The sequence below is a fragment of the Hippoglossus stenolepis genome, chromosome 15 (genome assembly GCF_022539355.2).
Source record: "Hippoglossus stenolepis isolate QCI-W04-F060 chromosome 15, HSTE1.2, whole genome shotgun sequence".
Lineage (NCBI taxonomy): Eukaryota > Metazoa > Chordata > Actinopteri > Pleuronectiformes > Pleuronectidae > Hippoglossus > Hippoglossus stenolepis.
In genome coordinates, this window is record NC_061497.1 from 16609185 (window position 1) to 16897542 (window position 288358).

General features: G+C 40.8%; 10 protein-coding genes and 1 long non-coding RNA gene across 28 annotated transcripts; 5 read left to right on the forward strand and 6 right to left on the reverse strand.

The window, feature by feature from the left end:
• Positions 1 to 27792: 27792 nt before the first annotated feature.
• Positions 27793 to 38299, reverse strand: ndfip1l (Nedd4 family interacting protein 1, like). 6 transcript variants are annotated; one of them, XM_035178750.1, is made up of 8 exons: positions 38079 to 38299; positions 35446 to 35533; positions 33066 to 33196; positions 31490 to 31552; positions 30879 to 30966; positions 30366 to 30490; positions 30026 to 30092; positions 27793 to 28994 (listed from the first exon to the last, which is right to left on the reverse strand). In XM_035178750.1, exons 1-8 carry the CDS (start codon positions 38106 to 38108, stop codon positions 28891 to 28893), a joined length of 696 nt encoding a protein of 231 aa, XP_035034641.1. In that variant the 5' UTR covers positions 38109 to 38299; the 3' UTR covers positions 27793 to 28890. The 6 variants fall into 6 exon arrangements, with proteins under 6 accessions (XP_035034641.1, XP_035034644.1, XP_035034643.1 ...); XM_035178753.1 differs by having other exon boundaries at positions 31490 to 31549; positions 33078 to 33196; positions 38079 to 38298; XM_035178752.1 differs by having other exon boundaries at positions 33078 to 33196; positions 38079 to 38298.
• A 1229-nt stretch (positions 38300 to 39528) lies between these two features.
• Positions 39529 to 45585, reverse strand: endou2 (endonuclease, polyU-specific 2). The gene is made up of 7 exons (XM_035179122.2): positions 45420 to 45585; positions 44443 to 44618; positions 43504 to 43609; positions 41933 to 42054; positions 41389 to 41501; positions 40865 to 41018; positions 39529 to 39852 (listed from the first exon to the last, which is right to left on the reverse strand). Exons 2-7 carry the CDS (start codon positions 44542 to 44544, stop codon positions 39601 to 39603), a joined length of 849 nt encoding a protein of 282 aa, XP_035035013.1. The 5' UTR covers positions 44545 to 44618; positions 45420 to 45585; the 3' UTR covers positions 39529 to 39600.
• A 1776-nt stretch (positions 45586 to 47361) lies between these two features.
• rnf14 (ring finger protein 14) lies at positions 47362 to 54651 on the reverse strand. The gene is made up of 9 exons (XM_035179121.2): positions 54542 to 54651; positions 52873 to 53031; positions 52470 to 52600; positions 50929 to 51118; positions 50104 to 50489; positions 49714 to 49942; positions 48973 to 49145; positions 48529 to 48659; positions 47362 to 48430 (listed from the first exon to the last, which is right to left on the reverse strand). The coding sequence occupies exons 2-9, from the start codon at positions 53021 to 53023 to the stop codon at positions 48370 to 48372; spliced, it is 1452 nt and encodes a 483-aa protein (XP_035035012.1). The 5' UTR covers positions 53024 to 53031; positions 54542 to 54651; the 3' UTR covers positions 47362 to 48369.
• A 663-nt stretch (positions 54652 to 55314) lies between these two features.
• Positions 55315 to 69614, reverse strand: hspa4a (heat shock protein 4a). The gene is made up of 19 exons (XM_035178826.2): positions 69255 to 69614; positions 67195 to 67252; positions 66908 to 67048; positions 66163 to 66285; positions 65115 to 65214; positions 64550 to 64683; positions 63582 to 63826; positions 63156 to 63232; positions 62643 to 62794; positions 62114 to 62220; positions 61560 to 61693; positions 61003 to 61184; positions 60113 to 60196; positions 59195 to 59347; positions 58705 to 58830; positions 57970 to 58077; positions 57607 to 57726; positions 57271 to 57432; positions 55315 to 56277 (listed from the first exon to the last, which is right to left on the reverse strand). Exons 1-19 carry the CDS (start codon positions 69359 to 69361, stop codon positions 56077 to 56079), a joined length of 2514 nt encoding a protein of 837 aa, XP_035034717.1. The 5' UTR covers positions 69362 to 69614; the 3' UTR covers positions 55315 to 56076.
• Positions 69615 to 70708: 1094 nt separating this feature from the next.
• zcchc10 (zinc finger, CCHC domain containing 10) lies at positions 70709 to 76734 on the forward strand. The gene is made up of 4 exons (XM_035179437.2): positions 70709 to 70840; positions 72508 to 72669; positions 73828 to 73869; positions 75933 to 76734. The coding sequence occupies exons 1-4, from the start codon at positions 70800 to 70802 to the stop codon at positions 76165 to 76167; spliced, it is 480 nt and encodes a 159-aa protein (XP_035035328.1). The 5' UTR covers positions 70709 to 70799; the 3' UTR covers positions 76168 to 76734.
• A 1699-nt stretch (positions 76735 to 78433) lies between these two features.
• Positions 78434 to 111551, forward strand: aff4 (AF4/FMR2 family, member 4). 10 transcript variants are annotated; one of them, XM_035177961.2, is made up of 21 exons: positions 78434 to 79108; positions 94417 to 94546; positions 98015 to 98809; positions 99178 to 99216; positions 99377 to 99463; positions 99834 to 99861; positions 99952 to 100015; positions 100242 to 100334; positions 100847 to 100991; positions 101235 to 101991; positions 102146 to 102297; positions 102872 to 102957; positions 103266 to 103500; positions 103963 to 104060; positions 104407 to 104470; positions 105572 to 105708; positions 106061 to 106132; positions 106314 to 106407; positions 106568 to 106611; positions 106895 to 107130; positions 107685 to 111551. In XM_035177961.2, exons 1-21 carry the CDS (start codon positions 79083 to 79085, stop codon positions 107813 to 107815), a joined length of 3513 nt encoding a protein of 1170 aa, XP_035033852.1. In that variant the 5' UTR covers positions 78434 to 79082; the 3' UTR covers positions 107816 to 111551. The 10 variants fall into 10 exon arrangements, with proteins under 10 accessions (XP_035033852.1, XP_035033854.1, XP_035033855.1 ...); XM_035177963.2 differs by having other exon boundaries at positions 106895 to 107112; XM_035177964.2 differs by having other exon boundaries at positions 78434 to 78767.
• A 3228-nt stretch (positions 111552 to 114779) lies between these two features.
• shroom1 (shroom family member 1) lies at positions 114780 to 147364 on the forward strand. Of its 2 annotated transcripts, none has more exons than XM_035178823.2 (9): positions 114780 to 114996; positions 135763 to 138692; positions 138792 to 138978; positions 139196 to 139248; positions 139654 to 140307; positions 140454 to 141053; positions 142053 to 142161; positions 142734 to 143006; positions 144685 to 147364. In XM_035178823.2, exons 2-9 carry the CDS (start codon positions 135985 to 135987, stop codon positions 144937 to 144939), a joined length of 4839 nt encoding a protein of 1612 aa, XP_035034714.1. In that variant the 5' UTR covers positions 114780 to 114996; positions 135763 to 135984; the 3' UTR covers positions 144940 to 147364. The 2 variants fall into 2 exon arrangements, with proteins under 2 accessions (XP_035034714.1, XP_035034715.1); XM_035178824.2 differs by lacking the exon at positions 114780 to 114996 and adding an exon at positions 133080 to 133309.
• Positions 147365 to 150944: 3580 nt separating this feature from the next.
• LOC118121740 (ankyrin repeat domain-containing protein SOWAHA-like) lies at positions 150945 to 153095 on the reverse strand. The gene has a single exon (XM_035177818.2). The coding sequence runs from the start codon at positions 152960 to 152962 to the stop codon at positions 151526 to 151528; it is 1437 nt and encodes a 478-aa protein (XP_035033709.1). The 5' UTR covers positions 152963 to 153095; the 3' UTR covers positions 150945 to 151525.
• Positions 153096 to 155111: 2016 nt separating this feature from the next.
• Positions 155112 to 194091, forward strand: sept8a (septin 8a). 3 transcript variants are annotated; one of them, XM_035177993.2, is made up of 10 exons: positions 155112 to 155270; positions 164856 to 164970; positions 165176 to 165371; positions 168473 to 168659; positions 174056 to 174217; positions 175674 to 175770; positions 180853 to 181021; positions 181154 to 181286; positions 182136 to 182305; positions 190054 to 194091. In XM_035177993.2, exons 1-10 carry the CDS (start codon positions 155241 to 155243, stop codon positions 190220 to 190222), a joined length of 1428 nt encoding a protein of 475 aa, XP_035033884.1. In that variant the 5' UTR covers positions 155112 to 155240; the 3' UTR covers positions 190223 to 194091. The 3 variants fall into 3 exon arrangements, with proteins under 3 accessions (XP_035033884.1, XP_035033886.1, XP_035033885.1); XM_035177995.2 differs by lacking the exon at positions 190054 to 194091 and adding an exon at positions 184165 to 185561 and having other exon boundaries at positions 155113 to 155270; XM_035177994.2 differs by lacking the exon at positions 190054 to 194091 and adding an exon at positions 184317 to 185561 and having other exon boundaries at positions 155113 to 155270.
• Positions 194092 to 194102: 11 nt separating this feature from the next.
• On the reverse strand, positions 194103 to 207500 carry ccni2 (cyclin I family, member 2). Its single transcript, XM_035177996.2, has 7 exons — positions 207358 to 207500; positions 202511 to 202556; positions 201199 to 201261; positions 195739 to 195887; positions 195194 to 195328; positions 194623 to 194697; positions 194103 to 194503 (listed from the first exon to the last, which is right to left on the reverse strand). The coding sequence occupies exons 3-7, from the start codon at positions 201236 to 201238 to the stop codon at positions 194285 to 194287; spliced, it is 618 nt and encodes a 205-aa protein (XP_035033887.1). The 5' UTR covers positions 201239 to 201261; positions 202511 to 202556; positions 207358 to 207500; the 3' UTR covers positions 194103 to 194284.
• On the forward strand, positions 207417 to 234735 carry LOC118121818. Its single transcript, XR_004698397.2, has 2 exons — positions 207417 to 207767; positions 232965 to 234735. It is a non-coding gene; the product is annotated as an uncharacterized LOC118121818 (long non-coding RNA).
• The last annotated feature ends 53623 nt before the right edge of the window (positions 234736 to 288358 follow it).

Here is a 288358-nt window from a genome sequence, read left to right on the forward strand (position 1 = left end):
CAGTTAACTACTGACTTTAAATTGATAACTTGGAATTTCAAACCTTTACAAATAGCGAGTAAAGATGTTTTTCTACCAGTTTGTTGCTTTTTTGTTGCCGTTGTTGTTTTTCTGAGCGGTTACACAACCGGCCACATTTTTCCAGCTGCATGGAGCTCCTCTCCTTCTGTTGTTAATAACATTGTGGGACAAAAACATGTAAATCTTGCATTGTGGTCTATTTTAAGTATAATTTATTATTTTGCTATTTTGGTTGTTGTTAATGGGTGAACATACTTTTGGGTGGGGCAAACTTTTTTAGAAATATTTTGGCCATTGGTTAATGTGCTCTTGAAAAAACAAAAAACAAAAGTGCGAGTATGACTGAGGAGAGAAAAAGAGAGAGAGGGAGGGAGGGAGGGAGAGAGAGAGAGGTGGCGTGGGAGAGGGAGAGGGTGAGTAATTTACACCAGGAAGTAATTATGTAAATTCTAAGCTGGTCTTCTAGTTTACAGTCCAGCCATAAACTCACTGTGATGTCTGACTTGCAATAAACATTATTTATTCCTTTGTTTATTAATGCTTCCACTGCTCTTCCTCCCCCGTGTCCCTGTGTTATTTTTTTTATTTAAAGAAAGAAACTAATACAGAAACCTGACTGAGGCACCAAAAAGTGTGTCCACGTTTTTTAAAAGAAAAAGAAGAAAAAAAAAAACTAGAAAGGGGGTATGCTAATGTCATTATCTTTTATGAAACAAACATGAGTCCTTGATGTGGGTTCCTTACATGTGGTTTGTTATGTTTTGTGTTTGCGGAATGAGAAGCTGAAGTTTCAAAGTGGAAATTAAACAGATTTAAAGGCCTCGGGGCGAAGAAAGTGAAAAGTTAAAATCGGATGAGGTCAAAGTTTGCCGATATGTTGTAATAGGACTTTCAAAGTGGTTTTATTTGAAATGAAGGAAAAAAAACACCATGACTACATCAGCTCTTTTAGCAATTATAAGCAACAGGGGCAGGAAAGCATCACGTGACCTCTGTCGTGTTGTCAAACGTTTCATATCCAGTGTCTTGACTAACAGACAACATCCAATCCAAGCTGTGTAAATTTCCTTATTTTTCACACCAAAAACTGACATATTTCAAAATGTGTGTGTATTGGAAAGCGTTTTAGTTTGGATTGGGGATGATGGAGCATTTAGAAAACAATGACTTAAGCCTGCTGTGCGGCAGTAAAGAGAACAGAAACCCTTTCTGATGTTTACTCGTGAAGTATTTACAACTCTGTTTACCTTACAAATAAAGACATATAAGACCCCTGATTCAATTATTTTTACCAAGTTCAGGTCGAGTGACAAGTGTTGCTGCGACTCTGCACGTTTTTTTAACTTTGCCTAATACTTCATGTCTTATTTTCATAACATCTTGGTCGTCCTGTCAAAACATCTGCAAACCTCTGTCGGGTGCCAATAAGCCACCTGCTGAAAAACACCAAGCAGAGGTTAAAGTCCGCAGAGACCCGGCAGCTTGTTTTCAACCGTCAGGGAGGCAGGATTCCTCAATGACATGTTGTATCCCATCCTAACTGTAACATCCTCCCCACAGGGTAAATAAAAACTCTAACTTTGTGTGTGTGTGTGTGTGTGTGTGTGTGTGTGTGTGTGTGTGTGTGTGTGTGTGTGTGTGTGTGTGTGTGTGTGTGTAATCAGAAAAAGATATATGATTTACCCCGCTCAAAGGAAAGAGCCTCCATTGACGTACTTACATGCACAGCTCATGTGTTTAGGCAAGAGAAAGACACAAATGCATGAGTGCATGTGAAAGTCTGTGAACTAATGTGTGTGTGTTTGTGTGTGTGTGTGAATGTGTGCACGTGTGCAGCAGATAGCCTCTGTGTTTATTTAGTTTGAGGTGACAGCAGGAAGGAAGGCAGGTTAACGAGCTGCCGGCTCCAGGCACCCAGGCACATGGTGATTACGCAATCTCAGCCAACTCCTCTTTTCCTCTCACATACACACACACACAGAAACAAACACACACACACACACACACACACACACACACACACACACACACACACACACACACACACACACACACACACACACACACAGAAACAAACACACACTGATAATGCACTCACCTGGGTAGGGAAACAGACGCACTCACATGAATGCAAGCACATTCAAGGGTTTTCACACCAGCTCGATGGGACTTAAACTCCACGCTACACTTAACCAAACAAAACAGCGTCACTCCTCCTCACATGGACGGTAACTCTAAAGGCTTTTGTGCACAGAATGTACTGAAGCTGGATTTGTAATTCCTGTTAGCATGTTCCATGGTAGATGCTTCAGAAGTAGGAATAGATTTTTACCAGTTAGCGAAGGATCCCAGAATTGTCATACCACCACCGCAACACTAGATGGCGATCAATCGGTCTTGGGTGTGTTTACGCAATTTCGTCCAGCGCCATCTTGGCTTTAAGAAACCAGAAGTGAAAGAGAGCACAAGGACAAGTGCACACCTACGTTACACCTGCAACCTGCACCCATAGGACTAGCTGTCAATCATCCGGTATCCATGACCCCTATGCATTCTGATAGTAAGAAATAGGATGGTTTTCTCATAGACTTCTATAAAAACTGACTTTTTCTTGCAACCAGTGGAGTCGCCTTCTGCTGGTCTTTCAAAAGAACACAGGTTTTAGGCACTTCAGCATTGGCTTCACTTTCTGGAGCCTGAGTTCACATCCAATTTTTATGCAAAGGCCAAACAAGGATTTTAGCATTAGAAAATAATCTCCATCCAAAATAACAAACCTGGAAATCCAAATGACATGACACACACTGGTCATGTGCACAGTTAGCATTACAGAGTCACCAGCTAGCAGGCATGCACTTATACATTCTCACATGTACACACACACACACACACACAGCTGCACACGCTCACTAACATGTCTACCAGGTGCAGAGTCTGCAATTGTATTTTGAGCAGTGTTGAAACGTCCAACCTGTGATTTACAGACCTAAAGGCAGAACAGAGCGAAGGGAGGACAGAAAGACAGAGAAGTGGTGTTGGAAAAGGACAAATTAGTGTAATTTATAAATACATGTATGTGTGCATGTGTGCATGTGTGCATGTGTTTGTGTGCATATGGCAATGATGGTCAGCCAAGCAGAAAAGACCACCCACGTCACGTCACTCTCACCTTTGACCCCCTCACCCAAACTCTACTGAATGGCTCTCTAATGGAGGCCAGACTTTGAGTGTGTGTTTGTGTGTTTCCACGTGCACTCGTACTTGGTTGCATGTGTCCATCTGTATGTGCAAGAGAGTGACAGAGAGAGGAAAGAGAGAGAGAGAGAGAGAGAGAGGGAGAGTTTGTGAGCACAAAGAAAAAACAACTCCAGAAAGTTGAGGAAGTTTACACAGCCGACACTGCAGAGCTCCAGGAGCTGCTCTATTTATAAAGACAGCAAACCCTCACTATATATATGTGTGTGTTCGTGTACACAAGAGTATGTTTTCATGTGCTGTTTGTGTTTGCGTGAGTGCACGGCAGCATGTGCACAGCCATGTGTGTCTGTGTCCGTGCATGTGTGTGTGTTCAAATTAATAAATACGCACAATTGAAGGCTTCCTGTTATTTGGCGGTGAGGCCAGAGGAAGTTATTTTGTGGTACACTGATAATTTTGGTCAGAACACCGGGCTATAAATACTGTCAGCGCTACGCACTCCATCCCGCCTTCCACTCCTCGCTCCATCCCTCCATCCCTCCCAGAAATGAAAAACTGGTGTGCTGCAGGAAAACAAGGACAAAACAAGCAGGCAGGGAGTTGTTTTTAGATTTCTTACAGCGTCCCTCTCTCCAGAGAGCTGTCGGGTCAAGTTCATCGTGAGATACAGACTTTACGTGGCCCAAAAAGTTTTTAATATACAAACACAGTTCTCATGTGAACTGGAATCTACATGTTTGTATTAGTAGTCTAGAAAGTTTGATGTTTACCTAGATCGAAGGCGCTATGGAAACCTACATGCAAGTTTTCAGATGGTGGTGATGGTTGCTTGCCAAGAGATTCGGCCATTGTTGGGTTTAAAGGTCAAGAGGTTTCTAAAAGGCCCTCGAGCGATGCTACTTCTCCAGCGCAGACGGGAGGCTAGGATAGTGACTTGCTATCCGAAAGTGACAGACTGGGGCTAGCTGGTTAGCATGCTAACTCCAGTAGAAGCAAAGAAGCGACAGAAAAGTTAGCACAGCTGAGACTGAGCTGTAGGTAAGTAAAGGATTATGATTTTTTCTCGATTATTAAGTAAACAGCTAACATTAGCTATGTCGCAATGGCATAAACTTATATTTCGCCCTTTTAACCCTTCGTAAAGCTAATGCAGATTCATAGTGTTTGAACAATGAAATTAACCATTATTCTTACTCATTTAAAAACGTTATCCTGAATCTAATTTTAAAAACAAAATGTAAATCGTACCTCAAATTTAGCCCGCATGCTAACTGCAAGTCCAGCTCTGTCACGATATAAACACATCAGCCAACTGTGTCCAGTGCTTCACACTGAAGGACGAGGCAGATGAAGGCACAAAGTTTCACTGGGTCACTTGTTCCTTCTTTTCAAAGAACGTAGATACTGTGGTTGATTTTAAGTAAATTTCACATTTATAATTCTGATACCGTAAATACTCACCACTGAATAAATTCACCATAAAAACTAGTCCTCTACAAAAGCACATTAACTACAGTTTAAGTGATATTTTCAACAAAAAAAAAGTACAATAGGGATATTACTCAGCTTCTTATTTAAAATTAAATTATAAATATGTGGGCCTTTAACATACAAAGCACAAAAAATAAAAAATCTTTAAATGAGAAGAGAGGATTTATGCCAGATTTAGATATCAGCTAATTTCCACACACTAAATCTATAACCAAAAACAATCATTTACATACAACTCCATCAAAGTCTCTATTACACAAACAGTTATACAGACAAATCTACGAGTGCACACCAACATATACCAGCACATTCATTCAATAATTTCCATCATGAATAGGAACAAATGGCCTTGAGGTCCCAGACATGCCAGTCAAAAATAGATGGAACGAACAAAACCAACGCAATTTTTGGTTTTGGTCCCTCAAGATAGTTAACAGTGAGGAAAAAATGATAAAGTTAATAGTGTCAGTGTTCTGCTTGAAGGGAAAACAACTCAAACAATTGTAAAGAAAATGTAGAAGTGCTCTAAGTGGTTGTCAAATACCCTCATATTTTGTGGTTTTTACGGTCATAACGACTTTGACCCTACAAGCTGTTAAATATTGGAACACATCCGACACACGAACAAGATCTCATATCATGAATGTAAACTCCGAAGGAGACACACACACTCACATACACACTGTGACGAGGCCTAATGCGCAGGCACACACACACTGACATGGCACTCAAAGACGTATGTGGTCACTGCACGAGGCATGCCAGGAAATTCTTTCAAGGGCATGTTAATATTCCAGATGCTTTTGAATAAAAACAAGCCTCCAAATCAGAGAGCGGAAATTTGATTTGAACACAGTTCTGCATGGCGATACAGAGATGTTTATCTGTCCCTGCCTATCTCTGTAGCCGGATGGCTGAGTGGCCACTTAGTGTTTACCTATGATAAGGGCTTTCTGTTTGACTACCAGTTAAGCTGCAGTCAACAGAGAGGCCACAGTGGGGAACGTAGTATTTATAAAAACCTAATTGTTGCTCTTAGAGATTCAGCTGAGTCTGGCTTGGAGCTCCACACTCCAGGCCCGGGTCAAACAGGGTGGGATGATGGTTACTGTGATTTCCTTTATGGCACTTTGGCAAAGGATAGGCGGAGCGTGTGCTGCGCAGGACCACACAAGAAATGAAAGAAACTTTAGAAAAAGTAAAACATGAAGCTTTGACTTTGTAACCCATACATCTTAAATCACATTCTACAAACTGATCCATGTATATACAACAACTACTGTTTGATGAAGTAAACGCATATAAATAGAAACAAAGGTTAAGTACATAACTGCACAAGACAATTGCATTCGTGTTGTGTCATATTCATCATTCACACGTGTAAAAGCGAAACACACAGAGTTTGTGTGAAACTGCACTTCAGCTTGTTTTAGTTTGTGACATTTAGACCAAATGGGCTTAATTGTTTTAATAATTTCACAATGCTCAACACAATACTGACATCATTAAAAGCAGGAAACTCGAAAGTATCTCTTAATAAAAAACTGGTATTTCTAGTTTGTCCACACCATCAATGAGGGGAGGCTGAATAACAAACGCATCTTGATATAATCCAGTGCAGTTCAACAGCAACTCAAACTACATGCTCTAAAATGATCATGAAAACAAACTTTAATGAGGGTAGGTTTTATTGCAGGACTCTCGTATTAGACTCGCTTTAGCTAAGTGAACCTAATAAACACATGCAACTGTTGTAAGGTATATAATCACTATACACATTGTATGTACAACACTTAGCTATCTGTGCACTAGCTCCTATCCCTAGCATTTCAATATTTTTTTTTCAGTCAATGTCTGTTCCTCTTCCTCCTCCTCAGACATCAACAAATTGCAGTCATAATTGACAAGTGTTCACTGTGTGATTATCGTTCCTCTCAATCACTCCCTGGTTTGTTATGGGACTTTATCCGCAGGCAATATCCGAACTCGCCGTTTACCCATCACATAATGTGGCTCATTCAGCTGAGGACATCTTGATTGGGTCGGCTAAACGTCTGGTTCTCATTTAGGATGGAGGATGGGTTGGAGAGAGAGAGAGAAAGAAAGGGAGGAGGTTAGATGGGGAGAGGAGGACACAATGAGAGAGGTGAGTGGAAAATGAGAGATGACTGCCAGCCAAACAAAATAAGCAAAGAAAAAGACTGATGTATTTTTTGTTTTTAAAGATTGTGCTAAAGTTGGCATCTGCTGGTGAACTTAGGTCTCTTCTGATCTACTGAACTGATCTGGGGCGATACACTGTGGCACAGAACCTGTATCGATTTTATTTATTTACACTGCAAAAAAAAAGAAGTTTACCCTAGTTTCCCTGAGCGATTATGATAAACTCTGATAACCTGTTGTCCAGAGGAAAGACCTTGTGACAAACATCCGATATATTCTGGTATGAGTTGGTTCCCTCTGGAATCTTCCTGAAAGACCTGCATGTCCCCCTTTCAAGATGCAAACTAGCAAATGAGTGGATATTTCCCAGGGCTCAATGCAGCTCGACTATCAAACTACATTCACATGTTTGTTTGTTTTTGCTTTTAAACTCTTCTGTCTTATGCACATGCTGCCATGGGGTCCGTGCACATCAATTATGAAAAGTGGGTCTCTCATCCTATTCAGGTGGCTAGAAAAGATAATTTGACATATTGGGAAATGATAAGTCACTCACGTCTCTCAGTTAAATACGAAGCTAAAGTCAAGAGGTGGATAGCCTAGCTTAGCATAAATACTGGAATCAGTGGGAGAGAGTAAGCAAGGCTCTGTCCTGAGTTTTTAAAAATGTGGCTGCCAACACATAAGGCAAAGAAAATTAAGGTTTTATCATTAAATAATTAATTATGATTTAGTGTTGATAGTTATTTGGCGGTGAACGTGGGATTAGGGAGCTATAAACTACTAACAATACTGCCTTTACATACTAAAAGATATACGTTGTTTTGCCCAAATAACACATCCATGAGTCCTTTACGTTGGCATGGTCGTTAGGCAAAACATTCACTAGAGGGCAGCGCAGAGTCTAGAGATCCTGACGACAACAAACATTGCGATGGTGGAGGTGGTTGCGATAAACGCAAAAGCAGCCACGTTGCAAACTGTCCCTGTGACCATCTTGTTCTGTTTCTTCTCATCGCTTACTTTCTGAATTCATTATGAATAAACTTTCTTAAAAAAACAAGTCATCACCATCTCGCAGAGTCAATCAAAAGAATCTGCCTTTCTAAGAAAGAAGTAATGGGCAGGATGACAAACAAAAATCAATCCAGCAGTGTTGTTGCATCAGAAAAAGGGCGCATCGTGTTCACATGTTGGCAACAGCAGATAAACACACAGGCCACACACACAGATATATATTCTGTCACACACTTGTCTGCTCTGAAATTAGATCTAACACACACTTATTACGATTATATTTATATGTTTGTAGCTAATTTCGTAAAGTGTGTGTCTGCATACACGCACACGTGCAAACACACACTGACTGGGCATGTTTATGTGACAGTGTAGAGTTCATGTAAGAGATAAGGGACGGTAGAGTCAACAGTTCTGTAGATAGCCTGCTGATAGAGTGTTCTCTTGCTTCCGCTGCCTTTTGTTTACCTAATGATCAAGTGTGTGTTTGTGTGTGTGTGTGTGTGTGTGTTTGTGTGAGAGAACGTGAGAACTTGCTATGTGGGTAGTTTCATGCTTCCATTGTGCCACCACCAGATACCTGTACCACAAAACAAGTTCAACTAAGTCAACTCTTGTGGTCTATCTTCACTGAGCTAAACATCGGCCTTCCTGGATAACACCAGTACCACAGAGCTGCGTACTTACTGGTTCAGGTAACATTAAGTTTAACCTGGCTAGCAACGAACATATGCTGGAGTGGTTAATGAGAAGCAAGACTGCCAGAACCACGAATTAAGTCCTGGATATGATAATTGATTATAGTGACAGCAAAAAGAGCTTTCCAATGTTAAACATAAATACCATGATCACATAACTAGATTATAATAAGGAGGTGTAGAAATACTGAGCATCTTCACATGTCTACAGTCAAGTCCCTTCAACTCTTCCTGGATAACCATGACTGAGTATAAACAGAAATAGTGAAAATAAAGAAATGGATTTGTCTATTGACCAATCAGAGAACCTTCTGGATCCCAACAAGGAATCCAGAAGGTTCTCTGATTGGTCAATAGTCGAACTGTCGACTGGTCAGCTGAGCAGCACGGGTTACCATGGCGATCTACCCTGGTTACGATAGAAAAAAGATTTGTCAGGATCACAGTTAAGTGATTGCAGGTACTTCACCGACCAGGAACTTGATCCAAAATCGAGCCAGTTATTGGAACCCAAACCTCATCAGGTGTTTAAACACATCTTGTCTCGTGCCTCAGGTCACTTTTGAGTTTTTGTAATATTTAATTAAAACTGTCACCTTTGCCAAACCTTAAGTACTTCATTACAAGAGCAGATATTGTTGTAAAAAAGAAAAATGGCACACTGTATGCCATCATGGCCACTGTTCTGTTAGTTACTGGACGTTATTCTGGAAAGAGTTTGAGCAAATACAGATAAGAACAACAGGTGAGATCCATCAGCTCCGAGGAAGAGCTCCAGCAAAGTGCGATAAAGACAGACAGGCAGTTGTCGTACTTTTCTCTCTGCAGTTTCCGATTGGACGCAGAGCGAAGGAGTCAAGCATCAGCGGAGGAAATTGGGAATGTGAAACATGCCAGATTACAGAAGAAAACTGAGGGCCTGCAGATAAGCTCAATAGCTTCAACCCTGGGAAAAACATGCACTCAGCCACACACACATAGACACAAACATACTTGTGCACATACACACACTCGCACAACTGCAAAAGCCATTTCAGATTTTGAACCACCTGCTGCATTCCACAGCCAATAAGTCAGCTACTTAAGGAGCCAGCTTTTAATCAGCCGGTCAAACAGCCGGGCAATAAAGACACAATGCATCCCGACAGTTAGTCAACAAGTAAACTAACCAGTTATTATCCACACAGTTACTGGGAGTTACTGCGAAAATAATCTGCAAGTAAGCAGCCACTTGCAATGGGAACAAGCAAGGCAGCACTAAACAGCAACATACAGCTAAATATTAACCATAAGAGACCCTCGTGTACAAGGAAAGATTCCGGCAGACGACAGAGGAGTTTTGTAGTGATACTGCAGATGCTAGCGGAGCACTGGCAGGCCTGTCAGGTGGCCGGCCAGCCACCCACACACCCAGCCAGCCAGGACAGGACAAGAGCAGAGGAAGCAGTCATTATGGAGGAAGCCAGGGCGTCTTAAAGCCATTATATGCCCCTCAGAGGCAGAGGCAGTCGGAGGCAACACGGCTGACTGGAGCGCTTCAAAGCAGGAAGGATCCCAGCCACCGCCACCTCCACTGAGTCTGCATGTTCAAGGGGAAGTGAGGAGTTTACAGGGTGAGATGGGGGTTACATGGCAGGCCGATTGAGAAGAGATACAAGGGTATATGAAGGGAAGGGGATGATTTTGTAGGACTTCTTTATTTTAGCTCGATATCTGGTTCTGTGTAGGTTTAACAGCGTCTAGCCTCGGTTTCATCTGCTGAGATTTCTGCCAACATCGCAAAACAAAGGAGGGGAATGGATCTTGTTATTGGTGCTCACATCATTGAACATAAAGAGACTCCTTTCTGATTAAAGATGCACTAATTCATATTTTTATAGTAACAAAAGGGTGAAATGGTTCATGTAAAGTGATGAACTCTGAGAGAACGATCCCACAGCTGCAGCTCAACACAGGTCTAAAGTGTTTCAGCACATTTTTGTGTCACGACCAGAGCAAGATGAGGATGAAAATGCAGATGAGGCATGGGGACAGATAAGAGTCTTTAATTTGACTTACGGATAAAGTAGAAATGTATCCAAAATTTAGGGTAGAAGTGGTATTGTAAATAAAAGCATAAAGCATGGTCGAAAAAAAGAAAGTTGGTCAAAATCTCAAACGCTAGGAATAAACACATGGAGGACACTGAGAAACTGAAGAGACGGACTGGCAAAGTGGAAACAATGGGATTAAATACAGGAGTTAACAAGACACAGGTGAAGCTAGTGAGGGCGGAGCAGGTAATCAACAGAGGAGGGAAACAAGACAAATGCAGGAAGTAAAGCAAGAGAGACACACAAGGAAAGAATTTTCAAAATAAACCGGGAAATGTGCCAACAAAGACCAATCCAAATATACAAAACAAAGTCCAAACACTATGAGTACATAAACGTGAAGCAAAGGTCAAACACAAAAGTACGTAGTCAGCAAGTGTCCTTATTCAGGGGCAGAGTCGTGACATTTAGCTCATTGGTTTGGTTTTAGCCTGCACTTTTACTGTTTTAGGCTACATCCATTCTAATAACTTATAGTATTAAAACAGTGTTTTAGGGAAAAAATGATTTCCGCCCAAACACGTGTTTTAATCTCTGTCCATTTCTATACACCTGTATATCGCATGATCATTCACGTACACTGGGTATGTGCGTGCTGGTGTAAACAGGAAGCAGATTGTCTGCTCTGCAGATCCAGAGTTCCAGAAAATAAAACAAACGCAAAACAGTACAAAGTAAGAGCAGGGATTTCTTTCCTTGAGCCAAAAACGAGGGGAAATTGTTATAGAAAGTCGCTTTGCATTCACGGCCAGTAATCGAGTCGTGACTTATAAAATCAGGAAACAGATGCGGCTATGTCATTGTTTCTAAACATCTCAAACTAAAATAAGTGTAGAAGCCTTTTCAAAGTTCTCCAATTTAGGGACTCGGAAACTGTAGAGCAGTGTAAACGTTTCAAAAGTGATCGATTTTTCGAAAAGTTTGCTCCAGAGCAGCAGCTGTTTCAAGCAGAAGGCTCTGAAAAACCGACTCTATATATTTCCTATCCAACATTTAACAGCAGAAAAAAAAATTAACAACCAACCATTAAACATAGACTGGGCAAAACAGAGGGTTAATATTGGCCTTCATTGGGTGGACAGAAAAATTACTAAACAAATTCAAATTTCTACTGGATGTGGAGTTTATGTGTCAAAGTTATGTTAACAGATTGTTCCTCTGCCCAGTTCAATGTTTCTAATGTAATGGGATGTCCATTACAGTAAAAAGACAGAAGGAAAGCGGCTGCTCTGGACTAAAATAACAGATACTGGATTTTTCTTTTGGAATCAATGTGTCCTACGGTGCTACAGCTAACATGTACAGGTGATGCATCTTTGCGGCGTTTACACCTGAGCTGCAAAAACAACCCAGAGATCAAATTCATCAATCATCATTCTTTGTATGTTCGGTAATTCTTCAGACTGTCCTCCCATAACAACGCAGAAACTTAAGTAGTGTTCTGTTTTAGAACTGAACACAACCTTCAGAATACTGGAATGATTTTTTTTCTTTTTTATTCCAAGAATTAAATTGAAGGAGCAGGGTTGGAGATGATGTAAAGTGATGATTGTTGTGGGATGGGACGGAACGAAAAGGAAGGAAAAGACGGTGGTGAGTTCTTGCAGAGCGTAAGGACGGAAAGCAGTGGGTGAAGGATGGAGAAAAGAGGTTTTCATGGAAGAGAAAATGGCTTGGCTGTAGTAAAACCATAAACAAGAGGAATAGTTGAACTGTTGAAGGCTGTTGGAACAGCGCGGTGGAGAAACAGACCACTTCCTGTCCCATTTCCAAAATAAAACAATGTACTTGAGAATATTAAGGATATTTTTCAAGGATTTTTCCTCCCATGTCATGGCCATAATGTGGATTATTTCCAAAAATATTGGTAATAATCCTTCCTTTCCCGGAGTATTGTCTTCTTCTCCAATAATCTCATCATCCCTACCTCTGTTTGGTTGGTTTTTCCATGCCCACTTCCCTTCGCTCTCTAATTTCTGAGACCGTCCTACCATAAAAAATGCAGCCACAGAGGTCGTTTGCGGAAGCAGCTTATTACAACCCATAGTTATGTTTTATTGTAACTATGACTACCGGTTGTGTGAGACAGTTGACATCAGTAGTTTCAGCAAACGCCCCAAAACCAGGGAGGAGGTCGGGGGTAGATTGATGGGTCCATGACGACAGGAAAGTCCTCAAAGCACAGAGGTACTTATGGTAACCTTGATCTTTCCCTAGGGTTCGAGTCGGGGTTATAACACAACGCTCTGAATGAGTTCTACGAGGGACCATGAGTGTTAAAGTCGCTAATTAAAACCATAATTGATCAATATACCATAAAAGGAATAAATTTATAAGTCAAGAATATAATTACATAAAGGAAGGTTTAAAAGAGCAAAGGTAAAGGTTTTGTATTGTTCTTATAAAATTTGAAATATTCTCCCAACCTCCAAGGCCTCTTCTCCAGGTGTTAATGAAGAAAGCTGAGGCATGTTAATGTGACAATCTAAGATAAACAATAATAAATAATAGCAATAATAATTATGATAAATGAGTGATAAATAAAATTAATTATAAGAGAAGTATATTTAGGATAAGTGTCGATATAGAGTCATCTGACATATTTATATATACATACAGTATATTTACAATATGGTTGAGTTAGGTGCTAAAATCAATGTGCTGGGAATTGATTTTTTTTTTTAACAAAAAACACATGAATTTTGAAATATAAAAATAAATATAAGTACTATAGTACAAACCACATCCAGTTTAAAAGAAACACTAACACAAGTAAGTAAAAATATGTTTGTATGTGGGGTAATCAATAGATATAACATCTTAGGAATTGCTGACATATTATTTAATCAATAAAATACATTTACGGCATGAATAATTTAGGTTAGGGTTATTACTTTGTGTCTAAACCAAACCTTTAGCATGGCAATGTCACGTCATTGAGAGAAGGTTATTTATTCATCAAGAGTTATCTTTTTTACATCTCTCTCCTTCCCACCAGCCTTATCTTTCTCCCTTCTGTTTTCTTTTTTTAAATTCTGTTACGTTTACTACTTTACCCCTCCCTTCCGTCCATAGCAGCCTCCTCCTCCTCCTCCTCCTCCTCCTCCTCTTCTCTCCAGCACCTGTGCCCCTGCAGAGGGGGAGTTCCGGAGAAGAGGAAACCCCCAGGGCAGCCAGGCACCTCACAGATGGTTAGCAAATTACACCTTCATTACCTCTCCTCTTCCTCTCTTCCTCTGGCCAGTGCCTCACAATGACTCGCTGTTCCTGTGGCACTTCACATCTGTCAGCGGCTGACCTGTCTGCTCATAAAAATAGCACGTATTTGGAAAAGTTAAGGAAAAATTAAAACCCAGCGATGGTTGTATCTTACGTTCTGAAGATTTTTTAAATGAACAAATAGCCGTCATATTAGGTAAAAAATTTAATAAATTTAAACAGTGTCAGCCGGGTGATGTACGAGAACAATGAACTTTCTTTTGGCTCCCTGCGTCGGTTTCGGGCTCCTTTTCCAACAAGGTCTTCACACATCGTTCGCTGCTGGACTGGAAAGTGAACACGTCAAGGAGGTAAAATAATATAACAGTCTGATAGAAAGCTGCTCATGGGAGCTATAAAATGGAGCACTAATCGTGATTCATTGTGGTCTAATGTGTAACCCAACATCGGCCTGAGAAGTCTGTTATTTCATACAGATAAATGACGTGTTGAAAACAAAAGTTCCAAAGCTTTTGATTGATTTTTAAATGTTTTTAAGACAAATTCAGCACAACACAGAAGAGAAAGTAGCAGTGGCAGATTCTGGATATTCATGAACATGAACAGTTTCTGATTCAGTAATCTGCACATTTATTTCAGTCCTTGTTTTAGTTTAGTCCACATCATTGAATATATTTAGAAAAATTGTACCAGCACATTGTGTACTTGAAAAAATCTTAAATAATAAAAATTATTAACAAGTTGTCATATTTATTGTTAGTATTCTTAGCAATCTTGTTGTTTTTTAAGACGACTGACAGGACAGGGGCACTTCAGGGGCCAATCCGATTTCAGCTGGGGCCAGTTCCTCCCTTGCCCCGCCCCAGGAGCCACCCCTGGAATGTGGGTTATTGAGGATCAGTCTGCAGTTTAAATGATGACCACAGATAATATCAGCACATCAGTATGAGAAGAGTCCTGACAGTGATTACTGTACATATCAGCCATGTTTGGAATGTTTGGCATAACTCACCAAGATAGTACAAACAGAACAAAGCTGTTCTCTGACTCTTTTTGGCTCGCTGGTAAAGGCTTGCTTATTTTAGCTAAAGTTAAAGATCACACTGAAAACGTGAAAGTTAAAGGAGACATGTTATACTCAAGTTCATAATTTTAATTTGAGTTATTATTCTAATGTTCAGACAACACATCTCTTTCCTCACACTGTCCATTGCTGCAGCTCCTCTTTTCAGCCTCTGTCTGAAATGCCTGGTTTTAGATCCTGTATCTTTAAGGCCCCCTCTCCCAATAACTCCCAGTCTGCTCCGCTCTGTTGTGATTGGTCAATCACTTCTGGCGCATGTAGCTTTACCTGGCTTTGTAAGGGGGGGGTGCCTGAATAACGGTTAGACGTGGATCATGTAAATGTATTTTGAGGGGGGGGCTTTTTGACTTAACATACTTTTTGCATCCACAAAAAAAACTAAATATCACACTAGAGGAAAGAAAAAACTGAAAAAGCATATGTCTCCTTTAAAATGCTGCTTCTCTGCCAAAAGTAGTGAAACCACAACTTGACAAAGGAGGTCACCAAAAGGTCAAATACAAACCTCCTCAGTGCTGTGAAAAACATTAGGGAGCTGGTAAAATGAAGGGTTTACCTTGTAAATACTATCTACATACTACATAGTAGTGATTAATCAACCTGCACAATAAGAAATGCTATGTACACGTAGACTTTCCAAGTTGCCCTGATTAAAGATGTGCAGCTTGGGTTGCAGACAGTGTGTAGGTTACCAGCTGCTTGTTAATTTGTAATGACCACGGACTGACTCACACACCCTGTATCTTATTTCCATGCCTCCTCCGGCCCAGCGGGAAAGCACGGGGCCCAGTGCACCCATTAGTCAAGCCGAGGAAGGCATGGAATAATAATGAACGCACCTCACACGCATGAGCAAGTACAGCCCCCTCCCCACCACCACCACCACCACCACCACCGCCGCCGCCGCTGCCACCGCCAGTGAGTTTCCAGGAGGTATTTCCATCATGTAAAATGTATGTCCCTCTCCCTTCAACAGAAACGTCCATCCTCCACCCAGCGAGGAGACTTTCTGTTTTCTGCACGATGACGTGTGCCGACTGAAATGGCAGAAAAAAACAGACGTTACAGGTTTACTTCACATCACGTCGCCATGATTATTGATCTGTAGTTGTCATCAGCATCATCGTCATGAATCTTCACAGTCACGTCACCGTATAGTTTTACATTTGGTTTGCTCATCTTCCTACTGGATTTTTTTTGTACATCTCTCACTTTCTTTTTTTACATCCTCGTTTTCCACAGTTGTTTGATTGTGTAACTTCATTTTATCACTGTCGAGCAAACAACCTCATCAGACCAGTTCCGTAGCTACAAGCAGTAAACTGTCTCAACAGCCTCCAGCCCTGTAGTCTTTTCCCATGTCATGCCGAGCTGCATGCTGTGTCTGGCTTTTCCTCATGTTCAGTCTGGCTCCTTGGATCAAATGTAAAAGAAAAGTCAGGAGAGCAGCCGGCAGTAAAGGAATTTTCAAACGCGAGCTTAAAAGTCCTCTCTTTAAACTGGCTTTTGAGTAAGAATGGTTTATAGACATTACTTTATTGCATCTAGTTTAAAATTGTATTCAATAATATCTGCTGTTAATGTGTTTTTAAAATTTATGCTCTCTATTTATAGTACTTTTTAAAAAATATATTTTTGTATTGTCATAGCTTTTTAAATCTATTCAATGATATTTCAATGTCAGAATTTGAATACGCTTTGTTTGATTTCCATATTCTATTTTTATATTATTATGATTATTATTATTATTATAGCCATTGTTCAGTTGCTTGCACATCACATAAAGCAACAGTGGGCATATACAAAGTAAGCTGTGACGTCATCGAGTTTTTGAAAATCTGCAAAAAAAAAAAGTATTTTGCTAAATATTTTCATTTGTGTGCACAGGGCAATAAGTCCAACAACAACTTATAACCCAGGCCTGAAACAGAGCATTTCTCAATGGTACATTGGTTTTCAAATGTACGAGAATTTCCCATAAGCACTAGATGTAGGTGTTCATCACAGAAGAGACAGGATTCATGAGCATGTCTGACTTAAGGCTGATTCACGCTTCCGCATTGAAGCTACGCCGTAGGTACGTACGTAGCCAACGCACCGGGCTGAGCATTCATAGTTGTGCGTAGGTGTGTGTGAGTCATGCTGCAATTACATCGCCGAAATGCTAGTGGCAGTAGAGTTTCTATGCAGGTGTTGAGTGTCTGGTTCGCTTATTTACTAATTCTCTGGCGTCTCTGTTTACTTCAAATAAATGGCAAGTGTTACTGAGCGGAATCGTGTTGGAGTTGGATCTGAATGATGATGTCACTGCCGGAGATGCGACACCACCAAGTGGACCAATCACAGCTCTTGCGAGATGCATGGCAGGGTTCAGCGTAGGGCTCTGCGTAGGGTACACGTCTGCGCGTAGGCTCGACGCAGAGGCTTTATTCCGTGTCTATGGAAACTTTGGAATCTCCACTGGAATTTATAATTAAGTTTTACGGGTTCTTACAATGTTTCACTGCACGGCACAAGTTTGTCCTGGTAGGGGGAGGTTCAGGTTAAGAGGTTAAAAATCTCCCTCATTACCCGCATCATAAAAGAGAGAGATGTTGGGTACAGACACATGGATGAGACACAGTGACGACACAGGAGCGGTGGAGGCAGACGGGGAGATGGAGATAAAGGGGAGGGAGAACCCACAGCAGGCCACAAGTCCTCGGCTGCTGCTGCTGCCGCTGCCGCTGCTGCTGCTGCAGTGGAGTGACAATGAGAGAGAGGAGAGAGTATGAGTCATACACAGACCCCTCCCTCTCTCGCCTTCCAGCCCCCCCACCCCCGACAATGAAGCTGGGTTACGTCGATCCTGACTCATTCATTCACAGCCGAGTCGCAAGCCCACTTTTGGTCCACAGATGAAATCGAGCAACTTAAGGGGCCGTCGCAGCTCTCATTATAGTGCTCTGACATACATTGCTGCGCTGGATGCCTGAGCCCCATTCATAAAAAAGATTCTCCAGTCTCCCAGTATGTGCAGAGGAAGACACACACCTACACACACACACACACACACACACACACACACACAGCTCCAATCCCTTATTTGGTCGGCCTGTATAGCTGAATGGGCCGAGGATGAGTGTGTGTCACTGCTCAGGTTTGGTGTTTTAATACCTACTCAGGCCACCCACACTGGGAGTGTGTTCACCCACGGTGCTCTAACCTTCCTCTGGTTGTGCTCCGTCTCTCCTCTATCATATTCTGAAAATTCACTTTATTTCTCTTTCACATTAACCCCTCCCCCATCATTCATCCTCCTCTTCCTCCTCTCTCGGTGGAGCAGCATCTACCTCCATGTGGTTAGCTCATCTCCTTTTCTTCCTCTCCTTCTCTCTCTGGTTAGCTCATCTCATCTCCAGGCAGTCAGCTTTGCAGGCAGCTAATTATAGGCTATGCTGTGGAGCGCAGGGCCGGATGTGACAGCATGCTCTGTTTGTGTGCGTCTGTGCACTGTATGTATGTGTGCTTATTTGTGTTAAGTGCGTGCACATGTATGTCACCGTTGCCGTTGGTCCACACACGTGTCTTTTGGGCTTCGGGGGGGGGAGTATGTGCATGTCCAGTACGTGTTCGTTTGATATCGTGTGTACATCTGTCTTCGTGAGGAGCAATTTGAGTGGATATCTCTCTCTCATTCTTAAAATTCAACAATGTATTCCATCACTGAGGGTCCTCGCAAATATATTAATGCAGAAGTGTGGGTGCATGCATGTACGTGCATGCATGAGTGTGCGTGTGCGGACGAGCCACCAGCAGGATATCCAATCCCAGCCTCTCCTACACTGTACTGCAGCTCTGACTCATACAAGGTGGAGGCAGAGACAACCAGGGTCTGATGACTGACTGGTGTGTGTGTGTGTGTGTGTGTGTGTGTGTGTGTGTGTGTGTGTGTGTGTGTGTGTGTGTGTGCTTGTTCCTATGTGTTAATTTGGTGGGCATACTAAAAAAAATGTATTTCCTAAATTTGTGCATTTTACGTTTGTCCAGCAAACATTGAACAACAATGGCTTTAAAACCACGACAATGGGCAGTGGCATAAATTACCAACACGAGGATCAGTTTATGATGTTGAATAAAATGTTGTCCTTTAGGTTCCACAGTGATTTTCAAATCACTTAGACCATATTAGACCTTCTGTGGTTTCTGTGGTTCTTCTTGTGTTTCCTGTAGTTTGTGATATAACTGTGATAATCCACTCAGAGGAAGCGTCTGCTTTACATCACTGTGTTTATTCAACTCTGCCTTGTCCAGTATTGTTACGTATCAGTGCAGCTCATCATATCTTCCCACTTACTTAGATCTTAGGGTTAAAAAGCTTCTAACTGTCATGTGAAAGCCGGAAAAATTAAGTAAAAAAAAAACATGTAGGAGTCAAGCTAAAAACAAGGCAGGTCTTAAAAAATTTAGTATTTTAAATTGGTCATTTACATCTGGAATAAGAAGTTAAGGGTTTGATGTGATCATCCTGCAAGAGGTGCTCAGAGATGCAACATGACCACATTCAACACAAGTGTAAATGCTATTGAGTTGTCAATCCACATATTTTAATTATATATTATATATTTAACAGAAATAAAAATTACACGTGGCTGTTTCAAACCAGGGTCAAACCAGCCATCTTCTCCAAAGGCCTCACGTTATTCAACCCACTTCCTGCTGAGGAGAAGACGATACTCGAGATGCAAGCAAACACGATAACTCACTTCTAAGATGGCTACCATCATATATTCTTATTCAATCGTATTTATGTAGAGTTTTTTTATGATGTAGCATGAGCTGGATGACGTGAGCAGATCTCAGTGTGGACACTTGAGACACATTAGCTGTTTTCAGACATGACCTCTGGAGGAACTCCGGAGAATCAGACTTTCTCCTTTCTGTGCAGCAGGAGATTCTCTGCTCAGACGCATTCACTACAGCAACAAATCCTCCGGAGGACTCGGGCGAGGGGGGGTGGTGCAGCAGGACGTCACCTGTTAATCCACCTGCAGAGATCACGTGCTTTTGTTTATCACCACAAACTCTCTTGACATCTCCGTCCTTTGTCTTCTATGACGTCTCCTTTTGCGTCTGTCCCATGTTAGAAACGTCATTAACACCCCCACTCGCTCGCTGTGAATCCTGCAGAGGACTTCCTGTTGTGTTCTCTGCTCTGGACTTTCCTGGGACTTTGGACGAGGCGGGGGGGGCTCTCACTCGGACATTGGCATTCACACATGCAGCCCCTGCGGAGAAAGTTTGCAGGATCTCTGGATATAAATAATTAGCAGGTGTGAATGTGAGCAGTTAACATGGGCTGAGCTTCTATACCTGAAGCCTTTAAACAACAACTGAAACCCCATTGATTCACATGGCATTTGTGAATTGTAGTGTTTAAATCCATTTTATTGTCTTTCTGTTTCATTTCATGAAGTGCTATATTGAATTAACTTAACTTGATTTCTAGTTACTTCCTTAACATCATATCTAGATATAATCTGGATACCAAATGCATTTAAATCCAGATTATACTGTACTTCTGTACTTTTTGATAGGCACCAAAATGCCCTAGAAGGATTTCTTCTACCATAAATACATGGTGGATATAGACTCTCAACATTTACATTTATATATATATGTTGACCTAATTATCAGGAGTAAACTGGGTGACAGCTCCCTGTATTTATATGTTTTGCCTACATCCTAGTTTCTGTAAAGCACAGTATCCGAGTTAGAGGCAGAGAAAATGTCATTTCTCAATGAAAAGAAGCAAGGTTGCATCCATTCATACATTACGCACACGCACACACACACACACACACACACACACTCAGACAGACAGACAGACAATCGCAGCGGCTTCACACGTAAAGGATGAGATCAGCAGTCAATGTGTATCCGCTCGGATTCCATGGGAACTCGCTCGCTCTCTCCTCCTCCTCCTCTCTCTCTCTCTCTCTCTCTCTCTTCGTTCTTTATCGCTCATTCTTTCCTCCTCTGGCTTCCTGTGTCATCCCCCGTTGCAATAAAAAAAAAAGGAGGAGGAGAGGCCTGTTCATTCAAGCATCCAGCCAGTCAGCTGAGCAAGGAGAGAGGGAGGAGAGAGGAAGGAGAGAGAGAGGAGGGGAGACAGAGATGGATGGAGAGGAGAGGAGAGGAGAGGCTCCCTCCCTGTGATGAATAGGTCACCTGTATTACATCACTGATGGGGGATGGAGCGATGGAGAAGGGAGGGGAAGAAAAAAAAAACAAAGATGGGACAAAAAAAGACCAGACCCCCTCCTTTCCCTTTCCTCTCTTCCTCATCCTCTTCCTCTCTGTCTCCTCCTCCTCCTCCTCCCTCTGCCCTTCTGTCTCTCTCTGTCTCTCTCTCTCTCTCTCTCTCTCTCTCTCTCTCTCTCTCTCTCTCTCCCTCCTCCCTCTCCCATCCTGATGGTATGAGTCACAGACAGACCAGTTCCCTTGATGCACTGCGGAAACGTAATGTGACGTAGCCTCCATTCCTCCCCTCCCTCGCCACACGCGTCTCTCCCATTCACCCGTCCATCGCTCCCTCCCATTCAGCCACCCTCTCGTCATAGCACAGCAAGTCTTCATTCACAAAAAGCAGAGAGAGAGAGAGAGAGAGAGAGAGAGAGAGAGAGGGAGAGACAGCAGGTGGATTCACAACAGGAGAGCAAACACAAACCTCTTAACACCAGTAGAAAATAATACATTCCGGTAGAATACAATAACACAATACAACACGTTAAAATACAACACAATTATCAGCACCTAGGCTTAAAAATGACACAACAAAAACTCAAAAAATCTTGGCGAATTCAATACGCACCGACACGTTCGAGACTTAGTTTCACCAATACGTGTGAGTTGTTCAAGGTTTTACTGTTGCCATGGTTACAGCATGTGCAGGCAAATATGAGCTGGACTGCCAAGAGCACTGATTTGTGACAGTAATTAAACTGTTGACGGGAAGTGTGCGTGAAAGTGTCCTGACAGATGATGGGGACGGACAATGCCCGATCAAAACTCGTGAGGAGAAGAGAAGAGAAATGCAAATGAACTATAATACAATATCACCACACAATGCATGCGTGACACATTGTAGTAAGTGGCAGTAGAGGCGGGTTCCATCCACCTCTATTTCATTAGCATTTTTTATTTAAGAATTAAAAAAAAACAAAAAAATGGCTAAGTTTTTATGTCAATTAAAGTGCACTAAAGTTCCCACTCCGTCGGAGAAAACATCTGGAGCGATTAGGAGACGACCATCCTTAAAATGAATTCATGTACAAAACATAAATCTCATATTTAAGCTATGTTTTTGACATCATTTTTCGTTGCTCATTTTTTACTGGAAATCTTGTAATCTCACCCTCTTCTACTGGGATGGTTTAATGGAACCATACCAGAGAATTGGTGGCCTCAGCTGCTTATTTCAATGAACCAACCCCTCATATTCACATAATGAATGGAAACACGTATTTAGTCAAAATTCTGGTAAAATTTGCACGAAATTGTGAAGAAAACCAATAGCTGTATCTGAATATAATAGAATGCATATAGTACATTACACATTGTCATATAATGCCATACAGCAATATGGTGGAGAAACAATGAAAACCCCAGTGACTTCACACTGGAGTTTCTGACATCACTACAGAATTAAGTCACGGATAAACACTTCCCTCCGCGGCATGTCATTAACCGTGGCCATTCACCGACACTCTTCACCGGTAATAACACAGACGACGCCACCGATTTGTGTCTGATGACTTTCAGACACGTCTGCAGAAACTTCTCTGGTCAGCAGTCTGTGGAAGTCAGTGGTGAAGTGAGGAACAAGGGTCGTATAAGACTAAATAATGCCACGCAAGAAGAAAAACAGAAGGAGGGATACGATGACATTACAGTATTGGCAACGGGTGATTAGCAGAAAACACAGAAGGGATGGTCAACCATTTATTTGAAAGTCGCAGAATCTGGAAATCATGAAAAATAAATTCTTAATAAAGAAATCCATTATCACGAAATGTATGTTTAATACAGAATATTAAGGAATTAATATATAATCACTGTAACCATGTAAGTGGAAGTTATTCAGCATAAATAATATATTCAGATTTCTTGTTACAGAAGTAGTGTGTAATAAATTGTATGTATCTAAGGGGGTCTGATATATCGAGTGTGTTTCCTTCCTCATATTTCAAAACATGTAATATTTACATCCCTGTTTCTTCTCGTCCATCTTCAGACGTGTTTAACCTTTCAGGGCTTTTCACACTGGGACACACATTTGCATCTAGAAAACTGCAGACAGACGTGATATGTGAAAAAGCAGAAAAAGGATGTTGTCGGCATGGGAGGCTGATGTCTTCCTCCGAATGTAATCACCAGACCTGTCTGAGTGTGTCTAATCTGTTTAGTTACATAACTGGATATACGTTCTAATGGATGACATCACTGAGGTAACCTACCTATCTATCAGTCACTGTCGTCAGAGACAGACGCTTCAGCGACTCGAGTCCCATTTAATGAATGATCGGCTGACATTCAGGTTTCGCCCCGCTGGTCTGCTGAAGACGGGAGCAGGAGAGAAGAAAAATCTCAACGTACAGTATGATTCACCACAACAAAGTGCCAGGGAGGGGGGTGGTGATGTCATTGGTGGTGGTGTTGGTGGTGGAGGAGTCATCTGTGAGTCAGAGAGGAAAAGAAGAGGAGGAGATGGAGGAGGAGGAGGAGGAGGAGGAAGAGGATAAGGAAGAGAGGTGGGTAAGTAAAAAAAAAAAAAGGAGTACATGGGGAGGTGGGGTACCTGCTGTGTGTGACCCATGGTAACAGGCGATGCTGGCCTGTGGATGACTCACCACTGCTTTACCAGCCACACACACACACACACACACACACACATACAACACACGGGATGCTCGCACCATAAGCCATGGCCAAAAACACATCATGCATGCACACACATTCTGTTTCATGTCATTAGAAGCATGTAGACTTATTCGCAACATATACTCCAATTACACCCGGCATCGAACAACGTTTTGGGTGATTGGGTTTGCAGTCAGATAAAGATTGACCTCATGTGTACAGGTGTAAATGTACCCAAGATGCACTGAGGCCAGATTGTGATCTGATCAGATCCAGAGGAGGTGGTCAGGGATGCAACGTTTAAAAGCAATGTCAATGTAAATCTCCGTACAACAACAACTGTGTGTAACTGTCATGTTGTCAATGTTATTAGAGACAATCCTGGATAACGTGAAGACGCGACCAATCGAAACGCAAGCAAACGCAATATCGCAGCTTCACTTTTCTTCTTTTTTTTTTAAACACCCAATCCAATGATCCAATGCAAAAGATTGGAGGATGTGACGCAAGCTGGGCAATCAGATCTCAGCGTGGACACTGGAGACAAATAACACCAGGTGTAAAAAATGTAATATCTGGATACCAGACACATTTTATTGCCAAGTGTAAATGGAGTCATATACACACACATATACGCACACACCACATGAAGTGCAGCGAGAGGAGGGGAGGGTCAGGATGACTCACACATCAATGATAACACCCCCCCCGCCCAATCACACACACGCGCACACACAAGAAGGACATATCATTTGGATGCAACCCACATCCTCCCCACATCCTGGGGAACCTCCCATCTAAAAGTCAGACTGACAGCAGGAGGCTCGGACCAAATGCAGTTTGTCTAAGGTGATGAGGATTCTCTGGGAGGATTCTCTACCATTGAATAATGAAGGGTGAAGTCAAAATGTGAGAATTTTACTGTTGTTTACCGGTAACCGGCCGCAAGGTTTCTTGTCTCACAGACGATGAATAATGTAAATGTAAATATATTATTGTGAGAATCACTTTTGGAAGGTTTCATTTCTGCTTTATTTAGCTTAGCAGCAGTAGTTTCATACCAGACAGCTGCTGAATGTGTGAGCAATACTTAACAAATTGAAATAATAAATAATAATAATAATGAAAGATTCTTTGCTCATAGAGCTTGACAGTGATGGAGGTGTGAACAGTTCTGATCGGACTCACTCGTGTGCAGATTCGACGACACTCTATAGTATTAAAAAATAATTATAACGCTAGCAGCCAGTTAGCTTTAGCTTAGCATAACAACTGGAGACAGTTAGCCTGGCTCTGTCCAAAGACAAGTAAAATATAATTTCCTCTTTAGACAAATCTCATCAATTAATGCATAACATTTTCTTTGGTTAAATCAAAGAAAAACCAAAGTGAATACAATTCTTAGCTGTAGCCAACTAGCTTCTCGTGGTGGCTTCATATTTAGTTTAGAAATACAAGAGTGTTATTAATCTACTTTTTGATCTGTGGACCACAAAAGCAAATAATTATACTTTCTAAAATGTTCATACTGGACTGTGCCATTTTTTTTCTAGCAGGGGTTGGCAACTATTTCTCCAAGCCAGAAACATGTGTAATAATAAAAAATATTATTTTATGTATCAGCAAACAACTAAAATTCCCCAAAACAGGAAATTCTAAGTTTAAATGATGAATGATGGTTGAATTCCATTTAGCTGCTTCAGTTTCAGCGTCCTGCTAATGCTGGCATACTGTCATATTGTAATGGTTTACTGGGACAGTTGAATAATAAACAGAAAGCTTTATTGTTATTACAGCAGCTGTGCTTTTCTTAATGACCAAGCTACAGCTCAGCAAACCTACGTTATATATATATTTTTTTTTTTAAGTAATTAGGATTTCGCATTTCAGACTTCAACATTTCGCACGACTTTATCAGCCGTGGATTCTAAATTCCCATCGTCACTGCACAGACTCTGTCTAACAGAAGCCAGAAGACGAAAGCTTGTCTCTTTGCAGAGACGGCTCACTCCCCTGCTCTCTGTAAATCAAAAAAAGTCTCCTCTTATCTTTAGATAGCCAAAACATGCAAGCAGCGCAGCCACTTGGCAAGCACACATAATTCCCATCAATTACCCTGAGAAATACTTCCATCTCTGTAAATCGGGGACAGCTGACAAGACACAGACAGCTCTTGGCACAATGGGGCTGTTTTATGAATGACATCTGGATAACAAGAACACCTGCACCGGGTGACCCTGCTGGAGCGGAGGCGAGATGACGTTACGGAGGGATTCGAGTGCACCGAGGCCGAATCTGGGGAAGATGTGGATGATGAGGAATGTTGTTGTTTGTGTGCTCTGCCAGAATTTACAGCTGAAAGACGGTCATCGGTTAAACCCGTCTGCACCTGGCAAAATGAAGTCTGTTTGTCCAAGGTCATCTGGTGACACGGTGGATCACTGGACGCACGACCTTTGCCCGACTTGTCGTTCCCCTTCTCCGACCTTCACGGATGATATATTCTGCGTTAAATTTAAGGGACTGACAAAAGTCTACTTTAAAAATCTTTAAATGATAAGGTTTTCTACAGCTCAGACAGTTCAAAGTTCACACTTTCAGCCCTGAGCTACTGAACATCTGTGAGTTTTTAACTGACAGCTGTTTCTGCTTTTCCAAAGGGCACACAGCAGAAGAAGAAATGACTTCAGGAAATCAGATTTTCAAGTTCAAGTGGCGCAGCGGCGGAGACTTGAAGTAACGAGGAGAAACATTGAACAGTTGCTTTTCACTATGTAGATTGTTTCCTTTCATGAAATCTTTGATAATCTAAATCAGGAAATAAGAAGTACAGCCCTGGTTAATATTACACCACCAGCAGGCCAAACATGCCTCTAGACTTTAACTGCATGAAAATCTTATTGCTCGACTTCCCTGTTCTGCTATTGGCAGCAGTTTGGATTCATACCCTGTAAAATAACTATTTCAGTGTGTTGATGGTGACATTTTACCCCCTTGTGACCTGTGAAAGATGAACTGAGCCAATGTCGTTTCCGCTGAGCACCACTAGAGGCCATTATCCAGCTATGATCAGGTGGGGGGGAGGCCTGAGAGGTGATGTGACACTATGACACTGAACGTTTCCAGTGAAACCGAAGACAGTTGCTGCGACATGTCTTCCAGGTGGGGTGACCTTTACTTCCTCTCCCAACTGCAAGAAGAAAAAAAAACACTGTCGACACGTATAATTAGCCACCGACTGTAAATCATCTAGATTTCCACACGCATACGTCTTGTGTTAAAATTAGCACAGCTTAAAAATATGTCTCAGATCGGTAAGTGAAGATCATGGTCAGGGAGGCGTTCTCTCTCTGCTTTTAACCCTCTACACACCAAACACTTAAATACTTATCAGATTTACATTGTCAGATCTTCAGGCTGAATTGAAATGTATGTTGATCAAAGTTTACAATCAGGTTAATCGACAATAAAAAATAACTGTTAGTTGTGGTCCTATACAAATTAAGTTAAAAATGAGCTTCACCACAACAAGGTTTTGAATACATGACTAATAACAATCTAATGATAAAGCATAACTGTCTGCTTCATCGAGTACTTTTACATTTATTATTCCAAGTAAAATAATGGAGATTGTATCATTTTAAACATAAAATATTTAAAAGTATTCACATACTATATCGAATCGATATTTCTGATAACCCTTGTCTACAATTTATTATCCACTGACAGAACATTATCTCTAAAAACTCACAACTTTCCTATTTAGACATTTTGGTTAAAAGTAAGACCACATTAAAACAACTGGGCTGAAATGTATCTATGTAATTGATAACGTTCTATAAATCTCGAGGAAGTACAGAGAGGAAGTGAGATCCTACATCCCGAAATAAAGGTCTCGGCACCAACGTGTACTTTTCCAGTTTAATTCCAAACATGTTCCAAGCCAGATACGTACAATTCTCGCAATAAAAACAATCCTGAAATTAGAACGGGGGTTAACATAAAAATAACGACTCTGAATATTTCACTGCTACGTAAAAGAAAATAAAGGTCTCTGCTCTTAATTAATTTGTATACTTTGTTCTGAACAGGCCAGAGTTTCCAATTCACATCTAGTGATACAATATTATTTTCCTAATTGGAAACCAGTGGGGTGCCAATAAGATAAAGAGTTGGAATCATTAGTTTTTGACGAAAACTACGTAATTGCACATGTGAATCCTGTCACAGACTATCAGCTAACTCCATCCCTTGAGCAAGGCAGTGACCACCCTGGCCATCACTGCACCTTTATGCTTCAGATGAAATAACTTGTTAGGTTAATAATGATTCCTGCTTACAGTGAGTGCATAGACGAAGCTTAAATACACAAGGAAACGATGCTTTAGGGGAAACCCGACCCTGTGATCTTCTACACAAGTGGCCCTCAACTATATTAGCTTCTGAACCCAAAAACAGCCAATATTATCCCTTTTCCACTTTGTATTACCTGAATTATTTTCTATTTCACAACAGGAACAATAAGTATTGGGCAGGAATGTAAAAACACAACAAAATGATACTTGAAATATATTATTTCACATTGTGTAAATCAACCCATAACTTCATAATTGCCCACTGGCCCCTGGCCCCTCTGAACAAATGACTTCATGAGGTTGAAGACCCATGAAAAAAATAATACAAACAAGCCTGCCCCCTGGTGGTTAAACAGGTAGACAGTGCATGCAGCTGCTACCAACAGATTGTAAAATAGTAAATAAGGCATTCAATTTATACATCACATACTTCAAAACTGCAAATAGCACTTAACAGTTCACCACTAACAACTGATGGGTTTTACAGATTTCTCAGCGTTCACTAATTTACACCAAAAGGGGACAATAGACATATTGTCCAAATTATGTCAAGCAGAGGAAAAAAATATTCCTTTCTACTGTTTTGATTGGATTGAGCCAGACAGTGGGCCTCAGTGAAAGGGGGGGGTGAAGACTGAAGGATTGTGGGATTAGTAGATGAAGAGGACTCGGGTTCGTGGCAGGGTGGCGAAGGTGTCAGCCATCTTGCGGATTCTGGCATAGTTGATGAATCCGCGCAGGAAGAGCAAGAATCCTGAAGAGGAAAGAAATGTGATGGTGAGACCGACAGTACAAATTAGTGCAACAGTAAGCAACACACATATACAGTGGCCCAGTGACTCATATAAACCCTGATAAAAGAAACTCAACTAATAAATCAAAAGCTATAACTGTACAAAGCAAAATTTAAGTACCAGCTAACTCTTGCAGGCATTTTGAACAGCTCACATTCACTTGTCGTGTACACAGAGTTACATCAGGTGGAGGCAGACTTTGGTTCAACAAAGCACAGTGAACTGGTTTGGCAACATGTGACTGATTGAGTAACGACGACACACTGAGGTTAGCAAAGACTCAGTTCAATATATTGTATTCTGGTATAGAACGGTGACTGTTACTTTAAAGCTGATAGGTATTTAGGGAGAAATGTAAGCTGACTTGCAAATGGGGCAGTTTAAGGCTTTGGAATAATCATTACACAAGATGAATAACTGCATTATGAAATATCTGCTTCTTTGATTTTCAAATAAGGAAATGTACAAGATGTAAACACAGAAAATAAGTTGACACTGACTCCCAAAGTGCATTTAGCTGAGTTAAAACAAATAAATGAAGTTGAATTAATTTAATCCTGTATTACTTGCCACTTTGGTGGAAACTCAACCAGCTGTAAATCTGACACTGGCCTCTTTTGATGTTTTTGATAAGGCAGACGTGTAAGCTAACAGTAATTACTCATCAAGCAGACACAGAGAAACCTTAGCATCTGTGTTTCTGTCCCACTCAACTAATCCTTTCAGCTCTGTTTGGTTTCCACTACCTCCTGAAGGGAAACTGCAAAATGACCGACTATGTTTAAAAGCTGGGGAAATACTTCTGAAAGGAGTAATGCCTCTACGATCAATGGTAGAATCAACTATCCTGCTGTAACTACTCCATTATATATGTTCACACAACATATGATGCCTTAACATTGGAGTTGAAGAGAACACAAATGTGTCGCAAGCAAAACAGAACATTTGAGTCCCCATTTTATCTATTTAAATGCAGAGGTTGGCTACTTACCCAACACCAGGAACACCCACCACAGCCAGTACTGTCCATCAAAGTAACCGGGGAAGTATGTGGAGAACTAGAAACCAACAGAACGACAGAAATGATGGGTTACAATAAATATGGCTTACACTGGTTTCACTCAAATGAGTCCTGCATTTTAAAACTGAATGAAGAAAGCAGCAAGAAACCTTTCAGGAAACAGCAAAGTGCCAACCAGCCAGCCACAACAGAAACAACATCAAAATACCAGAGTGGTGTTTGGGGCTTTTGTGCGTACATAAAACCACATTTTATGTCTTTAGAATGAGTGTGTGTGTGTGTGTATGTGTGTGCATGTGTGGGCTCATACCCGGACGATGAGGATCCATTTGATGAGAGAGAGGCCAAAGCCTGAGATGGCTCCGTAGCGGCCGGCTGCGGACGTGGTCAGACAGAAAGACAGGAAGAAACCGATCCAGTTGAAGAGGAATGCCACTGGAAAGAAAAAGAAAAGTTAGGCATGTCACCAGAAAGTAAACAGTAAAGACAGGTTATATAATTACACTTTTCATTTGTAATAAATACATTAAACAATAAACAAATAAGATAATTTCAGCACAAAGCAGGAGAGAAGAACTAGATTAGATAAAAAACAAACATAAAATTACAAATATTGACACGAACGTCCAGAAAGTTGAGTCCAGACACTTTCCTGACATTTTCCTGGCAGGAAAAGATCCGGAAAATCTCAAAGGCAACAGACTCTGACATTTGCCTTCTCACATACAACCCCTCCGGAAAATTTCACGAAAATGTCCAGACTTCAGTGCATGTGTGAAAGCAGCTATAGAGAAGAACAGGTACGTGTAGATTGTTGACTTACTGAAGAAAGTGAGCATGAAGATGCCGTCATTTCCTATTCTCAGCTGATCAGCATCTTCAAAGTCGTCTCTGGTCACAAAGTCTTCATCCTGATGGAGGAAGCGACAGAAAGGAGAAAAAAAAGTCAGCTACACATCAACAATTTTTCCAAGGGCAAGCTTTACACCCTATTGTATGTACTGCTCAATCAAATCAATCCTTTTGACAAACTATGTCTTATTTTAACTACTTCACGATGATATATTCAAATTACAACACAGTACAACACAAGGTGGAGAGTGGAGAGCAAGTTCTGCTGACAATAGATGTTGAACAACACAAACATCTAACAGACCAATGGAAACATCACAACACAGCAATCCTATTTAATGACTATTCACTGTCACTTCACCCAGAGGTCTGGAGTCAGTGAAATACAAAGCAGGATAACAGGACAACTGCTTAACTATCAACTAAGCACTCGCTAACACTCTAAGTACACAAACATACAAGAAAAGGTGGGGAACTAAATACATAAACACTGTGGGTACGTCTGCGTCTTCACAACACACCAAACCAGGATCAAATACACTCCCTCTCATCATACACTCTCCTCCCACTCCTCCCAGTTACCTCCAGTGAACTGCGAATAACATCGTCAAAAGTCTCCAGGCGTTCCCTGTGCTGAGGCTGCTGCTGAGCGCACGGCAGTGTGTGGCAGAGAAACACAACACCAACAATCAAACACGGTGGCCCCACATGCAGTAATGCATCACAGTGACCACTAGTGGTCAGAGATTAGCTGTTTTTTTTTTTATTCCCAGAAGTTGGGATGTTTATATTGTCTCTATGGACTTGAACAGAAACAGCAGTTTTTTCAGAACAAGCTTTCTGCCGAGGATGTTTGAATTTCTGCTGCTCACAGACACAGAAAGAGACATATGGCTTTTGTGTGTGAGCTTCTTCTGATAAACCTGCACTCTGTACAGGACAAATTGTACTTTGCCTTCAGTAAACAAGAGGAGAAGTGCAGTTACAGGTTTCAAAACATACATTCCAATAAAAGCAAATGTGTCATCAGAGCTTTGCCACCTCTGTGTCCAATTACAAATACAATATATTACTCAACACATTAACTATTGGAAATTTTAGATGAATATATAAGTAAAGGTCGATTAGTAATGTGTAGAAGCAGCCAAAGGAGTCACGCATCGGTGATAGAGAGATAAACCCCAAGGCTGCATTCATAGCTATTTTTAAAGGTGCACAACTGGCAAGTGGCAAAACAAGCCAACCGAACAACACAAAATAATCAGAGTACCACTGGAAACAATGGCTTAACTTGAGCTCGACCTCAGGTTCGATACCTGTTGAAAACATAATCAGATTTTTTTCTGTGTTTTTTCATACTACATAGAACACAATTAGAATAACTTTTTCTCATTCAAATAAGCTGAAGCATGAGGGAAGGCCAGTAAAAACAATAAGTCCTCCTTTTATTTATTAGGTACATTAATTTATAGACATTAATATTATAGTTTTGTCCCCACTTTCCCTGCTCACTACAGGTCTGAGGATGTTGACTAAAACTTCTAAGGAAGGAATAAAAAAGCCAATTTCACTTGTAGTTTACAGGTTTATACCATCTCACTAATGTTACGTTTACAACAGTTAGGAGAAAAAAATCAAGACCTTTGTAAATAAAATCTTTGAGAAATTAGATTTTTTTTTATTTGAATTAAACAAAAATGTTTCTGGAAAGAACTGAAGTCAATGTTTTTTTTTACTTTTTAAGACCCCTATTTTCTTCAGAAGCTCCCTCCACTTATTAGATGTCGTACCAATATTAAGTCACATTTTGTAGGGAACTAACTCACTTTTTTTTAAGTCTGGCAGCGCGACAGATTTTGTTCATTGCGTACAAAAAGACTGAGTGGCCTTGAATCTGAGTGATAAGACTTGTTTTTAAATGTCTGAGTATCTGCAGTTGCTCAAAACAGCAACAAAGGCTGGCAGCAACTCATGCAGAAAAAACAGTTACACAACCAGATAAGTGAAGTACATTCCAAAGACAAATCAAAAGAATGTTCTGTGGTTAGACACTAAGCACTTCCTGCTCCCCAATACAAGAAATCTTTGAGCAACAGTTTATGTATACAGTGAGAATGTTACCACTTGCACAAAGGAAAATAATAAGTGAGAAGCTCACTCTTCCGGTTACCAGTGGAACAGTTGTCTCAGCTTTGGTTCTTTCTGCTTCATCGTAGGAGGGTAGCGTAGTGGCTACATTGTATGATGGAGGCTTGGGGAAAGCACCGTCTTCCTTGTAGTCAAAGTAGGCTGATGCAGAAACAGCAACATTAAAAACAAAAGGACAGAAGCATTACTAACACAGTCTTATCACAAATTGGCAGAATGTCATCTGCAATAACTGTATGTTGTCAGAAAAGTGAAAAATGCCTGTTGCAATGACTCAAACTTTGAGATGTTTTCAAATGGTTTCCTTTGTCAGACAAAACCCAAAGATATTGAATTTACATCACACATATACACTACCGTTCAAAAGTTTGGGGTCACTTAGAAATTTCCTTATTTTTCAAAGAAAAGCACTGTTTTTTTCAATGAAGATAACATTAAATTAATCAGAAATACACTCTATACATTGTTAATGTGGTAAATGACTATTCTAGGTGGAAACGTCTGGTTTTTAATGAAATATCTACATAGGTGTATAGAGGCCCATTTCCAGCAACTATCACTCCAGTGTTCTAATGGTACATTGTGTTTGCTAATTGCCTTAGAAGACAAATGGATGATTAAAACCCTTGAAAACCCTTGTGCAATTATGTTAGCACAGCTGAAAACTGTTTTGCTGGTGAGAGAAGCTATAAAACTGGCCTTCCTTTGAGTTAGTTGAGTATCTGGAGCATCACATTTGTGGGTTCGATTATACTCTCAAAATGGCCAGAAAAAGAGAACTTTCATGTGAAACTCGCCAGTCTATTCTTGTTCTTAGAAATGAAGGCTATTCCAATGCGAGAAATTGCGAAGAAACTGAAAATGTCCTACAACGGTGTGTACTACTCCTTCAGAGAACAGCACAAACGGGCTCTAACCAGAGTAGAAAGAGAAGTGGGAGGCCCCGGCACAACTCAGCAAGAAGACAAGTATATTAGAGTCTCTAGTTTGAGAAATAGACGCCTCACAGGTCCTCAACTGGCAGCTTCTTTAAATGGTACCCGCAAAACGCCAGTGTCAACGTCTACAGTGAAGGCGACGCCGGGATGCTGGCCTTCTAGGCAGAGTGGCAAAGAAAAAGCCATATCTGAGACTGGCCAATAACAAGAAAAGATTGATATGGGCAAAATAACACAGACATTGGACAGAGGAAGATTGGAAAAAGTGTTATGGACAGACGAATCAAAGTTTGAGGTGTTTGGATCACACAGAAGAACATTTGTGAGACGCAGAACAGGTGAAAAGATGCTGGAAGAGTGCCTGACGCCATCTGTCAAGCATGGTGGAGGTAATGTGATGGTCTGGGGCTGCTTTGGTGCTGGTAAAGTGGGAGATTTGTACAAGGTAAAAGGGATTTTAAATAAGGAAGGCTATCACTCCATTTTGCAACGCCATGCCATACCCTGTGGACAGCGCTTGATTGGAGCCAATTTTCTCCTACAACAGGACAATGACCCAAAGCACACCTCACCTCCACATTATGCAAGAACTATTTAGGGAAGAAGCAGGCAGCTGGTATGCTGTCTGTAATGGAGTGGCCAGCGCAGTCACCAGATCTCAACCCCATTGAGCTGTTGTGGGAGCAGCTTGACCGTATGGTACGCAAGAAGTGCCCATCAAGCCAATCCAACTTGTGGGAGGTGCTTCAGGAAGCGTGGGGTGAAATTTCTACAGATTACCTCAACAAATGAACAGCTAGAATGCCAAAGGTCTGCAATGCTGTAATTGCTGCAAATGGAGCATTCTTTGATGAAAGCAAAGTTTGAAGAACAAAATTAATATATCAAATAAAAATCATTATTTCTAACCTTGTCAATGTCTTGACTATATTTTCTATTCATTTTGCAACTCATTTGATAAATAAAAGTGTGAGTTTTCATGGAAAACACGAAATTGTCTGGGTGACCCCAAACTTTTGAACGGTAGTATATATATATATATATATATATATATATAGTAAAAAAGGCAATAAATTATCACATTTAAAAAGCTGCAAACAGAGAATGTTTGATGTTTATTTTGGCTTCTTAAAAGGTCCAGTGAGTAAGATTAGGGTGAAAGGGATCTACTGGCACAAATTTAATATGAAATAATCGTAGTCATGTTTTCACTAGTGTGTTTCATCTAAATTTTACGCATTGTTGTTTTCTTTACCCTAGAATGGGCCCTTTATATTTACATCAGGAGTGGGTCCTCTCTACGGAGGCCGCCATGTTTTTTACAGTAGCCCAGACTGGACAAACTAAACACCTTTCGTGTTTACTCAGATTGTAACCAAACAATTCTCCAATGCGCCAACGTTGTTTATGACATCAGCACCAGAGAAACATCTGGAAGGGTTGTGGTCTTACCAGCATTGTCCTCGGTGATGCTGCTGTACGGGGGAGGAGCGTCAGCTGCTACCTGTGGACTCTCTTCTGGGTCCTCCTCATTGGGCAGCTGGGGGAGGTAAAAAAAACAAAACACTTCCTGGTTTATCTAAGGCTAATTGCATTTGTGTCACCACTGGCTGCCTTCCATTTCACAATAGATTATTTTAAACAAAGGCGCTTCACATTGCCTGACGAGAGTTAAATGATTATTGCAAAGGAGCTCAAACATGAAGCGTCAGCTGATCAGAGAAGAGGAATGAAACTGAAACCAAATAAAACTTTTACAAGAACATGCAAATATTAAAAAGAAGACATGAGCCCTGACCAGTTTCTCTCTGTCTCATTAAAAGCACATTAGCGGCCCAATCGATTAAAATAAACCACAGTTTTGTTGTTCACCTCAGCTTCTCCGTCCTGCCGATTCAGCTACGCAAGAATTTAAAAACTAAGCACTTTTGATCCATTAACACTCATGTCAGTTAATTTTCCAACACAGGAGAGTGATGTGTTACTGAATCCCAAGTAGCAAGTCTGCACCAATGGTGTTACGGAGGTGTAAATTACAGGTTAACAACACCTTCATTTTCCCTTTGGTGTGGGTAACACGTCCTGTGGTTTACTACAAACTCTTAGAAAGATATGCAGCAATAAACCCACAGGATTGAATAGAAACAGAGACTCCACCTTCAAGTAATTCATTGTAATTAATTAACTTAAATTTCCAGTGAATCCAAGTTTTCACCTGTACGTGCAAAACTAATAAATTTGTCTGAGACATTATTTTGGAAACAAAACGGCATAATTATCAAAAGAGACAAGCTAAGAATCGTTATGAACCTTTGTATAAAACAGCCTGTGGTCAGTTTTCTATTAAATAATCAGGGAGTTATCTTGCGGAGTGAAAATATATATGTCCAATTTTCTCTTTTATACCAATAATAAACAACCTGTACAGATGATTTTGTGAGTTCTTGTATTATATATTTTATAAATCTTTTGGGTGTGGTTGTCATATGAGCAATTACTGGTTACTACCACACCCCACACATACTTTTACATTTCATTTATGTATTTTGTATTTATGTTGTGTGTGAGATAAACTTATAAAAACAAAAATATATAACATGGAGGATTTATAACATCATCCATCTCAATAATAAAAGAGCACAGACTTGATATTTACTCTTGTTAGAATAAAGCATTTATTTCAGGGTAATTCCTCTGGAAAACGACTTGTTCCTTTTTAGAAAGCACTAAAATAGACTGTTACTTTTCATTCCCTGAGATAAAGCACGAGATAACCATTTGTAAACTCCTCTCCTGAAACCATTTTAGGCTTAAAGGATTTCAGGAACCTCTTTATCACAAAGTCTGTGTTTTTATGAGTCGCCAACCAGTTTTTTGGGTGAGTACATGGTCATTGTAGTACAGTGATGAACCTGCAGTGACGTTAGGATAAAAAAACTTAATTAAATAAAAAACAGGTAAAAAACATGGACTTGCTGCCAACACCTGCAACATTAACTGGCTGTATACCAGAGCGCTCTGTGTTGGGTCTGCACATTAATTATAACTGCAATCAGTCACATGAGCAGACTTATAATAAGGACTGTCTGCTCTACCAACAGTAAGCAGGTCAGCTGGCAGATTTGGAGGTTAAGCTAGATGACCACGGAACACGCCCACTGCTGCGCATCATGTGATATCCAACACGTAGACATGGATGTGGGTATTATTTATTAGTAAGTGTTGTACGTCAGTGCAATTATGAGGTACATGTTCTTAATTTGAGTATTTACATTTTATGCTACCTTATACTTCAACTCATCAACTAAACTTCACAGAGAAATATTGCACTATTTACATATAATTTAGTGTCTGCTAAGACTTTTTAAACTAAATATTCAGTAAATAAAGATTCAGACAGTCCATTACAATACATTAATTCAATACTTGTACTTATTACAGTGTGACTTATTGTATTGCATTCATTCAATACTCTTACTCATCACAGTGTAACTATTTAAATTGCATTAATTTAATACCTTCACATATCACACATTATTTTTTACATTGTATTATTTCATTATTCAAATTTCCAACTCTTACTTATCGCTGTGTATTTTATTACATTGTTTTAAATAAAGACGTTTACTTATCACAGTGTATTTTATTGCGTTGTATTACTTCAATACTTTTACTTATCACAGTGTAATTTATTACGTTGCATTAATCTAATATTTTTACTTATCGCTGTGTATTTAATTACATTACATCGATTCAATACTTTTACTTATCAACTTTGTAACTGTATATTCCATTACGTCGCGTTCACGTGTAACTTACCACTAAATACCTAGTTAGCGAAACAGCTAGCTAGCACAGAGGCGTTAGCTGCAGCTAGCATGCTAACACCTGTCGATGAAAACAAAGATGTCCTCGGAGACAAACTTGACGTAAACTCGCGACAGAATGAACCTCGAGAGGAAGCGTCGTGTTTCTGACGGTGACACCGACCTGACATCTACTCACACGTCGGGTTTCTTTAATCTGCTCTGATCGACGTCAACTCGAAGGTTTAAACGTGTTGACGTTATCGGAGTCGCTCCTACCTGCTGGTATCTGGCGCCGGGCTCGGCCATTCCGCTGAGAAACGGCTCGTCGTCGACCGCAGGGAGAAAGAAGCCGAGAGGGAACCAGAGAAATTATATAACAGAGCAAAGAGTGAAGTGAAACGTCCACAGCGAGAAGAAGCTTCTTCTCCTCCTTCTTCTCCTCCTTCTTCTTCTTCTTCTTCCTGCAGCGACCTAACCGCTGACAAGGGAGGGGACGCTCTTCCTGTTTCAAAGTAAAAGACAGCACACGGCCTGAACATTCATGAAACCCGCAGAAAATATGACTCTTAGAAATGTACACAATCACACAGTTATGTTCTGTTTTTTTATTTTTTGCACTGTATTTTTACAAAGTCTTTTTCAGCTTCTTCAGTAATTTGAATAAGATTAAATAAGATCGAGTATGACAATATAAGAGATAAGAAAAATAAAGGTATATGTGTATGTAAATTAAAGAAAATATATAAAGTGTGTACCAAGTAATGCAGAACCAGTGTCTGATAGTAAATATCTATTAAATGAGAATAAAATAAGCAAGTTACATGAAACCGAAAGTAAAACAACGGTGGAAACGTGGCAGTAAGTAAATGATGCACCGAGGGATCAATAAAGTATTTCTAATACCGTTTAAGAATGGAAAAAAAATTGGATGTTGCAACAGCTTATTGAAGTTTTTATATCACATCAACAATATAGGAGCTGATACAAGGAAGGATGGGAAAGAATGAAAAATACTCCTAAACCTTTAAAAACTAACCAGCTTTAATGTGTTTGATTTGTGATGCATTCATAAAGGTGCCACACATGTAGCACTATTCAATATTCTCGATTAGAGTAAGAACAACTGTTATCTTTGTTTCATAGGATTGTTCTGATGCTTTTATTTTGAAACTAATATCAACCTGTGTCGTATACATTCACGTTAACGTGATCGGCTCCTGCTCATCAGAGCACTGACGTCAATGGCCAAAACAAACTCTCCAGCGCCCCCTTCTGAATGTAGGTGAAATAACAGCACCAGTGTCACACAAAGCAATAGTCAGGCTTATAATAATAATAATAGTTATATTCGTTAATAATAGGATGGTTCTGATGTCCAGTTTCTAAACTTTAAAAACCTTATCGTAGCCTTTTTCAATAGGTATAAGCCAATGAGATTATTGGATTTGCCAGTACTCCTATGAGGTACATTGCGTGTATTTGTATTGCATCAATCTGTAGACTCAAACATGGTAAGGAGATAATTGCACTGTGGGGTTAGATGTATTTTATTGTTTGCACCTAGGATGCCCAGTCTGACCGAGGTCAATAATAATCTTCTGACTCGTCATACATTGTTTAGAGAAATTCTTTATTGGCTTCAAATCTTCAGATATTCTTTGTCACACTCTCAATAAAAAACAAAGACGGATGCAAGTGGGTCTTGTAAGGTTTTATTGTATCTTTATCTAAAATAAAAAGGCAACAACAATACCTATGACATTTTTGTGTAATGCAAATTGATTTCCAGGTCGGGTTACTAAAGGTTCTGGTACTTGAGGAGCACAGGGTAGGTGGTGCCTATGTGCTTTTGGTTGTAGTGGTGGCAAACGATCTCCACATCGTAGAAACTGAACTGGACTTTGACGCGCTCATTGGGCGAGGTGAGGAAACAGAGGGTGTAGAGGGCGAACTCGAACTCGGGACTGACGCCGATGAAGATGCTGCCCTTGGGCTTTATACCGTTCTTCCAGCTGAACTGGAGGGCCAGGATGTGTTTGTTCTCGTCAGGCTGCAGTGAGAGAAGTGACAGTGAGAGGAATGTGACTTTGCAGGGTCAGCGTGTAACTATTAGTCGTAGCAGAGAGAAAGGACATTTGCAACTAGCAGGAGGAGGGGAAAATTTGAATTTATAATTTAGAAATTTTACCTAATTATTTTAACTCAGTTTGTCAAATTTTCTTCTTGCAATAAATATTTCTATGTATTATTATGCATCACCTTTCATCTATTTTCTCCTCCTGGTGTAAATGGGACTCCGTTTAGACATAACTTGGATACAAAAAGCTTGGTAAGCAAATAATAAATCCCATATATCCAGTATTCTATGTAAATACTTTGTCTTGTACTACACTGCATTATACTATGAAAGTAGAATTTTCATATCCCATCACAAAATGAGATACGAAAACTATGCTACGCTTTTCTGTGTTTAAAGAAAAGATTCTAACGTCTAAAATAACTCACCTCAAATAATTAAACCTGAACTCCTGACTTATTATCATAAGTGTAATTTGACTAAGTTTATAGTTATTAAAGAGTAATTCGTGGATAACCCCCCTGAACATAAGCATAAGAATACACAACTTAAAGATTTAAGAACACACACAGGTACCCTGGTACAAATACCAGCTCAGTCACCTGCATTATAATTTCTGTTTAGAAAAACACATCCACACAGCTGCTGAGCAAGAGGAGAGAGAGTGAACGTGGCCACAGCAGAATGTGAGGTTTCTCATCAGAGTGCAAGAACAATGATGAGATCACAAAGAGCGAGAGCCAACTTGTGGGAGTAGAGGAGAAGAAAAAGAAAAGAGAAGACAGAGGAGCATGAGGTGTCAAATATAGATGGTGGTGTTGCCAGGGAATTCATGATTTGGCTTCTGAGAAGGTCTTAGAAGACATAAAATGGTTTCTCTCACTTGTTTAGTCATTAACATGCGTATGTATCATTTACAATGTGTCATAGTTTACTCCTGGAGCCTTTAATTTTACCATCCTGATTAAAAAACCATGCAGCGTACCTGGGGTGAATGTGCATTGACGCTGTAGCCTTTGTAATCGATGTGTCCCAGCTTCTCCTGCAGGTAGAGCTGGATCCAGTTGTGAAAGCCAATCACAGTCCGGCCTCCTCTCGTCTCTCCGACAAACACGTGTTCAAACCCCGAGGAGTCTGGCCTGGTGGGAGACGGAGAAGAGAGCATCACACCACAAACTCATTCATGCTGATGTCCCATTCATCCTCAATGCAATGATGAGATTATTTTCTTCCCTGAAGGATCTTGCCCCCTTACATCTCTAAACTCTGCATTGTTTAAAATGGCCAGTTTAACAAAGTCCTGCATTGTTCGGTCACATTAAGTCGAGAAGTGTCAGCTTCCATCCTGAACATGCTGCAGATAAACACCTTCATCATCTTCACTCATCTTCGCGGTGATGTTTACTGGATGTGTTACAGTTTCTCAGCGTTAAGACAGCTACCATGACGGTGCCAGATTCCACCGCTGAAGTTACTGTATGTTTAGGTTCGGTGCCAGATTCCACCCACCTGCTGGATCCCCTCCTCGCATACAGTTCAAACCAGATCCTGTACAGCTGCTCCTTGAATTTTGTCGTATCCGCAGGAGAGAGGTGCTTCTCTACCAGGTATTTATGGGCTATCTGCAAACAAGGAAAGGGTTTTGAATGACATGTTATTTTACAAATCAAACATTACACTGTTAACCTTTGCTGTATTTGTTACAGTTAAATACCACAAACATTGCTGCCATTGCAGTTTTACATTTTGGACACCATGTACAAAATATCTGTCTGTGCGCCTTCAATTTTCTCGACTAACACTCAACTCATTGACTTCAAACTTGGAAGGTGTGTTGCTGAGGATTCTGGGAAGTGTAGTGTCAACTGTGAAGTGTTTTGCATGAGCTGTTCATGAGAATCAAACCCTCATGCTATATCTTATGTAAAATGATGGTTATATTTATCTATATAACACCCCCCACTCCCCTGTGACCGTCAATGGATAAGTGGTATGGATGGATGGATGGATGGATGGATGGGCCTTCATGAGGCACAGGAAGATGGGGAGCTACCTTCATGGTGGGAGTCTGAATGATGGAGTCCAGGAACTTGTGGTTTTCTGCCACCTCCTCGGGGGTTACAATTTCTGGCTCGCCAGTGTCACTCACGTAGTTATCCAGCAGGGAAATAAAGGCTGAAGAAAGAAAACACATAGACTCTTCAAACACTGATTTTTGTACAGTCTCGGACAATGGGTGATAAAATTAATAATAATAATAATAATAATAATAAATCAACAGAGAAGGATCTGAAAATGAGTCACTCTTCCTGATTGGTCTTCGTGGATGGTCTTATAAACCTGTTTACGTCTCCAGATATAGAGTTTGTAAGCTGACATCAGTTCTTTGACTGAAACCTTCACTTTTTCTCCTAGTAACTGTGTTTAATGCTCATTTAAAATTTGCATGTTTGTGTAAAATTGCCTAAATTGAGGGGTTTAGGGTTTGGGTACCGACAACCACTAAACCTCAACACTACACAGTCGACTTCCCACCGGGGCTGAAGGGATCAGGTGAGCATCTGTCGAGAGCATCAAACAACAGACAGACCAACGTACAGAGAAAATGATGGAAAGTTTTCTTTTCTTATCAGTCGAATATTTACTCTAATTTTACTCTTTTAGCACCTTTATTAGAGCCTGTTTCGCAATTTGTTGTCAGTGTAGTTGTATATTTCCTGATTTTGGCCTCTCATAACTCTTATCTATTTTTTACAGTGCCCATGTGTATGATAGGAAGCTTTTATCTTTCTTCTATTATTTATTCATGAATTATGAATGTTGATAGATGTGTGTGCAGGAATATGTGTCTGTATGTATCATTCTTAGGTGCTGCACAACAATTTCGTGATGCAATGACAATGAAGCTTTCTAATTCTAATTCTAATTCACAAACCTTATGAAACTCCTGGATTTAAAAAGCACAAACCCTGTTGAGATTCATGAAAAAGATGCACCTGCTCTTTAACCAGGTCACATGAACATGAGCAAATACATAAATAGCACAGAGGGAGGAATCCTCCCCTTTTTTCTAGCAGACGTCAGCCTCAGACTGAACTCTTAATACCGACTCTTACATAACTCAACTCCCCGCGGAGCTCTCTCTATCACCGTGCACGACGTGAATCTGTGACGAGAATCATCAGAGAGGAACGTGTGTCTCAGCCTCAGCACTTATCACTGCAGAGGAAGACTTGAATGAGAAGCCAGTGGTTCCAGAGGAGCGTCCCCCTGTGAACTCTGCATGCTCCGTGATTACGCAACGCGTCGCTGTTCGTCATAAGGAGATTATGAGTGTATAAAAAAGGCTTTACTCTGAAGGCAGATGACGAGGAGGATAGTGTCAAACTGGCAAAATAGGGCTGAGGAATAAAAGAGGACATTTTTTTTGGAGTCAGTTGTGTAAGAAGCAGCAGCAGCAGCCTGGTGCTACTTCCACAGGAATCCAGTGGGTGGCTGCCTTGTTCCACAGAAGAGACACACTGAATATTAGGGCTCAAGGAAAGATGGCTCACTCTGCATAAAGTCAAATAATTAGAAATGAAAAGAACTCCAAACCCCAAAATTATCCCTCTGCCCACTTACCCAGAAAGGTCTCCTTTTTGAAAATGTTCTCGTCAACAAATGTAAACAGAGGATATCCAGCTCCGTCGTTGTTGTCGTTGATGGACATGCTGTCTCCAGCTTTGCCCTGAGGCAGAGAGAGAAGCATTCAAACTCCAACATCTGACAAATATTATAGGTTTCCACATAAAAACATCATCATCATCACCACCTCCAGCAAGGATGTTATGTCTTTGTATTCATTGGTTGGTTGGTTCTGTTTGTTTGTCAGCAGGATTACGCAAAAACTACAAAACTGATTTCCATGAAACTTGGTGGAGGAATGGGACAAGAAAAGAACCCATAAAATCACAGTGTGGATCCGGGACTTTCTTTTTTCACTTTCTTTACCATTACAAGATTGTTTGATTGGGGACTGTTGGGCCTTCGTGGAGTTATGTGTGCTCGGTTTCTAGTTTAATGTGCCAGATATGATCTCTTTGTGAAGTTTTGCATTCACTTAGAGCTAAATTTGATTGATGTATTTCCACTAAACCAATTTAAATATGAATTCAGAACCAAACAGTACGACCCTGAAAAACCCAAAGTCGTCCTGCCGTCTTTTTAGAGGTTCTAGTTCAGATTTGTGTCCTGTCACACGGATTTTCTTTTTCTGTACCTTAGATTTTCTCTTTTCGAAGTGGGGAAGTATGAAGTGTAAGTGACTGATGAACAAAAGCTTCAGTTTCTGTTTGCAATTAATTAAATAAACCAACAGCTTTCATGGCAAATTCACAATGTACAATACTCACGGGCTGTATTCGCATGAATCACATTAATATGTCAAAATCAGTGTTGTGGCTTTTTCTTGATGCTGCATGTGATAAGATGGTGTTTAAACTGTAGATGTGTTTTAAGGGCCCGGTAGGTTAAAGGTCAAAGATGTAGGCATAAGTGTGTGTCTGTGTGTATGTGTTGCACCTGCAGGGAGATCCTGTAGTCTTTTCCTGGTCGGAGTCTGTTGACATCGTTGTCCCACAGCTCCTGCACCATGGCCGACAGCTCATTGTCGCTCTCAATCATGATGCGACCGCTGGGTTGTGTTGGTGCTGCTGCAGTGGATCAGCCGGGGACAGTTGTGTTGTCAGGTCACGTCTCTGACGGGAGAGAAACAGTTAATAAAGAAGCCTCTGGTTTTTGACATTGACATCGTCTGGAGGTTTCACAATGAGCCCATGTGGTGGACAGGGAAAAGTACATTTACCCTGATAAGACACACAATTTTACAAAGTATTGGTATTTAATCATTTATATGAATAAATAAAACATCATGCTTTGCTAAACCGTTTTTTAATGAAGTATTTTTAGTGCCAATTTTCCCTTATTATTTAAATGTTCTTTGCATGGATGTTGAGTTTTAAATTATGTTTAATTTTCAATTTAAGCTATAATCATGGAATTTACAAGTTAATCATTTAAGTAAGTTAGTAAATAAGTATAATGATTATTTTCAGTTATTAGCCTGGCTCTCCAGTTTATTCTTATTTTACATTAATCATATCAATATATCTGATGTTGTAGTTTTATGGCACTTTAAGTGTAATTGACTGAATTTATGTTGTCGATATACTGATATAAAGTACATACAAATAATAATACAACTTACAGAACAAACTTAAACAGCATCACATCCTCAGACAGATCAATTGAATACCAATCCTTTCACACATTGATCATGGAACAGTCATGAAGTGAACACGGGCCTGTGAGAGTTCAAAGCATTGTTCAAACACAACAGGCAGAGAACACGCGTGTGCCACGGCTCCACCACTGCATTCCACAAAAACATGGCTGACAGCAGACCACACATCCGTGACAGCGACATGTGAGAACTCCATCATCGTCCATCCAAGCCCCAGGGCCGCATCCCATCATGCACCACATCAAAATCCACTGACCTTTTTTGGGGGGGAAATTGTTAAAAGTCTAGTCTCGTCTTGTCTTTGTGGTTGAGGGAGGTGATAAAACGCTGATGGTCACGAGGGTCAGGGACGTTCCTCCGTGCTGCTGGTCAGATGCTGCTGGTGCTGCTCCCCTGTGTTTGTGAGAGCAGGTGTCTTTAGGGGCATGGAAACAGTCCGGCTGCTCGGTCAGTGTGTATGGAGACAGACAGGCAGGGGTTGGGGGGCGGACAGAGAGCACGAGTCTGCAGTGGACAGGACAGGAGAGAGGGGCCGTTTTAAAGGGTTATCCCCTGTCAGCAACTCTAGCCAAAGGGCTTTACACCATGTTGTCGTCTCTTTTCAGTCTCAGGCTAAAACGTGGGCTCTTTGTTTCTTTAGTGTTTCATTGTTTTCTCTCTCTGTCACAGCATAACCTCTGGACCACAGGGTAAATATGGGTCATGTTCCAGGTAACAAGATATTCTAAAGGAGAGTTTGCATAAAGCACGGCAAAGAGCAAAAAAAAACGTTAAATCAACATAAAAATGCTCATTTGAATTAGGGAATATAGCTGATCTTATTCTGAATGATCTCATGTTAAAACGTTCATGTTCATGATTGAAGAAAACTTAAATCATTTATAAATGGGTCCCATAATTTGTGAAAAAAGCAGATTCAAGTGAGTCCTCTTATCAGATTTGACAAAGTTTGACACTCAGCATTTTCTTTGTTACTTTTAAAACGTGTGAAATATTTAAATGTTGACCTGGTCAAAGTGTTTTATATATTCATACATCTACAGTATGTATCTTTTTTAATTGTTTCTAATATATATTTTAACTTGTTGCACTGAATGCCATCTTTCATTGTAATGGCTCATATAAGGGTGACATCGTGTGTCATGTTAAATCCTAAATTTGGTCCCTTTTTCGGTCCCTTTTGTGAGGAACAATGAAAGCATGTACGAGAAAGTAACATCAACATAATTCATGTCATTAACTAAAAGAAAAATGGGGAAAAGAGCTTATTGAACATACATGAAATCAATTATACACTTTTCATCTGAATCTATGGAATTTCATCTTTGTCCGATTTGGATTAACTGGGATTGAACTTTTTGCAGAACACTGTTTTCACTATTTCCAAAATACAATAAAGAACTCAGACCCAATCTACAACTTCTATTACCTCTGCTAAAGAGGACATGTTGTCACCTCCGTCCTTTGTTGGTCGCAAGGACGTAACTTTGGGTTGAACATTAGGGGGTTGAGGTCAAATGGCGTGGTCAAATACTCTGGATAATTCCAACATGAATAATTCTTACCGATAGATAATCACTTGACGAACCTAAGAAATAATCCCCTAATACATCTTACTTGACAGATAAATCCATCTAGATTCTAGAAGCTAAAGTAGCTTCAATAAAGTTGGGGCGAAAAAAAGTTGTTCTTTGTGCTGCGAATTAAATTATAACGAGAGAAGCAACCACTTTATCATGTGTGAAAACAGCTCACGTTGTTTTATGCAGTTTGATGGTATGATTATTGGGGGGGGGGTGTAGTACAGGCCTGTTTGGAAGGAAGCAGTGTGGGTCAGGGAAGCTTTTACATTTTGGTGCAGTTCCAGTTCAAAGGATCCAGGATATTTCTTACCACAGATATGAACATTTCCATTGGCTTCTCAAGAGAAAAATTCATGGAGCTTGATGAAAGATGAAAGATAATCAGGCCCATTCAGGGAACTGATATATGAGTGTGTGTAATTAGGTGCAGATCCAAATAAAAATCTGGATCTAGTGAATTTTAATGTGGTCACACGAGGGGACTGTTGGGCCTCAGTGAGTTTGAAGTGTGCTTGGCTCACTACACGGCTGTGCATCGAAACCCACTGTGATGACAGAGAAGAGCCAATCTGCCTTGTTTCAGTTTGGGATCCAGTGAATAAAACAGACAATATGTTCCGTGGTAACATTTATTTTGAGGAACAGTATGTTAAATGCCTTGCAGCAGGATTCTGTAAATCCTTTATTCAAACGTAACTTACATGTGAGGCATGAAGTGACCGTGGGTCTGCGTTGACGGGAAAGTTGAATCTGTGCAATTCTGAACAGGGGATTGTCTTTTAAACAGCTCCGACCAACATTAACTTTTGAAGCATTGAACAATGAAAAACAGATCTGATGCAAGTTCGAACTCAGACAAAAGCTGCTTGCATCAGAGTCCTCAATGTAATCCGATTTGAAAAAGAAAAAAAATACATAAATTAAAATACAAAGTCGTTTTTGTATTTAGACATAACCAACAGAGTATGGCCTCCGTCTGACACTAACATTTGGCAACATTAAAATGTCAGTTGTACAAAGTGTGAATAAGTCTAGTTATAACCATAATTTAAATACCCTGGCTGTTGAACAAGAGAGGTTATCCTTTTCTAACAAACAAACACACAACGATAATCGGAACCCCAGTAACCCAATCAGAGGACGTCCTGTCATGAATATCCTCCGTTATCACAATCTGTAAGGACAAATGAAAATAATGAATTAAATCCGCGCAACCAATCTCAAGAAATTATTCTTTCCAAAAAACTGCATCCAAAGAAAAGACGACCCATCATGTCTGTGTTAGAGTTTCCCCACTATGGACCTCGACCAAAAAAAAAAAATATACAAAACTAAAATTAAAACAATAAAAACAAACCTCTGTTTTAAAAGTGTGGCTTAGTGGCAAAATTATTAAGGTCATAACCTGAAGAAGGATTTTTTTTTTTATATGAATATGAAGAAAAGTCATCCAGGCATTGACTGTTTCATACGCGAGATGCCACGTCATGTTCGAACATCATATCTCGGTAAATGGTTGCGGTGACGGTTGTTCTAATCCAGACATAGAGAAGGTGAAGTGATGGTATCATGAGCTAAAGTGCATTCAGAAGGAGCAAACAGTCGGGAGGCACCGCACTGGGGTCAGTCCTCCTCATCGCTCCACAAGGCATCTTCGTCATCCAGATCCACACCATGGAAGAGTCTGCGGGCGAGAAAGACAGCACACACGTTCAGAGCATGGCGTTGCAGATGGATATAAAAGTGCCACTGACTGATTGAAAAGAGGAAGCGATCACTCACTGGTTGAAACAGGGTGAATGTGGGTTGTTAAAGTGGCTGTATGGGTTGACTCTGCTGAGGATGCCCAGGCACAGCCAACAGAAGTATTGTTTACACGAGGTACAGGTCATCTTGTTGCAGCCGTCCACTTTCTGCAGAGACAAAACATCAGAGGGAGAAGACGCAGCGAACATCAATTAACGGACCGTGTCCTGGGACTGGACGTGAGCTACAGGACAGTAGAGTTAGTGCAGTTTAACAGAAGGACTGAGCAAATACTTTTTCATTAAAACTGAAGGAGAAAAGCTAAGGGACAAAACTCTGCATCATTCTGTGTAAAGTATTAATAATTCAATAAAATAACGTTTGTTTTATATTTAAAATTTACAGCAGTTAACAATGCCCCCCCCATGATGATGTTCAAAGGCTGTTCTACTGTGCTGTGACCAGCAGGGGGAGCCCAACCTGGATATTGGTTCCACAGCGTGGACAGGATTTGCAGTTCTCATTGAGCCAGTCTCTGCTAAAGGACTCTTCCACCGCTTTCTGGATCACCCTCTTCCCAAAGCGCTGCTCCAAGAACTTTTTCCCCTGAGACGTGGCTGACAGGTATTCGTCTCTGAGATTACGCAGCTCATCTGTGACACACGAACAAAGGCAGGGACAGAGCTGGGTTTAGTGTGAGGAGTCCGGGTCGGTAATGTTGTTGATTATTGTTTAGAAATGTAACTATTTAACGATTCCTTTATTCCTTTATTGGCATCTTTGAAAAAAATGTCATCACAATGTCTAAAATCCATAAGAAACGTTATGATGGGTTCAGCAATCAAAAATCTAAAAGTTTTGAGTTAATTGTTTCTGAAATGTATTGAATAAAAAGTTTATTTCATTTATGAATTAACAGCTTTACCCACAAACAGTTGATCTAGAAAATGTCAGTTTAGACTAAAAGAAGCAACATAAAATGATAAAGCGAAATACAGCGGACGGAGACCAGTGGATAAACAGTGAAATAACTCGATACTGTATTTACACTCTAGATTTTTCTCCATTAAAACAAAGACACCTGGTTGAAAAATAATAATCTATCGGGTAAAATAATAAATAGATAAATTAATAATAAACTTAACCACTATATAGCAATACTAAAATAATAACTTATTGTTATTCTTATTAACATTACTACTATATTTCCAATAACATTACCTGCAGGGATTTTACAGTTGGAGACGCCGTGATAGCCGAGCTTGCACAGTGTACAGAAAGCATACTGGCAGGCAGTGCAAATGCCCATGGTTGTGTCTGGCTCCACCATAACGGCGGTGCCGCAGGACTGACGGGGACAGTAGACCACGTCGGCCATGAGGTCCAGAGACGACTGAAGCAGCAAGCGGTCATAACGGGCGAACAGCTCTTCATCCACAAGCTGCTTCACCTGCAGAATTAAGACAGAGGCAGGGAAACAGAGCAGCGATTGGTAAAGTAGAAATAATAAAGCTGGGAAACTTGGAAGTTGCACTGTGGGAAGTCACCGTGTAAAATGATTTTAGAACTAAAAACACAGATATACACTCATACCGTGTAAACGTACCGTACCTGCGATGGTGTGGCTAAGGAGGTACATTTTGGCTCAGGGCAATTAAGGCACTGAACGTTGCCGTCCCGTATTTGGATCTGGAAGTATTCGGTCATGCAGGCCTTGCAGTAGACGTGCTGGCACTCCTTAAAGCAGAGGCACATGGAGCCCAGCTTCTCTACGAAGCAGATCCCACAGCAGAACACCTTGCTGTCAAACACCTTCTGGCGCTGCGCCTCATCAAAGTCCAGGAGCTGAGGTAGGAGGTCAGAATGTGGGTCCCTCAACAGGACGGTCCGCGGGTCCAGTTGAGAAGAAGCCGTCAACTGCATTTCAGACTTTTCCTTCTTCGCTTCTCTTTTCTTCTCCTCAGCGTTTTCAGAAAGACTCCCAGGCTGCGTCAGAGCTGAGGAGAACAGGTAAAGGATAGAATCAATTTCAAGAAGCAACTAAATCATGGTTTAATTAAGTTGAAATCTATACAACTGACTCTATAGAATCATAATTCACGCCTCACACATACTTTAGCAAAACAAAAACTCATCAACCCTTATTCATAATACACATCAAAATAAAGTATTTTACTAAAGTGAAGACATACATATTGTGTGCTTTGGTGAAATGAAGCACTATTTTGAGAAACGTTCAAATACATTCGGCAGATTGGATAAATGTTAAATGAAATAAGCCAATCAACTTCACAGGATAACAGTGTACTTGCACTCACCTTCTCCTCCTCTCAGTAAAACTTTAAATGAAGTGAGATTACAGAATACAACATGATCTATACTACCCTTGTTATCTTTGCTAATGTTCATGCATCACAAAAAAAAGAAATACTATACCTGTAGCTGCTGGGTCGGTTTTCCTGCGCTCCCCACCTGCTTTACTTCCTCCCCTGGTGACTTCAAGGGGAGACTGGATGCCAAGAAAGTCCACAGCCTCCTCTTTGAGTAACTGGATCCATGTGAACAGAATCACGCAGCCTTGGTTCTCCTCCCACAGCTCATCCAGACGTCTGCACAGAGAACTCATCTGTTGAGGTAAAGCGGAAAAAGAGAAAGAGCGGGTATTGAGGGTGATGAAGTTTAAGTGATTCTGTTTTACTGCAGTAACATCGTTATGGTAGAAATAAATCACAAGAGGCAAGAGGCAAGATAACGAACTCAAATATCTTGAAAAATATTGAATATCTGAGAAAAATATTTTGGCTGCTTTCCAGAGCATGGACATGAAAATGGGGTTGGTGGTAGGGCTGAACGATTTTGGAAAATAATCTAATTGCGATTTTTTCCCCCAATATTGCGATTGCGATTTAATATCCTTTTTTTTCCCAACAAAACATAATGAATGATTTAAATATGACCAACACATCGTCCATTCATTAAGCCGTGCAGCCAGCACCATATTTGACGCGTTGTCCGTCGTGATGCAGACGTGTTTCTCCTCGTGGAGATCCCAGCTGGCAAGCCCCTCTCTCAGGCCGGCTGCAATATTTTCCCGTGTGGTCGTCTGGGAAGTACGCAGCTTGTAGGCAGCGAGCTTTGAGGTTGAAATCTTCATCAATAAAATGGACTGTAAGACTCTGGTAAGGCTCAGATGTGCGGCTTGACCACATATCAGTAGTAGTAGCAAAAAACTCCACCGTTTTAAGCTCCGCGGCGACTTTCTCTTTGCACAGCTCCGGTATGGCAGTCTGACTGAAGTATGTACGGGAGGGTATACTGTACCGTTTATCAAGCGTATTTATCAATGCCGTGAACCCAGGCTTGGTCACCGTGCTGAGAGGCACCATATCTTTAACTATGAACTCGGTTATCGCCCGAGTGATTTCCCCGTGCCGTTTTGAATTGCGGTCATATGGAGTGACACTATCAAACATTTCGGTCAGTGATCCCTGTCTTGAGGTATTTGGCTTGTCTGGCGCACTGGTGCTCGGCATTTTGGCCATACAACTGTCGTACATGGTTTTATGGTATTTTTTAAAGTCCTGGAACAAGTTTGTAGTGTTACCCCGTGAAGTAGCAACGGTAGCACGGCATGCTCTGCACAACACCTGACGCTCTGCACAACACCTGACACTGCGCAGCATCATCTTTTTTGAAGCCAAAATAATTCCACACCACCGACGTGCTGTTCCTCTTCGTGACTAAAGTCTCAGTTGTGTCAGTTTCTGACTGTTCCATTGAGCCAGAGGCCATTGTAACAGGTTAAAGGGCAGCATGAAATGTTGATGCAGCCCAGTGCCCTACTCTCTTTCGCACGTTGTAATCGCGCACGTTGCGGTTAGAAAATCGCGTTTTATCATATCGCGATTTTATCGCAAATGCAATTAATCGTTCAGCCCTAGTTGGTGGTATCATTCTTTATTTGGGTTTATTCTTACCTGTGCTCTGGTTATCCATTTGGAGCTGAGAGTGAAGATTGGAGATAACGTGGAGGGATATTCTGCAGGAAGCTCGAAGTTGAGCACCAGAGGAGGCAAGAAGCAGACATTGTATTCTGATTTATTCTCTCCTGCAACAGATAGAAGACATAAGGAGTGTTTCTAATTAACTGATGTCTTAGTAAGATTAGGAAAGAATAACATTATGAAAACCATCTACAGTTCAGTGTTAAAGTTACAGACAGTATAAAAAAGTTATTCTATTAATGCAGAATGGATCTGAGATCAGACACCTCCCACATGGTATTACATGATGAATAAGAATCAATTATTTTTTATTGTTTAATACCTTACATTTTCTCACAGCACTGTACTTTGTACAATAAAGCATTATTACAATTACCTTTAACAACAATTTTGAAATCAGGAGGAAGCTCCAAACAGAGCTGAATCTCTCCCCCCTGAGCCGAATCGGCTCGGCGGAACTCCTCCTCATCATAAATACTTGCTAAAGCAAGCAGCTCATCCTCCTGGGCTTCCTTGTCCTCAGACATTTACATTCCTGCAAGAACAACGACACGAGTGACATCAATTCATCATTGTCAAAGTAAAGCAGTTCCAAACACGGATGTAGCAACGGCCAAGAAAACAGACAACAGATCAATACAAACACAAAAGCAGCTGTTGACATTCCTACCTTATAACTTATCACTTTTGTGCATTGATTTTTTTAATCAAACATTTGTTACTTGCTATCCTGCTGACTCTTTAAAATGAACACTAGATAATGCATTTCCTGTTGAAAATGTGATGATGGTCAGAAGTAGAGGCCACAAAGTCAAAGTCCTTCGGTGATTTTACCACCCTTCAAATAAAAAGAAATCAGAATTTGAAGGGTTTAAATTTATTAAATTATGCAGCAGATGTTGTCGACCAAAGCCCCAAAACTGCAGGAGTTGTTTGTAACTGCAAGAACTGCAGAAAATGGTGAATATCTCATTAAGTACGAGGAGTTGAGAGAAAAACAATGAGAGTAGGAACGTCCTGAAAAAGCTGAAACATTTCGATGTTCAAATCGTTCAAATCGTTGAAAGTGAGTTTTGGGCAACTGAACAGAACAAAACAGCAAAAGAAGCTGACAGCCGAATAAGCAGTAACACTAATAAACTGACATTGATCATTGCACAGTCAATGGTCAGTTGAAGAAGTTTACTCAAGTTCATACAGTCCAGTAATAAATCCTCTCTTCAGATTGATTGAAATATTTTAGAGTGTTGACTTCACTGTGTGATCATTTTGGAGGCTGCAGTTTCTGCTGCTGGTTTGTGACACACACACACACACACACACACACACACACACACACACACACACACACACACACACACACACACACACACACACACACACACACACACACACACACACCTCAAACAACTATCCCATGTGTCAGGTTAAGGAACACATGGTTGAACAAATAAACAACTGTCCACCTTTATGATGGAATAGTTCCACAGCTCCACATACTTCAGCCTGGAAAGTGATCATACAGGAAAAACAGCTACGACACGAACTGAGCTTCACAACCACAATGAAGATTTATTGTAGAATTACTGAATGAGACTGGATTAGTTTAACACTTATTTAACAGTATTCAATAAACTGGAAACTGAGACGTGACATTACATTACATCAGCTCTCGTTAAGCTACACTGTAGCCCCACAGCTAGCTAGCGAGCATAAGTTAACTTTATCGACCTTAGACAAAGTCGTGTTTTAATGACTTTAATGTTTAACATTAGACTACTTAGCAATGCGGGTTGTTGTGGTCAGAGGCGAACAACCAAACACAACACAGGAAGGTAATCAAGCTAAATAAGTAGACAGGTAACTTTAGGGAGTAGCCGTGTAATAGCTAGCCCTGCTAGTTAGCATGGCTAGCTAATGTAAACAGCAGCTACGGCTCCAGAGGGAGCTCGAACCTGCTGCAGCTGTTGATTTGCGGTGTCACCGTCCTGCAGCTCTCACACGGTACAGTACCGATCACACAGTGAAATCCACGTGTTCTTTACCTTCTCAGAGACACAAGTACCAGCACTGACAGCTGCTGCCTCCAGACTGGATCCTTGCACACACCGCGGACTACAGTCCATGAGTACGGGAAGCCAAAGAGGACAAAAAACAGGAGGTTTCGTAACGCGCAAACTACACGTGAATATTACTCAGATATTTATGTTGCGTTAACATGTGAGAAGTACGTAATGTAAACTTAATGTAAGTAGTTGAGCTGCGAATTAAATTAAACTTTGTATATAATTAAATAAATACATAATAAATTATTATAAAAACACGTTGTCAATGCATCATATTCTCGCATGTTAGCAACAAAAAGTACATTAACTTAGCCCCTAGTTCATTCTTTTTTTAAAGAGGGGGGGATTGCAAGTCCACCCTCAGCCTTTTTTTACGGCTCAACCTGAGACTGAATAATTTGATTGAGAAAACAGAAATGTGCCTTATTTGTTTGTATTTGTATATAATTAAAAACGTTTAAAGTTAGCCAAGCTGGCAGGACTGGGGAGGCACATATATTTATATGTTTCTATTAAAATGTAAGCTAATCGTATTAGGATTTGTCTACAAAGATTGTATTACCTACATATTTTATTTCTGTAGTAAAAAAAAGAACAGCCAATGATTATTTGTCATTCAATCTATCTACAAATATTTTTCTTAGCTAATCATTTGAGATAGATTTACATCTAATCATCCCGCATGTAAAAAGTTTTTGTCTAAATGAGGTTTATTAACACAAAGGACTAGAAAGAACTGTCAGGAATCATCATTTAATTCATATGCTTTTTTAATTTGATTTATTTTGTTTTTTTGTGATGTGGCAACAACAGCAGCACCCGGAAGGTGATTTGTTAGACCAGCATTCACAGTTGGGTAGAAAAAAGCAATACAAGGCTACCAGAAAACAACCAATGGACCATTGCTCTTAAATGAGAAAAAGCCAAACGATTATATACTGCATGACGGTAACTTGTAGTATCTAGTTTCAACGAACAGTACAAGTAAACACAAAAACTCAGTCTTTCCTCTTAAACTAAATACATGACATTCCAGCAGTTACAATTATCTGTTGTGAAAAAAATGTAATGTACAATTTGGAACAATCCACGTTCGTTTACAAGTGCCACTGTACCTAAACTGTATTTAGACATGCCATTATATTTTACAATTTCAAGAATCCTGTGTTTATTACTAGTTTCCCAGAACTACTGAACATTCGGTGCTTAAATGACCTCAGGAGCTGCTGAATAGAACAAAGAAACACAGAAGAAGCTGTTTTTATCCCACACACTTTTATGTCATAAAGTAATCCCATTCAATATTAATATTATGCATGATTTTTGTGTTCTAAGAAAATGAGAAACGACATGTTGAGGAGGTCGACGTATGAACTGTATTGATTAGAGATGCTGCTGTCTGTCTCCAGAAGAGAGATGCTGCTGTGTCATCAATCACAATCTCAGAAGAACGACAGAACCAGAGGCGAGAAGCAGGACAGACGGAGGTGAAGCTCGGGTAGCAGCCGCAACACTTAGTCAATGTCCATTTCAGGGAGCTTGTTCTCTGCCGTTTCCTGTTCCGTCCCTGCAGGTGTGGCTTTGTCTTGACTGGATGGCTGACTCTCGGTCTGCTCCTGCCCGTTGACTGGTCCATTCTCTGTCTTCTCCTCTTTAGGAGGCTCCACCCTGGGCTTGGGTTTGGACATCACAGGGTTGCAGGCTGAGTAAAGCTCCTGAAAAAAAGAAAAGAAGAAAACATTTGTTAGAAGAAGGGCAAATAAGTAATTATCTTCTGAGACCAGTTTAGTTTCAAATTAATTTCTATAGCAAATTGGAACAAATAAACTTGTTGTAATATTTCACACTTCTTTGCTGCTAGTGCAAATTGTAGCAGGGATTAGAAGAAGCTAGGAAAGCAACAGGTGCTATGTATTGTGAATGAGACACCACGCATCCTCAGCTGAGATCGACCGACTCAAAGGGCACTCAGCTACACTACAGGGGGAAGTTGAGAGAAGCTCAACTTTATTGAAATATCCTCTAACGCAGTCAGCCGGGTGCAATAGCCAGGAGCGACAGCCGGGTTAGAGCCAATCACAATCATTTTGATTGTCAGTCTCCAGCTCCCAAATCCTGTGTGTGTCTTACAAATATATTTTAAAAAGAATGAGATGTCCGGCTGCAGCACAGACAGCAGAAAAAAAGCTCTCCAGTAAGAGTAGAGGATGTAAATTGAATGCTTAACACAATACACCTCTGGGAACTACAGATTCAAGAAAGGCCAGATACTGCAATCTACTTTGTATCCGTGTGTGTGTGAGAATGTACTGTTAAGAGATTGATTTACTTTGTGTGGAGATGGTATTTGTTCTACTATTGGTTAGATGGTATAAAAAATACTCAAACATTACACGATACAAACATGACTACAGCAACGCTCTTATTGTGACGCCACTGAATAAACAAGTGCTTTGTTGATATTTCTCAGCTTCATAATTTCCCTCGTGTCAGTGTTCTTGATTACAGCTTCAGGAAACCAGACTCATCACATATCTACCGGGAGTGGAGATGATGTGAATTACCCCTAATCACAGTAAAATGCTTGCTGATTCCTACAAGGACGACAGATAGTCTGTAGGCTGGCTTTGCAAGGATGATTCAAAAATTATGTTGATACATGATTTTTGGTGTGTTGTGTGTATGTGAGCCTTGAACGCTCTCTGTACCTTAGTCTTGGCCTTGATCTCCTGAACTTTTACCACTGGGTCCAGGTTGAGGTCCTGACTTTTCTGCTGGTTCATCTTGCTGTTCATCCAGACCATGGCTTCGTTCACCTGCTTGTCCACCCGAGTCACCTCCAGCTCATCCAGGTGATCGTACTGCTCATCCTGTCAGGAGATGCACATGTTATTTATGAAACCCGTTTAGCAATTCCTCATATTGTTTAGTGGGGACAATATAAATTAAAGTGATGAGCCAACATCACACCAACAAAATCTAACCGAGTATTTAATCTTATCAATCTAACAGGTCAACAAACGTATGTCTCTGTGCCACATTACCTTTGCCTTGTAAGCTTCAATGATCTTCATGTACATTTGGATTTGTCTGCCAAAATCATCAAATGCTTTTGGCCTCTCCTCAGCTTCCATGAATCTTTCTTGGATCGGCTGACCAAGTTTCTAAAGAGAGGAACACCACATTTAGTCAGCCAGTCGTCCAGAAAAACTTTTTTCATCAGTTAATGACAACATTAACAAATTATTACTTAAGTTGTTAGCTGTTGTTATTTTAAATATTTCTATTATTTAGGAATAATCAAAGAATAGACAGCATCTCTGAGTGCCCTTTTAAAATGAGAATATTACTAGTCCATGAGTAAAAAGTGTCCATGTTCAAAGTTAATACAATGCAGGCATAGTTACCCTCAGTTCAGCCAGTTTGTCGATGTAAACTCCTTTCTGTTGGTCCTCTCCGTCTTCATACAGCCAGATCTCTGTTTCCTCCAGTTTCAATGAGAACACATCACGATCCTACGAGTTGTAAACAATATCAGATTAAATTCACATTTCACGAACATTAACAGTTCAAAGTACAAATCATGAGAAACAACAAGAAAGTTAAGAGACCCTTATCTTAAACCTGGAGCAAAGCTAAGTCTGAGCTGGTTTTAGATTGAGGCAGTTGTCATTTTTCCACTTTAAACAGCAATTACATTTGTGCCCATCATGGCGCCCGTGTGGCTGGCAAATAGTCGGCATGTTGCCCTCTTGAGGCAGTGGAGAGCAACAGCAAGATTGACCAATAAAACTCTGATCTGAAGTTAATGGCATTCTTCACTGTTATTTTAAGGTGAGGGTGTTTTAAAATAAGAAAAGAAAATGATAACCACCTACAGAGGTGGGCGTACGATGTGTTAACACAGATGTATGAACAGATGACTGCTCGTGTGTGAACTGAAAGAGTGCACGCAGATCTGTTTCCACTGCAGAGAGGTGTTCTCTTATTTCTTCCTGATAAATCTGCCATTATAGTAGCAACCCAACAAGGTGCAAGCAGATAGTGTATAAAGAGGATTGGGGATGGCCCACTGGATTACAGCATGTTATAACCATGCACCGAGCAAAGTGACCTTTTTTTCTTCTCAATCTAATACTCACAGCTTCATTCACAAACTTCTCCAGGACGCCGTGCAGTTTGTCTCTCATGTCGTACACATACTCCTCTACGTAGTTCTTTGCGTCGTTCCTCTCCTTCTCCAGCTTATCCTGCATTAACATTTTACCCTTGAAGAGACACAGTGAAGGTGTTAGTCTAGAATGTAATTTTCATATATTACACAATGTACCTTTAATATATAATATTATAAGAATAAGAACAATTTAAACATTACTAAAATGTTAGTAATGTTGTGATATCTAAAAGTAAATGTGTTAAGATTTTGAGAAGTAAAATCTATATTCACATGTCTTTTTAGATCAAGATACAAATTGCAAGGAGTTTTAGAGAACAATGTCCTTACTGTATAATCAGATAATATAACTATGATAATAAATTGATCAACAGTTGCTCTTTTGTCTCACTAGAAAGTTGCTTGGACAAATACTGCATGTGCGTGCAAGACATTCCTGGTGAGTTTTAGAGCCTTACCTCATTCTCCACCAACAAATTTAGTACTTCAGTGGACAGCTGCCAGTGCAAATTGTTCTCTATGGGCAGCTCCACTGTCTTCGTTTTCACTTTGGGTTTCTTGGCCTGCGGGGGCTGGTCGTTCTTCTTCTCCTGCTTGGTATCCTCTGTCGTCTGCAAAAGGAGAGATAACAAATCATTAAATTCTGAGCAAATACTGCTGCTTTAGTGGGGGGACAGGCCTGTGAGATTTGACCCAAACGCTCAGAAGTTGCCCCTCTTTTAGATTCAAGCTCCTCATTTTGTCTTGGCTGGTTTAAGTCCCACTGTTTGGAAAGATCCTGTTCAGTGTCACGTTCAGTCTCCTCCATGTTTTTTTTGTGTTGCCCTCATGCAAATTTCCTGCTGCATGCATGCCTTGTGGAAGCATCATCCAAAGAGTTCAATGCAGCACAAGAAAATAAATGACAGCAAATAATATGGAACAATGGACATTTTTCTGTTCTCATATAATCACATATCCCGTTTGTTTTTGAATTTCATTGCTTCTTTCACTGGCATTTTATTCTCCTCAATTTCTTAGAAATTCGTCATTAAGGCTTGTTAGAACACCACTGGTTTTGGTGCAGTTATGCAGTGTTAAACTTTTTAATAAGCATTTTTGATGAAATGCTGATTCTATAGAATATGTGTGTCCACAAAGACATTAAGGTTATCTCTCCATTTTCACTGAATTGGAAGCCACACTAAAATTCTGACTTGCAGCTCTCCTCGACTTTGTAAGCGTTCCTTTTTTTCCCCTTTACACCGAAAAGGGGTGGACTTCCTTTCAAAGTTGACTGGCTTTTTGGCAACTTATAGAGAACAATATAATTATGCCATGTATAAAATCATAAAAACATTGGGTTAGGCTTTCCCTATCGTCCACCACAACTTTACCTCCATCTCCTCTGTCTCAGACTTCTTCTCTCCGTTGTCTCCGGCCTGAGGTTTCTGATCCTCTGGATCCACCTGCATTTTGTTCTGACACACCGTAATGAAAGAAACAACTGAAATTATATTACATTACCTACAGTTTTAAAACCAAACTTTTAGGGTTCAGAATCAGAAACCACAAATACACTTGTTTTCCTTCCGTTCAGAGAAGTCTGCCTCTAACTGCATTGAAATCCCTTGAACTTAGTCTCAATAATACTTTTAAACCACTTGTAGGTTTTATTCATTGCAGATGTGATTGTGTTTGATAGCATCAATTCTCATGAGTTTATACTCAGTCACATTCATCCAGACCAAATAAATTAGAAAGAGGTTTAGGTTTAGAAAGAAGAAATAATAACTAAGCCCTACCAGGAAATAGAATACAAAATGCAGAGAAGATGTGCATTAATGTCAAGATTTTACATGGTAAAATAATTATGTTTATTTTCTCAACTCAAGTTCTATATGTTTGGTTGCATTTGTGTTTTCTAGGCATTTATGATAAAGTTCATGGTTTAACGGTAAAAATAAGTATATATTTGTTGATATATCAGTATTTTTATACACTAATATTCTTGTCTGCATTGGGCCCCAAAAGTCCATATCAGTCTAATAAAAACATCCCATTGAAGATGTCTTGAGCTTGTTAAGGCAGGAACTCTGAATTCCATGATGATGACAAGACTGCCTATTTAAAACCAAGGTGTGGTCAGACTGATGTACTGTGTGAAAGGGATCTGTTATTTAAAACAAAACAGAATACAACAATCCATGAGTACCTCTCACACACATGCACACACACAGTATTCCACAAGTGTCATACACCCAGCGCAAATACACACAATACAGACCTCCTCTTCCTTCGGTGTCTGCTCCGTCTCCATTGGCTCCTCGCCTTCAGCTGTTTTTATGACTTCTACGAGGGACGCGCTCGAGACGCTGAACACACCGTGAACATTGACCCGAACCTTCACCTTGACCTTTGCACTCTCCCCAGACGCCTGCGGAACCACATTCTGGATAAGGAACTGACCTGCAGGGCAAAGTAACAGGTCAAAGGTCAGAACAGGTGAAAATATCTACAATTAAGAATAAATAATAAACTAGATTTAATTAGAGGAAAAATCTAAATGAAATTATTAAGACGTTATAATAAACATGAAACATGATATTAAATGTCTTGTGAGTAAAAGGATCCATAAATTTGTTTAAAGTTGTCAAAGTTAAAAAAATAACTGGGTAACAGTTATTTAAAACTGACCAACTTTGGATGTTTTCCTGTCACATCTACAACTTTTTCATTGTACGTACACTTTGTTTAATTACCAAACTAAATTTAATAAAAAGGAAATTATTCCATATTCAACGTCCACATTCATTCCGACCACTGATGGTGAACTAGCAGTACCTATAGCGGTGCTGGGGCACAGCAGCTCCTTTGGGTTGTTGTAGTAGCCTTCGAGGGTGAACGGCTCTTTCCGGTAAAAGGTCAAAACTTTGGAGAAGGGAGCTGCGTGGTTCTTTGGGAAAACTTCACAATCACTGAAAACACAAAAGGACGAGATCCATGAGAGACTGAAGACTGTGGGGTGGGCTGGCACCTGATCTGCAGCAGATCATACCATAGCTTTGTTTAAGCAACAGTTAATGAAACAGTTAGGATTCCAAAATGATTTAATAAAATGAGAGGGCAACTGGCAGAGGCTGCAGATAGATATTCAAACATCCCGTAGCTCACACAAAGACACACAAAAAGAGGGAGAAAGAAAAAGAAACAGTCTAATTGATAAAATAGACAAATACTAAAACTAGAAGGGTGCAATGATAAAAATGTGAATAAATCCAATGATAAATTTATCTACAGTAAAGCTGCCTGTAAAGCCTCAAGTTCCCCATTTCCTCTGTGGGATCCAAACATGAAGTCAAACAAAGACCCAGCTGCATTTCAGGCACAGATCGTACCTCACTCCGTCCTCGGCGGCGGAATTCCATTTCAGGGAGATGGAGTAGGGGACAACGTCTGTGATGGAGAACTCTCTGACTTTGAAGGCTGGTGACAAGATGGCACACTGAGGAGAAGCGAAAGAAGACAATTACAAAATGAGTGTGAATAAAGTTGAGTCGTTTGAAAGAAAGCAGGAAGCAGAGGAACCCTCTTCACTGACATAAGAAAAACTGTTGATCCAGAATCAGTAACTCTGAAGACAGACCTTTAACAAAGACTAAGGAGAGAGAGCTCTTTACTCCTGTTTTAGCAAAATATCTAGTGTATTTGTGCTACCACCATCAGTCAATGTTTCATATTTTCCTCCCTTTATATTAATTAAAATATTTTAAATAAATTTTCTGCATAAATACTACATTCAAACACAATTAAGAATGTGAGCATGTATAGATGTGTGTAATCTTTCCCCCACACTCTTATCTCAGCTCTCAGACGGTGAGTCTGCCATGTGTGACCACAGTGTTGGTCACGATAGGTGAGCTGTACCTGCAGAGCACAGCCTCTGGCCACTGCCTCGTCTAGGTTCAGGGTGGTGTTCAGCTCTTTGCCAAAGAATTTGCTGATTCGCTCTTTGATGGCGGGCATTCTGGAGGCGCCACCGACGATCTCCACTGCATAGATGTCTTCCTTTTTCATCTCTGGACACAGGAAGCAGGAGATAAGGATGATGCAAAACAGAGCTTGTTAACTCAAGACAGTGAAACGTCCCAGAGGCTGAATGGAAGAAACTTGTGTATAAAATAAAATGTATTACCTATTTAAAATGGCATATCTGATTAAATCTGATATATTTTCATTACTTTGAGCCATATTACTGCTTAGCATGGACAAGCAAGAGCAGCCAGAGATAGAGAGGAAGCATTAATCGGAGGCAGGCATGCCCCCAGTGTCCTGAGGGAAGGGCTGTCTCAGCAAAGCACATGACTGAGCCTCATCTAAGTCAAGTGTGCGTGTGCTTACGGGGATAGTCCAGCTGCTATTAAAGTCATATGTACTCACTGGCTTGTTCCATGACACTGCGCAGGGGACCCTCTACTTTGGCCAGCAGCCCCGCACACATCTCCTCAAACTGACCTCTGGGGACACATGGTAATAGATTATTAATAGATTCAGACTCACATACACACACACACACACGAAAATGTGGAGAGGAGCTAACAGCGTCACAAGCAGATGGATACTTCTACGAGTGAATTCTAAATTTATCAACACAATTTGTAATCTGCACCTAACTATAAACAGCATGCTGTAAAATACGCTTATAGAATGAAAAAAATCTATAAATTATCTATAATTGAGGAGGACAAGTAGCTTTATTATAACTAGTTAATATAAATAAACAGCACCACGAAGAATCCAAATATCCATCGATGATTTCTAGTACATCTTTGTCCTCTTATTTCGTAAAGTAACTTCGCAGCTCACCTGTTGAGTTTGCCGGAAACGTCGATGTCGTTCATGAAGCACTCGATGTTGAGAGGCAGGTCGGAGGAGTTGGCGCTCATCAGCTTCTTGAGCTTCTCAGCCTCTTGGTACAGCCTCACCAGCGCCCGGGGTTTGGTCTTGACGTCCAGTTTGTACTTCTTTCCAAACTCCTCGCAGAAGTGGTTGACCAAGATGTCGTCAAAGTCCTTCCCACCGAGCTCTGAATCAAATGCTGAAGCCAGGATCTGATGGAGGGAACCAAGGGGTAAATTATTAAAATACGGAACAATTAGTTTCATAAACACTAGACTACAACACTGTATGTGTAGGATTTCTAAAAAGTAACAATCTTTATATGTAAAGCACTGTACTCCACAGGCAGAAAAACTGTTATAGAGTGCTACGATGGGGCAACAAAATAAAACCAAAATCATAAGATAAGAAAAAAACTATTTCAGTAATGTAAGATTAAAAAAAGTTTTGAAAAGGTCGTTCCAGGTTTAAGATCTGAGGCTACGGATGAATCGACTTGTGCCCAAAAATTTTACTTACAATTCATTTTATACACGTTGAAACTAAAAACCTTTAGTTATTTAAGTACCAAGATTAAAGAATTGATCAATGGATGTTATCTAAAATATTTTATCATAAATTGAATGATAAAGTCAAAAAAGGTGTTTGTTTCACATTATTAGAACAAATAAGGCAATGAAATGTGGTACAAACAAATAGACCACACACAAAAATAATTCCCATTAAGCAATAACGTCCAAGTAACTCATCAGTCTTTACAGCTCAGCAAAAAAAAAATCATGAGCAAATGATTACATTTTAATGTGGGATTAAAAAATTCCCACATTTCTCAAACCTGACAACCTCCAGTACTGATGTACCCTCATAACCTGCCCCAATACCCTTTCCTGTTCAGTATTGCTTTTCAAAGGGGACACAAATTATTCATCACTTGCCTTGAGCTTTCCCTTGTTGAAGGCACAAACTGACACCTGGTAACCAGAGTGACCCAAGTCCACAAACACCACTATCCTGGGCTTCTCCTCTGGAGCCGGCAGGTCCTGCTTGTAGATTCCATACGCAAGAGTCACTGCAATAAACAGATAAATGAGGTTAGTTTATCCTCACCATCAAGGATCACAGTGTGATTCTAGTTAGCAAGACCTGTCGTGCAAGGATGAGCAGAGATGTATAAATGCATTTGACCTGAATAATGTCTACCGCGATCATTTCAATTAAAATATGAATCTCAATTTCTGCATTTTTATTACAAATCTACACCAATATGATGTTTACATGGCTTTACAGCTAAATTGTGGTTCCAACTGTGAAAATAATTAGATATTTTAGCATTTTTAGTACTTGGATAGAAGCTGATTACTCAATACTTTCTCACAGCTTCTTTAATCGATGTAATATAATCATTGTAATTCCCTTGTGGAGCTAAAAAGAGCAATAAGGGATAAATGATTCAGATGCTGCCTGTGAGTCCAGCACAGAGTTTACTGTGTTTCCATTTACCTGCAGTGGTCTCATTCATTAGTCGGAGACAGTTCAGGCCTGCGATCTGAGCTGCATCAATAACTGACCTCCTCTCTACATCGGTGAAATAACTTGGGACCTGCAAGGAGAAGAAAAACAGCCTCAATACAAAGTATTATTTAGAGTCATTGGCAGTTTCAGAATGAATTTGACTGGAACTAGCTATAATAAAATGGTATCACTTTTGGACACTGATAACGTGCCACATTCGTCCAAAGGCTAAAAGTTATCCTTTATGTGTTGGATGTAAATGATTACTTTGAGCACTAATGATGTGTGAACGGCCGGCATCACAAGACGTCTGGATAACATTACCGAGTTAGTTGCTGCGGGTGCCAAAACAAAACATCTCCTTGTGGAAAAGCTCAAGAGTTAAATTTAGCTGCTGGCCACAGTAATAACAACATATTATCCATAACTGGGGATGATGTAAACTGTCGATTTAGGCCCAGCGAAGGTAACAGCCATGTTGTGCGAGACCTGTAATATTACATAACAGATGCTGGTGGTAATTTCATGTACCGAGCACAGCAAGAGACACACACTTCCCACCCCTCGCCAACAAGGTGCAAGAGAGGAAATAAAGCTTTCAGACAAGACATCTGGTTAAGTGCTCAACGTGTCACATGAGCAGGTGGTAATACATTTTTAGACCTTGAAGGCATATTTCGCAGAACATTTTTATTCCACTCAAAGTGCTAGAAAATCCGAGAGGATGACATTAATAGTTGCCATTATAAATTCAGGATGTAAATGTGATGCAGTTCTCCAATTAAACACAGAGACTGGCATAAAGTGCAGAATTTAAAGTGAGTCATAGGTCTTTTGAAGTCTGTGTAATGTCTTTAAATAATCTGTGTGCAGAGATCCAACAAGTAAATGAACACCTCTGCCGACATTAAAAGGCGCTTAAAAGCAATTAGATAACTATATCCAGTTGAATTGGGATAAGCAGAAAGATAATGCAGATTTTCAGACACCCTGCTGAAGCTGTGTAATGGTTGCAGTTGTCCACAGGAATGCTTACAGAGATCACACAGTCTGCAACGGGTTTCTTCAGTGCACTCTCAGCAGTCTCCTTCAGTTTGGTCAGCAGCATGCCGGTGACCTGCTCGATGCTGAACACCCGCTCCTCCTCCATGTACATCACCTGGAGTTGGAAGACAAATTGTTTAAAAAACTGACACCAACACTCAACAACATCATCACCTTTCATTTGAGTCATTGCAAGAACTGTGAGTATGTTTTAGACCATACACAAGCAATCTGATGGCAACAAACATTTGATAAGTTTTCCTATTCAGGCATTAAATTAAGTTCAAGGTCCATTATTTTTAACTACAGAATAATGTCATAAAGAGATGAAGTGGCAAGAAAATAAATACACCTCCTTGAGAGAGATGTTGAAGAGGCTGTTTTAAAGTATGAAAGCATAGAGGTCTGGGTAGAATAGGAAGATAAACTAGAAGAGCTATGATTCAGAGGAAAGAGCATTATGTGTGACTCTTCTTGGAGCACAAAAGGTAACAGTGAATGAAGCAGTAAGGTCAAGAATAAGCTGTTGGGATTTCTAAGCTTTCTCCCTGGTAAATGTTTAATTTTTGATTTATTTGGCTTAGTCCTGCATTCAGTAACACTGAAAAGAATCAATAAAACACACTCTTACTTCACAAACTGCTATAAATGACTGCGTCTTTTGCTTCCACTATTAATGCTTATCTATCAGTACTGTCTCTAATGAAGAAAAAGCATGTCAGCATTCTTAATCTTACTTTTATTCCAGTGGATCCAGAGGGCATCTGTGCCAAGTCATACACCAAGTTAGATTTGGTTGCATGGACGTTGGAGTCTGAGAACGCCCTGCCATGGAATCGCTTGAAGCCCTGCACCGTGTTTTTACAGTTGGTCACCACCTGGACATCGTGTAAAAAAGGTAAAAGAGGAGGGGGAAAAAATGAGGTTACGATGACGATCATTAACCTTGAGGCGGTTTCAAATTTTTGCATTGTAACTGCAAAGACCTCTGAGGAAGGTGACAGGGTGGGGAAACTGATTTTACCTGGCTTTTTGCAGCTGCTCCTACGGATCGATTTCGTGGTCCAAACGATACAAATGACCTGCAAGACAACAAGAAGTGTTAAGATACAACATGACATGTTATTACAAAAATGCTCTTTCTAATCCTCCATCCAATTGTGAATAGACCCAAATCAAAACAGATTATCACGCCCATTTAGTCATGCCTACACATGGCATTTCTGAGCCCCACCCACATAAAGTAAAGAGACAATAATCCAGGTCTGCAGTGGCAACACTAGCAGTTTGTTTAGGTTTGCCTAAAAGGAAAATACCATATGTGTGTGTGTGTGTGTGTGTGTGTGTGTGTGTGTGTGTGTGTGTGTGTGTGTGTGTGTGTGTGTGTGTGTATATATATATATATATATGATCAAGGTTTCAGCTTTCTTAATTAAATTCTTTCTCGTCTGCACACAGGCTTGTTAAGATTCATCTCTCACACTATAAACACAGTGAAGTGGTGCGGTCGGTCCACTTGTGTCCCAGCGGGTTGTGGTCTAAACATGCCTGCTATCGTCACACCTATCAAGCGCAGATGTCAGAGCGACGGTCGCTGTCAACACAAACAAGTGCAGTTGGTGATGTCAAAGACGACTCAGTGCGTCAGGTCCCGGTGGAAAAGTGACTCAATGGGCGCTGCTTGGCCACAACTTGACCCAAGAACAAAGTAGTGGTTTTTAGTGACGTGAGGGGCCGGACGCAGGAGAAGAAAAACATTCAGAGATAATTTAAGGATAGAAATGAAAGATGGCAGATTATTTCCAGACCTTTAATAATTCCTCAACAAGCTTATTTTAAGATCATGATTCTAAAAGGCGATGTTTATTACTGATAAATGACTATTCTTTTGCGTAAATATTAAGTCTTGGAGATTCAATTCCTATCACGAGACATATTCATATTTCAAATAAGAAGAAGGTATTCTGATATAATATTAACAAAACTGAAAGAAACAAAACACTCTTTGTCATTTTAATGCTGCAGAGAGACTTAAGATGCAAAATTATTTGAATTATAATAGATAAACTGATATTTCTCTACATTAACTCATCCAATAAATTCACCTATTGCTTCAGTAATAACTAGTCTCTTACAAACAGGTCTGATTGATAAACTCAATTAAAATGCCAGGTAATGTTTCTTATTCATTTTACCATATATGCAAACAAAGCCACCAAAAATGATTTCATAGTATCGATAAAATCTCCATATTAATTTATATTAATTTATACGACCAAAGGACTTTTACCTTCAAATGTATTTATCTTCAAATTCTTGTTAAGTAATTGAGATATTGTCCATAATTATAAAGCTTTCTGTAATTAATTAGTTAAGAAATATATGTTATTATTAAAAATCTACTGTGGGTACAAAGTGTGCTTCGTCAGTTAAATAAACTGAACTCAACACAAAAACCCTTTAATGATAAAACTTTAAATATTTTAAATAAGATTAGATTCATACAAGATAAACTAGTTTCTGTAAATTATCTAGAATGTTCCAACAAGCGATTGGCTGATGCTGTCATAGAGGACGTAATGGGGGACGCACACTTTATCACACCGGGACACGCCGGTGGGTCGGAGCTAACGCCTTCACGCGCTCAACACCAGCAAGAAAGCGGGAGGTAAACACCGCCCGGCTGAGTGTGTCCGCCGGGCAACGAAAGCCGCTTTTTGAAGCCGCACTGTCACGTTAGTTAAAAACTCGGCTTAGCTAACGAGCTAACTAGCTAACGGAGGGGGGGTGGGGGGATGAACGAGGCTGCGTGCTTCAAAGATTCATTATAAAATGATTTTTTACATCCGCCATTGAAATATTAGCGGGCGTCTCATTGATTTACGCGCAGTCTAATTCATATCAATTATCCAGCACATGGTTCAAGTTGCGCAGAAAACGGGGGTGGCCATTGAGTGAGCTGCGTTCACGTGCATCACCTGTTAGCGGTTCTTACGAGCGTTCGCCTCCTCCCGCATCTGTTCCCCCCCCACCACCCCCTCCCGCACGCCCGTGGGGATAACTGCGTGTGTCTCGGGTACTCACGGTGTGCATCTGTCGCTGTACTCGTTGGCCACCGTCTCGATGCCTCCTGCCCGGGCTACAGCCACATAGCAGCTCTGGAAGCCCAGGTCGAAGCCCACCACTGACATGTTCGGCGCTGCGCTGCGTCTCCCCGGCTTCAGCGGAGTCTGGAGGAGAAGTGGAGAAAAAAATGGAGGCGCTCTCAGCGGCTGTAAGAGGATGTGGGAGTCAGGTGGAGGAGTAAGTCGTTTCTCTCCGTGTTAAGTCGGGATCCTCCAGCTCTTAATCCACACAGCGCCGACTGTTACCGGTGTCTCTGATCTGTGCTGGCCGCAGCAGCGAGGGGGTGACACGGACTTCTCGTCCGCACCCATCGCGAGATTTTGCGCGGTTCCAGATCGCTCTGGACTTTTCTACAACCATGTGGGAGGTTGTGCTCCAATGTTCGAGGTTTTAAGGGGAAATCATATCTGTCGACATTTTGAAACACTTCAGGGTTTATTCTGACCCACATTGCACAAAGAAGACCAAAGAGAATCTGTGTTAATTTTCCTAGGATTAGTTGCTGTTGGGGAAAGATAGTCTGTGTCATTGTCTGTGTCCATAAAGGATCATATTTTTAAATGAGAAAAACAACCACACATGTTCACCAACATGAGAAAACAAAAAGATAGGGAAATAAACAGTAAGTTCTAAATATTGTTTATACAAATGCGTAACACTGAAGCATGGACATATTTCTATTATTATTATTAGACGTAGTAGTAGTAGTATTAGTATGAGTAAAATTACTATTCTTATATTTTCATTATTATTAGTGGTAGTAGAAGTAATAGTAATAGTAGTAGTATTAATATTATTATATGTTGCCAAATGATGTCAAGTATTTGCCAGCTGTACGCCTATGCCATTGTCTATGACATAACTATTAACAAACTTGTACACTGTTTTACATTCACATAAATGTTCAAGTGTTTCTATTCATTCATTCATTTTGATTTATTTCGAAAGTGGAATTAAAAAAATTGAAATGCAGAAACAAGTGAAAAAAAATAAACAGAAAATAGTATTATTTACAAACAATGATGAGGGGAAAAAAATCTAATACTTGATGATTTAATCTACACATTTGAAAAGGAGTGAGAAGAAGTACAAACTGTTTTCATCTCACCCCTTCTCCATAAGTCACTAATTCATAAGTAACCAGCTTCCTATATATCTATAAATATGTTGTTTACCTGTGCTCTGTATTGTATATAATGTACAATTAAAATTGTTGTGATCATCGAGTGTTAATGAATGAAGCTCCCAAACCCTAATGTTATTGTTAGAGGGATGAGTCTGATGCCACCACATAAGTAAATGTCCATTATTTAAATTGAACTTGTTTTGTTTTATTTTATCTTTTTTTAATTGAATGAATCATTTATTTTATTTTATTCAAGAAGACTGGGTGACACACTTGCAGTTCTCTACTTTTACCGATAGAGAGCACTGGTTGCCTCAAACTTACCGGAAGTACGGACTGATTCGTTGTCGGCGAAGGAGAAAAAAGTGAAGCGCAGCATGGCGACTCCCATGCACAGGATAATCGCCCGGAGACAAGCGTGAGTATCTGTAGTTTTACTGGAGCTGCAGCTCCTCTGATCGTGTGTTGTGTGAATTTAACCGTATTTAAATCGATAGCGACTCTGACTGTGAACTCGTCCCGCCTCCTGCCTCAGGTTTGAGCGGCATAACAATGAACGCCGCGGCGCTGAATCACAACACCACCGCGCCGCTGTCTCACCAAACAAAAAAAATGAATGATCGGTAAACTTTAGGGATGTTTTTCTGCCCGCAAACATTTATTGAACCTCTAATCTCACGGCTGAGCTGTTTTAATACTAAACACCCGAACAGCTAATACGACATTAGCTATCTTCCGTTTACTCCAAGTGAATCAATATCAACTGAAATGTTTGTCTGTTGGACTGAGTCATGTGGACAATAGCATCATAATGATCCTGTGTAAATATGGACATATAGTACAGTCAGATATAGTCTCACTTATTCTGACTGTACAGTTTATTTTCATGGTATTTAAACAGAACAGGAAAATGGGGGTTTGCTGTTTGAGAACGGAGGATGTCTTCATCACTCCAGGATGAATGGATCAGATCACAACTGTGTGACCGCTCCTGATAATGTCCCTGATAGAGACAAACATTGGTGAAAACATAAAAATAGGACCTTTTTTAAATAGATCAAATACAGAATATTGCTAATATACGAATATTATTTATTAACAGAAATTTCACCGACAGCACTCGGGTCACATTAAGTCTGAAGAGAGGGTGACAACTGCCTCAGTGGGTTTATTATCACTGTCGAGACTTTGATCAACAAAATAAAATGAGTAAGGAAGTGTGGGACATTTTCAGTGGAAGGGTCTTTCAGCATCATTTTGGTAGGTTTTTAATTGATTGGACAAAGCATTAAAATATTCCTGCCATCCAATGTGTGTTTGGGGCAACCTGTGAACGTATTTTCTATATTTTTGAAGACATTAACTTTAATTTGTACATTCGAATGAAAAATCCTGCCCATGGAAAATAACGATGATTTCATTTGACCATTTTTAATTAGATAGCTTATTTTCTTAGCCAGAGCACAACGGCTGTAATCATCAAGTGCCTTTTGTACTCTTTCCCCCGTAGGCAAAAAATGTAACTCTCAAAACTATATTTCCTTTTTTTCACAAGAGGTTCTTTTAATTCAGATATTTTCTTGGAGATCAAGTGCTCTTTTACCGAAGAAAGAAGAAGCAGAAGAAAAGAAAATCCACTCGCACACATAAAACATCATAAAAGCTTATAGAAAATACCAAGATATGGTTGGGGTGGTGTCAGTCATGTACAAAATACTTGAGTTTGAATCCTGTCCCCTGTGAAAGAATCTTTCTTCCTGCCGGGATGTATCCAGAACCTGTAAGAGTTACCTAATGCTAATAATAAGGATGGAAGCTTAGACAGCAGTCATGTAAGAATTCATAGCCAAATGTTGTTTGAATAAGAAAGTATAGGCTAAAGAGAGTTTGATTTAAAACATTTACAAGCATCTGCAAAAGCTTGAAGAGAATTCAACCTTCAATAGCTTCATCAGCCATGAAACTACAACAAGGGAATCTAGCTGTAGCCGTGGTTATCTGCCTTTTCTCTACAGTTGTAGCGATTGCTGCTTAGCATCATGGAAAACACTGTACTCAGATTTTTCTGTTTTGTCTTCCACACAGAGAAGCGAACAAACAACATGTGCGTTGCCAGAAGTGTTTGGAGATGGGACACTGGACCTACGAATGCACAGGGAAGAGGAAATATGTGCACAGACCCTCGAGAACAGTCGAGATGAAAAAGAAACTGAAGGAGAATGACAACAAAGTGCTCAGCATCACTGGGTAAGACGTCTCCATCAGTTCACCACTAGTGATAGAAAGGCAGGCCTTTGCTGATTCTGTTGTATGCCGTTAAAGTACATGTTTAAGATTATAACATAAATCTCCACCTGTTTGTCCAGAAGAGCAATGTGACAGTGCTTTTGGGTGATCGAGTTTGACTCCTTCAAGAATCTGGAGTATGACGGACTTGCTAAAGGAATCTGTTGTCTTTTTAAATCTTTATTTTAAACAGCCAAGCTTTTCCACACTGGTTCCTCTTATCTCGCCCCAGCCTTAGTTACATTAGTATGTTCATGTACTGTACTGAAATCACAAGTTACATATTGACAGTATTTGAAGCAGAAACATTTTTGTTCTTAGACAATTTATGTAATTTCCTGCTCCAAGTATTTTTAGGACTCATTGTGTTGCAGTGAGCCACAAAGTTCACTCCTCTTTTCCTAGAATCAACAATTATCATATATAAATAGAGATGCAACAATTTGTCAATCGACAAGAAAATGAATGTGAAACTTTTCATTTAATTGAATAATCACTTTCTTACACCCAACATTTGCTGGTTGGCTTTTGCTCTTACAAAATAAAGGTGTTTAAAGTTTGTCATCTTAGGATGTAGTAAATTATGATAGTTATAATAAAGCCACATTATGGGCGGCAGCGTGTTTTAATCGCTGCTGCTAAGATAAACAATAGTCCCTCAGCTCAGCATGGTCAGTGCGCAATGATTATCTGATATGAGGATATACCCATAATGGCTGGTTCACTTTTTTGTGCTTGTGCTAACTGTTTTGTCTCGTCTCAGTATCATCAAAGCACAAATCTTTGAATATAAAAAAAGAACCTTTTTGGTTTCACAGCTACTACCTCCTCTGAAATGCAGTCCTGAGTAAGAGGGACGATCAGACTCAATATTTTCCTGGTTTGTCAGTAAGTCGAGGAAATTTGGCTCATCAGAGCAACAGTGAACAATCAACCAATGGTGGTTGTTAAAGCAGTAAAAACACACATTTCACCTGCTGATTAAGTGGAGCCTCTTTTATATCCGGAAAAGTACAAACAAAGAGTCAAGGAGTGAATCACTGAATTAAAACACTATTGCTTTTTACTGCCATCTAGAGGATGTAATGATAAATACAACAAATTCCACTCTCTTTACAGACCAGGAAGTGAAGGCTCCAATGAGAAGAAAGCTAAAAAGAAGTAAGTAATAACCAAATTTCTACAGTGTCGGATGTCTTGTCTTCACATAATATATGTTTTGATGTGACAAAATTAATAAAGGTGCTCGATTTATACACAATATCAAAATAAAAATAATAGATCCATGTTTTTTGAGGTTGTGCAAAAAAGCTTCATGCAATTCTAAAGCAATTTAACGTTGAAATAATCCTCCACATTTTAATATGAACAAAACATTTATATACATGTTTATTAGCAAGTAAGTAGGAGTGCTCACTCACAGTGGTATAAAAGTTACCCTGGTCAGGTAACAAGAAAACTGTTTTACTTTTCATTTATTAAAGCAACATGAGGATATTCTTTGGAAGTAAGTACGTTGAAGGTTTTAGTCTTGAACATGTTACACCACTCGGCTCCTTCAGTCCCACTGAGTCTTCTTTAAATTCCCTTGGCATTTGAATTAATTTGGGTCATTTGCACACGCGTGTATAAGGTCACACACGTGATTTACTGAAGTCACATGAAAGATGTGTGAATTGGTGTGAAGACCTGCCCTCTAGTGGCGGCTCTTGACCACTGTGAGTCACATCAGTTCAATATTAATGTTTTTTATTGTTATACTGTGGAGTCATTTTGCAAAGGCAATGCTTTCTCAAACAGTTCTTTCAATGCATGCTTAGAAAATGGTCCTGTGGCTGTATTGTTGATTTTTTTCTGTGTAGTTCTATTGCTCATGGGCTGGTATTAATCGATTTTTATATGAAGTTTGGAATTCCCAGACAAGTAGGTGACTGTTGTTAATCACAGGTAATAAACCTTTTTCACCAGACGTTTTTTCGTAGCTGGTAAAGTGCAGGTGGAAGTGCTAACTTTTAACAATGGTTCAACTTTACTCCCCTCGCTCATCTTTTTCTTTATCATTCTTGACTGAATCACATGTGAAGGCTTTTTTCTCGCAGCAGATGTTTTTTGACTCGCTGACGCACAGGTGGAACTAGTAACCTTTACGATGGCTCTATTCCTGCAGTTATCGCTGTGCAATGCATCCATTAATAATGTTATTAGCTACACAGTGTTTGCCAAGTCAAAACGTCTGCTGTGACAAAAAGCTCCATTCAGCTGAAGCCGTCTAAATCCATAATTTCCCCCTGGTCATGTGGGCAGCCACCCCCTCAGCATGGAAACCACTGACTCTTATTATCAAAGGTTGATTGTTGAATATGTGGCCGTCAAATGCAAAAACAAAGTCACAGCATAACACATATGACCAAATGGTTAATTTAGTTTATGCAGAACTTATTTATTCAGTGTGGAATAGACCGCTATGTTGTAGGCCATGCTTGTCTCATGGTGGGGGGAGCAGATGCCGTCAGTCAGAGGACATGAGAGGCTGTGACTGTGCACGACATCACATCCACGATGTGTCATGTTCAGGACTAAATGTGTCGCTCTCTCTTCACACAAGATGAGACCGAAGCACTGATGGGCAACACTAATCCGACTGCTCTTCCTGTCACATGATCACACTGGTCAAAACAGAAAGAACAGTACATGTGCATTCAAGGTTTCCAGTAGAGCCTGACGGATGTGGATTTTTAGGGGCAAATATTAAAGGGTGAAAAATGTCCAATACCATTATATCAGCCAATGTCTACTTTATATATATGTTAAAAAATCCCTGCTTTTATTTGAATCTTTTTTACTTATTGCTGCCATTCTTAACCAGAGATATTGTATCTCAATGGGACCTTCCTGATTAAATAAAGGTTAAACAAAATAAATAAAACATAAAAGTTGTTACCAAGATGTCTGTTAAAGGCATTGGCCAACTGATTAATTGGTCGGGTCTAGTTTTCCAGTTCTCCCAAAGTGAAAAATAAAAAAACTTGTATTTTGGCTTTTCTAACCTTTCTAAAACCAAGCTATTAAAAATCCGAAGTAAGTCTAGTGAGTTGGTAAAAAGCAGTTTTTCCTTTCCTTTGCTCCTGCAAACACAGCCACCCCTGCCCGTGTCACTGCAGTGAGACTTCACAACTGTTTTCTGTGTTTATGACCACTCTGCTCTCTGCCACTTCACCTCTCAGGACTAAAGACTCCAGCGACAGCAGCAGTGGCTCCGACGGTTCCTCCAGTGACTCATCGTCAGACAGCAGCGACTCCTCCAGCTCCTCTTCAGATGACAGCGACAGCAGCAGCGACAGCGACGATGACAGCTCCTCCTCGTCGCCCTCCTCCTCTTCGTCCTCAGACAGCTCAGACTCAGGAGGCAGCAGCGACTCAGATCAAGGTCCTCCAAAGAAGAAGAAAAAGAAGAAATAGACGACTGAGTGGGTTTTCGTGATTGCCCCCGACCCTGAGTACATTTTTAGCTGTCCACTTTTCTTTTTTTGTTCTCAAACCCATCACAGCTGGTTGGATCTGCATGGATAGGGCTGGGAATCTCACAGCTGCTTACTTGCTTGTACAGTTTTGTTAGTAGAAGTGGACAAGGATGAGAAGAGAAATTATTTTGAGGTTTAAATGTGCTGTTTTCATAAACCCATTTCCACAGTTACTTCTACTAATGTTATATTTTCTCAAGATTGTCAGTCTACTGAGGAGGATATATATATTTTAGATACCATGAGGAAACTAGTGTGTTCAGTAATGTTGGATCATGTGATTTTTGTACTAAAGTATATTTTTAGGCAAACTGAATACGTACAGCTCATAACATCATTAAGGCAACAACACACCTAGTAATATATAGACATTAGTAAAAATACATTTTAAAGGATACAAAATGAAATTTGTTCAGTTATTAATTTGTTTAAATTGAAATGGTCTTGTCGCTATAAACTTCATTGTTTCACTGTAAAATAAACTCGCCTTGTTTTTTGCTTTGAAGGCTCTTGTGTATTTGATCTTTTAGAATTGTTAATTTTGTCAGTGAAAATGCACCGTAATGAATTTAACTGGTTTACATAGAAGATATTGTTGAAAAACAGCATCTCACCGTGAGACCACACCCTATTCAACTACAACAATGATGAGTATGTGTATGTGGAATATCCATAAGGAGGGGATAGTTTATTGTATTTTATTTCTTCTATGCAAACAGGCTTACCTTGAAGAAATTATGTCTTAAGTCTCTAGTGTATGATTATTATTTCAGTCCAACCTAAACTTTAATATTTTTTAACCAATGTGTCGAGAGGTTCTGATGTTATATGGATATAAACCTTGCTGCATCCAGGTTCCCATTAAATCTCATGCAAACCAACAGCCTGTGTTGTACCAATATCTAGAATATCTTCATTTCTGATAACTTGATTAAAAACTGCTTTATTTAGGAAGGTGCTCAACATGAGGACAAAATGAACAAATAATAATGGCCTTAAACAGAGTTTGATAAAAAGGCAGATAATAATCTATTAAAGCTGATCCCACCTGATAATCAACTTTAAAACTTATCACATTAACTTATCAAATTGCCAAAACCTAGTGAGATAAAGGAATCTGTGGATCATGGGGTCGCTAAGCAGCTGCCCATTTTATAATTCATCCTCAAGTGATATGCATCTGACCAGGCTCCTACAAGAGGTTTCTTAACTTGTGGGTCAAGTAATAAAGAAAACACTAAAAACCTTTTGCACATCAAAGTCATAAAAAAGGTTTGAAGTTAATAGGAGAAATCAAATATAGACTATTGATGGAAGTGAGGAAACCATGAGTGAGTGTATGTGTGAATTAACTTATTTATGAGCTAAAATACAAAGTGCAGTGGTTTAACTGTGTATTTAAAATTAGATCTCTGACTAAAGGGAACAATGACACGCTCTCTGAGATTTCCGCTGAACGTCAACTCTGGGCAACCTGTGCGTCACAGCAATGCTGCATTCACAGTGTGTGGGAATTATCACCATTATTCATAGATTAGATCAGATTAGTTAGAATCTAACTAAAGGGTTAGAGAGAGAGAGAGAGAGAGAGAGATTGATAGAGAGATAGATATATATAGAGAGAGATTGAGTGATTGATTGATTGATAGATAGATAGAGAGAGACTGATTGGTTGATTGATTGGTTGATTGATTGGTCGATAGATCGATAGATAGATAGATAGATAGATTGATTGATTGGACGACTGACAGGTCGACAGATAGATAGATAGATAGATAGATAGATAGATAGATAGAGAGAGAGAGCGAGAATGATTGATTGATTGATTGATTGGACGACTGACAGATCGACAGATAGATAGATGGATAGATAGATTTTTGTATTGATCCCGAGAGAAATGTAGGAGTGCATGGCTTGATATACAGTCTATGGTTGGGATACATGGACATGCTGTCATTGCAAATGGTTAATTTGACTTGACTCAAGTTTCTTATCGATACTTTGTGAATATCTATTGACTCTGGATGAGTTTGTGAATAATTAGTATTTCTTTTAAAGTTGAATAAAACACCACAAAGCATAAACCTGAACAGATGATGTATATGGGTCGTGTTTTTAAACAAAATAAACAAACCACTCAGGACACATTAACTTCCCCTGTCATGTTTATTAGTATAGGTGGCTGGTTGTAACATTTCCGACAGCAGTGAAGGCGGCGCCGCTCGCTGCCATCCATGCATCCAGTCCTGTCTGTGGTACCTGCTGGCGACTGAACTTAGCTGTAGCCTCACCTACCAGACACTTCTGTGCAGCAACAACAAAATGAACGACTCACCAAATCGTGTCCTGCCGGTCCCCGCTCGACGAGCCGACGCGTTTTGAGGCCCGACATGGAGAGCGTCCATGTAGTTTGAGGGTTTTCGCTGTTACGGCGTCTTGCTGAGTCCATTTTGCGTGTGAGACTGGAAGTGGAAAAGACAAAGAGAAAAGAGCTTTTCCAGCAGCTAGAATGGTTTGGGCCTAAAAAGAAGACAAGAGGTAAGGATGCCGAGTGTCACAGGAGACGCTGCTTGGTGACTTGCTGGGGCTGATATTAATCTTCCATCTGGGGGGACTGTTAGTTTAAATCTCCGCGGAAGATATCAATGGTTTCGGGGGCTAGCCAGCCGCTAGCTTAGCCTCCGAACGCCACTAGCAGCGTCCGGCTAGCTAACGTGATGCTAATGCAGGTAGTCCCGTAGGTAGTTAACCTCCGGCTACACGGACCGCTCCTCGCAGCTACTTTTAACTTCCGCCGACAGCAAACTTTATTGATTATCGAAATGATATCGACGCTAGATTTTAATTTGACTCATGCTAAGGCGCTCTGCGGTCGAAAGGTAAGATAAACACCGCTGGGAAAGTGGTCGTGTTTTTGTTCCTGTTATGTTAACTCATGACGTCTGCTTGCTCTGTTCAGACATTCGCGAAACTAACTAGTTCGCTAACTAGTGCTAGTGTGTGGTTATGGATTAGAACATGTACACACGTGTAGAATGAAGCTTTAAATACACCTGATAAACAGAAGCTGCTCACTTTGTTTACTCAGCGTTTATACAACTCAGCTCGGGGATTTAAACTATCAAAGCTGCACACTTTAAGTAGGAGGAACATAGGTTTCATTTCCTTGCAGTTCCTTCGCCTTAACCAGGCTGATCCCAGGCCTAGAAACTGTGTTTAGTTTGCTCACAGTGACGATCAGAAACTTTGTTGTGCTGCCTCCTCCGCACGTATTCTCTATTTCTTATGATATCACTCAGCACAACCCCCCCAGCCCCCCTCCCCCTCCTCTCTCCCCCAAGTTAAAATCCCAATCCCCTGATTTACTTCAACACTATAATTGCGCACAAGAGCAACACAACAGCAGCTTATGTGTCTAGGTTAGTTCCACCAGAAATGAAGGGACAGCTGATGTGCTTTTTTTTTTCTAGGAAGCCATTTTACGTGCCACAGTTGTGGGGGGGAAGGGCCTGAAAATGCATCATAAGTCCAGAGTTAGTCGCCACAGTTATCAGTGATGCGTGTTTACATCGAGCAGGACACAAGGACAGAGCAATCAACTTGTTTATCTTGGTTGACACGTCATGTTGTAGGGGTGGGGTGGAGGGGCTGAGGTCATGAACTTATTCGTGGCAGGTAGCTGTGAACTGGCCCAACAAATGTAATCTAGTTTTGGAATGGAGGATTTGGGCTGTTTTGAGTTGTGGTTGCATTTGTTTATGAAGTGTGTTCTGTGTGTAGTCCAAGAGCGGTTATGTGGAAGTAAAGAGAGGATTTTATTACTTTAACGTTTACTCAAAGTGAAAACACCTCCCTCTGCTTTCAGACAGCGACCCTAACCGCAGCATTCCCAAGTTTGAGATGACATTTTGTGAAAGATACTGCCAAAGAGTCAATCTGTGTTACGCTCATTCATTTAAGCTCAGCCCGGGTTAGAAATGTTTTTAATGACTGTACATCGTGCTTTATATCCCAACTTGCTTTATTGCAGTAATGTTTCACAACATGTAGTTGAACAGAAGTCACCCCAGCTGTGTGATGATTGATAGCTATTCCCATGTATTGCAGTTAAAAGTAAAACTAGACCAATGCATTGCTCAAGTAATTATATCAGTCGCTATTGTCCTTCCTAAATTTCCCTAGGGATCAATTAAGTTTGTATCTATGTATTTATCCTACTTTCACAGATGCATTGGCGTCAGATTATGTTTTGTCTGAAATGCTAAAATCAGAAAAGTTTTTATTACAGAACATAATACGGTAAAAAGAGCTTTGAACAAAACCTAACTAACTAATTTCCCTTGGTAGTCCCGAGGCAGGTGAACAAAAACAATACAACAGAGTAAAACATGACTCCACTAGAAGAGGACAACCTACTAACTAATATCAGCCGGTATATCAATATCGGAATATTCTTCATTTCTAAAATCATACTTTTCAAAACTTTTGTAAACTGTGGACCATGATTTCAAAATGACAGAAAATTCACCGGAAATATGGGAGGAACTGTCTACGTTGTTGGCACTGCTTTTGTCCTTTAATAGTTTATATGTTAAAGGTCTGGATACCATCACACATCTATTATAGATGCAGTAACTTTATACAAAATATTAAAAGAAGATTCAAATATTATATTTGAATCATATTATCGCATTATTTACATTACTTTTTCTAATGGGTGGAAACTGTGAAATGCAAGAGGACTGGGTGTTACTTCTGGGTGTGTACTTTTAGGTCAGGTTTATCACTGAGGCACCATTTTAAGTAGACATACTAGATAAGCAAACTAGGCGAGGTCAATGTTGTAATATTGTCCGAGTACGTGTAAGCAACGAGAGTAGTGGTTTGTTTATTGACCTACAGGTCGTCATCAGTAATTATAATACATTTTAAAGTACATATTCAAATTAATGCATACATTGTCAGTGTGTTACGGCCATAGACTTTACAGTTACAGCTGATAAAAGCTTTCTGTCTTGTCTTGTTCTCACTGTGACACAGCTCACTCTGAAATCCTCTTCATTTCCTGTTAAGGTTTTGCTCTGTGGCTTTTAGTATAAGTGTGTGTGATGTAGCCAAGCCCAGTGCACATGTACACATGTCCTGCTGCGATGTTCAGTGGTTTGTTTGTCCATTCCAGACAGAAAAGTGTGTGCTTGTTTCCTTTAGCTATGACACATCGATTATACATTACGGTGGTAATACGGTGTAACTTTTGAAGGCTGGATTTTTGGGAAATGAGCAACAGATGATTTCACAGTCAGACTATGACAAGTACATCTGAGATGTCGTCCTTGTGTGAATTTACCAAAAGGTTAATCCTTTATCATATCTCATCATCTTTGCCCTCAGCTGATAGCTAAAGTTGATAGCTAAAGTGAATTTTAAAAGTAAAAAAAGAGTTGTTGCCATAAAATACTTTGTTTAAAATACAGGTGCTTTTTATCAGTTGCATTCTTTTCTGAAACCAAAGTAAGAGCTAATTACGTTCTCATCTCGGTCTGTAAGTTTCGAATCGAATCTTATTTCCCTTTTACAGAGAGCAGCTTGTCTAAACAAAGTTGTTTGAAGGCTCTTCCAGAGTCTGCCAGTTTAATTAGCCTGAATCTAATCAGACATCAGCAGCTCTTTTTCTATCCCTCACTACTGTTGCTCACACAGCAGAACAATATGCTATTCACTGTGTCCTGACCTCATGCATCTGTTCTTCAGCTTTTGTTCTCTAGGATGTGAATTAAGCTCTCATGTGGCTGTGTAGTCCCGTGGAGGTGAAGCTCATTAAATCCATTTCATTCTCACAGATATAGTTTAGATGGATCCGTACTGTGCGATACTGCTTTGTCATATCGCTCTGGAAATTGTTGCATCAGTCAAACAATCATAGTTTATTGCAGCAGGAGTACTAATGAAAAACAGCAGTGAGATTCATTAGCATATAATTTCTCAGACTAGGTGAAGTGTTTTGCAGGCCCTAACAAATGGATCAGTATCATAAACAGTAAAAGTCTGAGCGATGCGTACATAAAACTTCCATTATAAGTGATTCAGAGGACACCAGTGTTGCTAACTTAATACACTTATGCAGTACAAGCCCTTGATTCTGCAAATTCATCAATCATGCAGTCTTGTTATTCATCAACTGATCTCTTATGTCCTGTTTATGTTCTCCAGCGTGTATCAAAGTGCAGAGGTTTATTTTGAGGTTTAGCATAGTAAGCTATAGTTCACCGCGTTTCTATTTGTAGCCAGGCAGGTCCTCAGATACTTACACTGTCAAATATAGTCCAGACTGTTATCAGAGTATTACGATTGGGGACATATGGAAAACTATGCCACAGTACAGAAATTCCTGGCTCCTACATAACGTTTAGGTAACGTTTGACCTTTTATTGTTGTTGCCGCATGTGATCAATCTCAGTGCAGTAAAAGATCGCATGATGCCTGCAGTTTGGCTTGGGTCGTGTTACAGATGGTAAAATTACCGTGACTAAGGAAAGGTTAATTCATGACTTGGGTGAGTAACAAAGTATTAAGCGTTTCATGTCAGTAGACGTTACAACCTCAGGCTTAAAACAGCCTGAAATAGCTAAGTTTAGTGGAGATCTGTTTGAAGTCTATCAAAACTATTTTCTTATCAACTACATTAATGCTCAATAATCACTTAGTTAATAGAAGCACAAATATTCATTATACACACAGCAAAGCTTTTTTTAAATTACTGACGTGAGACTTTGATAATTTTGTTATTAATAGAGGAGACATTTTAGATTTAGAAATGCACTGAAGTCCAGACATTCTCCTAAAATTGTCTGGATGGGCTGTGATAAGAAATTACTGTGGAATTCATATGTCACCGCCTGCCTCCTGTATGCTCTATCCAGTTGCCACCCCTCACCCGAAGGTTATGGACATTTTGTGAATGTCTCAGACCTGGACGATCTCTTTCTGCATTCTTTTTATGTGAAAGGCAACCTCCTGAAAATGTCCTGAAAATAGGGTCCGGGCATTTTCATGTCTGAAAAAAGTAACTGATAGCTGTTGCCAGTATCTATGCAAGATTTTAGCAACTTTTGTTACATTTCTCTGCTTGTTTTACTCATCAAGTCTGGATTATTTCACATGCTGCTCTAACAGCTTTGACATGTTCACAGTTTTAGTACAATAGAGCTTTGCAAATATCAGGTAAGCCAAAGTTATCTAAGTAAACATGCTGAAACATGCTGACTTTTAACTGTACTTGCATCATACACCAGTTCATTTAATCAATATTTACTCTGGGCCAAGGGTTTCAGTTGTAAATTGTTCCAAATCATGCCATGGTTCAGACACGGGTGAAGAGGGTTGTGCAAAAAAAGTTGAAATCTTCTTGGCAAGCACGGTGTGCACAGGGAAGGGCTTGTGTGACGCAGATTCGTTGGAAACCTTGCCAAGATAATTGAGGGTTATGTATCATGTTTCATGTAGTACAAAAAAATCCTTGAACATTTTGTGTCAAAGCTGCAAGCAAGAACATTTTCAGCTCAACTGATGCTATTTTTAAGATCCATTTTTAGTTTGCATGATCTTACCATGAAGACAACCCCAGGATTATATTACAGTTTTTGAAGTATACAAGTAAATATTGGCATCAAAGTTTTGTGTTGACAGAGAGTAATGCAGCTAACATGTTTGCTGAATGTCTGGTGTAAAAACACTCCGAAATGAATATGATAAATTTCTTTGTAAGCGCAGAACAGTCACAGCAATAAGCTGTGATTGGTAAATGCTACCAGCTCCTGCTGATTCAGATAATGCACGCCTGCTGAGTGGAGGCATTCCACACAGCTACTCAGTTCAAATGCTTCAAACCTGCCTCAATGAAAGGATATAAGCAGTTGTTTAGAGAACATGCCAATCAAGGCTTAGAGTCTTGTTTTGATATGTTAATTAGAGCTAATGTGAAGCTGTGCGGATATATTAAAAGGCTTTTGACTAAAGACTGAAGGAGGAACTGAAGAATTCTCAGCATTCTGACCTAATCTTCATTTTGACATGCTCTTCTTTAAACATCATGAGAAAATACTTTGACACAAAAGACAGAAAACCAGGCTTATTCATCACCTCTGTTGTTTTGTGAATAAGAACCTTTCCTGCGATGCTGATATAGTTTCTTGAGTAAAGTTATTTTATGTTGTTGTAGATTGCTTTTTTTTTTGTGTCAGTTTCTGATGGAGTACTTGTCGTAGCTGCATGTTGTCTTGCCGGCTCTCCTCCCCAAACAGCTGCTTATATGAGGCAGGTTTACCGCATTTGAATGGACCCTCTGGAATTCCTGCAGTCAGCAGGTTTACTTCAAAAGCACCAGGGGTGGTGGCACTGGCTGCCCATCTGTACCTCCATGATTGAGATCTTGTTGTTCAGATACATGGTGAAATCCTCTTTGTGGGCTGCATTTATGACACACAGGAAACTGAATGTGGCAGTTAACAGTTTTGGGTTTTGTTCTAAAAATGTTTTTGCCCGAACATGAGGCCAACCTCCAAACAGCTCAAATGAAAAGGCTTTTTTAAAGCAGTTGGTGTTAAATTAGGACCATTTAGGATCATTGTAGTTGCAGCAGAATATCAATGTGTAGATTTCATACAAACTCAGTTGTACCACAGAGAGTTTTATGTGCCAAGTTGGATTCACTACTTTAGGAGCCTTGTTTGTGATTAAATCAGGAAAGCGTACTAGTCTGCTTGTATTTTTAAAACTAAATGGCTTATACAATTGATGTGCTGCAAATAGCCCACGACTCCATGCAAGTAAACAGAGAGAGAGAGGAAGAGATAAGAATGACAATGTGGCTGCTGTGTTTTTATACAAAGTGTTAAATTAAAATTATTCAAAACAGCACAGCATTTCCATAGTTATCAACCTTGATCATAAAGACAAGCTACGCATTTCAGAGTGTCACAATAACGTGATTGTAAACTGACTCAAAGGGAGTTTCCCAAGTTTGAACATGTTATGTCAGGACTTTTTTTCAGGATAGCTTTTTTTCACTTCACGGAAATGTCACCACAATAAATCGGACTCTATAAAGATTACAAAAATAGCTGGCAGAATCGTAATACAATAGGCTTAGGCGTCTTTTAATACAATAATAAATCTTTACTACTTAATTCTTAGTTTCAATTAAGTTGAGCTAAAAACTAAAATGAAGTCCTGGGGTGAAAAGTGTAAAGCAAACATTCATACTAAGATATACCAAGACATTTTGGAAAACTATAGGATAAGAAGAAATTATAACTTTACAGAGTTTAAAGAAGTTAACATATCCAAAACATGTTTCCAGAAGGAGATAAAAGAGGGCAAATCATTGTCGAGGACAGAGAACTGGTCATAGGAGCTGAAACAATTGATTAGTCGTCTAATTTGATCATTAAGGAAGGTCTTTTTTATTTTTATTTTTTAACTATTCACTTTCAAACTTCCATTTCCAAATAATATCCCAGAGTGGAGGTTAGGATCCGACTGATCTGTGAAGTAATCGGTCCGTTGTCTCTAAATATATAAATACTGCGGTGACACTCAAGCGTAATGCTGCGTGATGGATGCACTGACACTGATAGAGGAGAGCGTGAATGGAAGAATGGGGAAGAAATGACTGTTCAGTTTGTTTTTTTTGTCCCATGATGATCATGACTAATCACCTGATATAGATTATTTATATCTGTGATCTTCGATCTTTGTGCTGACTTGAGTCCAGTATCACACAGACTGACCTGACGGGACCGAACCGTCCCTGTACAAACACAAGTACTCACCACTCTGGATTATTCGCCGACAGGTCTGTGTGTGATATGATTAACACTGTATAATATTTACCTTTCTTTGTAAAGCCTCATTTTGTCTTTTTAAAAAAATATAATTCTGTTAAATTGTATAGATTGGGGACATCACAGCTGTCTCTGAATTTAATAATCCTGCAGTTTTGGAGGATTAAAGTTTCCTCACATTCTAACAGTGAAGCCTTTTGAATTTTTCTTTTTCAGGCTCGTTCTCACTCAGTGTATTATCCGCACCTATTGCTCTCCACCTCCACCTCCCTCACAAACACCTCAATGTTGGTGTCAGAAAGTTTGCTTCTTTTTATCGCTTAATGCATGATTCATCGTAGCAACCAATTTTTGGCTTTTGTGCACACATACACTTTTAGTATGAATCCTATGCGCTGCTTCATAAATGAGGCCCCTGGTGTCTCTCCCTTCTCTATCAAGGCCACTGTTTTACTCAGTATTTCAGTGCAGCCGTTCAGAACGACCGTAGACACGTTTCCATCGGTCATAAAAACTAGTTATGAGAGAACTAATTGCTACTACCGTCACGTGGATGAGAAAAAACCCACAAAACAAAGTGTAGATGCTGTGTTTGTACCAGATTTTTTTTAAAAACCTTGCGACATGTGATAACACATTTGTCAGCATGTGTCATCATCATCTGCAGCTGATGAAAATGTCTCCGGTTTGTTACAACCCACACGCCGGAAACCGAGCGCTGTCTCTTTAACAGGCTGCACTGCTGCTTGGCCCTGTGCTCAGGGCATAGTGGGGGAGGGAGGGAGGTTGTTGACGGAATGATGGGCTCTGATTGGCTGGGCTTTACCGAGGGCAGTGACATCACACCGGAGGAGAGGCCCTGTGGTGTAAAATAACATCTCCTTTTATGGGACGAGGCAGACTGTTCCATTCTCAGAGAGAGGGTTGATTTTATTCCTCTTAACTCCCTCAGTGCTGCTTTCCTCCCTAATGCATATTCTCCCTGGCATTTGGCTTCATAGTTGTTTTGTAAATTAATACCAAGATCTTTCTTTTCTTTAGAGTTAATCCTGTTTTTAAACCTCCTTATCTCACCAGCTTAATTTTGAGTTCAAGTTATAGCTGTGAAAAACTACCTCCAAAACTTTTTTTCTCATTATATCTCTTTGATTTATTACTTTATTTTACACATGGTTGTATTTTGTCAAACAGAGACAGAGTGCAGTAACTACAGACACAGTGAGGTGAAAAAGAAATGTTTTTGCACAGCAAACTTTAAAAAAAGATAGAATGGTTAAAATGCATAATTTTATGCGTTTTAGGATGATTATCTTACTTTTTAAAAATGTAATCCCAACAGAACCGTTCTGTCAATGTTCTTTCCAGCCTGCTGTCTCTTCCTCTTACTTTCACTCACTGCATTAGTTCACCACACACTCACTCTGCTTTCTGAACAATCTTTAACTTCAGAACACCACACGGACACGAAACAAAAGCTGTGGCTGCCTCTCGACTTCACCTCGCATGTGACAACCCCCGCTGCTTGCTGATGTGGTATCTCCCGAGAGCGAGCAGTCACCTCCCTCTCACTAAGTCAGATTTCTCCCCACTCCAAGGAAATGCACTGTACCATCGAGTGGAGTAAAGAATCTGTATTTAACACTCTTCAAGATGGACGCCCACAGATACATTTAGAAAGAGGCCAGGTTGTCTTCACTGAAGGAGGTTGGCGTAGACATTTAGGCTGACAATTCATGACGAGAGTACTTCTGAATCCCTGGGAGATCCTCTGAGCCCTCCTCCCCTCCTCCTTCCAATGTTTCAGTGGTTGGGGCCATGGCCTCTCAGTCAGGGTAAGAAATGCACAACTAGTTGGCTGCTTTACTCATTTCTGTTGGTGTCTGATAGGAATAAAGCACTACATGTTCTCTCAATCTCTTTCTCCTTGTATGTTCAAGTCATATAAACATGTTTTCTGGTCGGCTGGTACATCATGGCTGTGTCACAGAAGATCCAGCTCTGTATTCATGGTATTCAGATAACCATCAGTTGTTCCCTTTTTTTTGTGTGCTTGTGTTGAAGACGTGGCCTGGCTGTTATGTTGTGACTGAGAAGAGGCAGATGAGCTGATTAATTTAGGTACAGAGTGAACTGCCTTTTCATCACAGCAGACTTTGACCTTTTCAGTCTGGCACATACTATTGAATGATTGCTATAAACATAGGTGGCCATTACACTGTCATAGTATTAATTGTAATCAAAATTAATGTTGCGTGAGAAGAAATTTGCGTGGCCACACTTTTCTATGTTTTGAAACAATCTACTTTCCTATGTTGGAAAATCGGTCGCTCTGGAAGGTTTGGGCCTTTCATGTGGGTTTGGCCAAATCTTTAAAACCAAGGCTCAGTTATTACTTGTGCCTCTAATGTTTGCTTATTTTAAATTGGTAAAATATAAATCAAGGTTTGTCCTGGGTGTTTTCCACACAGGCCTGATTTGGGGATTTGGAACAAGTTAGTAGTTTTTCTTTTCTTTGTACTGGTAAAGAAATATAGATTAAGCCCTGCTTAATATGTCAAGAAACCCCCCAGTATTAGTATAGAAAAGGTGAGTCTGAGCTATGATCTCTACGACTGGGGATATCCCATTCACCATGATGTAGCAGTTACTTTGTCACGTCACACAAACTTTCTCTACTGCATAATATTGTTTTTTCACAGTGATTACAGCTCTCTGGCTATTGTCACACTAACCCACATGTGCCACCATATTGTAAACAGTACACATGTGTTTCAGTGAGGGAAGCTGGCAATGTATACAGAGGTGCATTGGGTGCAGTCTTTCTCTGGAATCAATCGGAAGAAACATGTTTCTTTGCGAGTTCTTGATTTATACAGATTTAGTCTAGAACTAGGCTAAACAAAAACAATTCTTGATAGTCAACCACACGAGAATGGGTTTGTTAGTTCACTGTGGTAAGGCAAGGTCTTTCCCCACATGTTGACATGTTTGAGGTTGCCCATTTGCCTAGCTCGAGTTTTGTTGCTGGTCTGAAGTCAACTCGTAAACCGGTTGAGCTCAGAGACTTACTCGTATTAACACAAGCCCCTTTTTTTATACAGCCTGTTCAAGGGGGGAATGTTGTGTGAATGGGGGACACCATCGCTGCTCCAGCAAACATCCTGCAGTGGAGGTAGTGACAGACCCATATCGACATCTGTGGAAAAGGGAGAACCAGCATGGTGGAACAGACTCTGATGCTGTTGTGTTACAAGGTGTACCTCTGATTCTATAATGCCAGCATGTTACCTTAACTCACACGGCGATGGCAATTTGCTGCATTGTTTGGTTCAGTGTAAATAAGTACAGAAAGACAAATAAGGGGTCTTCTTAATGGTAATGTAGTGGGATCTGTATAAAAGATCATAATAGCCACATGCTTTTTTTTTTTACAGTCTTTTCATTTGGATACTAGGTTTACTATCTCATACTAAAAGCACGCTTTGCTTTTTCATACTTGACTGAACTTTAAAATGTAGTATATGATAATGAACCTACATTTAGCTCTTCATTTTCACTGGGATAGATTACTTGAACGGGGTAGAGGTACTTGTCAGTGAAGTTGTTTTGATTTAGGAAAGGTACAAAATAAACGACTGTGGGCTGATAAACACTAGGATTTATACACCAGTATTGTTGAAACCACCATCAAATGGATGAGTTTCATTATTCTCTTTAGTGCTATATCACAGGAGGTAAGGGTGTAACCCCCTGTTCAACTAATAAAAAAAACAATAGTCAATTAGGCTGAAAGGACATAAGCAGTGTTAACTAATGATTCTTGACCAGGGACATTTGATCCTGTGGCATTGTGCCAACAGTGGCCCATTCACACACTTCAAGACTGACATCAACAGTCTCATTTACATGTACATGTGGAACCAGCATGCTAGAAGCACCCTTGGTAGAACATCATTTAGTTAAAGTTTTTGTCTGACCAGTGGAGAGCTTTATATCCAAGGCATGAAACTAAAGAAGTCCCTAACCTTAATCATTTTCATAATACATAAAATGTTACTCAGCTGAGTGGCAGGTATGACTTTCCTGAAGTCTTGAATGTCATTTTGGTACTTACAGGTTTCCTTTGGCACATCTGTCACTCTTTATTTTTGAAAGGTCATTTTCAAAAATGTTGACATTATTCCAGACACTCTTTCCACATTTTGCTAACATAATTGTCACTTGTATGCCTGTTACATGGTCACATGCCACTACCAGTGTTGGTGCTGGTATGGAACAAAATCATCACTAAGATTGAATTTCCTTATCTGAGAATAACTTTTATAAATCCGTGTTTATGCATAATGAAACATGTTGGATTACTATTTCTTATTTCATGATCTATTTGTAATTTTTGTTGTAATGATTATAATTGTGATCATCAACACATTTGAAAAGTTGACCGATTATCATGGCACAAGGCAAAGTTTCATCCCTAGTGGTAGAGAATGATAAATCTGACAATAAGCAAATTTTCATCCATTGATGGATAGCACTAACAATGTTTTCTGAAATGACTCCAACAATTCTGATGACTGACGTTACAACTGCCAGCAACACTAACGAACCAAGTGAAAATTGTCAAAACGGTTAGATCGCGGGATCTTGGATAACTGGTTAAATGTCTTTAAATCATCTCTAACCAAATCTAGTTGTCGTTGATTTAGCTTTCCCTGGATAATCATGACCTGAGAATCCAGGCAATGCAATTGTACATTTTCTTCTACTTCTGCTGATAAAACCTTTGCTAATAGTGTCTCTTATGGCCTTGGTCGCTTCCTCAGCTTTGGGTTAATGTGGCCTCGAGGTGGTGTGTAAACCATGTTGTCTGGTAAGTGTAATGACTTGTACTGTAGTAAAGGTGCTGTTGGTGATGTAAAACAGGCAAAGGTTTAGTAAAAAATGAAAGGGGAAAGAAGGAGTAAGGAAATAAATATTTTACCTTGCAGATAAGCTTGCAGATAGCCAGTTCAAAGTTGTAAAAAAGACATGCACACAAACCTGTTTTTCTCAAGTGCTGGCAAGATTGAGTGTTTTATAGTTCAGATCTGTTTTATGTGAGAGTTGTGTGAACTCTTCAAGAAAACTCCCCTAGTTTTATATACAGTGTGTAGTCTAGTTTGCGTCTTTGTTTATTTGGAAGCCCCTGTGTGTTGTGTTTTTTTTTTTTTTTGTACTAGAATCAGTTTCCTTTCTGCTTCTTTTCATCTTTTCAGTCATACTTAGTGAGGATTGAAAACACCCCTGTGTGTTGTGTGTATAATTTAGGAGGAGGCCGGGTGGTTGCAGCATAATCATTCTCTGTCAACAGTCTTACAATCATCATTGTTGTTGCTGGCAGAGCCTGGAGCTGTCAACTTAGAGGGAGAGGTGACACACCTGACTGATAATCCACTTCCTTCAGGTTACAACGCTCTGTAGTACCTCTCTGTTGAACAAGGTGCTCAACGGTCATATTGTGTCATTGTCAGGCTGAGTTTTTTCGAATGAACACATACTTGTTCTGTCCAAATGTCTATCTTTAGAAATTCCAGATGGCACCAACGGATTTTATTGCAAGCTTTATGTTGTTAAGACATTGTGCTTAAGATCTGGTTGTCTTACACTGATTTAATACATCTTCATGCATTTGGCGTTTGCCTCTCTGGTGTCAGTCCACACATCCACTTAGTACGAGAACGCTGCACTCAAATCGCTCTTTTATGTTTCCACAGGCTATAATCAGAAGGGCAATAAGGGCAGAGAGGTGTGTTTAGCTGCCAGAGATGGAGTCGTTGGTTTGATGGCACCAGGTTATTATTTTATATTGTCTATTTGCTTTCATGTTGTTCCATAGGAAAATATCCCTGTTATTTTTACGAGGTGTTAATAAGGCTGCTTTAAGGCATGCACTGAAGTCCAGGCATTTTCCCGAAATGTTCCAGACGAGCTTTGTGTGAGAACGCAAACGGCTGAGTCAGGGGTTCTGGACATTGGCTGGAACTTTTCCTGTCAGCCCCCCTCGTAAAATGTCAAGAAAATGTCTGAGTAAGCCCGTGCGAGAATGCAGATGGACAACAAATATCTCAGGATGAAAGGTTTCATTCACATAGAATACACGGTCAAAGATGTCAACTTGAAGAGCCTTGAGAGGTTGAGATTTGAGAGGTTTTGGTGAAAAGGGTGGACGCCGGTGTCGATGTACTGTAAACAAATTGTCCAGTATCCTTTGTGCTCTACCTCGACCTAAAACTCAGAATTTCCAATCTTTTTGAAAATGAATGTTTTATATTCGATTCCTAAATGTGTGGAATTAGCATTTGTACAAATTGCAGTAAAAAAAAAAAACACTGTCATTGTCCAACTACATGAAAAAATGGCTATTTCTTTCAGCTGCTGACAAATGTCCTCTCTCCATCTGATCCAAAGGAGATTGTTTGCAGTAGAAGTAGGCTACTGCAGTGTCTAGACCAGCCTAAGCCTATTAGAGACTACTTTCTCCTCAGGTCATTTGTTTATGATGTGTTGCGTTCACTAATGATAGTCCTATTTGTGGTTTACCCAATAAACGGTGACTCAGAGTGGAGAGTCGGTAATGGCAACCCGGCTGTATGATTTGCTGGGACCTGAGGCCTGTAGCAAGAAGCAGGATTTGTGGTTATCGGGATAACTTCAGGTTTACTTCCGGCTTGTCAGTCCTACGAAGTTCGTTCACTTCATATTGGGGTAAATCACCATGGTAACTTAGGCTGAATGGCTGGCCTGGTCCAGAGCAGGTTAAGTTGGAGATGAGACATCAACTCGTATAAAAAGCACCGCCCACTGACTAATCAATTCCTTTGAAACATAACATTACTGTTCTTAGAGGAACCTGTGCGGATTGTTAGAGGCTCTCTGAGGAGGACATGAGTCGTCAGACGACAAAATCCTGATGAGTGTCTTTATGAAACAAAGATTCTCATTGGAGGGAATGATGTACCTCTGTCAACTGCTGGAGCTGTATATAACCAAACCGACAAGTATGAGCTATGTGCTCACAGTACCACAGACTGTCTGCATTGATCTACGTTTCTTTACTTGTGGGAGTTACTAATATTCATGTACTGGGTGTGTTAGTAGCAGGATAACCAGACATAGTTTTATTCTTTTATCCTTTTTTAATTAGGTTTATCCTATGAACTTAAATATTCATTTGGAATGGGGGTTAGATAGTTTACAGATTTACCTTCTGACAGCCGCCCTCCCTCCCCTCTCCCTTTTGTGAAACTCGCGCAGTCGGCCTCACCAAATAACACGACACTGTTTCAAGGTGCTCACTCTCAAAGGGAAGGACAAGGGAAGTTTAAAACAAGGTCTGGTTGGTTAAGTCCATCCCAGCCGCTAACACACCCAGTGCATCTCAATCTCTCCCTATTTCCAGGCACATCCTGTCACCTAGATACCAAATACGTACAGTCATGTTCCGTGCACCATGGAACATGAAAAAAGGTCCATCTATTTTATTGTCTAGTAAATGTTTCCAGTGTCCTCAGAGTCAGTGCAGATGGTGTGGGTCAAACTAAAGCTCATTATAGAGGCTACATCATGTGATTAAATGAAATGTTTCATTGCTCATCCAAGTGGCTTCTTCGGTTTAGTTTGACAGGTCTTGTTAGTAAAGAACAGATTCATATCTCGTGGCCCCGAGTTTATTATCTCGTTCCCTCGAGTTATTATGTCGTAGTCGCGTAATGATTCTTTCCCAAATGTCACCGGGGGGGCTACCTAAAGTACACATTCACACAATCAGAGATTTTTTACCAGCTGCCCTTCCTGCATTTTGCAGCTGTAACTGTGTTTCTTTTAGTCTGGATTTTTATTTTCTAATATTACAGTTTGTTCCTTGTTGTGAAATATGCGGCTCTGCTGCCAGTGCACTTGTCCATGTCGGTGATTGTTCATATGCAGTAAACACGCCCCCGTTTGTGTGAACATGCTCAGATCTTGATGAGGCAAACATGGGTTGACTTACCAGCATCTTGTGACCCCTTAGCCTGATTGCGATTGTTAGGTTATGTTCGTCTGGATATCGTAAAGATATCCTGGGTATGTCGTAGTACAGGCCCCAGTGGAAACTTGAACTACTTGGTTTTGCTTTGTGAATTAAGTAATCTTGGCATAAAAAAGAGAACTGAAGGGTTGATGAATGTCTTGTTTTCATAACACTGCTTATTCTATATTCATCCTTGAAATCCATGGGTAAAGCCATGCCATAAAAAGTTCATCTATTGTCTCTCTTCAGGTTGTTTTTTGTGTTGACATTTTGCTGCTGTTGTTAATGTTTTTAGCAACATGAACCGTGAGGACCGGAATGTGCTCCGAATGAAAGAAAGAGAAAGGAGAAATCAAGAAATCCAGCAGGGAGGAGGAGAGGCTTTTCCAGCAAATTCCCCTCTCTTCCCCGAACCCTACAAAGTGGTAAGTTTTATTTACCTCGTGTTCACATATGACAGTAATTGATTCAGTCAGTTTAGAGGAATTTGAAACAGTGACAGGAAGTGAGAGCTGCTCGTTCTAGCAGGAGCATTGTTTGAATATAGAATAACTGCAGAGGAATGCTTAGCTTCGGGGGTTTTATGTGGAAGGAAACCCTCTTTCTTTTGGTGTCAATCTACAGGTGCATGTGCACGGTAGTTGTCGTATTTGGTGGTCAAAACAATCTCGAAAAATAGTTGTTGCCAGTTGATTACAATTTCTCAAGAAAATCAGGCTTGATTTAGGCTTGAGAAAAGTTTTTGTTGCTGTCTCAATGACAAAAAAGAATTGTGATTTCTTTTTCTTTTTTTTGACAATGACCACCAGGATCCCGCAGGCTTGGTTTTGTTTACTGTTGGTGAACCCTAAACAAGGCAAGATGTACTTTAAAGGGATAGTTCATCCAAAAATGAAAATTCACTCATTATCTACTCACTCCTATGCCGATGGGGGGTGGGTGAAGTGTTTGAGTCCACAAACACCTCTGGAGTTTCAGGGGTAAACTTCGTTAGAGCACAATCCAATACAATTGAAGTCAATGGTGAGTCCTACTTCAGACGTAATAAAACAGAAAAACATAACATGCATCCATACTGTTCCTGTGGTGTCATCCAAGTGTCCGCAAGCCCCGACATTCATATTCGACTCGAAACGAGTTTTACATCGTGTGTTTTGCGTAAATGTCCTCTGATATCTTTTCCGATGAGGTGCATTTGGGGACCGTCGGAAATGCTAACGTCCGGTAGCTTAGCCACTTCTGTTAGACTTTAAGGCTTAAAACACGGTGTAAATGACTAATTTCAAGTCTAATATGATTTTGATGATGGATGACACCAAACGAGCAGTATGGAGGCATGTTATGTTTTTTCTGTTTGATTACGTCTGAAGATAGGTCACTAATCAGCTACACTGTTTACCCCTGAAACTCAAAGTGTTTTGTGGACTTAAACACTTCACCCCCCCACCCTATCAGCATAGGGGTGAGTAGATAATGGGGGAATTTTCATTTCTAGGTGAACTGTCCCTTTAATGCCCATGAAGTTGTTTATGTGCGATGTCAGAACAAGCTCTTTGTACAATGACAGTTCACCTTCTATTAATCCAGATAACCTCACACAAATTTAAAGGTGTAATTTACTGATGCGTGGGCAGAACAGTATGTGGTTGCATACTGAAAACAGTATCGGATGCTTTTTCCAAATATTAGAATTGAATCATTGTTAGCTTTCAGATAGTCGACTGTGGACTAACTCTGCAGAACATACCTAAAAGTCTGTTGAATTTACTGCACATGTTCCTGCTTAGCTGTTTTGTAGTGGAGCTGTAGAAAATAAACATAAGGACACGCCAGCTTCCCCTCCTCCTGCACCTTCTGTGTCTTCCTCCTGTGCTCACAGACACATAGATGTAGGCCAGCCAGCTCTCGGATCCTACCGCAGCCAGTATAATTGTAAAGAGGATTTGAGTTCTCTGTACTGGTCTAATCTTTGCCACTAACCAGATTTGAGCAGAGGTAAGTGGCTCCTCTCCTTAGTGAGGGCTACACATCAAAGCAGCGATGAGGAATTTGTCCTGACAGGTTGGGAATAGAAAGGGAACCAGAGGTGAGTGATGAGTGCTGGCCTGTGTGTTGTGGGCCACAACAAAGTGAAAGGTAAATAGCTGACATTGAAGAAGGGAAGTCATTGACCTTTTGCAAAGGAAGAAAGGCGTTTGCAGCAAATAGTTCTATTGTGCATGTTCGTTCTGTTGTCAGAAATGTTTTTAAGAAAAAAAGAAGGAAGCACGTTAGTATATCACGTGGAAAAAGCCAACTGTCTAAGTCACTGGCTCTTCTGCACTTTGTATCTCTTGTCTCCTGCTTGTCTGGGTGTTACGTAAGCCTCAGTTTGACTTTTTTCTCCACCCCTCCTCCTCCTCTGTCATGCTCCACTAAGTGGAAGTTTACTGTGTTCTGCATTAAAGGCCATGTGTGCACGCAGCTGCAGCTGTGGCCTCCCAGATGTAGACCAGCAGAGCAGTACGATTTTTGTGGTGCAGAGTTCACGCACTCGTTACTGAGATGCACAAAATTATCTCTTGAAAATTTGAGCTGCACAATATTAGATTTCTGAGGCTAATGCACATTTTTTTCCATCCAGGATCCCTCTAATGTGATTATCAAATAGGCCTTTTTATCAAATTATGCTAAGATTCAACTAAACCCAGAAACAAAAAAAAGTTTTGAATTCAGAAAAACAGAAAACTCCATTGAGCTCATTCATGCTTTACCTGGCGCACGTTCAATCTCTAAACCTTGTGCAATATTTGCTACCGTCTTAAAGTCGAACAACGTGTTTCGTGAAAAGGCTTCACTGTAAGTTTGTTTTGTTTTCTAGTGGGTGTGTTAGAGGTGTTGCCTAATCAGCAGCGGGAGGGTGGTTTACCTTTAACGTTTTACTATGTTTCGTCCAGGCTGAATGCAGCTCTGGCTTTGTTAGGGCGCGTGCCAGAGAAGCTGCTAGGCGTACAATATGCAAATGAAGAGAGTTGTCCCAGAAGTATCAGTCAGACTACGGACCGGTTCTTTCCAGTTCTGTCACTCTTGACAGGAAATCTAGATAAGATGGCGATCAGTGGTTGTTTTTATTCCTGATGTGTTTCTGTTGAAGTAATGTTTGTCTGGAGGGCTAATACAGTAATAATAAAGCTTGTCATTTCTGTTCTTCATACAAAGGGAAACACATGGGAGCCAGGCTGTGCTAGCAGGGGAAGTGCAGTGCACATTATGACCAAGCTAGTTACATTACCTGCCAATAGATAGCGGCTTAAGTTTCTTCACCTTCTGTGTGAAGCTGTCAAACGCAACAGAGGTCTGAGCCCACGTGTGAAACTGGATATTCAGCAGAGAATTCTGTCGCAGGCTGATTGCAAACAGGTCGACTGGGACACGTGACCTCAAAGTGATTGATTAACCCCCGAGTTGGAACTATGGGTAGACCCTTATCTGCGACCACATATGGGTGTGGACTGATCTGGTCCCAGTTTGAACACACTTTGTGATTGACTGATCAGGCCTCTCTCCAAGTTCAGTCATTTATTATTTGTAAAACTGGTGACGTTTTATTGAGAGGAACTTTGTTTCTTGTGTTATAAATCTGCATTTCTGTGATGCTCATTTTTGATTGTTTGACTGACTTTTAAGTGTTTTTATGTAGGAGGGATTTTCTCAATTTTCAATATTTTTGATGGAAAGCAATTAACCTAAGTGTTGAACTATTTTCTCTCCCCACTCTGCTTCCCCTCTTTCCTCTAATTTATCTTCTTTTTAATTAATTTTCTCTCTGTTTCTCTTTCTGTTTTTTTTAATCATCTCTCTGTCCTCTGCCCCACCTCCTCTTCCTCTCCCCCCACCTCTGCTTCTCCCTTCAGTCCAGCAAGGAAGATAAACTGTCCAGCCGTATTCAGAGCATGCTGGGCAATTACGACGAGATGAAAGAACCGATTGGTGACACACTTCCAAAGCTTAGCAGTAAACCTTCAAACAGCTCATCTTCCTCCGAGGAGAAGTCAGGCCCACCTTTGTTTGGGGACCAGCGTGGCGTCGGCAGCGGTGGCAGCAGCCAGACCAATAAGTGGACTCCTGTTGGTCCAGCAGGTGGATCTTCATCCCAGTCCCAGAAACGCTCAGGACTCCAGGGTGGGCACGGCAGCCAGAGAAACAACGGAGGCAGTAGCAGCAGCAGTAGCCAAAGACACGGAGGAGAGGTGCGTGAAAAGAAATCAAGTAAACACAGCGGAGGATCAGAGCACTCAAAGTCACACACGTCAAGTCCCGCCAAGGGCTCTCTGAGCTCCTCCAGCAGCAACAGCCACTCACGGAGCACCTTGTCCACCGAGCAGCACCACAGCAAGGAGCGCTACCGCTCTAAGTCCCCGCGAGACAGAGAGGCCAACTGGGACTCGCCCTCACGGGTTCACACCTCCTTCACTAGTGGACAGCACTCGAGTCAGGCCTTTCCCCCGTCTCTCATGTCCAAGCCCGGCTCCATGCTGCAGAAGCCCACGGCCTATGTGCGGCCTATGGACGGCCAGGAAACGGCAGAGCCCAAGAGCTCGCAAGCGGAAAGCTACAGCGGTCAGTCGCACAGCAGCACCATGGGAGAGATGAAGTCCAACGGCAAGGCCTCGCTTTCCAAACTCAAGATGCCCTCACAGCCTGTAGAGGTAAGGTTAATCTACAGGCCCTCAATTTTTGATTTATTCTCAACCCTGCAACATATGTCCACTGCTCACATAAAGGGCGCACTGTGTGTTTATGTGGCCCTTAAGCTATAAAGTTATAGTCGTGGAACTTACATGAAGACTGTAAATGACAGAGCACTGTTAATGAATGGAGCAAATATTGATAATGATGTAGTAACTGCATTAAATTACCTCACAGCATGTTACATGTGGTCTGACTGAACTTGTAGGGCTCATAAAATTCCTATAGAGTGACTCATGGTGCTCAAAATGGAAGCCACCTCTCACTGCTGCACTAACATCATGTTGTTTTTGAACATGTGTGCTGAGCCTGATGTTTCTGTCTTTAGGGCTCCGGTGATGCCAACTGTGTCGATGAGATTCTGAAGGTATGCACATTATTTTATTTTTTAAAACACCCACCTTACATCATGAGTATTAAGAGAAAACCCCGACTATCTTGAGTCATTGAAAGAGCTTTTCACATTCATATATCTTTCAACTCATGTACCAATTTCCTTCTGTGTGTGTGTGTTTTGTTTCTTTCAGGAAATGACTCAGTCGTGGCCCCCTCCGCTGACGGCCATTCACACCCCCTGCAAAACAGAGCCCTCCAAGTTTCCATTCCCTACCAAGGTCAGCATTGCATCAGTGACAGTGTTATTCGGTTGACTCAGACGATTGTGTGTCACGATAAAGAAATATAGCTTAATTTTTTGTTTAATACTTTTTTATGCTGCAGAAAGACCTTACATAACATACCTAACAAGCTTTGTTTGGTGGCTATAGAGATATGAGAGATCGTTGATAAATATTTGATCTGAAATCAGGTTAAAACACTTTTCTTACTGTTATGGTGTTACCTACATTAACTTATGGCCCAAACTGAAAGAGAAAATAATATATAATAGGTTGGTTAATTTCACTTATTCATTTAAGGTTTGCAATTTCAGGAGGAGAAAAATACAATTTCATTAAAATGTAAATATATATTTTTTTACCTCAGGACTCACACCCTTTTCCTGGTGGACACAGTGAGTATTAGACCCATTTCACATCCAAACCATGACACAATATACATGTATATATTTACATTTTGCTAATTGGTCTGTTTGTGTTTGCAGAACGAGGCAGTTCTTCCAAGAGCTCCAGCAGTCACCAGTCCAAAACTTGCGATGAACAGCCAACGTAAGTACTGTGTCCATTTCCCTCTTTACCTCCTTTTCCCTCATCCTTTGTTTGTAGTTTTCCCAGACACCAGAGAGCAGGGTACTAGAATGACTATTTATAATAAATTAGGTAAATCTAAAGTAACCAGACATGCTTAGGTAGACACATCCAGCACTCCCAGTCTGCAGCAATTACACTGCTGTAATAAAGTACAAAGATTTAATTATGCTTCATTATATCTCAGTATGCTCGAAGATGACCTGAAGCTGAGCAGCAGCGAAGATAGTGATGTAGAACAGGACTCTGCCAAGAATGCCTCAAGGAACACATCAGCAAGGTAAAGAACAGAGCATAGTAAATTTACTTGAAATTTGAATCCTACCTTTTTGTTGTGACTTTTTGCAGGAAGCATTGACTCAGTTCAAAGTTGTGAAGCTGTAGTGGTGTTTAGGCTCATTTTATTGAAAAGGTGTTTCTTTTATTTTGATCCTTATCGTGAAAGAGATGGTGCACAAGTTGGATTGAAGCATTTTTTCCTCTGTCAGAAATTAAAGGATAGTATTGTTGCAGTTATATTGACAGAAGATCTATTCACAGATGTACAGTATTTAGCTTGTGTTTTAGGGTCTGGGTGCCCTTAACACAAAATGGTAATTTGCACGTTAACAAATTGAAAAAGTGGGTCCTTGTCACTTCAGTTGGGGGTTTAGCTGGGTGTCTGTGGAGAGTGGTGTGGGATCTCTGCAAACATTTATTAAATGTGCTGTTTCATATTGAGTTGATCCAAACGTGACTACACTTTTTGAACACAACATAATATTCTACGACTCCGTCTTTCTGTAACAACAGCAATAACAGTGAAGGAGCGGAGCAGTCGAGGGATGACTCCAGCAGCCACAGCGGCTCGGAAAGCAGCTCGGGCTCAGACAGCGAGAGCGAAAGCAGCACGACGGACAGCGAGGCCAACGAGCCCCCGCGGCCTGCCTCTCCTGAAGTAATGATTTAAGCATAGCTCTAGTAGTGGTGTAGTTAGTTACTGCTTTTAATTGGCTCTGTGTCAACAAATTTTTCAGTGGTTCTAACACTGTCCACTGATATTTTGGTTTTGTGTTCTTTCTCTTGCCTGTAATACATTTTTTTTTACCTTTCTATGTTTAAATAAGTTCTTATAGATGTTTTTTTTTTTCCTCACCAAGACATTTTCTCACCTACTTTGTGTTCTCCTGCTCCCATTCAGCCTGAACAACCCATGGCCAACAAGTGGCAGCTGGACAACTGGTTCAAGAAGGCCAAGCAGTTCTCCCCAGCTTCTCCAGTGGACAACAATAGTGTTCCAACCAAGTGCAAGAAAGAGGGCAGAGATAACGGCTCAGGACGCGGCTATGGTAGCCAGGGAGCGGGGTCTAAAGACTCAGCTACACCCACCCCAAGTAGAGACTTACGGGCAGCACAAAAGGGCGCGGAGGGTGGCCGTGGCCGGCAAAAATCCCCCGCCCAGAGTGAGGGTGGCACGAATCCGCGAATCCGTGTAGGTAAAAAACAGCCCAAAAAATCTGAGAAGCCTCCAGTGGTGGAGGAACCCAAGGGAGGTCTGAGAGTGGAGAGTGAGCCCGCCCCAGAGATTCCTCCCCATCGGCCCAAAGCTGCTACAAAGGGTTCCCGCAAACCAAGTATCAAAAAAGAACCCAAGTCCTCACCGAGGCCCACCGCTGCTGCTGTCACCAGCACTGTGGACAAACGCAAGCCGAAGGCAGCCACCAAGACTTCCCAGAAGTCTCGTGAGTTTGTTGATACGGACTCTTCGTCGTCCGACTCTGAGGGGAACGAGAGCATCCCGTCATCGTCGCAGACGCCCAAGTACACAGACAGCATCAGGACCCCAGTGTGTGTGTTTTCTCCAATGGAAGAAAAAGAGCTGTTGTCTCCACTGAGTGACCCTGAGGAGCGATATCCTGCGAGGCCGCCTCAGCAGCAGGTTCTACTCGTGAAGATAGGTCAGTTGAAACTGCTCATTAGGCAAAGACGTCTTAAAATAATATAATACAAATTTTCACTTTATTGTCTAGATGGAGTGCACAGTCCTCACACTTCTCTTTACTTTGGACCAAGTTAAACCCTACCCTTCCCTTTCCTTCCCATTTCCTGTAGATCTCACTTTGCTGTCGAGGATCCCAGGGCGGCCCTACAAGGATCCCGCAGAGATAAAAGTGGAGCGGGACGACTCTCTAGACAGGGACAGCAAAGACTTCAGTAAGCAGAGCTCTGAGAAGAGCTCGAGCAAGGCCAAGAGGAAACACAAGGTAGAACACTTTTGAGTGTTTTTTCGCTAAAAATACATCCAATGATGATGAGTTTAACCGTCATTTAAACGTCATGTTAATTATTTAAATCATTTAAAAATAAAACTGACCAATAAGTGCTTTAACAAAAAAAAGTTGTTTCCAGCGTGACCTTGATGACTGAATGATTTATTTAGGTCCTTGTTGAGGGATGTTGTAATTGCACCACTTCAGTTTAGTCAGCATTTTTCTAAACAGGATGTGACTTACAATAACCTACAAACAGACTCATCAAAGTAAGAAACTGCTTTGAGCCAAGGAACAATTGATTTAATTTTGGTTGTTTTTTTTTATTCCAGCCCTGGAATATTTGTCATTGGATGATTGTGCTGTTTTCTATTAAAAGTTGTGAAACTACCAGAGTAGCAGACTAAAAGTTGTACTACTGTACTACGAGTCCTAAGAGATATACGTGCTTGACTATAGATTTCTACACGTCTTCAGATTAGTTCCCTTTTACACACACACCAATAAATGTGAGCGTGCTTTTAATGTCTTTGCTTTTAAATTTCATGTGATCTTTGTATCTTTTTAGAACGACGAAGAAGGCGCCAAGACGGAGAGCAAGCGATGCAAGCTAGAGGAGAAGTCTCTATCCCATCATAAAAACAGCAGTAAAGAGTGAGTATTCTTGCTTTTACAATCTGGTAATTATTCACATTAACTCCTCTGTACAACAGGAACATCTGGCTCACTTGGTGTGATTTTTAGAAAAATTCTCTATTCTTTCGGATCACAAATTCAACCTAGTAAAATCTCATGATAGAATCACAGCTCAGACACGTGGCTTGTTTATTTCATCCTTTACACTTTCAAGCTGCACCAGCGTTTTAATATTTTGTTATGTATTTTAAAGTAATACTGCAGAAAGGTCAATTTACATAACATAACAAATGTGTGTATGACAATAATGATTCATATCCCATCAGGTCGAAGAGGTCTTTGGAGAAGAAAGAGGAGCCAGCCCCCTCTCCATCCATGTCAGGTCTGCAGCGGACGCCCAAAGCAGAGCATCCGAGTCGGAAGAGGACGGTCAGCCAGTCCTCCACCTCTTTGTCTAGTGGGACAGGAAGTGGAAAGGAGGGGGGCCACAGCACGAAGGGCAACTCCACCTCCAAGCACAGAAAAGGGGAGGACAAGGGACGCAGCACACGCGATGGCAAGGTGGGTGCGAGTAACCTTAGGAGTCAGGAATCTGCTGCTGTGGCTGTGAATACCTGGCAAACGCTGCAGATACTGTTAAGTGTGAGTGCAGCCTTTCATCATGTTTGCCAGCTGTGCAGTTTATTTCCCCCGGAGGAAATTGAATAACAAAGCAAGCACCAAAAAAAGTACTCGATGAACGTCTATGTATAATTAAAAAATATATATGTTTGAGGAACATTTAGATATTGTTAAAATCCCTAAGGATTCTAATAAGTATTTCCACTGTCAAACTAGAGGCTTATCACTGCAGTATATGGGTCTATACATTGTAGATGCCCAATATCCACAGAACGCAGTATATTTCAACCTTCCCAGTTTTTCACTTTCACCTTTTTCTCCGTTTTCTCCGCCACTTCAAACACCTCACCCCCTTTTTTTTCCTCCTGAAACTTTATTCCCTCTCGCTTACTGTCTCTGCAGGAGAAATCCTCAAAGGGCTGTGATAACCAGCTGGCTGTGCCTCCGCTCTCCACAGACGGCTCCAAGTCTCAGAGATCCAAGCTGGTGTTTGAGGACAGGTAAGAGGAGCTCTTTCCACTGTGGATAACCCCACAGTGGGACATGCAGAAAAGGGCTGCTGTGGGGGAGCTAGAGTTGCCTTTGAATGCATAAAACCGTGTGAGGCTGTGGAGGTCATGAATAGATGTGACTGTATGCACGGTGATGTGATTTCCATTTTAAAAGGTTCTCTGCTGGGACTCTTTGTCCTTTTCATGCTAGTAGAAAAACAACACGTCTTATTTTTGTATCTTTTATTTCCCGAGTTTTATTTATAGGAATGTTTTGAAGGTGTTTTATTAAGTGACAGTTTTTTTTTTAATTGTACTATTTCAATAATTGTATTTGTTTCTCCCATTTTTTTAGGGTCCATTCAGCAGATCACTACTTACAAGAAGCTAAGAAACTTAAACACAATGCAGATGCTCTGGTAAGAACAAGAGCCTAAAGACTGTTTCTATGTGTAATTGAGATGTCACAGTGTATGTTGCTGCATGCAGAGCCTTGACAGACGGGTGTAAAATAACACGGTGTACACCTTAATGTAAAACTGCATCCTGGTCAGATTTTACATGGAGTTTAATGTTGCTTTTAACATCTTTCCTTTTACTGGTGAAATTTATGTGATCGTATAGTATTTATTGTTCTGACTTGGAGGTTTGCCTCAGTATCCATTGCCCTTTTTTCTCTCCTGTGCGTTCTCAGTTTTTGAGTGGGGGGGAAAAAAGGGAAGGAATACATAATAGATTTTTCTGTTTGTTTTTTTTTACCTATTTATTGTAACATGAGCTGGTGTCTATATTTAACTGCTGTCTCTGGTATCGATGACTAACCTGGGGATTATCTGAAGACAAGGTGTGCTACCTGGTATTTCCAGTCCAAAACATTTAAATACCTTATATTGTGTTGCTTATGTAAATACAAATGTTCGGTATGAAAACAGTTTATGCATAAAATTACAAGGTTTCTGAAGGGTTGAAAGGTTATTTTACACTGTTTATTATTGTCATTGTCTTATATCTATCATTTTTTGCTATAATGGACCTGGATTACAACTGATTAACCCACACTGTTCCCCATTTGTCCACATCTGTTGTGTTGTACATTCAATGAAAATAAAAAACACATATATAAACTAGATTGACATTCCTCCGCCAAGTCTTAATTAGACATAACCTTGTTAAACAAACTGATCTGCTCCCTGAATCTGTATCCGCTCAATAATTCAATGGGTTCCTCCCACACACAGGCTCCATCCCTCCACTGAGGTTGGGGGAAATCAGTTTTGTAGTTTTTTGCGTAATTCTGCTAACAATTTAACCAACGTTGGTTAAAACATAACCTTCTTGGCGGAGGTAATGAATTATGCGTTATTTTATGTAATCCACACATCAGTTATGTAACATACAGTCTCTACCACTGAAACAGATTAAAAAGGAAATGCAACATTTGACTTGTACACGCTCCCTAACTCAAGATAAAACCGTAACGATGGTTTAGTTTTATGATGTCCCTGATTCCTCATTTACAGTTGGACCGTTTCGAGAAGGCAGTTTACTACCTGGACGCCGTGGTGTCTTTCGTTGAATGTGGTAACGCTTTGGAGAAGAGTGCCCAAGAGTCCAAGTCTCCCTTCCCCATGTATGCTGAAACTGTGGAGCTTATCAAGTAAGGACAAACCCCAATACACACATTCATCACTGTCACACAATTTAAAATTTAAAGGGGAAGTTCAACCGTACATATGAAAGAAAGCCGTTTAAAGCCTTTTTAAATGACCCGTGGAGTTGGACTCAAGGCCACATTAGCTGCTATTAACATTACACAAAATGAAACCGTCATTGGTTGAGTTATGATGCGAATAATTTAGGCACTAGGTTCTAACAAGTAGTAATAAAAAAGTATCTCCTGTCCTGTGTATTAAATGTACCTACTAAGGAATTAAAAAATATTTCTATACCAACTGAAAATGTTGATTCTTGTAGAAATTCAATGTTTTTTTTTTTACCTCTGCTTTCAGATACACTATGAAGTTAAAAAGCTATATGGCCCCAGATGCTACTTCAGCAGACCGGAGGCTAGCTGTGCTTTGGTAAGTGGGCCAACTGGACTTCTATTTGATGTGGTTCACGTGTTGCTTGTCTTTAAGCTGCGACTCAAAATCCCTTCTATTTGATAAAGAAATGTGGTTTATTTCAGAGATTCTCATCCCTGGTCATTCCTTTCTTCTTGCAAAGTTGTAAATCAACAAATGTACTTATTTCTCTCTCCAGCTTACGATGCCAGTCCCTCCTGTACCTGCGGTTATTCAAGCTGAGGAAAGACAGTGCACTCAAATACTCCAAAACACTCACAGAGCACTTAAAGGTACATTTGTCCTCAAGAAGCTGGAATCAAGTTTTGCTTGGCAAACTCTCAGAACCACAGGAAGGCAATATGAATTCCATGAATATAGTTATCCTCTGTGAATGTGTAACCTGCTCCCTGTCTGTGTACATAATGTTCTCTCCCTCATTTTGTTTGACAGAACTCTCTGAGTAACACCCAGGCTCCCTCTCCTGGAATGGGAAAGTAAGTCATGTCCTGCTTTGCTGTTAAAGTGTTTCCACACACGTGTTAAGTGTTGAGGAACTGAGTCATATTAGTTTGACATTTTCCGATGTGAGACTTTCTCACAAAGGAAGAAAACACTTGAAATACTTTTTTTTTATAAATTAGAATCTTTGCAGATACCTGTCGACCTGCTTTAATTTTCTTGTTGTGAAGAACAACAGGAAGTTGCTGAGTCATGCAGTGGTTTTCAGTTTGTGCTCAGTTTGCTTAAATGTCACGTTATGTCTGTGTCCTGATGCAGTAAGGCAGCGGGTATGCCCTCTCCAGTGTCTCCCAAACTGTCCCCGGGCACGGCCGGCGGCTACTCGTCAGTCAGCAGCAGTAGCAGCGCCAGCTCGTCTGTGACCATACCTCAGCGTATCCACCAGATGGCCGCCAGCTACGTTCAGGTCACCTCCAACTTCCTGTACGCCACTGAGGTCTGGGACCAGGCTGAGCAACTTTCTAAGGAGCAGAAAGGTGAACTTAAAAAAATAGGTATTTATATTTCTTATATTTTGTCATTGAAGATATATTTGAATGGAAAGGTTGTCTTAATTTTGGATGTAACAAAATATGTATAAGCTCCTGCAGCTTACATATACACTGTTGATTACTTACTGCATTCACATTATCTCAGCTGCATATTGGTGGCAGTTAGTTTTCTAGTCCTATTTGTTACCGAACAGTGACTGGAAAAACCTGACACATCCAAATTGCACCAATTCCTGCATATAAGTCCACTAAATATGCTTGAATATGAATTATTTGCTGGGAAATCTGTGAAAATGTCTATCTTGCTAAAAAGGGAAAATATAATCCAGGTTCACTGCCAAAATTGGATGGGTTCTTTCTTGGCCCATGTCTCATCCTTCCAGCAAGTTGCGTGGAAATTCATTTGGTATTTTTTGCGTAATCCTGCCAGCAAACAATCAAACTAAACACAACCTCCTTAGCAGAGGTAATTATTTTTAAAAAGTGAACAGATGAAATGATAGTAAATATACTGAAGCTCACAATGTCTCTCTCTTGCTGTGTCTCTGTTTCCACAGACTTTTTCCTGGAGTTGGACAAGGTGATGGGTCCTCTTATCTTCAACACCAGCAGCATGACAGAACTGGTGCGTTACACACGGCAGGGCCTCCACTGGCTGCGCCTGGACGCAAAGGCTATTCCCCAGTGAGGACTCGCTCCCTGCTCGCTGCTTCCAGACACACCCACCACCTCAGCCTCTTGTGCTCAGCAGCGTGTGCTCAAAGGCACATGCATACCCTCAACAACATACATACAAACAACTATGAACTGTATGCGCACACACACACACACACACACACACACACACACACACAGTCCACCTCTGGTCCTCCATGTACACACACAGGTGAAGAACTTCTCAGACATATCTCCAACACTGTGTCCATTTTCTACACCAGCTTGCCAAAAACACTGAGCAATTTAGAAACATCTCACACCTTCGACGGCACCGCACAGGGAGAAGCATCAAAAACTGCAACACGGGGAAAAATACGAGCTTATCGCCATACGTCATATATCGGCATTCTTACAAAACCTTTGAAGTGTTTTTATCTCTTCGGCATGGAAGTGCTAGACAAATTATTTATTATCAATACACTAAAAATGGGGTTTTGGTTTTTAGGCTACTTTGGCTTTTTCTTTTACTTTGTTTCACCAAAGTACCTCCCATGAACACCAAAGGTGCTTTAAAATGAAGGTTTCTCTTTATCATTTTTGTGCCTTGTATGTGAGCTACAGGAAAACAAATGGTCACTCGTCATACCTGAATAAATTATTTTTTAATTTCCCTTTTTATTTTTTGCTGTAGCCACAGTTGTCATGTTATGTATTTTAAACTTTTAACTATCAAGGGAAGCTGGCAACATTAACGTTTTTAATTGAGCCGTTTTAAGTGAAGTCCTGGTAACATATTAATCAAGCTGCCATTTTGATTGAACTTCCCATCAAATCCCAATGGTTAATCAGATCATGCCCACAAGGTTAAAGGACTTTAGGAAGGGCTACTGCAGCAGATTAATACTTCTGACACAAACATACACAAGTGAATGTGGTGTCATTTTATATTTCAGAACCATGAATTAATTTTTGCCCCGACTGAATCCCTTTGGTCCAGTTGGCTGTAAGGAGCAACCTGGCCTCTAGGGGCTGCTAGTGGGGCTTTTAGACACTAGGCCTTAATAAAATTGAACATGTTAACACTCTATACAAGAGATTTTCTGCTTCTTTGAAGCGCAACCATACAAGTATCTTCCCTTGACATGTTTTTTTTTAACCCTTGTAGCAACTTTTGTCCACCAAGCAGTTTCCTTGAGGAACAGTCACTTCCAGTCAGTGTTATTTTTTTCTTTTTGATCCCCTTGTTTGCTCAGAGTGCATTTTTCTAAGGAACAGCAGGGAGTGTCTAAGTATTGAAGATCGTATCCAGTTATTTATACAATGCAGTTAGTCACATCCTAGTTTCTAAAACCTGGGAACGTGTGAACACTAATTCGGCACAAGGAAAGCAAATGAATCGGAAATGAAATGTGCTCTTTAGAGAGGCAAACATATTAGTGATGCAGATTAGCAGTGTTGCATTTATTGAACAAAGAGTTTTAAATCTACGATTATATATTTCAAATAAGAAGTATAACGGCCAAAATAGATTTTATTTATATACCAAGCAGTTTTTTTTTCTTCTGCCAGAGCAGAAGTCTGATGTTTCAAATGCATACGTTTAAACAGGGTTGAGCAGGGGTTATAAGATGCAATGTATTGTATATGTAATAGTCGCTATTTAAATTCTAAAAACCTTAATCATGCCTGTATTACAAGACCGTAGATGAGAAATGCCAGTTGTTGTTGACGTTGTTCAGCAGGTGGGGGAGACACAGCAGAGTAACTGTGAGTGCCCACTGTCCAGATAAGAACATTTCTGTTATTTAAAATTCTGGATGAATGAAGACATTTTGGTGTTTGATGGTCAGTGACACAAAGGACTGTCAGATTATTTTTGATCCCACTTCCTACAGAAACATGCTGGAAATATTAAAGCCTGGACCAAGTAGTATTCTTGGAAACTATTAATGGCTGATTTTGTTGTAGACGATTAAGGACAAGACAGTTAAAGAGTGATCGTCCTTAACTCTCTTGCACTTTTCTTCTATTTTAAAACATATTTGGTGTTTAGTTTTTTTTTTATTCGTTTTTTTTATTTTTATTGACACCATAGTTTTCATCTCAGCAAAACAAAATCTTAAGCATCACTCTGTGGCCCAGGTTTCACCTTTTTTCCATTGTTGCGTTTTTTGTATTTTCTTTCCTTCACCGGCTCCCTGGCCTTTATTGTTGGAGGGGATACTGTTATTTCCTCTTGCACTTGAAAAGGAGAAAGTCAGAGGAGGTATTATTTTAATCTATGCAGGATTTTTACAAAAAATTGTCTTGTTTCTGTGGAAAAAAACTAATTTTTAGGCTTGGGATTTTTTTCCCCCCACTTCTCTCTTTTTTTCCGCCTCAGTGAGAAACCTGTTAAACTCAAGTGTCCAATGCCTTTAGCTTTTGCAATTTTGTGTACTGGTTTAGTATATATGTATATAGATCTGTTTTTATAACCAAACACCAATGGCTTGAGCCATTTTGTACTAAAAGCTGGAGGCCACTTTTCTCATAGGAATTCCTCTGTGGGTTTTGCCAGCCCCGTCAATGTCTTCATACACTGGTACACTTTGTAAGTACAGGTCCGCGCCTCTTATAGTCAATTGTACAAATTTAGCATTAGAATTATTTTTAACTGTTTGCTACTCACACTTATTTATTTTTCTGCCCCTTTGCTTAATGTTTTTTTTTTTTTCTATTTTTGCCTTTTTTAAGGACTACCATTTTATGAAATAGGAAGATGTAAATGTATTGGGGTTGTTGATGATGAGATTTCCTTGTAAGTAGTAATTAATATTAATTCTAACTTTAAAGAATCCAGGGTAAGATGAGTTTTTTTTTTTTGACATTCAGTAGGAAGATGTTAACACTTGCATGTTTCTATTTAAATACAAATGTATAAATTGTAAATATAACATTTCTTTAAGGGTGAATTTCTACTACAGGTTGACATTTTTATTAAATTTAAAAATCCTGTAAATACATTTTGTGAGATACTTTACGCACATGTTATTTTTTTTTTTTTTTCTTTCTCTCTGTGGGCTTTTCTGTTCTCTTCTTCCAAGTTGTTTCAGACGACATCCCAGTCTCTTAATGCTGTTTATCAATTTGATTTCTCGTCCTTTTTTTTTTTCCTTACTGTGCTCGTACACCTGTCTTCTGCTTCACTGTCTCTCAGTATCACGTAACACCACATAATCATTATCGTCTCTAGATCCAAGTGCGAATATTTTGTCTTCTCTGTATTTGATATGGAGGCGTGTACTTTTCATGAAATGTATATTGTCGCTCTCACGGGACGGATGGTTGGCGTGTACAGTCTGTCGTGTCTGTTTCTTCCTCACGAGAGATGTATTTACTACGTGTCCCTTTTGAACAATTGGTCCAACATGTCTTTTTGAAACAGAGGTATTTCTCTACACATCGAAACAGTTGTAGCAGTTTATACAATATGTTGTATGACGCCATTGTTTTTCTAAAAGTCCTCTCCAAGGTGAGACCTGCAGCATACACTATGTACAATAGTCAAAATTCGATTAGTTTTAAGAAAAAGTGACGATAGAGATACTATATATGATCGATGCAATATGATTAAAGGTACTCATTGAGTTTGATCTTCAAACTTAGGTTATGTAATTTAAAAGCATTCTTGTGAAGTGAGTATTAATTGTGACTAATGAGAGTCTGTCCTGAATATTCTTTGTATTTTGCCGTATTGAGAATAAAATATATATGGATATGTTTAATGGAGTTGTATTTATTCAGTCTTCGGTGTCTCAAACAAGAGCCATACAACTTTTGAAACATTTCTTTTACTAAGATGTTGAAATGAAAAGGTAAACTCATAAAACCTATGAAGCAAGTGTGTAAAAAGCAGTACACCTAAATCATTCAGTGGCTAATCAGGACAACTGACTTTCTATGGTTTTCCAAACTATGATTTGGTTGCACATCTGTTAAGTAAGAACTTTTCATAATATATAAAATGTAAATGGACAACGTGATCTAAACATTTGTGGATAAAGACTGAAAAGGAAAGCAACTAAGTCAGTTGCAATCACTTATGTCTTACTGCTTGATTTGCCTTTTAGAAGCACATGTCAAAAATAAGTAAAAGTCCAAATAGAGTTGCATTAATTTATAAAAGCAGCTTAAATAAAAAAACAGTAGATGTTCATCATGTAATTGTAAATACATGAATATCAGTTGTAGCTCAGTAAAGTGTCTCCTGACTGTTATTATCTAAGAGTGACTCTGCAGCTGCTTGAGGTGGAGCTGTGTCTTACAGATGTGTGCAGAAACCCACAGCTATGCATTTTACTTCATAAACTCCTCATGATCTTTGATTATTACAGCATCATGTGTGATGTGCAACACAGTCGGCTGCTGTCAACCGTCCAGGCCTGTGAATAAATGTCCACCAAGTGGTCACGTGCTGCTACTGTCACTGCTGTCATCCCGTCAGTTCGGTGGTGCTCTGTTAATCTTTCTGTGCGTGAAGCGAAAGGTATTCAAAGTAGTTTACATAGCTTTGCATTGCAGAGCCTCTTAGAAATGATTAGCTGCTTTCAATCCACATTGTGCTGCCCCCAGAACATTAACTCTTCAGAGGACTTTGTTTCATTGTCACGTTGCTTTTCCACATTTTACTGAGTTTGTTCTATATTAGATTTTTATTTGTGATTATCATGGTGAACATTTCATTAGTGAGAGTTTCAATGTGCAAATCAAAGAGTTTACTTTTACTACACGTCAGTTCAGTACAACTCGTACTCAAATACTCTTCATTTCAGAGAGAAATACTGCACTTTTTAAACAATTTTTAACTTTAGAATACTTTTTAACAAGATTTCAAACTGAAACAATACTGTATGATCAAATTATTAAATACAAAGCATTGGTTTAAATAAAACAACTCAGTGAATCATGAAGTGGTTAAATTTAGCTCCACCTTGAACAAAAAACATATTACCACATAGATAATGATAAACCAAGAGACTATTTTTCACAGGGTACATTTACTTGATCAAATGTTATTTTGAAGGCAGGACTTTAACTTGTAATGGAGTATACCTTTAAGGTTGGTATTTCTATTATCATTCAGTAGGGAGATTGCATTTACTCGAGCACTGTATCCTAAGTATCATTTGGAGGTACTTGTACTTTACCTGAGTATTTTCTTTTCATGGCACATTCTCACTTCTCTACATTTCAGTGGGAAATAGTATTCGTTTTACTCTTTTATATTTATTTTAACAGCTTAAGTTTAGATACTTGCATGTTAAATATCTAGTTGATAAATATGTTTATTTAAACAGTAGATGACAAAAATGTCAATCAATTGACAGTAAAATGAACTGGCAACTACTTTGATAATGAACTTTTAATCATGTTTCATGCAACGCTGCAGCATTTTGTTAGTTGGAATAAACACGTTGGCTCTTGCTCGTTGCAACAGGCGTTTCTCAATAGTTTCTGAATCGGTGCAAACCAAACAATAAGTTGATTAATCAGCTGATTAATCCATGCTGAAAATAATCACAAGAAGCAGGCCTATACGAAGTGGTTTATCGTGATCTTTATTAAGCTTTGCTCGGCTTGGTGTTTCCTGAACATTGTTCGACATTTTAGAACCACTTGTCAACTTCACTCCTTGATCAGTGAAGCTGAATTGTAATCCAGCTGTCAGGCATTAGTACTTTTACTGCAGTAAATATTTTAAATACTTCCTGATTAAAGCTGCCTTTACTTCAGTATTTTCTTTTCATGCCACAATCCCACTTCTCTACATTTCATTGGGAAATATTATTCTTTTTACGGTTTTATATTTATTTTAACAGCTTTGTTCAGATACTTGCTTGTGAAACATATAAACAGTTAATAAAAAAATTGCTTTTATGAAATGGTTTATCGTGATCTTTCTTTGCTCGGCTTGGTTCTGCTGAGTTCATCTGCTTGACATACAATACACCTCACATACTCCACCATTACTGACAATAACTCCTCAATTCATGTGTCATTGCTGCTCATCTCCATCATACATCTTCTTATGTACAAATACTTTAAACATTGACACACTCAAGTCTTATTTTTTTAAATTTTATTCTAGTTTTTATAATCTATTTTAATTTGTTTGCTTGTGTACTATTTTTGAGCATGGCTAGAAAGGAGCCTCTGACCCAAGCATTTCATTGCCAGCGACTACTTAATGTAATTGTTGTGCACATGATAAATAAAGTCTTGAATCTTGAATTGAACTTTAACTGTACTCATTCCCCTAATCAGTGTTGTAAATACTGTCCTTTTGCTCATGTTCTCAGTTACACGTGGCATCTATTGCACTTCTGCAAGGTTGCTACGTTTTCCCCCAAGTTCATAAGTTTATTTTGTAGTTTTTCCTGACTCTTGAGGGTTAAGAACAGAAGATGTTGAACCGTGTTAAGCCCTATGAGACAAATTGTGTTTTGTGAATATGAGCCACACCAAGGCCGTAGTCATGAAGGGAACATTGTATATATATTCTCCTCTCCAGTCATCTGTTTTGCTTGTCATCATAGCATAACAGTTTTATTATCATTATTATTCGGCCAGTTCACAATTCAGTGTATTGGGGGAGACAATTAGACCATATTTAATAACTATTATGACTAGTGCCCTGGGCCACATACACAAAATGTGATTATAGAACCACTTGTCAAATCCGCTCCTTGATCAGTGAAGCTGAATCGTAAATCCAGCTGTCAGGCATTAAGTACTTTTACTGCAGTAAATACTTGAAATACTTCCTCCTGATGGAACCTTTCCTCTCTTCACTGAGCAAAACAAGGCAGAGAAACCTCCACTTCTCACCGCTCCTCCGCCACTGACGCGGGACGACCAATGGGATGTCGTGTTCGCCCCGGAGCCACCGCCCCCCGCCGCGTCTGATTGGCCCGCTCGCTCTGTCTGTCAGCGCTCTCCGGGGGGAGCTAAGCTAACAGCGAGTGGAGGAGGAAGAGAAGGAGGAGGAGGAGGAGGAGAGCCAGAGGAAAGCTTATTATTCCTGCAGCGACACACGCTCACTACCTGGAGAAAGTAAAGCTACTTTCCCACGTCAGGGTTTTTTTTCCTCCGTGTTTTATCCACCGGAGAAGCGGAACCGAGGGAACCAGAGGGGGCCGCACGTCCCGGAAAGTGCCCGAGAATCAACAGGTAGGTGAGGCTGCTAGCAACAGGTGCATCCAGTATCGCTGCTCGGTTTCGGTTGTCACCAGTCACCCCGAGAGGAGGAGGAGGAGGAGGAGGACGCGCACAAGATGGCTGTTAGCGTGTTATTAACGTTAAACCTCCATGTGTGTTTCACCAGCTCCACAGGGAGACTCGAGTGAGGCTGAGAAGGAAACTTTTATTCCGCCCAGATGAGCCGCAGCAGCTCGGCTGTTGGCGGAGGAGCTGACGTAGCTCAGCAGAAACACAGTCAGTGTCTGCGGTCCGCTCCTGGACTCTCTGACCGCGGGGTCGCTCCCGGCCTCCCGCAGCTGGGTTGTCAAGGTTGAGATGGTTTCACAGCGTCGTAAAATTGGGCTTTTCGTGCACGTAGAGCCGCAAACGACCGGGCGATTAATCGGTTAATGACTTAATCGACGCTGTAAAAATGATCGGAGGCAATCTTGATAATCAATTAATCACTTTTGAAGCTGATATTCCCAAAATCTTCTTGTTTACGCTCATCCAATGTTGACATTGTATCTATTTGACCTAATTGCAGTTGGGGGTTTGAACTGTTGATCTTACAAATAAGACCAATATTGACCAAACCACTAATCGATCGATTGATAAATCATAGGAAGATTCATCAATAATAGTTAGTTCCAGCCCCAGGTGCATTCTCGTGTAATTTTTAGTAATATGTGTTCTGTTTTTTCAGTTTTTTATGGATTAGTGCTCAACATTTAGCTGATTTGTCAATTCAAAGAAAATCAATCGACCAAAAATGTAGATAATCAACAAAGTCGTTCATTTAATAAAAGTAAAATTCCTTGTTTGAACTGTTGATCATTCAAAAAAGGAGATTTGTGATTGATATTTTTTAGACCGAACAACTAATCACTGAACTGATCGTAACCTCCAGCCCAAGGTGGCTTTTTTACTTTCACAATTTTATTTTTACAGTTTCTTAGGGATAAGTGCTTAACGTTTATGTGATTGACTGATTTGTCAATTTACAGATAATTAATGGACAAGAATACAAATCTAATCCAAGTTATTTATCTAATAAAACAGATCTCGACTGTTAGTGGCATGAAAAGCATTAAGGATGAAAACAATGGTTATTTGTGGTGAGAGCACGAGGGAAACAAACTGCAACCCAAACTTCTGTCATCACCCTCTTTAATTACCAATGTCATACTATTTGTGTTGCACATTGTGTCTGTTTGTCAGTCATGTGTCCTTCCTTAACCTTATCTCCTCGCTTCAAACTGATACCTGGCCCTGAATTATGCACAGGAGGGCCTTTCTACCTAATGACTGGACAATGTTTTATTTAAAGTGGGGACAAAAGGCACCACGGCTGTGGCAGGGTTGCTTTGGAGGAAACCAGACACTGGTGTTTTGTGCTGTGGCTGAAACTGAAGCACTCATGCGGCTCGTTGGTCAGATGGTGGGAGCTGGAGGGAGCACACTGGCCCCTCTGTGTGCTGGTGCTGTATGCCGTGCTCAGGCCGCTGACCCAACCCGACTCTGCTGCACCCACAGAGTCTGACCTGGAGGCTGCAGCGAGACCCTTGCACAGATGTTAGTGCAGAGTAGATGTGCATGTGGGTGTCAGGCATGCATGAGCTATATACACAGATGGACAAAGACAAGAGACTCGTGTGTGCAGAGGAAGGCAGAGTACCGTCTTTACACACGTGCCTTCACAAACACCTGTGGAGTCGAAACTCTAATGTTTCATTGCTTAGATAGTCATGCATGAGTGGATGTCACATTAAATACTGACACACCTTTTGTCATTGTTGTACGCAGTTGGTTTTATTCCTAATGGCTTGAGAAGGTGGTGCCTGTGTGTGTGTGTGTGTGTGTGTGTGTGTGTGTTTGTGTTCTGGAAGATTAAAGAGGAAAGGAAGCCAGAAACAAAAGATGGAAGCAAACAGAAGGGCTGGGCTATAAAATAGAGAAGGGTCACAAAGCCATGGGCCATACATGTAAACTTACCCTGGTGAAACAGGATCTCTTTCTCTCTGTCTTTCTCCCTCCGTCTAAGGGAACAGAAAAAGTGCACATGGTGTTGATGGAAAAAGCCATAAAAAACTGAATTAGTTTGTGTTGTGCAGTAATTCTGGACCTCGGTGATTATGAACCAACTGGATTTGGTTACCCAGTGAAATTATGGCTGATATGATCCAAATTCAACATTCGGAATCTACACTGCTGATATTTGATGTCAAATTAAAAAGAACAACTACTGAAGTCGTAGAAATAGCAGCTAAAAGGATGAGAGAGCTCTATCAAATTGTGTAATGCTGCTTTAATTAAATCGTTATCACCCTGTATGATTTCGCTTTGAACTCTACTGACGGTGTCGCAGTGAGATAATGGACAAGGTTGTAGCAGGAAGGGGTGAGAGCTGTAAATCAATTTACAGCTCGTCAGTTTGTGTTATTCTTACCTGTTTTGCTTTCCTTGTTTTCCTGCAACACAAGTGTGATGTTGTCACAGCCTTTGTACCAGCATGATGGCATGTAAGTGAGGCTTCCACTGGCATTGTTGTTTTCAGGAAATAGAAATACTCCTAATCTTTTCGGAGGGAAGAAGCTAATGAAATGAATTACTCATTGTAAGGAAATGGGGGAGTTCAGTGCGGATTTATTTTTAATTTTTTTAAAAAGGGTCGACTCTCGCTGGCTATAATTGGGTATAAGAAAGGATTGCTTGTGATAATATTGCTCTTAAGTATAAACTTGAGCCAGACCAATTTATTTGTTGGCCGATATGAGCCTTTGACAGATATATTGGTATCAGCAATGGAACACAAATGTGAGAGTGAGAGGCTCTGCAGTTTCTGCAGATTTTCTCCACCTGGCCTCCGAGAGTGCTTGTAAAGTAGCTATCGACCAAAGTCCATCAAAGTCGTTATTATCACGATTGAATAGGTTGTAACAACTGATCAGGATTACATATCTTTGAGAGTATAGCGATAAGATTAGGACAGTATGTCTTTGTATTTTGGAACCTTTACATCTTGTCACTAACATAATTGAACTGTAGATTTTGGTTCTTGAGAGTCATCATGATGTCATGCTCCTCTTGAGAATAATGTCATTGGAAAAGCTGATAACATGATGAATGCATGGTTGTGAGGTGCAGGTATTCAGGTACGCTGCACTTTCGTTGTATTGCTCATTACTGGGAGGTTATTTCAAACACTGAGATAAGGAGATAAGGGTGAATGATTTAATTCTCTATAATAAGAGCACTGAGCAGGAAGAGTAAAGTAATACAAATAATAGAAGGGAAAATCTGAGGGTGTTGTTGCAACTGGCAGAAAAGGGGAATCAAAGCTTGTTTGATAACTGGGATGGAATTTACACAAATTAAATATTACCTGACCTCAGATCAATCAAAGAGTGGAACTTTGTGTCGCTACTTATTTTTGGTTTCACAAAAAAAACCTGTAATTGTAATGGTGTTTAGAATGTGATGTGGCTCAGTTAGGGATATGCCCTTTATATCAAGGTTAACACAATGCAAGGGTTTCTCTGGCAATAGTGAGAAAATTGCTTGTTACCACATAGGTCTAGCAGTGATGTGATCATGACTTGCCTGGCAGTTTTGAATATGGCCTTGTCTTCCATGTAGAGCAATCATAATGTAAAGACTTAGGTGTAGTTTTCAGCTGAATACTGACTTAAAGCTACGTGAACAACAGCAGCTAAAGAGCCATATCTTTTCTTCCAGAGTTTATGAAGAGCAACACAGTCAAAAGAAGAGGAAATATTATACCTAATTACCGAAGCTTAAATTACTCCACTTTCCTTCACTTAAACCAGCACCTGAAAGGAATATGTTGCCTTTTTGTGCACACCTTTCCTCCTCCTCATGCATGACATGAAAATCCTGACATTATGAGCGTCATCGGTTGATATTCAAATCACTCTGTGTTTGAGGAACCTAGCCAGAATGCTCTCCAATGCCATCCACCAGACTCAGACATTCACAGCCTTACTCCATGTCTCTTCCCCCACCTTTCGTCTAGTTTCCTCTCCTCAGTTGTTACTTCAGAGCTCCTCTCAGCGGGCAGAGACAGGGCCTTTTTGTTTCCACCAGGGTTAGACCACTCACTTGTCTGCAGCTGTGAATTATTGTTGGATCCTCCTCCTTTTGTCAGAGGAACAGAAAGGGCTCTTCAGGTCCTATACACCAGATGGATGTAAAGGAGACAAATGGCTGCCAGAGATAATCACTGGTTGATAGGAGAACCCCTGAGGGCAGGTGGGAAAGTGTGTATGGTTATGTGCGTCCGTCTGCCTTTTCTGTTTATCTGACAGAACCACACCTACACTATTGTGCGCCCCTATAGGACTCTCATTGTGACATGGCAGTGTCATGTGTCATGTGGGTATTCGTGCATGTGTGTGTGTGGTGTCAGTTTGTCCGTAACCTACCTGAAGTCCAGTTGAATTTGCTCTGTACATCACCTGTTGATCAGTGGAATAATAGTGAAATCATCACATCCATTCATCAAAAAACAAATCCTGCTCTGTAGTGATGCTCCTGTTCAAAATTCCTCAGCTTGCCTTATATGAGATTTGCACAAGCCTTGTTGCATTCAAATAAGACTGCTACTGGATTTTGGAGGCAGATACTAATATTGATACTTGGGAGTTCCAATTTCAGACTATTATACATCAGCCAATAGTATTTAATTACATGAAGAACTAACATACAGCAGAATTGTTTTATTTATAAGAATAACGTTCTAAAAAATAATTAAGGCTGTTTCCAAACAACCTGAAACCTAGTTTGATATTGCTGTACTGCTTTTTCTTGTTACTTATCAGTAGATTGTATATAAAGATGGACGATATCACTGCTGCCCAAAGTGAAGCCAAATCACCTTGATTGGCTGACAGGTCAAAAACCCTGCCTCCTCCATGTTAGTGGTGGGACATGGACCAAACTAAAAAGTCAAAGCACCCGTCAAATCAAATTTTTAGATATTCCTTATCACACTGTTATGATGATGTGATTGGGGCAAAACCTCATGATTGACAGCTGAAACTGACTTGTGATGGGTCCACAGCAGGGACCTTGTTACCGCAGCTCCATCCCCCAATCGCTACTGCGCAGACCCAGGCACCAAATGCACAAGATGGTGGCGTTCGTCTCCTGGATATTTTGGCTTCATTTCTGGATAGTAGGAGGAAGTTGAGACGTGGCGTCCATCTTTATATACATTTATCATTAAATGTGCAATAAGCTCATATCGCATGATGTATCTACCTGGCAGATTCATCATTTGTAAAGCTAACATGAGCAACAAAAGCCACAATGGCAGATACATTTGCGTGCGTGCGTGCGTGTTGGACCGCCATAATAATCTGTGTTAGTGTTGCTGGAGGGCTGTCTCCTGTTTCATAGCCCCTGATGAAGAGGTGTGGGTGAGGGCTTGTCATTGAGACTTGAGCTGCCCACAGACGCAGTAATGTGGCTGTGATATTGACTAATAAAAGAGCTGTCAGACATGTCTTTTTCTTTGTGTGTGTTTGCGTCCAGAGGTAGCTGCGGCCTTGACACCTGCGTTGTGACACACTTATACTTGGACTATTTTTTTTATCTGAGTTACTGAAATAAAACAGCTGAAAGCCCCTACATAAGTGTTTTAACTGGTTATGAAATCATCTTATTTTAATATTGTTGCCTCTTGGCTGTTATTTTTTACAATTGATTTATTGTTTGAATCATTTTTCAAACATGAATAGTGATAGTTCGTTGTATGTGAGGAGATTTGTGGATTTCCTGTGTTTTATATCATTGTTAACTAAATGTATATGGTTTTGAGACCAAGAGTTGAGTTGACCAGACTTCATCTTGGTCTCTCAGAAGTTGCTATGGGTGTTTGTTTTGCTATTATTGACATTGAATAGACTTAAGATGAATAGATCAATGAAATAATGAAAACTGACATTAGCTGCTGCCCTAAAGTAAGCTCGGACCCATGTGTTTTAGATTTTGTCTGCAAATAACTGTAATTTAACTTGCAATCTGTTTTATTCCAAATTGGACCTTTGAGACCTATAATCCAACTGACATGAATGAGCCACAAGAAAAATGTAAAACAAACGTTTTACAATTTTTTTTTATGTAGCCTACTCAACCAGCCGTGCTTAACTGGGCAGTGTAGGAAAAGCAAAATAATAGTGGAAGAAAAAATACTGAATTGGACACAAGGGTGTATTTTATCATATCACAGGAATAGTAGGAGCAATGGTCCTCGTCAATAAATCTTACCACTTCCTCCTCAGGCCGTCACACTACATTTCTCCCTTCCAGGTTACAAAGTCCAGAGTGTGTTGCGCTGTTTTCTGGTGAAGTTTAATCTCTGTGTGATTTGTTTTACAGCCCAAAGCGCCACCTTACCCCCACCACCACCCCTTCTCCTCTAACCGCCATCCCCTGCTCTGAAGTAGGAAACCTGCTCTGCCAGCAGTAAAAAGAGCCCATTGTGACCAGGACCCCAAAATTAACCACGGTGGCAGACGCGGTGCAGGGAAACACAATAGAGATTAGAAATCACTTGACTCCTGAGCATGACAATCAGCACTATCCGGTTACTATATATGTTTCAAAAGCAAGACGATTAAAAGTTAACACTGGCTGTTCCATTCGGGCAGAGGCGTCAGCATAATGGGAGATCCCCTGCAGCCTGTAGTCTATTGCCTGAGGTGTAGGTGGGACTCTGTAATTATCAAACCATTAAAGACACATTTGTTCTAATAGTTGTGCTCCGACCTGTGTTCTGTCATTGAGGTGGAATGAATGTGAAATAACGCAATCCATATCGCAATTGAGCCGCAAGATAAAGAACTGCTGTATCCAGGATAGAATAATAGTTTTCTTTTTCATTGTTACGTTATTTTCATTTTAAAGCTGTTTGCAGCATAAAGCAAACTTCTCAGGGGAAAAGCGCTTACCCAGGATTACTCAGACTTATCAGCCTGGAGAAAACCGTAGGAAAAAAAACCTTGATCATCTGCTTCATAATGGCCTGAGGAATGCCAAAACAAGCTAAATGCTAACTCGGTATCCACCTTGAACAGATTAATTAAATGTCAAAAGCTGTCAACGCTGTCATGCCAGATGCTGTGGTTTTTTTTCCCGTCTGCAACAAGGCTGAAGGAAGTAGAAATTAAAATCAAGGCTTATTACTGTTGTGATTTTTAAAAATGCAGCAGTGCCAGTTTAGTACAGTGTCTGTGAATGGAAAACCCCATTGAGGAACCTGTTGAAAGCTGAGACCTTTGCACTTTAAACCGCAGTTTTGCTTTTCTAGCGCTAAGCTATCTACTAAATCAAATTTATTCTAGGTTTATTTTACAAGGAAAATTCCCCCAGTAGGCTTGACTTGGAAATTGAGAAAGTGCGAAACAGGAGACAGAAGGGGGATTAATGGTTTGCCAGATGTTTGGCTTCTCTTATCAAACTTTCTAAATGTTTTTTTGTGTGGCCAAAATCAAGACCTTTACTGTTTATGATGGGTAATACAAAAGCCGTATTGCATTACATGTTTATGAAGTAATAACATCTGGTCAGGGATCAACTTGAGTAAATGACATTTTTGGCCAGATTTGGCCAATAAAGTCCACTTCACCTCATATAGTATTTATCTCATGTTTGGTGAAATCAGAAACCTAGATTTTAACAGCTAGCAGTTTTAGAATTTTTCTGTATGAGATTCTGCCTCACATGGGTGCAGTGTTTGCTATTTTAGTTAAAGAACTTTATTAGCATCTGCCTTGTTGTTTTCCTGGTGCCCTAATATGTAAAGTGGGTGGCTGTAGCTCAGGAGGTAGAGAAGGCCGCTGGTTCAACTGTCGGCTCATCCAGTCTGACGTGTCCTAGAGCAAAATACTGAACCTTAATTGCCCCTGACGACAGCGCACGAATGGTGTCTGACTAAAAGAAAGTGCTGTGTATAGAAGTGCTGTAGGAATTTGTGAGCATAAATGCACTTTGAGTGGTTGATAAGACTAGAAAAGTGGTATACAAATTTAGAGTCTCGCAGAACAGAAGCAAAAACGTGTAGAAATACAGACTCAGATTTGGAGTTGACCTGGTCTCCTACCAGTGAAAACTGTCAGTGATTTGTTCCAGTTGTGTGTGTATGTGTGTGTGTGTGTTTTACTGATACGTTTCACAAGAAACTAACCTGGGTAAATAAATGCAAAGTAAACATTTCTTTCTATTTGTGTCTTTCAAATATTTTTCTTCCGTCTGTCAGTTTAATTTGTTTAACTTCAGTGGACATTTTGAGTTTTGTTTAAGTGATTGAGCTTCATCAGCAGCCTCGTTGGGGTCAGAGAGGGGAAGTTAACACTCAGACTGTGTCTCTTGTCTACCTGGAGGGTTAATAGCTATTCAGATCTGTGGTGCAACACTGAGCAAATGTTTCCTTGTTGCTGCGTGTCCACAGGGCAGCCTATATGTGTCTGGACTGTTCTTTTCATGCTTCTTAAGGCATCCTGGCAGGTATAAAAAGAGAGATTACAGGGATGTCTGTTCGCTTTCATCACGCCGTATTAGATAGTGAATGGTGACCCAGTTTCTCACACCTTTCTTTTATTATCCTCCTATTTCTCTTTGTGTTCTGCTGCTTCTGCTTCCTTACCAGACATGATGTCACCAACGTGCCCGTGTAGCAGCAGGAGCTCCATGTGTGAATGAGTGAGCCTTTACCTCACATGTCAGACTCTGTACCGTCTGTGTGTTTACTGCACCTTGTGAAGGGCTATTCAGCTAAATTAGGGCAAGTAGGAAATGTGCTATTTTACTGGTTATCCATTAAAATGACCTCACGGAAGCACACATGATTTAAAATTCTCTTCACCCATTGGTCAAATCTTATGTTCGTTTTTACATGGGTGTTGAAGTGTGCCGAACATTTTTTAATTTAATACCCCTGCACAGCCACACAGGTGTTTGCAGTTATTCTGGTTCTGTACTGCTCAGGTTCATGTTTGGTGGCGGTAGAAATTACACAAGCTCAAAACTCAGTGTCGCAATCAGAAAGATAATGGTGCAACAAAAAACCAAGTACAGTGTGTAAACATCCACACCAACAACATCCAGTCTGCTGAGAAGAGGTCTAATCTGTCAGAATGATAAAGAAAAAGGGGGATGAAATGATCAGAAACCGGTGTGACCCTTTGGCATAATTAGTGCATGGGTGTAGCTCTGTGACCTTGCATGATTTCCACCATAGCTCCATCTACCTTCAACCCGAGCGGAACTCCAAAGCAGTGCTACATCCACTCTACTAGGTTTTAGTTTTGCATGGTTGTTGCTATGTTTACGTCAGCCGTCCACACTACTCAGGAGTTTTTAACCGGCTGTTTTCTGAAACTAAGCAACCAACTGCAGAGAAGACAATCTGCTTCTTGTTTAGTTCTCGAGAGTTACGTGTTGTGCATTTTCAGGTGTGTTATTATGGACGGAGTGTATTGCTAATAAGTAGCTGTACTTGTTTGGCCAAAGATTGTTTTCGTTTTAAAGCTCTTTTTGAAAAGAAAACATATTATTATGGAAGTAGCCTGAGTTTGTGTACTGTCACTTGACTTCATGTCTGAATCTCAGCATGCAGTGTGTGTTAAATAGCAGTGGAGTGGAGGCAGGAGTGTGTTTTCCCCTTCAAAACTAGTGTACAGCTCGAATTGCTTTCTGGTGTCTACAACTGTCCATTCACTGGCTGTAATTGCCTCATATTAGACGGGTCTCGGGGAGCAGTAAGGCCAGACGAGGAATGCTGTTGTCCTGGAGCTCAGCCGGTCATTTAGTACTGCAACCTGACTTTAGCCACTCCAGGAGGTCGGGCGATTACAGGAGGGGAACACCCAGTTCTCATTATGCAGTCTGAGTTTCTTAAAGTGAACAGGATAGTGTGTTGAAGTGGAGACTCAGGATTTGTGTGTGGCTGCAGAAGGATAGGGGATACAGGTTTGTGGGTTTTCCCATGAAAGAAATTGGTGTGCAATATTGGAAAAACCCAAAGGCAATAGCCAAAGAATCTCCATCTGCTGCAGCTAGATGGAATGATTGTCTGAAGACGGCCCGGTGGAGTCGGAACAACTACATCTGAGGTGCCGTTGTTAAACACAACAGGCAAATCATGTGTTTGGCCCCTGGCGTGTTATTACCCTGGCACTTCTTCCACTGGCATCTTTCTTCACTGCAGGATTAATTATGTAATGTCTTGATTCAAAAGGCATTTCAATTGTAACTCTTTCCTCATGATCCAACAAAGTGTCATGATATTAAGCAATCGGCATTTACTGAATATGACTATCCAAGCCTGATTTTCCTTTACATGACATGAACATTTAGAAGGTAAAACTGAAAAATAGAGATGTTCAAATTGGATTGAAAAGTGTGACTTACTGACAGTTCAGCAGGACTGATACCTTTTGAGCTTGTTTCTGTCCAAATAAGCTTATAGATAAGAGCTTCAGGGATTTTTGATTTAGTAGATCAGGCTATTGACAGGCAATTAATTAAAAGTGATAAATCAAGGTCTTCAGGTTCTCAGCCATTTATATTTTCTGGTTTTCTTATTCCACTATGAAAGTAAATTGAGTATCTTTTAGGACTGTTTGTCAGACATAAGAATTTAGTAGATGACACTTTGGACTTGTGATGGACATTGTCCACAATTGAAAGCAATAAAGTCCCAAATTACCACGTTACTTTATTCCATGTAATCTTGCAGGTTTATATCCCTGTGATCGTCTCTGTGCACATTTTGTTTGTTCTATTCCGGGAAGTGTCCTACAAGCTGTGCTCTTATCAGGTGTACTCACCTGCCATCTGCACAGGGCAGTAGATGACTGATGCACCGATGAATGTCACTTATGTAAGAGATATTTGAATAGAGCGGCGTACTCAAAGTTTTCAGCTCAAATCCCCGTATTTTGTTAGAAATACTGCAGAATACAACAGCAGATAGTGTGAACAAGCACTGTTATCGGTCCAGTTGTGACACTAAATGACGAAAGATGTTATTACATCATTGCTGCTTACCCAACTGATAAATAAATACTCTTTGTTTGCCCAGCGGTGCGGATGTGTTAGCTGAATAGAGCACTTTACATATTTATATTCAAAGGGATAGTTCTCATCATCTACTCACCGCTATGCCAATGGAGGGGTGGGTGAAGTGTTTGAGTCCACAAAACACTTCACCCAACCCTCCATCCGCATAGTGGTGAGTAGATAAAAAGGACATTTTCAGTGAACTATCCCTTTTTAAGGTGTCAAAACGAAGGCCATTTATTCACTGAGTATAACAACCTTTTTGCTTTACCTGTGCTAGCTGCTTACCAAGCACATTTCTTTCCACGTGGTTCTGCTATAAAGTGTCAGGTGTGTGGCCTCCTGGTCATGCTTACCCAGTACAGATTGTTTTACTGTATGGTTTATATCGTCTTTGATGTTGAAATTGCCTGTAGACAGTTTCACTTTCTGCGACTTTCTCTTCTTTCTCAAGGAGCAGAAAGATAAGAGGACACACACTAACGGCTCTATTCTAACAGTCAGACCACATGGTGTCAGATGGAAGGTTTATGTGTATTTAAGAAGTGTCCAAATCCACTTTTGCTAGTTTAATCCATCTAGTCCTTGTTGAGATGTTTGGCTGGATAAGTGACAACTTTAACCAGCTTGTAGTGTGACTGAACATTTGCATTTTCCTCTGCATAGTAGTGGACAGTAAAAAACAAAGTTAATGTTGTGATAGTTGCCACTGCAATATCTCTGTATCAGTACAGAAGAAGAAGTGTGAGGGAGATTTAAAAAAAGAGAGTACACCAACAAGTAACTCATCAAATACAAGGTCTATTTGTTAAGGTGTATATGTTGTTTACATATTCAAATTGTCTTTCCATTATATTGATTTTCTGCACTGCGTTAATTTTTTTCAGAAGGACTCCTAACAAAGGTCCTTTCATGCCAGTTGACTTCCTCTTTATTAACACTATTTCTTACCATGACAAACAAGAGCAGCAGAATAGAACCAGGTCATATCGTATGACCTTTATGCGACACCGCGCTGTATAGTGTGTGATAAGTCCGTAAATAGATTTTGCATCCGATTTGACCAGCATTACTACATTCCATGAATAGTGCAGTAAATACTCGTTAGGGGCTAATGTATAGATTTCGTACAAAGATTTCGTTGTTCTCTGCTGTTCATTTGCAGAAAGATTTCCTCAGAATTATTTCTTCATTTTATGAAACACATAGATTTAATTAATTAAATGCCATTCGTCCTCCTTTGGTCTTCTCTCACATCATGAACAAAATGCTGAACCTCTCTTAGTTCTGTTTGGATTAATTAATGATTGGTTATCTTGACACAACAGTGAGGTCAGTGTCTCTGTGACAAGTCTTTTGCTCCAGTGATAAATCTCATGTGCTCATGGTGAAGTCACGCAGTGTGTCATCGCTGTCGCAGTACCAGCTCAGGGGCCACCGTGGGTGAATTCCTGCATCTGTTATGTCTGTGGTCAGCTGGTCGGACCACGGCTCATTGTATAACAAGACAGAGATGGTTGCCGCAGCCTGGCAGGACAGAGACGACTACTGACAGGAGCTGACACAGGCTGAGCTAGCTGCTAGGGAGGATGAATTTGACTCAGTGGTCAGTATAAGTCTTAATCCTTGTTTGCAAAGTTTGTTGGACAGATGTTGTCCAAAGAAAAACAGGGATTGAATTAAGTGTCGAGACCGAACTGAGCTCCATATGAATGGTTCCGCTTCCACTTCTTACTGTCTTTAGGGACTGTTGAGAGACAGAGTGTTGTCCTATAGAAAACACTGGGAACACAATAACAATAGCTGTTGTTGCTTTTCTTTAAGGACAGCATTTTTCCCATTATGGTGAAGTCATGGAGACTTTCCCCACCTTTTGAACAGGAAGTGGGTCATTTTTTTTTTCTTCCTGCGGTGTTTGTCCACAGCTTCCTGCAGGGCCAAGTCTCTTCTTTCTCACTTTCTGTTTTTTTCACCTACTTATACATTCCTCATCCTAGTCCTCTTTTCTCTTCATTGTTGTACCACACATACAATCTAAATAAGGTAATCTCCTACTTTTGTAGAGATCAGATGCTGTGACTGATTTTATCCAGTGAAACTTGTTAATCTTAAGCCCTCGGACGTTACTTAGGCCCGGGTCGTCTTGACATTGACATCAATAGTTACCGTCTTGCATCAAGAAAGTTTTATTTGCTTCTGCACAAGTGGATGGATGTTTCTCTCATTTGTTGCATGACTTTTTATGTCAGGTATAAAAAAGTGTGTGAGATGGCACTTGGACAGCGTTCAGTTTGGCTCCTGGTTGTCCAATGGCAACTGTGATTGCCCTTTTTATAATCATTCCACATCTGACTTTGACCCCAGTTAATATGTTCTGTGGTTTTAACACGCATACCAAAGAGTGAAAACAATATGGTGCACTAAGGATGATTTTGCACGGCCCATTTTTAGACCAAACACACACACACAAAAAATGCCCCATAGCTTGTTCTATTCTAGTGCGGAGGAATTTCTACAGTATCCTGTTAAACTCACCATGACTAGATCATATTGCAGCCCCCTGGGGGGTCCTTAATACAAAAGTAATTGTCTTCTCAGAAGCCACTCGAAGGTAATAAGAAGTTTATCATTTGCAGAGTTCATTTTGAAACCTACTGCTGCCACCAGCGATTCCTGGTTAACCAGTTCCTGGTTAATGGTTGACCAGGCAAGATACAGAACGCAGAATATTATTATTAATATATAGGCTTTTTGACCTTGCACTTGTGTGTGTGCATTCAATATTCAGTGGTGACAACAAGTTTCTTCAGATTTATGCAAGTTTTGGTGGAAACATCAACACTAAATTGAGTAGCATTAATATTGTCAAGTATTGAGGTCAGATCAGTGCAGAAATGCAGAGCTTATTTGAGTTTGACAGCTTGTCTTGGTCAGATAGAGATTTTAGATGCTGGTCTGAGAACTGCTCAGCAACATAGAGCCACAGTTTCTTTCTCCACATGGACACAGATTAATCTCTCGTCTTTTTTCAGTTTGACGCACATGCACAGACGAGAGAAACTGCCCTGCAGGCGTTGGTGATTACACTGCACAACAACACGGCTTTCCCTTTCCCGCTACTAGATGCTTTTCCATGTCAGTAATCGACACCCGACCACTTCCACCTTTTCAAAAACGGCTTCCTCTCTATTTCTGTTTGATCGGACACAATGGGAATGATGTCTTTGAGGTCCTGTGGGAGACTGGATCCCAGAAGTTAAGTCATAGCTGAGCATTGTTGCTGCTCTGATGCCTCCTCCATCTGTTTTATCCTCACAGATTTCTGATTAGAAGAAACCAGGTTAACGTTTCTGGTGTCTTGTGTTAGGTTTCTCCGGCCTCCGGTTACGGTTTGCTCAGTGGTGGAGGATGGAGGGTAAAGCAATATGTCTACTTTACACTGCGAGTGATTTAAGAGTTTACTAGCACATGTTCACGTGAAGGCCTCCGTGGACCAAAAGGTCAGTGGAACAATTTTAATCCCATGGTAGCTTCAATCATGTAAGTAAGAGTGACTGTGATCTACTGTATGCATGTATTTGTTTTTGTTTTTGTTGCGTGTGTAGTCAAAGCTCTGATGCTGGTCCTTGTGTTACATCACTGTCATGTGACATGTCTGTTTTTAAGACATAGTGACTACTCCGTCCTTTAAGGCAACAATTTAGGTTACAGTTAAAATGTTACCCCAATATTAGGCAGTAGGAGTTGTGGGTAATGGGGTCTGCATACAGTCCAAAAAGAGCTTCTTCTTCTTTGGATTGCTCCAATGACAGTGCCAACCTACGAATACATTTAACAAAATACAATAAAGAATAATCACATTGGAATAAGCTGTAGTTGTCTAAGGGACAAAAATGTACACTTTGACTGACATGAGTTGCTTTGAGATATGCACTGAACTTTGGAGATTTCCCGTAACAGCCTCCTCGTAAAATGTTCCATCGTGCCTGTGTAAGAATACAGAAAAGGGCTATACAGCAAAACTGATTTGGTTTGTGTGTTAGAGGCTTTAAACAGTATTTTCTGGAGACAGCAGAAAATACAATCACATTTTAGACATTTTTACTTCTTGCAGAAAAATCATAGATGCAAATAATAATGTTAATCATGGCTCAGTAAACTATCACAAAGACTATGAATGTAATAATCAGAAGTCTGAATTCATCTGATGTACAAACTTGTGTTGTTGATCGCTTCAGTCTGATTCGCTATGAATTCTGGGTAAAAGAAATCGGTTTGTGTTCTCAGTTTGTCTGCTAACTCATCAGTCAACAGTTACGACACATGATCCGATCTTTTCATTTCGAGACCACTGGTAAGCAGGTGTCATTAGTTGTTACCATGGAAACGTGGCACGTATTTCTGAGTTGGCCTGGGGGTTTGGTGATAATTAAATTCATTTTTGTGAAACTCTGAGAACAAAAAATTATGGCCGGCCTGATTCTATTTGTGAAACCGGTCCTACTGTTCTAATGGTATGCAGCCTTCATTAGTAATCGTATTAATTACACCTACTTAGACATTTTAAAATGTGTGCAGCAAGATTGTCTTGTAATTGTCTCACCAGTGAAAGTCCCTGATTGAGAGCAACAGTGCTTACAGTACATTTTTGAGGACCAATCCATTCAGCTCCTCAGTCAGGGGTCCGTCGGCCCATCATCATCATCTTTGTCAGCAGACGCAGAAGGGCCAGCAGGGCTAACAAGATTATAGGTTTTGGTCTGCTAGTTGGTTGGCTGACTACCGACTATAACTCCTCAAATTCCTGGCTCATCTCTTTTTTTTCCTCTTTGTCCTCCATGTTTCTTATCTTTTTCGACATGTTGGTTCTTTTTGTCGTCTGTCTCCCTCTCATTCTCTATCTGTCATTTGGCCTCTGCCTCTCAGGTGCCTGGTGGTCCAGTCTCGTGGCTGCATGGCGAAGGTCATGTGGGAACACATAATCACCAATGAAAGACAAAGGAAAAAATCTTAAAGAATTTAACACCCCCCCCCATCCTTCATTCCTCTCTCTCTCTCTCTCTCTCTCTCTCTCTCTCTCTCTCTCTCTCTCTCTCTCTCTCTCTCTCTCTCTCTCAATCAGACTCACTCTGTGTTCCCTCTCTCTCTTTCTCATTCACTGGTTTTAATAAACACAATCTAATTTAATAAGACACAGTGTCCTTGCCTGACCCTGTCCCTGACCACGTTGCAGTTTAAAAAAAGATATATATGCTCTTTAAATTCTTACAGTTCTTACAGCTAACTCTCTGATTAGAGTTTTTAGCTGAGTTACCAGGCAGAAAGTGGTCATGAGCTTATCCTTTCTTGTTTGTTTGTTGACCCCTGTTGTGAAACATAAAAGAAACAAACGTAACGGGTCCAGCTTGTATTCAACTTGATGGTGGCGCATGTTAAACTAGGCCTACACATTTTCTTAATGTGTCAGGCTGAATACAATACAACTCTCTGGTTGTCGGTGACTGTGGCTTCATCCATCCGAATACGGATCGTTAAATATTCATTTATTACATAGTAATGCGTTACACATATCCCTTAACCATTCCCGCACACTGGGCATGTGCATACCAGTGTAAACAGGAAGCAGATTATCTTCTCTGCAGTTGATTGCTTAGTTGCAGCAAAATCTAAGAACGGGGAAATTTAAGAGTAGTGATTTATTTAACCGCTGGCAGTCGATTTGTGACCGATAACAACCAACCACAAAGTGAGTGCTGGTGACTGCATCATCATTTCCAAACGTCTCAGTGTTTGCTCGTCCATATGACAATGCATTTTCAAACTAAAACAGGGCCAGCAGTGTAAATGCAGCAACAGTGATGTGTTTAAAGCTAAAACATAGCAATGTGAATGTAGCCTGTATATGAATAAGCAGAGATTTCCTTGAGTTTAGCACGTCATGTGGTTTAAATACTTTTTTCGGCCTCAGTCTCATAAGAATCTGTCTATGACACGGAGACGGTAACAGCAGCAGTGAAACCAATAACAACAACAACAACATAAATCTGGACGCAGCTCTTTGCTCCACTTTGTCCGACACTGTGCTGCTAACAGTAACAAAAACGAGTGCATAGCTGAGCACCAGCACTGCCAGCCACAATAGAAAACAATAGAGAAGGCAGAGAGGGCCTTTGTCTAATGAAAAGCTAATGGTGTCATTAAGAGCGTGTTTTGACCCAAGCGATAGACAGATCAGCGTTTTACGGTGTGTTTTTAGGTTTTATGGCATTGGCTAATTGCTGTGGAATTAGTGTTGGTATTAACAGCACAGTAAATCGTCATTCTCATTTTAACTTTGCTCGTGTATGTGCAGTGAATAGGTTTCATTTTCAGAATATTTGAAAGAGACCAGCGATCACTGGTGTGGCAACAAGTGCATGAATCAAACCCAAGGTTTCTAAATTAAATTACGCCATTAATTAACTCGGCCTGACTCCGGTAGTAATTATGATAATTTTCTGCTGTCTGTTATTGATTAGTATATTCTTTATGAATTAGGGAGATTAATAGGTGTTACAAATAAGAGAGAAAAGGGAAAATTGGTGTGATGGTGGGGATGTTGGTCTTATTTTTTTGGGTGGAGGCTGGGAGGTCATCTCTCCCACCACCGCTTCCCCCTCCCCTGTTCTCCCTCCTGCCTTGGCCAGTCTCCATGTGCCGGGCTCAGGGCCTTGGGAATGAATGGCGCCTGGGCTCTGCTCCGTCTTTGAAGCCAGCCAGGAATGCGAGGCCTCTTTTTTTTCTCTCTCTCTCTCTCTCTCTCTCTCTCTCTCTCTCTCTCTCTCTCTCTCTCTCTCTCTCTCTCTCTCTCTCTCTCTCTGTGTGTGTGTTGTTCAGGCTGCCGGCAGCACTAGCAGCTATCTGCAGCAGTGAAATATTCCCTCCGCTGCGCTCATTGTGCATCAGAGAGCCGGACGTCATAGGCTGGCCAATCAGCGGGTCCCGCTATGCAGCCTTGGGTCTTAGTGGGGGGAGAAGGGACTCACTGGAAGTCTTCCCTCTAATATCAGGCTCTCCTGGTTACTTCGTCTGGTCCCCTCTTCAGAGGAAGAAAGATGTTCTGAACGAGAAACAAGGGGGGAAATCATTTGGATAAACTTTACTGAGGTTGAAACTTGGAAAACGTATTTCTGTCTCAGATGGAACTTAGGAAGGTCAACAGCTTAGCCTCAAAGTTTGGGTGAGTTTTTTCTTTGCTTGCTCTTTACTTAAAGTTCGTAACCTTTCAAGCAAACCAGTCTGATCACTGATTACTAAGTGGTTTCCAGTCTGCCTTGCTGGTGTGACTGTTGATCCAGTCTCCCAACTTTGTGTTCAGCTTTCCTGCTGTCATTGTTCACTTCTCTTGTCTCTTGTTGTGGTTTGCGTGTGAGGGTATTTGTCTGGGCCGGTCACCCTCTGCCTCACCCTCCCTCCCTTCTTCCCTCCCTCCCCTCTGTACATTTTGTCACTGCCTGTCCCCTCCATCACTTCCACTTGAGCGCTCCCCTGTTTGAGAGCCCCTCTCTTTTCGCAGAGGGAAGAGGAGGGCTGGAAACCACACACACACACAGACACACTGGGACACACCACAGATCAGAAGAACCTTCATAAACACATGGAATCCCCCTTAATACTGTAGTTTGAAAGGCTCTTGGGAGGTGGGTTTTGTGCGTATGCAAAACGACCACCTAGGATCATCTTTGATTCAGGTTTTTCAGCTCAGCCAACAAACTTGGCAATAAGTATTGGGAGTCTTCAGTTGTCGGTTTAATTTGCTAAGTAGTTGTACACTAGAGGATTTTTGTATTTGATGGCAAGAGTTGTTATTAGTTGGTAAAAAACAAAAAGGAAAAGAGGCACAATGTGGACAATATTTCTTGTACTTTCCCATCAATGGTGAGGCCCAGTGTTCATACTGTGGTGGCAGAGTTGATGAACTGGTTGGATCGTCTTTGTTTTATTGGCAACACTGACCTTCCTGTGTGCATGACAGGTATGTAGCTTCAGCTTGATGACAATGAAAGGTATGCAGGTCAAGGCAGAGAGAGGTTATTTGGCCCGTCATTAGTCCAAAGTAAAAACCTGAACCTGTCATTAACCTGGTGGGGCTCATTGGAGATGACTGGAGTTTTCAGGATAACGGATGATGATAGGTCTCCATGTATTACCGGACCACGGGAATTTTATACCTGAAATCTATTAAAGATATTGTATTTTTACAGTGAATTAGGAAGAATCTGCTTTTATTCTTATGAAGAGATCAGCTTTGGACTGAAATCCGTCCTGGTGTTAACTAGTTTCTGGTCATTAAAAGATGTATCCATGTATCCCAGTCTAAATGAATGCCATGTATTGTATGAGTTCTTCAGCAAATCCATTTCAAAGACCCAAAGATTATTGATCATGTGTTATCTGCAAATATTTCATCTGTTTTATTTGCTTGACTGTGTCTAGGTTGGACATAAATAGGTTCATATGCAAAGGACAACATAATTATTGCTAGTATAGTTAAAAGAAAGTTAAATCTTTCCTTGTTGCATTTAAGGACAAATAATACTATTATTTAAACTATTTAAATAGCCCAAGAATAATGAGCAGGGCTGTATAACAAGGCATTATACATCTGTCACATGACTAATCTTCACATATTTCTGTAGATCCATATGGAATTCCTGACATTTTTCCATGTGTGCGCTGCAACGTGCACCAGGAACCTCAAGGCCCTTAATTAGAGCCCTCGTTGATGCAAAACGACAGACTCCTTCAGCAGGTGGTAAACTGAACTGACCTACAAAACCGAGCCGCAGTAAACTGTGTCAGCCATGAAACAGAAAAAAGGACATAAAACTTTATATCTTGCTCACATGAAGATTTTAGTGTTGACTTTATAATATAAGAGGAGGTGATGGTGTTTAAAGCCGACAGGAGTATTTATTGCAGTACAAGGGGTTTATACTTAAAATTCCTTACATTCATTGGGTTTAAATTGCTATTTTGACACAGACTTGTCAAACATTGTTTTGCACTAAATCATCCAGTCTGACAACTTTAAAGCTGTAAAAAATGTTGGCTTTTAATTACAAAAATGTGAATTGTGTTGATCAAGAAGTTTAAATACCAAACGAATGAAGAAGACATATTTGAAATCTTAGTTCTTCATTTTTTTTGTGAAGTGGTGTATATATTTTTTTCTTAACAACTTATAATAAATGGATCAAAAAATTTGCACTCAAGGAATTTGACCTAGAAATGCCAGGATAAGATTCCACACTGGTGAATTACTGTCTTCTGGCACCTTAATAGTTTCAGCTGGAAACTCCCTGCGAAAAAACCTTTTCACTTTAAGGTACCTGATGCAGCCATGCATTCAGTGTAGATAAGGTTTGGGAGTATACATGAGTGTGCCATTAACCAAGTGGAAGTGCCAACCTGACAATTTAATGCAAACAAAGTGTGATTGTGTCAAAACCATGTGGTATATTGAGTATTGGTCATGCACTAAAACGTCCTTTTCCCCCCTCAAATGCTGTTTGAACACATATTTTGTGAAACCATTTCACTCTTGAGCAGTTATTTGTTTGTAGTTTGAGTCCAGGTTTAGGTTTTCAGGCTGATAACCCGTCTGTGCTTTGTTTGTGTTTTCTCCTTCAGGATCTACTGAGCAGACTATCCCAAGAGGCTTTGAATAAAACCAAAAGGAGGCAGGAAAATGACATAATTAGCGACAAGTGTGACTGACAACCTGGTGCAAATGTGTTGGTGATAATTTCCCTCAGTTTCACCCACAAGGCACACACATGCATCAGCGCACATACACGCACGACATATTCGCGGACCCTGCCCTTTCCTTCTTGCCGTCTGCCCCGGTCCTCCATGGATTCCTACAACTTCCACTTTGAGAGAATGAGCAACGTGGACCTGCATACTCTGAGCCTGCCCGTCAGCCGGCTCTCCCCAGCCAAGTCCAACAGCAGCATCGTCGAACAGCTCGCCCACCACCAACACGGCAAAGGAGACTCCGCCTACAGCTCCTTCTCTGGTGGGTCCACTGCCCCAGACTACCCTTCACCCTTCCTACCAGACGACCTGCAGTCCAGCTCCTTCAGCCACTATGCTGATCTCAAGTATGTAAAGTCCATCTACCACCCCACACAGGTTGTGCAGTCTGATTCAAAGACCATGGACCAGCTCTATCGCTCTGTGGAAGCTATCTCTCAGCACTATCGCAACAACACCAGCCCCAATGTAAACCACCACAATGGCAATGTCAGTTTCCATAACAACAACAACAAAGTACTCTCTAAACAGGAGGTGCCTTTGGGGGCTCCTTCCCAAAGTTCTTACCCTCCTGTCCACCCTCCTCCAGTCCCAGCACGCCTGGATAGTTTCATAGCCACAAAAAACTTGGAGAACAGCAGGGTCCACCACCACGGTACTGAGTTTCAACCACAGCCTCAACAACAGCCCCGATGCTACAATCGACTCCATGGTCTGAACGCCCGAAGCCCTGAGAAGCCTAACACAGATACAGGCAACTCGAGCTTCAATTCTGACCCAGTGTATTCAGTTTGGAGGGGCTCTGAACGCCAGCAACCTCAGGCCCAGCAACCATCAGGTTACCGCACACACCGACAGTCTCACGATCAGACCAGGGCTCCATTGAACCCAGAATACCCTTTCATTGTGGATAACAATGCTGCGTCTGAGCAGCAGAAATCAAAATACATCCTTAGTGGATCACCCCCCCGAGGCACCAGCCAATCTGAGCACCTGAAACTCAGACAGCTCTCAGCCAGTGGTGGATGCAATGGAGATAAACACAAGTCCAGTGGAAGCAGTAGCATTTTGGAGTGTCAGCGCAGAAGGGCGCACTCAGCTCATGATTGGCTCGGGTCAGAGCCGACCAGAGCCGACAGCCCCTGGAACGCTGGTCAGAGTTTCATCAACAGCAGCATCCAACACAAGGGTCAGTTCTACTTTGTCACAGGAGTGTGTAAGCTGTCTGATTCTGGGATGAGGACAAATTCATCATCTGTGTGCGGATCTGATGCTGGGAGTGAGAGCTCTACTGTGGTGGAGAAGCACCGGATAAGAGAGAACGAAAGAAGCCACAGCACTATGGATAATTTGTTTAGACCTCTCCAAGAGAGTTCTCGCACATCCAGCGGTACGATTCCAGATGAGGGCGAGGTTTTCACTTCTGTGTCCCAGGGCAAAGACCTGTCTTCCAGGAGTCAGGATCAGGAGAATCACAGACCATCTTTCATCTCAACGCAGTCCTCACAAAGCCTTGATGCCTTAGAAGAAATCGAAATGATCCAGAGTCGAGATATCGGACGCCACACTGCCAACAACCCTATATTCTACTGTGGACCTGACAGAAACTGCCTACCACATTCAGTAACGCAAATGAAGGAGGGAACCTCATTAATAAGCAATGAACAGCCCAATCATAAGAGAGAGGAACAGGCAAAGAGAGGTAAACGGCAGCCTTTGGGGGATGTAGCCAGCGAGAGGATAAACAAAGAAACGACCCCGCTTCTCTATCACCTCACTGAAGCTAACAGGGCAGCATTACAGCCCAAAAAGGATGCTGATATCATTATAAAAGGCAAGGCGGAGATTCGAAACAAAACGGATCATGGAGACATGTTAGGAAACAACAAAGAGAGACCTCCACAAGGTGACACGAGCAAGAACGACAGAGGAGACATTATCTCTGTTGCCTGTAATACTCTTGATGACTCATTTAAAAAGTACTACAAAGAGAGGCTGAAGGACGCCCAGTCTAAAGTCTTGAGGGAGACTTCATTTAAACGGAGGGACCTGCAGCTGTCATGGCCAAACCGCATCAGGCAAAAACCTGAGCTGAGGCCGACAGTGATTCACTCTTTCACCCCATCACAGGACTCTGAGACGTCCACAGACACACTCACTCCGTCGGTGAACTCTGAGGAGACGGAGCGAGGGAGCATGATGGAAGAGGTCAGTGAGAATCAGAAGGAGATTGACAAGGAGACTGAAGAGGAAAATGGGAGATCAGCAAATGTAGCGCAGCCCCAGGTGGGACGCATCGGATACAGGAAGCGACTGACTCCCGAGCAGAAGAAGATGTTCTTCTCTGAACCAGAGAAACTCAACCAGCTCGGCGCCGCCCCCAGTCACTCTGCGTGTCGCTCCTTCGGCAACGAGAATGACAACGTGTTTGTATCTGAATGTGAAGAAGAGGAACGTGAGCAGCAAGGAGAGCTGGGGCTGGTTGCAGCACGTAGGAAGATGTTTGAGACAAGAGGTCGAGCACTTTCAGCCTCCAGCACCTCAAAGACAAACCTTAAACATCTGCAACAAAAGGCCCTGGTGGAGTACATGGAGCGTAAGACGGGCCAGAAAGTGGCTGAGCCACAGCAACCAGCGCCTCAGTTACCACCTTCGTCCAGACATAGGCACTCACTGGGAGAGAAACCATTTGACTGGGGTCCCAGGCCTCTATCAGGAAATCATGAAGTCAAAAATACGAAGAAGAAGCTCCACAGACCCCACTCTGCAGGCCGCATCCTTGATTCCTCCACCAGCTCTGCAAGGTAGGAAAGACAGAGCAATAATTCCCTTTTAATGCAGTTTTTTTTGTTTGCATTAGATCACACATTTTGACTATTCTGTTTTGATTTTCGTTAAACCAGGTATGCACAGTTCTTCTCAGCACAGTCTTGTTCAGGCCAATACACTGTCCAGTCGAATCAGCCAAGATGGAGGGAGAGTCAAGGTCCATATCAGGGGAGGTCTGCCTCAGTAGAGAGTCTCTTGGACCAGCCAGATCCTCTGAGTTTCTGCAGGAACAGATCAACATCCACACCACATGCATTTCAGGTATGCATTTCCAGACAGTTGTAGATATTGGTCAAAAATAAACCTTAACCTTTAATCGCTTTCCTAAATGACATTGATGTGAGAATTATTTAATCAAGCAAACAAAGATATTTCTGACCCATGTTTGGCTTCCACATTATCTGCTATTGAGCTCAGAGGAAAATCTTAAACATGTAACTTAAACATGTACCTTTTTGTTCCTCCTCTGATTCTGCAGGCACACAACTACGACAAGGATCCATTACCAGTTAATACTATGGAAACCTGTAGGTATGTACCAGTGCTGCAGACATGTTGGGAAATTCTTTAGTGGTTTTAGGTCAGAAGAGTATTAGGTCAGTGATGTGTGCACTGTGGCACAGACTATAAATCTCAGCTTGATTCATTGTGGCAATGGAAATTCAACACCCACCTGCTCCAGCAAAGCAGCATTCCTCTCAAAAGATTTATGCACGAGCTCCAACAGAAGAATCATTGACTCAAACATCTTTAAGTAGTTGTTCTATTTCTCAAAACTATGGGATTTGTTGGAATGTATATTTGTATTTGTTTTTACCCTCAAGGAATATATGAGAGAAATGTGCCCGTTTCTAAGGTTTTCCTGTTCTGAATTAATCATAGTGTGTATGAGTCCATGTTGTATTCTTCACATTTGACAATTTATGTCTATTTCAGTCCACAGAAAAATACCACTGAGAATCCCTCAGTAAAGCCCGTCTCAGAGAGCCAGCCGTATGCCCGTGTGGTTGCACAGAGGGGGAAGTCCATGGAAGAGCTTGGGGCTTTAAAATTAGCAAGACCCTACGCCTTGAGTAAAAGTTCTGAGCAGCTGGATCAACTGTGGAGACAATCGACTGGACCCGGAGGCCCAGAAGTAGACAAGAGGAGTTTTTCGTTTATTGCTGAAGTCAGAGAAGCCCAGCGATTGGAAAGCGGGAGGAAGAAACAATATCTAACAGAGCAGGCAGGAAAAGAACCAGAGATTATTGGTCAGAAGAACACTCAGGGACAGATGCAAAACCAAACCCAGAAAAGGTCCCCGATGAATCAGAGCTCAGAATCAGGGGAGAACGCAACATTAGTAACAAGCAACTCGAGTAGATCCACCTCCCCAGCATCCTGCTCCTCTTCCAGGGTCAGGGTTCACTCTGGATCTCCAAGATCTCCCGACCCGGTCACAGATGAGTTCAGGTCCATCAGACCGCCCAGCGAGACTTCATCTAATCCACCTTCTCCCAGAGGTTTAGAGACCAGAGAGGGGGAGATCAAATCCACCTCGTCCACCCCTACCCAGACAAAGGTTCCTTGTGAAAACAAACCTGGCTACAGGTAAGATTAAACCCCATATCACTGCAGACAACCTTCAACCTTCATGCAACTCACTAGGCTAAAATGAACTTTGCCACGTGTTTGTGATTCTGCAAATATGATTTTGCTCTTATGTGATTCTTAATCGTAATTTGTTTCACTTCCAGTCGAGTCAGGACTTCTCCTTCTGTGACTGGATCAGAGAGAGAGGAGTCAGTGGATGAACCAAGCAGTGACACCCCAACACCCCATTCAAATCACGAAGTGTCTCTGAGCTGTGGCGTCACCACGGATCCGTCGCTGTGGATCCTGCCTCCAGAGGAAGAGATCAAAGAGGAAGTCCAGGATGTGCTGCTGACAGACAGCGTTTTTGAGGACGAGTCCACCTGCTCGGCTCCTCAAATGCAGACAAGCGAGACCTCTGTGTCTCCCTGCGCCTCCGTCTCCGATGCCGACGTCACTCAGCGGACGGAAGAGGAGAAAAATACAGAAACGGAGGATGAGAAGTCAGGAGAAAACCGGGAGCTGGAGGAGAGGGGAGCGCCGGAGGGAGAGATGAAGAGCCTGGAGGAGCCCAGTAAGAAACCACGGTGGGAGGAGCTTGCAGTAGCAGTGGTCAACGCCGACCAGTCTCTGGCCAGGGTGCTCTACCCACTCACCAATCGTAAGACAGCGTTGATGCTGATGGAGCAGCTGCTGTCGGAGGACACGCTTCTGATGGAGGAGCACTACAAAAAGAAACAAGAGCAGAGGGGAGCTGCAGAGAGGTAAATGTTAATGTCCTGGAATATTACAGCAGCGGTGGCAGTCATACTGTACATAAACTCTGAGTGGTCTGTTGAGAGCATTTTACTGCCTGATTTAGAGAAGAGGACAAACCACTGAAACCTGAAAGGACGTATATTTACTTGATGGAAATTGAAGATAACTAAACTTTGCTTTATAAATTTCCCAAAGCAACATTTATCTCCCTTATCTTGTTCTGTTTATACACATATATGTAGATGGAAATAATAACAAATTTCATTCACACCTTTCAAACTATGTTATAGTTGACTTGGTGCTGTGCAGTCGATTAGGACTCTTAGTTTAATGTCCAGAGCTCCAGCAGTGCTGTGTTACCTTTTGGTTGAATCACATGTGCAGACAGACCTGGATATCTGCTTGCTGCTGTACAAGCACTCAGATTTCTGCCAGTGTAAGCATACTTCAGATACACGAAGAATGTGCAAATGCATGAGTAAATACCACCTGGGTCTCGCTCAAAGTCCATTGCGTGTGAAGGTACGACTGTATATGTGGCGCAGGCGAAACAAGAACTACCTTTGAGCATGTTATGTATTGTGATGACAGGAATTATTTGTTGTAACAGTAAGTAGAGCCTGACTGTTACTGATGTTTGGGAAGAACAAAGTTTCTGATACTGAAATAATTTGGCAATGATTCCAAAATATGTTGTTATTAAACCCTCATGACGAATAGTTGTAATTGAGGCTTGATATTTTAGTTGACCATAGATTTTATTCTAACTCACGATACATAAAAGAAAATATAAATACAATCAAATATATAGAATTTGTGCATGTTTTATTCTGTAAAATAAAAGTTTATATATTAATATATTATTTTATATTAAATGCAGATACCGATATGTCTGTGAAAGGCTCACATCAGCCAATATTTATCGACCAAACGATAAATCGGTCGGGTTCTACATCGGAGTACCTGAAAGTTATTCTGACCTAAACATGTCTTTGTTTTTCCAGTGCTGAAGTGGTCAAAGGAGCTGAATCGTCCGATTGTCTTTCTGCTTCTGACGACCTCAAACCTCAGGGTGCAGACCTGCCGAGCAAAACTGACATCACTGAGAAGAAGGTAATTATAATTTATGCAAAAACCCTGGGTGGTAGCCACACATTTGTATATTTTACACTTTTTAACAATGAAATCCTTTATCAGTTTCTTATGGCAGAGAAGGAGTATTGTTTCACAAAACATTAGTGTGTATTTTTGCTAATAAGAGGCAATATACTGTACAATAGTCTCTGCTCTGCTGCAGGCACAGTAAAGACGACGACAAATCAAACAGGGCAGCAGGACTAACAAAACATTAAACTACACTGTTATTTTTTTTTACACAAACCTGGCTCATACCATCTGGATGCTATTTGGCCTTAAGTGGACTCTTTTCAAGCAGAGATAGCTGTGTCTCTTATCACATGACGTACCGGCTGCCTCTTATCACTGTCTCCCACTTGTCCAATGTTTGGCTTAGCAAATCATCTCCTCCTTTTTCCTGACTGTCCTGAACAGCAAATGTTAAGTAAATATTTTAAATCGTTTGCCTGGAATCTAAAATGATGATTTAGAATTTATATTTATCAATGTGTTATAGCACCATTGCCTGAAAATCCCTCACACGTCTTCCTCTCTGCTTGAATTCACAGCATCTAATAGTGTCTTGTATTGAGGAGCGTCTGCGTTCGCTGGAAGAGACACGCGGCGCCCTCCAGGCAGAGATCCAGGAGAACACGGCCTGTGGGGAGACGCTGGAGGTGCTGGTCCGTGAGCGCTGTCTGCCCGTGGAGCTGGAGAGGTACAACCTGTTCATAGGAGACCTGGAGAGGGTGGTGAGCCTGCTGTTGTGCCTCTCGGCCCGGCTGGCCAGGGTGCAGAATGCCCTGAGCACCGTGGACCAGCACACAGATGCTGAGGAGAAGGTGAGGGACCGGTCATCTTTTTTTTTTTTAAGGGTTCAAGTAGAGTTCATGGTCTGTTGGAATTTTTTTTTCTCCTTTTTATTTGTGTATGCAATGAGAAATAGCTCGTAAGAACTTAAACTCACCTCGAATAATTTAATGCTTTAATATTTGATCAAGTTGCACAGTGGTGCAGTGGTTAGCACTGTCGCCTCGCAGAATGTTGTCGGTTCGAATCCCGAGGCCTTTCTGTGTGGAGTTTGCATGTGCTCCCCGTGTCTGTGTGGGTTTTCTCTGGCTTCCTCCCACAGTCCAAAGGGGTTAGGACTGTTAAAGGATAAGCCTAATAGTTAATTGTTGCATTCAATGACCTTCCAAAACCTCAGATTCTGCTCAAGAACAATAAATTGACATAATCCTTGTCACAACTTAAGCAGCCAGTCCTCAAAAACACTGATTATTCTCAGCTCATATCACACAAGCTGTTAATGTCTATCACAGTACAAACACACAGATTGTGACTGAATGTGAAACATACTTTGACTGATATTTGGGGTTAAAGGTCACCTACTGATTCTAATGCACCACCACAGGCTCTGTAGATTATGACCCTGCCTGTTTATGGTCCTGCCTCTTATGCCTGAAGCTGTTTGCACGTAAACGCTGATGTATGAGGGTAAAAGCGTTCTGCCCGCGAGTGCTCCTGGTGGAATAATATGATACAGTGAGTGCGGCTCATTACGCTCTGCTGAAAAACAATCATGAGTGTTGGAAGTGCGCGGCTGCTCCCATGCCCTCAGATATTCTCTCCTTCTGTTTACTTTAGAACTGCAAACAGGCCACTTGGGAAAAGTTGAAGGGTGACTTTAATGGAGTCAAGGTTTTCCTGCCGTGTGGAATTCAAAACACGTTGTCAGGTTTATCTGAGTTTAATTGGCCATTATTAGCTTATCTGTGTTTGAGCCTGAAGATTTATCAGACAATTGGAGACCATTATTCATTTATTGCAGTTTGTTTCTAAATGGTTTAGTATATAGACAAAATCATTTTTGCTGTCAGTCATTAAGGTCTGTTATTCTTCCTCACACATCGTCGTGAGTGTGATTATCTCTGATTATCCCATTTGAGTCTGAATCCCAGTATTTTTCAGCATCAATTTAGTTTTGCATGGATGCCTTCGATTTCTAGATTTACCCCTGAAAGGGCTCTTTGTTGGTTTGTCCATCTGTAAAAGCCCGGCTGAACGTGTTGCGTACTGAGGGCTTGTTACAGGGCTCATTTGTTTTCCTGCTGTTATCAGCAACACTGGTATTTACACTGACTCACCGAAACTGCAGCCTGGTTTCGATGGCATTTATATCTACCCTGCCCTCTGTTGACACAAGGAAAGACTGCACCTTCTGACCTGTGGCTGTTTGAAACATGATCGGACAACTTTTACAGCTTGAGTGACATATCAGCTTTCAGTTAAAAAAGCAAATCTGACACTTGTGGTTGAAAATAAAGCTATTTTCTTAGATATCTTCATACTCTGTCCTTGTAAAAGCAGGATACAAATAATATTTGAAATATTATAGACAACTACTTGTAAGCAGTGAGATCTAACGTATGTCTTTGTCCCCAGTGTAATATAATAATAGTATAATTTAAGCTCAGGGATGATTTATAGTTTTCCTCTCTCCTCATCTCTCCACTCCAGCAATCTATGGACAGTCGCCACCGTCTGCTGTGCAAACAGAGGGAGGATGCCAAAGATCTGAAGGATAACCTGGACCGCCGAGAGAACCTGGTCTCCACCTTCCTGTCGCGCCAGCTGTCGGCCGAGCAGCTGCAGGACTACCGGCGGTTTGTCCAGACCAAGGCCTCGCTGCTCATCCAGCAGAAGGACCTGGAGGAGAAGCAGAGGCTGGGAGAGGAGCAGCTGGAGGCGCTCTCCAACAGCCTCCACCTTTGAGGGAGCTGAAGATTTCTCCTCTCGTTCTTTACTTGCCTTGAAATAGGAAGTGCAGAACTTTTATCTGTGCCACATATACATGGATTATAAATGTGGGAGCTGATATCCCTAACCCTTCACACCCTGTCATGACTTTCTTTTGTCCTTTTAAAAGAAGAGAGCAGGGGAAATGATCATGTAGTTCAGCTCTCCTCTCACACCCACAGGCTCTACATGAGAGGAGCATTAAAGACTGTTGAGACTGAAGCTCGATGCCTTTCTCCCCCCGCGGGCGCCCAGGAGGCTCACCCACTTTTCCGCCCAACGTCCCTCTCAGTCTACACAATCTGCATCGGAGGACTCGTTGTACTCGTTTCCTTTGACTTTAAACAGAACGCCTGTTTTCTGTTTCTCTGTGTGCCTTGCTGTTGCTGTGGAGCGTTTTCCATTAGAGCTGCTGTGTGGAAACTTTGCGTCCCCTGTTAGCTATTCAGTAACTGTCCTCCTCGTGTTTTCATTAGGATGATGGTAGTGCTCCAGCCCTGAATCTGCACCCGTGGAAACCTGTTATAAGCTTTAAGATTGTATAGGGCTTCAGTGAAAGAGAGTGGCCTGAGGGGGGCGACGTACTGTGTCGTGTCAGTAAAATGTACAATAGATGTAGAAGATATCATCTTAATGTTCTTATTTTTTTATGTTTCAAATTAAGGCACTAAAAACCAAAAAAGGCGAAATGAAAAAAAAGCACTTTGTAATGATACATAAATGCACATTTCTTCAAATCAGTTTTCTTTTCAAAAGTAATTTCAAGTGAAAGCCTTACTCCATCCAGTTAAATGACTTTTTTAATTTGTTATTTTACTTATTCTGTTTGTTTTGTCATGAATTTTAAATAGGAATTTACCGTATGTTTTATTAAAAAAAGGTACATGAGCACACACGGCAACAATAAGGATTGAGTTCAAATTCGTTTCTGGTTAATTTCTTACTTCACGTTATTAAGTTTTGATGATTTCATGCTGGAGCTACTTCCTCGTACTGAGGTACTGAACCTCTTCAAAGCCGTTTGTAACTAAGCAACGATGATATCAACGTCTTTGTCGCAGAAGTGACACGTGATACTTGAAATTACTTTTTTAATAAGCGGAAAGTCCACAATCTTCACGTCAGGTGTCTTAAACAGATTCTTTATTCACTACCTCCACAGCGTAGCCCCAAGTAGACACATCGAACCTTTACGTTTATTTAAACACATTAGTAATTAAAAAGCTCTTCTTGACCGCCTGAAAACACAAATCACTTTCCCCACAAGAATCTCACATCTTTGAACAGCATCTGTACTTCCTCATTGATATTTGTAATTAGTGTTTGATGGCTGTATTTAATTTCTTTTGTATTGATTCCTCGACCAGACACGTGTGTGTGTGTGTGTGTGTGTGTGTGTGTGTGTGTGTGTGTGTGTGTGTGTGTGTGTGTGTGTGTGTGTGTGTGTGTGTGTGTGTGTGTGTGTGTGTGTGTGTGTGTGTGTGTGTGTGTGTGTGTGTGTGTGTGTGTGTGTGTGTGTGTGTGTGTGTATTTGAATTCATGAATTTTGTCTGGTTGTCAGAACAGAAAAGACAGAACTTCTCTGTGTTTGCTGCGTTAGTTTTCAACAAAACTCCTATGAAGTCATAAGATTATCAGAATATTTAAGTGATCCAGTGAATGGGTTGACAGTTGTGTATATTTATTGACTAACAACAAAAAACGTCGAACAAGTGGACAACTAAAAAGCCAGTTTTCCTCCAAAAGAGGAAACTCCTCTACCCTGAGAAATATTATCATGTTTTTAGCTAAACGGTTTCACCCCCCCTGCCCCTGAAACATTTCTGTGGAGATTTACGCCTGTGTCCCTCAGTTAGCTTTACAAATGTATGTTTGTTTTGGCCTTTGTGCTGACGCAGGGCCGAGGGTTTAGAAAAGACTCTTGTGTTGTTCCCTGCAGCGAGCTGGAATTCCTAAAGTATGCAAAAGACCAACATTTTGGAGAAGGCGAAGACTGCGAGGAAAAATACTCCCACAAGGAGCAGCACATGGATAAATACTCATTTGTTTTAGTTGTTGGTGCATGTGCAGCAAACATTTGACAACAGCTCAGGTAGCAGAAAAGGTGGCTGTTTTTTTTGGAAGTAGGATTATACTTTAGTTGGGGGGGATTTTGTTTCGAATGCTGCAGGCGTGTGACATTGATATGAACAGAATCTGTTTAAAACCCAACAAGGAAAGACATATTTCAGTGAGTCCCAGCTGGTGGGACGACAGCAGAGACATTTCTAAATCCATGTTTGTTCTGCTAAATTTCACTCCTGTTTTCTGTTGAGAGTGTGAGTTGTGTTTTTGTGCCTGTGTGGAGTTGTAAATTCCATGATGTTTGTAATATTGTGAATAAATTAAGCTCTCCCTCTGATTCTGGTGTTTTTACATTTCTTATTTTTTTATTCCACAGGGAACTTGTCAAAAGTAAATTTTTCACTCATCGGAGCAGGAGTCACCTGTGATGAGGTCTAACTTTCCCTCAGTGGTCAGGTTTATTCAGAGTTCATCTCTGCCCTCTGTAGGCACATAAACACACTGCCTGTGAGAATCCAGTAATTCACTGTTTTTCCTCCTACATTTAAATTCTAATGTATTTGTTGAAACAATTCTTTATCGTATTCACACCTGTAAATCATTTCTTGTAAAGTATATTCCAGTCAACGTAGAGGACGGGATAGAAAAAGAAAGTTTGTAAATGTAAGAACTAATGTTCTTTCTGTTGGATTATGTGAGTTCGGGCATGCTGCCTCCAGAGTAATCCGCATTATGTTGTGTGTGTATATATAAAGTGGGAGATTTTGTTGTGGATTAATTCTGCACTGCTCTCACTCATAGTCAGTGTTGGATATAAATGTTATTAATATTTTAAATGTTTCACTGGCTTTAGGAGAATAATTTGACACAGGAAATGAACTTCTTCGCTTTATGAGATGAGAATTATTGATTGGATACCGCTCTCATATTGTACAGCAAATACTGAATATTTACTTAATATAATATTGTGTGTTTAATAGTGTGTAAGAAAATGATCTGATGTTGGTGACACATTGGTGACACATTGTATCTCCCTCGTCTCTCTCACGCCACTCGGCCTCGTTTGCTCACAGCGGAAGTCCGTCCAATTTGTGTGTCAGCGACAACATAAGCTGATTAAAAGAATGAACAGAATGGGTTGAGAATGAAAAATGGATTTGGTGTTTGGCAAGTAGAGGGCAGGGAAACCCCAGGAGGCCGGAGAGAGACAGTGGACAGCACTTAGCGTAGACCTCCATCACAATCATGGCAACAGGGACATTTAACACAACACGGGGGAATTCTAAACAAGAAAGATCTTTGTCACACACTAATTGCATGATAATCAGGTTTAGCAGTTGCCACATAGGCGTAGCATTCTGTGTGTGTGTGTGTGGGAACAGGGCGGCCTGAGCGCTGCAGCAGCACCTCTGTCACATTGCTGGATAATGAGGTGCTTTGTCCCTCTGTCTGTTATGGTGGATGAAACATCAACGTCAGCCATGACAGAGGCAGAGATTTTATTTCTTTATTGCCACCACCAGAATAATTGTGTCATTATCTTCAGGGTCTGCCGGTCAGTCAGGTTATTTATCTATAACCCGGTGACTCAGTGATTATTCAGATTAGTGGCTTCACTTTTCGAACCTGAACCCTGAACTCCTCCATCAACCTTTACACACAGATCAGTGGTGACGAGTATCAAAGTGAAAATGCAGATTGTAAAACTGTGCTGGTTTTATATCACCGTGATTTAATGACTCTTCATTTCAGCAGATGTTTCTGTTCAAGCTCTGCTGTAGTCAAAGCTAATTTAACTTGTTTACAACTAACACACACACACACACACACACACACACACACACACACACACACACACACAGGGGAACGGTTTAGCATTCCGGACCCTCCTCGTTATTTTGACACTGACAGTGCTATTCAAATTGGGTCATGGTTAAATGGGGGTGTTGTGCTGGACTAATTGAGGCTTTTCTAATATTCTGACCCCAATCGAACGATGAAAAGAAAATTACTAATTAACTTTAACGACAATCTCAACCATTACCATATAATTTAATTTGCACATTTTCAACAATGTCAGAGTGTCAAGTGTTTTTTTAAGCATCATTAAAAGTGCTATACAAATACCATTTTTATTTCTTATGTTATGGCAGGACTGATGTATTGGGCTGCATTAAACTGTCCTGGGTAGATTGTACAGATGCACCTTTTAAAGGAGCCATGGAGAAACAGGTCAGAGGATTTTATGAACCCAAGAACATTACAGAAATTACTGATTTACCGCCTCCATATCGACAAAAACGAGAAACCAGTGTAGTAACTTTCTTGCCAATAATTAAAGAGGAAGATTGATATCACTCTCATGTCTGTGTGTTCGGTGCCAAGCTGAAGCCAGGAGGCAGTTAGCATAGCTTAGCATTAACACTGGAAGCAGAGGGAAACAGCTAGCGTGTCTCTGTCCAGGAGCTCCCACACTACAAAACACCAATTATTATGTTACATGTGTTGAATCAATATACTAACGCTACACTAACAGTGTAATTTAACATCATGGTGTTGCTGCGTCTTTGATTCAAAGGACTTACATCTGGCTCATGTTGCTGACTATGTGCCGGCCTTTCTCCTCCGGGCAGCAGCAGCAGCAGCAGCAGCAGAAAAGAACATTTGCTTAATAACACCTCGAGGCTCTGAGATGAAAACATCGTCTTGACGTAAAGACGATGTACGCTGCTGGGGAAGTGACATCATGAGACATAAGACGACTCGGGGCGGGGACGGGGGTGGGGGGGACGGGGAGCAGTGGGAGAATGAGGGTGACCACAGGATGCAAATACCATTACTAAACACTGCTATTGCTTTTCTGCTGACTAAGCACGTCATCTTCGGCAACTTGTCGAGTCCTATTTGGTGACACGTAGTCATATCTGTTGAGGAAGAAGAGCAAGGACAGACAGGACAGAGAGGGGAGGAGGCAGCAGCGTCACTTCTGGAGATGAACGCTGCTCTTCTCTTTCTGCTGTTGCTTGGCTATTAACAAACACACACACACACACACACACACACACACACACAAACGTTTTCACTTCTATCTTAGTGAGGATAGAAGTTTAACCTTAACCATCCAAACTAAATGCCTAACCCTAAGCCTTAAATCTTAACCCTTAAACAGCCCTTTGAAAAAGTGGGGACCGGTTAAAATGTCCATTTTCCAAAAATGTCCTCACTCTCTATGGTTAAAATGGTCCTCACAAAGGTATAAGTACAGGAACACACACACACACACACACACACACACACACACACACACACACACACCTAATTCTAGCCCAAACCCTAAAACCAAGTCTTAACCCTCAAAAAGGCCTTTGTGAGGACCATCCTAAATGTCCTCAAAACTTTAAAATGTCCTCACATTGTTGGTAGTGAACCAAAATTGGCCTTCATAACTATAGATATAGACACACACACACACACACTTTCAGACATGCATGTGCAAACACACACGAACACACACTCATCCCCAGACAGCTGCTCATCTGGCTGAATCACAGCCATCTCAACAAGCCACAAAAAAACATACCTAAGCCGTTTTTCAGGCGTTTTGACACGTACAGGGAGTTTAATGATTTATGAAATACCCACACACACCTTAATGAATAACACAGCCTCTGCCCTTTTTTAGTCAAATGTATGTGACTCAATAAAAACCCAGTGTTTGTTTTCTTCCAGGGTAAAACCAGCGGACGTTCTCTTTAACGCTTCACAGCGTTTAATTATTAATCTTTTATAAAGTGAAGCGATGAGGAAGAGAGTTTTCCTAAAAGCTCCTCAGAGACACAAACATTTCACGGTTTTATGAATTTATTTTGTTTGCTGCTACAGGTTTCATTCCCCCATAAGTCAAACCCCCCCCCCCCCTTTCTTTTTCTGCATCAGGAAATCGAGAGTCTGACCGTTTCACAGTTCTCGGTTCAGTTCTGACTCAGAGACGAAAACACAGGGGAACAAGTCAAGTCTTTTTTAAATCAGTAACAAACTGTCTCTGTTGTAGATTCATTTTCTTTTTACGACAAAAATAGATTGAGAAATTATTCTTTGAGAACAGCCATTTAAAAATCAAGTAAAATTCCTGAATGATTGCAATAAATACAAAATTGGTGCCGTTTTTTGTTGCCTGAACTGAAATGCTACAATAAAAAATTATTCACTTTATATAAAATTATAATAAAGACTGAAAGACTGAGAAGACCAGGAGACCACAGACGATGATTAATAAGTCTGATATTTTCTGAGTCACGTCTGATTCACAGTTGGAAACCCAAACCTTTAGATTCACCTCTTATAAGAAACCTAATGTAAAATGTAAAAATCGATAGAATTAATACTTCAAATCATTATTATTTTGAGTATTGTTCAGTTTTTGTGTGTGAAAGAAGGCCAGAAAATCAGTAAAATGTCAATATACGTCTTTCAAGTGAGGCAAGAGAGAGTTCTTCCTTTAGTTGAAAGCTTCTGACAGGACTCTCTGTCTGAAACCGCTGTCCTCTCTCTCCTCGCCGGGGTCGTCGCTCAGGGAGTAAAGCGCTGACCTTTGCTTGGGCTTCTTCTTGAGGCCCGTCACGTGCGGCTGGAAGAGACGGCTTATTGAATGCAGACCCTTGGGGAGATCTGGGAACAGCTCCGGCTCTTCTTTCTCAGGCGGGGCCGTGTCCGGAGCCGGCCGGGCCTTGGGTTCACTCAGCATCTCCCTCACACTCTTGGAAACACCCTTGTGCAGATAGTGGTAGGCCCTCTTCCCGCAGTTGTCCCTGACCCTCACGTCGGCGTGGTGCTCCCCGACCAGCGTGGCCATGATGTACTCCTGGTCGTGCAAGGCGGCAATGTGCAGAGGAGTGTAACCGCCATGTGTCCTCGCGTTAATGTCGACTTCAACTCCCCCCTGCCTCGACAGGTCAACAATCTTGGTGAGCATGTCACTGTTTCCACACTTGGCTGCCCAGTGCAGGGCGGTGAACCCTGACATGAAGTCCCTCTTCTCGGCCAGCTGGCTGTCTCTCAGCAGCAGGCCGTACGCCTGGCTCCAGTGGCCGGCGGCACACTTGACCAGCCACTCATGCTCCGACTGCTCCAGGGGAACCAGGGAGGGAACCCTGTTCTCGTTCTGCTCCTCTGACGCCTTGGTGCTCTTCACCGCCCTCCTGAGCTGGGGTGAGCCCACGCTGCCGCCAGTCCTGTCCTCCACTGAGGGGGGTCTTCTCTTGTACCTGTGGGCATCTGGTGTTGGACTTTCAGGAGGATCATCTGGTTCCACCTTCAGCTTGCGGACCTCCACCCTGGTGGAGCTGGGGGGCACTCTCAGAGGCAAGGCGAAAGGTTTGCTCTTGATGGTTTTGGACTTTGTTGCTTCACCCCTTGTAAAGCAACCATCTCCATTCTTGTCCTGGCTCTGGATCTCAAAATTCAGCATCCTTTTAACCCTGACGTCCGTGAACTTGGTCCTCTGCAGAGCCAGCTGTATAGGACACAGTAATTCCGTTGGGTTTTCACTACTTTCACTCGCCTCACCCAGGTCAGGGACATCTGGCTCGTCTTCTCCAGGACCCGCAGAGCCCTGGTCCCGCACAGGTAGGCGCTGCTGCTCACCTGTCCCCGCCGGTCCTTCGCTTCCCGGCTCCTCCTCGCGGCTGCTCTCCGTCTGGACTCCCTCCAGTAAATGCTGGTACACATTCTTGACGACCACATAGCGGACGCCGTCGATTTCTCTGACGACGGCGACGTTGTTGACGAAGGTCTTGAAAAGCTCCCTGTTCCGCTCCTTCTCCGCGGGATCCCCGCAGTCCACGGAGCCTTTAAACTTCCTCACCAGCTCGGACTTCTTCACTCGGCCTCCCTCCGATACGAGCAGAGACAGGACGGACTCCTGCGTCAACGACATGATGTTAAAACTTCTCCAGGCTCCAGGCTGGTTCAAGTTAAACCGTGTAGCTCCGGTAATAGAGACGCAGTGTTACACCTTTGTCCCGGAGTCAGGGCAGCACCTCCACCTGGCCGCTCGCTTCTTCTCCTCCTCCTCCTCCTCCGCACCTGAAGGAGGCTTTTTCCGGGAAAAGTGCGGACGTGGATATGATATGAATAAAATATGCAAACCTTCACCTGAAATAACAAGTGGAGTTAAAGTGTCTGTTCTGTGCTGACTCTGGAAAACTGCAAACCATTTCTTTCTTTCTTTTATTTGATTCGTTCGTTCTTTCTTCCTTTCTGCCTGTCTGTCTGCCTGTCTGTCTGCCTGTCTGCCTGTCTGTCTGTCTGTCTGTCTGTCTGTCTGTCTGTCTGTCTGTCTGTCTGCCTGTCTGTCTGTCTGTCTGTCTGTCTGTCTGTCTGTCTGCCTGTCTGCCTGTCTGCCTGTCTGTCTGTCTGTCTGTCTGTCTGTCTGTCTGCCTGTCTGTCTGTCTGTCTGTCTGTCTGTCTGTCTGTCTTTCTTTCTTTCTTTCTGTTTTTCTTCCTGGGTTAGAATTAAACATGAGAAATTGAACAGCCTCAATACTATAAAAGTAGATGAGAACTAATTTGATATTAAATGTTGGGTTCCATTCATTTACTTAGAGTTATTCATAATAATAACAATAATTAATACTTTATTTACACAGAACTTTGTTATAAATAAATAATGACATAATGATATAACCATTTGCCTGCTATTAATAATTTAAATAATATACCAGTAGTCCTATATTCTCTCTAGTAACAAACACACACAAAAGAATAAATAAATAATTGAATAAATAAAATGTTATTAAATGTGTGAAAATGTCCTCCTTTGTTTATATGAATAAAATATGAGCCAGACTTCTGAATGTTCTGAAATATATATTTATTTGGCCTGGTTATCTGTACTTTATTTGGTTATTAAACTATTACAATACTGTGTGTAACATGTATGTATGTGTGTATGTTTTTCTCTTTCCCCCAGTTTGGTGTGCACATGAAAATAAAGTCTTGAATCTTGAATCTTTACACATGAGTTCATTTCTGGTATGTCCTCTTTTTTTTGTCGAAATAATCTTTATTGGCCTTTGTCCCATTGTTGTTACTTTAAACAAAGTGTCCTGTTTGTTTTATCAATATTATCATCAGCACCAAAGTCTTTGTTGTGACCTGGAGAACTCTTTGAACCATGATGTCAGCATAACGGTGCAAAAAGCCCTCAGGGCACCAAGACTGCAATACCCACAATCAACTAACACTGGGAATAAAATAAGACTATACAAATACCAATAACACAGCTTGCTCTGATTGGCTGAGTCACATTGTAGTAAAATGTGCATTGTGCTTTATTCCCTTGTCAATGCATCACCTGAGCAGCAGTTTGGATTTCGTTGTATTCTGCTGATACAAAGACAATAAAGTCTTTCTATACTTTTCTACACTTATAAAATCTATATCCTGAGAAGGGGGACATATCCCACCCCCCCCTCTCTACCCCCATCCCACCCCGGGGTCGCTCCCTCCTGTCCGGGCTTGCAGCGTCTGAGCAGCGTCACATTCCTGGAGCGGAGTTCCTGAGCAGCGGCCATATTGGAACCTGTCTGTCCGGCCCAAAGATGTCCTCACGACGTCGAGATGATTCACCCCCATCCTGGCTGCATTTTAATGGTAGAAACCGCCTGGGAACACTTATAGGAGACTTCAAACTGGTCAAAGTACAGAATAAATCACAATGAACTCAAATAAAAGTCTTTATAATTAATGAGAAGGGAAACTATTTAAAAAAAATAAGAAATCGCGATAATTGGGCGGAGCGAATCGGGAACAACTACCTCACTCAACAACAATTTGTAACTCTTTAATTAATTTCATTTTAAACACCACCTAGCCTAATTATCATTTCATTAATATATTATTCTCCACTTTTATCAACGCCACATCGAGTCAAAACGAAGGAAATACACGACTCAGCCTGCAAACGAAGGGGAAGTGACGTGTCAGGGGTTCATCTTGGCGCCTAGCTGGCATGCTAACCTCCCTCCCTCCCTCCCGGTGCTCTCGCCAGCTCTCCCCCGCCCTGAGTGCCTCTCCTCCCGTGTCACTACAGCCGCCTCCCGCTCACTCGCTAGTTTGGCACCAGGCTAGCACCAGGCTAGCACGGAGAGTCAGTCGAGGGCTGCTCCCTTTCGCCTCTGCTCGGTCACACTCACCGCCGCACATTCCGCACCATGGCTGCCACGGACGTTGACGTGTTCTCGGTGAGTGGAGGCGCATTTATCCGTGTTATTCCCCTTCCAACCCTGGGACACCTTTGCTAAGTGCAGCCCCGGGGAGAGAGAGAGGAGACTCCGGGTTGTGATTAGTAGAAGTGTGGGTGTTAGCCGCCGTGTAAGCTAACCGAGCCGCCTCCTTCAACCCCCCTGTCCGCTTTCTGGACCCCGACGTGGGGCTCAGTCGAGGCGGTGGCACGGGTGTCTGTCATGTTTTCTTTTCACCTCACACAAACGAAGACAACGCTGCCATTGTCGGGGCGAACAATGTGCCACGTAACGTTTATTGTCTGTTATTGGAAATCACGTATGGCTGAATCCCGGGGGGTGTAGCGTGTCAGACTGTTCACAGTTTGTGTTATTTACAAGTGGCTGTAAACAACCCGGTCTCCAAACGACACGTTAAAACATCCAAGTCACAACACTCAACAGCAAAACATGGGAAAATGCTTTGAAAACAGGAGGTGGTGGCTTTAAAGTCAGTGTTGTTCACCACAGTCCCTGTGATGTGGAGTGACTGCAGGTTTTGTTGTGTAAAAACTGCAGTATTACTTTGAATTAGTACTTAATACTGCATGATGTGCTGCCATGTGGTTTTACTTCCTCTTCAGGGTTGTAAAATTATTTTCAAACCTAGTGGATGAAATGCTATAAAACAGGATATAGTTGTTATAAAGTCAATGCTCTGTACTACTGAGACAACTGTACCTATTTTATGTATTTACCTGAGTTTTCTAGTGTAGAACTGCCATATTTTTTGGTGTTAGTCTACAGCACTTAAAACTATATAATGCCACAGTTATTAATTGGATTCGTTTTAACTTCCTCTTCAGGGGTGCAAAATTATTTTTAACTTAGTGGTTAAAATGCTATAAAACAGGAAATAGTTGTTTTAAAGTCAGTGCTCTATACTACTGAGACAATTGTACTTATTTTATGTATTTATCTGAGTTTTCTAGAGTAGAACTGCCATATTATCTGGTGTTAGTCTACAGCACTTAATACTTTATAATGTCCTAGTTGATATTTAGTTGCAAAATTAAACGTTTCTTTATTTTTACATTCTTTTGTCACATTTACTCCAAAGGCCATTTCCCGCCAGATGTTGAGCAGACTGTTGGCTGATACTTTGCTTCAGTTCTCTTTGCATATCTCAGCAGTAGGTTGGTCACACAAGTAGATGAGAGTGGAATGCATGCATCCTGCATTATTTCCATTGTGCCAAGCCCTGTCGTCATTCAGGTGTAACCTTATTTTTCAGCTTTATCATGGTGATGCAACACAGGCTGAAGAAAAGGGCAACAACCCAAGGTTGGGTAGGCAGCTCTATATGTGGAGAATTCACACAACAAAGCATGCGTTATGGAGAACTCAACATTTTAGTGACGAGGCGAATGCACAGGGGGAGATTTCAAAAGGGTGATTAACTTTTTGGCAGATGCCTGAGGAGATCCTTGTGGTGTGGAATTGGACAGTAAGCAGCACTGAGCTGGAGGGATAAAGAGATTAAGAACACACTCCGGGCCACTCCTTCCATTTATTGGTGCAACTCATGTCTACGAAGAAAAAGAAGGAAGAGAGGATCCCAAATAAAAAGAGGATCCAGAGAGAGACATTGCACAGTTGACATTTAGGAACATGTCCAAGAAGGAGTTCGGGTTGGGCGGAAGACATTGCGGGTTTTGCGACTTCTTAACTGTCTCTTTTGGGAGAGAGGAAATTGGAGAGCTGATTAATGAGAAAAATGCTGAGAATGCAGCGAAACAGGCCAGTGCGAGGAGCAGCATAGTTGCCTGACAGTCTGACTTCCTGTCTAACTTTCGGAACTAAGTGAGACCATATTGAACAAACTCACATGTGTGCCCGGGCAGTTTGTGTACAGGGCACGCTGTTAATTATGTGCAGCTATTGATAGGGATGTGTGGTTGGTTGCGTTGTTGTCCCACATCAATCCTGTCCAATGGAGGCTGTAGCTTTGGGATTACTTTCTAGGCCAGAGCTGCATGAGGTGATCAATGTAGCTAACAACTTCTATTGTTTTTTTTTCACTCGCTGATTGCATTCGAGTGCGTAGCATAAAGAGGATGCTATATGTGTCGGTGGTTATGTAATGAAAAGGCCGCCAACATATGCATGTACACTGCTTGCTGACCCTGAAGAGTATCGTCTCTCCCGTGAGGCCCGCTTGCATAAAATTAAATTAGCTTCACAAAGTGCCTCAGGGCATAAGATGTGGACTGACAAATTGTGGGGGAAGGCTTGTACTTTAAAAGAGTTGATTTGCTTGTTTGTGCTGTGTTGTTCACTTGTGAATTCATGATTTACATTTGTTCTCCAGCTACATTTATTTACAGAGTAATCAGAATCAGTCTGCATTTAATTTTTAAACAAATCAGAGGACTTAAAACACTGTACCCTAAACCGGAAACCTTAGTTACTGCTTTCCCCATCTGTTTGTTGATCAGGTCAGGTTGTAGGTCTGGTTTACTGACTGTTTGGTGTCATTAGTGTTGTTAGCTGTACATAGAACATGCAGGCCAAAATTGCCCAGAGGGTGAGTTTGTGAAATCCAGTGTTGTAGATGAATAATGACAGCCCAGCTGCAGCCTGTGGTGATGAGTCAATATCCATGTATAGAATAGGTTCAAGTGTTTTTTCCTCAAAGACCAGTATGGAGCTCAAAATCATGACGCTCAAACATAGCTTTCCAAATAATCTCGGCCAAAGCTGGATGGAGATTTTGAGGCTGAACTATTTGTTGTTGGTGTCGTAAAACCACCAGTGGTCCCTTTTAGTTTATCATAAAAAGAGTCACAGGTTTGATCCTGGTAGCACCCAGTGAATCCATCAGCAGTCCTGTGGCTTGTTAAAACTATGGGTTTACAGCTCAAAGGGCTTTTATTCTTATGTATTATTCGCCTTAAATGGGATGTAGATGTGTTTTTCATCAGTGTGGACACTATAAAAATGCTGCAGTTATTCATATTTGTTTCCGTTACATGGATATTTATATGCTGAACAAAGCAACTTGCACAAGTCATGAATTTGAATGTCAGTCTTGGCTCATTCGCCTGACGCTGACATGGCTGAGTCAGCACCAGCAGAGTGGACAAGGACCTAAAACCGATGGAAAGTAAAATAAAAAGGGATGGTCATTTTTCTGACATTTTATACCTTACAATAGTGAGTGTAATGCAAATTCAGTTGCGTTGTGATGTCTGTAAACGCAAAAGACAAAAAACTATTTGCAACACACGAATATGCCAGATTTCTGTTTGCATCCTTTGTGACACAAACACCTCACAGCGACTCGCAGAAGATTCTTAAATTACCAACTTCAGGCACAGTCTACTAGGATCCACATTTTTGTGCACTCTATGATTAAATCAACTTCACCTCTCCTTAGCATTGTGCACAGCTCGTCTAGATCTTGAAACAGGAATGCTTTTCATCTGACTCTGCATGTATAGAAGCTTAACATGCACATGAGAGGAAAAGCTGGCAAATCTAGGTCTGTGTCCGTTCAGTGAAAGTAAGGACACTGCATATTTTTTAAAGGCCCTGTAAAGTGTGCTGTACATCTGTCCCATAAAATGGTTCCTGTCTCTACTCCCGTCTCTCTCACTCATTTTTTTATCTTCCCTGTTGGGCACTCAGTAGATGAGTAAACAAAGCTGAGCAGTACATTGCAATTGTTGTGCACGAGTGTACTGATAAGAAAATAATCAGATAAAAACTTGTTTGTCTATATGTGCTTGCGGATTCCTTGTCCTTGCGTCATCCGCATCCCAACCGTCAACATTTTTAACATTACAACATCACCATCGGCACAAGTAGCAGCAGGAGAACGGCTACAGCTGCACATGAGGGCAAAATCTGTAGGTGTGGTTTGAAATATTGCAAAAATAAATTCTTAATTGGTGGCATAAGTCGAGCTGTAAAAATGTTTGTGCCAACCCACTCCGATACCAAAAGCAGGATGTATCAGTCTAAACATTATGACTTTATAGAGGACGTGAAGCTACACTTTCATAAGTCTACGTGACAGCCTTTGGACAGGAAGCACCATCACAAGCCACCTCGCCTAAAGCGTACTGCCGGTTCATGTGGCTTTATCACTGAGGTTACTGTGTATGTGGTGTCCGCTCCTCACACATACCCATTGCATCTCTCGAAGCCAACATCTGCCTGCAACACCAAATAAAGCTTATTTTGCCTACAGCAAGTAACTCATGGCTCAGTTCCCCAATTTGTACTCATCCTTTCACTTAGCTTCAGGTGCATTTTTTTTTTTACAGTTTCTACTGTCCAGTCACGCCACAGGCAAGTCAGTTTTGCCACCGTCCAGTATTGGAGTGTCACGTTTAAAAATTACTAGTCGGATCGAGGTTCAAGCTACTAGAACTCAAATCAAGATAAGGACGTCTCTGTAGGGATGCAACAATTATTTTCATTATTTATTTATATTTGTGCTTAGTAATCTACCAATAGATTAATCAAAACAATTAGTTTCAGTGCTTTTTTTTTTCTGCTTCCTTAGTTGGTACAGCCATTTTCAGACATGAACTCTGGAAAATGTTTGGAAAATATGGTCTGGACATATTCTGGTGTTTGTTCTTCACAGAGAACACAGCAGGAAAATGTCCGTATGAGGGGTGGTGTCTAGGTAGAGTTTGTAGAAGGCAGGACATGACGTATAAATCTCGCTGTGGAAAGCAGATGTTTTTGTTTACAACACAACAACATTGGTCCTTTCTCGCTGTCTTACCAAGTTGACACCTTCATCAGTGTCTTCTATATATATATATATATATATGGCTCCTCTTTTTCAATTCAGATATTAGAGTTCAAGTTTTGAACTTGCCACATGTTCGAAACGTCCTTAAAATGGCTACTCACTCGCTGTGGAAATTTTCTTGCTGTATTCTCACTCAGAAATTTTCTGGACATATTTCTATTTTCTCATCATCTTACTCTTTTGGGTTCTCACATTCTGCCCCTCCTGAAGAATTCAAAGCAGCTTGATTTTCACACAACTCAGTCCAATTGCGACTGAGCAAAACATGTCAATCTCCAAAAAAACACCACTGCATCCTACACTTTGTTACCTAATTCATAAATATGCGTCAGAACGTGTATAGTAAATATGTATGTCTTCTATCATATATGATCTGGCCTATTAATAACTGAATGTGGAAACAACACACACACACACACACACACACACACACACACACACACACACACACACACACACACACACACACACACACACACACACACACACACACACACACACACACACACAAGCATCAACTGCAGCGGTGTGTGTCGAAGTCTGTCAGGTTGCTCCTGTCCGTCCAGTGGAGGCGCACTGAGGCAGACACAAGGTGCAAACACGGGTCAGACACCAGTCAGGTGGGAACACATGCCAGAAGGCGGAAGATAAGCTGAGGAGGTGATGGACAGAATAACAGCGGTGTCTGGTGAAAGATGGAACAACTGATTTGGAGGATTTTCGGGTCGCATCAGGGCTGTTCACAGAAAAGGTTTCTCCTAGTGGAGTTATCTTGGTTTTGTCCTCGGTTATGTCAGGTTGAGTCTGTGTCACATGCTGTATTTATTTAACCTTCTGGAAAGTTGTTGTCACAGTTGGCTGCCTTGTGAGCATAGTTGAAGGTTGAGATGATTAAGTTCATTGTTTTGACTCGTAATTCGAATGGCCGATTAGTGCTGGAGAAAATTCAGCGAGGGGCCTGTATAGCAGTGGAGTACATTGCAAATTGAAAGTGCTAATTCAGCATGGTTTTCATGGTGCAAGTTTGCAGACTTGTAAACCAACACAGGCTAAAAAACAAGCTAAAGTTGTAGCCTTTAACATAATTCATTCTAAAACTTTCTTTATGGACTTGAGGAGGATGCAAGTCATTTACTAAGCAAAATAAAAAAGGGGCCGGACATATTTCACTATCATTTCGTATTTTAAAGGCTAAACAATTTATGATTTAATCTGAAACATGATGGAAAAATCAGTTATCATTTAGCTTCTCACAGCTGACACTATAGAGCCCCTTTTTTCCAATGGTCAAAAAACCAACCAACACCCACTAACATCTGGCTTTTGTCTGCAGTGGGAATACATACAATTGGCGTTCACTCCTCGGTCAAATGACTCTGCAGTAGACACAGGTTTTACAGTTATGGAAACACATCACCTTGGGAAATGCGCTAATTTGTTTTACTTCTTTATTTTGGCAGTCTAGACGCTGATGCTGCACCTTTTCCAGTGCAACATTATGATACACAATTAACTTTTGGGTGCTGGTGCATAAATAGCCACAAACGTTTGTGTACTTATGGTTTTTTTTACATCTTGGGAAGAACATGCAACTGTGAATCTTCTGGCAAGAGCAATATTTCAGATGCAGTGGGGAAAAAAACTCAATCGCCTCTACTGGCAATGGGAAGGGATTATCTGTGTACCTGCTAATTCAGGTGTAAAAGCGATTATTTATTTTATTATTTACATCTTTGCATTTCTTTGGTTTCATATCAAAATGTAAAAAAGAAGGTGGTTCACATCAGCCATCAGTGAGCTGAAGCTGGCCCACATGAGTCAAGCCTCATTTCGTTCAGCGCAGCCATTTCCTGTTGGCCTGGTGATACGGTGGCCTGGGGACTGTGTTCTTTCTTGACCCAGGAGCAGTTACTCACAAGCTTTTCATTTCTGCCATAATTCATGCTGGGGCTCTTGTACTTTCTGAAGTAGCCTGCATAGATGGGAGAACAGATTAGTCACAGTTTTCTAGATAGCATGAATTCACTTTTTAGTCAGTTAAGAGGGTATCCAAAAACTTGAAAAACGGGTATTTGTAGTCAATCGTCGCCCCCCAGTGCGCCCGTTCAGGCCGGCGCTTTCTCCGTTCAGCCCGCGATCCATGTCTGGAGGGACTGGGGCTGCAGCTGCGGAGCGACCGCCGCCTCCCGTGGTGGCTGATGCCCACACAGCGGCTCCGCATCAGCGCTACCATTCAGACAAATTGCGGAAGGCCCCACATTGATCCGCATGTTCAGCTCACTTCGGTTCAGCCGTAAAGTTCGGTATAGTTGAGATGGAGCAGCGCCCGCGAGCCGCCTGGCTGTTCCACGGACGAGCATCCCGCCCCATAGACTACATAAAGGTCCGCTCTTGCTTGTTTTATCCTAATGGAATGATGTCTTATAGCCCCCCCACTCTCTGTCTGTCTGCTTGTGCTTGTAGATGAGACATTAATGTGATTGGAAAATTAAACAAAGGGAAAAAGATTTTGATAATTTATATCATATAAATTGTAATTAAAATCATGGGGGAGAGGGGGGCTATTGCATTAAAGGACAGGCCAAACAGGTCTGAGGCTGTTTGAAGGGTCTGTTTTATATGTTGGTATTTTGACCAGATGAACATTTATTACAGACATCAACTAAATGGGCAATGTCCCTTTAATCGATCTTGTTGGTTGGTAATATCCTGTATTTGCTGATTGGTGTAAAGGTATTAGGAACTAGGAAAGGCATCATTATTAGTGTTGTTATGCATTGTTGTTGAAATCCAGTAGGTTATGAGCACAAGATGGAAGAGACAGCTGGGGAGTAAATCATTTTCTGCAGTTCTTCTGTCTGATCCCTAAAAGATAACACTGATAGTCACGTCTACATTCTCTTTTAGTAACCCTCAGTCACGGACACAGTCATCAGCCACTCACATACCTTTACACAAAGATCATGTGCTAATGACAGGGAGGTCAATCCACAGCTCTCTCACGAATAAGAATATTTGGCATTTTTCTGAATCTGATTGACTTAAAAATACTTAAAATTTCTGGAAAATGTCTGGACTTCAGCACATGTGTGATTGTGCTTATCAAATAAGCTTGCCCCTGATGACATTGTCTTCAGGGGCAAGCTTACCTTTCTCCAAATGCCTTAACAGTTTTTAGTGTGTACCATGAGCTTTCAGAAGTGAGCTTATGACCTCACATGTAATCTCCCAGACTTGGAGCGTGGGACCAAAACTTTTCCCACTTACACAGACTATGCAGCTGCCACATGTGAAACCGGACATGAAACAGCCTTTATTTATCCTTTCCTTGATAAAAAAAGGCAAATACAAATTATCAGCTTCTCTGATTTTAAACACTTCTCAGCAATCTCCAGAGTCATTGCACTGGTGTCCTTGCAGGCACGATACCAGAGGCCACACCCTCCCCCCTTCAGCAATCCAACCAGATATTGATACCTGAATTGCTATGAAGTATATTTCTTCATTCTGCTTGATGTTTTACAAACCGCGACACATTTAACAACATTCAAGGCAGATTTACAGCTTGTATAGATTTTTTTGTGAATTGAATGCTTGTGCTAACGTAGTGTAAGAAACTCCCAGTGCTGCAGCTCAGCTCAGTTTTGCTTAGCTCAGCTCAGATCCGATTACTTCAGCTGTGTTCGCTGACACATTATGCTCATTCTTTTTTTACACCTCATAATTACACACATGTATGAGTGTGTATATATATATTTAGTGCTCATCCTGTATTGTACACTTCCGTTAGGTTTATAACTCATCTGCAGTAAACGCAGAGCCTGCCTCCACCCCTCGGCTCAGCACAGCCAGGCTGCGTTCAGCTGAGCTCTGCTCTCTGGCTGCCTGCACTCGGTGACATCAGCCTCTAAATATGCAGTCCGTCGTGGCTGAGCCAGACGAGCTCGGGTGGCCCCATTCATCTCAAGGTGCCGTCTGCCTCCCCTCCTCTACAGTTCTCACACACACACGCTCCCCCTGCTCACCGGCTGTCTGTGCCTTAGTCAAGGTGGGATAGATAAGGGAGATCAGAGGTGAAACGCTTACAATCCAAAAGTGTCTGTCTGTTGATCTTCGATTTGTTGTACATCATAGTCTTTGAGGTTGAAGCTCCAGGCGGCTCCTCCCCAAATGCAGATTGATTACAAAAGTGTTTGTGCACGCTATGTGCAATAATGCACAATAGCTGTGGTGAATGCAGATCATTTCTGACTGATGAAGCTTGTCACACTCAGTTTGATTAGTTTATAAAATGTGTTGTTACCGAGCTTTGAATTAAGATGAATGGTTTCACATCATATATGTACTTTGCTTCTACTACGTGGCTGTGTTGACCCGTCAGTGCTGAACTTAAAGAAAAGTTTTTATTCCCGTCTGAAGATATTCTCATTTTTCATACTCTGTATTAAATCACAGAATCAGCTCATCTCCCCGGTTGTTTCGTTCAAAGTGTGTGGAAATGTCTTTAGCTGCTCATGCTTGTGAAGGATTATTCTTGAAGCTCATCCTCACAGCAGGCCCTGCTCACTGAACTCACTGTTAGTTGATGGGTTTAACATCTGCAGAATGAACCAAGGCACTTTGATGTTAATTTGCATAGGAATGTGATGGCTTCAGCCTCTGTACCACCCAACTCTTCATACCTCTGTCTAATGTCTTCTCCTTGTGTTTTCCTCACATGCAGCCAGACTTGTGATCCTTTTTTAAATTTATTTATTTTTGTCTGATTCTTTCAGAATGAAGAGAAGCGTAACCTGACTTTGGGCGGCCATGTTGGATTCGACAGCCTCCCTGACCAACTTGTCAGTAAATCGGTCACTCAGGGATTTTGTTTTAACATTCTCTGTGTAGGTGAGTATCAAACGGCAGCCTTTATGCAGCTTGTGTGTGACAGAATGTGTTGCAACTTCTGAACATTTCTCTACTTCTGACATGATAGAAATGCACAGGCCACCCAGGTGTTGTTGTAAAAAGCCAAGTCTGAAAGCTGATGAGTTTCTCCCCTCTCCCTCTCTCTCTCTGTCTGTCTCGTCTCTCTGGTTGCTGCCATCCTCAGGGGAGACTGGTATTGGCAAGTCGACGTTAATGAACACACTTTTCAACACTATGTTTGAGAACGAAGAGGCGAGCCATTACCAGAACGGCGTGTACCTGCGGCCACGAACTTACGACCTTAAAGAAAGCAACGTCCACCTCAAACTGACGATTGTTGATAGTGTTGGCTTCGGTGATCAGATCAACAAAGAGGACAGGTGAGCACAGTGATATGGTAATGGATTGATGTTAAGAGTGACGGGACTAGACAATACAAATAACCTGTGGCAGCATCAGCTGAGTTGCGATATTAATGAGAAGCTAGTCCTTATTCTGGAGCTGTTCTCAGAAGTGAACTTCGGAAACTTTGTACATTTTACTCAGAGACTGGCAGGAAAAGTTCTGGAGCAACGGATTTGGACATATGCAATCTCACATACAGCCCGGAAAAATTTCCGGAAAATTTGATGATGATGACTTCAGTTCATGTCTGAAAGCAGCTCAGTCATTGAAATAAATCAAAGAATATAATTTTGAATGATTTGAATAATATATATAATTTAGATGTCTTAAAATAACCTTAAATAAATTTGACCCACTTTTAAGCCGAACTCAGAAGTTTCATGACCTGACGATCACCAAAAAAACATGGTGCATCTGACCAACATTGTCATTTATTGCATCAGGACTGTTTTGATATATTCTGATAAAAAATACTTGTTATTTTGTCCAATTGTGCAAATAATCAGGGCACAGGTTTTGCCGTCTATCTTGATCAAACTGTCCTTTTAGCAGTTGCAAGATGACAGTGTCATAGTTTTGCCTAAATTAGATCCAAGGGAGGAAAATTTGAGAAACAGATAAAGACTAACATCAGTCCAGGATCCCGCACATTTTTCTTTTCTCAGTGGGATGAAAATAGGAAGAAGTGCAGCAGCAATAAAGAGGAAATAGATTTTTTTTTTCTAATCTAACATTCAGCTGTGGAATGGCTCGTTCTTGTTGTGACCTATCCAGCAAGCAGCACTCTCACGCCCTTTGGTAGCAGCTTTCTCTGCTGGCCGTATAAAATCAACATGCTGAAGGAAAGACTCCTGCGGCAGACTGTACATGCACACAGAGAGGGCTCCCAAAGGTCAGAGTTGGTGCATTCCACAGAGAAGATTGAAGATACATGCGATGGGAGTGAACAGACGACTGTAAACATGGTTCTGGCTGAGGAAACAGAATCAATGTTTACTTGAATCTCACTCTGAGCTGAATAGAACATGGAACAGGTTAACCAAGACGGTTGGTTGTTAATTTAGGGGATTGTCATTAAACAAGATAATTTTTTATGTCTAAAGAGCTTATACGTAAGCAATAATTTTGGTTTACTGTTGTCACTCGTATATAAATCAAAGATCTAATTCATGTCCGTAACTCTAAGTTTGAAACAATGAACTCTCTAATTGTGGATGTTATTTTCCTTTCTCTGGTGTTTACATTCTTCCAGATTAGACAAAGAAACCACTCAATCAAATGTAGAAACATAAAAAGTAACACATTGGTTGTTAATCTCACCACTGGGAGCTGGAGTAAATGTGAAAGCAGAGGTGACACAGCTGGAATCAATGAGCCTGAGGTATTTGTGTAGTGGCCAAGCATAGCAACGTAATAGAGATTGACCGATTTATCAGTTGGCTGAAAAATATGAGCCTATCAGACATATTGGTATCAGGGTTTATTTTTGCCAATATGCAAGCTTTTATTTGATTGAATAAACGATGCAGAAAATATGTGCATTTATATTTACATTTGATGTAAAAAGGATTATTTTTCATTTTCTATTGTATTTTCAAGTACTATATATTTGGTTGCATGATTTCTTTCTTTTTATTTATAGTAATTTATAATGGAGTTTATAGTTAAACTGTAAAATATCAAGTTTTTATTAACCCTAACACATACTACATTGCATATATCGGCCGATATTTAGAAGTATATGTTTTACTCCCTTATACTGGTATTGGCTCCTAACAATCTTTAACGGTCGGGCTCTACAACATAAGGAATCCACATCTGTGCAGGAGCTAGAGCAGCGTCTGTTGGAAACATATTTTCGATGTTGGGCTGCTGGAATTGTGGAGAGTAAATATGTTTATTGAACATCTCCAACACAGATTATTCCAACCGCAGAGATAAATTGTCCGAAAATGCCATGTGGTGTAGTGAGAGCTAAACTGTGACTGTAACTTGTATCTATGGTGACAAACAATCAATTCACTTGAGAGAGACTTGCATACGTGCAGCTATGATGCAGTTTATTAAATATGTGGCTAATTGTTTAATGGTCGTTGAATCCCCTTTAATGTGTCTGAACTGAAGTAAATCAACTATAGCTGCAGATTTCTTCAAACAAGCCTAATGTGAATGTAATCTGAAACATCTCTGAGCTGTCTCATGATCCTTCCAGTTAGACTGGTGCCTGCCACAAACTGTGCTGCTGCACTAGCGAGCATACTTTTATCATTTGTAAAAATCACTTAATTTGATATTTAGTGACAGTTAAACTTGATAATTGCTGCAGTGAGAGAGAAGTGCAGAATCACACGGCTCTCACAGTCGGCCCTAATTGAATTGTCTTGTTTTGTTTCACTCATTGCAACTAGAAGTGTGTTTACAGTGCATCCAAATGGAAAAACTGAAAACATTCTTTAGGAAACACCAGGAAGAGACATTTGTTACTGTCATTTTAGGAAATATGATTGTATTCATGGGATTTGATGATAATGTTTCTGAATGTTTTCTAAATCAGAAATCCTGACATGTCCCTTAACGGTGAATTTAACGGACTTTTTGATCGATTTTAGTGAAATCTACTTTAAAAAACTGCAATTCAGCTGCATGTTATCTTTCTTGTCTGAATGCCTGCCTCCACATGCAAAGAGCTCACACGAAAATATTACATAACTCTTGATATTTTCAGATTGTCTATTCTTAATTTTCACTGATGTACTGTTGATACTGTGGAGTCCACAGGTCATCACAGTGCTGTGAGAGCGGACAGGACGTTTTGCAGCCTCTGTGATTTGTTTCATCCAGACTCTCATACGCTGGACATAAATTTCATGCAGCATTAAGCTGTACAACTCTAAGCTGAAATCTTGGCACAGAATCAGATCACACAGTTTCTGCAAACATAGCTGTCTCCAGTTCTTTTCCCCAGTGACGAGTCCATATTCTTACCAAAGCACAAACAAGAAGACAGATACAGTATTTTGTGCTTAACCAAAGTCGTAAATCCTCACAGTTTTCTCTTTGTCTCTCTTCTTCACAGCTACAAGCCCATCGTCGACTACATCGACACTCAGTTTGAAAACTATCTCCAGGAGGAGCTGAAGATCAAGCGCTCGCTGTTTAACTACCACGACACCAGGATCCACATTTGCCTTTATTTCATCGCCCCAACAGGACACTCCCTCAAGTCTCTGGACCTCGTCACTATGAAAAAACTGGACAGCAAGGTACACACAAACACACATCCATATATTTGCATACGTGCTATTCTCTTCCCCTTTGGCAAAAAGCACACTCCCAGTCATTTCCCATTGTCTGTGAATAGTATCAGTGCACTGAAACCCGATCTCCCTTTTACTGTGACCAGTGTGCGCTCCACTGAGACATGGAGATCCCTGATCCCCGAGCAAGGGTGTGGACTCTGTGTCCCAAAAGAATAAAGCTGAAAAGTAAAAGGTTTCAGTGAACGTGCAGAGCTTCCATTTCAGCGCACAGGATTTCAAGACTAGTTCACATGCCGTTCTTTGGCGTGAACTCATTTGGCCGTTTCTATGGAAAAAGATTTGGACGCCAACAGTCCAGATACTTGGGAAGACCTGCTTTACTCTGTTGAGGAGGCAGACATGTCACATTTTTTAAAGTCTCATCCATCAAATAGAAATGCATTCAAGATATAGTTGAAATGCATCCTTGTTGTGCTGTGTTCCAGTTTGACATGTTTATAGGACAACACAATGCTCTATACCAGTCAATAGTCACATTCTGAGTCATATGGATTTGTGGCTTTTTTTTGTGGCTCTTGTGTGAGTATTACTACACAGATTATTGGTGTATACTGGAGGCACCATCACTGGCGTGGCCTCATTTAGACAACTGGTGGGGGGGGGGTGAGAGTGAGGCTCAGTGGGGGAAGGACAGGGTCATGAATGGGAAGGTACGTGAATTTTAAAGTCTAAGCTGCAGCCATTTCATATTTTAATTTCGTGGAAAAAAACGGTGATAGTTGATCTTTGCCGAGGCTTCTCTTGAATTTTTCTATTAAAGGTTGAGTTCCCCAACCCACCATATTTCTTTACTGTCAGGTATTTTTATTCCCCTTCACAACACACTTGAATAAGTTCTACCTGTTGACATTTTGTTCAAATGTTTTTCGAGAACTGCTCAGTGCCATAAACACGTCTAAAAGCATTCAGAGTGGTTTTTCATCCTCAATCATGGTGTCAAAATGTGGTCAGTGTGGAAAACACATGTTCCCAAAGCGCAGAGGAGAATGAGTACAAAGACAGAGCCAGATAAGTGAAGATTGGGGTTTGACTTTAGGCAATAATGAGAGAAGAAATGTGTGGAACAGGATTTTTGGAGACATTTTAGCCTTAATCTGCATCTACCAACACTTAAACAGAGAAAACTGCATGAAAGGAATAAAGTAGCATCTATCTCCTCTTTGCTACATCCTCAAAATGTCCGTGACCAAGTGAGTGCTCTGTGACGCTGACTAAAGCTACATCATTGCTCGGGTTTTGTTTTCCCATGGGCCATTGCGCTTTCAAAATAGGTTCGTGCCAACAGTTTGCATTTTACTGCCAAGTTAACATTTGTTGCCAGATTTCCAGACTTTCTCTGACTCCCTCATTGACTTTTTTTTTAAAAAGCACCCAGCAATAAATTTATCGACTTCTTTCTGGAGTAGACAGTCGCCAGTGCTGCCCTGCAAGTGAGAATCGGACCTTTCTCCGCGTCTATTCATTTCAGCGAATGGCACAGAGGCAGAGTTTGTTGCCCAGTCTGAGGCTGTGCGCTGTGTGAGAGACAAAAGTTCACACATGCACCGCATCCCTGAACTTTTCTAGACATCACCCGGAGGAGTCGTGTGTGTGTGAACGCACATGTCAGATGAATTTTACATCAAACAGACTTTACCCTGCCGGCTCCATAGCCCAAAATGTGCAAACAAATAAAGCAGTGAAACCGGCTGACACGAGGCAGAATGCAATTATTTTTGCAATGATGACATGGAAATGCTAATTGGTGTATTGTAGTTATACAGCAGCTACATTCTCAGTTTTGCTCATTGAACAAACATGGTCCAGCTATATACTAGGTTTTCACCTTGTTGCCTTTGTGTGTGTTTTTGTGCACACGCTTGTTTACATCCAGCCATTCAACTGTGCTACGGTTCACTAATCAAATTTAAATACATCAGTCAAATGGATTTACCGCTCCCTCACTCTGAGGGTTTTTGCATTCTGCCGCCACAGTCCTTCAGTGTATGCATATGGTACAAACACTGATAGCCCTGCTGTAGGAAGGACAGAGTGGCAGCTTTAGGCCTGTGTGTGTCTGTTGATGCAATAATAATAAATCCAGAACAAAGCAGATGGTCAGCTTGTGATGGAAAACCTGCTGGCTTACCTCTGCCAACTGTCGACGCACGGCTGCACATCTCTGCCACGTCTCCTGGAACTCTTCAAAATAGTGACCCGGCTACCTCAGTCAACTCACTCCGATGGGTCACTTTATAGTTTTATTAGCAATCCAGGAACATTTTCAATTTGTTTGTAATGTTTTAACGCACAAATTCTTTATAATAATCTTAACATCCTTAAGTATTAAGATAATACTTGACCATTTTGATTTATCCGGACACATATGACAAGAAAAACTCAGCATTTCTTAATTATCCCCACGAGAAGACCTGACTTGTGTTCTGACGTGAGAGGAAAACCTACACAAACCCCAAAAGATGGGTCTGAGATCCAAATTCAGGAGGTTTCTCGCTGTGAGGTGACAGCGCTGACCACGGAGCCTCTGTACCGTCATTACCAGCCAACAGAGCGATCAAAACCTGCCACCGTGTGTTTGCCAACTGGCTCCTGACACCATCCAAACCACCACACGGCCAACTCTCTGAACCCTCTGCTTTGAACCGAGTCATGGTAGCTTTCCTGAGCCAAATATATTATTTTTATCTCTTTTTATATGAACCACAGAAAAAGCAGTAAACACGAGTTAAATGCGTTTGCTATCGGACAGCAGCTTACCTGTTATACCCTGCACTAATATGAGTGGGAGCAAAGCAGCTTACCGCAGCTAAATGCCCAATGAACCCAACTCCAGTGTGACTATTAAAAATTCCCTGTGTTTTACAGTTGCACGGCACCAGAAATTGTTGATACTTTAAAGTTTAAAGTAACAGAAGGCACCTCTATCCAAAGTGATTTATGGCGTTGTGCAACAATGGACCCAGTTCTTAGCCTGAGTGGGTGGCCACAGTGTGAACACTGCTCTGACCTCAGTGACTCTGTCCCAGCAAATCTTTCCACAGCGTGCATTACGACCAGTGTTTTATCTGAAACCAGGCCAGTGTTGAGTGACCACAATGTGGATGTGACAATGTTTTGTTAAACTGGCTCGGTGAGGTTTATGCACGGGTCTCTCTTCCAGATAGAATTAATGTTTTGAATGCAATAAATCCTGCAGCCACTCATCACATTATTTCTCTATGTGACTGTTTGATGGCTACAGGACGACATAAGAAAGTTGCTGGTTTGCCCGACCAAGTGTTGCTTTGACAAGTTATTCAACATTCATTCATCAAACTGGTTATTTGTCAATGACCCGATTCACTGTTGAGTCTGTGAAATGTTTGCAATAGTTAAAAGTAGCTTTCTGTATTCACAGACCCTCAACTTACATCTGTAGCTATAAAACTAAGAAAATCATCAAGAAGAAGAAATAGGATTGATGCCAAAAACATTTCTGTTGATCAATTTATCAGCTATTTGTGTCTGCACTAAAATTAATGATACAAGTGGAGATTAGAGCCCAAACACTTGGTCACAATAATCAGATTATTTCCATGAGAGTCATTTCAAGACTGTCTTGGTTGTCCAGTCACTAATTTTTGCTTTCTGTGCTGAATTCATGTCAGTGGAAGCATTACTGTGTGTGAATATTAGCATCAATCTGGACACTGAAGATAAACGAACAGATCTGGCCTGTCTGCCAGATTGTTCTGTCACAGGAAAAGCAGAGGAAGCTGACCAGAAACCTTTCCCCTCATACTGAAGATTTTGTTGTTGAGGCGAGACAATAGTGTTTTTCTTGTTAACAGGGATACAAATCAATACTCTCTACAGAGGATTGGTGGCAGGCCCAGCAGAGCGACTGTGGTTTGTGGCGAATTAAGGCAGGAAGAGAGAGTTTGAAGGATAGTCCTTTGTTTTGAATTAAGATCTTTCTTTAAAATCATAAGACCATTTCTAATTAATTATCCAATAGTATGATGGAGAGGATTCAGTTTGTAAATGCCATTTGATAAAAAGGATTGATATTTCCTACTACTACTATGGAAAACATAATGTAATGAAACAGGCAAGGAATATGCCTTAAGTTACACACAGCTAGCTGTCTCCATGACAACACTGTATTTTGTGTTTACATCCCCTGTGGACTCCAGATTATGGGAAATGTAGTTCAAATAAGTAGAGCATGATTATTAGAAATTTTATTATAAGAAAAAGACTAATAAACAAAGTTTTCACATATTTTTGACATAACTAAGGCTTAGAATGTATTAAAATGTTTCTTGTATCCCTGGAACACTGACGTTTTCCTCAGTCTGTTCATAAAACATAAAAACGAAAGGTGCCAGAAATATCAAGCTCCCGAGTGTGATTTAAATTTTTCTAGCGATTATCTTACATGTGAACTGTTTTGATGTGGTCACAGCTGCATGTACTATTTAGGAATACTCTTTGGCCAGCTGGGAAAATCCCGGTTATGGGAAAAAAGCAAATATCACTAACCGGTCCCTCCAAAGACAGTTTTACTCAGCACTGAATTAAAGCAATTAATGAAGTTGGTTTATTTAATAAGGGTTACGACGTGATACGAGCTGACCTGCTGTAAATTAATGATCCAGATAAGTATGATGAGCCTGTAATTTGACTTGTAACAAGCACTGGCTCCTGCTCTGGGAGGCACAGTATGGAATTGATGAGTGAATCTGCAGGAATCTCAACCCCCGGTTAGAGATGTTGGGTAATGCAGCCACACAGAGGAATGCAGACACAGTGTGTTTGTTTCTGCACATCTGCAGCTGATTGGACATGGAGCCCAGTTTGTTTTCATAATCACTGTTTGTTTAATTTATCTATTGGGGATTTGACTGAGCTTATTTTTGCTTTATAGTTCAGCTGCACATGATCTCGTTCTTCCTCAGACATGTTTGGTTTGTGTTTTTGACGAGGTTGTAATTCAGCTTTATTTTTACAGTGTTTGCTTTAGGCCTGTACCCACTTGAAGATTTTGCTCGTGTAACCAGATTCGGCTGTTCAATATGAATATTTGACGATTTGTTCATTTTTTTTCATGCCGACTCTGAACAATAACAATCAGACAAAAAGTCCATCTGTAATTAGTGAAAACTTTTGGTTTATTCTCTTTGCATCTTTAATTTAAAAGGGTTGTTTTGTCCTGCCATCGAACGAAGTTAAACCAAATAATCACATAAAAATACATGTCATATGACACACAGCTGATGTCAATTAAAAATGCATTATACTCTCTTTTTTGACTCGAGCCAACTCTTTCCTCTATATTCTTCTCGTCCTCTCCTCAGGTCAACATCATTCCCATCATTGCCAAAGCGGACACAATCTCCAAGAGTGAGCTCCATAAATTCAAGATAAAGATCATGAGTGAGCTGGTGAGCAACGGCGTCCAGATTTATCAGTTCCCAACCGACGACGAAACCGTGAGTGAGATCAACGCCTCCATGAACGTAAGTAAACCAGAAACACTCGAAAAAATTCTCATACTCTCTTTTTAATAGACTGAACACACCAGCAAATGTTCACAAATATAACAATTGTGTTTATAGACCTTTTACATTTGTCTCATAATTGCTGTCATAAAAAATATTTAGTTTTTAAGACTTGCACCCTCATGTCCTAGGCACCACATGTGTTACACATCTGGTAATGGCAGTATATGCTGACGCTGTTTCATTGGCTTTTAACATATGTGCTCAACTGTAATGTTTCTCTTATCTCGACACTGAAATCCCACAAATCTGTGACAACGTGCATGGAAAAAACACTTACAATATTTCCAAATACGAGCTGTTCCTGGGCATGTGCTTGGACATACAGTATATATAGATGTTATAAATAGCTGAACACTGCTCAACAGCACCAATTACCCATTTTTTCCATAGTAAAAGAATTTATGAATTTGGTGGCACACATTCTTTCCTCTAACTGGGTTATTGTTTTTATTTACATATTTTACATTGTCAAAATAAATCAGATACTGAAAAGAAACTGAGTAGATATATAATTGAACATAAACTAATGACCTTTTCTCAGGTAGCTGGAACAAAGACATTTGCTAAAGTGAATATTCAGACTTTTTAGTACAAATTTTACAATAGGTTTTGTGTGAAATAACTGTTTGAACACACCCCTATACAGTTCATTCTCTTATGGATAAATAATACAGCATGGAAATAAAAGTGGTGCTGGTTCTCCCGGGCACGGTGCTCGTACAGTGTCCCCATCTATTCATAGCTGGTTACATCAACGCCCACACTCCACCAGCTTGTTCCTCTGAGCTGCAACCGGCCAGCTGGTTTCAACTCACCACCTAATTTTTGAGGTTGCTATGGGGCATGTTTTCCCCTCTGATGCCAACATGTCAAACCCAACGGGTTTACAGCAGAAAGAAGGTGTGTGTGTGTGTGTGTGTGTGTGTGTGTGTGTGTGTGTGTGTGTGTGTGTGTGTGTGTGTGTGTGTGTGTGTGTGTGTGTGTGTGTGTGTGTGTGTGTGTGTGTGTGTGTGTTTAATCACTGCAACAAAATAGCCCCTTACCACCTCAACTGAGCCACATTTTTTTAAAACAGCCGTCTGCTGCAGCTCGTGTGCCAACGTGGTCACAAGTCGCTCTGGTGTGGTCTGGTAGTGAAAGATAAGAGAGAGGACGGCCACAGTGAAAAGACCCCTCCACTTTCATTAATCCCCTCTGTTGAATTATTAGTGCTGCGCAGCAACATGATTGTGTCCAGTGAAATCTGTGCTGTTAAGACTTTGAACACTGGCCTGAAGCAACCAGGGGGAAAACATCTCAGAGGAAGTGTAACCCCAGAAGACAAATAGCCAGGAATCAGTCCCTTGTTATGCTTGCAGTTACCCCCTGTGACCTCTTGACCTTTCTAACACACACCTTTTTTCCTGTGCAGGCCCATCTGCCGTTCGCTGTGGTGGGCAGCTTGGAAGAGGTCAAAGTGGGGAACAAAACAGTGAGGGCCAGACAGTACCCCTGGGGTGTTGTGCAAGGTGAGAAGCATTTAAGTGCAAGTTAATCGTGCTGTTTGTGTGTGTGTGGATGTTTGTGTTTCTCAAGCAAACGCAACTCGGAGGAGTCAGCTGGCGTTTAACTCCTTTCTCCAGACCGCTACAGAGAGAGGCCACACTGTGACGTTGGCACTTGTGTGGTGTGATGATAGACACAAGTCAGAGGGTGGAAGTGTGCTGTTTTCATCATACCACTGATTCATTAGCATCCGAGGAAGTACTGCAATAATTATGCTATTCATCGATTTGTCAATGAACAGAAAAATTTAAGAAATAGCAAAAGTTCAATCTCTTCAGTTTCTTAAAAATATTGTGAATATCTGATAATAAGTAAGTTAGTAGGTGTTGGTGGGTTTTTTCACCAGTGGAAAAGGGTCTATAGAAACACACTTGCAAGAAAATGGGCAAACTGGAACGTTTTCATTTTACAGTCCATCATATTAGCAAAATTAAATCATGCACTTCAGTCGAGAAGAGTGCAGGATCTATTTTGCACCACATGCTGGTTGTTATGAGAATATTTTGTAGATGTGGAGAAACGACATGCAGTGTAACTCAACAGCTGAACATTCAAGCCTTTTAATCAGTATCCATGGTGAGGGATGTTTCCTGCTCTTGTCAGAGGGCGAGTGCGTCCCACCATTTTCCTGTTTATTTATACCCTCCCTCTCAGTGTGCAGTGCCCTGCACAGCTGTGATTGTGACTTCATGAGGAGTGACACTGTGAGATGAAGGGCGAGCGAGTGGGAAGTGTTTTGGGAAATTGTGTGTGTGTGTGTGTGATGCCCATGGTGATGTATATATTTCTTTGCGTGCACATACAAAATTTAGCCTTTCCCTCGTATGTCTGCGTGCGTACGTTGCCCCTGGAGACGTCACCTTTTGTGTCAGGGACCTTTGTTTCCCATGGCTCATTCCTGTGTTTCTCATCGAGGGTAAACAGCTTAATTTAATAACATCAGGCAGAGTTGTGCTGTGAGAATATTACTGCTCAGATGGGAGTTATTCTCTCTCTCATTCCCTCCGACCATCGCTCCCTCCGTTCCTCTCTTCTGTTTACTGCCCTCACACTCTTCCTATTCTCTCTCTCCATTACCCACTGACAACGCTCATTCTTCATCCCTCAGAAGACACATGGTTATTTATAAAGCCTGCTGCATGTCCCTTGGGGACAGATTCCTCTGGACTCCATCGGTCATTATGAAGCAAAAGTCCAGTCCTGTTTAGCTGAAAACATTTTTTTTAGCTCAGTAAACTTTGTGAAATCTGATGATATTTAAAATTTACAGATCAGATTTTCATGAAAAGCTAAGTTTGTGTACTAAAAGGATTTCTGATGTTCAGTCACAGATGCTGTGTGATGATGCTGTTTTGTGTCCTTGTGAATCTTTAGATTTAAATGATTTCTTGAGGAGTTTCGTTATTGTCTCCATCTTCTCATCCTATCACCCTCGCACATCTCTGTCTGACAACAGAAATGAGATCTAATGGGATGTAACACTCGGACACTACTTTGCTGTCTTGCTGATAGTCGGGCAGACATGCAAACCGATGGCTCTCCATACATACACTGCAGTTTGTCATGAGGGCAGGGGCAGAGGAGGACAGAAGTGTCTGTGTTTCCGGACACTCGGCCGACTGAAAGGAGGGTCTGTATCCGTACAAACAGTTGGTAGAGGCCAGATGTCATGGAGATGGGTTATGGTAACATCTTAAAGAGCCATGGGAAATTTCCACCGACGTGAGAGAGGACAGAGGAAAGACTGTGTGAGTGTGTGTGAGCGTGTGTGTTATCTTTCTTTAGAATCATAGTGCTCTGTTATCTCTGAACTCCAGACATCTGTGACATACCCGACAGTGTGTTTCTTCATCGCAAGCTACTGTGTGATAGTTCTTCTGCGCATCAATAGTGTAGTGTGTGTTTGCATGTTGTAACTTTTAACCATATTATGACATAATTTACAAAGTGCTAGTCAAACTTAAAGTGATGGAAAACGCTAAAATGGGATTTATATTTGTTCTATGTGTTAATCTGAGGAAGGTTTCCGTCTCCTCATCCCTCCACACACACCTGCTCCGTTCACCTCTACTGGGAAGCTTCTTCTACGTCATAATTTATTTACTGCCTCTGTTTTCTTTGCACTTTGTCGCATTCGGCTTTTAACGATAGACCAACATTTCCACCTAAGCCAAGTGCAAAAAGTTTGACTAAATGCAGTGTCATACTATGTGCAAATTGACAATGCAAATAAAAACAGGAAGATGGCAACACACTTATTGATAAAGATCATGATTTGGCAAATGCAGTAGATGCAAAACTATGCATAAAATAATGTGTTTGGCGAATTACATTTCTATTCACATGTGTAAATCAAGAACTACGAATTGTTCTGTTGTTTTTTTATTTTAACTAGTTTGAAATTTAGGAACTTTAGGATCCTTTCATCACAACACAATTCCTCTGAAAATCTGTTAATATTAGAAATGTATTTTCACTAAGTATGGACACTCAGAATAAACCATTTCATTCTTGTTGTAATTCTCTAATAAGGACAAGATAAATCAATTTCATTAAAAATTTATTATGTCATCCTCTGGTTTGGGGTGAAAATTGAAATAATTATCTGTGTCTAATTAAAGATATTGAGCTTCTCTCTGACACTAAAAACTTTTATTAACTTTATTTCTGTCGATTTTGCTGATACGTTACATGAAACTATCCGATACATTATAATTATTTACCACTGGGCTTAGGAATTTGTTTTAATAATAATAATAAGATCAGCCTGGTACACACAGAAGCTTTCAGTGTTCAGTGAGTAAACATGATGTTTCTGCAAAATTTTATTCTGCTCATTTGTCTCTATTTGTTTGCAGCATGTCTCTTTAATCCATTTGTGTGCGTGTGTGTGTTTGTGGAGCCTGTGCTCAGATATCTTGAGGGCTCAGTGCTGCAGTCAGTCACAGGATTGGCTCTCACTCAGCTCTCAGCAGGGGGGCCACTGCAAAGAGGCCATTAGATGCCAAATGAACAGGCACTGCCAGGAGCCTCGACGCTGAGGACAGTTCATTTCTGTTTTTAAACTCGTCTTCTCCCTCTAATGACGTGTGGTTAGTCAGCAAATTTGAATACAATTACGAGCGAGCGATTCACACAGCTGTAGCATTACGTAGAAGAGGATGAGTCCCGTTTCGTTTGCTGTTTTCATCTGAATCTAATAAAGGAAAGTTACAGCAACCTGACATTTCTTATGCTGCTGTGTGGTTTTGCTACCTTGCACTGCTTTAACAGCATTTTCCATGAGGAGACGCTAAATGCCACACTAATTGGGCATTGCCGTCAAAATTATTGCCGTTTATACATCCTCCGAGCTCACAGCTTGTGGTGGTATTTAAACACAACATACATCCCGTCCCTCCACCGCTGAGTGGACGGCATATGTTTCAGCGCCTGAGAGACCACATGCCTCCTCTCTTCATGTGCACTTGGCCACCGCACACATCAGATCTGACACAACAGAAAATATCTTAATAGTGTTCTCTGAGTTCTGCTTAACAGGTTGATCACATTTTCGTCCTGAAAGGGGGAAATTATTTTTTTTCCTTTGACATCACACTCTTCTCTTGTTTTGCCAGGATAGTTTGGCCGATGTTTTGAGTTATATGCTCCAGGTTCTTGTGGTCTTCATTTCTGCTCAATCACATCCAATTATTAAGAGTTTTTCTTGTTTTCATTTGGACTCTGAAGGTAATTTCAAGTCTGAAAATAAGGAAAAACTGGAGAACAGTGCAGAATATGAGTCGGCAGAAGGGAAATCTGGCTATTTGACTTAAAAAACACTGAATTAAAGTCTAAATCATACTTTATAAAAGTTTAACATATTTTCCTTTCCCTGCCATCTGCATTAATGTTAGTGATGAGGGATTTTTATATCTATTGTGGTCCGTCAGGAGACATTACACACAAATACACTGAGTGGGATTCGAGCAGCAGTGGAGTGTGTGGGGAGGAAGCTCTCAGTACTTTTCTATAGAGTTTGTCGAGCAACATCAGACCTGCGACGACCACTGTCAGTTATTTTAGCTGCAGCAGCTGTGAAGTACGAGTATCGATTTTTCCGCACAAACTTTACAATTTTGAAATGTAATAAATTTGTCATTTTCTGCAGGTTAATCAAACGTCACATTTTTCAATCTTTTATCTTATTTTAACCTTGTGCTTATTTAATGCAGCAGAGAAGGTTCTTGTTTTTCTTACTGTTTGAAACAGATACTAAATTATATCTAATGTTGTATTGAAAGACTTAAACAAGTTGAACCTTACAGAAAACACATTAGCGGTATGTTTATTCATCCTGACTATATTTTCCCAGACTGATTCTCACTACATGTGGCTTCAGTCCATCTTAGTCCCACATTGACCTTTGTTCTGGCCTCGAACCAAGCAAAAAAAAAAAATCTACTTTTTAATTTCCGGAACAGCCCATATTGTTCTGGCAGAGTTAAGTGAGGTGACCTATGAGTAAAAAGGCTTCATCGGGATGGAAATGATGCCCCCCCCCCCCCTACCCCCTCGGCTGTCAGGCAGGAAACACTTAACTGCCCTTTCCTCTCCATGAATTCATTTAACTGTGAAAGTCACTCAGACATGAAACTAAAGTTGTTAGTCGCTCCAGAAGTAAAAATGTAGAATATCTCACATGTATTAACTCGAAAAAAGTATAGATTTGGTTTAATTGATATCAAATGTGATTTAGTGTGTTAGTTCTGTACATATTTTCCTGCTTTGGAGGGAGGGATGGAGAGGAAGGTTGAGGAAGTGTGACAGGGTGGCAGATGGAGAGTAAAGATATGGTAAAAGCAATGAAAAAGACAGCCAGGCACAGAAGGAAATGTGAGAAGCAAAGACTCAGAATGTGAAACAAGACACAACTGCACATGTGTAGCTCTGACTCACTAACACAATCCAACACCATTTTTTCACAGAGCAGGATTTGTCATCGTAAACAGCAAAGTAAATCACAACTGCTGTCCTTATTGTGGTGTCTTCTTTTTTTTCTTCAGTTGAGAACGAGAGCCACTGCGACTTTGTCAAACTCCGAGAGATGCTGATCAGGGTCAATATGGAGGATCTGAGGGAGCAGACCCATGCCCGCCATTACGAGCTGTACCGGCGATGCAAGTTAGAAGAAATGGGCTTTAAAGATACTGACCCCGACAGCCAGCCTTTCAGGTAGAGAGAGAGAGTTAACACATATACACACTCAATATAACACAATATCTGACAACCACAGAGATACCGTCAACAGCAGTTTCCACTTAGAGACAATGCCTAATATATCCTCCTGTGTTTTCTTCTCTCCAGCCTGCAGGAGACGTATGAGGCAAAGAGGAAAGAGTTCTTGGGCGACTTGCAGCGCAAAGAGGAGGAAATGAGACAAATGTTTGTCAACAAAGTAAAAGAGACGGAAGCAGAGCTGAAAGAAAAGGAGCGAGAGGTGAGTCCAGGGAAATGAAACTAAGGCTATGGACAGAAATAGGTTGTTTTAAAAAGAACACAGTTATCTCCACAACCCTGCGAATTCAGGGGTACTTTTTCAAGCTACATGGTTACTCTGCACAATACTGGTTTATTATTTTATTTATTTATTTAAAATAATTCCGATAAAGCATTACAGGTATGTAAACACCACAAGTTCATGATAATTCAGTACAGTCTGTCCTTAGATATGAAACAATGGATGAGGTGGAGGCAAAGGGCAAATATTCATTTCTTGGTTTCCATTGTTGGGTCTAATTCACCAGTGAGGGTCAGTGTTCCTGTACCAACTATTGCAGGTGCTGTCGCTATGGATACCGTAGAATGGCATTTAAACTGTGTTTCACGTCCCAGTTAACTGTATTAACTGGGACCCGCCAGCCAGTCAGAAGCAGTAACTACTGTAAACACGTGCAAAATTATTTCAGATTAAACTAAATAACTTACTTTGTGCTGTTTTATATTGTGAAAAATGTCATGAGCACTAATGATCAATTTTCATTATGACGATGCTGTTGATTCAATTATTCACTCACTAAATTAGTTAATTTTTACTTTGTTGACCTAGAGTCTGATTCATCGAAGGAAATTAAATTTATATCTGTAATATCTATTATGTAACAAACTGTCTTGAACAATCAGCTGGTTGTTGAATAATAACCTGATTTAATCTCACGCTGCAGCTTGGTGTTGAGCAAATGCTTTTACCTGACACATTGATTGTTAAAAGAAACACGATAAATATCAGTGCTTGCCATCTGTTGCCTTTATCCTCTGTCAATCATCCCCCTCGTCTCCTCCCTCTCAGCTGCATGACAAGTTCGAGCAGCTGAAGCGGATGCATCAGGAGGAGAAGAGGAAGGTGGAGGAGAAGCGGAGAGATCTGGAGGAGGAGATGAACGCCTTCAACAGGAAGAAGGTGGCAGCCGAGACACTCTCCTTATCTCAGCCGCTCAAGAAAGACAAGGACAAGAAAAAGTAAGTCAGTCTCTCACTCACCTCTCCTTCTTCTTTCCATAACAGGAAGCTCCTGTTTTCCAGCCCCTTCTCCTTTCTCCAACTAATCCTGTTGACTTTTTAATTTGTGCCTTAAAGCCTGAAATCCTTCTCTTTTTGCTCTTTAGCTCATTTCTAGCTGGGGTTCATTCTGCTTTGGCAAAGTGTCACATTCAGGAGCCTTGAATCAAATGTGCTGCGCCGTTGTCTACTTATCTCCAATACACAAGCATGTCGGCCTTTATAAAGGGCCTGGCATGTGCTGAGGGAACTTCCCTTTATGTCCTGCCCAAGCTTAACATTTCCTGTCCTTTCACTCTTTCCCTTTCGCCTCGCTCTAATTATTCAGGACATTCAGGGAGGAGGCAGCAAACCCACTCTAAGACAATAGCGAGCTCGGCTTATAAATAGGTGATGCAGAATACAGCCTACCTTGAGTAAGGGGATGCTGATGGTCCAGGTATAAATAATACTACTACTTTAAGCTCTTAGTACACATCATGTATATTTCACTGCACTGCAAACCATTCAGTACAATGTTGGATTTCCTACCTCGCAGACAGCCACTGGTTTCTGTTCATTCATGACAGTGTGACAGTTCACCTGCAGAGACGCGTAGCACATGCATTATTGAGTAACCGGTTGTAGTGAACACATCATGTGACATTTGCTTTGCTGCTTTCATTGTGTGGAGATTCAGTTGACAGCAGGGATTGTCTCCAGGTGCGTTCAGGGAACCTTCAGGATTTTCTGGTTCATGTGGCGGCAGTGTTTGTGAACTGGGGCTGTTTTTCCTGTAAGTTAAGATGACCACACTTTTCTGTGACACCTTAGTTGTTTCTTTGCTATGGAAACTTTAAGGAGTCTTTAGTTTCAGTTAAGACAAATCATAATCATACAGCAAATCATATTTTAGACGGTAATATGCTTGTGGTGTTTGTGTTTCAACAAGTCAAATTCAAATAAATTTCCACATGAAAAGCAATTTTCGTTTTTGCTTGCTGGCCTCCTCCATTTTCCTGGCCAAACGACATCACTGTCTTACTTCACTGATAGCTCAAGAGCCCCGACCTCAACCACACCCAACTCCTTTGGGATGAATTGAAGAGCAGAGGCTGTAACAGCAGCAGTTTGATGCTCCTGGTTTGAGATTGAGAAGGTGGAAAATCACACACAGCTGTTTTTTCTTATTCAGTATAACTTATAAATTCAGTTGGAGGATTGAACTCTTCACCATGAGAGATTTCAGAAAATCTCCTAGTCAAACAGGAAGGTGGAGAATAAACATGTAGTTTTGATGGACATAATCAGAGCAGTTTGTTAAGTCTCTGCAGGTTAATTGTCAAACTGTCCTGTGAGGATTTGCTCAACTTTAGACAAAGGTCTGCAGTGATGTGATCTGCACATGACTTCCTCATAGTCTTTGGAGGCTGAGCATTCAAGTGAGGACACGTGGCTCCCTCTTGTGGCTGCTCTCACACTCTGTCATCGCTGCTGTAAGAAACACTTCCATCATTGACATTCCTTTCATTTCTTCATGCCATCCAACCTTCAGTTAAACGAGAGCCAACATGTTGATGGTAAAATAGTGTTTATTGCAGCTTATTCAGAGACAGAGAAGTGACACTTGAAAAGGCAGAGGGAGTTGTACATGTCTCCCACTGTTCTCTTCTCTTCACTAACACAAGCTGTGGCCTTTCTCTGAGCTGAAGCACCTTTTTCCTTCCACACAAGTTTTGTTTTTTCTGTAGAATTTCAATGTCTTCTTAATTTACTGTTTCCATTCACTAGTTGTTCATTCATCCAATTTATTTTCATTATTGTTTGTCATTGTTTTTCAGTTAATTTATGGGCGCTGTAAAGCCTCCCACACACGACCACGGATTTGTCCTCCATCACCATAGCAACGTCAACACCTGTTTATGTTTTGTTTTGTTTGTTTGTTTGTTTCTCTTTTTGACATTCCATCTTACATTGTGCACTTGGACCAAAGACACTGAGGATGATGCTGATCATGATGAAGCCACAGGGGAGAAAAGAATGAAAGATGGTGAGAGATAATCATGAAAAAAAAAGAAAGGATGTTCAGTTGCCAACAGTGGCCGTCTCATTTAGTCAGGATCTTTCATTCCGTTTGTTTTGGACACTTTTATATATATATATATATATATATATATGCAATTTTGTTTTCCTATGTTGTGATTTTCTGTTTTGTTTCAGTTATTCATACAGAAACAAGAGGTTATAACCCCGTCAACCCTTTTCAACTTTTTGGTACTACAGTGTAACACACCAGGGTCAAATATTTGAAACCGAGGCCGGATATAAAGATGGACGACACGTCTCCACTTCCTCATGTTGTACAAAAACTGAAGCCAAACAATCCTTGGTACGGCTGCTGCCATCTTGTTCTTCTCACGCCAGAGTCCGTAGCCAAAATCCAGATTGGAGGTGTTTGTATCCAGGATATTTCAGCTTCATCTTTGGATAGTGGGAGGAAGTGGACACACGTCGCACATCTTTGTAAACACTCTACGGTTTGAAACAGCTCAATGTGTATTTTAGAAAATCCTTAGGTCTGACATTTAAATTGAAGATACAAGTGAAATCAAGTCTTTCCTAAAGTTTTTTTCTGAATATCTCAAACTGTTCGAAAAGTTGTCCTGGTGTGTCTGTTTACCTTTTTGTTTGAGACTTTAGATTTAATACGTTTCACAGGAGAATAAATCCCTGTATCCAATGAGCCCAAATAATCCATTTTAATAGCAATATAAAACTGAGTACCTGTATATTGTATAATTAACTGCATATACGTCGGTACTGACGACCTAAACCTTAGTCTTAACTCTTAATAAAAGTGTATGCAATATTCTGGTGCTGTTTCATATTAACTCATTAATGTATGTGAATATTTTCTAGAGCTTACTCAGCCTATTATGCAAAATGTACTAATTTTTGTAATATTATTGTAATGAGCAGACATGGTTGTGTTTACATTGTCAATAAGTGATGTAACTTTATTGTAAACCACGAGTGACCGCCTTGATGTGAGTGTGTGACAGTGGACACGCACAGAAACATGAAGCCAGTACACACACACACACACACACACGCTCACAAACAGGATGCAGGAAAACACACAAGCCTCAGCTCGCTGTAGAAGAGTTTACACTCAGATGAGAGCAGCTGTATTTACTGTCTGTCGTTGGAAATAAATGCTCCACCAGCACCTCCACCACCTCCTCCTCCTCCTCCATCCTTCTCTGCTTTGATGTGTCTCTCTCACAACGATCCGTTAGCCGATATTCAACCGGGAAGGAGATGAAAGTGAAAAACAGGCAGGTGATGGCACTTAAACCCTCACACACACACACACGCATGCACACACACAGACACGCACGACACGCAGAGGCTGTCAGCTTGAGAGACAGTGGTTCCTGTTTTAGAGAACCGAGGCTGCAGAGCTGACGTTTGCTTACTCTGCACATTATCCACCCTGTTTCACCACTGAGCTGCTGACCTCAGCTGTGTGGGTGCGTGCACGTGTTCATGTGTGTGTGTGTTTCCAAAGGTAGAGGAAAATATGTGTGTGTGAAAGAAAACTGAGAAATTTACTGACTGTCAGTGGAGGAAGTCCAAATGGGAGATGACGTTAGTGAGCAGTGTGTGTTCGTGTGTGTCTGTGTGTGTGTTCGTGGTTGTTTAGAAACCTCATGACTTCATCTCAAACGTCAAGAAGAGCTTCTGCAATTTCTCCCTCACAGTTATAAACTGGATCATGTAGGTTTCAATTATATGATTCTTGCTTATTGAAATATTAATGGGAAAGTAATAATTGGTGAAGACAATCAAGCAACATTTTAAATGGACATTTTAAGATTCAATAAATCAATTCCTCTATAAAATGCATAATTTGTGTTGTAGGCCTGCGACTATCAATTAGTTTCATTAGTACTTGATCTAATGGTCACAAAGTTCCCAAGCTGCCTTGTTCCAATGTTTAATTTGTTATGAAGAACCGTTGTATTAGAATATGTTGAGTGATTCATAGTGAAGTACTGACTAGGACTCATTGTGATGGTTCTGTTGACTGGGAGCGTTCTCTGCCAGCACTGTTATTATTCTGGCCACCACCTGCAGGCCTCACTGGATCTGGTCCAGCAGCACAATGTGTCCAGAGCTCTGTGTTCTCTGCGTCCTGTGGAACATAAACACTCAGCTGACAGGGACATACTCAACATACAGGCTGTAATGCTGCACTTTTAAACAGTTATTACACTGGTTAACTGGAGAGATATTAGGACATTTCATTAGGGGCTGAGATGCTACTTGATAAGTTGGTATTTATACACACATACTAAACATATGGAAAAGGTTCAGCCATCAAAACTGCTGATATTAAATATTGGACTAATGATGGAAGCTCAGCAAAAATAAAGTTTAGATATGATGAAAACAGAAACAACTCTACTGACTTGCTAAAATCCATTGATAGAATTGTATGTTTATTTGGATTTAGTATGAATTTCAATATAGTATCAATTAAAAAATCTATTAAAATGAGGGTAAGAAGGTTTAAGTTTTACATTATATAGAAATATATATAACTGCCTTTTTAAACTTGACTAAAAGATGTTCTGGTGTTGATATTTTACATACAGCTTTGTTTTTGTCTCATTGCTAAATGTTTGACATTAACACAAATAAAATAAAAAATTACATTTTAATACTACATTTAGTCGATAAATAGTTTTAAAAAATCAATATTTTTATTATAATTTTTATTCCAAGCATTCCTGACGTCTGCTTTACCCACAATGCAACTTGACCGAGTTAAGTCAGTCACCCTCTGCAGCAGCTGATGACGGGAAAAGGTTTCACACAACTGCCTCTTGAGCCTCAAAAGACTTCATTCAGCTTTGTTTTTAACATATGTAGTATTAGTAGTAGTCTTAGTACTAGTACTCCTAAAGTAACCGGTAACCAGACTGGTGCGTAACAGCAGCTTAGTTCTCCTTAAGGTCTGATTTAGAAAGTCAGGATTCAGATTGACTTAATTAATCCATACAGGTGTTATGTTGTCGAGTGGAAGTCGAAAGCGAGGAAGATAAAATCAAGTTAAGTTTGTATACATACAAATATAAAGTCTGACAAGAGTCTCAGGTGACATTAAACATCGGTGTGTGGGTGGAGCACAACACAATACAATCCATTAGTATTAAATTAAATTTATAGTGACACGTCAGCAACGCAAAATAAGGACTGAAGTAGTTTGCTCAAAGGCACTTGGTCTTTAGACAATTTAAAATAATAAACAGAAAATCACAGGTTTAGACTTTTGAAGTCATAACTTTATTTCTGTCGTCAACACAAACAGAGATTAGCTGCCTCAGAACAAAAACAACTTTACATTGGTCACTGCTGTCGCTTTCACTCAGTCGCAGCAGATTGAACAGTGGAGAAAATGGACAGTTCACATTAATGCTGATTTCAGCAGCCTCCAGTCGAATGGAGATTAAATCTGTTCAGTGTCTAAAGGCTTCGACTGTTCGGCAGTGGAGTGACGTCCCCCTGGACGCGTTTCAGCCAACGTCATATAAAAGGATAAATTCAGTAACATTGACGAAACAGAGTTATATTAACAAAGTAAAACAGTATAATATCCAGCGTGACATGTTGAGTAGGATTATTGGTTCTACCATTGAATGTAGAATAAAGTTAATGAAGATGTAAATGAGAACATTAGAGAATCCAATAATCCCATGATGTCAAGTGTTGGACTCGTTTTCCAAAAGGTGTCTGATAAGTAACAACAGTAGAAGTAAATCTACACAGACTGAAAACAAATTGCAGCATTTCGTTATGAAATTAAAGCTTTTTTTTGGTGAAGTGTAGTTTTTGTAAATAACTACTTAATTAAACACAACACGGAAATGTTTTAGTACAAGTAAAAGATTAAAATAATAATAAAAATAGCAAAAAAAAATATATGCATTAAAAAAAATCTCTCTTTTTCTCAAAGTGCTTTGTGGCTCTGCAGGGAGCCTGAGCACCGACAAACAAAACCAGGATCAACTCTCAAACATAAAAAACTTCTTGGCCTCACTTAATAAAAAAACACGCATACAACTGCATAATAATCGTCCTTCACCACCGACGTGCGGAACTAAAATTTGTCGTGGCTGTAAAAAGGACAGAAAGGTTAAGAAATATGGAAAAATGTGGCGTTATTAATAGGTAGAGAACAGAAATGGACCAATAGAACTTCGCCAAAGAGGAACATTCAACTTCTCGTGCACGGCGGAGACCTCGTGCACTGATCAACACACACATCCACATTCACATTTGGTCGACAAGTGCACAGACGGGAATAAAACAGGTTTCAAATTTGAAGTCAAAACAAAATTATTTCCACCTTAGTTTTCTCAAATTTCATATTCATATTTCATAACTAATGATTGAGGCACTGTAATGTGACTTCTTAATATCGTAAACATGGACTAGGGGGCGCTGTGCACTTGTACAGAGATGGATGGTCGTGGATAACATGCAGCTAGTTGACAGCAGGGTGCAGCGGCGGGCAGGGGGACACGTTCTTCTGCTGGGGGTCGAACAAGCTTCCCTCCGAGCCCGGGTTCGACTCCTCATCGTACAAACGCAGAAAACCATCGTAATACTCATCCGAGTTCCCCTGCTCGCCGCCGCCACGCCCCCTCCCGGCCTGCCAGAGGGGCTGCGTGGGGCTCCAGGCTCGCTCATCCTCCGGGATCTGGGCGCTGTCGAAGATGAAGATGGCGTTGGCCGGCAGCGAGAACTCCAAGCTGTGCAGGTACTCGTCCACTGTCTCTTTGCAGTGGATGAACTTGGCACTGTCGACCTGGAAGAAGAAGAAGAAGAAGAAGAAACTAAGGTGAATCTTACCTGGTCAAAGAGTCAAAAATGGATCCAAAGAAATGATTTCAGGTGATCAACATTGTGGTCAGGGTCATTAAATAAGAAGGACTGAATACATAAGACGACGAGGCTTCATTTACTTTCCTGGCAAGTCCACGTTTGTGTTCTAGAGTTTTAAGTTGTACACTTGCACAAATATCTCTAGGATAAATATCCTGTTCCCCTGTTTTCCTTGTTGTGATCATTATTCTGACATTGTTGGATCTGTGGTTGCAGCTGCATTTAACAGGTTTAACCACAGAGGTGTGATGTGGTTATCTGAATGTGCCTTTAACGCTGTGCCTTCATCGTGCGCAGCCTCCACTGAGAAGCTGCACTGGATCAAAAAGGTGCAAATGTGATCAATGAAATAGGAGAAGAAAGAAATCAAAAATATGTAGAGAAAAGGATCCGTTTCCAAAAATATAAATATGTAGAGAATCGATAGAAGAGTGTAAATTCGTACATTCTTTCCAGCCTCAGTGAATCAATCAATCCAATGAAGCATAGTAATAGATTATGATTCAAATGTATTTTGTTACCAACAGAAGATATATTGGATTTATTAATCAAGAACTTAAAAAAAAGATTAAACTATATAAAAATATTATTGATTGGTTTCTAAATAAACTGATCTTTAGCATTTCTCTGCTACAATTTCTTATAATATATTAATTAATGTATCAATAATGACAACACAAGCTAAGGTATTGATTTGTCTCTTTTCAAACAGCGGCTGATGAGGACAAGCGCGTGTCCCTTGTCCTGAGCATTTCTCTCACCTGAGCCTTCTTCAGCAGGTCGGTGACCACGGAGAACCATTCGGCCGTGAGCGCCTCCAGCTCCAAGGTGATGATGGCCAAGGCCAACGTGGAGCCCTTGAACTGCCAAAGCTGGTGGCAGGCCATACAGTGCTGCACCTGCCTGGTCCACAGCGCCGCCTGGAAGAACGAAGGCCTCTTCTGATGGCCAGGCCCGCCGGGGAGCGCGCCGGGGCCGAGCCCGATGGACGGAACGAGGTGGGGGTGGCCGGAGACGAGCAGGGCGTGGAACTGGGGACAGAGCGGGGAGAGGAAGAGGAACGAGACCAAAACGTTAGCATAACGATGTCATCGCCGTCTCATCTATTCATCCATCTACGACGTCATCATTCATATCAACGTCAAACCCACCAGTGCATTTAATGTCCAGCCAGAAGGAAACAGGACAGCACATCATCCACCCCTTCATTCTCATCCACCCAGGACACTTGTCTCTGTCTGTGATTCTCTCTTCTGTGCTCAAGTGTCCATCACTGCTTCAACACTTAGAGCAACAGACAGAGACTCTCACTATCAGGTTTAACTCATGAAGACCCCACTCCCCTCCCTTCCCCTGCCTGAGGAATCATAGTAATCTCGTTCGTATTGTATCGTATGTGCAGTGCTTTGTGTTCCCATCTGTAGGCAGGAACTCTGAGGGGGCTCAATGTAAAAAGAAAAAGAAGAAATTATAGTTTAATAAGCGTCTTTTGTTTCAGCCGGTAAAACCCACTTTAGTTTAAATGAAGAGTGTGAGCGGGACACTGACGAGCGGCCGGGGAAGAAAAATCACCCACTAGATTTAGAAATATCGACACGTTCTTCTTCCGTTTGTTCTCGTCAAGCGTCTCTTGTGTTTCTTTCACTCACGTTGTTGTGAATAGCTCATTTGCTTTGTTCGTGTCTCGCTCTGTAGCAACAACAAGCCATGAGTTTTAAAAGAAAGTGGAACTGGCTGGGAGATGGATTCAGCAACGTGGCGCCAAAGTCGAGCAGTCGTCCCTAAAACTGTTGCTCCAGACGGTTACTGCTTTCTAATGTCTGCTCCTCCTACTGTTTTCATTTTCACGTGATGCAGGGTAATGTAGCAAGTAAAGAATATTGGATTCTCACAGTAAACGCTCATATAATCCATGGACTGTTTAGAAAGATGGACGACGCGTCTCCACTTAAACTGTAGCTAAGATATCTGAGGCCATTTTATGCTTTTAACGTCATTTGGAGCCAGTAGTGATCGTGGTGAGGTCACGCCCTTGACCAATTGCGAGTTAGTCTCAGCTGTCAATCATGAAGTTTCATCGTTTTTACAGGATTAATTATCAAAAGAAAAAAGAAATGCATCAGTGTGTTAAGAACTACTTAAAATGGGAGAAACCATTTCGTTTGGTCCCTGTCCCCATGTTTATGACCTATACTGCAGCCAGCCACCAGGGGGCGATCATCCCTTGTGGGGAGCTGTCATGTCGTCCATCTTTATATTCAATCTATGATAAAAACCTCCAGGTGGTGAAAGTTTGGAGCATCACAGCGGATTCTGCCTTTCAAAGTGTTTTACGTGGAGATTGAAGAGGTATTAATACTAATAAATACAGAGTCACCTCTATAAATCCTCCTATTTATTCACATCACAGTGTCATAGTGGAGAGTCTGTGACAAATTACCAATAGATTTTATTGATCGCTGTTTTATAGACAGGGGATATAGAAAAAGGGGAAAGCAGAGACATTTCTTCAGGGCAGGGAGGGAATGTAATTGTGAGATATTAAACAGTATAGTTAAAGTATTTATTTGAAAAACAATATTTATTTGAACGATATAAAAAGAGAAAATGTCTTTATTTTATTATAGCATTTATTAATACATTATGTCCCTTTACTTTGAAAGTCCTGGATTTTTGTATTACTCAAAGGGAAGTGCAAGGACAATATTAGATTCCCAATAACACGCTGTAAACCTGCGACACCAGTTTCAAACTAACAGTAAAAGGGAATTGATTTGCAATTGTTTTGTTTTGCTGAAACGGTCCAATTCAAAATATCTAATGTGCCAAGACGCGTTCCGGTGACAATTTATGGTTTGTGGCTTTAAGAAAACGGTTTCCTTCCTGTGCCAACGTCAATATCATAAGAAATGTAAACACTGTTATTTCTTTCTCGAGGGACTGTGGGAGATTATTGATTCACAGAACAAGGCTTCACAAATCAACCCGAGGGGCGTTTCCTGGACAAATAATCTTTATCTTCTAAAATGTCTTCTCCATGGAAATCCTTCCTGTCGCGTGGATCGATACGGTGTTTATTTATGTCAGGAAAATGATGGGCTGTGTTCATAAAGCATCCGACTCGCAGGCAAACCACCGGTTTTACTTTCTCTTTCAGTTTGATCTGGTTTTCAGGTCAGATTCCTCATCATCTTCTATAAACAGGTTTTGACTATGAGCCTTTTACAGACAGACAGTGTTATTGCCCTTATATTTGCCGATATGAAAACTTGTATTTTACAGAACAAACAATGCAGAGATGATGTTTATATTTTACAAAATGTAGAAAATTTATTTTCTTATTTCAAGTTCTGTATATTTGTTTTGTCTTTCTTTATATTAATAGTTATTTAACATAAAGTTTAGGGTTAATCTGTAACACAGCAGTTACATTTGACTGAATGACACTGAGTTAACTTTAGTTAGAATAAGAAAGAAGAATTAGAAAGTTAAGTTTTTACGATTCATTTCAGCCTGGACCGAAGTGGTGCGAGTGTGGCTAAAAAAAGGAGCAACATGAGTTTCATTATTATTTAGTTATCACTCAGCTCTATGTTTACTTCATTAAAACCTGCTCTAGCTGCTTTCCTGACCTTTTAAATACGGATCTTTAGTCATAACATCCTGCCTGACCTCGTTTTAAACAGCATTATGAATACAGCCCTGAACCCAACTGCATGAAGGCCTGAGCAACGTTCTGTGTGTGTGTGTGTGTGTGTGTGTGTGTGTTTGTCGACGGCTCAGTCGGATGCTACTGTCTGCCTCTGGTCATGATTCGTCAGGGTTAACAATTAAACTAGAGAGTGAGACAGTATTGTGCCAAAACCTGAGTGTGCATGAGATTTGTGAACAATAACAACCCTTGTATGTTTTTGTTATGTTTGAGGTTTGATAGCAAAGATGATCCGTCTGCACACGCTCCCTCTAGTGGCAGCAGGGTTCCACTGTCGGGCTGCAGGGAAGAGTTAGTCAGAAGTGCCTTGGCCTGTTGTGCGACACGCATGTTATTTTGCTGGCAGCTTGAAAACGCAGTCAGAGGATTCTCATCCAGCTCTGAACAGACCTGCCGCTGAAATGTGCACTGATTTTTGTCATTGGCCTCCGATATATATAACTTAACTTTGTCCAATATGTGGTTTTCAAGTCCAATGCTGTCTCTTTTGCTCTGATGCTGCAGAAAGCTTTTGCAATTACACCAAGACGTGACACTAAAGCAGCGAGTCTCAGGTTTACGGGTCATTTAAAGCAGTGGTTCTCAAACTCCTGCACGTCAAGGACCCGTAAACTGACTCATATACACCCCCGTTTGACAAGATTTTTACTTTTAGTTGTCTTATTACAGGAAAAGTATTGAATTCAGCACCAAAATACTGAAATACTGAATTTACTTTGAGAACTACCGATTTAAAGCAAGTTGATTTATTCTATCTATTAGATTAGACCTTAACAAAGTGCAGAGACTGTTTAATCTTAGCTGTGATCAGGCAGCAACATCATATTATCGGTTAAAAAAAAAATCAACTGTCTGACAGCCACTGTTTAATTTGTTTATTAAACAGTTGTTGGACAACTACACGTAAATTAACTTATCCTCTAATCAGACCCTTTTATTTCATTACTTTCATCAGTGACAGACTTGATTTTATTTCTCACTCTTGGCTGCAGTGTTTCATTAGGAAAAAAGGGAAGGACTCTGTTGTGGATTTTATAAGAATCGTGGGCACAAGGAGTCAAATCAATTAAATGCACAATCTCTACTAGGACCAATTCTTTGCTGTGGGTGGGTGGGGGGGATTCCCGGGGCAGGGGAGGGAGGGGGTGTGCGGGTACGTGAGCACCACCTTGAAGTGAGCATGATGGTTTTAACGTGTGCTTTTTGTACTGCTGTGTTTTTAAGGGCGAGACGAGGACCTGAGTCACGGAGCGTCTCAGAGTGCGAGCGGCTCCGTGTGAGACGCTCCGACGACTTCAGGTCCGGTTAGAAAACAGGGGGGGGAAGAGAAAAGTGTTCTGTTCGCCCGCCTCTCTGCTGAAGTCTGAACTTACTATGTGAATGAAGTCGACTGGTGTGGCGGTGTACAGGTCCCAGTGCAGCTTGTCTAGAATGATCCTCTCCATGCGAAGAATCTCCGCTGTTGAAAAGTTGCATCCGCTCTGCACAACCAGGTCTCTGACAGAACCTATAACCTGTTCAAAACAAAAAGGGAAGCAAATAAACGTACTGTTTTCAAATAGCATTGAAGTCAGCGTGTGATTCTTTTTTTCTTCCTATAAAGCTGATGATTATCGTCTGTGTGTGAACTCACCTCGTCTTCCTCATTGATCTTGGCAGCCAGGACCAGGGAGGTGAACGAGATGCATTTCAGGTATTTTGGTTGAGCCTAAAAGAAACCGGTTCGTTAAACACGTAGCAAAGCTTTTCACTGATTTGACAGAATAAACATATATATACACATGTGAATGAATCTGGGAAACAAGCACATTTAATAACATCTAATTTACACTTTAACCAGTGGCTCAGTTCATGCATTTAAAAAAAACAAAAGTATGAAAAAATGTAAGGAGTGGCTGTGAGAGATCGGACGTGTTGATACTAGTTTGATTTTCGGAGTGTTGTGGCTTTTCCAGGTAAAATAAATTCAAAAGTATTTTATACTGTTAAAACTCAAAGTAAATGGACTTAAGTGAATATACGATTATTCATGATCAGCCGTTTGTTGGATCACATGTCAAATACAGGATAATTTATAGCTTCCATCAATACAGACCACTGGTTCAAGAAGAATTCGTTGTATGTTTGACTCTACGTTTTTTTTAGTAAAGTTAACATACTGGACATGAATGGGTTGGAAACCACTATAGGTTGTAGCCATGTACCTTGACAGTGGACAGCAGGCGGTTGAGGACACAGACTCCCAGTGCAAAGGTCTCTGGACAGAAATGGAAGAGTCGGCTCATTTCTCCGAGCCAGACGATCATCTCTTTGTGTTGGGATGAAGAGATGTCAGCACCCTGAGGTATCAGAGGGGGGGGGAAAACACTGGTTGATAAGTGAATGAGTTTTTATAGACATGAATCAGCTTTGGTTGAAAGATTCCACCTCAAGTTTCCACTATTTGTTTTACAAACCAGAATGGTAAAGGTATGTGTCATCAAAAAAACGACACAGGGATAAATTATGTCATTTTAACGCCATGTTTGGTCATCGAGTGCAGTTGTAGGACAGAAAACACTGGAATTAGTACTAGAGCTAATGGGGGTTTTATTTTAATGTAGGAGTCATTAAGCTAACTGAACGCTCCATTTCCAGAAGGAGATAACTGTTAGTGTTTCAAAAAATGAAGACAAAAATAAAAAGACTCTTTGCACCTTTAAACCTGCTGGAAATGGAAATCTGTGCACGGACGCATCACGTGTCTCACCTGGATGCATCCATTCTTGAAGACGGGCACCTTCCACAGGCGGGCCTCTCTGAGCAGGGCACCCTCCAACAGCCCGAGCAGCCGGCGGCTCTCGGCAGTTCCCGGGTTCTTCATCGGCACAGGCCAGGCTGCGCCCTGGGCCCACACACCTGATAGGAGGTGGAGAGAGGGAGAGATTACAATGTGAAATGATTGTCAAACACATAACGACAAGGCCACAGTGATGTGTTTTCATTATTTTACCCACCAAGGAGGTTATGTTTTCGTTTGTCTGTTAGACAGTAAGATTACACAAAACCTACTGGATGGATTATCATGAAATTTGGTGGAAGGAGGCGGTATCGGTCAGGAAACACATTTTGGATTTATTTTTACTTTCTTGAACATTGCGAGATAGTGTTTTCCCACATTATCGTTACTTTCTCAGAGAACTATTCATGGATCTTGATGAAAAAAATAACCAGGGACGTTTCGGGGACTAATATTTATGAGTGTTATGAGTATTTTTGCTGCAGAACCAAATAAAAATCTGGATCTTGAGGATTTAAATGTGGTTTCACGAGGGGACTGTTGGACCATGGTGGAGGTATGTGCTCCGCTTAGTGACATTCTAGTTTAAACATTGATGACTGAGTTTATATCAGGTTATAAATCTGTATCTGTCTATGCAGCACTGACTTTTCTTGACAGTAACTCTGTTTGGATTTTAAGTATGATGAATAAAAAGAACTACTCATGACTCCTGTAAATTTCATGATCTAATAATCCTCAATGTAAACTGAGGAACCCATGAACTGGGCCCACTGCACCCACTGCACAGGTCAAACCATAAGAATCACTTATTTATTACCTCTGCCAAGGAGGATATGTTTTCCTCTGTGTTGGTTTGTTTAAGGATTAAGCAAAAACTACTCAGTACATGACATTTTGCAGAGGGATTAAAAACCTGGATAAAATCTCTGGATTAAAATCTGGATCTGGTGAATTTAAGTGTGGTTTCAGAAGGGGACTGTTGGTCTACTGGGTAACATTTATAGTTTAGGATTATTTCAATTCACATTTCACTGCTGGCTGCAATGCTCATATCTGTTTATGAGGAATAGAAGAAAATAAAAGATGATGCAATCAAAACAAACAAGTACATCATCAGAAAAGTTTACAAATCTTTAAATAAAAACTGGTCTGAGGCTGAAAACAGCAGCTCGAACAACTCATTTATATATATTGTATTTAAAAGGATTTCCTCTGTGCATGGGCCACTTTTGTGTGTCCGTTATTGTGATGTGGGCCAACAGTTGCAGAGCCAAGTCTGCAGCAGGAAACAGGCGCAGCTTCAACCGCAACAACAACAACACAAACACGGGCCATCTTTCAGACTTCAATGCAAACACATGCAAAGTTTAAAATCACCGCTGTGTGAGTGTGTTTGGATTCTGTCTCTCTCTCTGTGTGTGTGTGTGTGTGTGTGCGTGTGTAGGCGGGATAACGAGCTGCAGCTGCCTCGGACAATAACGCTTGCACTCTCTCTCTCTCTCTCTCTCTCTCTCTCACCTCTTGGTTTTCAAACGCAGGGACGCTCCTCGACGACAGGAGCATTTAAACGATCCTCCCCTGGGGTTTTAAAGATCTACAGTAAATCCAGCTTCACTCCTTCAGAGCAGCGAACAAACAAAACAAAACAAACGGGATCGTGCTGCAGAGGACAACCTTCGGAGGGGTTTCGCGTCGAATCCAATGGAAGCAGCCGCATTATAAATAAAATAAAAAGTGTGGGGAAATTAAGTAAAAGCTTTAAAGTGTTAACCCGAGGTGTAGTTTTCAAAATACCTGACGCAAAGGAAGAGAGAAGAAGAATTAAGCGCAAAAAAACCCCCCTCCAGAGAACCGGAAGTAGAGAGATTTAGAGGCAGTCTCTGTTTTCAACGCCGAGGACCCCGCCCCCCTGCGTGACGCCGCGCCGCCTCTCCCTCCCAGAAGTGTGTTAGTGGGTCAGACATACGGGACACGTCACACAAAATGGTCGAGCTCTCTCTGGAAATGGAAGATTTTTCTGTGTGAGAGTCAACAAAGTGTCTGTTGAGGAGCTGGAGAATCTTCTTCTGCACCGAGGGGTGTTTTTATTTCTCATTTTGTCCTGTGACTTGATTTTTTTGATCGAGAGACAAACATGATGATAACGATAATCTGAGCTCTGACTTTATGTGTGTCAATTACATAATACATTTCCACGAAACACATTTAATGAAGACTCGGAGACTCAGCCATTGTTGCATTAGGGGATAGGCTACACCCTACAAGTACTTTTATGTTAAAGGGGACATAGCATGCAAATTCCACTTTGTTAGTGCTTCTACAGGTTAATGTGGGTATCTGGCATGTCTACCAACCCAAAAACTCTGGGGAAAAAACACTCGCGCGTTTTGTTATAGTTCCTCTAAGTCAGAAACGTCATGCTTGAGCGACTCGATTGCGCTTCCTGGGTATTGTGTCGTAACAAGGAACTGGAAGTCTCCCTACATGGTCTTGGCCCACCCCCCGTCCCCCACACTCGTTACTTCCGGGTTTACACCGGAGGCTGCGAGGCAGCGCAGCGCCGTTCCCAAGCACGCAGCTGGGCTGTTCACACGGGACGAGCATTTCTCCGCTGGTCAGCCCGCGATTCATTCACATGTGGCATTTGTCTGGATCATTGGGACTGGGAGGCTGCAGCAGCTGCTCGGGAGCGACCGCTCGCTCTCCCGTGCGTGAGCTGGAATTTGTGTCAGCGCCACACAGCCAGCAGTGTGGAAGACTTCCGCAGTGTTCAGCACTACTGTAACCCCGAACCCGACATTCAACGGTACAACAACAAGCGGAGAAAGCAGAATCGCGGGCTGACCTTATATATACAGTCTATGGGGCTGACCAGCGAGAAATGCACGTCCCGTGTGAACAGCCAGGCGGCTGCGCGCTTGCGAACGGCGCTGCGCTGCCTCAGCGGTCTTCCACACTGCCAGCTGTGTGGAAGACTTCCGCAGTGTTCAGCTCTACTGTACGCCGGGTTACAGTAGTTACGCCGGTTACAGTAGTTACGCCGGGTACAGTAGTTACTGGCAGTAGATGATGCGCAGGGTACGGACACGGAAGTGCCGCTGCGAGGCAGCGCAGCGCCGTTCTCCAGCGCGCAGCCGCCTGGCTGTTCACACGGGACGAGCATTTCTCCGCTGGTCAGCCCCATAGACTGTATATATAAGGTCAGCCCGCGATTCTGCTTTCTCCGCTTGTTGTTGTACCCGTTGAATGTCGGGGTTCGGGGGTAAATGATGGTCTTCATAGCCCCCTCTCTTTCTCTCTCTGCCTGTCTGCTTGTGTGCTTGTAGTGGATGGGCAGAGGGGACATTTAATTATGTGATTGGGAAAATTAAAACTCCAGGACAACAAGGGGAATACAAAGTATGGGATGCATATTTGATAATTTATATCATATAAAATATGTAATTTATATCGTTTAAAATCATGGGGGGAGGGGGGAGCTGGCTCATTAGCATTTAAAGGAACAGGCACTCAAAACAGGTCACTCTGTGGAGGGCTGTTTTATACAGGGTAAAAAGGGTGCTGTTTTATATGATCCTTGTGGTATTTTGACCAAAGTATGTTACAGACATTTCATTAAGACCCCAAGGAACCATATCAACTTGTGGTAAAATGGGCATGCTATGTCCCCTTTAATACTTATACTAGTACTTTATATATATACTAGTCCATTTTTGTCTATGTATTAGTACTTAAACAAAGAAAGATGTGTGAGTACTGGAGTACGACTATACTATATTTAACTACTCACGCCCACAACTTACCATGTTATGTATTATAATCACTGCACGAAATAGAACATAAAAAAAAGTTCTGTTTCATTTTCATTGTGTTTGAAATGACGTCACAGCAAACTGGTGTTTCTGTTGTTTGTTGTTATTGCAGTGTGGTCGTGTGTTTCACCACGTTTCTTTTTAAATGTTATACTATGTCACAATTTAAAAAAAAAATTCACCGCTTCTCATTTGATGATGAAACTGATGACAAAACACCAGGGCTGAGATTATGACACCAGGAAATGTTGCAATCCTCACTCAGTGTTGCTTAGTGGCTTGTTTTCCTTCTTTGCTCCACACACATCGGTTTAAACAGTCACATTACAGGGACTTGTCTTCTATGTGGGGACAAAGAGCAAGTCCCCAAAATGTAAATCATTGCATCTTAAGGTGAAGACATGTTTTGAGGTTGAGGTTTAGTTGGAGTAAGACTCCAGGAAATCAATGCAAGACAATGAAATGTTCTCTGAAGTCATGAAGAAACGACGTGTGTGAGTGTGTGTGTTAGCGCTGAACTGCGTCACATGGCAATGCAATAATTATAGTAATAATTATAATAATAATAACTTTATTTTTATAGCACTTATCTAAGCAAGGCTACAAAGTGCTTCACAAAATACATGGCAAAAAAACTCATGAGTAAAAATAAAAGGTATTTAATTCAATAAAAATTTTAAGTGCCAAATCACAACAAATTAAGGTCGAGAACTCAAATGGAAGTCATTTAACTTTATGGAAGTTGTGTTATTTTCTATTTTGTAATAATGGAAATTATTCAAGTAGCTCTAATTTACTAATTGTTATGATTTAAAAAGGAAATAATTTAAGTCCAATGCAGTCCAGTGAGCTGTTGCAGAAAGTAGTAGGTTCTCAGTCCCTGATGGAGGTCAGCTGCAGGATTGCTTTATGCCACTTTCTAACTTTTAAGGATTAGCTATGCAAACTAAGATAGTTTCATTTCTGACTGACTAACGCAGAAGGATAAAACACACATTTGTGCTTCACAGTTTCCTGGCAGCTTCTCTCCTTTCTGTTTCTGTCTGTTTATGACTGGAAACCTCAGAAACGACGGTCAGAAGCTCTGGACACGTACAGTCAACACACTTGACCTCACAGCAGCCAACGAACATCAGCTGCAAGCAGCAGTGTTTGTGTGACACCTCACACAGCTGACTGATAAAAATGTGTCTGAGCCAAGGTCACTGCAGTACTGACGCTCGCAGCAAGCAGCATCTCTGCATGTTGACAGAGTGTAACAGCCAGTGGGAACACAGGGGTTGTGTGCTGCCACTGGTCTCACACACACACACACACACACACACACACACACACACACACACACACACACACACACACACACACACACACACACACACTGTGAATGCTGAGTATTGTTTTCATATCGTAAGGTTATTCTCACTCAGTCTGGGGCTTGAATCCTCATATTTCTCTCGTTATCTTCCTGTCGCACTGAGAGTCTCTTCATTTGTCTCCATTCCCCAAACTCCACGAACCCAACTGTATCTCATGCTTTCTGCTGCTTCTGCTGATAGGACGTTTTATGTGTTTGCACAGTAATGTGTGTGTTTACATTCCATCACTCTCCAATCACCTGTGGGAACCAGACTGGGTGGGAAACTGTTGATATTCATGGTCTTGAGTGCAAAGCTGCAGCCTAATGGAACACAACATAGCAACATAAGCATCTGTCTCACTCAGCTCAGGGTGTTTTTTAGGTTGCATTTGTTTGGCTGTGGGAGAAAGAGCCCGGCAGTAACCCCACTGATTCCAGTAAGAAAGTAAAAATGAAAAAAATGAAAACACTGAAAAACAAAGATTTCAACCAATACGTTATTGTTTTTGGTTTGACCTTTGTCCTCAAGCAAGGGACCTTTGTTTTGTCACTGAAGAGAAGGATTATTCTATAATTTTCTTATAGTTAATGAATCCAATAAAAAGATCAAAACCAGCAATGCACCAGCCAATTTCTCTACAATTTACCATAAAGTCTGTTGCTCTGTCTCAAGTCTATTTGCTCCAATGGAAGAAGTAATAGATTTAGCAACAAGTCTAAAACGTATGCTTTCATCTAATAAAATTTTCTGTAATTTCCCAGAACTGCTAAATGAGGTAAATAAGTTACATTAAGCTTCGTCCACACAGACAAAACCTGTTAATGGAATCAGTTCATGGTTGGAATTCAGTTTTCCATGGAAATGATTGACAATAGTAAAATATCAGTCCATTCATCCTTTACTGTACATGATCTACTCTGTGCACGTCTGTCTGTAGTGTTGCACAACTGTCCACAGATTGATGTGAAGATAAATCAAATCAAAATCAATCAGATGACAGAGAACCTTTCAATCGTTCAATGCATTTTATGATCATAGAATATCATTAATTAAAAATATTTATCATGTGTATTTTAATATATTACATTTTACAGTTCTAATGTAACTTACAGAGGAAGATTGTCAAACAAAGTTGAAGACAAAAACTATTTACATTATTATATGATATGTGTTTTGTTGTTTAATTCAGTTTGTTAATAAATCTTATTTGGCAAGTAAAAACTTAAAATATAATAATCATTGTAAAAATGTAAAAATGGTACATGCTTAATACTTTTTTTAATAAATTAAATTGGTTAAATGTTTATCAATTATGCAAAAAGTGTCAGTTAAAGTGAAAGTGAATATGTTTGGAGTGGAAGGTTCACAAAGAAATACTGCTTGAGTATTTTCTTTGGCACATTTTCTTCACACTCTTTAGAAGATTTACATATCTTAAGTTTGAAATATCTCTAAACAATGAATTATTCACAAGGAATCCACACGTATATATATAAGCATTTACAGAGCTACTGTATATTCTCAAGGGAGCCCAGCTGGACGGCTTGTACAAGAGATGAAAACACTTACAGAGCCCGGGGGCGGGGGGGGAACACTGGCTTCAGCTTCTTGGATCCTAAGTATGAAAGAGAAGGGGAGACTCTACATGTTTAGTTTGACGTCTCAGTGATGGTTTGAACACAGTGTGATCTGATCACCTTAACAAGAATCTACAATATGTCTGCAGACCCCCCGTGACTCCTCTCTCCACTGCCGCAGACAAAGAACACTCTGCACCGCACCGTAAATCAATGTCAACCCTGAACCAACTTTGTCCTGTCAGGAAAGCTCGGTGCACTTGGCTGAGCACATTATGTTCCCAAAGTCACATCTGATCTCGGTCTTTGATCACCGCGTGTCGGGCCAAATTGAGATGGGTTTTGAGGCCCCTCGCAAGCACCGTCGCCTCGGCACCGGCTTAGCTAAACTTACATGTATGTGCGCCTGCAGTTCACAGAGGGCTGTGCAGTTTGCCTGGAATGTGCCATTTGGACATAATGTGCAGACTGCATCATGGTACAGACACCTATAGAAAGTAACTGCAGAAAATCTGTTGATTACTTTCATATTTTACTTTATCAAACATTGATCTGTTTGGTCCCAAGTGTCATAATAGTGAAAAATACCCATCACAAATTCCTACAAACCAAGGTTTATGGAAAAGTTGATTGTTTTTACAAAGAAAAAAAAGCAATACTTTATACATTACTTTATATCTGAATACGTTTCAGAGGCTTGAACCAACAAATATTTCATATTTTTCCTTAACAGTGACTTAACGATTACTTATTTATCAAAATTGTTATTTTCTGATGAGCCAAAAGTTATTTTGTCAGCACTAACCCTCCAAACATTAACACACACTGCAGAAGTACAGTTTAAAGTTTTCATCTTTAAGTTTTATGATTTGTTCATGAAGGCCCCTTGTAGGTCATGATTTGGTGATTTACAGGTCCACAGATGGCTTGAAGTTCATGTTAAAATTGAGATAAGATTAAGATGAAAAATATACATAATTTCACAATTACTAGACATCATTTAAATTTAATATAATATAAAGGATTTTAATGACATGCAACCAAATTGATTCCAGTTTTAATTCATACCTCTAATCTTCTGACCAGTAAAATCAGCAGATGGCTGCTTACTGAGCAGTTTTCACACAGACAGTGAAATCTTGGCTTTTAGGAGGATGGTGTTTTGACCACAAAATGACCTCATCTGTGTCAGTTTGTGTCTATGTGTGAAATCTAATCAGGGCATTGCAGCAGGACAGAGTCATACTGCTAATATTTGGCCTTCCGGCTGAGCTGTGTCAGCATCTGCTGTACAAATACAGTCAAACTATTACAGCAGATTGTGGCGGATGTCTCCTGGCCAACAGAGCTGACTGTCTACTCTGACTTATCGACCTCTCATAATGCAGATACAGGAGGAGCGACTGAAAATTGGCTGTGAAAATGCTGCTGGAATCATCAGAGACAGATCGGCTCACTTCCTGCCACCTGACACAGTAATATTTAACATACAGTAACGATTCAAAGAAAGATCTACCGCCTACCACTGGAGGGAGACAGAGCCCAGTTTATAGCTGTAACGACAGGCGCTCATCATTCAGCAGCATCCCATTACCCCCGAATCAAAAATATAATATTAAAATGCACATTCCACTTCTCATTAAAACCATTTCCTTTGCTTATAGTTTGACCCTCATCACTAAATACACACGGCTCCTCTCTCTGCCCTCATGTCATATTAAATGTTGCGCGCTGAAGGTGGAAAACATCAAGATAATAAGACTGAGGCCGGCTCAGTCAATTTCATGGTCTGTTTAATAGAGAGGTGGCAGGTTGTCCTATTACGTTCTGTCGTCAGTGTGTCCGATGTGGAATAATGGATGAACATAAAACAGTGGAAGGTAAAATCACCAGTCCACGTGCCTTATTGAAACCTGAGCAACGAGGACTTCAAATAGTCTTCAACGGAAATTCATCAGAATGATTTTGATTCAAAATGAAATATTTGTGGTTTTGTTCAGCTTTTTGAAGTATTGCTTATTACTTTTCTGCAAAAATACATCCCATGCATGAAATGGTGCAGGTTAGGAAAGATGCTTCTGTGGGCTGCAGTTACGTATACGGCTATTAGGATGTTTTGTTCTATAGCTCTAACTCCTTTTCCCTCTCCTGAGCTCTCACTTTCTACTTTTCATGGGTTTCTCCTTTTTACAGATTTTTTGGAAAGGTATAAACTTTATGAAATAATCTGTGACAGAAAGTATTTTGCTCTGAAGTCAGGCAAGCATCAGGCGTGATGCTGGGGTTGTCTTTATTTTCAATAGGGGGCAGTATGGTTACACAGGAGCTGTTCCGCCTTCAATATCCACTGCACAAAAGCTCTCTTGAGTACAAAAGGAGAAAAATATTATATAATAAACTCATCTTGGAAGCAGAAGCAGCAGTTGCCTAGGAATTTCTGGAAACTAATATCTTTCAGTGTCTGAGTTTCTGCCTGATTCTTGTCTCCATCTGCCTTTAATATTAAAGCTATCTTAATACTGGCAAAAAAGAAACTTTTAATCTAAAAAAATAAATAAAAAAGAATCCCAAAAGTCTTGGTAGATATTAAATAATACAGACAACCGTTGAATTAAAAATAGGCCAGGCTCTGCAGGTCTGCAGTTGAAACGATATTAATTCATTCCTCGAGCATATTGGCAAACAAACAAACCAACGTGCATCGACTCCAGGTCTTCTTCAGGGTCTGACAAACACATAATCAGTTGGAAGTACATAACAGCTGTAGGTGACATTCAATTCAACAGCTCTGGCCCATAGAGGGCGCTACATCACAAGCATTGCCTCCAGAGTTCAGTTTGTGCTTGCTGTCTCTTTCCTGGCATCTGATTCTGTAATTGGAGAGTAAACCTTGGATGTTTGCCTTTCGATTTAACCTTGTCCTGATACTTCACAAGTGCATCAAACTGTTCCTCTGCTGTTAAATTGAAAAGCAAGGAGTCAATAATCTACTCTGTGAGAGCAGCTTTTTAAATTTCCGTCACTCATCTCTGTACCCAAAAATCAAACATAATAACGTATCAAAAATCTTTGGTTACGTTTCTATTTCTAATCAGCTGAGCGACACTATTGTGAAATAACTTAGAAATTAAATTCAAATCACCAGTCTCATGAAAGTGCTAAAAATGGAATAAGCAAATTTCCATTTAAATCACTTCTCTGTTACCTTGGGTGCAGAATTAAATTTAGGCCTAATCAGTATTGAGTGTGGGTTTACTTCAGGCATTAAACAAATGACAATTTATGGCATTAGATTGCTTGGTGGAAACCACCCACTGTATAATAATCATTACTGCACAGCTAATTGTCCACTATTGTACATATCATTTTAGCAGGAATACCTGCAAGGGCATTCTTTACACTTATCCTGACTTCACTGGAGATTAGGGAGAAAATTCTGCTCATTATGTGAAATATAAGCTGTTTTATAATCTACACGCTGAACAATGAAATTGTGTTAATGTATGAAATCGACGTCATTGAGCCCTAAAAGCACAGTTCTGGATAGTGTACTTCCCCTTTGTGATACCGACTGTTCGTCAGTGTAGGAATATCAAAGTCCCGTTTGATCTAATTTCACCAAGGTGAAGGAGGAGCTGCAGCTGCTGAGTTTTCGTGCTGCACCGCCACCTCCACCCCTCTCCAACTGTTTTTCATCTGCTTGCTTTGGCTCGCTCTCTTATGTAACGAGTTGACTGCACTTATTCACTGGAAATGTGAGTAGAGGAGATTTCGGGGTTGCAAGAATTTCATGACTCTTTAGCCAAACTAGCGGCGAAATTCACCTTTTTCCTTTACTGTAAATGCGGCTATCTTTAACTGTTATTTACTACATACTGTCGATGTACATTACATTACTTCCCATGAAGTGTTTTTGAAATCTCAATCCATTTGTGCACTATTCCGGTTTGCACTACTCTCATCCTATCCACTTTGTGCCGTAGGACTGCATACTATGTTGTACTGTGTTTTGAGTACTTAATATGTTGTGTACTTATATATGTTCTGTTTTTGTGCAATTATATGATCTGTCTACTTATATGTTTACACTGAGGATCAGAGAGAAACGACATTTCAATCTTGTCTATGTCCTGTACATAAGCCAGAATTGACAATAAAGTTGACTTTGATGTTTGACTTTGGCTACCCCATAGACTCTAGGTAAAGATGGAACATAGCAGCTCCCAAAAGAGAAGTCAAATCCTCTCGATTGTCATCTGGTGGCTGACTGCAATATAGGTTGTAAAATCTCAAATCATTAACATGGAGGAGACATGACCAAGTTAAATAGTCAAAGTACACCTCAAAGATGGTCGTTCTTTTCACACTGATGCATGTTCAAGTGTTTATTTTGTGTATTTATCTTTGGAGCCTCGCTACAGCGCAGACTGTTGCTCCAAATGCACAACATGGCAGTGTTTTGTATCCGTGATATTTGTACTTTAATTTCTGGATATATACATACATTATACATTTCATTTAGCTGATGCTTTTATCCAAAGCGACTTTACAATAAGTGCATTCAACCATGAGGGTACAAACCCAGAACAACAAGAATCAAGAAAGTACAATTTCTTCAAAAAAGCAAAACTACAAAGTGCTATAAGCAAGTACCATTTAAGTGCTACTAAATTGTTAGTTTAAAATTTTTTTACAAATTTGGATAGTGGGAGGAAGTTGAGATTCGTGGTCCATCTTTATAAAGTCTATGGGAGAACCATAGCAACCCCTAAAAAGTTAAATAATAAATAAATACATGAATAAAAACTATTATTCTAGAATGAAGGAAACACAGGTGACCTGATTCAACCAGCGGGGGCAGCGCAGGTGTTGAACTTCTGACCTTTTGGAGACTTTCACTTCCTGTTTTGGGGCGACGTTAGCATTAGCATTAGCACACTGGACAACGACGTTGCCGCCGGAGTCTCTGACAGGAGCAGGAGCAGGATGGAGGAGAGGAGGAGGTGGAAGGGGAGGAGGAAGCTGAGCTGCACCTGCTGCATCTCGGGAAATGTATTTCTCTGACGCTTCCCGTCACACCTGGAAACTGTGAGAGAAGTTTGACGTCTTGTCTGCGTCGTTTAAAAACCCCCATCACGTGACGGTTTAATATCAGTGAGAGAAGAAGGAGCTGGACTGAGACTGAATCACTGAATCTTCTCCATCAACCACAACAACAACACACTGTGTTTCCTCATCACGTCTCCATGGTGAGTACACAAGTCTTTTCCTCTGGTACCTTTTATAACTTTAATGTATTTGGTGGTTGAGGCTCTAACTCTGACTCTTTATCGTTATTGATGCTTGTTCAGGGAACATTAGGTCTGTAGAGGTGAAAACTGTGGATTTATTAGAGGTGTTTGTTGGAAACTGGCTGCAGGAGTTTGTCATCTTTAAATCTGAGGCCCAGATGTGTGTTGCTTGTTCCATTTCATAGTTGTGTGAAGTTTTATATTTCAGGTTCCAGTAGGCGAGCTTGCTATAATTGTTGTGTGGCCTAGTGCTAGTGTTTGTAATTGGTAACACTAGTGCTACCACTGGAAAGTGAAGTCCTGCATATGATGCACGTCACTGTTTTACTTATGGGACTTTCCAGCATGAAATATTGCCAAATCTCGCTGGCTACCTGAAATCTCTTCTCCTTTGCTGCTCTAAAAACGGTGACAACGGCAAAGAAGAAGTGATTTCCTTGAAAAGTTAATTTCAGTTTTATCGGGGGGGGGAAATTAATTTATCATAAAGACATGGTATCAGATTAGCTACATGGAATCCCATACTGGTATTTCTGATGCTGGTATCTGTATCAGAACAAATCATAAATCATTTACCTCTAGAGCCCCTTTACTTTCACAGTGAGGTTGTAGTCAACTGAATACCACTCCCTTCACCCCCCTGCCAAGCATGCAGGATAAAGGCCTTCAGGTAATGTAAAATGTGAAAGACCCTATGAAGAGCCAGTGTTTGTTAAATATGACTGGCTATCTTTAAAGATGTGACGCGCTCATTCGAAGCTGACAAAAAAACATAGCTACTCTTACTTTCAGGTAATTCACACCAATGAAAACATAACTGTGAATATTAAATTCCCTTTCTGTTCCTAAATCCTTCACACTGGTCCTTTTTTTAAAAGTGTCAGTCCTGGGGCCATATAACCAGCAAGCACACGTAATATCATCCGTAGGACATCAAAGTACTTTACTCTACTCGTGGGTATTTGCAGGAATATTTACTCCTCAAACCACACAATGCACAAACCCCCCCCCCCCATGTGCATTTTAAAGAATAGATTGAATATCTCAACACACATTGCCTCAGTTTAATTACCATGACAACCCCGTTGGTGATGTCATTACTTCCTGGAAAAAAGTCACCGGGGGGGAGATATCTTGCTGGTGGATGAGAGCGGCCAGTGTGTAGGTGGAAGAGGAGGAGGAGGCACAACGCACAGCAACCATCACATTTCTGAAGGAGTGAAACACATGAAAGATACAAAAAAAACAATGAACACCACAGAAAAATCCACACTTTCCTCTTCAGAGGCAATAAGCTGTGAGAGACACTGGTTTGTTAGGCCCCACTTTATAATTAGACTCTGGGCTGCCACCATCATTTGTCATCGCTGTGTGGAAAGGAGAGCACCAGTTGTCATCACAGTAACCTGCCTGGAAGGTGCTCATTAATGAAATGATGGAAACACACACACACACACACACACACACACACACACACACACCTTTCTACCTTATTTACTCCAATGGCTCAAATAATCGTTTTTCTCTGCACTTTAAAATGAGGATAGGTTTTTAACAGCTGTCAGATTACACCTGTCTCAGCAAACACACACGCGCGCACACGTGCACACACACATTGTCACATTTAAGTCTGTTTTAAGAATCCTATCATCAATTTCATCTTCCAACTGTCCTCCTATATAATGTGTATTTTTGGTTAGGTACACAACATTGTTTTCTTCCCCAAAATATCCCAATAACTCTGAGTAATTAATTTATCATGGGATGAAATCACTTGTTTCTGTCGGTGGTACAGAAAACAAGCAACCCATTGTAATAAAAGTAACATAGTGTAAGTAAAATACAATTGAAAGGGCCATGACTGTTTAAGAAATAGTTTGTAGATCGGTTTTGATTCCTGGAACAGAGAAATCTGAGGTATATTGTCCCACATAGATGCACACACAGAAACACAGTCTCAAGTTGAAACATCAGCAGCAGCTTCACTCCTCTGTGCCTATAGAGGATACTAAGGACTGAATATCGGTCACTTCAATTTTGGCCGCGCTCAAAGCCCAGCACCTAAAACAAAAATCTAAAATTTGCAAGCATACATTAGGAATTAAACGTAAGCTGTTATGTTGTGTTTTGTGTCGACAGCTGGATTGATGAAGATGTGAGTGTATCTGTTCTGCTAGTTATGTGTAAAATGGGTTTGGAACGCCTCCTAACGACTGCCACTGAGGACTGAGGCAGAGGAGCCTTGCAGACATTTAGGTTTAACATGGCTGGTGCTGCAACAGCTGTGCAGAAACAGATTGTTCAATCTATTAGACAAATGTATCTTCTGCAAGCGACCCCTGCTCTTTGACAAAACTGTGGTGAAACTTTCATATATAAACTTGAGAGAAGTGGACAAACCATAGACTATTTTAGTGATGTTGACTATCGGCCGGCATTTTAGCAGCTTTATGCTACTAACCCTGTATGAAAGTGATGATTGCTATCATTGTCGTATGGCCTGGCTCAGGTTCAACCCTTTTGAAAACGATTTACTCATACAGAGAATCATGAATACCTTGGAACTTCTTTTATCATATAGTTTGTCGGTCATAACTGAAAAAGAACACAAATAAATGTAGGAATACACAACAATTACTTCCTTTTTAAATAGCTAGAAAATTACGATACACGTCACAGTTTTGCTTGTGGGACTTTCCAGTGTGAAATGTTTCCAAATTGCTGACATTTTAACTGGCTCTGGCTAACGCTACACTACCGGAAATTACAACTTCTTTGCCGCTCTAACAGAAGTTGCCAGTGGCAGAACAGCACAACTGCTGCTTTGGAGCAGCGAAGAGGAAGTGATATCCAGGAAATGGAATGGAAATGGTTTTATCTGGGGGAAACTAATATACTTCAAAGACTCGGGATCAGTACATAGATTTACGTACTCACCGATGCCTGACCTGACATTTTTGGCAGTATTAGAGGCATTTCTGCTCCTGATATCAATAATATAGTCACAATTAAAGATACATTATATTTAAAAAATGTGGATATACTTACTTACACATTTTGTCACATCCGACAGTCTATCAGCTGTAACAATATTGTTCCTTCACATTAAGCCCAGCCATGATCCGGCTGTGCTAGCCGGTGCTGTGGCCTCCAGCAGGACTCATCCATGCTAATGGTATTCACCCCTGTTTGTCTCAGCTGTGATGGTGCCAAGCTCCTCTCTAGTTACTGCTTCAGGCTATGTGTTATTGGGTTCCTCTCAAGTCCCATTTTATGCATCACTTATCATTCATTTGTTCCTCGTACTTAACATAAAGGTTGTTCTGTGAGACCTGTTTTACAACTGGGACAACTGAGTGTCACTTTATAATTATCGTTATGTTACTTGTTGCCCAACACCTGTAACGATTGAACTTAAATAAAGTTCCTGGGTACTTTCCCTTAATTTGAGCATTTTTCCATTTTTTTTTACTTTATACTTAAACTCAACAAAATCGCATTAAGTAATTTCCTGTCATGTTGCAGGTAAGTTGTAGTTTGGCTTTTTTGAAGCAAATTGTACTTACTTGATTTTTGCAGTTCTGGGTTTGTACCCTCATGGTTGAATGCACTTATTGTAAGTCACTTTGGACAAGAGTCAGCTAAATGAAATGATATGTAATGTACTGTAAAAAGAGGTTGTGGGACACTTTGCACTGTCTCTTTAATCTTATTCTCTGGATATGCAGCGTTGCACACAAAAAGCAAACAGTTATTTACAGCTCTGTAAAATGTATCTTTACCAAAAGACTTGTAAGTATATTTAGCTTCTGTTAAATATTCAAGGTTACCACACATTTTTGCACACTACGAACACACTTTTCAAATACACACAATATTTTATTGAAATTCAAGCACATTCATTCATCACAGCTTCTGTGTGAAATTAGTGAACATAGATCAGAGCAGGCCAGCTGATGCCTTTTAATGAAGTCATAAAACATAAGACCCAATAGTGATGGTTATAGCTCTGGCTCTTTAAGTGTCCTGTTATATACGAATGCATAATTTTGATTTGGCTCTTTAAACAAACTGGACTGATGAGGTAAATCCAGGTAAACACAACAAACCATTAATGATTTTATATTTAAAATCTGTAGCAATTACAAAGCAGGAGAAGTAGAGATTAAAGATTAACAGCTATGATGAAATGCTGCTTCTAATTAAACTTTGCAATGAGAAGGAAGTAATGCTTCAAAAACAACAGAGAAATGTGGCAAACAGGAAACCAGGCCATCATGTTGCAGAGTATACGGGTCATTCCCATACAGCCTGTGCTCAGCCTGTGCCATAATATATACATTAGAATTAAAAGACTCCAGCATTACTGTTTAATGGTTCTGAACCAAATTAAACATTTAAAAGGCTCCACCATCAAAGTGATGTAAAGGGAAATAAATATTAATGAATGGAGCAACACTTGGTTCAAAGGGCTGGAAGCTAGGAAATTAAAAGGGAGCAAGGGTCTGCATGCGGAAGGCTGCTCAGTGGGGAGTATGTGCAGCATTGAGGGGGGTTGTCTCCCTTGAGACCACACGTATAACCAAGTGCATGAATTCACATTGCTGTGGGGTTTGAAATACATCTGTTACAGTGCAGCAAACTGTGTAAATGTATATGTTCGCAATCTGTTGAGATCATCTGAAGCATGAAGTCACAGATACATTACAGTAGTCAGCCTCTGTTTTGCAGAAATACTCATCAATACATTAACAAATCATACGTTAGAGCGTAAAGTCCAGTTCTTGTGATGTTCAAGCTTTCAAGAGCCCACCAGAGAACTGATGCATACTTTACTGAGGTTGTATTTGAACGTTTCTTATTTTTAAATACTCTTAAATCCTTTGTTACAAATACACCAAACTCTGTTTAGAATTCTGAATATTTCAAAAAGGTTCCTTGCTTAATATTGGAAATAAATGCTTTTTAAATGACTTCTAGGTATTTATAACCAATTTATAGTAAATCACTACTCTTGAACTTGCTGGACCTGATTCTGGCAACATAAGCTGTGACTATCAGTCAATTCCACACTTCTCACTGGAGATCATCGACCAAAGTTACCTAGATCAAGAACAGGGGTTTGAGGGGAGGAATGGGAATAAGTAAAAAAAAGTGACATAGCGTTGCTTTAGAGTATCAAGAAGTTTGTTTATCCCAGAGTGTGTATTTGTTGGTGGGTCAGGGTGCACAGGTCACCACATGGGGCAGAAAAAGAAAGGTCAAAAACAAGGAGCGACACTGGTGTTACTTCACCTCTGGAGGATTCGCTTCTCCAACATTCGTGGCACCTTCTCCACAGGCGAGGCAGACAGCTCATCAGATTGGATGACAAATGTGGCAGCGTGAACCTGACCAAATGAGGGAGAGATGTGATGACTAATGATTAATTTTCCTGCCTCGAGGCGAAAAGTTACTTATTTTTTTGTGTGCGAGGCTTCCGGGTTTCATGCAGACAGAAATAGGGATATTCTACGTTAGTCAGAAAAGAGAAGTTTTCACTGACGTGGTGTCAAAAAGTCTCAGTTTCTCGTCTATAAGTTTTACACAGAGCAAAAAGTTTGGTTCGATTATGCTTTATTAAATCAGCAAACCAAATCTACTGGTTTATGTAACATTTCACTCAGAGCATGTTCAATTACTCGCACTGGAGTGAGCATGAGTGGATCTGTGTTTTTATCTGTGACAAAGACAATCAGATCTGAGGCGTTGGATTGCCTGAATTCACCATATCCCTAGTTTTGCTATTAACAAAGCACTTACTTGTCCGTGTTTGAGGCTTCAACAGAAACAATCATTTACTAAAAATGGGCTGATGTCCCACTTTGCTTCACTGCATTGTGGTTCTGTTGCTTTGCTGTCCTTTCACTGCGTGCATCAGAATTTGAGAAAAGCTGAACTTTGCAAGCACCAGCTGATCAAATCGCGTTCAAGCAAATACTCAACCATCGGAATGGAGAGCGGAAGCAGAAGTAGTTAATGAGTCGTATTTATCTGGTTGTAGAGTAGAGTGCGGCTTTGGCAGCAATTTTCTGTCAAAGCCTGATGTTTTCCCGCACTACCGGCACGTGCAATGTAAAAAAATCAATTAGACGGCCCAGCCAGTGTGTCGGAACGTGACACAGATGTCAATATCTTATCAAAATATTTGTCCAAACCTGCCCTGACTCTGGGCTTGGGTTGGGTATCCACTGTCTGTAGGATATTCCCATGGCCACTGTGGAGCGTTGAAGCATAGACTGCATATAAAGATGGATGATGCGTCCCCACTTCCTCCCATTATCTTGACATGAAGCCACTTTTGACATCACTTTTGGAGAGCTGTCATGTTGTCCATCTTTATATACTCTCAGCATTTAATGTGTTTGTGCTGAGTAACACTGGCAGCTGTGTCAGAACAGCTTGTGAATTCAACATGCATCTCCTGCTGTGATGGTCAATTGGTGCTTTTGATAACACTTGTCTGTGTATGTGTAGTGAGCGTAGACATTTTGTTTTGAAAGTGTTGAAAATGGAGCTCATCACAATGCAACAGAAAAATTCAGGCATCAATTATGAAACTTTGTGTCGTCAGCAGACGTTCTGCCTCAAAACAGCCTCTCAGTACGACTCTTAAGTCGTTTATTTGATTTAAACTTGCAGATCCCTTCAGCTTAAAGTTTAATTCATCCTTTGACTCAAAGTTTTGGGCCCGCATTAGTTAAGGATATGCTAATGAACTCTCTGTGACTTCCCGGCCCATTAACTCACGGCGCCCTCCTGCTGGATTTGTCCTCGTACTAACCCCTTGTGAGGTGAGCGGGAAAATAAGCGTCCCAAGCTGAATCCTCTGATGACCCACTATTTGGCTTCCTTCTCAGCTTGAACAGAGAGACCTCATGTTTCTCTTTCGGGGTCTGTTTCTACAGTTAGAGATATCGCAGCCATTGAATAATTTATGCTTTTTTTTGGGGGGGACAATGTGAACATTTCTAAAATACATGTAAGGATTCAACTTTTTGCAGAAGAATTTTGTCCAATGATGGATTTGTTATTTAGAATTTATTCATAGAATAAGTGGTTACTGTCAGGTTTGAGGATCATATAAGGAAAGCTCATCCTAGATATTAAGTTTATTATATTATTAATTTGTTCTCCTAATATATGCTTTGCTGCCTGGATTATATACATGCAGTAAGTCCGTGTTTTGAAGTTGTACAGAGTTCCTGGATGGCAAGATTTTGACACCAAAGCTGCTTTCAGTCATGCACACATCTGACCAGAGAATCCCCTGTGTTAGTCATGTGAAAGGCAAACTGCAGAGAAAGCCTGGACCTGTTTGAGTTGACATTCTCCAGAGTTTATGTCTGAAAACAGCTAAAGAGAGTGAGTGGTTTGGTTCAGCTAAAAGAAACGGTTTGGCCAAGGTCTGGGCATGATCATGATTTGGATTAAAGTGGCTATCATCAATATTTTACTCTACCATATCAATATTTTATTGATAATACAACATGGCTGCAGTGTTCAGCTCTAAAATCGGCTTGTTCGTTACTCGACTAGTTGGTTTCTGCTGCTCCCGGGACGCCACAAAGACGGTTAAGTGTTTTAGTTCTGAAACTGTGGCGTTTCACATAGAAACATCACTGCATGTCTGTTGCATGAAAACACATATGCAGGGTCATAGTTTACATTTTAGTAATGACATTAAAAGCAAGAAATATCCAGAGAGGAAAAAAACCCACGACCCGTGAACATAATTTCAACTCCATGAGGCAGAATATATTATTCAAGAGCACTGGCTAAACTGCATTTCATGTCAGCGGTGCCTCATCTGTGTACACTTGTTTGATGATTTATTCACTTGGTGCCGGCCTGTTAGTGTGACACATCTGCGATCGCCCATGCATGGCATCTGGCTTGTGCAGAGGTTGTGGGGGAAAAGGAGAGGTGGAGTTTCACCATGACCTTGCAAACAGGCATTCTGTTTAGCTGTTCAAGCCACAAGTGTCGTCAGTGGACTTAAGGTTGAGATCAAAGCTGTTTCATCTGCCCAAATTTCAATATTTAATGACCTTTGGAATTTGTGCTGGCTGTTTCTCTTCAGGCGTCTTGTGATCAAATAAATCTTTTGATGAAGTAAAAGCTGCTTTTTGCCACGGTTTGTCATCTGCAACTTTTTTTGTTTACAGCTTATTTCGGGAATTTGGATGAAGATGTCACACAAGATTCAGCTTATAGCTTGCAATAACAAGATGACTTTGGATATGGGAGTTTTTTAAACAAGTCATTACAGCACAGATTACCAATATTACATTTGGCGTGATAAAATAAATTGGGTTTCTTAATTACAGGCACATTCCCTGTTAGACTGGCTGTCGTAATCAGCCTCAAGATCAACATTCGCTCTCCATCTCATTTTCATTCTCTCTCAGTCCGTCTGTCTTCCTCCTGCACAATCACTGTTTTCTCTGCTTAGGATTTAGAAAATATCTGCCAACTATCCAGCCAGCTTCCTGTTTAACATGCTTCAAACTACTCTTGCCGTCTGTCTTCATGGTCCTGAGAAATGGCTTGTGTTGTTCTAAAAAGCAATCGGGGAGTCTTTCTGTAGAAGCGATGCTTTTCTGCCATTAAATGGCATGTATCACGACACAGTATCAAAATGAGATGTGCGCGTCGTACTATGAGAAGCTCAGGTAGAAGTTGTAGAACTCGCTTTTGTATTATTTGAATGTGAATTAGTTTTTTCTGTGTTCGTCTGCTGTCGGGAGAAGCATTTGCTATTTCATTCACAAGTTTGACGTTGCCGCCATTTCCCCAATTACCTGACGGAACAATTGAAAGAAAGAAAGTATCCAAATAAAATGACCGACCTGGCAGGAATGCTCAATAACAAAAGAGCGTAATCATGATCTTGTTTGTTCAGAATCATTACCTGCAAACACCAGCACTGTTATTAAAGCCAGCGAACAAAAAGTCTGGAGATGTCAGCTGCTTCTCAGAATATTAAATAACAGACGATTGAATAGATAATGACAAAGAGATGTTTGAGGCATGACCAGACTGCTCATGTGTATGGATAAGGGAAGTTATTACTGCTGGAGAAAAGGATGGGATGGTACAGTCGGCTGAACATGTGTGTTAATATGTGCATGTTCTGGTTTGAATTCCCTGCCCCTTTGGGAAGAAGTGAAAGCTCTCCACCTCTTATTACTGTTAAGTTGCCTTTAGCGAGGCACTAGAGAAATGTTCAGGAGGGGCGAAAAAAAAGTTTGCTCCACGGCTAAACTAATGAGGCTTGAGGAAAAAATGTCCTTGAAACGTTATGAATGTTAGAATTTTCAAAACCAGGGAACAAATGTCCCAATAGTTTAAGAGCTGACTTCTGCTCTACCCTGATTTATGGGAGTTGTAGACTGTCAGTCAAGCAGAGCAGCAGCTTTTCAGTTTCCTGTTCAGATTTTAATGTTGATGCATTTGAACTCTGTCATTGAGTAGCAAGGTTGAATTCTCATATTTGTTCAAATACTGAAATTATGAAACATCCTACAAAGTGTAGTCTAATAATAATCATAAGTTAATATAAGTGAATAATTTTTCCTTGATCAGCCCCTGATATGTTCTGGGTTCTTCCCTGACCCGTACTGCATCCTTCCACCAAGGCCTGGGGTAATTTGTCCAGTAGTTTTAGCATAATTCTGTAAATAATACACAATAACAAACAAATGCAGATGAAAAGATAATCTCCATGGGGGAAGTAATTATGATTGTAGTTGCAGATGTCATTCCTCAAACATTTCACAGTGCTGTTATATTCTTACTGGAGATTTAACATTTACATATTTTTCCTTAGTTTAGCGCATTGATTAGAACTTTGTTTGGTTTCCAATCAATCAGTGTAAAAAGTCACATGAACCAAACCCACTGAAATGTCTATGGATTCCAGCCTGACGACCCCCAAAAGGATAATAACATAAATCTGAAAATAGACCAACAAAATAAGCTCTTACTGGGAAAGGAAACTGTACTTGCAGTTATAATATTATAAATTATAAGCATTGAAATTACTGTTTAGTGAGGTGAACATTTGTTACTGTAATAATTTTACTGATATTCGAGAGCAGTACCAACACTGCAAACACCTCCTGCCCTGCCTTCCTGCTGCTTCATCCCCCATTTACTCACAGGGTCCCCCGTGGGTCTGCCAAGCCCAGGAGCCATGTCAGATCCTCTGCTAAGTCTTCCCTCCCTGCAGCCTTCATCCTACACCACGACTCCCATCCACTTATCACTTCTTATGAGTTTCATATTCAGTAATCCTTGTCAGTGTCCAGCAGTGAGAGGGAGAGGAGTTGTGCAGGCTGACTGATGGCCCCTGGGAAGAAAGATCCCCTGTGGTGCTCAGCGTTGCTGGGCTCAGTCTATTACTAAAGGTTCTACTGTGTTTATCCAGAAAGGCATAGAGGGGGTGAGAGGAGTTGCACTTCTTGGTATTTGTAGTTCAATCTGTTTCTTTAAAGAGTGCAGGCGAAAGGCGAGTCCACCGCTATCTTGGTTTTTTGTAGTGATGTTGAGCTGCAGGTTGTTCAGCCCACGCTGCTCCACAAACGTGCCCACGAGCAGCAGAGAAATGAGTGACCCGAGGTGTGAGGTGAAGAGGGTGAACTGGAAGGGATACAGGGCTGGTCCCTGAGGAGCTCTGGTGCTGCCCACTACACTGTCTGAAGTTCACGTCTGGCCCTGCAGGAAGACTCTGATCCAGCACACTAGGGTCCAAAAGGAGAAGAAAACAAGTCTCTGCTATGCAAAATTATGTTTATTTTCAGATTTGTCTCAAAGCTTTTCTACTATTGAAATTGGAGTGTTAATATTTCAGGCCAAAAAAATCCTCAAAAACTATGCACCACAGGATTTCTTACCAGAAACCTTTTGAGGAGCTCAGAGGAGCCAGGGTCTTAATTATGTTCAGGGGAGATAGTTTAACCCCCCAGGAAGTCTCTGCTCAGGGGGTAGTAAACTTTGTGTTGGCTCAGAAGTTTGGGAGAAAAACTCAACGCACTGAAGTACCTCTGCTTTGGAGGTTATGTTTTCATTGCCGTTTGTTTGTCTGACTTATAGCAGGATTACGAAAAAACTACATAATGTATTTTATTGAAATTTGGTGGTAAAGTGGTTTATGGGCCAAGGAAAAACACATTCAGTTTTGGAGTGGACTCAATTAGTGGGGTGGATGCAGGATTTAGATTTATTTTTTTCACTTTCTTTAACATTGCGAGAGAGGACGTTTTACAACATTTTTGTAAATTTGTCAAGAAACAATGCAGAGATCTTGATTCAAAAAAGAAAAAAAAGGTATATGTAGTGTGCTTGGTGCAGCTTTTTTGAATATAGGTGAACTGTGGGACCTTGGCCGAGGTTTGCACCATTCTAGTTTACATTATTATATATATATAAATAAAAATACCTGCTACTGTAAACATGTTGCTTTGCTTGTAACTTGTGGCAGTTTTTATGTTTGAAGGACCGATGACAGAGTCCAGGCTTCATTGTCCGGTTTTCAAGGTCATAACATTTACATGTGTGTACAAAAATGGTGGAAGGTGACCGTTATGCTTGTGATACATCAGTAGACTAATTTGCTTAATCTCCCCAAGGCTTTGGCTCTCCTGTGGAGACCCAACGATAACGTGCTGGAGTGAATTTAGATCCTAGAACCACCTTTTTAGAATGAAACAATTTGAGAGGAGGTTGAGCTGCAGTGAAAGCTCATGGTTGTGAATTTATTTTATATTTATATGATAAAAAAACCATGTAAAGTGGCCTGCCGGCATCCTTTAATCTATAGATGCTTACCATTATGTGGGTGAATTCATTAAGGGGGCCCGTAGAGATAACATGTTTATCATGTGATCACATGTTCATCATGCTGTAATGCATCATGCACAATCAGAGCTAACATTAAACATGCTGATAACATGCAGTTTAACACAGTGTGGGTTCTTTGTCCTTTCTTCTCCCTCAACAACAGAGCGTACAAAATCTTGTAAAACAGACGTGATTCAGTCTGAATATTCTCTCAGATAAAAAGATCAGATTCCCTATAGGGCAGTTGCTATGTTTTATTTATGTGTTTACCTCCGTATTTTAACGTCAGACTAAAAATAGGGGAAATATTGCTTCGCTGACACAATTAACGCTCCCGCATCCAACCTGCTTCATCGCTGCTCATGCTCCTGTTACATCAAAGCTCACTTGTGTCACTCTCCCTCGGAGCTCTGCAGCATTTAAAAGCACCGCTTTCTCTCTGAATCAGTGCAATAACGTCCCATATGTGTCATAAAGTGGAGCGAAGATGTGTTCGCCCCAGGAGCACACTCACTAAATGAAAAATATGCTAATTGCTAGATGCATTGCATAAATGTAATTCCTCTGTAAATGACAATGACTGACAGTCACTTGCATGTGCACAGCCACACACTTGAACAACACACGTCTACTCCTGAAGTTACACCACATGCATGCATACATATTTACATTAAACAAACACACAGAAGAATTATTCAGTTCGCAAACTTTCCTCTTTTCACCTCCCTCTTTTTTTTATTGATCCCACTGATTGAGCTTTTGTAGTGTGAGCTGTGCCCGGAGGGAAGTTCTGCTCTTTGTGCCCTTTGGAAAACTCCTGCCAAGCTTCTAAGCATCCTCCTCAGATACAGTTTCCCTTTGTTCAATATCTACAATTCATATCATCCACTCTGTATGTAACACATATGGCTCAGCCCTAGAGCAGTTTTTTTTCAGTTTTTCATGCTTTACATGCATGTACAGGCTTATCGAGTCTCAGAGTCGGCTCTTCAACAGCAGGCCTGGGATCAAGCGCTGTCACCACTGTGCTGATGTACTCATTGGCAATGAATCAAAGTCTAAACACAAATAAGTCCTTATACGCTGCAGATGGGCGACATTTTGTAGCTGAACCAGTGCGACCTCCCCAGTGGAAGCAACAAGTGGCAGGAAATAAAAGGCAGGTAATCAATACAGTATCACACGGGCCCACTGCTCTTAAATGATTGATGAGTGGCTCGGTGGAGGGGAGCAGGAGAGGAGGAAAAATAAGGTTTCACCTGTCGAATCCTTTGCTTGGGGCGCAACAAAGACGGCAGTGGCACCATACTGAAGATGTTTGTGTTTGTATGATGTTTTAATAAATCAGCTCGTGTGTGAAAACTTAATTTTTTTGGAAACAAATTTGCCATTTCATTTATCTCATGTTCTGCAAAAAGATGGAAACTGTCTTCCATTCATGATTGTGTTTTTATTTTTTTATTCTTATTTGATTTACACAAAATATCTCCCATAAACTCTCTCTCTGGCTTCTATATTTAAATTTTATGAACTTCAAATGTATTGTTAACAACTATTTAAGATGCTGTTTGTCTATAACTATCTTGAAAAGTGCTAAAAACACTTAGCATGAGTGTTTAATCCTCTTACATCCAGGTGGAGGTGATACAAAAAAAGCCTGTTATTGTATTCATGTAGTTTTATTTGAACATGTTGGACTAAATAATAATAGAAGTGAAAAGTTTCCCTAAATAGTTTTTACTTCTTGCCCCTATACAGCACAAAAATCAATAAAATTGGAATTAAAATTCTGTTTAAATAAATAAAACATCATAATACAAGTGCATTTCTCATCTCCCTAGATTTATTTTACGTATAAGATTGAAACAAAAAACAGTGATTACTCTGCTGATTAAGCTGCAAAGATGAGACATGGAGCAGAGCCTGTTTAAGCAAACCCTTGCACATGTAACACAGGCTGCTTTGTGACATAACTCAAACACACTTGCAGTAAGGTGGCCTATTTAACCTGCCAATGCCGTGACCATTATTTACCTCTATTAGCCCATTAGTAAATTAGCTCATTGTTGCTAGGCTGCAAACAGGCAGTTTTTCCCCCGTCTGTCCTGCACATGAACTTCTCCCAAAGAAGGATTAAACTTTCAGGGAGAGGACTCTGGCATCTCTACCTCACTCCACCGAGCTCCTGTCACTGTTTCCTGCTTCTCCCGTCAGTTTTCTGACTTGTTACCTTGGCTCCGGTCCATCTTTGTTTTTTTTTGAGCTCGCCAAATCTCAGAAACTCTACGATTGCTTTTGGTGGCTCGTCCGGTGACAACTCCCAAAACATTTTTTTCAAATATGAACTGCCTCCTCAAGGGAGCATTGCTTTGTGTATTTCTACTGCGTTGTGAAGTCGGAAGAAATGAAAAGAAATCCACAGAGAAATTCACTTTTGTATCGCAGTAAATTTTTAGTCACAGCTTGTAAAACATCTTTCCAATAATATTAAAATAGCTCGCTACAGTTTATATTGCATCTTTTGACCGAAGCCATGTGGGAAATAGAAACTTCTCTAGCTGTAAGATAGCAGAGCCAATTATCCAATATAAATGCATGCATATAAATCGATGGGACGAAATTTCAGGCGTGGGGGGGGGGTTAATCCATACATTGTAATGTTTGTCTGGTTTTAGCTCTGCTGCTACACTTCACGATGATCACTGGCTTTAGATCTATCCATTTAAATTAACTCGGTACTTCCCAAGAAAGGAGGTGATTGTTTTGGTGCTTGGCTGAGATGGTGTGATGAATGATGAGGTCAGAGGCTTAATGCAAAACATACTTTCTAATAAATGAAATCCCATTGAGTCGGATGAGTTGTGATAGTTTATCTTTATAATTTACCATAAAGGTGATCATATTGATTTTTAACAAACTTCTTGACGTAAAAACCAACAAGACAAATGATCATTGCTTCAGCTGCTCCACGTCTTTCATAAAACAGTTAAAATGAAAAGGTTTCTATCCCCTGGTTCAGAGCTCATTTGACCAAATTGGTCAACAAATTAGATTTGTAATGAAAAGTAATTGAGCGTCCTGTAATTAAAACGAAAGACAAACAGGCTTGTCAGCTGCACTTTTAGTCAACGTTCGGCCATATTTAAGTTTTAATTCCCCCATTTGTCAAATCTTCAGCACTAATTAACAATTCAGAAAATATTGTGGCAATACAGAGAGCAGATGATCAGGATTATTGACACGATCAGATGACTAATTAGATTACGACTGGCTGCTTGATCCGCATGTTGAATTTCTACCTGACCCTCGTGTTATGGTTTATGTAGTTGTCTATGTTACTTTGCCCGATTGTCACGATCTGCTAGATGTGGCAGCTAGCACGGAAAAAAATGTTAGCCATGCTCACTCACAGATGCTAATTTGTCCTTCTGTGACCTGCATATCATTAAGCAATTCAGGAACAATTGCTTGTAATACTCTAAAAGCTTAAATGTGATTGATTGCCGGGTGTGGAAGTGTAGCAGATATTTATGCCTGTGTGAGTTTAATGGCCTGTGGGAGTGGGGCGGTTGTGTATTTATGCCTGCGCGAATGGCCTGAAAGTCGACAATTTACCCATGTATCCCTCTCTCTGTGGAGCTGTTTAGTTGAGCTATGTGTGTTTTTGCCTCTTGAAAGGCGTGAAAGAAACAACAACTTAAAAGCATCAGCACCATTCTTCCCTTAAGATTGTGATGAATTCCCTGCACTCTGATTAGGCTATGCTGGTTTGACTGGCCATTGCTCTCGAAAGACAATGGGCCCCTGTAATAGGCTTTGCTAAATGGCCAGAACCCAGTGAATGAGGCAGAGAGAAGAGTTGTGGGGGGGAAAAAACACTGTCATAAAACAAACGAGTGGTAGAGCGAGCGAGAGAGTGAACGAGCCAGTGACAGAGTGAGGTACAGGAGAGATGGAGGAAGAGAACGAGTGAGGGAGTTGTTGCCTGCACTAAGTGGCTTTAAATGGCGGTGGAGGACAGTTAACAAGTCTGAACCACGGACAACCAGAGGGTAGATGGCTGTGGTGGTCAGACCTGGCAGTCTGGGCTTCTGTATTAGATACGTTTTTTTTTCTTTTAAATCTAACTTGAGGAAAACGTTCACAGTATAAAGAGCACACCACCATATACATAAGATCTTGGTTAAGAAAAAGTTTATTTTGTTATGCAATCAGAAAAGGGGATCTGCATCTTTAGGTAAACAATTTAAGTCAACTTGACTTTACCTGACAACTACATTTGCTAATGCTTGCCCTGTCTCAGTTCATGTTGAAAGAACTAGAAAGAAGGATTATACATGTCTATTATTTAACTTATTGCTTTGTTCATTCAGTGTTGGAATCCCATATATGGTGGTCAGATTAATTTTTTTTGTGCATTTTTAAGAATGTTTTAAATTTATCTCGTTTAGGCGATTTAACAACGGTCAAAATATCTTTAAACACTTAATCAATTAGTCATTTGGTCTCTGAAATGCCAGAAATATAGTAGCAAATGTCCTTGGTGATGTTTTCAGATGTCTGTTTTATTCTTCAACTGTCCTAAACCCAAAGATCAGCTCACTGTGATATGAAACAGCAGGAAATCCTCCCACTGATGACGCTACAACCAGAGAACCTCTGGTAGCTGTATGACATTAAGATGTGTTTGCAAGTTAGCATTTAATTAACACATGATTTGCTTGGTGAGTTCATGTAAAATTACTTTAATGAGTCATGCAGTCAGTTGTCTGTCTGCTTCTCAAATGTGGTATTAGTGAGATTCTCTCCACTGGTTTCATACTGACCAGATCACTGCTGATAGTTATAGATGTATACGTAAATGCTTTTTCTTTTCCCAACGGTGGGTCTTCTGTTTGACTGATTGACATGGACTGATTGTTTATCCATGTGAAAACACAGCTGCACGTCCAACAGAACACGTGTGTGTGTGTGTGTGTGTGTGTGTGTGTGTTTGTGTGTGTGTTTGTTTGTCACTGTGTTTTTATTCACCAGAGGTGGACAAACACGCCTGTTATATTCACGAAGTGATGTTAATGGTGATGCTGAATTAGTGTGACAGTGGCAGACACACACATACAGACACACATACAGACACACATAGACATGCACCAACAGCTGCATGAACATGCTACTTACAAGCCATTTGTGTCCGCCCTAGAAAACAATTAACCTTGAGCAGAATGAATGGAATTTGATTATTGAATAGTGCATGCAGAGTAGGATGCTTCCTGCTGTTGCTCATTACTGATGTGCAATACATGATGTACAGATATGAAACGGTGCCACATGTTTGCATAAACATGACGGCTTCTACTGTTGAAGAAAATTGGCTGAGGTTCTGTACCTATATACATGTTTCCATCCAATGTTTATGTATGAGTCATTGGCTGATGGATGGCCCCGCTCAGTTGGTTTTTGTTACAGATGAATACCACAATGACTATATATGTGTTTTCTTATTTGCATTTTGAAACAAAGCACATGCGTGGCAGGTACGGCGTTGGCCCTCAAGGATTTGACAGATAACGTAGTAATTTCTACTGGATGCGGGGTGTTAATCGGTCATAAGTCCAATGAAACTTGGGCAACTGCGATGGAGGATGATGGTACTCTGGGAGACGAGGGAGAGAGCGAGAGAGAGAGAGGGTCTGCCGTCTCTTTTTTGCAGTCGAAGCCTCATCTTGTTCCCGTGAGACTCCTGAAGAAAAGCAAAAAGACAGAAAAGCAAGGGAGTGTGGAGAGAAGTGTGAGGATCAGGAGATACAGGGAAGGTAGACTGGCAAGATCTTCCATCTTATGCTGGTGACATCATTTATACCCAGAGTCTGTGCAGTAGGGATCCACGGTATATATGCCGTTGATGCACAATCGCAAATAAGCTGTTAATCATGATGTTTCATAACCAGAAATAACTTAATAATAAAAACAGGAGAAACACCTGCATCAAGGTAATAAGAACTAGCTAAAATGACTGGCGATCAAGGCGCTTTGGCTTCACCTTTGGGGACCCGCCATTTTGTCCATCTTTATAAACAGTCCATGGTAATTTTTCAAATTTATGTTCAAATTGGGTCAAACAACTGCGTCCACCAGGGAGTTTACTGGTCTGTGTGATCTAGTTTAAATTACCCAGGAGAGTGATACTTTGGATTTCTAGGATTAATTGTAAATCAAAGTTTTGCAGGAAGGTAAAGCAATGTTCTCCCAGCCCTCCCTAACAAGCTTAGTCACTTTCAAAGTGCAGATAATAGCTGCATGCAGCTGCCTGCCTACTCTTGTTCTTTTCCAACAAACACGTGGATTAGGCAGCCGTGGATGTGTAGGTGGAGTTAAGCACCTGAGCTCATTACTATTTGTTCACTGTTCATGTAATTATGTCTCAATCCAAAGAAACAAATCATGTGCTTCACAATTATGGGCAGCGCAGCATATAATTAACATTAGAGACACCAACACCACATTAAATCATCACAATTGCTGCATTATTGATGGTTGTGTGAAATCGATTTATATTTTATCATTGTGTTGGACGGCTCAAGTCAATCATGTAAGCATGCGTTAAGTTAAGGCCTGACACTGGAAATAACATTAATTGATTGCTTTCAGTCTTCAGTAATCAGCAGTAATTACTGAGTTATGGTAAATGATTGTGTTTCTCAGAAAGGCAATCAGGAAATCCAGATGACGACCATGCGTCACGAGAGAGAAAATACATGTCCTGCGGGAGCAATGGTGGTTTTGTGTTTTAACTTTGGTCAGTTCTCAGCCGGAGCCTTTCTCCTCTGGAATGCTCTGGATCAGGGGTTAGGAGTTAGATTGGTTTATTAAATATGATTTTTTTTTTTTAATGATGTGCTATTACTGGGTGGAGGTATAAAGACTTTGTGTGGGGGTGTGTGTGTGTTTGTGTGTGTGGATCGTGAGGCAAACCACTTGAGACGGTCTGATTTGCTTCATGACTGAATATTTAGCATTTGAACAGTTTGTTATATTTCAAATATAAAACCACCCCCTCGCCTCGTCTGACATCTTACTTGTACAAATATCATTAAATTCAAAACACATTTATGACGGCTTATACAATGAGCAATTAAATGTGTTTTTATTCTGTAACTGTGTCTAAAATAGAGATGAAATGATTAATTGATTAATTAGTTAGGGTCAAGGAAGACAGATTTTTTAAAATACGGGTAATTAAAGAAAATATTATTTAATAAGTTATTATTATCACACCTAATCACATCACTATTACTAATCCTTTGATGTCCTCATGCATTCCATTGCTCCTGCAATGGCCTTAAAATGATCTGAGACATCATCATGACGCTCAGTCTGCACAGTTGGAACAATCACTTCTCTCAAATGAGGCCGGATTTTCAAAGTGTGAAACATGGACCTAGGGAGAGGCACTATGTTTGCCAAACCCAGGCTGCCAGCATAGACACAGGTGGGAGACGGTGACAACACACGCAACCCAAACTCTAAATTGGCGGCACTCTTGAGCAGCAGCTGTGCCAGGAGACAGATGCAGCTCAGCCAAAGCTAGTGCTGCAGGGAAGATGGAACTGTTTAAAGAACAGACACAAGTCTTAAGCCTCGCGTTATGTTTGCTTTCAGTGACCCATCCACTTGCAAAAAAAAAAGGCTGCAGAACAGTTTATGCTTAATGGTGTATTGGTTATTGATTGAACTGTGTGAATGACACATTACGTTAAAGGACGGAGGATGTGTCTCTCTGCAGGCAAACCGTGTTGTTTTTTACCACAGCCATCAGTCAACATTTTAATAATTGACCTTTCCATCCATCTGGCATTCCATAATATCCACATGTCACACCAACCCGCACTCTCATTTTCTAATGAAATGCCTCAGGGCCAAACCTCGAGAGCTGACTTCTGCATTGGGTTGAATGGGCGGAACATCATTCTTGTCACCACGCAGTGCACTGCTGACAGATGCCACATTACCAGACAGATGTTTCTTATGCACTGCATGAGAAAGTGTTGACTTCAGAACTACAAGTATCCTGGGGGGGAAAGTAAAGTCTAGAGGTGAATTAAAAAGAGCAAGTTCTCCGTGTGTAGCATGAGTTATATAGGGCTGCCCCTGACAAAAAATCGGCCTTGTCGACTTGTTGTCAGGCCATTAGTGGACTAGTTATCACATTTTTTATTGGTGTAATTATTATATATATATATTTTTGTATATTTGGGGATCGGCACGGTGGTGCAGTGGTTAGCACTGTTGCCTCAAATCAAAATGGCGTGCATGCGGCTTGATAGGAGACTCTAAATTGTGCGTAGATGTGTGTGTAGTTGTTTATATATCAGACCTGTGATGGACTGGTGACTCCACCTTTTGCCAAATGTCAGTTGGGATTGGCTTCAGCCCCCCCCCATGATTCTCAAAGGACCACAATACAGATTGATATTTGGAGTTACCTCAGATTCAAACTGTAACAGGTTAAACACCTTGTGCAGCTTAGTCCACTGCCCCTGCCCGTGTAAGCTCAATATGCTCTACACAGGTGAAAATAAGTGAGTGTTGTTTATGGCTGTTTCATTTCAGTGAGTGGGACAATTCAGTCGAGCTCCAGTCAAGCAATTGATGGACTTTGTTTTCTGTACATGATGCTTGGACCGCTACACAGAATTAGTTGCCACTCTGCAGAGGGTGCTGAACCTGACACTGACCTTCCAGTTTGTGGACAACCTGCTGCACAACCTGAGCCCCAGTCGCTCCATGTGAGCATCAGCTGATGTCCCGTGCTCGACTTTATCCTGCCTCTCTCTGCAGCTACTTCATTTCCTCTTGTATCTGAGCCCGAGAAGTGAGCTCCGCACGCTCCCTGTCTCATCATTTTCTTGCCACCCCTCTCCACTGCATAACAGGCGATTCGTGTCCCCAGCTTTGTGCTGCGCCTGTAGGGAATCTCGTCAGTCACCCAGACATAGGACACCTCCTGACAAGGTCACAGAGGTCTGCCATTTTGAGATTAAAACGGCTCCATCCATCCAGCGACTTCCCCCTCTGGGCAGCCATTATCATAGCAGATCGCCATGCCAAAAGAGCTCAAATGGAAATGCAGCGCACCACAGGCGGTGACCTTCCAACAGACTGTCATTTTCAGGTCTCTCTGTCTTGAGAGATGGTGATGGTTGGTGGTTATATTCTGTTAGTCGGAGATGATGGGATTTTAAGTAGGAGAAAAGTCCATAATTTGTCCAATTTTTGTGTGAGGTTGAAAACGGGAGGTCACCTGAAAAATGCATCATTTCCCTGCCAGTACTCACGTTGTTGGGGCTGTTTTTTCAGTGTTTATGTTTCTTATTTACCCACGTGCATGTGTGTGTGTGTGTGTGTGTGTGTGTGTGTGGCATCAGTTTGAGCCAGGCCAACAGCCAGGCTGGGCAGGCAGCCTGGTTAAGGTCTCAATGCCCGAAGATTTAGCACAAACACAGCTGTCATAACTGGCACACACCCCTTATTAGTGCTTACTAGTGCACACACGTTCGCTTGTGTGAGTTCATGGTTTCGCCGTGGGAATTAGGGGGCAGTCTGGCACGGGGACCCTCAGCGCTCTCAAGCTTGTATCCATCCATCCATTATTTCTTTGGTGAGGTTAAAAATGAAATGTCTTCGGCATCATTTTTCTTCCTGTGCAGACAAGAGGGAGAAAAATATTCCAGTCGCTACAGCGGCACTTCACTGCAATTTATCATCTCATCATGAGCAACAATGAACATTAAACACTGCTGCTCACCACCCACCACAATTTACCTGCTCTAACACTTTTTGTGTGTTTTTATATGGAGACACATTTAGATGATTGCAGCACAAAATGACAGCAAATGTGCGGCCAGTCAAACAATCAACCTCTAAAAATGAAATCTAGACTTTCTTAATAAAGTAGCTGTGTCCCAATTCTGTGGCTGCATCCTTAAGAGGACGTCAATATGTGATGATCTTGTCTACTGAGGATGTCCTATTTGTGGCACCAGCTTGTCCATTGCATCAGTTGCTACTTTTGAGTGGCTACACTTATTGCATAGCTAGCTCGTTAGCTTCGCCACCAGCACGCAATGAGTCCTGGGAAAGATCCGCCAGTTGGATCCGACATTGTGGATCCGACATTATTCCGGAATGGATGGACGCATTTGTCGGCTGCAATTGAAGGGTTCTTCAAAATGGCCCAGCCTTGTCACGCAGCTATGAGATGTTCAGTCTTCAAATGCAGCCTCTGAATGATGCAGCCCCTGGATTGAAACAAAGCTGTTTTAACATGAAATTCCTGCGTAATCTGGCCTGGCAGCATTCACTGTTATGGTCAAGGTGTATTGATATGTAAATGGGACACGGAGCACCATTTATTTGGATTAGTCATTTATTGATTAGCTTATTGTGTGAGGAGAAGGCTTCTGATTGTTTTACCTCTGTGTGCACAGTTCTATTTCACTGTTGTCTTTGTACGACAGCCTTTTTATCAACTCTTTCATTTGGCCTTATCATTTCATATTTGATTAATGTCTTCTACGATGCTGTATCCGTTCCTAAAATCCTAATGTGCATCTTTTGAATTTTAAGTGTACATTTTTAAGATGGTCGGCCCAATGTCAACATGATATTTGCCTAATTTTCCAATAAATTAGCTAAATTTTAATTATTTTTTAATATTAGTTTAACATCTGCATCTTCTGCAAATAACCGACATGCAGCCCACTTTGACTGCGCTGTTTGTGTGCAGGTGCCCTGCTGCTACAGTAATGAGGCGGAGGAGATCAGAGCCAGACACAACATATCAGTTTGTTTATCTTCTCGTTTTTCATTTTTCAGGGTTGTAAATAACACTTTGTGCCCAAATTCCAAGCTGTTTGATGCGTCATGATGACATTTTTTAAAAAAGGATTTAAGAGGCACTAGATTGTTGACATGATATCAATATTTCCTATTTTAAATAGTGAATCACTTATAAAAAGGTCTGTTTTCAGAGCAGTGAGTGGTTTCTGACACCAAGGGAATCTTCATTGTATAACTGCTGTGTTTTATCACGTGTAAACTGTTGTGCTGACATGAAGTATCATTCCGTCACTGCCTTGCCTTCTTTAATTTTCGATAACATCTTAGCCCTCCTGCTTTTTGTTCTTCTTCCCTTTCTTCTCCACCACAGCTTGCTCCATATTTAGATGGCATTAAATCTGAATTGATGAGAGATGGAGTTTGTGTGTGTTTGTCTGCCTTAGAGCAACTCCGGGCCCCAGTGGGGGCAGGGACAGCGATGGGGGAGACCGGGGCATCTAATGTGAGTGTGAGGATAGTGTGTGTTTGTGTACGAGCACTGTCAGGAGGGGTGCCAAGGCTCAGGCAGCATGTGCCTGCGGGGGTAAGGAGGACCGGGATGTATTTGTTTGGAGATGAATAAGCGCACATACACAGACACACACAGACGTACGCGCACGATGCGTCTAATTGGCAGAAGACAGCTGCTGCCAACCAGAAAAACCCATGTGAAAGTACTCATCGTGCTTTGGCCCACAGGCAGCCCCGCCACACTTCACAATTTACCCTCATCGTAATGAGCGCAAATGTGCAAGAAATTCATTTCCCGTCGAAAGCGTTTTATTTACAAGTCATATAGCAGCGTACAAGAGCTAACAACCTTCTGATAATCTTCTCATCGTAGTTATGGAATATTTTCTTTATTCTAATTCAAAGACTCGTATATCAAGCTGACTCACTTGGTTCCTGAGTGGAGAGGGAAAGCGATAATAGTTTACGCCGTGGCTTGTTTATTTTCATTACTTACTTTTCAAATCATACATGTTATCTCAACTCTTTGTATTCATTATCATGTATGGTGACCTATATGTGCTATAAGAAGACCGCAGCGCTCATAAAATCTTGCTAATGTCCTTAAGATTGCAAGTATACTTAACAGATAGAAAACGTGTGTGTGTTTACATATGTGTGTGTATGTACATATGCATGTTTGTGTCCAATTGGAAATTTGATTAGATAAAATTTTCTGAAAACAACCTCTCACAATCCAATTTAATTCAAATATGTGTCATTATTTTGTATTTGAGGTTCAATCTATGATAAGAAATATCATTCAGCTAGTTTAATAATTTATCAATCAATCTATCAAAGACTCAAAGTTATTTTAAAGACAAATATTCAAATGTGGACGCCTCAGTCCGTGGTATGGGCATGGAAGGGTTTTCATTATGGGGAACTGGTCCAGGGGCCCAAAGAATTGGGAGAATTGGCTATAGGGTTTCTGTTTGAAGTGACAAAAAGGACCACATTACAACCACAAAGTGACAAAAATGACCACAAATAAAAGTACATTGATCTCAACGAGTCACAAAATGTAATCTGTGGTACTAGTGCATTGCCCATTTATACCTTTTATATATATATATATATTTATATCTTTCTGAAACTGCAAAAGAGCTGCTCACGTGTTTATTTAAAGTTCAGTGAAGCTCAACTCACTACGCAGAACCTAGAAATGGAGAAACCGTTGTCGTTGCCGTTGTCCTGAATGGGGTGGTTGACCCGTGATCAACAGCGCTACTTGCGTTGACGCTGCGGCTATTGAGCGCTGGTCGTCTGTTTATTCAATGATTTTTTAATATTGAATGTATCACATGTCCAAGTTGTCCAACCTTGTAAGTTGTGGGCAGGAGTTTAAATGTCTTTGGTAAAATTCAGTTAATTACCTCAAATCTTTTTAAAATTTTTATTAGCTACATTTGAGTGCAGGGCACAACAGCCTGATATCGGCACATCTGGAAGCTTCATATTGTTTCCAAAATCTGTCCATCATAGTTGTTAGGGCTGAGGCTGTGGCAGGTTTTACTGGAAAAAAGTATGAACCACTGCAGTAGAAAGAGAAATCTTAATGTTATTTACCCGGCCTTGAATTAATTGCAATTCAGTGAGTGAAAATGTTAAGAATATCTTTGAGACGATGTTCAGACCTGCAGGAGGACAGCTTGAGAGCGTCGGGTGTTTGTGTGGACGTGTCCCAGAGCAGAGAGGAGTGAGTGAAAGATGGAGAGGAGACAAGATGGTTCGGTCGTTTTCACAACTCAGCCTTAGTGTCTTACGTTAGTAACTCATTACAATGATCCTCTCAATGATTTGAAATATACTCTCACTGATTCACGATACATAAACTGTCTCCGATTCTGTCGCCCTCCACCCCCCACCTCCGTCTCCCTGCAGTGTTCCCTGTGCCCAGTAGATGGAAGCAAAGCCACACGGACCAACATAAAATACAAAGTTGTGGGGTGTGAGTTTTCCCAGATGGTGAGTGGCACACAGGAGCTACTCTGCCCTTCTTTCCCCCCAAGACGGCAGACGGGTCCTTTTCAAGTCTCTTCAATCAAGTTCACATAAAGGCAGAAGGAGACCCAGCGCTTTTTACAGCAGGAGCTGTGCAAGAGTTTCATTCCAATGTGACAAGACACCATTTCATATCCAACAGACCTGGCCCCTGACAGCGAGAGCAGGAGCAGAGAGGGAAAATAGAAACGGCTGCAGAGAGAGGAAAGTGAGGAGAGTGTTGGCAATGAGAAACAACAGATTTTATTAAAGAATTCAGTCTACAAGACACCATAAGGTCTGGCCAACACAAATTAAATAAAAGCAGATGGTTGACTCAGGGGTTCTGTACATCTTTTTCTCTCCACTGGCCCTTGATCCAACTCTGAACCTGCAATTGAAAGTCTTGGGTGTATGTTATACTGGATCTCTGCTCGTCTCTCTCCTGCTCTATCTCCCTTTCTAATTAATGCTCGGCTACATGTGAAACCTAGGATTAAATTAGGCCGGGGAAATCAATGGCTGACAGCACAGGAAAAAAGGCGGAGTGCGGTAAGCAAGCAGTCATGTTTTAATCAGGGTTGGCGAGGTTCAGGGGTAATATCAGCAGTGCCCCACTGAGGATGAGTGAGGGTCTGTCTGAGTCGCATGCATGCATGTGCACGCCGTGTGTTTCCACACATGTAAGCCAGTGTCAAGGGGAGCTTATGGAGGAAGAGCGTGTGATGTCTGTGGGAGAGGTTGGACCCCGAAGTTCCCACAGAAGGACCAACTGATCCTTGGAAGTCATGGAGGCATGCACGGCTGCGCAAGACTGCAACCTCAGCAGCAGCAGCAGCAGTCGTGGGAGTTGGAGCTACCCAGCAGCGTGTGTTCACAAACCAGCCTCAAGCGAGAGGGAATAACACTCGACCCTGCTTACGTGATTTCACCAGGGTGTTGAATCCCGCAAATTTAAGAACGTGTGAAAAGAGAATTTTGCTTAAAACGCTTTTTTTTAAACTGTAGCCTTTACCAGAAACCCTACTCTTGAACTTTTTTAATGAGAATAAACACTGAAGCAGGTCGAGATTCGTATTAGTGTTCATCTTGGGGGCATGAGCAAGTGTTCCAGCGATCTTGCATTGATGACTCCGGTATACAGCAGAATTGAGCTTTATTAAAGTGCTCTGTTTATGCCTCAGTAATGCCTGAGCAGAGGGAAAGTGAATTAGGTTCAACTTGATTGTTTTATGATTTTTTGCAGTTACTGTTCATCGTGATGCAGTGTTTACATTTCTTCTTGGTAAATGTTCAGGCATTAATGGATTTACCTGTATCTTTGAGGCTCATTTATACTGGAAAAGAGATACGTCCATTTTCAAATGATGTAAATGTCACTGCCCACATACTGTCATGCAACCTTTATGTTGGCATGTTTGTTAAACAATGAACCCACTAGAGGGGAGTGCAGAGCAGAGAGTTTCTCACGATGACAAACATGGCGTTGGGGGAGGAAGTTGTGATAATGTACCTGTTAAGAAAGCCCTGGTGAAGTATCATATTATAGATGTCTGTAGTTTCTTATCAACTTGAAAAGCCACTGTTGAAATGTCTTCATCGTGTCCTTTGGTTGTCTTGCTTCAACTATATTGACTACACTGCCCCCCATAAATAATCAGTGGTACTGCAATGTTTTGTCTGTTTTTTCCGTGTCCATAAGAATATATATATTTACTGTCAAAACTATGGACAGTCATGACAAATACCAAAGATTAAATGAAAAATATATAGTTTATCGATACAAATTAAATAGAAAATCAAATTATTACCTATACATTACAACATATTGCTCGCAAAAAACACAAACAAAACTAAATTGCACATATCCTCCTTCGTGTATCACACAAATACACAAATAGAACAACAAACTATTGCACACACAAAACTGCATAGCTGCTAAATCCTGACCTTCCTTGATGCAAAGTCATCAATCACATCATTCTGCCCAATAATTGCATAGTTAATACTAATCACAGAAAAGCCACTGAGGCGTTCCTGTGACATGTTGGACCTCAGGTAGGACTCGATGAGCTTCAGCTTGGAGAAGCTTCAGTTTTGTATTATTCTTAACGATTTCACAGAACAAATTTGAACAATATTCTTACTAGACATTCATAGTATTATCACTGATTTGTGGTTTATTTGGTAGCATTTTGCAGTGTGACTGATTTTATTAATTGCAAGAGTACTGTCCAAAGTTAGAGGTGCGCTCTTTGATAGATTCCCCTGCTCCCCCTTTCTCAGCCTTCCTCCTCTTCATCTCCTCCTTAGTGTGTGAGTCCTCAGCTTCTCTGCTCGCTTCTCACAAACTGGAAACAGGATGTCCCCCCTGACAAGGTTAGCTGACACACACCGTGACATGATATCATTAACGTGACGTGACGTGCAAATGAGCGATAGACAACTGATTGTGCGTTCCTTTCCTTTTTTAAATTCAGCATAACTCAGCATTTATTATGCCAAACTGCCGCTGTTACACTCGTGTAGGGGAAACACTGGCTTCTCTGATTCGGTCTTGTGATTATCTAGTGAGCACAGGGGCCCCTGAAAACGGCTGATTAAGTCAGTCAACAACACTGACAATTTTGTTAGAAACCCCTTAAATTCTTTGATTGGTTATGAACAGGAGATTACACCACGGTCGGAAACCCACCTAACCAGTCCCCATGCCACTCTCTGCCAAAGGCTTCTCAATTTTAGAGGTTTGGTTGAATTAGATTGTCTGTCATGTATTATGGGTTCTTTGTGTTGGTTGGGCCCCCAAGTCCCTGTTGCCTGGGGCCCCTAAAGTTCCTTGAAATGCTTGTTTGAATATAAAGTTTAGATCTTATTATAACAGTAACTGCTCAGGCAACGTACTTTTCACTGTAAAGTAATGAAATGCTGAATCAAAATCATAAAACTGTTTGAACAATAACGTAAACGGAGTTTAAAGTTTATAGGTGCTGTGAGCTTTACAGTATACAGCAGCCCTGTAAAGTTTCCCACATTTTATATATTTTTCAATTTTTTTGGAGTGTAGTTTTCATTTCTGGGCCAGAAAAGGGAGTATGGGCCCTGTGGGTCCACCTAGCTGAACTCAACTACAGCTGAGCAAGGTTGTTGTTGTTCTGGGTGAACTTGACCACATCTAATGACTGCTCTGTCTCATCACCACCAGAGCTGTCTGTAGACCAGATGCCAAGACACGCTGCCAGGGGGCACGACCACTCTGAACGCCAGCAGACAAACTACAGATATTCTGAACAACTGTCGGCGCGTTTATTCTGTCATTGTTCATTCATGGGACGAATTAGATTTCTCATGAGAGCTATTAACGTATAATGTTTGACTGCTCATTTTGTTCTCTTATTTTCTTTAAAAAACTAATAGGTGTGTTCTGTCATCCTCTCCTCAGACGACATACTGTCATAATCTGGACCTTGTGGACATTTCTAAACTTTTCTGCACACAGAACCACATCTGAAAATAAATTCCTGGTGTCACAGTTCAGAATTGTTTTAAGCCTTTGGAGGCAGCTTCGCCTCTAAATATTGTCCCCTGAGCCCAAACCCCTTAATCCACGGTGCTGATTTCACTAATACACACACAGATCCATAGTTTTAGTAAATATTGTAGTGCTGCTTATTAGTGTCACGGACAAAAATATTGGAGGACAAAATAAAGGATAGATATTGTTGTTAGGTGTACTAATAAACCGGCTTCTTTTTATGCATTGCTCTGCCCTATTCTTTCACTCATCACTGCAGCTGCAACTTCAGCCAACAAATACTCCAAAGTAATGAGAAAAACTAACAACAGGTAAGAAGAATGTTCCAATGTTAGTTTTGGAATAGCTTTTGTTCCTGTGTGGCTGAATATCTTTTGCTTCTCAGTCCTGAGCGGAGCCTCCTGAGTGGAGCCTCTGCTTTTTACAATTAGCTTGCTAAGCGGCGTCCTTCCATTTGCTGTGTGGTTTTAATGCAAACCAATACACGTAGCGAGGCCCCTCAGGACATAGTACCTGAGGCAGAACATCCTGCTGAAAAGACAGCTGTGCACTTTTCTATCAAGGATTTACATTAATTTTTTTTTTATTTCAAGGGTTTGCAACGTAAATGATGGTGTGTGTATAAATGCAAGGAAGTTTTTAGTGGGATGGAAGTTTGGGGTCAGGTCATTGGATGCAGAAGGATCAAAGTGATTACTGGAAAAACACCGACCTCAGCAGATTTTTTATGTCTCAAAAATATAGAAGAGCTGATTCTGCAGATTAGAGCATAAAAATACATCATGCCTCCTGCATCAGCAGCTGGTAGTCCATTTCTTCTGCCTTCTGATGTTGGAACAGTTACAAGATTAGCCTCAGGTTAATGTGATTATACATGTGAGAGCGTATGAAGTACATGAGTCATGTCTGAGATTACTATAGTGCAGTGTTCATGGCAGTGACTCATTTGAACAACATATACTGTTACAGTTGAGTATGAAATAACTGCAAGCCTTTCGCTGTGAGCTCCCGCATTACAGCTGATAATTTGTCCACTACACATTTGTGTACTTGTGAGTTGCACACAACCTGGCCTTGTTGCAGTACACGGGTAGAAATGGGATCAAAGAGCATACACGTTTTATTTTGGAAAGGATGAGTTTTTGTTTGTGAACTGTCAGTCATGTCCTCTACAGCTGATGCTGTGGTACCAACAGCTCAGGAGGGGGGAGGAGGGAAAACAAGAAATATGGAGAAAAGGATTGAAAGAGAAGAGAGAAGGTGGGATGAATATAACGTTGGTACTGTTTTTCTGCTGTGCAGGTATAAGACAGATTTAAGCAAGAATAGCACACAGCTGAATGTAAATTTGCTGTAAAAGTTACCACCAGCCTCTTAGAACCATAGGACTCATTTAAATAAACAGTGCAACAGGTGATTTCAATATCTGGCACAGCTTCAACCACAGAGGAGCATGTGGCCTTGAGTTCAACTGTCTCTTGACAACACAGATGTTGGACGTGAGGATGTACAGGACTGATAATGGATAAGAATGAAAGGTGGAGAAGGAGGGAAAGGAAACACGAGGGAGAAGGAGTGTGAAATTGTGAGTGAGGCCTCAAAATGCACAACGTTAGTAGACTTATATTGGTAAACAATATTACCAATGGTATTTCGATTTAATAGTAATTTGTGGTACCAAGAGGACTAATATTCATATGCATTGCCAGCTGTCAAGCGCTGGGTAGACGTTGGGCTGTCGGTGAGATCCAAATCTCTCACATATTAAGGGGATCAGGAGGAAGAGCAAAAATAAATTGATTTAATAAATCAGATTTGAATAAATACAGCCACGGGAAGTGGGTATCAAACATTTTCTTACCGCATTTAGATTAATGGCAATGGAGTTATTTTCCTTTTTTCCTCTTTTTAAAGATCTAAAAATCACACTAAAATGATGTAAATGCATAATAAAAGACGGAGAAGAATTCAGCAGAGAGATGTTTGAATATTAAAGTTATGAAAAGTGTAGGAAGAAGTTTGGTGGGAGTTAAAAGGCACCGAGGAAAAGGAGCAGCCAGGAGAGGAAATGTAAAAAGTAACAGAGGAGATGCATGGTGGAACATTAAAGAGGAGTGCGAAGACGAATATAGGGAAAGGGGAAGTAGAGAGTGAGAGAAACCCAACTGAGACCGAGGATAACACGATGTGGAGGAAGAAGCTCGGCAAGGAAAATGAGCATCCCATAAAAATAGCATGCAGGCTCAGCAGACTGACAAATTAAAGTAAAACAAAAACGACTTGCTCATTAAGAATCATTTTGGAGAAGCAGAGGCGTTCTCTATGAAGTTGTTTTATTTTGCAGCGGTGCTATACAGTGAGTCTCCATATTCTTCCCCGAGATATTAATTTAAGGTGTGAAGTGAGCGAAGGCTCCTGCGAGTAAGTGAAGACTGACACATCCAAGTGAAATGAATGATCCATAAAGATTATGTCGATATTGCATTCTGGATTGTATCACTGCCAATTCTGCCTCCAGCCTGGAGCTCAATTTAGTCTCTGTTCTCCTACAAGCTCTGCTCTTTAACTTCTTTACAAGGGGCTTTTGCCTCCTATCTTCCCATTTCTTTTCCCTTGCCCCTGGCTCATCTTGCCGTCTATCCTCTGCCCGGCCGCTGCCTTTTCTTTCTCCCAACTTGCTCCACTCTTAACTTTAATTGTACACTGATCAGACGGCTTGTCCAAAAAGGGACGGGCCGACAAAAAGACTTAAGCTCCACTGTCTGTCGGAAACGGTGTCACTGGCAGCCTTCAATCTCTTTCTCAGGACGGATCGATAAACTTCACACCCAGGGCTCAAGTTGACCCAGCCAAGCAGGAAAAACAATTTGAGATTGGAGGGCTGAGGGATGTCAACATTGGTACTTTGTAGATCTGACAACACACACAAACGCACGTTTCTCTTTTGTCAGTAGAGATATTAACCTCATTTTCAAATGGCATCTCAAACAAAAGGATCAACAATTTGAAATGGCTCCGCACCACTACGTTTTTATTTTCAAAGACATAGAGTAATAGAGGGCCTAAAATCGAGAACACGGCTGTGTTGTATTACGGACGTGCAGAAAAGGAGACATTTGGAAATGTTGACAAACCCATATTTGTTTCCTGATTGGTTCTTATCAGTCACGACTGGACGACCATCAGAGAATACAAAATATTGCTCACACTTACTGTCAGTAACAGTTCCACCTCGTCGCTCTTACTCTTACTCATTTGTATTCGTAGCAACTGACTGCAGAGCAGACAATCTGCTTCCTGTTTACAGCGATACACACATGCCCAGTTATTTCAGATGTGTTATGGATGGGGATTATTAGTGATACAGAGCTTAAATTAAGGCATAAGTGCACAGATCTTTTTCATTTTAAAAATCCGAGTACCTCACTACATTAGGTCCTGATTTGACAAAAGTCCAACGATGTACATTGGATTTTATTACTCGACTGAATCAATCTATTCAAACTTTACAGCGGCGTTTTAAGGTTTCCTCGGCCCTGCTCATGTAAAACTGCTGACACGATAAAGGCTACCCTGCAGGAGTTTTACTGCATCCAGTGAGTGAGGTTACTAATTTGACAGCAGTAATATGGGTCATATACTGTAGCCTCCAAAGACAGGTCCCTCTAGGCTGCGCAAAGTTGGTGCAATGATTATAAATTCAACCAGCCACAGCAGTCCTATATTCCAGGGGAAAAAACAGACCATTCTTGTAGCTAAATAGTTCACAGTAAATAGCATTAACATATACAAAGTAAACAGTTTTTGGCCTGCAATGCTTCTCAGCTTAAACCCCCCCCCCCCAAAAAAAATAATGTATTGCAATTCACTGCATCCATAAATTTTATGGTCTGTGAAACTAAACTAATAAAACTCTAATTGGGAGTATTAGAAATGAGTCATCATACCCTTCTGAATCCCTGCTGAATCAGCGCTCTCATCATCAACTGCAGACTCATAGTTTATGTCCACTGCCGACCTGCAATCAATCCTCAACTTTAGTACACGCGGAAGACACCTGACAGAAATCCTGAGACTTTAGTTTGATTCCTGTTGTCTTTAATGAATTAAGTGAAATACGTCCAAAAAATAAAGCTAAATTAATGTGAATGAATAAACGACAAAAAATATATATGCAAAATAAATAAACAAATGTATGTAAGTTAATGATTAAAGCAACGTAAAAAAACAACCAACCAACTAAACAAACCCAACCAACCATTGGCTACTGGGTATTTGGCCAAGACAGGAGGGTTGGAAAACCTTGCTGGGAAAATCATTGCTACACCATGTCAACTCCTACTGAAAATGATATGTCAAGCTATTCAAGTTTTTTCAGTATTGTGATGGTGTTGAGTCGGGTCCAGAAAAATGCCTGGCCGTGAACAAGTGCCAAACATAAGGTGATTAGTTAGATTTGCTGAAGACTGCTCGGTGCCAAACTGTTTTGAGAAAGCCGTCGTCCCCCCGTGTTGTAGCCAAGAAAAAGTCACATTACCCTCCTGCTGAGTCAGCATTACCACCACATCCTGAGACGTCCTCACACCTTTGGACAACCAACAATCAATAAATACTTCCATCATTGTCTGAGCAGCGCCGCAGTTTAATCATCCATCGCTGTGCATAGATCAGCACAGTTCAAGAGCCAATTTTACCCCCATCCCGTCCTGATGTCGTGAGGCAAATACTGCGACACAGACATGAAATTCAGTCGAGCAAAGGGCATTTTACCGTCTTCTGACAACTAACTATTTACCCCTGTAATAGCAGAACTCACTATATTTATTCTGTTGGGCTTGTGTAATAGTTCTGCAAATTGTTTTATAAGATACAATTTTCTACAATACCAAAATTGCTATGGTAAAATATTCACTTGGGAGTGGATACAAGCAATTTCACAAAGAAACCACTCAATTTAAAATAGAATATTTGCGTCACGGGACATTTTTTTTCACATGTTCATTAAAAAAGCTGCAAAATAAACAAACCCAGAGGAAAAATTACTTTTCCCTTAAAGTCTTGGATCTTTTTTCTTGTCGTGCTTCTCACTTTGCCCTTTTTTAAAATCTTGATATCATTCTGTTATTCTGAAATGGGTCTTAGAGAATTAGAATCTCGAATTTGTGGTTCCAGTGCTGCCACGTGCAAAAGAGACAGTGCACATCCTTAATGCAGATTAATATTCTCCTGTTTATCTCCTTATTGCTTTTAATGAAGTGGAAATAATTAGGTTATCAGTGACCCTGAGTAAATATAATTTGAAGATATGATGTATTTCTCTAGTGATTAAGCAAATGCGTTATCATAGAACTGTTATCAGGGCTTCAGATTTGTTTCTGTGGTAATGTTATAGTAAAGTACTTGTAGTAGTTGTACGCTTACATTTTATCATGTTTTTCCATTGGAACACTTCATTTTTACCCACAATGCTTCCACATCCTCAGATGTTTTGGTGTCATGATTACCCATTCATTACAAATGGCTAGTTTTCATTGTGTAATCAACAAAAGTGATTAAGTGAGAAGGTAATGTTGCATGCAATATATCTTTGTGACAGTGTATTATATAAACACCACCCATTGGAGTACAAGGGTGCAGCCTGGGCTATGAATTTTCTAACTTGATGAGATCATTACAGGTTGAACAGTTGTTCAAATTTAACATAAAATGTGACGACTCTAAAGTGGTGTCGCGTAACTATATTGTTGACCTCAGCAAACACACACACACACACACACACACACACACACACACACACACACACACACACACCCAAAGTACATTTATAGATCCACATAGTGGTTAGTGTAAAAATATCAATATGTTTCCAGATCACACTTATAATAAAAACTTTATTTTCCCTGAAGGTGATAATTTCCTATTGCAGCACATACCTCCACAAGTCCGATGACCGGCTTAATTAATTGGACTCAAATGCATTGTAATTGGCTTGATGTCACTGCAGTGGTGTGGCTAGCAGACCTTAACGATGTTCCCAGTGGTGACAGTGAATTCTCCATCAGTTTTGCTCACTCTACAACCCCCAGTTACTGCTGAGTCTAATGGCCATTAGACCCCAGTGCAGGACTGGACTGGACAACTCCATGACAGTTTAATCAAATGCTCCGAGCACCTTGGTTGTTTTGTGCTTTTTCTTGACATGAGGAGGTGTATAACCGTGTTTGTCCACGGTTATACAAAGGTATGACGCATATATGTGCTATCGTTAAGGATTATATGTAGAAAGTATATGGGACATTTACCTCATTGGTAAACTTCACTTGAAGAAAAAGGGTCTTTGACCTCTTAATTTAATGATATCTTGAAGTCAAAGAAATACACTGTTCCACTAAGATTTAACCCTGATACATAAACTTTACACAATTTTCTAGAGTAGATAGATAGATAGATAGATAGATAGATAGATAGATAGATAAATGCAAATAAAGACAGACTGTATATAAAAATGGAAATAGACTCTAGGTCTGGAAAGTGAAGCCAGGGTTAGTCCTTTAAAGTCCTTTAAACCTGTATTCTTTTGAATAACCAGCAGAGAAAATGACCTTACTTTTTGTAAATGTTTATAAACTTGTATATGTCTCAGTCACTAGCTCCAAGATGGTGCTGGACAAGATGCCAAACCAGAGGCAGTTCACAAACCAATGGTTGACGACTGGTTTCAGTGCATATTTCCATACAAATTCTAAATTAAATCGAGAGAAGAGACAATTAATGCTTAAGAAGTTGTAGATTTCGGGGCCAATGTAATTCTCCAGGGCAGTCACCTGCTTTGCCCTGTTGGAAATCCAGCCTTAGATGACCTAGAGCAGTGGGCATGTTTTCTAGTACTAGAGGTAAGGTTGTATAATAGCAGGGTTTGCTTATTTGTCTTCTCTTTATCTTATTGCCCCAAGGTCAACAACTGCTGTCAGTATGGCAAGTTTCCTTCCTTTGTAGGTTAGGGGGGGGGCACATATGTGTGTTTGAGTGTCTGGATGTGTGTGTGTTTATGTGTGTGTTGCATTATTAATTGCTGGAGCGATGTCGTGATGTGGTTGATGCATTGGCTGCAGCTTTGATGAATGCTCAAATGCACAAAGTCGTTAAGATGGTTTAAGTGTGATAGGAAGAAAGGATGGAAAACAGTGACAAAGTTATTATAGCTTGATAGATAGCTCGCTTGTTTCTAACCTTCCTGTGACCACTTTGACTTCCATGGAGTTCTCTCACAGTTTGAGATCCTTAACAACATGAATCTAATTCACAACTACAAAGCAAAAAGCCTTAGATTAGTGCATTAAGATGTATTCCCCAGTTTCAAAATAAATGGCTCCCCAATGAATAAGGTCTCCTTCGGAGGATTAATTTTTTCACATATTAGATGAGAGGAAAGTTTTACTGAGTAAAATGTTGACATTATGGCCCACAGTATATCAGAGGTTCAGATATACAGTACGTTCAGAAAGTATTCAGAGCCCTTTTTCACATTATATTGTAGCTTTCGGCTAAAAACACACAATACATTTTTATCTATACTGTTTGCACTATAGTGACAAAGCAAACAACTGTAGTTTTTGTTATTATCAATAGCAAAAATGCAACATCACATTGACAAACCTTTTTAGACCCTTTTCGCTGATACTTGAAATTTAGCTCAGGTGCCTCCCATTAGTCTTGATCATTACATCGCCCAGTGCTTTCACTTCTGTCCATTTATTTGTTGGTTGGTTCGATAGTTTGTAAGTAGGGCTGCATAATTACTTAATAACTTGACTACAAAAAATCCTTGTTTCGAATCGTTTGCATCGTAACTTAATTTAATCAATATAACGAATGACTGCTCACCCTGTTTCCTGGTTTATTACTGCTGCGTACTTTGTGCTGTCACATGCTTACGTAACGTGATAAGACCTGAGTAGATGTTGTGATGGAGAAACACAGAGTGACAATAAGGTGCAAAGCCGAGAGACGAGCCACAGAAGAAGAAAGACTTTGAGAGCATTTCAAACTAAAAAAGGTAGAAAATATTAAGATGCAATTCTTGTTGTTAAAAGAGATAAATTCATATTCAAATTCCACCTGTTTATCTTGCAAGTGTAAGACAAGCAAGCAAACATTTTCTCTTTATCGACATGGTCTATCTCGATTGACATTAGGGACATTAACCTTCCCACCTGAGCGCAGTTAAGCTTTACATACTTGACAATGTTAAATCTACATCATAATCCATCCATTAAATGCAATGGAATATGGAAATAATTCATGTTGGAGAACTCGCACAAAAGATCATGAGAGGGACTGTCAGAGAGGCATAAAATTCAGAATCGGGTGATTGCATCTTTCACCCTATCCCACTCTCCCATTGGTCTCATGTCTCCCATGCCCCTGCCTCCCTCCTGCTCTTACACTCTCACCCCTGCCCTCCTGTTCGCTGCCTGCTCCTGCTTATCCGCACGCCCTCCCCAAGGATAATGAGTTTAATTAAAACACTTAAGCTCCACAGGTCAGGGGAGGGGAGGGAATAAGAGGTGGGTGAGATAAAATGCTTAGGCAAATTCCTTGCTCTTTCCTCTCTCTCTCATTTCTTCTCTTTCACACACATCTTTCTTTTTTCTGGCGGGTTAAACTACTCAGCCTTTTCTGTGACTCGTAACCACAAGGTTAATCACAGCGGCAGCCAATGTGTCCGTCTTCGTCAGTCTGTCATCGAGTCAATGAACCCTCAGCGGCTCTGCAGTTGGCTCGCTCCGGACTCCTCTGGTCCCCTCTGCTGTACTGTTTCTGTTGTATATTCAAAAGAGGTACAGCTTGAAAGTACTGAGGAATTTTATCAAAGCTCGTCTGCTGTACGTATTTTGTCGTAGTTATTTAAAAGGGTTCTTGTTTTGGTTTTCTCAAACTTTTGTGATTTCAAAGTTTGATTGTTTTTCTTGTGATAGAAATTTGAATTATTAATATCAGTCTTCCGGCTTTTTACTCTTTTCTGATCATTTGTCTCAGAGTTATTTTCATCTTTTTGGTGAGGTTAAATGTAAATAAACCTTTTTTAAGACATAATGATGAGGTTAGTGATGCATGCTAAGCATCATAAAATGGAAGCTACTTTTAGAATAATATTTAGTTTGTAACATTAACAGTACTGCCTGTAATTTCAGCAACTGAACATGCCACTCCACCACTGGGTTTTCATCTGATGTGCAGTTCATTCATTTCATGGGATTTCATGATTTTATTTTCAACTCAACCTGTTACAGAAATCTATGGTCTCTGATGACTGGGAACATCATCTGATATCCTATAGTTATGATATATTTCACACTCTTGTGTCATACACTGTATATAAAGATGGACGACATGACAGCTTCCCAAAAGTGAAGCCAAAGCATCTTGATTAAAGCAGCCGCCTGGTGGATGGCTGCAGTATAGATCATAAACCCCGCCTCCCTCAACTGATACTGACTTGCGAATTTGTCGAGCAAGTGTATAGTTACTGTGGCACCATCCCCTGATCGTTACTGCATAAACTCGTTCATTTCCAGGATATTTTGGACTCTTATCTGGATAGTGGGAAGAAGTGGAGAACTGCCATCCATCTTTATATACAGTCCATGGTTTGTGTGTACAGTATGCACATAGTCGTGTTGCATCTGGGCTGTTTATAAAGTTATAATCAAATTTATTCAAAATAGAACTTGGCAGTTATCTTCAAAATTTTTTTCCATTTGCTTCTCCCATTTTAGATTTTATGAGTCTGTCTCCAGAGATTGAAACAAACTCTCGCCTGCTGTCGCTCGAGATACTTGTGTAAAATCTTGCATGGTGGTAAGACGTGCCAAACGCTGCTGATTTTCATATTTTTCATGTGTTCTCCATTCTGCCTCGAGGCCCTCTGCTGGAAAATGGCGAGATCCCCTCTGTGTTTCCTGTCTGCTGTAAGCTCCATGTCTAACAGCATAAAGATGTAGGCTGAAGAGCATCGCTTCTTGACGACACACGACACGTGTCAAAATACAAATACATGCACACATACACCCTGCGCTTGTAGAGGCACATGCAAATGGTGCAAACATGACATGCTTGTAAGCAGGTACAGATCCTGGATCTGTATGTATATTCACACACACATGCTGTCACGTGAATCAGCATGTGAGTTCGGAGACACAGGAAGAGAAATGCAAATGCTCCTCTCTTCAAGTCGGTGACATGGCATCCATGGGGAGATGAGTGTGTGTGTGTGAGAGAGAGAGAGAGAGAAAGAGGGATGTAGTGAAGAAGAGAGATTTAGAGAGAGATGGCGCTGATTCACTGTGCATTCACTGTGTCTCCCCCTGCCCTGACGCACACTGCTGCTTGTCAGGAAGCCAAAATAGATGACACAGTCTCAGGAGGAGCTGGCGCCGCCAACAAGCTCTACTCTATTTACTGATGTTTCTCATTTCCATTTCCCCCCCATCTTTCTTTCCCAAAGTAACCTAACTGTGTGTCCTGGAAGAAGGAGAGTTATATTTTCATCTTTTTTTCTCAAATCCCGCTTCACCCTCATCGTCTGTCGGAGTCCCCATGCTGCTCTTCTTGCATAGTCAGGTTGCAAGTCGTGTGAGAGCAGGATTTGCGGAAGCACATGCGCGCTGGCGAGACACAGTGGCTGTCCTGAGTAAGAGGACGAGGTGGACAGAAAGTGAAAACGATGGATGCAAAGGCTGACGTGACTTTCTCATAAATTGTAGAGTTGCATTGTGATCACTGTTTCAAAAATGCAGTAGTCTGACTTTAACATCCAAAACTTGAATAATATTAATTTCCTAGATATCTCAACAGTGACGATAGGCTTCTACTCATAATTCTCTTGTAAGCCAGACTTTTGAACTTGTGAATCCTACTATGGTGTTATTATAAAAATTATCATTATTATGTACCACATTGAGCTGTAGTTGTATGGCTCTGTGTTTGAAATGTAACCAGCCCAGCTGCTGGAAGTGTTGTTAGTGCTAGTGCTACCATATGCTCCTGAGTCCATATAAACTTGTTCTGAGTCATGGGTAGTTTGTCTTTTCAGTCTCAGAATTTCTTTTTTTTAAATAGGTTTTCTCATATGGATATGAAAATGAACTTGGCTCCAGGTCCAGAAAGTGAAGCCAGAAGTAAAGTAGCTGAAACCTGAATTATCTCTTTGAATGACCAGCAGAGTGTGACTCTTCTGGTTGCAAAAAAGAAGTATGTTTCTATAGAGCTCCATGAGAAAATGACCCTATACTTCTCATTTGATTTATAATGTCAGAAAACATTTTCATACATAACTTATAGTCTCATTCGCTGGTCCAATTTATTTATTGTGTAAGACTATAAAGAATGGTTTGCATTAGTACTGTCCAATGGTTGCAGGTGTAGGTGGACAGGTGTTGAGCTCAGGTAGGCTCCACCCTCCTTACCTCTGGTGTCATAAAACCTAAACACCGAACTCAAGGCTTCAAAATGCAGTTCACGATGGGTGATGATGACACGGGTGGTTGCCACTTGCTTTTTTATGCCATGCTCTTCCAATCAGTTGCACTAACTAAGGGTAGTGGTGGACGGAAATTTGATCGCATCGGACTGGAGAATGTTATCTTGCTTGGGTCAAGTTTTAATCCACATGAAATGAATTTGGTTGTTTCTAGTTGCACTTTCTAGTAGAGTTTTAATGTGCCTCTCACTCAGTGTCAGCCTGGATTGGCTCTAGCCCCTCTTCAACCCACAAAGGATAAGCAGTATAGATAATGGATGGATATTTCTTATTAGAGTTTTAATATGTTATAACCCTCTTTAAAAGTGAGGGTGAAGTAGGAGTTATTTCTTGAAACTACTGTCCTATTACTGGTGGATGCAACTTCTGTGAATATAAATGACTGTGTGTGCAAGATATTGCTACCTTTAGTCATTAAGTTAAGTTTTAATATAGCGACTGCATCAGAAATAACTTTAATTGTTTTTCATTCCTCACAATAACACCACAGCTCGTTCTCTCTCCACCTCTGCTTGTTACTTCTCCCTTCATTCCTGTATTCCATTTATTAATTTCCAGTCTCTCATGCGGTCCCACATCAATAATTTATGACTAATAGTTCATGTGGCTACTCCTTTTCTCCCTGGGCTAGCCGCTGCTATGTCTTATTGCAAAGAAGAGAGAGAAGTCCAGTCCTTAATATGTTCCCATTCTTTGTAACGGGCCTGCAGGAAAAATCTAACGAAAGTGGAAGAGATTCAGGCTAAACTCATCAGGGATAGAAGTGAGTCCGGAGGCAGCAACATGAAATATTGTACCTTCTCAGGGCACTTACCTTCTATTCCACCGTAATCTTTTCCCCAAATCTGTCCCATTTTTTAAAAATTCCCATATCCATGCTGCCTTTTTGGTCTCACGTTCTCACCCCTGTGAGGCTCTCCCCCGTCTTTCTTTTCATTTCTTTTTCTCACTTCATCCTCTTCCTGTTATTGACCTGCTCTGTCAGGCTGTGTTTGTAGAGTCGTTCTTCTGAAGCTTCATACATGCAAACGCAATGTTTATAAAACTACAAATGCAATGTCTTTGGTGTGTGTGTGTGTGTGTGTGTGTGTGTGTGTGTGTGTGTGTGTGTGTGTGTGTGATGAACTGATTCTAATCTAAAATTACCAAAGGATTCTGAAGGTGCATTATGGATCAAAGAGCTCGGGTGTTTCCTTCCATTTGCAGTGACATCTCCAGACTATAGAACTGTTCTCTCTTGGTTTCTGTCTTCAAACAACTTAACTTAATATCTTTTTGTTCTGCACATTGAGCAGCTCCGAAGCACACATGACACAAATCCATATGGGTGAGGACCCAATTGTTCATTAGTTTTCAAAAACAGTTTTAAGTATATATGCAATGGTTTCCTCTTGAATTGAAAGCTTGACTTTGTTTGATGATCATTTTTATTTTAGGTAAACCAACACAGTGTGAGTAAATGAGTCTCAATAAACATGTAACTCACAGCTCAGACTGTATTTGATGCTCCATAGTAGGGCTGGGCACTCAAACACACACACACACACACACACACACACACACACACACACACACACACACACACACACACACACACACACACACACACACACACACACACTCCTGCAGACAGGAGAGAAGTTCTTCCCGCAGATTATGACAAAACGCAGTGTTTCAACTTCATTGTTGCAGAAGAAGTGAAGCCCCGTTTATCCAGGAACTTATAAATGTGAATTCAGCAGGTTTTTTATAAAGATCAGCTTTGTGTGTGATTGATGACAAAAGAGCAGAAGAGCAGAGTCACGCTGCTGAGCCACAGCTGAACCCCTCTGCTCACTCAGACAGTGTAGACAATCTAATCTGTTAATATGGGCGCCAAAATGATTTATTTCTTGTAGTTTGACTGTCAAATAAAACATTCACAGTCCCCACGTGCACAAACACAGAGGTGCATTCCCTTTCTCCCTTTCAGCACATCACTAGCTGTTTGTTCATTTACCTCTCTCTGTGCTCACTGTACTGTGCTTGGTGTTTGTGCTCACACAGCTGTAGGCGTATACTTTTACACTTTGTGATGCAGCTGCCGGTGTGTGTTTGTGCACGCCGCTCCCCAGAGCAGGGCTTTGTTAGTTCAGTCAGCCTACCTGCTCACCTGTGGTACCATACATCTCTGCTCCTTAATCTGATTTGACTGCATTTCTCCAGCCTCTGTCTCCACCAACTACCCTCAGTGTGATTCTGTTGTCAGGCCCAAAGTAATGAAAACACATAAAGCTCTCATTACCTGCCAGTGGCTGTGGGGCTGAGCGCTAGTAGACCCGTGCGGGGTGAGACGACGCGCGGATGAGGAGCATGCTCTCACACACTGTACAGTCATACGCACACGTACATACACACAAGCGCAGATACGCATGCTTGAGCCGGAGGCAGGCTGCAGTTTAAATTACCCAGCTGTCATCAGGCTCTGATGGATGGCTCCCTCTCTCATGGCTGCTATATGATAGGCTATTATTGGCCATGTAATTTTTCTGTGGCCATGTTTGGATGGGTGGGCAAAGCTGATTCGGTCAGTTTCACATCCATATAAATTATAGCTGCTGCACAAAGTGATGCCATTTTCAGTTCATTCATGATTGTTTGTTTCCCCACGAAAGAAGGTTTTGATGTGAGCAACATGTAAATGTTTTATTTTTACTGACAATGTGCACTGCCCCAGATGATTGTTCCAAAGTGAACACATGAATTTATCGATTTAATTGACATTAACGTTACGAGATTTTCTAATAGAATACTAACAAGCCTGAATTCATGTTTTGGTTTTACTTTTATGATCAGGGTGCATAGTAGCGCCCAACCAATCAGGTGTAAGTAACATGTCTCTCCTGCTTATATCACTTTGAGTTGACACAGACACAGCATGATTTGGTGCCAACATTTGTAGGATGAATGCACATCGGCATTATTAGGGCAACAAAAGTAGGTTTGAGAAAGATTGAGGCTTGAGAGGATGTGGTATGATTTTATTAGCAGAGTATTTATATATATATATCAGTTCCAGCTTTGCTATTTAATAGAAACTTAGCATTGGCTTAGTTTGGTCAGAGCTTAAAATAACCTTTTGTGAATGAATGAATTAGATTTTCCCATGACATTTGCATTGGATGTGTCATTTACATTTGGCTTTGTTTATTTTAATTTTATTTGTATTGCATCAATTAAAAATCACATATTTAACCATGCAATACCCTAACCCTTTTCTTTAGATATACATGACGCTTAAATAGAGGTCCTGAGCTCTTGTGATTCAAGGCCCGGCCAAATCACAACATACTTTATCTCAAGACACTTCACATAGTAACAATATTACAGAGAAAACAATCAGTTTGCACAATGACTAAACACTTGGAGACAGTGACAAGAAGAAACTATTTTTTAACAGGAAGCTCCAATGCAACCAGACTCTGTGTTGCTGAACATCTGCTTCAACCAGTTGGGGTAAGAGGGAAAGACAGGGGGAGAGAGGAAAGGGGAGAGATCTGTCAGACTGGTTGTTATGATGACAATAATAATAATAATAGTAATTCTTTAGATTGATCTGTCCATAGTTTGCTGAATATATATATTCTGCTGCAATTTAATCTTTCCCTCACTCAGGAACCTGGGTCGTGGCCGGTAGAATCACAGTGTTCCAGCTTCGCACGGCACCATCAGAACAGTTTGAGGTTAATTAACTTCAGTAATAGTACTTTAAAAGCTGCCATTCTTTTCCAGCTCAGGGTTCTCATGAATCTGAACCATCTCCCCTTCCTGCTATATACCTGCTTTCAGTCAAGGTTCCTAGATTTTCATCTTTATTTTATAGTTGATCTCCTGGAATCCTCAAGTGTAACATTGTTGGTACAGATTATTAACCTTTACATAGAAGTTATTAAACATGCAGACGGCCATCCAGAGACATGCATACACATTATTACCTCCAAGCCTGCTCCGCTTACGTCATTCCTGTTTGGCCGTACCCGGTAATGCGGCTGATATGATTCTGAAAGGGGCCTGAAGTTGAACCTTAATCACTCAGAAAAGAAGGCAGAGAAAACCTGCAGGAGAAATTGGATTGAACTGAAAGAGATAAAAGCCAAATGTAACAAGAGTGGGAGAGGAGAAAGGAAACGAGGGAGAGACACAAAAGGGAAGGCAGAGCAAATTGAGAGAAGCACTGTAGTGACTGTATAGGATGTTACACGAACCGATCTTCAAATGCATTAAGCCACTGTGAGCCTGCGCACGAGTGATGGATGAATGAGTAAAAGCGCGAGGAATCCAGTTAAGTTATTGTTGTAGTTTTTATCAGGGTGAATATTAAGTGTTAGGATTGAAATGTAGCCTTTCCTCAAATTTCTCTACAGGTACATGACTCTGATGTGTATTTTGTTATACTAAATTAGCTGCAGTAAATTAGCTGCACTATTATATAATGCTTATAGGACAGCAGGTCTTGTATGAGTAGTCTCATTGCAGATAATGGTTTTGAAGATGGGACCCCAGTCGCCATGATTATGCTCATTTCATGTAATTTATGTCTGTGCTTTAGTCTTTTCATCTCTGACTTTTCTGGCCGGTATTTCTAATCATCATTCCCATTTGGTTGTCGACCATCATCGAATCCTCCTTTGACACCAACTCTCTTCAATCAGCTACAGTCACTCTGTTTGTTTCAAAAACTAGAGGAAACTAAATATACACGTATACATATTTTTCCTCTCTCCAAAGCTGTGAGACATGCTACTTATTCTCCCTCTTTGCTGTCCATCTTTCATGCCTTCAAAAGTTTGGTGCACGCAATGTTTCTTGCCACCTCTGCCTACATGGAGATCTGCCAGTGGTTTGCTCTCTGTAGCCTTGTTCACACAGCCTGTTGAAGGTGGGAATCTTGTGCCTTTTATAGTCACAGAGCCACACTGACGTCTGTGTGAAGGGGCGAGCTGTCATGGCGGGACACTGCGCCGATGCTGTCGTGTCACACATCATGACTGATTCCTGAACACTACACCCTGGGGCGGCATTACATCGGCTTGTTTGCTTCTGTATAAACAAGAAAAGGCAGCATGACAAGAGGTCGTCTTCCCATTTTGTGTCACAGTGCACCCTCTCAACTAGCCTCCACCACCAGTCACCACATCCCACAATATCTCCTGCTGATGCCTCGGCTCTGATGCTCTACTTTTACTCTCTGCTGACACCAGGATTGGAGCCCATCTCTACGCTCCCCTTAAAATCTGCAGCTGGAAATCTGCCCAACTTCACAACCTCAATCTAGACAAGTTTTTTTCTTCTCATTCTCGCTACAAGACCTTTCCATCACAAGTGACACGACTCCTGCCGAGACTACAAAACACAAAAGACTGCCAAGTGAAGGTCAAGCTGCCATCACCCCCTGATCCTGCAGGTTTGAACTTGAAATCCTGCAGGTTTGAACTGTCAGAAGAAAACAAGTTTCTTATCATCATCGTGAGTGCAGGTATTTCTTGAACTCCCTCCAACTCACCTCGTGACATGTTCTCTTACTTTTTCAGATGGACCTGCATTTTAAGCGGAACGTTTTTCTCCCCGATAAGTAGGTTACAGATTTGATACCAGAGCTGATGGAAGGCTGCTGAGGAAATTGTGATCCAAGTAGAATCTAGCTCATCCTAGTTTGAGCTGGAGCTGATTTTTCTAATTATTTGACATCTTTATTCATTGATTATTTATTAATCCATGTTTGAAAAGAATATTATTATTTCCAATATATTTGTATTGGAGTGTTTCCCTCCTCATATACTAACTTTTGAAGAGAGGGGGTTTCCAGCCCCCTCTGTTTTGCATCACAATGTCATGTGACGACTGGTTATAACAGAAGGTTGTCATATTAACTATGGCACTCAGTATAAAGGGCATACCTTCATCAAGGTCCCAACAGTCCCCTCCATTTCAATCAAGTGCACCAAATTGCATACACACTGAGATATCTGTTCCCAAAATATGCCACATTTTGTCATCCAGATCTTTGAATTATCTCTAGTTAAAACTGTGAAAATGTTGAAAAACGCCTAATCTCACAGTGGTGAAGAAAGGGGAAAAACTCAGATCTGGATCCACACTTACTTGTTTTGAGTTATCTTGCTTACAGACAAACCAACCAACAAAACATAACCTCCTTAGTGGAGGTATTTAACATACAACAGAGAAAAATGGCAAATGTACTCAAGTGAGGGTTTTTGCCTGATGAAGGACTTAACTGATTCATAGTTCATTGTCTGTCAGTCAACTGATTAATTACCTAATTATTTCATAATCTCAGTATACATCCAAGGGATTCAGTGGCGTGTGCAAGTTCCTGTTGCCTCTATGCTGTTTGAACCGGTTGAGAGCTGCTGAGGCTCTGCAGTGTAAATACTGTTAGATATACAGTTCAGCATATGTGTGTTTGTGTGCTTCAAGTGCACGTGTAATTGTGTATGGCCGAGTGCAAAAATTGAGCGCATTTGTTGTCATACATGACTGAGCAACATCTAAAACCTCCTAAATCAAACTGGCATGGCTGAACAGCGGGGAAACACTCCCCCGATCTCCCCCCCCCTCTCTGCTCCATCTCTGCCTTATTCCCATGTGGACGACACACATGGTGCCACAGCTGATGTACTGCACAGCATTTTGTAGTTTGCTGTTTACTGTGCGCTTCAGTACGGAGATGGAGGCAATGGATGTGCAACAGGGAAATGTACCATTTAAAAAAAATATATATATAACAGTGTGTAGAAAATGCACTTTCACCGTTGAGCAGGAAGTTAAGTGTGTGTGGGAAAAGAGCAGCAGGCTGGGAAAACAAGTAATGCTGTGTTTGTGTGCGCAGAGAGAGAGATAATTGATTTCTTACTACTGCAACAACATGTTAAGATAAGCCCCGATTAACTCTTTAAATGTCCAGAGGTAAACACTCAGCTCCTACAGGAAGGTTTCTGAACACAAATTAAACGTTTCAGAGTGAGAGCCCGACCTAATTAAAAAGGCCCTGTTGGCAGATGTAGGAAAAGTACGATTTGGTGTTTGGTCTATCCACCGATTCATCTTTTGAATGCTAATTGTATTACTCAGGACTATCATTTGCTGTCATATCTGTACTTCATTTTATTTCTGTTATGAGAATCAATTAGATAACTGGGAGTTAACATGGACTTTCAGGTTATGAGTGTATTGTCAGTGGTAACATGGTTTATCTTGATTTATCCTACAATATGTGTAACAGGTGAAACATTTAATTATTCAGAGGATATTTATCCAGCTTAAAGCATTTCAACATTTTACAAGTTGACATGCGGATCTTTATTTAATATTTATTCATCATGGAGCAGGGGTCCTGTCCTTTTGTTCAGTGTAACTCTCAACCTTTCCGATATCTTTGTAATTGTTGTATGTGAGATGGTTTGAGCAAATTTTACTTTGTTGTTTTGGTCTTCAGCTGTTTTATTAATCATACAACATGAAACAATGTTTAAAACAATTGAATGAAATCAGCTTTATTGAAGTTTTGGTGCATACAAGTGGAGATTCATGAAAAATGGTGGAGTTTGGTGCGGAAGAACTTGACTGGCCTGCTCCGACCCTTGACTTCAACTTCATCCGACATCTGATGGACCATAAACTTATTACAGAACAGTGCCAGAGCCTCTGTACAAATTTAAATAATAAACAATAAATTAAAGATTGAATTATTCGACTCCAAGAAGATGCAAAAAGTGTGTTACAAAAATGGGTACAAAACAAGAACTGCAAAACAAGAACGGCAAAGAAAGACAAAATGATGACCGATGCTAAATGACCAAAAAGAGAAGCGAAAAGACCACAAAGAAACTTGTAGTGAAGAGATGCAAAATAAGGGATTAGTTGTTGTACTCGCCTGTCTGAACGTCACAGTCACGATTTGCTCCAGGTTTTTTCAGCCCACTCAGCCAATCCATGTCATCGGCTTCCCCAAAGTTTTCAAACATGGCACTGAGCGAGCGCTTTGCTGCACACCTCTCTCAAGGTAGAAGCCACAGCTGGAGGCTCCATCGTGAGCGATTTAGCATTCGCTATTTATCCAGGCCCAGCATGCACCTGCCTGTTGGTCACACAACATTGCAGGTGTGTTTGATTTGGGTTATTTAGCGTAATAACCGGGCGGTGCATTAAATCAGTTATTTCAGGCTCCAGGTGGTTAAGACATTTTTCATCAGCAGGCGCAAACTTCTAAGTGAACTCGTTGTTACTTTCAAAACCCAGAGTGTAGTTCATGTGCGAATTTAAATCTGTGCCAACTGTCTGTGCTTCTCTCTGATCAGCCTCCCTTGCTGTGGGACGGCCCCCAGGGTCCTTTTTAATCCTTCAGCTAAACTATATCACGGCTTCCCTCTTTCCCTCCATCCTCTGTCTTTCTCTTTTCTTCTGTTGTTTCACCTCCCGCTTATTTTTCTCTTTCTTTTGATCAACATGCATCTGTGTTGCCGGTTCCTCAAGCAAAATTATTTAACCTTCAAATACTTTCATATAATTCTCTTTTTCTTTTTCTCCCTCTTTTAAATCACTCTCTCTGCCTCCTCGACTCTCCCTCCTCTTGCCCTCTCCCTAAGGGTGTCATTTAAACCACCAGTTAAATTATTTGCACTCTCTTCACTCCCTCTTCTTCTCTTCCTTTTCATTCAAGTACTTTATTTGCCTCCTGTCTCTATTCTTTCTTTGGTCACTTTGCTTCTCTCTCTCTCACTTTCAACTTTTCCTTTGCCTGCTGCATTTCCCAGAGGGTCTCTTTTTATCCTCCAGCTAGAATATCCACTCCTCCATCCTCTCTGCATTTATCTCTCGTCGGAGTTTCTCTCTCTCTGCCGGCTTCTCTCTTTTCTTCAAAAACATTTCTATCCTTTCACTTTTTAGACGTTTTAGTCATCCTTCCCTCTACATAAACTATACTACCCTATGTGCACATGAGTGTGTGTTGGTGTGTGTGCAGCTACCATCTCACACCACCGAGCTCCTGCTCCCTCGACAAGAAACCCATTATCTTTGTGATGTTCCTGAACTTGGAGGAAATTGAGTTACGGAGCCCTATCGACTTCCCAGGACTTAAAGCACTTTCCCCCTGAACTACCTTAAGTCTCTTTTTGTCTCTGTCTCTGTTTTGCATGTCAGCCTCCAGCATAAAGGGAGCTTCCCCTTCTTTGCAGATGACACTAAATTGTATGTGTGTTTTAACCCCAACAGCTCTAATCAAATTAATGACCGTCCTTGTCCCGAAATGCTGGATAGCCCAGAATATCCTGCAGCCAAATATTGATTAGACTGAGGTAATTACCAAGGTAATTACTGACACAGTCAATGTTTGTACCTCAAGCATTTGGGCGCTCTGTCTCAAAATGTAACACATAACTCTAAATTTCAAGGTGTCACATTTGTCCCCTGAGCTTGAATTAGCAGTTTTCCACTCTCGTTATGTTTCAGTCTCAAGAAATCTGTCTCATTTGATCCAGGAGAAGTCTATAGATTACAGACTATCATACATACCTTCATCTCCTCTCATTGAGACGACTCCCCCTCAACATGCCTGAGTCAAGAGAGTCTACATAAATTACAGCTCGTTCAAAATGCGGCAGCCAGACTTCTTGCTGAAACCGAAAAAGGCAGCTCATTACTCTTAGTTTACTAAGCCCCAGCCGAGGCTTTCCTCGCCGTTCCACAGTCTCTGCCTTTTCCGTTAGGGCCTCTAGTCTTTGGAACAACCTCCCTGAGGAGATTTGACTGGCGAGCACCTTATCCTCTTTTCAATCCCTGTAAAACACACATTTCTAAAGTGCCTTCTCAGAGCTTTGTGGTGTAAAATTCACTTTCAACTTTTGCTGTTACTTCTTAAAACTGTTTTCTTTTACCAGTCCTTTCTCCTGGCTCTCTCCTGGTGTTATTGAATTCTTTAGAAAACTGTATTTTACTCTTTTCTCATTTGTAGTTTTTGCTCTTATATTCCCCAAGTGTTGTATGATCTTCTGTATTTTAATGTCTTCTACTTTGATGTTGTCAACTTTTCATTTTTGTCTCATAAAGCACTTAGCAACTCTGCAACTCTTTGGAGATATATAATGAAATCTGAGAAGAAGTCTTAGTGTGATTTTAAATTGTTTTCTGGAACGGCACATTTAACCTAATCACAACCAAACCAAGAGATGGAAGAGGGTGGATATAAGGTGTATGTGTCTGTGGGCTAAAAGTGATGCAAAATTTAGTAAGACCATGGTAAAGTAAAAGCTTTAGAAGAATTGTCAAAAATGGCCCAAACCCAGGTAACTTTAGATGAAAGTGAAACATGAGTGCGACGGGGGCGTGAGAACACTTTGCTTTATAAGTATTTTTACAAGCTTTGGTGGAAAATTTCTGTTGCGAGACCATTGCCTGTGTATTACTAAGTTCAAATTCATGTTGTTGGTGAAGTTGAAAAATGTTGTTTGATATAAAAATAAACTTGCAATCAACTCCACTGTAGAGGAAATAAGACATTTAGAACATTGGCATGTATGATAATTGCGAAGCGGGCAAAATAGTTTTAGTGATTTGGGTGAAGTGACCCTTTAAGAGACAGACATTAGCAAATGTATGACTCTAAGACGCATAGAGACTTCAGGGAGCAAACGTCAAGGCTCTTCCCCGCTGCGTCGCTCAACCGGAGAGATTCATGATTGTTAACAATCAAAAGGTTAATGTTGTAAAACGGTGAAAATCAGCCGATGTTTTTGTGACAAAGTCGGAGCTAATCTACTGACAAATTAGTCTGAACAAACTAAAACAATTACATTCACAATCAAACCTCGCAGGGTGCGTCTGAGCACAGGTGCTGTCAAAACCACAGGAAGAGGAACGTCATTCTCAAAAAAGGAAGGATGACTTGTGAATGAACCACAGTAACACGAACAGTGATGATTTAAATTATGGACTGCACGACTGTTAGGCTTGGCTAGATGTTGCAATTAATTTCTTCTGCCACAACAAGTTGCACCCGGACCCCTGCTGCCCGTCATCGCATTGCTGATGTGCCGAGTTTGTTCTCACATCTGTTTGCAAAGAGGGATCTGACAGCTGGCAAACCTGAAACTAACCAACAAAACAAGGAACAAGCTCCTGTCCGGGTTTCTGATTTGCTCAATGTCATGAGAGTTGAGACAGGGATTGGTTTTGAATGGGGATGAAAAAAAATATCAACATCCAGGAATGTTTGTTTCTTCCCTAGATTTGAATCTCCCTGTGATGCACGTATCACTGAAAATAAAATACCCTCAAAGTCTCAGTCGATGTAGCCTTTGATGCTCCACTTAAGGGTTTTACAATTGGGTGATTTCCATCATTATGTCTGTGTCTCAGGGGTAATTGGTGTAAAAAGTGAGGTAATGCATGCTTACTTCAACCATTGTCATTTTGACATGTACATATGTGTAGGAACCTTAAACTTCCCTTTTTGCCATTAAAAAAACCTTTTTCACTTTTTATGTGTTAGAAGCAATCAGGAAAAACCTTTTGACTGGCTCCTTTAATGTATGGAGCCATTTTCAGGTTGCTTCACTGAGCAATTTACTCAAACGCAGACGTGGAAGTGTTGGATTGTTATTTTTCAAATGAGACAGTTCAGTCTGCAAAAAGAACATTTTGTTATCGCTAAACCTTCCCAAGCTACAGAGAAGTTCTTTTCACAGATTTTATTACCTTCTGCTCCAGGGTGTCTTCTCATATTCAACCCGTGTCTTCTCATCAATAGCCCGATCATCCTTGCCTAACTGATCTGTCAATATTTGGTTGCCCATAGCTCTTTAGCCATGATGAATTTGAGAAAGGGTTACAGAGGTCAGGAGAGAAATGGTTCCCCCATTTCCACAAAAAACTGAACATTCTGTCACACCAATTATGGTAATTGCATATTTAATGATGCCACTTTGTTACCCTGTCAAGTTTTATCGCCACCCCTAAAATGATGGCGTGTCTGAGGTTATAGCTGAGGTGAAAGGCTACTGAAGAAAAGACGAGGCTGCTTGTTCAAGGTGTCACTGCTCTGTGCAAGTGTTGACAACTGGACGGCATCTGAGTCCCTGTGTTTACATGTTCTCTCTCGATGGATTGTTTCTTTCAAACATTGGTTTCACACTGTACATCCCAGAGGTCTTGATTAGAAACACATTCATGTTGCTTTTTGTGTCTGCTCATCTTGAAATTGCAGCGCTCAAAAAAAAACAGTTATTATTGTGTGTGAAGTATATTCACACATCATTGTGTGTGAAGTGACTTCACACACTATTTGCAAAGGCTCAGGTCAATTAGTGGTGAGACTGCGAGGGCCCTCATTTAGCTCATTTCTAGTCCCCCTTTGGGCAACATTTGAATCCTCTGTCTTACTTGTCTGCTTCCCCTCACTTTAAAGCACAAGCTTACTTTGGCAACTCTGATGAAAGAGTAATAAATGTGCTAATTTATGGCCTCTCCTCTGCTCTCCTCAGATACTATGAAGGCGCCTGTTTTATGATGAAACCACTTTGAAACTGAATTTCTTGCAGGAGCGTCCACAATGAGAGTTTGTGAAAACGGATGAGGCAGCTGTTTTTCCAACAAAAGTTGAGGATTTTAACACTATATCTCCAAATCAAATGACGATATGTTTCCAGAGATGTGGATGAATGGTACAGATAAACGGACAGATAAAGATAGAAGTGGATCAGGGGGGAGGAGCGGGCACAGAATCTCTGTGGTACAAAAGTTTTGTGACTGAAAGCAGCAGCTGACCTCAACAGTGTGAAAGGAAATCTACCCTTCCAGGTTCAAAGAGCTAATGAATATAAATGAAAGGCATCGACAAAAATGAATCGGCTGTAGATTAAAGATCAGAGCCCTGCGTAATTGTGATTATGCATGCATTTACCTCATCGATGGCAAGCATCAGCACTTTCTGTGTTTTAAAGGCCAATAACCTGTCGTCTCCCCCCTTCTCTCTCTCGCTCTCCCTTTCCTTGCAGGCTTAGGAGTTTGTGTGTGTGTGTGTGTGTGTGTGTGTGTGTGTGTGTGTGTGTGTGTGTGTGTGTGTGTGTGTGTGTGTGTGTGTGTGTGTGTGTGTGTGTGTGTGTGTGTGTGTGTGTGTGTGTGTGTGTGTGTGTGTGTGTGTGCGCACATGATATTTTATGAAAAATAGGAGATGTTTGTATCGGTAAGATTGTAAAGTGTGTATGCACACATGCAGATTATGTAAACTGTGAAGTTTGGGACTTTACTTTTCTGTTTACGTTTTGACTAGATTGGATATTACCATCCACAGTGTGTGTGTGTGCGTGTTTTATGTTTTTAGATTCTTATAGTTTAGGGGGAAGTGCTGTGTGCGACAGCCAGTCGTGGGGCTGGCACAGCGTTTTCCTCATCTTTTGTCTATTTAGGCCGGTGTATCCTCCTCTTTTTGTTTCAGTAACTTAATCTATTCATGGTTTTTCGTTTGGTTTTGCAAATAAATTCTTATTTCGTTGCATCCAGCAGTTGTTTGTCCTTTTTATATGTTATGGCTTCATCCAAACCTTTTGTTTGTTTATTGATCTTTGTGGGGCCATAACAGCGTATATGAACTCTTTGTTGATTTTTATAAATTTAAGTTTGTGAAAGACCGATGAAACAAGACACACATATTTATCCTTTTTTATAATGTAGGAAATACAAAACAAGGAAAGAACCTTTATAAAAACTTTTAAAAAGTTGTGTTGGTGTTTAAACTGCACATTCTACTGAGTTTGCACATTGTCAGTATCTTTATATGTATCGCCTCACTTCTCTGAGTCGTACATGTAAATCTGAGTGTGTGTGCGTGTTTGTGTTTGTGTGTCTGGACCAATATCAGCCTGTGTCAGTCTGCCAGCACGACTTTAGAAGGTGCTGATCAGCAGGAACAGCGATGGGTTAAATACCCCATGTCGTGTTACTTTGATCTCGGTGCTGACAGAGTGGGAGCTGGTTTGGTGGGGAGGAGGAGGAGGAGGATGACAACGTGTGAGATGAAGGGGAGATGTGGATGTTGAGGGGGGGGCGATGAGAGGAGAGTTGGGTGCTTGAGGTGGAGGGGAGGGAGAGTGTTGCAATGCAGATAAAGCGATTCGAGGGAGAGAGTGATAGACACGTAGGAGACACATTAATATGTACAAGGAGCAGCTGCAGTAACAAAATGCCACCGGCTCCATGTAAAGTATTTAAGACAATATTCTCACATATTATTGTAATACGGTTATTTGGTCGAGTTGCTCGAGGCAAGGTTTTTTATTAAAACTGCAGAAGCAAAGGTTTATACAAAACATCTGTAGCCACTGGATCTGCGAGGCTGTAACACTCTTCAAACACCAAACAACAAGTGTTGGATGGATGGAACCTGGACATTTTTCATTTCTTGGATCGGTATCACAATTAAATGGAAAAAAGTGCGAGGTCCTAGATTAATTGCTTTGTCTTGTTATTATTAAAGGTTAAAATGATATGTCCCCGAATCTAAGATGGCCTCTACAAATGTCTTGTTTTATCTGATCAAAAGTTAGATTTTTAATTTACTGTGATGTAGATGGAAATATCAAAAGTTTGTAATTTTTCCTGGAAACACACAGACTTAGTAGATTTAGTGCTGGATAAATAGAAATTTAAGAATATACGGTAAAAGTTTTGGAGATCACCAATATATATCTACGGCCCCATACTGCCTGTACTAAAGTTGTCCATTCATTTGACAACATTTATAGACTCTCATCGTATCATCTTAAATCATAAAGAGTGTCTCACCTCCTGTGGCTGAGAGGCTACATTCCTCCTTAAATTAGATTAAATTCTGTTGGCAGTTTCAGTCACTGACGTAATCTTCATTTAAAGGATGCGATCTATCCAGAACCTGATAGTGGAATAACAACTGTGTCCTGTAAATTTGAGCGCATAAGTTGTCTGACTATAGAACTTCACCATGTAATTTCATATCCTCTAGTAGGGTCGGTAAACAAGCTGTGCATATTACATATTTTGGGAAACAGGAATTGAGTTCTCAACTTGTTATGTTCTTTTACTCTCCAACATCCAAATACACACTATTTCAGTTTGGGGCAGTTTCAGTCTCGGGGGATTATTCACTCCTCAGATGTCCTGTGCCTGGTGTCATAAATGAACTGTTATCATCCAGGAAAGTTGTTGCTTCTCCTAGCTCCTTACAAGTTTGGGGAAAAACATCTTTTGATTTACAAGGTTTTTCATTTGACAACTCGGATAACTTTATATAATCCCAAATCCTTGTTTATATTTTCCCCCTGCTTTATTCTATCACTTCTGCTTCTCGCAAAAGTTTCCGCAGAGAAACATTAAAGATTCATCGTAACTTCATAGAGGGAAAGTCAGTCAGGGAGAAAACAATGCAGACGGAGACACAGAGGAAAATAGGACAAGACAGAAAATGGTAAGAAACACACACACAGGCAGGCAGACAGTCAGATAAACAGCCCAACAGACCAAGCCAAAAAAACAGATGCTTGCTCCCTGTTCTCCCTGTCCTATCTGGCTCTGTGCTCTCCAACCCCACTCTTCAAAGCCTCAGCAGGAGGTGACACTCACAGCTCTGCTCCCTGGCTCCCACATAAAACCTCCCCAGTCTATTTACCTTCTGCAGGGATTACACTCAACACTCATCTTCTGCATGCAGCTCATTTGAGCAAATCCCCTCCTGTGTGTCTCTGGCTCAATCGCTCTATGCTTGCACATTGTGTGTGTGTGTGTGTGAGTGTGTGAGTGTGTGAGTGAGAATGGGACTGAGCGAGAGGGTGCCATCAAGAGAACAATTGTTTGTCTGTCTGTCTGCGTATTTCTGTCATGGGAGATTCATTTCTACCTGTGAGGCTACCTTTTATCCACGAGTGTCTTATTTGGCACATAAAGCATTTCATTCTTCTTAGTGACTGCACGCTCTGATTGTCTTGGAATCTCCAATGTGCAAGGTAGCCAGTGTATGTTGTGGAGATCGGGATACAGGGTGCATCCCAGGAAGATGTAGCATGAGATGGTTCTGGTTTTATCAATCACTAGATTCATTCGTCATTCAGCTGATTACGTCAATAACTTCATCAAAAAAGTTGGCCTATCAGGTCAGAAAGAGAGATCAGATTCTTCTTGGGTATGTTTATTAATTAAACAGTGCTGGTGAAAGATTTGAACATCCATCGCAAAAATCGTATTTAATACGGTGCATGCTTGCATCTAAAACCCTTGTGTAATGTACACTGTCTCTTAACTTCTTAGATTTAATTTACATGAAAGAGACACCGATCTATTTGTAACTTTCTGCGATTACACAATGCTCCAGTTGAGTAAACGGGTATTTCAGGCTGAGAAGTGAAACCTTTTTGTTGCAGCCATAATATTTGGCTTTTAAATTCTGCTATAAAAATGTTTTTGCCTCAGGCACCTTCCAACCTTCATGTCAAGGATTTTGCCTGAAAAATACTTGATGCGCCTCATTTATATCACACTTGATATAGTGTGGAAGGTTTTTTTTTTATCAACCTGTTTTTGTGCTTAAAAGTCACCCCTGCTATCTAACGTGCCTGCAGGCCGACCCTGGCACTTCTGGGACAGTAGACCAGCTGTAGTTCATTAAATGCCCGGCTTTGTCATTTGTAAAATGGCAGCATTATTTGGAGAAGAGTTTCACTGTTATCACAGAGCTGGAGTGCGGTGACCCTTGCCGTATATGAACCACTGCTACTCGCCTCCCAGCTATTTGATTTAATTCAACTTTGGTTAAAGTGAAAATTAGGAATCCTACGGTGTGGAAAATTTCCCACCGGGTAATAAACTGGTTACGGATCACACCAGACATTTTACACTACAAGACGTGTTTCAGCTCAATAATCTGCAGAGTGCTAACTTCAATCTTTAGCATTATATTTCACTGCGGACAGCTTTAGTCTTGTCGTGCATTTGAAGGTGTGTGTGTGTGAGTAGATTAGAAGTGTCTCCTACAAATGCTGCTACCTGCATCAGACAAAGTTTGCAGATTGCATCATTAAATGTCCAGCTTCAAAGTAGCTTTTTCAGAACTCGAGAGGTACCCATGGGCTACCGTGTTAACTCTACTATATATAACACACCTATCAACACCAAGTCAGTATGCTTCCACAACCCTTGCCCCCCCTCTCTCTGACTTCTTCAGTGTGATGGGAATCCTTTGAAAAGCCTTGTTCTCCTTGCCCTCTGTGCTGTACCAGTAATCTACTGAAGGACACCTAAAGTGTTGCTATGGCAGCTAAGACAGTTTTCATTGCTCCCTTGATTTTCAGAAATCTGGGGCTCTTGGGAGATCAGTATCCCTGTGGTGACCAGCTTAAGCATTAACATCCTCTGGTGTTTCTATCGTCTTCCTGTCCTGAGGGTATTAAAATCATTCATAGAATTGGTTGGGCATTTAAATGTGCAGAAGGCATTATGACCAGCCTTGGCTTGGATTGTGCAAGCTACTCAGGATGTGAGATTTGAAGCTGAAGGATTAGGTTTTTCAGAAGCGATTTTTAAAAGAAATCATTGATTCACTAAGTTGATCATTCAGCTTCACTTGGAAACAGGCAGTTGCCATCATTAGCACATTGTTTTAGGTCCATATGTATGTTGACTTCTGTCCATCGTGAGGCATACTAAGAGACCTGTATAAGCTAGGACTTTCCCACTGGCTTAGTTTCACTGTAGCAGCCAAACATTTGATTGCTAGACGTATGTATATCACAAGAAATGACATGACATCAACTGCCATTTTACATTGCAATATTTGATGAGGATTGGCTTTCTGCACTTTTTCTGTGTGTCAGGATTTACCTGCTCAGTGTTTCAGGTTTATGTGTTTTTTTTTAAGAACACAAAGAGCAAGTCCTATATCAAAAAATATCAGTCCTAAATCAAAAGAACAGATTTGTAGAATATTGGTGTAACTCAAGGTCTGTGATCTCATGTGGTCGTCCGATGAGTTTTCCTGCTGAAGACTGTGGATGAGGAACCACAGTATTTTGCTGCTTCCATTTTATAAGAATGGCACTTGCGCCTCATACCTCCCAACAGCCCGCTTAAATTCAGCAAGATCTATGAATTATTCTCTGTGAAAATGTCCAACTTTTGTGGAAATCAATTGAGTAGTTTTTGCTTAATTCTACTGACAAACCAACCAACCAACAAACAAATGGACAGAGGCAAGAACAGATTGGTTCAATAGATTCAATCATGATGATGAGCAGTAAACTCCTTGTTAACCTTTGCTTAATTTCTGCTTATTAAACAAACAGGGTTCAGTTTCTAATAATTAGTCCGATTCTTTTTGAAGGCTTTTACAATAAAACAATATTTGAAATGTTTAATAATTTGTGTACAATGCTGAGCTTCTATAATGCTCCTGAAAATTAACATAAATTAATTCCACACTCAATTTCACAGTTAATTGCTGCAAGTGGGAGAATTATGGGTAATAAAACTGGGGTCCTGGCCCAGTAAAGCTTGATAAACCCTCCTATAGATCCTTGTGAGAGGGTTCATTCAGAGAATACAGATGAATGTAGCTACTGACCTTGGCTCTGCTCTGTTGAGCCTGTTTTCACAATTCCACACATTTCTCTGTGTTCACTGCAGCTCTGCACTCTCTTTGCTGGCCTGCCGCTGTGACCCTCAAAGCTTAGTTTGACATTGTATGTATCGATGTATGTTTGTTTTTCGCTCTGACAGAGGAGATCTTATATTCTCAGATCTGCTTACGAAACTTTCAACCTACGTCTGAACTCTGCCTCGGTGAAGAGCAACAGCAATCTGCTCTGACAGCAGAGCGGGAATGACAGCATCAAAACAGGCTGTTATGTTGTCCTTGTTGTCGGAGGCAAAGTTTTCTTCAATGAAGGCCCACATCCGCCACACAGTCCCTCAACTCAAGTGCTTACTTTTGTCAGGTCAATCGCACTGTGACCCTGTGCACTTACACAACAGAGTGGTGCAAAATGGAAAGTGAGAGAGGAGAATAGTGGTAAGAGACGATGTTGGAAGTCAATCCTCCCCCCGTTCTCTTTTCTTAGTGGACCTGATGTATTGCCATCACTGTGCTTGCCTGTGTGTGTGTATTTTTTTTTGTCAATTTGCGTTGACAGTGGAAGCATTTCACTGTAGCCAAATGCACACTATCCTCCCACACTATTGTATCTTGATCAGGTGTGACAGAGGGGGAGAAAAGGATAGAGAACGAGACAAAGGGAGGAGGCCTGAGTGCAAAAAAGGCATGTCTGGGCTCATAATCTAATCTGATGTCCAATTTGTTGAGTTACCCAAACCCCTACCCTCTGCTCCCTCCTCTTTCTCCTTCACCCTCCTTGATCATTTCAGCCATGCATCTCCCTCTATACACTATCCATCCTTTTCTTTTTTTTAACACCATACTCTTGCCAACTTTTTTCCCAGTGCATAGCAGAGACATTTTTAGCTTAAAGTGCACTGCTTACTTTGCAGCATCCATAAGCAGGTGTGTGTGTGTGTGTGTGTGTGTGTGTGTGTGTGTGTGTGTGTGTGTGTGTGTGTGTGTGTGTGTGTGTGTGTGTGTGTGTGTGTGTGTGTGTGTGTGTGTGTGTGTGTGAGGGGAAACTCATACTCTTTCTTCTTAGCTTTGCCTGGCAGCAACTTTGACAGTGTATGTGTGCTGCAAACAGGATTACAAACACACTGGTGACTATGAGAGGGAGGGAACTCAATTCATGGCTTCAGGATAATGTCTGCTACACTCTTTTAAAAAGGTGCATCACTAATTAAAATAAATGTAGTGTCAATATGTGCTGCTGTTTGAATGTGTCATGTTTTGAAAAAGGACAATTTGCAGGGCTAATTGGTGCACGAATGTATCTGGCTATCCACAGTGTCCCCACAACTAAACAACAGTGTGGATTTTACTCTTTTCAGACATGCACTGAACTCTGGACATTTTCCTGAAATTATCAGGAGGGTCTATATGTGAGAACGCAAATGTCAGAGTCGGTTGCTGCAGACCTTTTAGTTAAATGTCCAGAAAATGTCAGAGTAAGCCCATGAGAGAATACAGCAAGAAAATAGCCGTCGAATTCACAGCCAGTGAATCGGCATGTTGATGGAGTTTGTAACACGCAACAGACTTTATACATAAGAATTTATATATCTCAGGATGAAAAAGTGGAGTCATACACGTAGAAGTTGCTGATGAAGATGCCGACTTGGAAAGACGATGCGATTCAAGAGCATTTGATGAAGAGAACCGACATCAGTGTCTATGTGCTGTAAACAAAAACACTGTTAATGTTTTAATGAAGGCGTCTGACCCAGACAATCTCATGCTGCGTTCATGTCTAATAAGCAAAGTCTGGAAAATGTCCAGACCTAATTTTCCAGAAATTTACCAGAGTTCATCTGCTTTTGTGTCTCCATTACAAACATTAATGGCCTAATTCACTGCGGCTCTTTATTAGTGGTCACAGAGGGACTGTACTGGATCAGTTGAGGGTAAATTTGGCTGCTAAAGAGCACCTCTGAGATCGGTCCTGACATTTAAACATCTTGACACTAGCTGCCCGATTTAATTTAGCTGAAATCCTACTCTTTTTTTGTGAGTCCTTTGCTCCATGCTTTCAAAAGGAGAAGAGGTTTTTTTTCCCACCAGACTTAGCCTTAGTTACTCCTCCCGTTTGAGTTTTACAAGGGTAGAGTGAAAATCCTGCATCAAAGTGTTTCTCAGCAGCTTTGTTGGCAAACCTGGAGTTTTGAAATTTGGCTGAATCAGCAATGCTTGATACTTAATTTGTTTAAGAGAGTTGTACTTGCGCTCACGGCTTAGGCTCAGCCGCCTTCACTACAGTTTGGTTTGGCTGTGTAATGCCCAGATTTTCTGCTTCTTGTCCTGCCTGCCTGGACAGCTCGAGAGTCAGAGGAAGACAGAGAATGCCACAAAGCCAAATCTCCCCTTGCTGACCTGGCAGGAAACAAAGATTGAAGGTATTTTTAAGGACTGCGCCTTTATTTTTAGTGCCTGAATCCAGTGTCACGCTTATGATGTTTTACATCGTATCACAGTCTCTTGTTGTTACTGGGAATATTTGTAACCTTTTTCTATGCAATCCATCACTGCCACAGGAGGATTACCTCTGCTTCCTGGGGCATAATGGTGTGTGAGAGATACACAGTATAAGCTGAGGGTGATAATGTGCCGGTGAATACAGATGGGAAACATTACCAGTAACAGTGCAGTGGATTTTCTTTTTTTTTTTTAACTCATTAAGGTTGCCCACATCTCTCACTGCCTTGGGTGACTTGCCTGGTTGTCATATAGCTTATATTCTAATGCAGAATAAGGCTGCAGAGAAAAGCAATGATTCACTGTGTACAGGTGGTAAAGTCAAAGCCATAAAATAAAGTTCATACATTAAAGGGTGCTGAGATTATCAGTACTGCACAAATATCTCTCTGTGTGAGTAAGACCTTTAAAGAAGAGGCTAAAGGGCACTTTGTGAGAATACAGCATGAACATAATGTCTACCATTGCATTAGCATTTATATAAGTACACATATAAGAATATATATGCACACACGAACACACAGTACCTTGACCTTTGCCAGAATGGAATTCAGCATTTTCTACTTTATGCCACTTGCTTGGATGTGAAACAAAAAAGTTCTAAAACAATCTGTTCTACTCCTGTTCTGGTGTCTCAACGTACCTCTTAAGAATGTCTTTGTCCTTGTGCCTGGGCGACGCCACATCATATAGATGCCTGTAGTTTCTTATCAACTCCCTTAAAAAATGTCAGGAATTGTTGACATTTCTTCTTTGTGTCGTCTCATGAACTATTGGCTACTCTGCTCTGCCACAATTTCTGCTGGTACTGCTCCGTTTTGTCCGTTTTGTCCGTATCCATAAGCTTTCAGAAGACACAAATATGGAGGAAATGAACACGGAGTACAGACAGAAGGTTCTGTCCCTTTCCGTTCCCCAGGTATCTAACATTGAGTATAAATTAGAGAGTTGTGCTTTAATTTGTTCAGAATCGCAAGCCTTTGATTTATTTACCAGTCTTGAATGAGAACCAGCATCTATTAACAGTACTCAACCTCCTCAGTGGCTGGTGGTGACTTTATATTTAACCTTTCACAACTTCTGTTCGACCCAGTGACTTGTCATGAACTGTGGGATGGAATTGACTGACCACCTGTGAAGCTGAGAATGCATCCGTGTGCAGTTGAAATAAGATGTACAGGACTTCTAGTTGCCCGAGTGCAGAGTTGCAAAAAGTCAATTCTCGTCACGCCTACTTATGCTATTTCATAAAGTCTATCTTTAAAAGTAAACTTTAAAGCTGAAAACGGGAAATAAATAATTTCCTGCCAGCTCCTTTTCTGGAGTGCCATTGCAGTGATGTTACATGTCACTATAGAGCCATCTCATTACATCTGGCTCTCACATAGGCCTAGTATAAAAATAAATTATCTCAGTCTGGGTGCTATCTTCAGAGGAGACAGTGAAAAGCAAAAGTAAGATGTTCAGTTCTACCTCCAGGCTTATGATTGAGGTAAATCAAAATTATTACCCTAGTCATGTAGGCATCCGTCACCACGGCAGTCACTGCTAATTAAAGAATTTGCACCGTCCATGCTTTGCCTCAAGATGAACAAATTAAAAACCTTTTTCCTGTTTCTGTGATTCAATTAAAGTCGGCCTACTTTCAGAGAGCCTCACTGAAGTTTATTTTTTTATTGAACCAGCAACCATGGATGAAATTACTTGAGAGACAGCTTTCAACTAGTTTCAGAGTAGAAGTTTAGGGTGCTATTATTGTGAAAAATTTAAACTTTTCAAAGGCTGTGGGTAGCCTCCAGGCCTGAGTGTCGGTAGCCAAGTTTCCAGTAGGAACGTGTCTCTCGAACGTTTTCTCTCATACGGCCTTTTGGACCAAGGTGAACAGCGAGTGCTGTTTCAGAGTTTGTTCAACTTGTAAAGTTTTTAAGTATCTAGTTTGCTTTTCCACTGGCAAGAGCCACTTCATAACGCCACTGTACTGTATATACATGTCATTCTATGTCACTCTTTACTTTTTTTCCAGCAACACTTCCAGCTTCTCTTTTCTAGTTTTGCTTCTGGCTGTGCAAATGTTGGCATCCAAACTCGAGGGGTCCATAGTAAACGATATACCATCTTCTACAAACAACACAAGCTGTCTTTTTTTCTTAATGGGGGTCACAAAGTTGTTGTTGTTCTCACTTGTTGCTCACAGTAATCCCACCACCAGCCGCTCATGTTAAGCAGTTCTTTTGTCTAGACGAGTGAAGTGTTGGTGCCAGAATCAAACCAATTTTTCGGGCCAATTAGACGCAGTTCTTTGGCTGTCGAAACACAAAGAATTGGTTCGAGATGAGACACTGTCTGCGAACTGGCCCTTGAACTACCTTGGTGGAAAAGGGGTCTCTGTGTACACGCTGGTCGAAAACACAGGTGAGGCAACAAGATAACCAGAATGTTAGCCATTGAGCAAGTATACCAATGCACATCTGTTTTCATTTTGTTTATACTTTTAAGAGACAGTTTTGGTAAAAGTCGTTGGTATTGAATGTGACCGACCACCCTGTCACATGATAATTTTTCTTCTCGGTGATCCGTCGACACAGTACACACCTGTGTCTTCATTTCCTCTAATGCATGTTCTACTTAGGCTTTTGTTGAATAGTAGACAGCTCCATTAAAGAGACTCTGCATTGCTTTGTTTGAAATGACAGTGCTTCCCTGCAGCTCACACTTAGGGAGAATACTTTACAAGACAAAACCCCCATCACCACCCATTAGCTGGGAACTTTCTTAACTTTAATATTTTGGGCTTTTTGACGACATTATCCTTCGTGAATGACTTGACAAATGGAACTGATGAAATTGTCAAAGTTTTCTATCGGAGACTTGATGCGTGTCAATCTAATAGGCCACAGAAGTTACCCAGAGGCAGTTTTATCACATAGCTCCCTGGACTGACACATCACAGCTACTGTACCATGAATGACTCATCTGTCATCTGTGTCTGGATGTATTGCTCTGCATGTTTGTGAACCTCATTGTGTACATGTTTCCAGTACAAAGTTAGAATGAATTATAGTTTATCTCTGTCCAGTCCTGTGATGGCATGGGGACATGTTTTGGATATAACCTGCCTTTCAGCCAATGTCAGCTGGGTTTGGCTCCAGCCCCCCTTTGACCTTCAGAGGATAAGCTGTAGAGCAAATTAATTGGTGGTTCAAAGTAGTTTATTGAATGGTTGTAACAAATGCTTAATGGTTTTAGGCAAAGGGAAGAACTGGGAGATAAAACACAAGGTCATCTTTTACAAGGGATATTTTGCTGGATTTTATGTACACACCAGGTTCGGTGTCGATTGACGGATGAGTTGAGCTGGAGGTTAAAATTGAGAAAGAGGTTTCAAATGACGACTAAAGGAAATCATTGGTACTCTTTTACCTAAAGATTGTGTTTTGTGAATTTATGCTATGATGCAGCGTAAATTCCTCTTTATTATTTACATTATTGATTCTTTGCCCTTTTGAAAGAGCCTCCTCATTTGCATTCTTATCTTGTTTTGTTAGAGAGAGACATTTTACAAACAGGAATTGCACATCTTTCCCATCAAAGCAAGGTCACCTCTCATCTCTGTGATGGACTGATGCCCTTTGTTGGTTTCTTTTACTTGGTGTGTACTTTTACCTTTTTGTTTGGCCCATGTCCTGTCTGCTAACATGGAGGAAGCAAGGTTTATGACCTATACTGCAGCCAGCCACTAGAAGGCGATCAAGCCACTTTGGCTTCACTATTGGGGACCAGTCATCTCATCCTTCTTTATATTCAGTCTGTGCTCCCAACTTGCATTTTAATGGAGGGTTCCGTGTAGACAATGTGTCATATGTCTAACTGAGTCCAGATCAAAATGTTAGATATTGACCATTGGCTTTTAAAATATCATATTAAAAGTGCTTTTGTCATTTATGCTAATGTTCTTAGCACAGATGTTCTATTTCTCTACAGAAATAGTTTTGTTTATAATATATACACAGGATACTATATCAATTTTTCACTGCTTTGGGAGTTCACAAACTGAATCTCTGAAATGTCAGGAACCCAGACAACTTTGCCAGTGGCTCTTTTCACAGTCCCCAATTCCATCAAGTTGATAGCCTTAAAGTTATTTTAGCAATTTTTTTTAGATTGGATTTATTCCAAACATGTAATGCTTCTGAGATGCTCTCCCCGCAGATTGCCATTGGATTGAAAGGAAAAACCATGAATATGAAAACAACCGGAGGAGTTACAAAATAAATGGGGGTAAAATCACCTTAAGTTTAAAGGCTAGGCATAAAAGAAAGTGGACTTTTTGTGACTTCTGTGTGTCCTTCGCAACAACAGAGACGGGGCTGTTAGCAGCCGCTGGACATGGGTTCAGCAGAGTGTAGTATATTTATTAAGGCTCTTAACTGTATTTGAGGATCATTGATCATGATCCTAACTCTCACAGGTAATGTCTTTGTAGTAGGTTTTGGAGGGATTATGGGACTGCAGTCCTTTGAAATGAGATGTATTTAGTATGTGGTCGATTTGAAGACAAGTTCATGCTCAACATAAAGATGTACATTTTGTTAACCTTGCAAACCCTCCTAGCAGTACCAGGGCCAGAACTTGTCCAATGTGACAGTTATTGTTTATTTCTTCATTGAATTTTATGTTTTAATTGTATAGCAGTATTACTATTAATGCTATGTTTTGATATGTAATGACTATTTAGGATCAAGTGAGAAAATGTAATGGAGAACAACCTTTATATGTGAGAAAATAAGTAAAAATGTAAAAAGACATATTTGTTGTCAAGGTCAGATATTTTCTTTGGCCGACTATCTTACTAACTTTTCTTTCGCAACAGTTTAAAACCATTCAACTGACTTTGCTAACAAACTACGACTGAAATGCTTTTTCAGTTAATCATTGGACAGAAACTGTCGATTAAGTCTCGTCTTCCTCTGACTCTCGAGCTGTCAAAAATAGCCTGCAACCATTTTGAGAATAAATGAATCATTCAGTAAGTAACTTTCTAGCAAAAATGCCAAAAACTGCTCAGACGTTCAAATATGAATATTTGCTTATTTTATCAGATTTCTGTGATAGTAAACATATGACATATGCATTTTTGTTATGTATTTTCACTCAAGATAAATGTTAATTTGAACTGTGTGAAATTGATTAGCATATTTTATGCATTTTCTGACAATTCAAAGATGAAAACATTTATTAAATGCGAGTCAGAAATGAATGTTAAAATTCTGCTTTCATAAACAACCGGTGCTGTTTAACTGGTGAACGAGCCTCACTGTGAAGTGAACTTGGATTCCTCAGTTGTTCAGAGGAACTGCAGCATAATGCTGTGATAACACTGGGCAGCTCCCAGGTGTGAGTGTGTGAATTAGTGTAACCATTCCATCACATGCAACTGCTCCCCCAGGTTTCTTCTGCAAATAGGAACGTGACCTTAGCTGCCTTATCTTGTTAAAAGGGTGAAAAAACCCTGCATTATTGTACTTGGACTCTTGAGGGGGATTATGACATACTGGCTGCATTTGTGTATTCACTAAGTTGACACACATTTGTACACATACAAGTCCTGCTTTTCCTGACTTCTGAAAATTATTTGCAGTTATAAGTCGTACATTAATAATAATAATAATAATAGCTTGAATTTATATAGAGCCTTTCAAGAGACCCAAGGAAACTTTACATATGTCCGTGGGGACAGTAACTATGATGAACATCTTTTTAGTGGGTCTGGCGTTTGATTCCTCCAGTAGAAAGCATAGCTCGTCCGTCGGTTCACAATCCGGTGGGGGGGCGGGTGGCTAGCATAAAATAATTGTTGATTAATCGCAATCGAGTTAAAAGTTTGAAATAATTGCGATACTGATTTGAAGTCATATCAGCCAGCCCTAGCTAAGACACAACACCTTTACTAAGCTCAGGTTTATACTACATTGAGTCTACTGTATCACTTGTGTTTTGTGTTGTTGTGTTGCCTCTGGTTGCAAAAAGGATCTTCTCATGTCGAAAAGATGCTTATTTAAAGTGAACTGAATTAAATTGCTAAACTGATTATCCAGCAGCATTGAATGTGTCTTCTAACCCACAAAGTAGTCTTTAAAGATGTTTGTCTTCTTCCAAACTTTGGCTGAAATAACTTGTCTTATTTTTAATGATTTCTTTTTCTGTTATTATACTTTGTCCTTTGCTTCAACAGAGATGTCCTCCATTGTTAAAGTTCAATCAAATATGAAGTTGATTAACCTTCCTCTGCCACTCCTTATTCTGTTTATTGACTCTGCCACAAACCATCACTGTTAAATCAAACATAAATGTATTTTTGTGGAAATAGTTGAACTTTCACCACTCCCTGTGGTACTTCAGTACTATTTCATTGGTTCTGTCGTGTTGGCACCGAATCAAGGCCTGCAGACCTGGCTTTGTGCCGTGATGTTTGTGGTTAGTTACTTAGCTGCCAGAGGTCATGACTGTGTGGCTCACTGCTACAAATGTTGCAGATGAGACTTGCGTTTAAAAATTTAGATTGCAACCCTGTGGTTGCTGACCTGAGTACTGACTTTGAGTACTAATATTACTTATAGCAATTTCAGTAATTTAAGATTGGAATACAAAAAACAAGTCAGGGAATGAAGGTCTCTCTGTCGATGGTTGGTCCCACAGTACCATAACAACTTTTGGATGGCTTTCCATGAAGTGCTTTACTGACATTCATGGCCCCCAAACGATAAAAGCTTGTGATCCCCTGGCTTTTTATTATCATTGGGTCAAGCTTTTATTCAATCAGTCCACAGTTTATGACCAAATAACATTAGAGCAAACGACGCTCCCTTCAGCATCGGCTGTACTTTGAGTAGCATGGTGATGTTAGCACGTATAGCAGCATGGCCATTGAGTGGCATGGTGATGTTGGCACGTACAGCCTGGTGGAGCTGCTAGTCTTGCTAGAGCATTGTCTTCTTTTTTAAGATACAGTATTTGACCTCTGAATATTGTGTTAATGATGCTCTTAGAGCAATCTTTGAATTCAAAAGTGTCACCTGCAGTACTGCAAACACAATAGTCCTTTTTATTAATGTTCAAACTCACAGAGATTCCCTGCACCTACCAGAGCTGCATCATTGACAACACAGGGCTTCACCACATGGACAGTAATTGGATAGGGGTTCCACACTGGAGGTGGGATGGTATTCATTATTTCCCATCTCATCTTTTCTCTCTCTTTGTGTGTGTGTGTGTGTGTGTGTGTGTGTGTGTGTGTGTGTGTGTGTGTGTGTGTGTGTGTGTGTGTGTGTGTGTGTGTGTGTGTGTGTGTGTGTGTGTGTGTGTGTGTGTGTGTGTGTGTGTGTGTGTGTGTGTGTGTGCCTCATTAGGCAGTGTTCCAGTAGCTCCGTTGAGGCTGGGGTCACTTCCTAATCCTTTTGGGGTCACGCGGATCAACAAAGAGAACAGATGACACAGCACAGAGGTCCGTGTTGTCTGGAGGGAGAAGGTAATTAGGGTTACCATCCGTGTTTAACAGCCAAACACTGTAACACTATTGGAAGTGTACAGTGATTCACAGGGAGATAAGACAGAGTTGTTGACCTCAACTATGAGAGAGAAGATGAAAGTGAAATTATGAGGAATTTGGAATGAAAAAAATATTTTAGGCAGCCTTTGTAGAGGAAATAAATAAACCTTAATTTTTGTATTTATTCCATCAGCTCACAGTCCACTGATTCAAGTAGTAAAAAGGTGGATGGCTTCCCCTTAAAGTCACATTGCTGCTGACAATGGCACGGTTAAATCTTAAATGTTAATTTGCTGTATTTGACACTTGAACTGTGCTTACATTTTGGACACATGGTGGTACATACACATTGTTTATGCCCCCCCCCCCGATTAGAGAACTCCTCTCTGATCTCAAAAGCACATGGAAGTGACTCCGCTACATCGTACTGTAAAAATACTCGTCATCATTTTTGAATAAGCTTTAATAAAGTTTTAACTCAACATTTTTAATAACCAAGTCGCTAAAATAAAAAGTGTCATTTATTTAAGCTCATGTAACTTTCAAAGGAAGAAACGGTACATTCGTCATTTTCAAAATTAAAGTCTGAATTTATGGTCAGTAAAATGTGTCTTTGCTTAAAGCAATAGATTTTAAGTTCTGCAGCTCCAGCCCTACTTGTTCTGACATGACCAGTAACTTATGATGATTGATGTCAGCTAGTGTAGACATATATCTGCTGTGTCACTAAGTCCCTTCACTGACTTCATGACTCTTCTCACGTCTGCCACTGGTACAGTCGGTTATTTTAATTTTGTATTTATCCCTTTACTTTATTGGTCCGGCTTAATGGATTGTTAGTTATTGCTGATCAATATAATCATTCTTTGGGACAGAAAAAGGCAGTAATGTAAGTTGTTACACAGCCGGTCTAGACACCTGTATTGATAGAGATAGACATGATGTAAGCGTGATCAATGGTGCAAATTACTGTTCACTCAATGCTGGACAACAATCATATGTGAGGGTTTCAAAAACATCTCAGAATATTACATTGTTGTTTTGTTTGTTTTTAACTTCATTGGAGGATCAATTCAGTTTATTAATGATCCAAATATGTACCCATCGGAACATTTTCATTAAAAAATGAAGTGGTCAGTGCTTTCTGGTGGTGATAGCAACAATCTGTCTAAAACAATTTAAACATACAGTTAAGTATTGGTCAACAATTAAAGGTCATCTATCAAAGGTTTACTTCTTTACCCAACAACCCTGTGTCTGTTTCACTGTTTTTCATGACCAACCATCAGTTCACAGTTGTTTTACGCACAACAGAGACTAATATCTTCCAGTCGTTAAATTTGCAAGTCCGATCAGGGATGTGCGTGCCTGCTTGCCTGAACTGCCTCCCCAGCAAACAAGAATACCGCCAACCCAATTGAATTGTAAAATTGAAATGTTCTTGTGATTTTACAAGCAAGCACATGTAGAAATGTAAATGAGTTATTCACGGGACTTGATCTTGGAAACTTAATACCCACTGCCAGTAGCAAGATTCATCTGGATTGACTAATTAGTCGTATGACTCACTGTTACATTATGCACATAACGTTGCATCTTTATGATCTTGGGTAATTTGACATTCACTTTACCTCACACCGTCAGTCACAGCCATTGGGAATACAACAAACCAATGCCAGTACAGTGAAGTAGAACAGGAACTTCTGTTTTCATCCACATCACACTTTCACTCGCAATCCTTCACTGCACCGTTTGAAAGCCTCTTGTTGCTACACATTGTTTTTTCCACCAACATACATTAAAGCATTACGTCTCTACGGCCTTCACTGCTAAGTGGCACTTTCAGTGAAACTTGCAGAGGAAACACATCTTGAAGGGAATCAGCTCTTACTTAAACAAACAAACAGACATAAGGCCAATACTTGTTATATAAATCCACAGATGCTAAAATTATGTGGCACTTAAAAGACAATCAACAACAGCTGTGACACGGAGACATGTCCTTTGCCATTCGTCTGATTTATTCGGAGTCTCCCGCTTAATGGCTCCCCTGCAGAATATCAAGTGTTTTGTGATTATTTTGGCGAACGTCGGAGACATTTTAATATCTATTCTTCAAAGTGTGACATTTTATGGGGTTAATTCTTACTAAAGCCCCTTTTTAAACTGGAAAAAAATCCCACAACCATTGGGGAAAAGGGGACAATCAGCATTCAGTCCCAGGTGAAATTACTTTGCAGTAGTCACAGGTATTTATAGGCTGCAGCTCCGATGGCAATAATTTCAAAAAGTGACCCGAAGGACATCATAATATACAATGTGATGATATGATGTGCGTCACAGAGGCAATGAAGGCTTGATGCCTCCGTGGGAAACTCCTGCAACTCTTTGCCATCTCAGACGCAGATTTCCATGTGGCTTTAACATCATTGAGTCGACATTGAGTTTGACGAGATTGGAGTAAAATAACTAAAAAGTAATCATCGCAGCATAGTTATTGATCTAAATACTGCTTTCTGCTGTTTACTAGCCCTGTTTTGCAAAGCATTAGTGACGTCGAACATGACACAGCAGGAAAAAAAACTCAAACTCATAGACTGATAATCACAATTGATGCACACATCTTGGTTTGGCGAGTTTACCCACATTTGTTTTTAAAAAGGTTTTAATTGTACCTGGGGTGTGTTTCCCTCTGCAGTAAAGTCTCTTGGCTGAAGAGTGTTGTTATACTGATGGACACTGTGAGGATGTGTGCTAAAGTCTGAATCCACCCTGAATACTGAATATCAGTGACTTGCAGTTGGCCAGGTTTCACTCAGCAATGCCTCTCACAGACTGTAAAAAAAATGGTAATTTTCTTAATGGAACTGCTGATGTATGTGATTATACTGCAACATTACAAAACACTACTTTGCAAAAAAGATATATCTTATCACATCAGAGCTTCAATTAAACATTTATCAGGCACTCCAAAGAAATACAGTCATGGTTTATAGCTCCCGGAATGATGGAGCCAACATTTGAGAAAAACGTGGCAAGTGCTTAAAGTGTCTGGTACTGCAAAGATCATAAAAAAATAGTAGATGTTGTGCCATTGGTTATGAAAGTCCACATTCATCAGAGTGTAATTAATTGCAATTTTGATGCCAAAACAAGGAGACTAAACTTTAGCTAATGGCAAGACTTTTAATTGTGGCTTCTCTTGATGAGGAATTCTAGATTTTCACATTTCTCTTCTGTTGCCATTATTGGACATAAATTATTACCTTTGAGGGACAAACTCTTTTCATAGCTTTCCTTTTGCTAACACCAGTTATGTTACTATATGTTGACATACAACTGCAATGGTATTCATACCTGGACAGTCATTCGAGCATTTGTATAAACATTTTAGAGGGGCAGCACCAAGAATATAAGTGTCTTTGTGGCTCATTGCTGTCTGGAAGGATAAGGCACATCCAAATGAATGAACCATCCAAGTCCACACTATATTTTGAGAGAATAGAATAGAAGGGTGCATTAAAAAGGGTTTATGATTTCAGAACAGAAACTAAAGAATCTTTTATGTAGCTTATTCTGTGATTAGTTGCAGCATAACATATAATGTCAATGAGGTTCCTGTGAAAAATTGTCTCCAGCTCTCTGAACAGCTTCACTAGTTTTCCCAAGTTCCTTCAGCCTTTAGGGGGCAGTGTTGGTTCATACCTCATGTGGGGGGCCGTGTTGAAAGTGCTTACAACCACTTTATGGAGGAGGGAATGACTGAGCCGACGGAGAAGAGGCTGGAAAGTGTAGGAGTTTGGAGAGAGAAGAAATGTTGGGAAGAAGGAAGCGAGTGAGAGAAGCGAGATGAGTGCAGATGCTAACAAAAAGGTGGGCGGAGAACAGAGAGAGGGGGGCGGGGGGTGTTAAGTTTGAAAGGCTGCACATGAACACAAGTGTGATGCAGCAATGAGAAAGTTAATTATGTTGTGTTTGGTTAGCATCTCTCCTCTCCTCTCTGTCATGACTCTGTAAAAAAACAGGCTTAAATTTCATCCTTGTTCCATATATGGAAGGCAGAAGTCAGTAGTGACCGTGGATTCTAAACGAAAGAAAGAGCAGCAAGTCGAGCGAGGCGTCGCTTTTGGTGTGGTGTATAAATATAGCTCTCTCTGTTTATGAAAGCTAAATATACAGCAAAGTGTGGCAGTCACACTTAAACCGAGCTGAATGCATTTCCTCCGCACCCTCAACTCTCGTCTTCCCCCGATCCCTCCCGTCCTCATCCCCCACTTGGTTCCTTCCCCTCTTCCTCCTCTTCGTCTCTTTCCCTCGTCACGGTCTCTCCTTCTGTGGCTGTCTCTCCAGGTGGATCTGGTCCTTGATCAAGTGGAGGCATTTGTGTCAGTGCCCATACTGTGGATTTGGAATCAAGTTACTTCAGAGAAATTAATCAACTCCAAAGAAACTGAATGTCGGAGGTGTCTCAAAAAACGCTTTGTCTTCAGAAGTAGGTCAAGGGGGTTACATTGAAAATAAGTCAGGAGTCAGTAGCGAAGATTTCTCAAAAAGTACGGATGAAAACAAGCAACTAAATATGCAAGCCAAGAGGAAAGAAGGCAGTAACTAACTGTGTGTGCGTGTGCGTGTGCGTGTGTATGTGTGTGTGAGTCTTAATATCAAAACAGCCCACAGAGCTGCAGCTAATCTTCTGTTTTGTAGCCCGAGGCAGATTGTCCAGGGGATGTACAAACACATCCTCTGGACAAGACGTCAGACTGTCGCAGGGCCTCACGCCATCTTTCTGATGTTGAGTCCCAAGGAGGCAGGGACTGGCTCACAGTTTCATTTTGTCATAATCTGACCCACTTTTCCTGGGTAGTCACATGAATGTAATGACAGAGGATGGTGGAGAGAAATTCTTATTCGCAGGCATCATGTTAGCATCTGGCCTTATATTGATTAAATCGATATTATCGATTAAATAATAAATACTAATAAATAAATACTGTTTATTTTGTCTGAGTAAAAAAAGAGTTACAAATGAGATTTGTAGACAGACGGGAAACTAGAGGAGAGAGAATGAGATCGAGTGCTGCCTTCTAACATCAGAGTGTCTTGACAGTTTACATTTTTTCATTTGTTTGTGTAATTGCCATGAAATTTGGTCCAAAAGAAACTTAGTTGAGACGTTCATATTCCCCACAGAATGAAATGTAGTAATTTTGGGAATGATTTTTTATCTTATGCCTTCATTAGGTCAAACTTGTAATCGCAGACCTCATATAAACCATAGACTGTAGATGAAGATGGACAACACGTCTCCACTTGCTCCCAATGTACAAAAATATACATAAAGATAAAATATTCTGCATATATAACTACAATAAGCATCAAATAACTAATTAAAACCAAACTTATGAGAAACATGAACACTCAAACATAAATCAGTGGGAGAAGAACAACAAAGACCATGTTTGAGAAAAATCTTTGGTCTATCCACTAACATGGAGGAGGCATATAAATGATATGAATGAGAAATAAAGCTCCTCAGCCAACTTAAACTTTTTGCTGTATATTTTGTTATGAATATTGATTATAAACCATTCTTTCTTGGGGTTTTATGTTCAGGCAAACAGACAGTGTTCCATAAAAATCTTGTCACAAGTTTTTATCTGTACCAGTGTATATTACAGTTGCTGATATTTCACTTTTTGAAATTTTTAGTGTTACAAATACACAAATGCATTAAATACACTGTGTGAGGGAACACGATTGCCTGCTACTTATACTCATCATCATATCACCATCAAGAATAAATGGCAAGAAAGGTGCAGTTCGCAGAGGGAGAAAGTTGGACGGATCACGAGTCGCATCCAGGAGAAATTTATGCAGATTGTGGCCTTTCAGGTTTGAAAGCTCCCAGGTAGTTCTAATGCAGCAGAACAAACACCTTTTGACTTTGTCTCTCTCCGGTAATGACTTATCTGGCAGTGCTACAACACAAATAAGCACAGCAACATGACTGGAAGCAAAAGAGCCCTGTAGATCACATGGTGGTTTTAAACATCAATCTATATGCTGCATACTTATGGAAATAAACAAAAATCCAATTTGTGCTAAATATATGCTGCCGTCGCTCTGAAAAACCAATATAACGACTCTCTACAGATCGGAATGTTTTTCACCAGGGAAGTAACTTTAAATAGGACCTCCTGAAAGCACCCTGTGCAGCATTGAAGTGACTGTAATGAAGCCAATCACTTTTAATTTAGCTTCCCTGCGTCAGCTCTGTGATGGTATAATTGGGTTACATAATTAACACTAGCAGCAAAACAAAGCAGCACTTCTATCAGTGTCTTGCAGGAGGACGTGGAGCTGAGGGCTGTTGCTTGGGGTCTGATTAAGTTGGTTCTGTGACCACGGGGAGAAAAGTGGATCTGCACGCTGACAGCTCTCCGGCTACGCTGCGCCGGAACTAACAGGTGAAATGGTAAAAGGTAGTGTGGATAAAAAAAGGAAGGGGAGGAGATGCAGAGAGAAGAGGGGAAGCGAAGGATAGGAGATGAGATAAACGAGGGAAACAAAGATGAGGTGGGATTAGAAGGAAGGAGAAATGGAGGAGCGAGGAAATGACTGTCCTCGGCGTAATTGGCATGAAATGTTACGTGCAAAAATAAATGTTTGAGCTAGAAAGGTCACCGGGTTCTAGATTGAGAGCGGCATTAATATGCCTGCACCTTTAGATCTCTTCCTTCACAATTTCTTCATTTTTCTTTTATTATCCTATTGTTTCTACCCAGATGTGCAAAAGTTTTATCCCCGACAACTTGAGATGACGTTTTTTTATTCTTTCAAGTTTAATGGTCGACCATCAGCAAAAAAAGTGCATTCACAAAAGATCTGCGGAATGAAGTCTGTCATGAGAGCACTCCAAATGAGACAACTCTGAAATCAGTGTACTCATTAGTGAAGAGACGAGCACATATTAATGATGAAATCACCATATGCAATCCGTAGTGGTAGCCGAAGAAGAAAGGGTTGATGAAATAGAATGCAAGGTCTTCATTAAGCGCAGTGACAGCAGATCTGCGGGGAGCTGGAGCTCGGGGACGGCCCGCGCTCCCGGGCTACGACATGCCGAAGAAGACTGTGGGATTTCACTTTGAAGCTCGTCGAGTGGCGGACTTGCAGCAGTGTTTGACCAACTTTCAACGGATTATCTTGGGGAAGAGAGGGAGAAAGGAGCGGGCGGGGGGTTGGTTGGGGGGGGTGGCTGGGAAAAAGGGAGCGTCGTCAGTCGTCACTCCGATTCTGCAGCGGGAAGCAGCCAATCAGAGCACAATCAAAATCTCCCCTCCTGGGATTTCAAAAATAACTTATAGTAATTCACCAGCACAGACTGTAGAGATTAATTTCATCATTGTTTCATCAGCAGCAGCTTTGCTGGGGAGGCAAAAAATTGTGAGCTTTAAGTTATGGTGGTTGTGTAACTTCCAAACCTGGAGATACTAAATTAACTCATGGTGCAGCCATTTGTGCTTTAATGTATCTGCTATGGTTTAAGTTTAGAGAAACATTTCTGTTGCACTGAAGCTTCAATAATCACAAAACATTTGATCACATCACGCGTGCAAACCAGGATCAAGACTCTCAAATTTGGTTTGATGAATATCAGATCTTACTGATAAGATTTGAATTCTTCAGCATCATCATGGCTTAAACTAAACTTTTCTTACCATTAGATCAAAGCTATATCACTTGAGGGTGTTGCATTAATCCACCAGTCAATTTTTTAATTTAACCTTGAAACTTGACATCAGATCTTCTTCATAGTTTTTAGAAGAATGTAGAGACTTTATCTCTTACCCTGTTAATACATTCAAATTATAGATAATTTTAATATTCACGTCAATAAAGCGTGTTATTCTTTAATTCTCTGGAACTTATTGACACTTTTCGCAGTGGAAACACTTTCTCCCCCATCATGTCTGTTATGTGAGATCACGTTCTTATCAATGCTCACCTGCCTATTAAAACAAGTGTAATGTTTAAACCTGTGGAGGAAGACTTTAGACTGAATATCTGCTTCCAGACACCACAGTGAGAAGAAGGGGTGGGTGCTCTGCGACGGGAGGTAGAACAGTATTTCATACAGAGAGAGGAAGGGAGGATAGATTTAGATACCGCAAGAGAGAAAGGAGAGAGAGAGAGAAAGCTGAATACAGATGAGACCTGGGATAGAAACCAAACAACACCTGAGCCGGGTCCACTCTGGAACTGTCCCAAGTTAATGTCAGCAATTTAGCTTTTAACTGTAACCACAACTATTCTAAGGCAGTTAATTTATTTTGACACTTTGCATGTGTGTGTTTGCATGTGTGTGAAGTTGTGTGTTACAGTTTGATTCCCTGAGAAGAAAGACTACAGCGTGATGAAATGCATGCCTTGTCTGCACGTCTTCCTCTCAGCTGCTGCCAGGCCTCATTATTGACGAGTAAGGGAAAGCGAGTTAGTTACTGATACCCACTGTTGTCTGGGCCTGTATATTAAGAAGTGCTGTGCCATTAAGCTGTAACCCTGGAGGGGTAGAGAGAGAGAGAGAGAGGGATGTCTTCAGCTTGTGTCTCAGCTCATCTCCCACCAACACCATGACTGATTTACACAAATCTTTATGTACCCATTAGTGGTGCACTGTGCTGGATGTCAGCAGATCAGAACACGTGCATGGATGCAAGTGTGTGTGTGCTGTCTTTCCCACAGACTCAAAATGTTAACTTAGCATCGTTCATCTTGATGAGGATCACCAGCAGACTTCTGTCATCTGTATCTGTCAACAAGGGAACGTCGTACAGTAGAGCTTCCACTGCCGAACCTTTGGGTTTAACCAATCTTTTTAATTATCAACACAATGAGTCGTAATGTTGAATTTCAGATTCTTTCTTACTTACACTTAATTGTCCACACGCACCCTCGTATCCTCTCCTGCTAATTTTGCAAAAACATTTAATATTTCTGCAGTTAATCATGGGGTTCATGCAAAAATATTTTGTATGATACCAATTACGCTCACACACTAAACATATCTAAAGCACTTGGTTAAGACACAGGAACGGGTGCATACTCATCTCTGTGTAATTCCCATTTAAACCCTCCCCTTTGTGTTACAACCCCAGTCGTAGCACATTTAGCGTCTTTACTGCGTCACCCTCTGAAGCTTGCCCTTCAGCAAACATACTGTTAATCGCATCTGTAATGTTCCAGAGAGCCACTTTCTGGACCGTTGAATGGGAACATTGTGGACAGACTCGACGCGGATCAAAACCAGACATGTTCATGCTGGTTGTGGTTAATTTTAGTAATTCAATACGCACATGGATTTTCATACAAGAGCCATACTGCTCGTAATTCAATTAAACACATTTTGGAAAAAACGCAGATTATCCAGCTGTCATTTTCATGGAGCCTATAGTGTAATCGTGAAAGACACATTCATCCTGTACATACACATACATTGTGAGACACGCATACATTGTGTGTGCATACAGACACACAGCCTATGCACACATTAGCTGTCATACAAGAGAGGGCAGAAGTGTCCTTCAATATCAACAGTCACCCGTTCTCCGTCTGTCAGCTCCATCTCCCCCAACAATGCCACACCCGCAAGGGAATAGAAGACGGAACGCAAACTCTGCTCCAGCCTCAAAATCCTGTTTGAGGGGATGATTTTCTTCATGGTTCAGTAGAAAAGATGTGTCGAGAGTCACTCCAGAAAGGGAAGTGTGAAGTCTTCCAAGTCAGTGTTAATGTGGGCGCTTGGGTCTAAGAGCCAGTGGCACTACGTTGAGTGTGGGCTCCTCAGAGTGTGTGACATTGACAGAAGCACCCGTCGCACGCTGGAGAAGCAGAGACTTTGGCATCAATGCAGCGTCTAAGACAAGATTAACTGTCTTTGGCCACAGGGGAAAAAATAAGGACAGTTTACGGTACGATGCTGCATCCAAATATGTATTTTTTCTTGTGGGACATTGAAAAAACTGATTCAGAGGAGATGGTGGATAATTAGCTGGATGAACACACAGCATCTTTTGGGCAAACACTGGTTACATTATTGCTCTATTGTGTCAGGAGCTCCTTTTTTTTACAGGATCGATATCTGGTACAAACATGATGCATTGACACGCGGAACACTTAGTTTCTCTCCAGTGGGTTTTAAAAGTCAGACATACATTTTTTTCCCTGATTGCTGAAAGCTCAGCAAACTGGAAATATTGACCCAAGTCACGGTTAAGACTGAAATGCAATAATCAAATAAATACAAAAATATGAATTAAAGCTGAAAGAAGTGTTATAACCTGTAGTCAAAGTGAGTGTGTGTGCAGGAGTGTTTTGTATCCCGGGTCCCGGGGCCAGCGCTTCAAGGCTAAAAACGTCAATTCCTTGAGATAGAAAGAAAAGCAGGATGGGGGGTGAAACTCAAGACAAAATGCAGAGCTAAGGTGAAATGCGGTCAGGTGGAATCTGTCATGGTGCCGCCCTGAGGCCTGGATCTGTACAAGATGTTTCGCCAATAACTCTCCCCATCAGCACAACTAGTGGAGGAGTTGGGCCTGAAGTGCTGCCCCCACCCTCCAGCGGCATGGGAGCATTTTGTACGGCTGATTGGGGCGTGCGTGTGTGTGTACTCATTTTTGTTACTTCCTTGAGACCTGTTCCAGCATACACACTGACCTTGTCGGGACCAGTAGGCTTCATGATGATCCATTAAACTTAACATCTGAGATTGTGGTTAGGGGTCAGATGTGAATAGTGGTTACCGTTAGGGTAAGGTTAGGGTTAGCTGTGAATTGGTCATAGTTAAGGTTGGGGATAAGGTTTTGGTTAAGCTGTTCAAGATGAAAAGGTCACTGCAAGGATAGCTGCGTGTGTGTGTGTGTGTGTGTGTGTGTGTGTGTGTGTGTGTGTGTGTGTGTGTGTGTGTGTGTTGTGTGTGTTACTTGTGCATAACTTAATGCTTTAATCTGTCCCAGTCTCTCAGTGCTAGTGTTAAATGTTTGTTTTGGTTCCCTGTTGGTAAAGTAACAACATTAAGTGAAGATTTTAGAGTCTGTTATCTCCTGCCTCTTGTTTTGATTCATGAGACTATAAAGCAGTGTATTTAGATCAATAGCAAATTAATAATTTATTTGGCAAATCCTTAGTTCTTCATTTTTCCTTGTATTTTACGTCATGAAAAGTAACTTGTTTCTGAAGTTTGTTGAAGATGCAACCACAGACTGTTTATGAAGATGGAGGACGTGACTCCTCCTCCCCCACTTTCCAAAAACGAAGCCAAAATGTTCCGGATACAAACGCTGCCATCTTGCACTGATGATGTCATTTGGTGCCAGAATCTGCACAGTCAAGATCTAGTGATCTAGTTTTATAATATTATAAACAGTCATATAGTTACTGCAAAACAAACAAAAAACAAAATAAAACAAAGAAACAATAATGTCAAAAGATTCAAACTCAGTCAGATTGACTGCATATGCATAAATTC

Coding starts and splice junctions, on each gene's coding strand:
- endou2 (XM_035179122.2), bottom strand. CDS start 44,544: ATGATTGAGAGCGACAATGAGCTGTCGGCCATGGTGCAGGAGCTGTGG. Junction 42,055..43,503: donor CAAAAAGGAGACCTTTCTGG/GTAAGTGGGCAG, acceptor TTCTTTCTTCAG/CCTTTATTTCCCTGCTGGAT. Junction 39,853..40,864: donor TCAATGCACATTCACCCCAG/GTACGCTGCATG, acceptor CTCTCACTGCAG/CCTGACGAGAACAAACACAT.
- zcchc10 (XM_035179437.2), top strand. CDS start 70,800: ATGGCGACTCCCATGCACAGGATAATCGCCCGGAGACAAGC. Junction 70,841..72,507: donor ATAATCGCCCGGAGACAAGC/GTGAGTATCTGT, acceptor TCTTCCACACAG/AGAAGCGAACAAACAACATG. Junction 73,870..75,932: donor GAGAAGAAAGCTAAAAAGAA/GTAAGTAATAAC, acceptor TTCACCTCTCAG/GACTAAAGACTCCAGCGACA.
- ccni2 (XM_035177996.2), bottom strand. CDS start 201,238: ATGAATATCAACAGTTTCCCACCCAGTCTGGTTCCCACAG. Junction 194,698..195,193: donor GCCTGCTGTCCACTGTCAAG/GTACATGGCTAC, acceptor GGTTTCTTTTAG/GCTCAACCAAAATACCTGAA. Junction 194,504..194,622: donor AGATCAATGAGGAAGACGAG/GTGAGTTCACAC, acceptor TGTTTTGAACAG/GTTATAGGTTCTGTCAGAGA.
- hspa4a (XM_035178826.2), bottom strand. CDS start 69,361: ATGTCAGTGGTGGGCTTCGACCTGGGCTTCCAGAGCTGCTATGTGGCT. Junction 67,253..69,254: donor TACAGCGACAGATGCACACC/GTGAGTACCCGA, acceptor GTTGTCTTGCAG/GTCATTTGTATCGTTTGGAC. Junction 56,278..57,270: donor AGATCAAGGCCAAGACTAAG/GTACAGAGAGCG, acceptor TCTTTTTTTCAG/GAGCTTTACTCAGCCTGCAA.
- ndfip1l (XM_035178750.1), bottom strand. CDS start 38,108: ATGGCCGAGCCCGGCGCCAGATACCAGCAG. Junction 35,534..38,078: donor CCGGCGCCAGATACCAGCAG/GTAGGAGCGACT, acceptor TACCTCCCCCAG/CTGCCCAATGAGGAGGACCC. Junction 30,967..31,489: donor TTATTCGCAGTTCACTGGAG/GTAACTGGGAGG, acceptor TTCCTCCATCAG/GATGAAGACTTTGTGACCAG.
- shroom1 (XM_035178823.2), top strand. CDS start 135,985: ATGGATTCCTACAACTTCCACTTTGAGAGAATGAGCAACGTGGACCTG. Junction 139,249..139,653: donor AATACTATGGAAACCTGTAG/GTATGTACCAGT, acceptor TGTCTATTTCAG/TCCACAGAAAAATACCACTG. Junction 141,054..142,052: donor CAGAGGGGAGCTGCAGAGAG/GTAAATGTTAAT, acceptor TTGTTTTTCCAG/TGCTGAAGTGGTCAAAGGAG.
- sept8a (XM_035177993.2), top strand. CDS start 155,241: ATGGCTGCCACGGACGTTGACGTGTTCTCG. Junction 168,660..174,055: donor TGAAAAAACTGGACAGCAAG/GTACACACAAAC, acceptor TCCTCTCCTCAG/GTCAACATCATTCCCATCAT. Junction 175,771..180,852: donor CCCCTGGGGTGTTGTGCAAG/GTGAGAAGCATT, acceptor TTTTTTCTTCAG/TTGAGAACGAGAGCCACTGC.
- LOC118121740 (XM_035177818.2), bottom strand. CDS start 152,962: ATGTCGTTGACGCAGGAGTCCGTCCTGTCTCTGCTCGTATCGGAGGGA.
- aff4 (XM_035177961.2), top strand. CDS start 79,083: ATGCTAAGGCGCTCTGCGGTCGAAAG. Junction 99,217..99,376: donor GTGTCGATGAGATTCTGAAG/GTATGCACATTA, acceptor TGTTTCTTTCAG/GAAATGACTCAGTCGTGGCC. Junction 102,298..102,871: donor AGGCCAAGAGGAAACACAAG/GTAGAACACTTT, acceptor GTATCTTTTTAG/AACGACGAAGAAGGCGCCAA.
- rnf14 (XM_035179121.2), bottom strand. CDS start 53,023: ATGTCTGAGGACAAGGAAGCCCAGGAGGATGAGCTGCTTGCTTTAGCA. Junction 49,943..50,103: donor CCTTAGCCACACCATCGCAG/GTACGGTACGTT, acceptor TTAATTCTGCAG/GTGAAGCAGCTTGTGGATGA. Junction 48,431..48,528: donor CATTCACCCTGTTTCAACCA/GTGAGTGATCGC, acceptor TCTCGCCCGCAG/ACTCTTCCATGGTGTGGATC.